This window comes from Ranitomeya variabilis, chromosome 1, assembly GCF_051348905.1.
Source record: "Ranitomeya variabilis isolate aRanVar5 chromosome 1, aRanVar5.hap1, whole genome shotgun sequence".
In the NCBI taxonomy this organism is placed as follows: Eukaryota; Metazoa; Chordata; class Amphibia; order Anura; family Dendrobatidae; genus Ranitomeya; species Ranitomeya variabilis.
In genome coordinates, this window is record NC_135232.1 from 980,891,503 (window position 1) to 981,136,381 (window position 244,879).

The 244,879-nt window shown below is 44.7% G+C and overlaps 2 protein-coding genes across 2 annotated transcripts; both read right to left on the reverse strand.

Annotated features, from left to right (window-relative positions):
- Positions 1-60,147: 60,147 nt before the first annotated feature.
- On the reverse strand, positions 60,148-199,340 carry GASK1B (golgi associated kinase 1B). Its single transcript, XM_077279405.1, has 4 exons — positions 198,289-199,340; positions 93,360-93,574; positions 65,540-65,766; positions 60,148-61,038 (listed from the first exon to the last, which is right to left on the reverse strand). The coding sequence occupies exons 1-4, from the start codon at positions 199,184-199,186 to the stop codon at positions 60,831-60,833; spliced, it is 1,548 nt and encodes a 515-aa protein (XP_077135520.1). The 5' UTR covers positions 199,187-199,340; the 3' UTR covers positions 60,148-60,830.
- A 38,481-nt stretch (positions 199,341-237,821) lies between these two features.
- On the reverse strand, positions 237,822-241,142 carry LOC143799794 (uncharacterized). The gene is made up of 4 exons (XM_077281163.1): positions 241,094-241,142; positions 239,539-239,571; positions 239,046-239,377; positions 237,822-238,661 (listed from the first exon to the last, which is right to left on the reverse strand). The coding sequence occupies exons 1-4, from the start codon at positions 241,140-241,142 to the stop codon at positions 238,272-238,274; spliced, it is 804 nt and encodes a 267-aa protein (XP_077137278.1). The 3' UTR covers positions 237,822-238,271.
- Between the last annotated feature and the right edge of the window lie 3,737 nt (positions 241,143-244,879).

Consider the following 244,879-nt stretch of genomic DNA (forward strand, 5'->3'; position numbering starts at 1 on the left):
TGGTGCCGCTGTGGGGGTCTCTGGTGCTGAAGCGGGGGTCTACGGTGCAGCGCTAGGCTCTATGGTGCTGTGGGGGTTCTGCTGACACTTTGTTAAAGGCTAGAGTCCCCCGCAGTTCTACGGTTTCCTGTGCGGTGGACTCCGAGAAAATGGCCGCTGGGGGCGGCACATGCTCAGATGGAGACCTTGGCACCAATATCTCGGGAGATGAGATTTCAGCACTGGCCCCCCGTAGGCCATTTTCCCGGAGCCCACCACACAGGAAACCATGGAACTGCAGGGGGCTATGGCCTTTCACAAAATGTTGGCAGAACCCCTCGCAGAACCAAAGACCCCCACGCATTACAGGAGACCCCCACAGCGGCACCAGAGACCCCGCAGTGGCACCAGAGACCCCTGCAGCGGCACAAGAGACTCACGCACAGCACCGTGGGCCCTCCCTCATCCCAGTCTGCGGCCTGCAGCAACGGTATTGGTAAGATATATACGCAGTATAAAATGCACCCCCATTTTCCACCCAAAGTGCATCTTAAAATCTGAAAACTACGGTAATTTTTCCTGCCTGATACTGGTCACTGGTTGGTAAAGTTGAATTTGCTATTCAAACATAAGCCTAAGACTTTTTCAGTGATATTTTTATTTAGGGTTTTACCATTTAGTACATACCATATTTTTCGGACTATAAGACACACTTTAAAATGGGGGGTGCCTCTTATAGTCTGAATGTAGCTTAACAAGGGGTAAGCGGGCATGGTCCCTTCCTCAGGAACATTGTCGACAGAAGAGGTGCAATGTTGCGGGCCCGGTGTTGGCATTGAGGCAGAGTGATTGCTGCGGGCCCAATGTTGGCAGTGAGGCAGAGTGCATTCCTTTTCTGGGGGCCATTTTCCAAAGCCATGGGCCACTGTAGGCAGCGCCTGCGCAGACTAGAATCTCAGTCCATGACTTAAGAAATATGGCCGCCTGAGGCTGGGTCGAAATCCCAGTCTGCCCAGGCACCGCCTCCAGCGGCCCATAGTTCGGGGAGAATGGCCACCGGAAAAGCAATGGACTCCACTCTGCTTCATTGCAGTCACCGGGCCCTCATCATCTGCTCTGCCTCACCACCAGCACCTGGCCCACAGCATCTGCTCTGACTCAATGTCGACAGTGGACCCGCAGCATTGCATCTCTGGGGCATCCACTTCTCCCACCTAGGGCCTGCAGTATTGCCCCACTTCTGCAGCCGCTACCTGAGGACCTGTGACCCTGCTCCACTGCCCCCCCAGGGGAGATGCCTTAAATTTGGACTATAAGAAGGATCCCCATTGTTAGGGTTGGCGGAACGCACCGAATATATTTATTAGATGGGATTGGTGCGTTCGCAACCCGGGATCCACCGTGCAGGAAAGAACCTGCTGCTAAGTAATTGGCGGCACTATATGGCGGTATGAACCAGCTCTGTTAGCTTCACAGAGCGGCCGAGAAAGCAAAGCTCTGTGCCCTGTTAGACTTTCACAGAGGCACAGGCTAACTACCCAAATTTTTGAAAGTGCATTTGAACAGCAAGGTGGCTTGTTGTTGAAGGGAAATAGAGAGAAAAAAAAAATAAAAATCTATAAATCTTCAGCATAGCGAGTGTGAGCGAGCTGAGTGTGACCTGAGCGTAAGTGTGAATCACAAGTCACACTTACCGCCGTCCAGTGAGGAGGTATTTGTAAGGCCTTTAACAAATACCTGTGTGAATTTGTGTGAGTTGCTGAATTGGGAGTAGCTATATTCACAAGGGGTTAACTTAGGGTGGGCGGTCATAATCAAGGGTTTATAAGGGGCAGCTGTTTGGGGCTCAAGTCCTTTTTGAAAGTGCATTTGAACAGCAAGGTGGCTTGTTGTTGAAGGGAAATAGAGAGAGAGAGAGAGAAAAAAAAAAATCTATAAATCTTCAGCATAGCGAGTGTGAGCGAGCTGAGTGTGACCTGAGCATAAGTGTGGACGGCGGTAAGTGTGACTTGTGATTCAGTGACTTTGGAATCAGGGAGTTTCCAAGGGAGGAATTGCTGTCTGTTTTTTTTTTTGTTTTTTTTAATACTTTGTATTTATTTTTAATTAACGTTTGTGTGGTGCAATCCCCATTAGGAAATGTGCTCCACTATTGTTAATGCCATCCAGTGCATATCTTGCCACATGTATGCAGTCCTTGATCAGCCGGTCGAGGGTGCATACTGCTGTGCGAGATGTGAGCACATTGTGCATTTGGAAGCCCAGATTCTGGATCTAAATGTGCAGCTGGCAACACTGAGATCCATAGACAATATGGAGAGGAGTCTTCTGCTCACTGAGCAGACGCTCAATGGGATAGATGAGGGGGGGATGGTAGGATGGAGCTGCAGGACAGTGAGGCAGTTAGCTGGGTGACAGATAGAAGGCGGGGTAGAGGGAAGAGTGCCAGGGAGGCTAGTCCTGATCTGGCACACCCCAATAAGTTTGCTAAGTTGGCAGATGAGGGGGGTGCCAGTACAGGGGTAGCACTGCTGCAGCCAGGCATGTCCTCTGAAAGCCGGAGGAGTGACTGCTCCAGTAAGGAGGGAAATAGGAGAGCAGGGCAGGCCAGACAGGTGCTGGTAGTGGGGGACTCAATTATCAGGGGAACAGATAAGGCAATCTGAATAAGAAAAAACTCCGGCACACTACAATTCTTGTAATGAACAATTCTTTGTTTATTATTCTTTTTTCATTTTTCAAAATATTCTTTTAAACGGTGGGATTCCATATGTGAAAAAAACTTTCAACAAACTTCTGATAGAATATCAATATTGATATTGAATATCAATATCAATATATACAGCTAACAACAATTGGGTCCCAATTGTTGTTAGCTGTATATATTGATACTCAGGTTTCTTTGTTCAAAGAACACCTATTTCGTGTGTTTGGGTAAACACGTTTCTTTTATTTTCTTTATTTCTTTTTTTGAAGATCCTCCGCAGGCATAAGAAGCATGTAATGGCTAAATTATTTACACGGTGGTTGGGGATAATATGTTAATAAGGGACATGCTATTAAATGTCTCGACATTTGAAAGTCAGTTTATTCTTTTTGTTTTGTTGTCTTAAATAATTTTTCATATGTGTTACAGAAGGACATTATTTCTTGATAAAGGCTTTTCAGCCGAAACGTTGAAAGAAAATATATGTGTCCATCAGAGAGAATATATGTGTCTATCAGAAGTTTGTTGAAAGTTTTTTTCATATATGGAATCCCACCGTTTAAAAGAATATTTTGAAAAATGAAAAAAGAATAATAAACAAAGAATTGTTCATTTCAAGAATTGTAGTGTGCCGGAGTTTTTTCTTATTGTACTATTTTTCCAGAGCACCTCTGACTTATTAAGTGAGCACCCTCTTCACCAAATAATTTAGATAGGGCAATCTGTCACAAAGACAGGGATCGTCGGACGTTGTGCTGCCTACCTGGCGCTCGAGTCCGACACATCGCTGATCGGGTTGACAGGTTATTGGGAGGGGCTGGTGAGGACCCAGTGGTCATGGTGCACATTGGCACAAATGACAAAGTTAGAGGTAGGTGGAAGGTCCTTAAAGATGATTTCAGGGAATTAGGCTGCAAGCTGAAAGCAAGGACCTCCAACGTGGTATTTTCCGAAATACTGCCTGTACCACGTGCCACGCCAGAGAGGCAACCGGAGATTAGGGAGGTTAATAAGTGGCTCAAGAATTGGTGTAGGAAGGAGGGGTTTGGGTTCCTGCAGAACTGGGCCGACTTCTCAGTTAGCTACAGGCTCTACGCTAGGGACGGGCTGCACCTCAATGGGGAAGGTGCAGCTGTGCTGGGGGAGAAAATGGCTAGAAGGTTGGAGGAGTGTTTAAACTAGGGATTGGGGGGGAGGGTATTCATTTTATAGGAGGGGAAGATAGTGCAGATAGAGACCTGGGCACAAATAAGGAAGTTGGGGGTGGTGGTGGCATGGGGGGTGGGGTTAGAACAGTTAGTAATTTAAGAAACAATAGAGGTACAGAGAGGAACATCAAGTGCATGTATACTAATGCCAGAAGCCTCGCCAACAAAATGGACGAATTAGAATTAATGTTGTTGGAGCATAATTATGACATGGTGGTGATATCTGAAACATGGCTGGATGAGAGCCATGACTGGGCTGTTAACTTGCAGGGCTATAGCCTTTTCAGAAATGACCGTACAGATAAGCGAGGGGGTGGGGTGTGTCTGTATGTAAAATCGACCTTAAAACCCATCCTGCGTGATAATATAGGTGAATCTAATGAAAATGTAGAGTCCCTGTGGGTGGAGATAAGGGGAGGGGGAAAAATAATAAATTACTGATAGGGGTTTGTTATAAATCTCCAAAAATAATGGAAGCAATGGAGAATATCCTCGTAAAGCAAATAGATGAAGCTGCGACTCAAGGAGAAGTCATTATTATGGGGGACTTCAACTACCCTGAAATAGATTGGGGAACAGAAACCTGCAGTTCCAGTAAAGGTAATCGGTTTTTGACAACTATGAGAGACAATTACCATTCACAACTGGTTCAGGACCCAACAAGGAGGGGGGCACTGCTAGACCTAATATTAATCAACAGGCCAGACCGCATATCAAATGTAAGGGTTGGGGGTCACTTGGGGAATAGTGATCACAAAATAATAAGTTTTCATGTCTCCTTTAATAAGATGTGTAGTAGAGGGGTGACAAGGACACTAAACTTCAGGAGGGCAAATTTCCAATGGATGAGAGAGGATCTTGGTGAAATTAACTGGGACGATATCCTGAGGCATAAAAATACACAAAGAAAATGGGATACGTTTATTAGCATCCTGGATTGGACCTGTGCACAGTATATACCGTATGGGAATAAACATACTAGAAATAGGAGGAAACCAATATGGCTAAATAGAGCTGTAAAGGGCGCAATAAGGGACAAAAAGAAAGCATTTAGAGAATTAAAGGAAGTAGGTAGTGAGGAGTTGTGTTGAGCATTCCGATACCGCAAGTATCGGGTATCGGCCGATACTTAGCGGTATCGGAATTCCGATACCGAGATCCAATACTTGCCGCGTATCGGATACCGGAATCGGAAGTTCCCAGGATTCAAACTGCACAAATTTGCACGAAATCAGCCAATGAGAATGATTCCAAGTGTGGGCACATCCTGTTCAGCATGGAGGGCATGAAACTACTGGCAAGGCTGTGATTGGCTGCTGAAATGATGTCATGATGCAGTTTAAAAGTCGCTGGTGCCATTTTTCGCTCACTCTGCTGTGAATTCAGTTAGTGACAGGACGCTGTTTGCTGACTGAGGGCCAGTTTAGAGATAGCGATTTGCTTCTTTGTGCTTTTCCAAGGCTAATTTAGCAACCGCTGTGTTCACCTACTAATCACCTTGCTTTTGCCTTGCAGCGCTGTTTTCACAGCGATCTGCAAGGTCTGTGTGTGTGTGTGTGAGTGCAGCCCACTCTCTAGTCTGTGTGCAGCCATAGGCCATCCATAGCTGGTTGTATTCAGTTCAGGGAGGGTGGTTCATTGCCTCATACTGTTCTTTTTTTTTTTTTTTTCAATTAGTGTAGTCTGCTGCTCATTTTTTGTAATAATTCCTATTAGTGACTTTCCACCCGTATCCAGCTAACTTGTGGAAAAACACTACATAGGATAAAGTAGAGGAGGTTTTTTGGGCCTTGCAGCGCCGTTTACGGCTGTCTGCACGGTCTCCGTGTGACTGCAGCTCGCCCTGTAGTCTGTGAGCAGCCATAGCCTGGTTGTATCCAGCTCAGGGTTGTTCACTGCGTCATACCGTCAAATCAATTTTCCTTTTGTTTTAAGTAGTGCAGGCTGCTGCACATTTTTTCAAAAAATTCCTATTAGTGTCTTTCCACCCGTATCCAGCTAACTTGTGGAAAAACACTACATAGGATAAAGTAGAGGAGGTTTTTTGGGCCTTGCAGCGCCGTTTACGGCTGTCTGCACGGTCTCCGTGTGACTGCAGCTCGCCCTGTAGTCTGTGAGCAGCCATAGCCTGGTTGTATCCAGCTCAGGGTTCTTCACTGCGTCATACCGTCAAATCAATTTTCCTTTTGTTTTAAGTAGTGCAGGCTGCTGCACATTTTTTCAAAAAATTCCTATTAGTGTCTTTCCACCCGTATCCAGCTAACTTGTGGAAAACCACTACATAGGATAAAGTAGAGGAGGTTTTTTGGGCCTTGCAGCGCCGTTTACGGCTGTCTGCACGGTCTCCGTGTGACTGCAGCTCGCCCTGTAGTCTGTGAGCAGCTATAGCCTGGTTGTATCCAGCTCAGGGTTCTTCACTGCGTCATACCGTAAAATCAATTTTCCTTTTGTTTTAAGTAGTGCAGGCTGCTGCACATTTTTTCAAAAAATTCCTATTAGTGTCTTTCCACCCGTATCCAGCTAACTTGTGGAAAAACACTACATAGGATAAAGTAGAGGAGGTTTTTTGGGCCTTGCAGCGCCGTTTACGGCTGTCTGCACGGTCTCCGTGTGACTGCAGCTCTCTCTGTTGTCAGTTCAGCCCCCAAAAAATAAATAAATAATAAAGTTCACCAAACACACCACTTTACATTTGTGTAGGCCACATTAGCTCATATTAAAGTCTAGTCCACACTTTAGAAAATTAGTGTTTCCTATACCTGTTAGGACTCGGAGCTGTTCAGGAATAAGCACAGAAAGCCGTTAGTACTTTTCTGCTTATCTTTATCAGTCAACCAAGATGAAGAAGGCAGGGAGTAAGGCACGTGGGCGTGGGCGCGGAGCAGGGAGAGGACGTGGGGATTCTGTGCCTGCTGCGGGCACCGGTGACTCCTCAGCACCCAGTTTCACCAGGGAACAGTCCTTCATGCGCAGCTTTGTCGCAGAGCGCCGTACACCGCTGCTGCGTGAAGACCAAATTGAAGCCGTTGTCGGATGGATGGCAGCTAACGCATCGACTTCAATTAGTGCCACATCCTCTCAGACACAGAGCACTGGAGAGCAGCCATCTGTCTCTTCACCACCTGCCAAATTGACCAGGCAGACAGAGAGCCCAGGACAGGAGCCGTCTCTACTTCTGTTCTCTGAATCTCTTGGCTTGGAAACAGGGGGCCAGCCAAGCAGCATTGGAGAAATGGAAGAAGAGGCAGGGTGCAGTGATGCCCAACAGCTTTTTCTCTCTGAGTCTGAGGAGGCGGGTGGGCCAGTGCCTCCGGTCACCACATCGCAGGCCGCATCCGCTGATGATGACACTCAGGTGCCACTTTCTGGTGCGTGCTCTGCTGCTGAGACTACCCAGGAGGAGCAGTTGGTGGCAGAGGGTAGTGTAGATGATGAGGTCCTTGACCCATCGTGGCGTGAGGGACAGGAAGGTGGTGGGAGCAGCTCCGAGGAAGAGATTCCTAGAACGGGCCAAAGAGGTAGAGGGAGGGGGAAGACTGCGCAGCCTGTAGCCTCCACTTTGGCACCCGTTAGGAGCATGTCTGTTCCAAAAGCCAAAAAGGGCGCTCCCAAGACTTGCAGTGTCTGGCCCTTTTTTGACACAGTTGCAGATGACATTTGCTATGTCAAATGCAAGGTGTGTCATCACAAAGTCAAAAGAGGTCGAAATGTGAGCAACCTCAATACCTCCAACATGTGGAAACATGTGCGCAACAGGCACGCGGCGGAGTTAGAAAAACACACTGAAGAGCTTGGCCAACCAACAGCGGCAGCTACCACCTCTTCAGCTCGTGTTGCCTCTTCCTCCAGCTCACACGCAGCTGGTTCGGCTTCCTCCCAGGATCGCCGTGGAAGAACCTCTGGCCCTGTTGTCCAGAGACTCGCTGTAATTCCACCCGCAGCACCACTTTCCCAGTCATCCACACACTCCCAGCCCAGTCTACAGCCATCGGTAGTACAGGCATGGGAGAAAAGGCGGCCTTTCTCGTCAAACCACCCACGAGCACAGGCTCTGACTGCAGACATTGCCAAACTTCTGTCACTGGAAATGCTGTCATTCAGGCTGGTGGAGACTGACAGCTTCCGTGACTTGATGTCATTGGCAGTCCCACAGTACAATGTGCCCAGCCGCTTTTACTTCAGCAGGCAAGCTGTCCCTGCCCTGCACAAGCATGTGGAGGGACACATAAAACACGCGCTACTGAACGCCGTCAGTAGCAAGGTCCACCTCACCACCGATGCGTGGACCAGTCAACATGGACAGGGGCGATACCTTTCCCTCACTGCCCATTGGGTTAATGTCGTTGAGCCGGGTACAGATCGTGCGAGTGGCGCAGGACGTATCCTGCCCACTCCAAGGATTGCAGGAATCCATTCTGTACGCATTGACTCCTCCTCTTACACCAGTTCCTCAGAATCATCGCTGCAGGAGCCGTCACAGTCCACCTCCACATGGACCCGTGATGAACGTTTACCTGTTACGACCGACATGAGCACAGCCGTGGCCAAACGTCAACAGGCCGTCTTGAAATTAATTTCTTTGGGGAATCAAAGCCACACAGCGCAGGAGCTCTGGAATGCCATCAAGCAGGAGAGCGATGTGTGGTTTGTGCCAGCGAATCTCCAGCCAGGCATGGTAGTGTGTGATAATGGCCGAAATCTGGTGGCAGCTCTGGGCTTCGGCAACCTCACTCACATCCCATGTCTGGCACATGTGCTCAATTTGGTCGTGCAGAGTTTTTTGAGGGACTATCCGGATCTTGATGCACTGCTGCACAAGGTCCGCCTAGAGTGTGCTCACTTGCGGCGTTCTAGCACAGCAAAATCGCGCATTGCGGCTCGGCAGCGCCGACACCGCCTGCCGGAACATCGCATCATATGTGACCTACCTACCAGGTGGAATTCCACGTTACATATGTTGGAGCAGTTGTGTGAGCAGCAGCAAGCTGTAATGGAGTACCAGCTGCATCAGGCGCAAAGAAGTCGCACTCCGCGCCGTTCAGACTTCACAACCACAGAGTGGGCCACTATGAAGGACGTCTGCCAGGTTTTGCGTCCCTTTGATTATTCCACGTGGATGGCGAGTGCAGATGATGCACTAGTCAGCATGACTGTCCCCCTTATCTGCCTGCTTGAAAAATCACTGCAAGCGCTAAGGGATGATGTTGTGGAAGAGGTGGAGGATGAGGATTCACCATTTCCATCATCTTCTGGACAGTCAGCGCCACGTGGTTCCTCACAAACGCGTAGGCAGGGGACACTTTGTGAGGAGGATGAGGAGGAGTCAATGGAGGAGGAAGACATCCGTCCAGAGGAGGGAGTTACACAATTGTCCAGTACTCAGTGTGTACAGCGAGGGTGGGGTGATGACAAGCGGGCAGAGATCACGCCTCCAGCAGGGGACAGCGTTTCTTGGCCAGTTGGCAGTCTGCAGCACATGGTGGATTACATGCTGCAGTGCCTGAGAAACGACCGCCGCATCGCCCACATTCTCAACATGTCTGATTATTGGGTGTTCACCCTCCTCGATCCTCGCTACCGGGACAACGTAGAAAGCCTCATCACACCGTTGAACCGGGAGCGAAAAATGCGGGAGTACCAAGACACACTGGTGAATTCCATCATCTTCTCCATTCCAAGTGAGAGAAGTGCTGCTAGTGCATTACAAAGCAGCTCAGTGCGTCCAGGCAGTGTTGGAGGCTCTGCACAAAGAGGGAGCAGAAGCAGTGCCTCTGCCCAAGGCAAGACGAGTATGGCCCAACTGTGGCACAGTTTTGTGTGCCCGCCACAAAAGTCTACACCATCACAGACGGCTCCAGTCAGCAGGAGGCAACGGTTCCGTCAGATGGTGACAGACTACATGTCTTGCCCTCTTGCTGTACTCCCAGACGGCTCTTCCCCTTTCAAGTTTTGGGTCTCAAAGCTGGATACATGGCCAGAGCTAAGCCAGTATGCATTGGAGGTGCTGGCTTGTCCTGCGGCTAGTGTATTATCGGAACGCGTCTTTAGTGCTGCAGGTGGTGTACTAACTGACCGTCGCATGCAACTATCCTCCGATAACGTTGACCGGCTTACTTTCCTGAAAATGAACAAGGCCTGGATCTTGCAGGAATTTGCCACTCCTCTTCCTGATTAAATAATTAGGTGACTGTCTACAGTATCCAGGTCTCCTGTTGTGTTCATCTTTCTACCACCTGAACTTTAATTCCTGGGCTCCAACACCGCCAGTTGAGGCTCAGAAGTGCCGTCTGCACATGCGGACCATAAGGTAGGGTGACGTTTTGACCTGGCACGGTCTTTTTCAAACCCCACTTGAGTAAGAGAAATGGTATAGAAGGAGAGGAAAATAGGAGGAGAGTCCCCAAGGACAGCTCACGGTAGACTCCAGGAGTAAGGTGTCCGTCCAATAAGACAGACACCTTACTCCTGGAGTCTACCGTGAGCTGTCCTTGGGGACTCTCCTCCTATTTTCCTCTCCTTCTATACCATTTCTCTTACTCAAGTGGGGTTTGAAAAAGACCGTGCCAGGTCGAAACGTCACCCTACCTTATGGTCCGCAACCACTTGTTATCTATGTAAAAATCACTTGATGGTGCCTGTACAATTGAATAAAAACAAAAGAAAAATCTTCACATTTCCAAGACTTGAGTGCGGCTATTTTCTGTGTATTTAGCTCCTTGCACACGCAGAACTTAACACTTATAAAATGTGTTCACTGATACCGTAAAACCATCCCAGAGGTGGGACTTTCCTTCGTAATATGATGCAGCACAGCTGTCATTCCTACCCCCTTGGCGCCGTGCCCCGGCTCCTCAGCGTTGTTTGATTCCGTCCCGGAGACTGCACTGTTATGTTATCCCTTGGCCAGGCACACTTAGCGCTGCCCCTCTTCTCACATCATTTGGTGTCAGGCTGACTGCGCCTGTGCGGCCGCGCTGGCCGAGAGCCCGCCTCGCAGTGTCTTCTGATTTAATCCCACTGGGGGCCTGAGATCCATGGACATGCGCAGTGCATATCTGAACCTCCGCCTCTCACTCATCTCCCTACGCCTTCTTCAGACTGTGCGCCATCAGCTGATCCCTAATAGCATGCCACGGCCGTGACGCCGCACAGTCTGAAGAAGCCGTAGGGAGGGGAGTGAGAGGCGAGGATATGCACTGCGCATGGCCACGGATCCCAGGCCCGCGGTGGGATTACATTAGACGACACTGCGAGGCGGGCTCTCGGCCAGCGCGGCCGCACAGGCGCAGCCAGCCTGACACCAAATGATGTCAGAAGATGGGCAGCGCTAAGTGTGCCTGGCCAAGGGATAACATAACAGCGCAGGCTCCGGGACGGAATCAAACAACGCTGAGGAGCCGGGGCACGGCGCCAAGGGGGTAGGAATGACAGCTGTGCTGCGTCATATTACGAAGGAAAGTCCCACCTCCGGGACGGTCTCACGGTATCAGGGGACACATTTTATAAATGTTTAGTTCTGTGTTTGCAAGGAGCATAATGAAAAGAGCCACCTTTTCCTTTTGCATCCTTTGTGCTGCACAAGCTGGCTCTTTCAGCTACAAACGCCTTGGGGGGGGGTTAAAGGTTCCCTTTTGACTTTCTCCAATCAGGCTTCGGCCTACACTGTGTTCCTCTGCTCCTCCTGCTGTCCCTGGGCTCCAACACCGCTAGTTGTTGCCTGGTAGTGCTGTACGCACAGTCAACAGTCGCTCCTCTGTTATTGGGGTTCAGCAACGTCAGCTGTTCCCCAGCTGTGTGTGTGGCAATCCCTCCTATCTCCTACACCTCCTCCTCCTGCTGTCCCTGGGCTCCAACACCGCTAGTTGTTGCCTGGTAGTGCTGTACGCACAGTCAACAGTCGCTCCTCTGTTATTGGGAATCAGCAACGTCAGCTGTTCCCCAGCTGTGTGTGTGGCAATCCCTCCTATCTCCTCCACCTCCTCCTCCTGCTGTCCCTGGGCTCCAACACCGCTAGTTGTTGCCTGGTAGTGCTGTACGCACAGTCAACAGTCGCTCCTCTGTTATTGGGGTTCAGTAACGTCAGCTGTTCCCCAGCTGTGTGTGTGGCAATCCCTCCTATCTCCTACACCTCCTCCTCCTGCTGTCCCTGGGCTCCAACACCGCTAGTTGTTGCCTGGTAGTGCTGTACGCACAGAGCCAAACACCTCGCCAATGTGTTAGTGGGGTTCAGTAATGCCTGCTGCTCCCCTGCTGTGTATACGGCAACGTGTCATGCGACCGCCACGCAGGCACAACAACTTAAATTTAAGGGAACCTGTCCCCCCCCCCAAGGCATTTGTTACTGAAAGAGCCACCTTGTGCAGCAGTAATAATGATGCAAAAGGAAAAAGTGGCTCTTTTTGTGGTGCTCCTTGCACACGCTGAACTTGACACTTATGAAATGTGTCCCCTCACACCGTTAAACCGTCTGGTCGGAGGGACTTTCCTTTGTCATGTGACGCAGCACAGCTGTCATTCTTACCCCCTTGGCGCCGTGCGCCGCCTCCTCAGCGTTGTTTGAAGCTGTCCCGGAGCCTGCGCTTTTATGTTAGCCCTTGTCCATGCACACATTTTGCGCTGCCCATCTTCTGACATCATTTGGTGTCAGGCTGGCTGCGCCTGTGCGGCCGCGCTGGACGAGATCGCGCCTCGTAGTGTCTTCTGATTTAATCCCACTGTGGGCCTGTGATCCATGGACATGCGCAGTGCATATCTTAACCTCCGCCTCTGTCTCATCTCCCTCAGCCTTCTTCAGACTGTGCGCCGTCAGCTGATCCCTAATAGCATGCCACGGCCATGACGCCGCACAGTCTGAAGAAGCTGGAAGGAGGGGAGTGAGAGGCAAGGATATGCACTGCGCATGCCCATGGATCACAGGTCCGCAGAGTGATTACATTAGATGACACAGCGAGGCGGGATCTTGGCCAGCGCAGCCGCACAGGCGCAGCCAGCCTGACACCAAATGATGTCAGAAGATGGGCAGTGCAAAATGTGTGCACGGACAAGGGCTAACATAACAGCGCAGGCTCCGGGACAGATTCAAACAACGCTGAGGAGGCGGCGCACGGCGCCAAGGGGGTAAGAATGACAGCTGTGCTGCGTCACATGACAAAGGAAAGTCCCTCCGACCAGACGGTTTAAAAGTGCGAGGGGACACATTTAATAAGTGTCAAGTTCAGCGTTTGCAAGGACCATAATTAAAAGAGCTAAGTTTACCTTTTCCAGCATTAGTGCTGTACAATATGGCTCTTTCAGCTACAAACCCCTGGGGGGGGGGGGTTTAAGGGTTCCCTTTCAACTTGCTCCAGTGCAGGCTTCGGCCTACACTATGCTCCTCCTGCTGACCCTGGGTTCTAACACCGCCAGTTGGCAGACAGATGTGCTAGCTGCACAGAGAAAAACACCAGCCAATGTGTCAGTGGGGTTCAGCAACGCCAGCTGTTCCCCTGCTGTGTAGCCGGCAACGTGTCCTGCAACAGCCACGCAGACACAAGAACTGAAATTGAAGGGAACCTGTCCCCCCTCCCCCAGGTGTTTGTATGTTTTACAGCCACCTTGTACAGCAGTAATGCTGCATGTGTGCAAGGTGGCTCATAAACTTATTCTCCTTGCACACGTGGAACAGAACACGTCTACAATGTGTCCCCTGAGACCATTAAAACGTCCCTGAGGTGTGACTTTACTTTGTAATGACACGCAACAACCCCCTTGGTAGCACAGCCCTTCTTCTGACATCATTGTTTGGCTGGCTGCGCCTCTGCGGCCGCCCTGCCCGACACAATGCCCCTCGGTGTCTTATTTATTTTGACTGCGAGGGTGTGATTGACGGGCATGAGCAGTGCATATCTTCGCCAGGCTGTCACTCAGCTCCTTCCGCCTTCTTCAGACTGTGCGGCTTCATGGCCGTGGCATGCGATAAGGGATCAGCTGACGCCGCACAGTCTGTAGCAGGTGTAAGGACACGAGCGAGAGGCGAACATATGTACTGCGCCAGGCCATGAATCCCAGCCCCGCAGTGTGAAACACTGTAAAGACACTGCGGGGCTGGGATTCATAGGCATCGCGAACCGCACCAGCCGACATGAAATGATGTCAGAAGACGGGCAGCGCATGGCCAAGGGATAACGCAACAACGCAGACTCCTGTACAGCAAAATGCGATGCTCAGGAGGCCGCGCCCAGCACCAAGGTGGTATTTTTGCCAGCTGTGCTGCGTCTCATTACAAAGGGAACTCCCGCCTCCAAGACAGATTGACTGTATAAGGGCCAAAATGTTGTACGTGTTTCATTCAGCTTGTGCAAGGAACAAAATTAAAAGAGCAACCTTTGACTTGTGCAGCACTACTGCTGCATAAGGCGTGGCTCTTCTAGTTTGTAACACCTGAGGGGGGGTTAAAGGTTACCTTTAAAATTGGTTCAATTAGGCTTCGGCCTACACTCTGCTCCCTCTCCTCCTGCTGACCCTGGGCTCTAACACCGCCAGTTGGGGCCCGGTACTGCTAGCTGCACAGAGAAAAACACCAGCCAATGTGTCAGTGGGGTTCAGCACTGCCAGCTGTTCCCCTGCTGTGTAGCCGGCAACGTGTCCTGCAACAGCCACGCAGACACAAAGCTGCCGCCAGTGCAGGCTTCGGCCTACACTCTGCTCCCTCTCCTCCTGCTGACCCTGGGCTCTAACACCGCCAGTTGGGGCCCGGTACTGCTAGCTGCACAAAGAAAAACACCAGCCAATGTGTCAGTGGGGTTCAGCACCGCCAGCTGTTCCCCTGCTGTGTAGCCAGCAACGTGTCCTGCAACAGCCACGCAGACACAAGAACTGAAATTGAAGGGAACCTGTCCACCCTCCCCCAGGTGTTTGTATGTTTTACAGCCACCTTGTACAGCAGTAATGCTGCATGTGTGCAAGGTGGCTCATAAACTTATTCTCCTTGCACACGTGGAACAGAACACGTCTACAATGTGTCCCCTGAGACCATTAAAACGTCCCTGAGGTGTGACTTTACTTTGTAATGACATGCAACAACCCCCTTGGTAGCACAGCCCTTCTTCTGACATCATTGTTTGGCTGGCTGCGCCTCTGCGGCCGCCCTGCCCGACACAACGCCCCTCGGTGTCTTATTTATTTTGATTGCAAGGGTGTGATTGACGGGCATGAGCAGTGCATATCTTCGCCAGGCTGTCACTCAGCTCCTTCCGCCTTCTTCAGACTGTGCGGCTTCATGGCCGTGGCATGCGATAAGGGATCAGCTGACGCTGCACAGTCTGTAGCAGGTGTAAGGACACGAGCGAGAGGCGAACATATGTACTGCGCCAGGCCATGAATCCCAGCCCCGCAGTGTGAAACACTGTAAAGACACTGCGGGGCTGGGATTCATGGGCATCGCTGTTGTGAATTAGACTTTTTTGGCTCCCTCTTGTGGTCACTGGTGATATGACTCTGGGATTGTCTTTCTCAGTTTGGCACCCACCTGGGTCGTTAGTCCAGGGGTGTTGCTATATAAGCTTCCTGGATTCTCAGTCCAGTGCCTGGCATCGTTGTAATCAGATCCTTTCTGTTTGCTCCTGTCTGCTGGTCCTGGTTCTTGCAAAATTAAGCTAAGTCGTGCTTCCTTGTTTTTTGGTTATTTGTATGGCTCTTATTTTCTGTCCAGCTTGTACTAAATGTGATTCCTGATTTTGCTGGAAGCTCTAGGGGGCTGGTATTCTCCCCCCGGGCCGTTAGACGGTTCGGGGGTTCTTGAATATCCAGCGTGGAAATTTTGATAGGGTTTTTGCTGACCGTATAAGTCATCTTACTATATTCTGCTATTAGTCAGTGGGCCTCTCTTTGCTAAATATCTAGTTCATTCTTACGTTTGTCTTTTCTCCTTACCTCACCGTTATTATTTGTGGGGGCCTTGTATCCAACTTTTGGGGTCTTTTCTCTGGAGGCAAGAAAGGTCTATCTTTTCCCTTCTAGGGTTAGTTAGTTCTCCGGCTGGCGCGAGACGTCTAGAACCAACGTAGGCACGTTCCCCGGCTGCTGCTATTTGTGGTGCTAGGATTAGATATACGGTTAGCCCAGTTACCACTGCCCTATGAGCTGGTTTTTTATGTTTGCAGACTTGGTATGTACTTTTGAGACCCTCTGCCATTGGGGTCATAACACATCGCGAACCGCACCAGCCGACATGAAATGATGTCAGAAGACGGGCAGCGCATGGCCAAGGGATAACGCAACAACGCAGACTCCTGTACAGCAAAATGCGATGCTCAGGAGGCCGCGCCCAGCACCAAGGTGGTATTTTTGCCAGCTGTGCTGCGTCTCATTACAAAGGGAACTCCCGCCTCCAAGACAGATTGACTGTATAAGGGCCAAAATGTTGTACGTGTTTCATTCAGCTTGTGCAAGGAACAAAATTAAAAGAGCAACCTTTGACTTGTGCAGCACTACTGCTGCATAAGGCATGGCTCTTCTAGTTTGTAACACCTGAGGGGGGGTTAAAGGTTACCTTTAAAATTGGTTCAATTAGGCTTCGGCCTACACTCTGCTCCCTCTCCTCCTGCTGACCCTGGGCTCTAACACCGCCAGTTGGGGCCCGGTACTGCTAGCTGCACAGAGAAAAACACCAGCCAATGTGTCAGTGGGGTTCAGCACCGCCAGCTGTTCCCCTGTCTGTGTAGCCGGCAACGTGTCCTGCAACAGCCACGCAGACACAACAGACCTACAAATGCCTCCAGTGCAGGCTTCGGCCTACACTCTGCTCCCCCTGCTGATCCTTTGCTCCAACACCGCTAGTTGGGGCTCTAGGAAGACAAGCTTGAATAGGTCCCCATCCTGGTTCCAGCACCGTCAGCTGGTTCCGGGCAGAGCCTTTGGCTTAGGTGCCTCCCTCTGGGTATCTGAGTTCCACCAACGTCAGGTGGTCCTTGGTAGTGCTTTCAGGCACGGGTACCTCCTGCTTAGTAACTGGGTTCCAGTAACGTCAGCTGGTCCTCGGTAGTTCCATTGGCTCTTGGACCTTCGGCTACCCATCCGGGTTCCAGTACCGTCAGCTGGTTCTCGGCAGTGTCTTTTGCTCTTGTACCTTCTGCTCCCCATCCTGGTTCCAGTACCGTCAGCTGGTTCCGGGCAGTGCCTTTGGCTTAGGTGCCTCCCTCTGGGTATCCGAGTTCCACCAACGTCAGGTGGTCCTTGGTAGTGCTTTCAGGCACGGGTACCTCCTGCTTAGTAACCGGGTTCCAGTAACGTCAGCTGGTCCTCGGTAGTTCCATTGGCTCTTGGACCTTCGGGTAGCCATCCGAGTTCCAGTTCCATCAGCTGTTTCTCGGCATTTTCTCAGCCTTCTTGTACCTTCTGCTACATTTCCAAGTTCAAGACCCTAAAGACGACGACCCGGAAGACCACCCCTAAGATGACGACGACACCAGAGACGACAACCACTGAGATGACGACGATCCTGGAGACGATGACCCTGAAGACCACCCCGATGACGACGACCCCGGAGACGACGACCCTGGAGACGACGACCTGGAAGACCGAGAAGCAGAAGAACAAGAGGCTGCAGAACAAAGAGCAGAAGAACATTAAGCATAAGACTAAATATCAGAGCAAAAGATATTATCTAAATTATAAGCAGAAGAAGACTAAGCAGTGTATGGGGGTGAGTCCGTTCCTCCTCGTGGTGCCCCTGGATAAAGCCTGATGCTGCAGGCCAAACTGAACGCGGACAAATGTAACTGTTTTGTGACAGGCAAAACGGAAGGTGTAATCTTCAAACTTTTATAGATAACAACTATGGGAATGCCTGTCACAAATAAGAATATGATGAAGAAGTTGAATATGAAGAAGATAATAGTAAAATAAAAAGAATTTGAACAATGTAACCAAAAAAATAATAGGTAGAAGATGAAGAAGAAGATGAATAAGGTGAAGAAGTTGATGTCAAAGAAGCTGATGATGAGGATAATGAAGAAGAAAGTGTGGGAGAAGTAAAAAAGAAGGTGAAGGGCGTGGAAGTAGTGAAACATCAATATCTGACAAAATAAAAAAAAAAATAACATAGTCAAAATCTTTCTAACGCCGAACGTCATAAAAAACAAAACAAAATCCTGCTATTCTATTAGATTGGGCTAAACCTCTGTGCCTTTAATGTCTCCGCCATGTCCCCCAATACATCCTACATTATTCTTAGTTGTTTTCCTTCATGTAGAATGAACCTACAAGTTAAGAAAGGGTTTATTTTAATTCCGATATTTTCGTCCCATTGACTTGCATTGGGATCGGGTATCGGTATCGGATTAGATCCGATACTTTGACGGTATCGGCCGACACTTTCCGATACCGATACTTTCCGATATCGGAAGGTATCACTCAACACTAGTGAGGAGGCATTAAATAAATACAAAAAATTAAATAAATTATGTAAAAAGCAAATCAAGGCAGCAAAGAGTGAGACAGAGAGACTCATTGCCAGAGAGAGCAAAAATAACCCCAAAATATTCTTTAACTACATAAATAGTAAGAAACTAAAAAATGATAGTGTTGGCCCCCTTAAAAATAGTCTGGGTGAAATGGTGGATGAGGATGAGGAAAAAGCCAATCTGCTAAATTACTTTTTTTCATCAGTATTTACAAAAGAAAATCCCATGGCAGCCAATATGACTAGTGATAAAAATTCCCAATTAAATGTTACCTGCTTAACCCAGCAGGAAGTACGGCGGTGTCTAAAAATCACAAAAATTGACAAATCTCCGGGCCCGGATGGGATACACCCCCGAGTACTGCAGGAATTAAGTACAGTCATTGATAGACCATTATTTTTAATCTTTAAAGAGTCCATAATAACAGGGTCTGTACCACAGGACTGGCGTATAGCAAATGTGGTGCCAATATTCAAAAAGGGGACAAAAACTGAACTCGGAAATTATAGGCCAGTAAGTTTAACCTCTACTGTGGGTAAAATCCTGGAGGGCATTCTAAGGGATGCTATACTGGAGTATCTGAAGAGGAATAACCTCATGACCCAGTATCAGCATGGGTTTACTAGGGACCGTTCATGTCAGACTAATTTGATCAGCTTCTATGAAGAGGTAAGTTCCGGACTGGACCAAGGGAGCCCAGTGGATGTAGTGTATATGGACTTTTCAAAAGCTTTTGATACGGTGCCACACAAAAGGTTGTTACATAAAATGAGAATAATGGGGATAGGGGAAAATATGTGTAAGTGGATTGAGAGCCGGCTCAGGGATAGGAAACAAAGGGTGGTTATTAATGGAGCACATTCGGACTGGGTCGCGGTTAGCAGTGGGGTACCACAGGGTTCAGTATTAGGCCCTCTTCTTTTTAACATATTTATTAATGACCTTGTAGGGGGCATTCAGAGTAGAATTTCAATATTTGCAGATGACACTAAACTCTGCAGGGTAATCAATACAGAGGAGGACAATTTTATATTACAGGATGATTTATGTAAACTAGAAGCTTGGGCTGATAAATGGCAAATGAGCTTTAATGGGGATAAATGTAAGGTCATGCACTTGGGTAGAAGTAATAAGATGTATAACTAAGTGCTTAATTCTAAAACTCTGGGCAAAACCGTCAATGAAAAAGACCTGGGTGTATGGGTGGATGACATACTCATATTCAGTGGCCAGTGTCAGGCAGCTGCTACAAAGGCAAATAAAATAATGGGATGCATTAAAAGAGGAATAGATGCTCATGAGGAGAACATAATTTTACCTCTATACAAGTCACTAGTTCGACCACACTTAGAATACTGTGCACAGTTCTGGTCTCCGGTGTATAAGAAAGACGTAGCTGAACTGGAGCAGGTGCAGAGAAGAGCGACCAAGGTTATTAGAGGACTGGGGAGTCTGCAATACCAAGATAGGTTATTACACTTGGGGCTATTTAGTTTGGAAAAACGAAGACTAAGGGGTGATCCTATGTTAATGTATAAATATATGAGGGGACAGTACAAAGACCTTTCTGATGATCTTTTTAATCATAGACCGGTGACAGGGACAAGGGGGCATCCTCTACGTCTGGAGGAAAAAAGGTTTAAGCATAATAACAGACGTGGATTCTTTACTGTAAGAGCAGTGAGACTATGGAACTCTCTGCCGTATGATGTTGTAATGAGTGAGTCATTACTTAAATTTAAGAGGGGACTGGATGCCTTTCTGGAAAAGTATAATGTTACAGGGTATATATATTAGATTCTTTGATAGGGCGTTGATCCAGGGAACTAGTCTGATTGCCGTATGTGGGGTCGGGAAGGAATTTTTTTTCCCCATGGTGGAGCTTACTCTTACCACATGGGTTTTTTTTGCCTTCCCCTGGATCAACATGTTAGGGCATGTTAGGCTATGGGTTGAACTAGATGGACTTAAAGTCTTCCTTCAACCTTAATAACTATGTTACTATGTTACTATGTTACAAATGAGAGCAGTCAGTGGTCATGCATGCACACAAAACTCCTTGCCGGAGGTGCCAGCATTCTAGGGGCTTATTTCAGCCAGGTCCCTGAATACACACAAACACAATCTCCTCGCCGGAGGTGCCAGCATTCTAGGGGCTTATTTCAGCCGGGTCCCTGAACACATACAAACACATGACCACACTGGCGCAAAGCACATAACTCAGGAAGATACTAGCGCATGGCCGTGAGGCCATGCGAGCCTTAAATAGCTGCAGGACATACAGGACCTTCCTAGGAGGACCAATGAGAGGCTGCTACAGAGCCTGCGCACCTACATGACCTTCCTAGAAGGACCAATAGATTTGGCTGCAGTACCTGAGCATGTGACCCTTGATCTCCACTGAGAGATCTTACCCTGGGCATGCTCAGTGTGTGCAAAGCAGGACTTAGTCCCAGAAAAGCCTGCTCACAGCAGATCACTGCAGGATACAATAGCAGAGCCTGGAGAGGCAGCAGTAACCCTTTGCACAGTATCAGTCTTAGTGAGATGCTGGGACCGACATCTCCGCTGAGCAGGCTCCACTGCGGCTGATGCAGAATGGGAGACCGCAGTAGACATGGATCGAGATTTCCCCTGTGCAGCAGAGGAAACTCGACTCCTAACATTACCATCCCTCCTAGGGCCCCCCTCCTTGAGCCTCGCTACGCTCAAAAGCTGCAATGAGCAGCGGACCCCGAATGTGCTCTACAGGCTCCCAGGTTCTATCCTCTGGACCGTGACCCTTCCAGTCCACCAGATAAAATTTCTTGCCCCGTACCACCTTGCACCCCACGATAGTATTCACCTCAAACTCTTCCGTGGATGAACCCGATGTCCCGGCAGATGACTCAGAAAACCGGGACAAATGAACGGGCTTTAAGAGGGAAACATGTATCGGTGATACCAAGGCGTGGAGGAATATCCAAACGGTAGACCACATGGTTGACCTGTTCCAGAACCTTGAATGGGCCAATGTAGTGAGGCACAAACTTAGTGGACTCAACTCGCAGCCTGATGTTACGGGCGGAGAGCCACACTAAGTCGCCAGGAGTAAAGGTCGGAGCGGGGCGCCGGTGTGTATCAGCCGAAACCCTCATTCTCTCCTTAGAGGCCCGGATGGCATCCTGTGTGTGGTCCCAGATGACACTTGCCTCCACCGCCGAATCTGCCACCCTAGAATCGGTGGATGACACGGGCATGGGCACAGGGACACGCGGATGCTGGCCGTAATTAAGGAGAAAAGGAGTCTGACCAGTGGAATCGGCTGCGGCGTTGTTCAAGGCAAATTCCGCCCAAGGTAGCAAAGATGCCCAGTCATCCTGCCTAGCAGAGAAAAAATGTCGCAAATATGTCACCAGAGTCTGGTTGGTTCTCTCTACCAACCCATTCGTCTCGGGATGATACGCAGAGGAGAGATTCAGCTCTATGCTGAGTAAACGGCAGAGCTCTCTCCAAAACCGAGACGCAAACTGGGGACCCTGGTCGCTGACAATTTTATCAGGCATTCCATGTAAGCAGAAAATATGTTTTATGAACAACGCCGCCAAGGCCCGTGCAGTAGGTAACCGTGGAAGTGGCACCAAATGCACTATCTTAAAAAAATGATCGGTGACTACCCAGATAACAGTGCAGCTACGAGACTTGGGTAAGCCCACCACGAAGTCCATCCCGACTATCTCCCAGGGCCTGTCTGCCACCGGCATGGGGTAAAGTAACCCAGCAGGCCGTTGCCGAGGAGACCGATTCTGGGCGCAGGAGACACACGCCCGAATATAGTCCCCGACATCACGGGCCACATGCGGCCACCAGTACGTCCTCGCCAAAAGCTCAGATGTCCTCTTGGTCCCAAAATGTCCACCCACTCTGGACGAGTGAGCCCAAGAGAGAACCTCTAGTCGCAAATTCACTGGTACGAAAGTCTTGCCCGGGGGCACGGACTCTAGCGAAACCGGAGCCACAGTTCTCAGGCTCTCAGAAGGGACAATAAGCCGAGGCTCCTCCTCCTCCTCCTCAGATGACACTACGGAGCGGGAGAGCGCGTCGGCATGAATGTTCTTCTCCCCGGAGAGAAAATGGAGAGTAAAATGGAACCAGGAGAAGAACAGGGACCATCTAGCCTGGCGAGAATTCAGCCGCTGGGCCGTCTGTATATATACCAAGTTCTTGTGGTCAGTGAACACTTGGAAGGGAAAGAGAGCTCCCTCCAAGAGGTGTCTCCACTCTGAAAAAGCCAACTTCATGGCTAGCAACTCCCTGTCCCCGATGGAATAATTCCTCTCCGCTGGTGTGAAGGTCTTGGAGAAGAAGAAGCAAGGATGCTTCCGACCTTGAGCATCCTTTTGGAAAAGGACTGCTCCAGCACCAACGGATGAGGCATCCACCTCCATGATAAATGGCTTATCTACATCGGGGCGATGTAGGATGGGAGCGCTAGCGAAGTGTGACTTAATCGAGAGAAAGGCCTTGGAGACCTCCTCTGACCACAACTTGGGATTTGCTCCCTTCTTGGTGAGGGCAACCAAGGGAGCTACCAAAGTTGAGAAGTGTGGAATGAACTGGCGATAGTAATTAATGAACCCCATAAAGCGCTGCACCGCTTTAAGAGAATGGGGGTCCTGCCAGTCCATCACAGCCTGTAGCTTGGCAGGATCCATAGCCAAACCCTGGGCAGGGATGAGATAACCAAGGAAAGGCAAGGACTCCTGCTCAAACACACACTTCTCCAACTTGGCGTAGAGGAAGTTTGCCCGTAAGAGGTCGAAGACTTTGCGAACATCTCTCCGATGGGAGTCAATATCTGGAGAGTAGATGAGAATATCATCCAGATAGACTACGACCGAGGTGGTGAGCATATCCTGGAAATGTCGTTCACAAAGTCTTGGAAAACGGCTGGAGCATTGCAGAGCCCGAAGGGCATCACCAGGTATTCATAGTGCCCATCCCTGGTGTTAAAAGCCATCTTCCATTCGTCCCCCTCACGGATGTGAATCAGGTTATAGGCACCCCGCAGATCTAATTTTGTAAATACCCTTGCTCCCCGTAGCCTATCAAAAAGCTCAGATATCAGGGGTAATGGGTACTTGTTCTTAACGGTGATGGCGTTAAGACCCCTGTAGTCTATGCATGGACGTAAGTCTCCAGTCTTCTTCTGTACGAAGAAGAACCCAGCCCCTGCAGGTGACACTGACTTCCTAATGAATCCTCTTTCCAGATTCTCTTGGATGTACTGAGACATTGCCTCCGTCTCCGGGAGAAATAACGGATAGACTCGACCCCGGGGAGGCTCAGCACCAGGCAAGAGGTCAATAGGACAGTCATAGGGGCGGTGAGGCGGAAGGGTCTCCGCAGCCCTTTTGGAGAACACGTCTGCATAGGGCCAATAGTGCTGGGGGAGAAAGGAAAGATCTGCGGGTACCTGTGTTGTAGCAACCTGAACGCACTCCCTCTGACATCTACCCTCGGAGGATTTAGTCCATCCAAAAATTCTCCCTGAGGACCACTCTATATGAGGAGAATGATAGCGTAGCCTTGGTATCCCCAACAGGACCTCATCAATTCCCTCAGGAATGACTAATAAGGAGAAAATCTCCTGATGTGATGGAGACACAGAAAGAGTGAAAGGAATGGTTTGGTGGGTAATCTGTGAGGGTAGTGTCGACCCATTTACCACTCGAATGGTTACTGGTTTGGCGAGCATAACCAGGGGTATTGCGTGACGCTGGGCGAAAGCGGATGACATAAAATTACCCTCTGCCCCAGAGTCCACGCATAGCTCTACCATAAGAGTGGATGGGCCTAAGGTAATTGTCCCCTTGAAGGACAACTTTGAGGCAAACGTCGCCGTGTCTAGTGTACCTCCTCCAACTGCCACTAGACGCTGACGTTTCCCCGACCGCTGAGGACACTTGGAGGCAAGATGTCCTGACTGCTGGCAAACATGACAGACCTTATGTGCGCAAGCGGACTGGTACTTGGATCCCGCTCGTGTCACTTCTATAGCCTCATGTGACTCGGACGCCTGGACTGGAGATTCCACAGGTCTGGCGAAGGTGGGAGCCAGCCAAAACCTCTGCCTACACTGGGCTCGCTCCAACCTTCGCTCGTGAAAATGAAGGTCTATGCAAGTTGATACAGCTATGAGCTCCTCCAGTGTGGCGGGAATCTCCCTAGTAGCCAAAGCGTCATTCACATGGTCAGCCAGCCCCCTCCAAAATACGGGAATGAGGGTTTTATCTGGCCATTCCAACTCAGACGCTAATGTCCGGAAGAGAACCGCAAAATGGCTGACCATGGTTGAACCCTCAGTCAAAGCCAGCAGTTGGAGCGCTGTATCATGGGTGACTTGAGGTCCTACAAAGACCTGTTTCAGAGTGTCCAGAAACCGAGGAACACTCCGCACCACATGATCGTTGCGCTTCCACAGCGGCGTAGCCCACTCCAACGCCCTGTCCGACAAGAGAGAGATTATGAATCCCACCTTTGCCCGCTCTGTGGGAAAATGTGCAGCCAGGAGCTCAAGGTGTATACCACACTGGCTCACGAAACCCCTACAGGACTCACTGTCCCCAGAGTATCTCTCAGGCAATGGGAGGTGAGAAAAGGTCGGAACAGAGGTGGCAGTGGGTAAAGCTGCTGCAGCCATGCTAGCAGCCTGAACAGCTATTGCGGTAACATCCACCGCCGAGGTTGCACGCTCAAGAGACGCCAACCGGCCCTCCAGCAGCTGAATGTACCCCTGCAATCGCTGTTCATCCGCCATTACTTAGCCAGATCCTGGCGCTAGTATACTGTTAGGGTTGGCGGAACGCACCGAATATATTTATTAGATGGGATAGGTGCGTTCGCAACCCGGGATCCACCGTGCAGGAAAGAACCTGCTGCTAAGTAATTGGCAGCACTATATGGCGGTATGAACCAGCTCTGTTAGCTTCACAGAGCGGCCGAGAAAGCAAAGCTCTGTGCCCTGTTAGACTTTCACAGAGGCACAGGCTAACTACCCAAATGAGAGCAGTCAGTGGTCATGCATGCACACAAAACTCCTCGCCGGAGGTGCCAGCATTCTAGGGGCTTATTTCAGCCAGGTCCCTGAATACACACAAACACAATCTCCTCGCCGGAGGTGCCAGCATTCTAGGGGCTTATTTCAGCCGGGTCCCTGAACACATACAAACACATGACCACACTGGCGCAAAGCACATAACTTAGGAAGATACTAGTGCATGGCTGTGCAGCCATGCGAGCCTTAAATAGCTGCAGCACATACAGGACCTTCCGAGGAGGACCAATGAGAGGCTGCTACAGAGCCTGCGCACCTATAGGACCTTCCTAGAAGGACCAATAGATTTGGCTGCAGTACCTGAGCATGTGACCCTTGATCTCCACTGAGAGATCTTACCCTGGGCATGCTCAGTGTGTGCAAAGCAGGACTTAGTCCCAGAAAAGCCTGCTCGCCGCAGATCAGTGCAGGGTACAATAGCAGAGCCTGGAGAGGCAGCAGTAACCCTTTGCACAGTATCAGTCTTAGTGAGACGCTGGGACTGACGACTCCTCTGAGCAGGCTCCACTGCGGCCAATGCAGAATGGGAGACCGCAGCAGACACGGATCGAGATTTCCCCTGTGCAGTGGAGGAAACTCGACTCCTAACACCCATTTTATAAAAAAAATCTTTATTGCTATTTTCCTTCCCAAAATTTGTGGAGCGTTTTATGGTCCGGTGTGTGTTATAGTCAGAAATATACTATATCTCTAGATTTTATTTCCTCTGTCTAAATACATGACATTACATTAATCTACATTAAACCTTAATAGCCATTTCCTTGCCCAAGTTTCCAGAAAAATAAATACCTCTGAAATGTTAAATTATCCTTTATAATGATTACCTTGAAGAGTTTAGTATTTGCAAATAATGAAATTCTGTTCTGTATGCCCTCTACAAGGTCATTATAAATATTTTAAAAGGAAGGGGGCCCATTACTGACCCCTGTGATACCCACTATTAACTGTGACCAAATCAGAATGTGTTCCATTATCATCCACACTCTGTTTCCTATCACTGAGCCAGTTGCTAACCCAATTGCACATATTTTATTATAGTCCCGTTGCTTTCATTTATGTACCTTTTAATGTGGCACTATATCAAAATCATACGTCTTTGAAAAGTCCAGATAGAGGATATCCACGGTGTTAACTTGGTTCAGTTTTGTTCTCCCAATAGAATCTGATAGATTTGGTCAACAAGCTATTTTTTTGAGAGAGTACAGACTAATATCTCTTAGAAAACCCTCAAACATTTTGCCCAAAGTAGAGGGTAAACTTACTGGTGTATAATTTCCAGCCTTACTTTTCATCCCCTTATTGTCCAGCTTTTCTTAGAGCTACCTTTGGTCTCTTTATTGCCTCTCTGATTAATGCCCCCCTTGTCCAGGTTGAGAGTTTGAGTGGTCAGCCTTCTCTTGTAAGGTTTGTTGAGGTACCATGTTCTTTTCATTTGATGATAATGGATTTGATGATGCTTTGTGGGATCATCACCAGCGGTTGGGAAATATTTTATAACCCAAGCCTGACTTGGATTTCTGTACAACTTTGTCTCTAACTTGTATGGAGATCTCCTTGGTCTTTATGGTGTTTTTAGTTAGTAGTCTCTCATGCTTAAAGGAAATCCTGTCAGCAGGATTGTGCTGCGTAACCTACAGACAGTGTCAGGTTGGCACTGTTATACTGTCTGTATACTGAAGCATGAGAATCTCATTAACTGAACACTGAAGATAAAGATTAAACAGCAACCACAAGATGGATTTTATTAACCCAGGTATCATTTTAATCAGTATAACAGTGCCAACCTGACACTGTCTGTAAGCTACTCAGCACAATCCTGCTGACAGGCTCCCTTTAATTGTGTTGCAGCCTCTGTGGTCTTTCAGAAAAGGTGAGTACCGTATATACTCGAGTATAAGCCGAGATTTTCAGCCCAAATTTTTGGGCTGAAAGTGCCCCTCTCGGCTTATACTCGAGTCACGGTCGGCGGTGGGGTCGGCGGGTGAGGGGGATAGGGCGCTGAGGCATACTCACCTAGTCCCGGCGCTCCTGGCGCTCCCCCTGCCTCTCCCATGGTCTTCGGGTGCCGCAGCTCTTCCCCTGTTCAGCGGTCACGTGGGACCGCTCATTAGAGAAATGAATATGGACTCCACTCCCATAGGGGTGGAGCCGCATAGTCATTTCTCTAATCAGCTGTGCCAGTGACCGCTGACAGAGGAAGAGCTGCGGCACCCGAAGACAGTGTGACAGGCAGGGGGAGCGCCAGGAGCGCCGGGACTAGGTGAGTATTTTATATTCACCTGTCCACGTTCCACCCGCCGGGCGCCGCTCAGTCTTCCCGTCCTCTGGCTCTGACTGTTCAGGTCAGAGGGCGCGATGACGCATATAGTGTGCGCGCCGCCCTCTGCCTGATCAGTCAGTGCAGAGAGACGCCGGGACGGGACGCTGAGGAGCTGCAAGCAAGAGAGGTGAGTACAGTATGTGTTTTTTTTTTATTGCAGCAGCAGCGTCATATATGGCACAGATTTATGTGGAGCATCTATGGGGCAACGGTGCAGAGCACTATACATGGCACAGATTTATATGGCACATCTATGGGGCAACGGTGCAGAGCACTATATATGGCACAGATTTATATGGCACATCTATGGGGCAACGGTGCAGAGCACTATATATGGCACAGATTTATATGGCACATGTATGGGGCAACGGTGCAGAGCATTATATATGGCACAGATTTATATGGCACATCTATGGGGCAACGGTGCAGAGCACTATATATGGCACAGATTTATATGGCACATCTATGGGGCAACGGTGCAGAGCATTATATATGGCACAGATTTATATGGCACATCTATGGGGCAACGGTGCAGAGCACTATATATGGCACAGATTTATATGGCACATCTATGGGGCAACGGTGCAGAGCACTATATATGGCACAGATTTATATGGCACATCTATGGGGCAACGGTGCAGAGCACTATATATGGCACAGATTTATATGGCACATCTATGGGGCAACGGTGCAGAGCACTATACATGGCACAGACTTATATGGCACATCTATGGGGCAACGGTGCAGAGCACTATACATGGCACAGATTTATATGGCACATCTATGGGGCAATGGTGCAGAGCACTATATATGGCACAGATTTATATGGCACATCTATGGGGCAATAATGAACAGTGCAGAGCATATATGGCACAGCTTAATAAGGAGCATCTATGGGGCAATAATGAACAGTGCAGAGCATATATGGCACTGCTTTATATGGAGCATCTATAGGGCCATAATGAACGGTGCAGAGCATTGTATATGGGGCATCTATGGGGCCATAATGAATGGTGCAGAGCAATGGCACAGCTTTATAAGGAGCATCTATGGGGCCATAATGAATGGTGCAGAGCATTATATATGGCACAGCTTTATAAGGAGCATCTATGGGGCCATAATGAACGGGGCAGAGCATTCTATATGGCAAAGCTATATATGGAGCATCTATGGGGCAATAATCAACGGTATGGAGCATTATATATGGCACAGCTTTATATGGAACCTCCTTTGGGGCAATAATGAACGGTATGGAGCATCTATTTTTATTTTTGAAATTCACCGGTAGCTGCTGTATTTTCCACCCTAGGCTTATACTCGAGTCAATAAGTTTTCCCAGTTTTTTGTGGCAAAATTAGGGGGGTCGGCTTATACTCAGGTCGGCTTATACTCGAGTATATGCGGTATATTCTCACAGACCATATGAAAATTAGATTGCACACAAGTGGACTTCCTTTCACTAAACATGTGACTTATTAACCCCTTCACCCCCCAAGCCTGTTTCCACCTTCTTGAACGGTCCAAATTTTACAGTTCAGACCTGTCATGTTTTGTGGTAATATCCCTGGAACGCTTCAAAGTTTCCCACCAATTCTGAGAGTAATTTTTTGAGACATATTGTAATTTATGATAGTGGTAAAATTTGTTCAATATGACTTGAATTTATTTGTGAAAAAAATGGAAATTTGGTGAAAATTTTGAAAATGTTGCAGTTTTCAAACTTTTAATCTTTATGCCCTCAAACCAGAGCTGTGTCATGCAAAATAGTTAATAAATAACATCTCCAACATCTCTACTTTACATCAGTACATTTTTTTAAACATAATTTTTTGGGGGTAAGAAATTAGAAGGGTTAAATATTGACCTGTGATTTCTCAACAAAATGTACAAAACAGTTTTATTAGGGACCACATCACATTTGAAGTGACATAGAGGGGCCTATATGACATAAAATGCCCCAAATTGACACCATTCTAAAACTGCATCCCACAAGGTGCTCAAAACCACATTCAAGAAGCTTATTAACCATTCATATGCTTCACAGAAATTAATGGAATATGTAAGGAAAAAATTAACATTTAACTTTCTTTCACCCAAAAAATCTTTTAGACCCCAATTTTTTTATTTTCACATGAGTTAAAGGAGAAAATGGACCCCAAAATTTGTCGTGCAATTTCTGTTGAGCATGCCAATACCCCATTTGTGGGATAAATCCACTTTTTGGGTGCATGGCAGGGCTCAGGAGGGAAGATGCGCCATTTGACTTTTGAACGCAAAATTGGCTGGAATTGAGAGCGGACACCATGTCGCGTTTGGAGAGTCCCTGATGTGCCTAAGCAGTGGAAACTCCCCACAAGTGACCCTATTTTGAAAAATCCTCAAGGATTTTATCCAGATGTATAGTGAGCATTTTGACCCCACATGTGCAACACAGAATTTGATAACATTAGGTTGTCAAATTATTTTGTAATTTTTTTCTATTTTCACAAGGGTAACGGGAGAAAATGAACCCCAAAATTTATTGTGCAACTTCTGCTGAGTATGCTAATACTGTTTGTGTGCACGGCAGGGAAGGATCACCACTTGACTTTTTGAACACAAAATTGACTGGAATTGAGAGTGGATGCCACATCACAATTGGAGAGCCCCTGATGTGCCTAAACAGAAAAAAAAAAACCCACAAGTGACCTCATTTTGGAAACTAGACCCCTCCAGCAACATATCTAGATGTGTGGTGAACACTTTCAAGCCCCAGGTGCTTCACAGAAATTTATAACGTTGAGCTATGAAAATAAAAAATCGAATTTTTCCGTAAAAATGTTCTTTTATCCCCAATTTCTTTTATTTTCACAAGGGTAACCAGAGAAAATACACCCCAAAAATTGTTTAACAATTTTTCCTGGGTACACAGATGCTCAATATGTGGAGTAAAACTACTGTTTGAGTACACAGCAGAGCTTGGATGGGAAGGATCACCGCTTGACTTTTGGAATTCAAGATTGGCTGGAATCAAGAGTGGATGCCATGTCCCGTTTGGAGAGCGCCTGATGTGCCTAAACAGTAGAATCCCCCCACAACTGACCCCATTTTGGAAACAAGTTCAAGGAACTTATCAAGGTGTGTGTTGCGCACCTTGAATCCCAGGTGCTTCACAAAAGTTTATAACGTTGAGCCATGAAAATAAAAAATCCATTTTTTTCTATAAAAATGTTCTTTTCACCCCAATTTTTTTTCCACAAGGGTAATAGGAGAAAATGCACCCCAAAAATTGTTGTGTAACTTCTCCTATGTATGCCAATATACATAATGTGGGGTAAAACTACTGTTTGGGCGCACGGCAGGGCTCGGAAGGGAAGGAACACCATTTGACTTTTTGAATGCAAAATTTGCTGGAATCATTAGTAGAAGCCATGTCACATTTGGAGAGCCCGTGATGTGCTTAAACAGTGGAAACCCCCCACAAGTGACCCCATTTTAGAAACTAGTCCCACCAAGGAATGTGTGTTTGTGCTGAAAAACTACTTTTAAGGCACAGTTCAAGGCTTAGAAGGGAAGAAAAGCCATATTGGAGTTCACATTTTGCTGAAATGGTTTGCGGGTGCCATGTCACATGGCAGAGCCCCTGAAGTGCCAGAACAGCCAAAACTCCCCATAAGTGACATCATTTTACCAACTGCATCTCTTAATGAATTCATCTAGGGGTGCAGTGAGCATGTTGATATCATGTGCCTCACAGAATTTTATACCATTGGGTAGTGAATAAAGAATAATTAAATTTTTACTACTAAAATGATGTTTTAGCCCTAAATATTAAATTTTTATAAGGGATAATAGCCCAAGATTTTACATTTTCACAAGGATAAAGTGCCTAAACATGGCACCAAAATTTGTTCCACAATTTTAGCTGAATGTGAAAAGACCTGATATGTGGCTCTGCAGTACTGCTTAGCCACACGTCAAGACTCGAGAGGGATGGAGCACTATTCGCCTCCTGGTGCACAGATTTCCTAAAATAGTTTGCAGACTCCATATACACAGCCCCTAAGTGCTAGAAGACCAGAATATCCCCCTCAAGTTACTACATTTTGGGAATTATACCCCTTTGGGAATGCATTTACAAGTGTACTGATGATTTTGACTCCATGAGTGTTTTCCAGAAGCAAGCAGCAGTGGAGTATTGTAGTGCCCGTATAGTGTAGTGCTTTGTATGCTGTGGTGCCCAGTACATTACATGCAGAGCTCTTGCTTCTGGAGACATGCACCCGTAAATTAGCCAGGCTCTCGTTGCTACAGAAATAGTAAATATGTTGATGCTAAATGTGGTTTGGACACACTGTGGGGCTCAGAATAGAGGGGGGCATTTTGATTTGGGAGTGCAGAATTTTCTAGATTTCTTTTGGGGGGGCGAGGAGCTATAGTGCTTTTCCAGGGCCTTTGTACTACCAGTAACATGGAAGCCCCCTATATTTCCTTTAACAGATGATGGATCTGAGTAGGGACTTGCTTTTTTTGTGGACTGAGTTGAAGCTTTTATTGGGCGCATTTTACATAACGTTTGGGATCACATTTATCCAGCGCTGTACACTGAGCACTTATATAAGGGTTTATATCTAAATCTTCAAATGACGTGATTCAGATGAAACCCCTGAGGGAACCACTCAATATAATGAGGCAGCAGAGTTACTCTGGACTCAATCTGGCCTCTGTTCAGCGGTGTCCTTCTTTTCAGAGGTGCACAAAAGAGGGGCCGACCGCACTTTCATACACGGCTAAAAAGATGGACACCGCCGGATCATAGGCCAGACATCATCCAAAGTGCCGTCATCTGCCTGATTATAGGGGATCTTCCTTTGGGGGTTCCTTCTGAATCACGTATTTCAGAGATTTACATGGAAATCCTGATGGAAGCACAGAGTACAGGAGAGCCTTACTGCAATCTTTGGGAGCCAAATTGAACAAATTAACAGCAGGTGAAGAATTGGTTTTATTTATTTTTTACACCATTTCTCATTTGGCATAAGTGATTGGAAGACTTTATTTTTTCAGGTCAGCTTGATTACAGCGATACCAGATTTATATATTTTTTATGTTTGACTACTGTCACGAACTAAAAGACTTTTTTTTTTCAAAAACTAGTTTTTGCATCGCCATATTTTGAGAGCTGTAATTTTTCCATATTTCTGTATACAGTCTTGTGAAGGCTGTTGTGTATATTTGTACCATTTTCAGTCACATGACATGTTTTGATTGCTTTCTTTTCTGATTTCTGGGAGGCTGCAGGAACAAAAACCAGAGTGTGATAAAATTGATAAGGCAGCTTTATTCTTAGGGTCAGTATGATTACACCGATACCATATTTATATCATTTTTTTATGTTTTGGCACTTTTATACAGCAAAAACTATTTTATAAAAAAAAATATTATTTTTGCATAGCTTTATTCTGAGAGCTATAACTTTTTTTATTTTTTTGCTGATGGAGCTGTATCATGGCTTGTTTTTCCGTGGGAAAAGATTTTTTTTTTTTTTAAGTGTGTCCAGAGACAGCGTGAGCGCTCAGCTGTGATCGGTATAAAGTTTACCTTTGGTCACTGGTGTCAGCTGATGGAACTACTGCTCCAATCATTCCACACCTATTGCCGATAATAACAGCGAGAGCAGGCGGCGGCTGATGGGACTATTCATCCGCTGGCTCCTGCGCTGTAAATAAATAATAATTTTAAAAAAAGCGTGGGTTCCCCAGTATTTGTGGTAACCAGCCAGGCAAAACTCACAGCTGGTGACTTCAACCCTGAGTTGTCAGCTTCAGTAAGGCTGGTTATCAATAATAGAGGGGTCCCAAAGCCGTATTTTTAATTATTTAAATAAATACTTAAAAAAAAATGGTATGAGATCCCCCCCATATTTGACAACCAGCCTTCCTAAAGCATACAGCTGGGGGCTAGTATTCTCAGGCTGTTAAGGGGCCATGGATATTATCCCCCAGCCTAAAAATAGCAGCCCGCAGCTGCTCAAAAAAGGCGCATCTATTAGATGCGAGAATTCTGGCAATTCGTCCGGTTCTTCGTACTTGCCCTGCGAGTGCAGCCTCGGTGACCAGCGGTGACATGATAGAGGTTTCCTCCAGTCACTGAGGTTGTGTTACCAGCTGGACTGAACTGCGGTGACCTCTGTGAGACCTCTGCTAGCATCATGAGAAAAATACTCACCTCTGGGCACTGAGGCTGCGCTCGCAGCAGTTCAGTCACCAGTGGTACTCAGCCTGGACGGTCACATCTTGGCACCGTCCAGGTTGACAACTATTTATCTACCAGACATGGATTACAGTGTGGGACAGAACGACCGGCAGGTGAGGGATATTGTTGGTTGTTTTTTGTTTGTTTTCTTACTGGAGACGAGGAATTCAGTGGAATTAGGCATTCGGTGAGTATAACTGTGTTTGTTATTTTTAAATAAAAAATAAAAGTGATTTTTTTTATTTCAAATAAAATACTTTATTCTGGCTGTGTGTTTATTTAACATACAACTATAGGATTAGTAGTGGATAGGTGTCTTATAGACACCTCTCCAGTACTAATCTGTGGGCTTGATGACACCGGACAATACAAAGGTGACATCAACACTACAAATATTAATCCCACTAGCCACTGCTACAGGGCAAGTGAGAAAAGCTGGGCAAAGCATGGTAATTTGTGCATCTAATAGATGTGCCTTTTCTGGGTGGCTGCAGCTAATCTGTGGGCTTGATGACACCGGACAATACAAAGGTGACATCAACACTACAAATATTAATCCCACTTGCCACTGCTACAGGGCAAGTGAGAAAAGCTGGGCAAAGCATGCTAATTTGTGCATCTAATAGATGTGCCTTTTCTGGGTGGCTGCAGGGTGCTATTCTTAGGCGGAGGGGGCAATATCCATGGCTCCTTACCAGCCTGAGAATACCAGCCCCCAGCTGTCAGCTTTAGCCAAGGCTGGTTGTCAAAAAGGGGGGAACCACAGGCCGTTTTTTAATTATTTATTTAAATAATTAAAAAATACAACATGGAGACCCCTCTGTTATCAAAAATACAGGGAAATCCATGTCGTTTTTTTTAAATTATTTATTTACAGCACAGGAGCCAGCTGATGAATACTCCCATCAGACGCTCCTGCTTTTGTTGTTATTAGCAGCGGCAGGTGTTAAATGATGATGGGATCAGTAGTCCCATCAGCTGACACCAGTGACCGGAGGTAAACTATATACCTCCGATCACAGCTGAACGCTCACACTGTCTTTTAACAGCATGGGAACCGTGGCTCTTTGACCAGCGGGGATGATTTCACCGCTGATCAGAAGCGGTGTTTGCAGCGCTGTCATATACATAACAGCTTGGCAAACACTGGATGTTCAGGCCCCCCATTCAAGTGAGTGGGGCCTGGGTTCGGGTGTGGGTACTGTTCTGGTGCCCAAATCCAAACATTTTGTTACTGTTCCCACCGGTCCCGAATATACAGGTCTATATCCGACTGTCCGCCCATCTCTAGTTACGAATTTTTGTAAAAGTTTCTGCAAAAGAAGATAGCAGCTGGGTCAAGAGTTGGAGAGGGGAATGATAAATGAAAGGAAAAGATACTTCATTCTTTTACATAAAGCAAACAAAAATTAGCTGGGTACAAAGGCAAAATGAGGAATAATAAGTACACAGTGCTATATATTATGATGATTGGAATATATTAAGTGAATACAACCTTTGATAGCATTGCTTCTTTTGAGAGTGCTGCATTTAATAGCCCTCTGTGTCTGTACTTTTACACAGTTTGGCTGATAACTGGTTCATGCAGCATTACATGAACACTAGATTTATCACATTATGGCTGGTCAGAACAACGAAAGCAATTGTTACCATCCACCTTTCGTGTTTCCCATATTTCCTCATAGATTGTAAGCTTGCGAGCAAGGCCCTCATTCCTCTTGGTATCTGTTGTTTATGTGATTATTATTATGCTGTAATGTCTATTGTCTGTACAAGTCCCCTCTAAAATGTAAAGTTCTGCAGAATATGTTGGCACTATAGAAATAAAATAATTGTTATATTATTATTATTCTTTAAATAGGGGTATGAAAGGCAGACTCTTGTTAGATTTACAAATTAAAAAATTAAAAAATAGCCGACAGCACATCAGATATGTGAATGCAAGTCCTAGTTCCACTAGACCCCATGGAAAAAGTACATAGCAAAAAAGCAGTGAAGGACAGCAACCAATCCGGGTGAAATATCAACATTTCTTTATTTTGCCAGATGCAACGTTTCAACCATACAAGGTCTTTTTCAAGCATACAATACAATGGAAATGGCGGTCTTCTATAGGAAGTGGATTCACATTCACAAATCACCATCTAATGCCCCCCCATGTGATACACATAAACAACATTTAAATACACTAATATACAATTTATAGTATATACATAGCACCGCATATTAATACCAACAAATAATGCATTAATAATATACAAGTAAATATTACAACCCCATGCAGTTTAACCAGCCCCCAATCGCATATCCACAACCATGGAGACCGTCTTCCAATCCCCATAGATATTTAATGCAAGCAAATGTTGTCTGCCAATGAGGTTCAGCGTTCCTCATTAGCATCTCACATGTGACTCTTACCAATGTGTGTCGAACATACCACCTATTTATCCATATAGTGACATCATATAGACACACCAGTCCCTTCAGGTGTCTTATATAGTGTTTAGTAAACAACAGTATAGAGCCAATGGATGAGCTGCCAGGCATAAGCGCCAAAATGCACACGTTAAGCAACCAATAAACATTACTTACATAGAAAGATGCTATCCAGTCACAGCGTGCAGTCCTTGGCGCATGCCCGCAGGTGCGTGGAAGCCCCGACTCCCAAAGGCAAACAACATCATGTGACGAGTCAAGCGACGATGCCAACCATGTGGGAAGGAGCGCGCACACCCACTGACACGTCACCACGTCTGGACGCTGCGAATGCTTGACCATATCCATGGCAACAAGCACACATAACCTGGCTGGATCAGCAAACAAATCTTACATATAGATTCCACAAAGTTTACAAAGAGTGGAAACAGCATTCCCACCAGTCAGCCCACCATATACATATACAATGGCTCTAAAAAGGTGAAAATACAAGTGAAAAAAAATTACAATTCCTTAATACAAAACACATTGCAACAATCAGTACTTAAGCACGAAATTGCATATTTAATACACAAAAAGGGGGTGAACAGAGGGCAGGGGGGCCAGGTCACCATAGAAAAATTCAGGACACACGGTCCCCTTGTCCCTTGGTCGTCTATGTATATAAAAACCTGTAAGAAAAAACAAAAAAGAAAAATGTATACAAAATAGACAAAAAAGCTAAAAAAACAGTTAAAAAATTCTCTTATACTCAACAAAGACCACAGAACAATCACAGGAAACTTCACGAGACACATAATTGTAGGTTATAGTCTACATTTAGACCCCTCGGTTGTAACGAACCCAGCCTAGAGATCCATTTCAATTCATTCTGTTTTAACATCTTGACTCGATCTCCTCCCCTCATAAGTGATGGTGCACTGTCTATGACCCTAAATCTCAATTGACTGACCGAATGTTTACTATCACAAAAATGTTTAGGAATAGGTAACTCCACCATTTTTGTTCTAATAGTGCTTTTATGTTTACCGATACGTTCTTTAACCTCCATAGTCGTCTCGCTCACATATGTCAACCCACATGGGCACACTATCATATACATTACAAAACTGGAAGTACAGGTATATCTATCCCTGATGAGAATTTTCTTCCCAGTGTGCGGATGATGAAAAAAAATCACCATTCAACATATTTCCACAACAGGCACATCCAAGACAGGGATTCTCTGTTTCTTTTCAGGGCCGATATCTGAATTGACAAGCCTGTCTTTCAAATTACTTCCCCGTTTTGTATGAAAAAATGGGGGCCCGTGTGAATTCAACTATGTCGAGAAAACCTTGATGTAACAAATGCCAATGTTTCCTCAAGATGTTATCAATGTGACTACTGGCTGTATTGTACATGAAAACAAATAGAATATGTTTATTGCTGGTCCTAACCTTCTTATTCCTTACCTCATGCCTTGTCAAATCTTTCACCTTATTCTTATAATCTGTCACTCCCTTATTGGGGTAACCTCTGTTGGTAAACTTTTTACACGTCCTCAAGTCTAGGATCAAGTAATGCATCATCAGATACTATTCTCCGGACTCTAATCATTTGACTCCAAGGTAATGATTCCACCATCTTCCTCGTTAGATTTAGTCAGGTAGAGATGAAAATGAAAAGACATTTTTATTTCCTTAAGGGTCTTGGATCATAATAGCAAATTATAATCTATCCACTGTAACAACTTTTCCTGCATCACTGCATGGTCTCCCATCCCCCACCTGCCTTACACATGAACTTACTCACTACTTCTAATGCTGTGAGTTCTGTCTTCTGCCGGTTCCATGCTGGGTGCCTCTTGTCTCCTGCCTGCTCTCTGCATACTTCCTGGCTGCGTGCATAAGAGGGCGGCGCCGGCACTCCCTGGCTCTTATAGAGACTGTGTGCACCTTCCCAAGGTGTCCCCGCCAATTACCAAGAGGCATCAGGTACTTAAAGTATTCCCACCCCTAGGGGGAGGCTGATCAAATTACTTCCTCAGTTAGTGTCTTGCTGCTGAGGTGCCAGGTCCTGTTGTGCTATTTCTCTTGTGTCAGCCACCCAGAAGGGCTTTGTACCCTGGCTTGTACCTGTGTCTCTTATTTCAGCCACCCAGTGGAGCTTTGTACCCTGGTCTGAGTCCTTATTTCTGTGCCTCGTCACATTCCTGACCCTGTCTGAACCTAGTCCTATACCTGTGTCCGTTTGTATCCCTGTCTGTAGCTTTTCCTATTCTGCTGTGTGATTCTTTGTGTTCACTCGTTCAGCTCTTAGCTCCATCTCCTGTGTTTCTTCTCTTAGCTCTGCCTCCTGTGTTTCTGCTCTTAGCTCCATCTCCCGTGTTTCTGCTCTTAGCCCCGCCTCCTGTGTTTCTGCTCTTAGCTCCGCCTCCTGCCTTTCTGATCTTAGATCCGCCTCCTGCCTTTCTGATCTTAGCTCTGCCTCCTGCATTTCTGATCTTAGCTCCGCCTCCTGTGGTTCTGCTCTTTGCTCCATCTCCTATGGTTCTGCTCTTTGCTCCACCTCCTGTGGTTCTGCTCTTTGCTCCACCTCCTGTAGTTCTGCTCTTAGCTCCGCCTTCTATGCTTCAGCCCTTCGCTCCACTTCCAGTGGTTCTGGTCTAGGCTCTGCCTCCAGCGGTTCTGGTCTTGGCTCTGCCTCCAGCGGTTCGGGTCTCGGCTCCGCCTCCTGCAGTTCTGGTCTTGGCTCCGCCTCCTGCAGTTCTGGTCTTGGCTCCGCCTCTTGTGGTTGTACCTTGCATCCACTCCTTATGGTTCAGCTCACTGCACTGCAACCAGCATCTCCGCTCTGCGCTCGGCTCCACAACCTTGCGGTCCTGCTCTAGTTCCATTCTGCAACCTGTGGGTCAAGTCCCTACCTGTTCCCATATACCCACCAGTCTGAACCTGTTTCCACATACCTGCCTGCATTCCTGTCCCTACCAAGTCAGTACCTGTCCTGCCAGAGTACCAGCCATGTCTGCCTGTCCTGCAAGAGTGTCTCTGCCATGCCTGCCTGTGTCTCTGCCGTGTCCGCCTGCCAGTGTCTCTGCTGTGCCCATCTGCCAGTCGAGCCCGTTGCCTGCTCCTGTCCTAGCGCTTCGTCTCCCAGTGGGATCAGCACCCACAGCCAGACACCACCCTGGAGTGGTACCTGGCAGCTACCTGCAGCACAAGCCTGACCTCACCAACAGAGGCTCCAGTGAACACCAAGGAAGCTACTTAGTCATGCCACTTCTGAAGCAGTCTGGTTTGAGTAGAAAACCAAAAGAAAATTACCATAAAAAAGATACTTTTTTTTCTACTCTTAAAATTGGATAAGATAAAAAAGTCCAATATAAACACTAACACCAAAAAAGGAATAGGGCTGGGTATTGGTGGTCCGGTGCAATGGACCGAAAGAGCAGGGGGTGGAGGATGTTGGCAAATTCCTTATACAGCCCTGATGAAATCCTAAATGACCTGTGCCCTACCTACCAGTGGAGGTTGGCACCCTACACCACGATGTGGCGCCCCCACTCCGCGTCGACTGTCCCTTAAGTCACTTCTACTACGTCCTAATCACTACCCAAACCCAGATCCCTACACACCATACACACAAAAACAGAGATCTAGCTGAGTAATCTATCTTAAAGAGTATTCTGCCTAACATATGGGCCAGAAATAAGACTTGCCAATCCAATGAGGCTGAAATAGGTGGTACAAAATCTTTACCACATGTAAACCACAAATGTATATGTTTGTATTCAGATGAAAATGTGGACTAGGGTTCTCTATATAATAAATAAGGTCTATTAACTGTAATATATAGTAGATAAACTTATCTGGGAGTAGATAATTCTATATCCCAGTATCAGATATGTGTGTAAATAGCACACTCCCTATACCATAGTGATAAATTACCATAGGTCTACATGTGTAATAAATTGCAAAAAAAAATAAAAAATCATAGTATATCTCAGCGATCAATGCATCTTATAATAGCATGCTATAAATATACACACCTTGCTCCTTCCTCCATGGAGCGGAATATATCAATAAACTTTTAACTGAATATCATAAAATATGTCATAATACAGATTTTTAGACAGCAGCATGCTACAGACACCACAATGGGTAAACTTATCTGGGAATACGTGACATTCTATGTCCCAGCGTCCTTGTTCCTACGCGTTTCGCCCCCTCCTAGTATAGGGGCTCATCAGGGGACCGTAAATAGGAGTGTACCATCATGGCATAATCATAGATGTGGAGTCTGGTTTGTGGCACAGTGGGGCCACAATCCTCACCCTCGCTCACACCACCCAGTCAGGGCGTGAGCATGAAATCCACCTTATAAGTGATAGTTTGCTGTTCTTTGGGTTTCCTACTGTTCTGAGAACAGGACTCTAAATTGGCAATTCTTGAGATCAGTGGCAGAGGTGTAGCTAGAGTTTCAGCACAGGATGGGTGCGAAACATCTGAGCGGACCCTTAACTAGTTAACCATGTTTACAAGTACGGTGGTGCACCCTAATCATAGTGGGTATAGGGCAGTGTGTCCCAAACTTTCGTCCTAATAGAACTGCAAAAGTTCATGTTTTTAGGATTTCCTTAGTATTGCACAGGTGAGAGAACTTATGTCAATTTCTGATGCCTTGCTAATAATTCCATCGCTGGTTTAGCACAAAGGAAATCCTGAAAGCATAATCTATTGTAGGGCTGTGAAGACTGGAGTTTGGGAAACACTAGTATAGGGAATCTTAGCAGATGACCATATTGTTACTGAAAAAATCACTATACAAAGACCATAACCAATATTACTGCTATATTTTTTCTGATGGTCTTGTTCACTTTTCCCGTGTTTTCCATATGCTCAGACCGCCATGAAACTTTCTTCCAGCCGCAACTCTTCTGTAGAGTTTACATCAACGACACATTCAACTTCTCACATTTCCAACACTACCCCATATAGTCCCAACATGCACAAACTTCTCATCCTACTGTCTGTCCAATGCCATGCCTGCTGCTGTATTTGGCCCTGTATTTGTACCCAACTTAATAGTGTCCACCTGTGTTCCCCTTATGAAGTAAAATGTCTTATTTGTGCCCTCTATATGATAAAATTGCCTTTTAAAAGATATTAATGCCTTGTGCAAGTGCCCTAGATAACCCACATTTTGCCCATAGAAATTTAAAATGCGTTGTGTGCCCATTTGACAAACACAATGCCCTAAGTGGCCCTATAATAAATTGCATCCACTAAAATATAATAACGTCACCAAAGTCCCCCCACCTACAGTAATACTATCCCCTCAGTCTCCCTATGTACAGTAATAATGTCCATAGTTCACAAACTGCAGTAAAAATATCCCCATTTATAGCTCCTCTATATACAGTATGATGGGTCCACATCCCCCATACACAGTATAATGTCCCTGCAGCTCCATATACTCAGTACAATGATGCCTCCACAGCTCCCAATGCACATATTCATGCCCTCTCAGCTCCCATATACACAGATAGACATACAGCCTTACTGATGTTCGTCCTTCGTAGTCGAAGATGACCATGACTTTAGGGTTAGAAGAGGATTAGTAGTTATGGGTCCGGAGATGGCTGATGAGTCAAATCCGGGCCCTGAAGGTTCGCCCACATACTTGCCATTAGAAAGCAGATGTAGTCAGTACACTAGATTCTACTTGTGCCTTGCGTACATCAAAGAATTTTCTATCTTCAGCTGCACTTGCTCCTGAGGTGATCCTGCCCCGCCAACCTGGACAATCCAGGGCAAGCTCTTCACATTCATTGGTGTTGTTGACTTCCAGGTTTTTGAGAGTTGCCTTAAAGCAGTCTCTATACCGCTTCTTCTGCCCCCCAACTGCTCGCTTTCCTTGGCACAGTTCTCCGTACAGCAGTTGTTTCGGTAGTCGGCTGTCAGGCATTCTGACCACATGTTAAGCCCACCTGGCTTGGACTTTCAGCAGGAGAGTGTAAACGCTGCAGAGCTCAGTTTGTTCCAGAATTGCCATGTCCGGGACATTGTCTTACCACCTGATGTGGAGGAGTCTGTGGAGGCAACTCATGTGAAAATGATTAAGCCTTATTATACACAGAATAATACACCCACAGCTTCCTTATATACAGTATAATGGACCAAATACTCCCCTAAACATATTATGTCTCCATAGCTCAAAGCCCTCAAAGCCCTCCTGTACAGTACATAGTTTAATTACCCTAAATCACGCTATAAACAGTACAATCCTGCCTACACTTCAAATCCCAATATAAACACTATAATGCCCCCCTGATCATCTCTAAACAGAATAATGGCCTCCCTGTGTGTAGTCGTTACACACAGAATAAAGCCTCCCACAGATTCTTATACACAGTATCTTGCCCACCCATACTATATGACGGCTGCCCCTCATAGTTGTCCCCACAATGTATGATGACCCCCACACTGTATGTTGCCTCAAATTCTCCTAAAAGTAATATTAAAATAAGTCATACGCTCACCAAATCTAATATCCTGGTGAGTCCACAGGCAGAAAGCATGAACATGTGGGCAGATCAACGCGGTGATGTAATTGTGTGGGGCACACAAAGGACTTCAGAGTACTGGCATGTTTATGTCATCATGCCACTCTGCTACCGCTCTGGACACGTTCAGCGCATCACACTGCGGTTCTGTAGGCAGTAAGCCTAAAGAGTCATCCTGCAGCCTACTGAATGGAGTGTGGCAGTCCAGGGAAAAATATGTGCTCTACAGCAGAGCTTAACTGTATCTATGTGCTATACACACTGTTATAGTTGAGAGTGGAGGTCACTCTGAGTGAGGGTCCTGGGGCAGCCACCCTCTCTGACTCCCCAAGCAGCTACTGGACAGTGGTTTTCCAGTTTTCCAGTGGTGGGACCCCAGACAATTAGTAGGTTTTCACCTATCCTTTGCCATTACAGTCTGTATTCTACATTCTACAATATGTGTGGCTAAATTTATAGAAATAAAGTCAATCAATGTACAAAAGATAGTATTAGAAAAAAGTCAGTTCTGACAGTATTTTAATTTCAAACTAATATTAAAACCATGCAGGCTTATGTGATCTGCAGTCACATAATTGTAAAGTGTTTTTTCATATTGGAATCTCTGAAATAAAATGTTTATCTGATGAGCATAAATTGCAAAACCAAGGCGGTGATTGCAATCTCACTATCTCTAGTCATAGCAATGTTGCTTTCATTTGGAAGGACAAAGTCTTACATATATAAAATAAAAATTCAAAGTTGTCAAAAGTTACTTCTGAAATTGTCCCATACTCCTATACGCAAAAGATGGGACGTAACAGTACCTGTTTGTCAGTACAGTTAAGTAACAAGTCATTGTACATGCATTTCATTAGAATGTAGCACTGAATTTTCAAATTGTAATCCAATTATATATAATTAACAATTATATTTATGATATATTTGTGCAACAATCTTATGGGTGGAAAAGAGTTTTATTGTTTGGTTTTGATGGCTACATCAAATTACCTCAATTTGTCATTATAATTGAGAACCAGAGGCATAGCTATAGGTTCAGCCAAATCGTGGGTATAGGGAAACCTCAGCAAATAACCAGGGTGTTACTGAAATTAAATCACCATACAAAAACCAACACCAATATTACCTCCATATTGTGATCATATAGTGGTAGATATCAGTCCAAAAAATGACATAGTTTCCCTGGAGATTCATATCTCACCAGTATAGGAGATGCAAAAGAACTACAAAAAAGAACTACAAAAAGGACTCAAGAGGCCTAAAAAAAGCGTAACCTTCAACAAATGAACCTGTGTACACATTTCTCTTTTAGGGTAGAAAAGAAGCAGGAAAAAAAATGTATATATATATATATATATATATATATATATATATAACTTAAAATGCAGAGTGAACTAGCATGTGCATATACATACACATTCGTAAAGTGCTCCTTATAGATCCAGGAGCAGCCCAAGATGTCATGGAGTGCCATTGAATATCTTGGGATAATCTGTAGTCTATATATCCATATATTTCCTTGAGCATAGACCATAAGGGTTTAAAGATCAAGCTGTTTAAAAGTAACCCACTGACCTTATGTTAGGGGTGCATAGAGGAAAGAAGGAGTCAGTCCAGAAAAGGCTATAAAGGAAGATAGGGAATGTTAAAGCATAAGCATGTGGTAATACCGGAAACGCAGAGGTTAACTGAAAGATATAATTACCAGTGCCTGTGGGAGCTGGGGAAGCTATGTCCGTACCATAGGTGATGCAGCATAGTGTGAGGGTAACGGCCATGCTTTAAATATCTGGCGTCTGCTCTTAATTTCCGGGGTGCACAATGCGCAGTGCCGCCGGACGGTGGTGAGGCCTGGTTCTTTTATTCTTATTTTTATTTCATTTTTCAGGATATTTTGTTTTTCCTTATTTTCAGTATTTTCCTTCCCCCCCCCCTTTTATCGCCCATTCCCCCTTTTTTTTCTGCCCCTTACCCTGTTTTATATTAATAAAAACGTTTCTTCCCAATAACAATGTCCTATCCATTTCTGCCGCCCCCTCCTAGCTTCTTATCGTGTAAGTTTCCTCTCCCCTTTCAATATATATTGCTGGGACCTAGTAGTCTTATGTTCAGGTAGACACTGTACATCCTAAGTTGCTTCCTGCCCGTATGTATATGACAGCACAGCGCATGCGCAGGGCTTTCCCTAGTGCGCAGATGTGGTGACGATCTCTGCTTCCATCTAGGACCGCAGGTCACACAGTTATACCGCACATGCGCCCGGCCCCCCTCCATTGCGCAGACGCAACTATGGGCCACACTCTGATGTGTACCGGGCCTCACTTGTTATGATCCCAATGGCAGGGGACCTCAGAGATTAAAGTCTGCAAAACATAAATACCAGCTCATAGGGAAGTGGTAACTAGGCTGACCATATACCTGATCCTAGCACAAAACACTAACAGCAGCCGGGGAACGTGCCTACGTTGATCCTAGACGTCTCGCGCCAGCCGGAGAACTAACTAACCCTATCAGGGAAAATAAGACCTCTCTTGCCTCCAGAGAAAAGACCCCAAAGTAATACAAGCCCCCAACAAATAATAACGGTGAGGTAAGAAGAAAAGACAAACGTAAGAATGAACTAGATTTAGCAAAGAGAGGCCCACTGACTAATAGCAGAATATAGTAAGAAGACTTATATGGTCAGCAAAAAACCCTGCAAAATATCCACGCTGAATAACCAAGAACCCCCAAACCGACTGACGGTGTGGGGGGAGAATATCAGCCCCCTAGAGCTTCCAGCGATAACAGGAATCACATTTTGTACAAGCTGGACAAAAAATATGAACAATGCAAATGATCAAAAGTACGAAAGCAGGACTTAGCTTATCTTGCAAAGAACCAGGACCTGCAGACAGGAGCAAACAGAAGTGAACTGATTACAACGATGCCAGGCACTGGACTGAGAATCCAGGAAGTTTAAATAGCAACACCCCAGGCCTAACGAAGCAGGTGAGTACAAACCTGGGAAAGGACAATCCAAGTGCCAAACCACTAGTGACCACAAGAGGGAGCCAAGAAGTATAGTTCACAACAGTACCCCCTCTTTAAGGAGGGGTCACCGAACCCTCACCAAGACCACCAGGGCGATCAGGATGAGCAGCGTGGAAGGCACGAACCAACTCGGCTGCATGAACATCCGAAGCGACCACCCAGGAATTATCCTCCTGACCATAGCCCTTCCATTTGACCAAATACTGAAGCCTCCGTCTAGAGAGACGAGAATCCAAGATCTTCTCCACTACGTACTCCAACTCGCCCTCAACCAACACCGGAGCAGGAGGCTCAACAGCAGGAACCACAGGCACAACGTACCGCTGCAACAAAGACCTATGGAACACGTTGTGAATGGCAAACGACACAGGAAGATCCAAACGAAAAGAAACCGGGTTAAGAACTTCCAAAATTTTATAAGGACCAATAAAGCGAGGCTTAAACTTAAGAGAGGAAACCTTCAGAGGGACATACCGAGAAGAAAACCAAACCAATTCCCCAACACGAAGTCGGGGGCCCACACCACGACGGCGGTTGGCAAAACGCTGAGCCTTCTCCTGTGACAACTTCAAGTTGTCCACCACATGATTCCAAATCCGCTGCAACCTATCCACCACAGAATCCACCCCAGGACAGTCAGAAGACTCAACATGACCCAAGGAGAAACGAGGATGAAAACCAGAGTTGCAGAAGAATGGCGAAACCAAAGTAGCGGAACTAGCCCGATTATTAAGGGCAAACTCAGCCAACGGCAAAAAGGTCACCCAATCATCCTGGTCCGCAGAAACAAAACATCTCAAATAAGCCTCCAGTGTCTGATTAGTTCGCTCTGTTTGACCATTAGTCTGAGGATGGAAGGCAGATGAAAACGACAAATCAATGCCCATTTTAGCACAAAAAGAACGCCAGAATCTGTACACAAACTGGGATCCTCTGTCGGACACGATATTCTCCGGAATGCCGTGCAAACGAACCACATTCTGAAAAAACAAAGGAACCAGATCGGAAGAGGAAGGCAACTTAGGCAAGGGTACCAAATGGACCATCTTGGAAAAACGATCACACACCACCCAGATGACAGACATTCCTTGAGACACCGGAAGATCAGAAATGAAATCCATGGAAATGTGTGTCCAAGGCCTCTTCGGGACGGGCAAGGGCAAAAGCAACCCGCTAGCACGAGAACAACAAGGCTTAGCCCGAGCACAAGTCCCACAGGACTGCACAAATGACCGCACATCCCGTGACAAGGAAGGCCACCAAAAGGACCTAGCCACCAAATCTCAGGTACCAAAAATTCCCGGATGCCCTGCCAACACCGAGGAATGAACCTCAGAAATGACTCTGCTGGTCCATTTATCAGGAACAAACAGTCTGTCGGGTGGACACGAGTCAGGTCTACCAGCCTGAAATCTCTGCAACACACATCGCAAATCCGGAGATATGGCCGACACGATTACTCCCTCTTTAAGAATACCAGCTGGCTCCGAGACTCCAGGAGAGTCAGGCACAAAGCTCCTAGAGAGAGCATCAGCTTTAACATTCTTCGAACCAGGCAGGTATGAGACCACAAAGTCAAAGGAGAGAAAAACAATGACCAACGAGCCTGTCTAGGATTCAGGCGCTTAGCAGACTCGAGATACATCAGATTTTTGTGATCAGTCAAGACCACCACACGATGCTTAGCACCCTCGAGCCAATGACGCCACTCCTCAAATGCCCACTTCATGGCCAACAACTCCCGATTACCAACATCATAGTTCCGCTCAGCAGGCGAAAACTTCCTAGAGAAAAAGGCACATGGTCTCATCACAGAACAACCAGAGCCTCTCTGCGACAAAACAGCCCCAGCACCGATCTCAGAAGCATCCACTTCAACCTGAAAGGGAAGTGAGACATCAGGCTGGCACAAAACAGGCGCCAAAGTAAACCGGCGCTTCAGCTCCTGGAAGGCCTCCACGGCTGCAGGAGCCCAATTAGCCACATCAGAACCTTTCTTGGTCATATCCGTCAAAGGTTTAACAACGCTAGAAAAATTAGCGATAAAGCGACGGTAGAAATTAGCAAACCCCAAGAACTTCTGAAGACTCTTAACAGACGTGGGCTGAGTCCAATCATGAACAGCTCGGACCTTGACTGGGTCCATCTCCACAGCAGAAGGGGAGAAAATAAAACCCAAAAAGGAAACCTTCTGCACTCCAAAGAGACACTTTGAGCCCTTCACAAACAAAGCGTTATCACGCAAAACCTGAAACACCATCCTGACCTGCTTTACATGAGAATCCCAATCATCCGAGAAAACTAGAATATCATCCAGATACACAATCAAAAATTTATCCAGATACTTCCGGAAGATATCATGCATAAAGGACTGAAACACTGAAGGGGCATTAGAGAGCCCAAAGGGCATCACCAAGTATTCAAAATGACCTTCGGGCGTATTGAATGCAGTTTTCCATTCATCTCCCTGCCTAATGCGCACAAGGTTGTACGCACCACGAAGATCTATCTTGGTGAACCACTTGGCACCCTTAATCCGAGCAAACAAGTCTGACAATAGTGGCAAAGGATACTGAAACTTAACAGTGATTTTATTCAGAAGCCGATAGTCTATACAAGGTCTCAAAGACCCGTCTTTCTTGGCCACAAAAAAGAATCCCGCACCGAGAGGGGAAGAGGATGGACGAATATGCCCCTTCTCCAAAGACTCCTTGACATAAGAACGCATCGCGGCATGCTCGGGTACAGACAAATTAAATAATCGTCCCTTAGGAAATTTACTGCCAGGAATCAAATCTATAGCGCAGTCACAGTCCCTATGAGGAGGAAGAGCACTGGAACTGGACTCACTGAATACATCCTGATAGTCACACAAATACTCAGGAACTTCTGAAGGAGTAGAAGTAGCAATAGACACCGGCGGAGAATCACAATGAATTCCCTGACATCCCCAACTTGAGACAGACATAGCCTTCCAATCCAAAACAGGATTATGGGTCTGTAACCATGGCAGACCTAAAACGACCAAATCATTCATTTTATGCAGAACAAGAAAACGAATCACCTCCCGATGTTCAGGAGTCATGCACATGGTCACTTGTGTCCAATACTGCGGTTTATTTTCCGCCAGTGGCATAGCATCAATTCCTCTGAGAGGAATCGGAACCTTTAAAGGCTCCAGGACAAAACCGCAGCGCTTGGCAAACGACAAGTCCATAAGACTCAGGTCAGCACCTGAATCCACAAATGCCATAACAGGGTAGGAAGACAATGAACAAATCAAAGTCACAGACAAAATAAATTTAGGCTGCAAATTACCAATGGTGACAGGACTGACAACCTTGGTTAGGCGTCTAGAGCATGCTGATATAACATGTGTAGAATCACCACAGTAAAAACAAAGCCCATTCTGACGTCTATGATTTTGTCGTTCGGTTCTAGTAAGGATTCTATCACATTGCATTGAGACAGGTGTCTGTTCAGACAACACCGCCAGAGGTTTAGCGGATTTGCGCTCCCGCAAACGCCGATCAATCTGAATAGCCAGCGCCATAGAATCATTCAGACTTGTAGGAATTGTAAAACCCACCATCACATTCTTAATGGCTTCAGAAAGGCCATTTCTGAAATTTGCGGCCATAGCACATTCATTCCATCGAGTAAGCACGGACCATTTCCGAAATTTTTGGCAGTACACCTCAGCTTCATCCTGGCCCTGGGAGATGGCCAGTAGAGCTTTTTCTGCCTGAATTTCAAGATTAGGCTCCTCATAAAGCAATCCGAGCGCCAGAAAAAACGCATCAACATCCGCCAATGCAGGATCTCCTGGCGCCAACGAGAAAGCCCAATCCTGAGGGTCGCCACGCAAGAAGGAGATAACAATTTTAACTTGCTGAGCTGAATCTCCAGACGAACGAGGTCTCAAAGATAGAAACAATTTACAATTATTCCTAAAATTCCTAAATTTAAATCGATCTCCAGAGAATAGCTCAGGAATAGGTATCTTAGGCTCTGACATAGGACTGCTAACAACAAAATCCTGAATGCCCTGCACACGTGCAGCAAGCTGATCCACACTAGTAATCAAGGTCTGAACATTCATGTCTGCAGCAAAGCTTCAAGCCACTCAGAGATAAAGGAGAGGAAGAAAAAAAAAAAAAAAAAACTCAGAACTTCTTTTCTTTTAATCCCACTTCAGCAATGCATTAACTATTTATAGGCCTGGCATACTGTTATGATCCCAATGGCAGGGGACCTCAGAGATTACAGCAAAGTCTGCAAAACATAAATACCAGCTCATAGGGAAGTGGTAACTAGGCTGACCATATACCTGATCCTAGCACAACACTAACAGCAGCCGGGGAATGTGCCTACGTTGATCCTAGACGTCTCGCGCCAGCCGGAGAACTAACTAACCCTATCAGGGAAAATAAGACCTCTCTTGCCTCCAGAGAAAAGACCCCAAAGTAATACAAGCCCCCAACAAATAATAATGGTGAGGTAAGAAGAAAAGACAAATGTAAGAATGAACTAGATTTAGCAAAGAGAGGCCCACTGACTAATAGCAGAATATAGTAAGAAGACTTATATGATCAGCAAAAAACCCTGCAAAATATCCACGCTGAATATCCAAGAACCCCCAAACCGACTGATGGCGTGGGGGGAGAATATCAGCCCCCTAGAGCTTCCAGCGATAACAGGAATCACATTTTGTACAAGCTGGACAAAAAATATGAACAATGCAAATGATCAAAAGTATGAAAGCAGGACTTAGCTTATCTTGCAAAGAACCAGGACCTGCAGACAGGAGCAAACAGAAGTGAACTGATTACAATGATGCCAGGCACTGGACTGAGAATCCAGGAAGTTTAAATAGCAACACCCCAGGCCTAACGAAGCAGGTGAGTACAAACCTGGGAAAGGACAATCCAAGTGCCAAACCACTAGTGACCACAAGAGGGAGCCAAGAAGTATAGTTCACAACACTCACTACCGTCCGGCGGCACTGCACATTGCGCAACCCTGGAAATTAGGAGCAGACGCCAGATATTGTGATGACCGTGTACTAAATAGTTTAAAGGTAAATAAAAATTCAGGAGCTTGGAATAGGAACGCATCCAAAGGATAAAGCAAAAGTCCTTTACAACTGTGATTTAGAGTAAATAAATATTGTATTATGTATCAGCTAGAGATTAGTGAATCTTTTGAAATCCGAATTCGGCAACTTCCCCAAAAAATGTGATTTGTGCCAAATAAATTTGGATTCCAATACTGGAAAGCTTGCAGTTTGTTCATAAAATGTACTTTGGGGAGAGGAGAGATAGTGAGAACCCCTGACCATTAGAACTTACGCATTATAGGCAAAAGAAAGAGGACCTCGTTGACCATAAGAGCTGGCTTAATATTTACAGAAGAGAGAAAGAGAGAGAGGATTCCACTGATCATGACTGCTTACACTTTACAGGAGAAAGAGACTTACCCATTGACTTTAACCCCTTCATGACCGGACGTATTTTGGGTTTTGAGTTTTCTTTTTTGCTCCCCTTTCTCTCAAAGCCATATCTTTTTTATTTTTTGGTCAAAATGGCCATGTGGGGGCTTTGTTTTTTTGCAGGACAAGTTGCACTTTTGAACGACACTATTGGTTTAAACATAACATGTACTAGGAAACAGGGAAAAAATTCCAAGTGCGGTGAAAGTTCTTAGACTCCAAACATGTCTAGGTTCTTTTTTATTTAAGGGGTGAAAAAAAATCCAAACTTTGGTAAAAAAAAATGGCGCCATTTTCCGAGACCTATAGCGTCTCCATTTTTTGTGATAAGGGGCTGGGTGAGGGCTTATTTTTTTGGTCACTGAGCTGATGTTTTCTTTCTTTGGGGAGTTTTTGGAGGAGCTTAAATTTCCAGATGTGGATTTAAAGAGTTGTTGAAGTGTTGTGGAAGGTTTTTTCCTTAAGCATTTTATTGTTTTAAGAGTGACTAGTTTGTTAGCCTCTCCATGCATGTGCTGTTACTCACACAGCCGTAACACATGCAGCTGCGGCGCCGAACATCTGATTATTGGGAGCGCTCCAGGTATCCCAATGCAGCTATTCGGATAAGGAGTTATCCAAAGCTATTTGCTCATCCCTATTACCCGCTTTAAAGAAGTTAAATGTACTATCTTTGCTCCCACTGCATTTTTCAAAAGTTGAAGCAGAAAAAAAATCACTCAAAAGAATGAATATATGAATATCAAAGTGGTTTTACAATATAATTGAATACAAATAGTATTTCACACTATTTTTGGGTGATTTTTCAGTGTTTTCTGGAGCTGACCAATGCCAAAAGCTCTGCAAAAATGCTATGTGTTCATAGCCTCAACAGGTAAGTAAATTCACAAAAAAATTTTTGGACTGGCACACCAACTTTTACATAATTTGCACCAACAGCAAGTCCATGATCTGAAAATCATTGTTTGGTTTGCCACTGCTGATGCATAGGCTAAAGAGAATAAATATGAATAAAGCTATGTATATTGACATTTTTTGGGCATGTTCACAGGTAGTGCATTTGCTGCAAGTTTTCTCTCTTATGTAGGGTAGAAAAATTCAGCATTTTACTGAAGCAGCATAATGATTGGGATTTTAAAAATCTCATTCATACATTATATACTGCTTAAAAAAATAAAGAGAACACTAACATTCCACATATTAGATACTGTATCACTGAATGAAATATTACAGTTGCAAATCTTTATTTAATACATAGTGGAATGCGCTGAGAACAATAAAACACAAAAATGATCAATGTAAATCTATATGAATATCCCATGGAGATCTGGATTTGGAATGATAATCAAAATCAAAGTGGAAAATCAAACTATAGGCTTATCACACATTAATGGAAATGCCTCAAGACAAGGAAATGATGCTCAATATTGTGTGTGGCCTCTACGTGCCTGTATGAACACCTGGGCATGGTCCTTCTGTTGGATTTTGACACCATCTCATGCTACTGTACCACTAGGGGTGAGAGCAATGACAAAATGCACAAGTGAACAAAACAACAGCCAAAAAAGATGAGAACAGAGAAATGGTTTATAGTCACCCCCTACAGGACTACTCCTTTATAGGGGCTGTCTTGCTAATTGACTATCATTTCTACCTGTTGTCTGCTCTATTTGCACATCAGAAGGAGAAACTGATTCACAGTCGATGTTGCTTCGTAACTGGACAGGTTGACTTCACATATTTTTCCTTATGTTTTTTGACTTACAGCACTTTTTTTTATACTTTTAGCAATTTTACTATGTTTTTCCTCCAATAAGATGAACAGCAAAGAAAGCATCAACAGACTCATTTTGATACAGAATTGCAGCTGTGGTTTTATGGCTTTCTTGCAAAAACACTATGAATAAGCGCAAAAGTTTTTTGTTGCCTACTCCATAATATGTCCATATAATTATTAATAAAACATATCTTAGAATCAACAAAAAAAGGAGGGAGATATAATAGTATAGCCCCATTATCTTTAACATTTACAAGTGAAGTTAATTCTGTACAGAAATGACTTTAACATATTTTTATTAATCTTGTCAACATGTTACAAATAAAACACTTACCAACATGGTAAAATTCTGATTTCACAAGATTTCACGTTAACATTGGTGTATGACAATGAAATCCAGTATAATTCTTTTGCAGGTAAGGTTTATATACATCATTATTGCTGTTCACAAATCATTTTATAAATTCTTACAAATGTGACAAAATTCAGGTGCTGACAAATGTAAAACTTTTACATATAAAATTTTATACTTAAATATATTTTGTGCAAAGTCATTTTCCTTTAATTGTTCTGTAAACATTTCAAATGTTTAGTTTAAAAATGTCATATATGATCAACAATATATATAAATTATGTTAGTGGAGCAACTTATTTTCTGACTCTACTTTTGCAATATATGAAAAACAGAGAAATACAATTAATTAGTGACAGTAAGAAAAGGAAGGAAAAGTGAAGCATTCTGTGCACATCATCCATAATACACAAGGGTAGGATTTATTAAGACTAGTGTTATACCCCAGTCTTAATGTAAACTGTGCTGGAATAAGACAAAGCACTGACTATCTGCAGTGGATATAAAAGATCTACTCACTTCTGTTAAGTTGCCAGGTTTTTATCATGTAAAAAAAATACCAATAAGAAATATTTCAAACTTTCTCCATCTTTAATGTCACCCATAATCTGTACATATCCATTGAGGAACAAGTTGAAATCTTTTTGAGGGGGAAATAAAAACAACACAACTAAAATAACGTGGTTGCATAAGTTGAATCCCCTCTTAAAATTGGGGATGTGGTTGTGTTCAGAATTAGCCAAGCACATTTAAACTCATGTTAAATAATAGTCTGCACACAGCTGCCACCATTTATAGTGATTCTGATTAACCACAAATAAAGTTTAGCTGTTCTTGTTGTATTTTCCAGACATTTTCTTAGTTGCATTTTACAGCAAAAGCCATGGTCCGTAAACAGCTTGCAATACAGCAAAGGATCTCATTGTTGACAGTTATCAGTAAGGAGGATAGCGGAATTTTTTTTCGAAGGCAATAGATATACAATGGAAGGTCCCCTTCACACGTTCGAATAAAACTGTAGACCAGAAAAAAACAGGACTGGTGTCATCAATGTTTTGGATTAGTGTGCCATCTGTGTTTTTCTAGTATGGATAAAGAACGAATGAGATTATAAAGCTGCTTTTTTTTTACTTTGTAATGTTAAATAAAGACATAGAGCACACAGAGTGCAAACAGATGGAACATGGATCCGTGTGCTGCACGTTTTTCACAGATTCTTAGACTTGTTTTGTCCTTTGTCATCCATGCTGATGGAAAAAACGGTCATGTCTCCGTGTGCTTCACACGGACATATGGTTTGTGTGAAAACACGGACATGTACAGATCACCATAGGTTATAATGGCTACATGTGGTATGAGTGAAAAAACAGATAGCACATATACTGGAAACATATACATATGAAGAGGGCCTAACACTGAAGACGGTCATCAAGAAGTGGCTTAAATCTAGCACAATAGTGGCATCATCTAGGACTGACCATAACTCAAAAATTGATAAACAGACAAGAAGGTAAGGCCAGGAGGCTGCCAAGAAGCCTACAGCAACATTAAAGGAGCTGCAGGAATTTCTGGCAAGTACTAGTTATGCACTGCATGTGATGAAAACAATCTTGTGTATTCTTCATATATCTGGTCAATGGTAAAGGGCAAGACAGAAACCTCTTCTTACATAGAAAAATATCCCAGGCCAGCTATGTTAAACTCTTTGGTTATAATCCCAGAAGTTATGTGTGGTGCAAAACTAACAATGTACATCATCAAAAGATCTCCATTCTCATAGTGCAGCATGATGGACGCAGCATTATGCTTTCGGACTGTTTTTTGGTAGCTAAAACTGAGGCCTTAGTCAAGTTGGATAGAATTATGGACGGTTTCACACATTTGTCAATTGTGTAACAAATTCTTCAGGCCTCTGCTAAGAGCCTGAAAATGAAGGGGAATTTCACCTTTCAGCATGACAATGACCCTAAACATACCGAAAAATCAACAAAGGAATAGTGCCTCTAGAAGAACATCAAAGTTTTGGATTGGCCCAGTCTGACCCATATCTGAATCCAATTGAAAACCTGTGGGTTCTCCTGAAGATGGCAGTACACATTTATAGAATATTTTTAATTTTATATTTTTCTTGCACATTTTAATTGTACCTTGTACATTGCTATTGTTTTGTACTCTTCCGCTGAATAAAGTATTTTGCACAATTGTGGAGCTGAACATTTTCTCCTTTTCCACACAGGAGATGCCTTCACAGTCTGACAGACTTTGAGCACCACTGCAGAAGAGTGGGCAAAGATTGTCAATTCTAGATGTGCCATGCTGATAGACAGTTACTCAAAATACTGAATGCTATCATAAATTCAAATACTTCAACAAAATATTAGTATAAGAGTTTGCAACCACATTATTTTAGTTCTTTATTTTTCATTTTTCACCCAAAAATATTTATGTTTATTTTTCAATTGAATTGTGCAGATTATGAATTACATTAAAATTAGAAAAATAACTGAAATTATTCTTCTTTGTATAATTTTTTTACATGTAAAAAAATTGCCTTTTTAACTGGTGGCAGGTAGACTTTAGACAGTGCTAACTTAGACTTGTCAGTCTCAATATGAGCTAGATTTATCATAGAAAAATCTAGTGTTATTAGATTGTCTTGTTTACACCACCTATTAAATGGCTTACTTTGTGCCCAAAATGTACACCCCAATATTGGGACATACTATCACATGTAAGGCCGTGCTCATATGTGCTAATTCACACCCATTTTCAGTGAAGTCACACACTCTTGTTGGACAAGTCAAAGAAAGTGTTGGGAAAGACACACAAATTGCACCAGAATTCTGACACATGTAGTTGATATTGTACTGTATTATATAATATAGGTACAATACCTTACGTACATTACTGAGGGTTCCAGTGTACCCTAAATGTTGTAGTTTCTAGAAAAGAATCCTTTTAAGTAATAAAAAAAGTTAGAAATAATAATGAGGAGCAAACTACATTTACAGTATACACTAGAGAAAACCAAATTTTGGTCCTATTTACTGTAGATGAAAATGACCCCTTGCACCAGGTTTTAAAGAGGTTGTAAACCATAGTAGGAAACAGTTATCTAAGGAGTGAAGTGACAATAGACATTAAAGGGAATCTGCCACCTAATTTTGGCCCTATAAACTGTGGCCATCGCCATCAGGGGCTTACCTACAGCATTGTGTAATGCTGTAGATAAGCCCCCAATGTAACCTGAAAGATAAGAAAAACAAGTTAGATTATACTCACCCAGGGGCGGTGTGATGCGGTCCAGTATGATGGGCGCCGCAGGTCCAGGTCGGGCACCTCCCATCTTCATACGATGACGTCCTCTTCTTTGCTTCCTGTCATGGCTCCTGTGCAGGCATACTTTATCTGCCCTGTTGAGGGCAGAGCAAAGTACTGTAGAGCGCCAGTAAGGTCAGAGAGGCCCAGCGCCTGCGCACTGCTGTACTTTATGCTGCCCTGAAAAGGGCAGATAAAGTACGCCTGCACAGGAGTCGCGACAAGAAGCAAAGATCATATGAAGATGGGAGGCGCCAGATCCGGACCTGCGACACCCATCGTACCGGACCGCACTGGACTGCCCCCTGGGTGAGTATAATCTAACTTGTTTTTCTTTATCTTTCAGGTTACATCAGGGGCTTATCAACAGCATTACAGAATGCTGTAGATAAGCCCCTGATGGCTGTGGCCACAGTTTATAGGGCCAAAATTAGGTGACAGATTCCCTTTAAACTCTCCTTGTGTCAGTTCCTTACAGATAACGCACATGGTTGTATTATGGGTAATTCTGTCATATGATAGCATTAGAGCACACAACAGACTTGTAAATTTGTGTAACTGACAATTTCTTACATTCATCTTGGAGATGTTTTGGCAGCAAGAATGTGAGTTTTCACAAGCCCCATTCAAATGACATTCTGCAGACATTCTGTAACAAATACACTATGTGATAAATCACCTATACAGTTACATGTAACACTAGTGGACACCAACAGAAAAGGTCCCATGAGCAAGAATAATATGGGCCCTTTGCATCTCCACAGCTCATTAGAATGCATAATTCCACCTGCTTTGGAAGTGGAAATGGGCCCCATTATCTTTTAGGCCCCTGTGCGGTTGACCCAGTGGTACTTCCACCCCTGACATGTAATGTATATAGATCAAAGAATGAGATTGGATCCCATTTTAGAAGGCCAGGAAAGCCTGTATCAAAGCCGTTTTTTCATTGTTTCAGGAAGTGATCTGTTTCCATCACTTGGACCAAATGTATAGCTCATGCACTGCCGTAATTTGGGCATCAGCTGTATACTTCTAGGTCTTTTACTGCTAGGATTCCTTGAAGTAACAAGTGGTACAGTTCCATGTAGAAAAAAGAAACAAGCAATAATTACTTTGGTAATGTGTCCTTCTCTCCAGAATTGATGTTTCAAATGACTCTGATATAGACATGACTGAATATCAGTGACCTGACTGCATAGTCAAGTAACAGGTGGTTGAAATGTCATAAATTAAAGGGGTATTCCCAGCTCCAAGATTCTATCCCAATATGTAGTAGATGTAATAAGAATAATATTAGCAAATACTTCCAATTAGAAATTAAGTATACTTTTTCTGATTTGCTATGTCTCTTTCCTCATGTGCAGGCATTTCAGGACCTTAAGTATCCATGGTTTATTAGTTAGCTAGTTGCTAGTGGTCATAACCATGGATAGCTAAGGTCCTGCAATGCCTGCACATGAGGAAAGAGACACAACAAATCAGAAAAACTATACATTTCTAATTGGAGGTATTTGCATATATTATTATTATTATTACTACAACTACTGCATATTGAGATAGGATCCTGCAGGTGGTAATACCCCTTTAATGTCCACATCAAAATAACATCCGCCCAACTCGTCCATAGCGACAGCTTCGGAAGACAGTCTGGTATGCAAAAATGTCAGGGAAGAGAAAGTTCTGGCATGGCTGATATTGAACTACCGATCCTTTTGTTCTCAATGAAATTAGCCACCTCCAGAGTAGTGTGGCAGCAGCTTTCTGACAGAGAACATAGGAGTATGCAACAGAGCAAGCTCTCCTGAGTATGCACGAGTCAGGAGAGATATCTGGTGGTGAAACGATTTGCAGAACTATTGTGCATGGGGCCTTCATAGTTGAGTGGTGACCATTTGGCCACAGTGCAGAAGCCGAAGGGGCGCAGATTTCAGTGAAAGTTTTTCTTCTACTTTCACATGGATCTATACTGTGTGTAAACGTAAAGGAAGTTTAATTCCAATGATACCTTAGCACATTTACTGAAAAATGCTTTAGCTATTCCCCCCCCCCCCCATATATAAACTATCTAGTTTTTTTATATATAATCTAAAGATCTTGGCACACAATATTTTTGGACAAGAGTCAGTCCATTATTTGGATATTACCCAAATCAAATAAATTATTAAATACTAGTGATGAGCGAATATACTCGTTACTCGAGATTTCTCGAGCATGCTCGGAGGTCCTCTGAGTATTTTTTAGTGCTCTGAGATTTAGTTTTTCTTGCTGCAGCTGAATGATTTACATCTGTTAGCCTGCATAAGTACATGTGGGGATTCCCTAGCAACCAGGCAACCCCCACAAGTACTTATGCTGGCTAACAGATGTAAATCATTCAGCTGCGGCAAGAAAAACTAAATCTCCGAGCACTAAAAAATACTCGGAGGACCCCCGAGCGTGCTCGAGAAATCTCAAGTAATGAGTATATTAACTCATCACTATTAAATACCATTGACTTTACCATGCTCCCCCTGAGATTTCTTATTTTTTCAGTCTTACCTCTTCAATTTTTGCATCAATTTTGCATCAATTTTTTCCTTCTCTAATATTGTTTATAAAAATTTGAAAAAAGCTACTGGATGAAAATTATTAATGTTTATACATTTTCTGTCACTTTGTTCGTATACCTTATTTGTTACACGCCACAAATACAGTAATTCATCTGTTAGACCTTTCTATTACTATGTAGACTAGCAAAAAGGAATGTTCAAATGTAGTGCACATAAGTATTTTGGTGAGTTTTTACCTCAGTATTTGTAAGCCAAAGCCAGGAGTGGGTGAAAAATACAGAAATGGTGACGTGTTTCTATTATACTTTTCCTCTGATTATTAAACTCCTGGATTTGGCTTACAAATACTGAGGTAAAATACTGACCAAATCCTGAACATGTGCACGTGGCCTACAAGAGTAACATGTTAAGGCCACATGCAGACGTTGAGCATTTGGTGATTTTTTACCTCAGTATTTCTAAGCCCAAACCAGGAGTGAAACAGTGAGAGGAAAAGTATAATAGAAACACATCACCATTTTTGCTTTTTTTTACACATTCCTGATTTTGGCTTACAAATACTGAGGTAAAAACTCACCAAATACTGAACATGTGAACGTAGCCTAAAAGTGAAAATGTACACAGAGTTTGTTTGTAGTCCATAGCAGTGGAGACATGTTGCGCTATAAAGGAGCTTATTTTTTATTTTCCATACAATGGTGTCACAAAAATGTCTTAAAAGACTGAAATACAATTAATATTATGATTTCTTAAACTTAGGACCCAATTCATCCAATTGATGAAGAGTCATGCTCCACAGTAGATAATGTGCTCTTCAGGGACTGAATTACATTTCTGACGTCATATTCACTGGTGTGCATACATTTTAATGAATGTATCATCTGTGCTTGACCATTCCCCCTCCCCACTAAGCACCCAGCATGCAAAAAGTTATGAAGCTGGTTGGATCTGGTCGGCGCAAAAATACTAAAATTCGCAAAACGTTTGCACAAAAATTTTGCAACATTTCAAACAGTTTTATGTCACAATTCTTATGAAACATTTTGAATCATCCCCTAAAGCTTTGCTTACTGTAAATCTACATTGTATTGCATCATAAATACCCAGAAAAAAAACAAACATTTTACAGTGTTCTTTTCTGGCAAAACAGTAAACTCCTATGACAGAACTTGAATAAAAGTCTTGTGACAGATCTGGCTATCCATCCTATGAATTTGTGAAAAGAGATGTGAACTGGACCTTAGTGATCAGATATTTGTAACATCATTAATATAGTTTTATATTTCCATTTTATCCCCATTAAGTCCAATGATTTTAGATGCTTGTCTGCTAATTTGGTCATTTAATCATTCATCGGTATGACTTTCATTCCATGAGCATTGATGTAAGTCAACAGGATTTTGGCCCTTCTCTCTATCACGTCAATCAGTTTTTCAATCCCTTGGCGTCCATTTTGACTTTCCCAAAATATTCTATCTAGAAAAAATGACTGGAGGAGTTTTTCTCGAAGTCTGTGACTTTTTAGCACCGAAACAGCTGATTCAGGAAACCTGGAAAAGAGAATGAAAATTAGGAATAGATATATGTAAACCATCTTTAAACTCGATAAACCGAATGATATTTTGCTAAAAATTTGAGAAATGTAAATACACTGTATGGTTTTAGATATACAAAGGAGGAATTGAAAGAAAGGGTCTGTTAAATAAAAAAAAAAAAGTGACACTCTTGTCTCAGTTCTGGACATCCGGATGTCATCATGACGACATCGGATCTCCATGGCAGCGATCGGGACCCCGTGTCATGCTGTCAGCCCTCTGCCTGCACCTGGAATGCTGCGATCGTGTTTGCAGCATTCCGGGGGTTAAATTGTCGGGAGCGGTCTGTGAGGGTGTCAGCTGTGAGAATCAGCTGACACGCGGCCGCGATTGGCCACGCATCCCCCGTGTGTGTGGCCGATCGCAATGACGTACTATTCTGTCCATTGTAATTAAAGACCAGGTCACATGGAAGAAATAGTACGCCTGATGGCAGAAAGGGGTTAAAGGGAATCTGTCACCTGATTCATGATGTGCAAAGTGACTGCAGCATGAATCAAAGCATGGCTGCACTATTGCAGGCAGGCATATTTTTATAGAACAATTCAGAGAAAATATACTTTAAAGTGTAAATGTCATTTCATGAAAAAAAACTACACTGATGGATCAGATGCTATCTAAAATTATGCTTTTTTTCTGCCATACGACTTATTTTCACTATTTTGTGTGCTCTTTCTAAAAAATTCAACACTGGATTAGATGAGTGTTCCTAACAATGTTACTGACGTGTATTATGTGATTTGTGCAGTACTAATTGTATGGTTTGTGCTGTGTGTACCCTGCATTTCCTTTCACTGCACTTGTTTCATGAGTCCGACGTCTGTTCTGTGCTCTTGTGACATGTGTGATGTGTGCTTGTCATTTTGTGAAGTATATGCCGTGCTTGTGTGATGTATGCTTGTGTGCCATGCTTGTGTGATGTGTGTACTGTGCTTGTGTGATATATGTCTGTGGGCTGTATTTGTTTGATGTTTGCTTGTGTGCCGTATTTGTGTGATGTATGCTTGTGTGCTGTGCATGGGTGATGTATGCTTGTGTGCCAGGCTTGTGTGATGTATGCTTGCGTGTCGTGCTTGTTTGATGTATGTATGGCATCCCAGGAGTCCTGTTGCCACAGTGGCATTGCCTCCCTCACAGGGGGTGATGCCATGCCTGGAAGCAAGAAGGGATTCCCCTAGCAGGTACGCTGGCATACACCTTTCCTGACTCCAGACCAGAAGGGGAGCTCTAAACCCAGTTTCAGGGTAGCTTCCCTATAAGTTCTTGCCTTAAGGCGGGTAAGTGAGTTCAGTGTGAGACAGTGAAGGGAGAGGAAGCATGTGAGGAGAGCCTGGGAGTGGAGCTCACCCCAGGATTGAGCGCAACAGAGCGGACACTGGAGTCCGTGGTTGTGTGGGAACTACATGTCCCGCAGCCAAATCCAGAGGACAGGAGATTACAGGTCTCCTGGCCACAACTGACATCCAAAGGCACAGCTGCATATCAGAGCCCGGTGTCACCACGAGGGAGTGACACCTGGAAAAGGCTCAAGCTTCCTGCCATGCAGGTAGAAAAATATTTAGAATTGAGAGTCCTCAGTGGTTGATACCCTGCCATGCGGGTAGCGTTTCACTAAGTGCAGTGCAGTAGGGAGGCTTCCAACTCCACCTGGCTAGGGGAATTCTGAACTGCTTCCAGGCTGCCCAGATCTCCAATTTCACCGGTTACCTGTGCTCTGGACTGTACCTACAATTAAAGGTAAAGAAACTACATTCCCTGTGTCCCCCAATTATTCTTGCACCCCAACATCCACAACCCCTCATAGACTGTTCTGGTAGCCCTGGAGCCCCGCTCCACCTGTGGGGAGTCAATCCATCTCAGCTGCAACACCACCGGCCCCAGCCGTCCCCTTAAGCAGTGTCGGCCATCTCTAGCCGAACACCACAGGTGGCGTCACGAATAATCCCCTACAAACATTTCCCTCATCCCTTTTATTGCACGCCCAGGGCCATGGACCAGGTCACTGCTGCCGTGTCCACCCCTTTAAGAGCCGTCCGACCCGGTTCCGAGTGCCCCACGACCCTAGCGGGTGTTTCATATGCTTGTGTGCCCTTCTTGTTTGATGTATGCTTGTGTGCCATGACGTGTAATTACAATAATTTTCTGTTAGAAATACTTTGTGTTCTGGAACAATTTCAAGGGTCCCAACACTTTCAGTCATGAGTGTTTTTCTATTAGTTTCTCTCGCTATCTTTCCCATATATACCTTATATTTATCTCTCAATTTATCTATCATTCTATATATACAGTATCTATCTAGCTCTGGCAAAAATTAAGAGACCACTGCAAAATTGTGTCTGATTTTTCTCTTTATAGGAATATTTTTGAATAAAATGTAACTTGGTCTTTTATTCTATAAACGTTTGACAACATGTCTCCGAATTTCCAAGCAATAAATTTTGTTTAGTTTTTTTTTCTGAAAAGGAGAAATGGTCCAAATTAAAAACCCCCAGTGCTTTCAGACCTCAAATAATGGAAAGAAAACAAATTCATAATCATTTAGAAACAACAATACTACTGTTTTAACTCAGGAAGAGTTCAGAAATCAATATTTTGTGAAATAACCATGATTATTAATCACAGCTTTCATGCGTCTTGGCATGCTTTCCACCAGCCTTTCACACGGCTTCTGGCGCAAAAATGTGAGCAGTTCTTCTTTGTTTGATGGCTTGTGACTATCCATCATCCTCTTGATTACATTCCTAGGTTTTCAATGGGGTTCAGGTCTGGAGATTGATAGGGTTTTGATGTGGTGGTCTCTTAGTTTTTGCCAGAGCTGTATATAGTATATTTATATTCATCTATCTCTCTATACCTATCTTTCTCAGATAGATAGATAGATAAACAGATAGAAAGATAGAATGTTAGCAGAGTGTGGACTCTTGGACAGTGTAGTGCATAACAAATGTATTGATTATCCTGAAGCACATTTGCTGAAATGTTTTATCACTCACAGGGGCCAGCAGCTGACAGAACACTGAGGAGTGCTGATGTCACTGAGGACACAGAACCAGCTAAAAGGACAGAGGAGCAGTGTGCGGAAGACTGAGGTGAACCTCTGATGCATTGGATTCAGCCAGGAGAGCTACTCTGTGTAAGTTCTGCCCCCACCTTTAGAAGGCCGTATTCCGTGTGTGTGGCACTGAATATGGATTTCCCTGACGATGAGCGAATCTCTGTTAATGAAACCGCATAGGGGGACATGTTTTAGAAGGCTTTTGAAAGGTTTTCTTTAGGATTGAAGATATATTTGAAGTTTCTTAAAATCGTTTGATCTATAGCATGACAACTTGTCATACCCCTCGCTTGGCCCCCATAAAATAATAAAGCCTATACTCTCCTCCAATGCCGGCGCCGTTCCTGTGGTGTCAGCATTCGCGTTCCCGAGGCTCGTGTTGTTGTGACATGTCACGCCGGTCCCCGGTCAGCATCACTGTCTCCGCCTCCTGTCAAATTGAGCATGAAGTTGAAGTCGGAGATCAGCTGCAGCCCGGACTTGCTCTTCCTGTTCGAGTAGTCTGAAGGTGGAGACAGTGACACCAGTGCTGATTGGGCACTGGCATTGCGTGTTGCAACAACCGCACGATAGCCCCGGGACTGCGAGTGCTGACACCGTGGGAATGGAGCCAGCACAGGAGGTGAGTATAAGCTTTATTATTTTATGAGGGCCCAACATTTTGATCACGAAGGAGTTGTTCTAGTAGTGGACAACCCCTTTAAGGATCCAGGGAGCATACATGAAGATGAGACATGAGAGGATCTTTTAAAATTCAAATTCGACGACAATCCGAATCTGCCCAAAAAGTTAGATTCATGACAAATAAATGTGTGTGAATCTCATTACTGGAAAGCTTGTAATGCTCCGAAAATTCATGTGAGGAAGAAGAGAGGGAGAGAGAACCCTGCTGATCATAAGCGGTTATAACTTACAGGTCAAAGAGACTTACCCAGTGACTGTGGAGAAGAAAAATGACTCTGCTGTATAATCTGTGCTCCAATGCGAACCACTGATCTGTGATGGCCCAGGTACTGACCACCACTATACAAGGTATGAAAATCCGCTCTATGTCATAGCTGCAGGGCATTACAGGGAGTCCCTCTCTGGCTCTTTGATGCTTCAGCAGTAAAGGAAGGACTTGTTTTTATTGTGAAACGAATCTCAAAATGTTCGAATTTTTACGAAACCGTGGAAATAAGAAAATTATACTCAAAGTTGACTTTCCGTCAATCAATCTGCTTATCTCTCTTTAAAGTAGCACTTAAAATTATACCAGTCTACAATCATGCAGACAGGTTCTGACTCATACTGCCTGTGATTTGGACAGCATAAATCAGATGACAGGTTCCCTTTAAATGAACACTTATTCAATGTGCTAAACACCAGGCTAAAGAACTCCATCAGTAATATCATACTCACTCTTTGATTCCTTCCAGTAATTTAAAATCTAAATTATCTTCACTTCTATCAAAATATCCATTGTTCTTAAGAAACACCAAGTTGCGAGGGTCATGCTTTCTTTGTACAATGTGCGTTAGGTCAATGTTGCTGGGGTTATCACATTTCAAGTATAGACCTTGCTGCACACATTCATCTTCTTTCCGAGGTCTGAAACCACAACAGTGTTTATCAAGGCGACTGTAAACCTGGGAGATCATAAGAACAAAAATGCATAACCATGGAAAAAGAGATGTCAGCAGTGCAGAGCAAAGTCACAATGTTCTCGTCATGGTATCATCACATGCTATTAACTCATTGATAATTTTAATTAGACTAGATGGTGGCCCAATTCTAACGTATCGGGTATTCTAGAATATGCATGTCCACGTAGTATATTGCACAGCCCACGTAGTACACTGCACAGCCCACGTAGTATATTGCCCAGCCACATAGTATATTGCCCAGCCAAGTAGTATATTGCCCAGTTACGTAGTATATTGCCCAGTGACGTAGTATATTGCCCAGCCACGTAGTATATTGCCCAGTTACATAGTATATTGCCAAGTTACATAGTATACAGCACAGAGCCATGTAATATATTACCCAGTTATGTAGTATATTGCCCAGTTATGTAGTATATTGCCCAGTGACGTAGTATATTGCTCAGCCACGTAGTATATTGCCCAGTTAGGTAGTATACTGCCCAGCCACGTATGTCACAGGTTAAAAAGTAAAAAATAAACATATACTCACCTTCTGAGGGCGCCTTGTAGTAGTTCTGTCGCCTGTGTGCGGTGCAGGTGGCAGCTTCCGGTCCCAGGGTGTGATGACATCGCGGTCACATGACCATTACATCATGGCAGGTCCTTCTCACGCAGGCGCGCAGGACCTGTGATGACGTCACGGTCACATGATCGTGACGTCATGGCAGGTCCTCCTCGCAGACCATCCTTGCCACCGGAACCAGCCGCTTGCATGGAGCAATCACGGGAGCGTCGCGAGGAGCGGGAAAGGCGGCGGATGGTGAGTATATAATTATTTTTTATTTTTTTTATTATTTTTAACATTAGATGTTTTTACTATTGACGCTGCATAGGCAGCATCAATAGTAAAAACGTGGTCACACAGGGTTAATAGCGGCGGTAACAGAGTGAGTTACCCGCGGCATAATGCGGTCCGTTACCGCTGGCATTAACCCTGTGTGAGTGGTGACTGCGGGGAGTATGGAGTGGGCGCCGGGCACTGACTGCAGGGGAGTAGGGAGGGACTAATCGGACTGTGGCCGTCGCTGATTGGTCGCGGCAGCCATGACAGGCAGCTGGCGAGACCAATCAGCGACTTGGATTCCATGACAGACAGAGGCCGCGACCAATGAATATCCGTTACAGACAGACAGACGGAAGTGACCCTTAGGCCTAAATTTATTCACATACAGACACATGCTGGTTACAATCATCATCTAGTATATAATTGTCTGTTTCACACTACGTTTTTGTATCAGTTTTTACTGAAAAAAAAAAACATATGCTTGCATTTACATAGAATGAAATAGGGAAAATGTATGTTAAATGAGTATCAGTTTGATATACATTTGTGCTCATATCCATGTTTCATCCTATTGTTTAACAGGATGTAAAATAGGTAGTCTGCTGATCCTTTATAAAAATGAATAAAAAAGCACAATCCACTTTTAGAACATTGCAATCTATGGCAAACATATACAAATGTAATGTCATACGATTTAATTTACACAATTGCATCAGATGTGCCTATTCTGGCACTAAGCCTTAGCTCTTCCCAATTGCCCTGATGCACTGGCAAGTGGGGTAATGGGATTGTGGGGTTGATGTTAACAGCTGGCGCTGACATCAAGCCCACGGGTTAGAATTGGAGAGGCATCTGTGAAACACCCCCATTAATAACCCAGTAGTCAAAAGAAATAACACACATAAGTACAGAATTTGAAAAAAACCACTCCCCGACTATTTCCCTCTTTCACCCAATTATAAAAAAATAAATACTCCTCACTGGTGTGCTGTAATCCAAATGGAGGTCTTACGACAATCCGCGTTTTTTTCATCCAGTGTATCGCGCTCTGTTTAGAGAACAAAGCTCCATTCTCTGAACGGGACTACAAACACTGGATGAAGAAGACAGCAATCATCGTGGGATCATGGGGCTGTCTGCCAGGCTCATCACCACTACTAACCTGTGGGCTTGATGTCAGCGCCAGGCCTGTGATTACATAATTTTTGCCAGGGGCTGTAGGATCCCTAAAGTCACTTCAAACCTGGATAGGTCCCCCAAAAAATAAATTTAGCAAATTTCCTTGAAAAAATGAAAAACAACTGATACATTTTTAAACTCCTAAAAGGCTAACAAAATAAAATAACATTTTACAAATGATGCTGATGTAAAGCAGACATGTGGGACATGTTATTTATTAATGTTTTTCTGTGGTATTACTATCTCGATTAAATGGATATTCATTTAAAGTTGAAAATTGCTAATGTTTTTTGCATTTTTGTCAAATTTCTGATTTTTTTTTTTATAAATAAACACAAAATATATCAACCTAAATTTACCATTTTCATAAATTATAGTGTGCCACGAAAAAACAGTCTCAAAATCATTGGGATATGTTCCGTAGTTATTACCACATAAAGTGACATTGGTCAGGTTTAAAAAATTTGGCCCGGTCACTAAGGGGATAAACTTGACATAAATAATGCCATCTCTAAATGCAAATGTCCTTAATGTATCAAAGGTATAGGCTGTAAAATGAAAACAATATTGATGATGTTGTTAACACTTAGAAAACTTTATATAATAGAATGACTTAGGAACGCATCACTCATCATAGTCACATATTATGAAGATAATCCTTCATTTTATCTTAAAACTGAGCGATTCGGAGCACATTCTGCTCCTAAACATTATTTCAGGAAATTGACTACATTTCCTGCTTGCCCAGACACCACCCTGGCAAAGCTATGTTTAGCTTGGAGAACATAAATGTATGATGACACTGCTAAATATAGGCTTTTAAGCCAGACAGAACAAGGTCTTTTCTGTGATGATGATGAAGCAGACTGCCGAAACCACAAATATTCCCACATCCACAGTCTGAACTTAGTCAGCTCCATAAAAGTTACCATGGTCATTCCAGATTACTTACTTGTGCCCATACCCAAGTGTATATGATGTTACTGGATTCATTTTAAAGACACAACAGTTAGGATTATTAACTACCGTATATATTGTAACCAAATAAGAAGCAAACTTTTAATCTACCCCAGCTATATATGTACTGTAAGGTGTTTCTAGCTTCTCAAAAGGGCACTGTGATAGCGATTTTTACTCCCTGTAATTTTAGTACTGACTGTGCTACACACACTGATTACCGTACCTGTATCCAGACCACATCACATACACTGATTACCGTACCTGTATCCAGACCACATCACATACACTGATTACCGTACCTGTATCCAGACCACATCACATACACTGATTACCGTACCTGTATCCAGACCACATCACATACACTGATTACCGTACCTGTATCCAGACCACATCACATACATTGATCACCGTACCTGTATCCAGACCACATCACATACATTGATTACCGTACCTGTATCCAGACCACATCACATACACTGATTACCGCACCTGTATCCAGACCACATCACATACACTGATTACCGCACCTGTATCCAGACCACATCACATACACTGATTACCGCACCTGTATCCAGACCACATCACATACACTGATTACTGCACCTGTATCCAGACCACATCACATACACTGACTACTGCACCTGTATCCAGACCACATCACATACACTGATTGCTGTACCTGTATCCAGACCACATCACATATACTGATTACCGCACCTGTATCCAGACCACATCACATACAGATTACTGCACCTGTATCCAGACTACATCACATACACTGACTCCGTACCTGTATCCAGACCACATCACATACACTGATTACTGCACCTGTATCCAGACCACATCACACACACTGATTACTGCACCTGTATCCAGACCACATCACATATACTGATTACTGCACCTGTATCCAGACCACATCACATACAGATTACTGCACCTGTATCCAGACTACATCACATACACTGATTACCGTACCTGTATCCAGACCACATCACATACACTGATTACTGCACCTGTATCCAGACCACATCACACACACTGATTACTGCACCTGTATCCAGACCACATCACACACACTGATTACTGCACCTGTTTCCAGACCACATCACATATACTAATTACCATACCTGTATTCAGACAACATCACACATACTGATTACTGTCCCTGTATCCAGACCACATTACATACACTGATTACCACACCTGTATCCAGACCACATTCCATACACTGATTACTGCACCTGTATCCAGACCACATCACATACACTGATTACCGCACCTGTATCCAGACCACATTACATACACTGATTACCGCACCTGTATCCAGACCACATTCCATACACTGATTACCGCACCTGTATCTAGACCACATCACATACACTGATTACTGCACCTGTATCCAGACCACATCACATATACTGATTACCGCACCTGTATCCAGACCACATCACATACACTGATTACCGCACCTGTATCCAGACCACATCACATACACTGATTACTGCACCTGTATCCAGATCACATCACATACACTGATTACTGCACCTGTATCCAGACCACATCACATACACTGATTACTGCACCTGTATCCAGACCACATCACATACACTGATTACTGCACCTGTATCCAGACCACATTATATACACTGATTACTGTACCTGTATCCAGACTGTTATGATCCTTAGTGGTTGAGGATCACAAATTACTCCAGCTAAGTAACAAACATAGGAAAAGCTCTAGGGAGGTGGCAAACTGGACTGACCGCAAATCTGAACCTATCTAAACACACTAGAAGTAGCCGGTGAACGTGCCTAAAAATCCTAGACGTCTCGAGCCAGCCTGAGGAACTAACTACCCCTAGAGAGAAAGAAAGACCTCTCTTGCCTCCAGAGAAATAATCCCCAAAGATATAGAAGCCCCCAACAAATAATAACGGTGAGGTAAGAGGAAGGCACATACACAGGGGTGAAAGCAGATTCAGCAAATGAGGCCCACTAATACTAGATAGCAGAAAATAGAAAAGGGAATCTATGCGGTCAGTAAAAAACCCTTACAAAATATCCACTCTGAGATTTCAAGAACCCCCACACCAACTAACGGTGTGGTGGGAGAAACTCAGTCCCCTAGAGCAACCAGCAAGCGAGGAAATCACATTTTAGCAAGCTGGACTAAAAACATAATGAACGCTGATAATCAAAAAATGATCAAACAAAAACTTAGCTTGTCTTGGAGAGACTGGGAGCAAGGTAGCCACAAGGAATCTGAAGAGCACTGAATACATTGATAGCAGGCAAGGAACTGAGTATCCAGGTGAGCTAAATAGGAAACCAACCAAGGATAACGAACCAGCTGATGCTGCAACCTGCAGAAAGACAACACTACACAGTACCGCTTGTGACCACTAGAGGGAACCCAAAAATAGAGTTCACAACAGTACCCCCCCCTTGAGGAGGGGTCACCGAACCCTCAGCAAGACCCCCAGGGCGATCAGGATGAGCCGCGTGGAAGGCACGAACCAAATCGGCCGCATGAACATCAGAGGCGACAACCCAGGAATTATCCTCCTGACCATAGCCCTTCCACTTAACCAAATACTGAAGCCTCCGTCTAGAGATACAAGAATCCAAAATCTTCTCCACCACGTACTCCAATTCGCCCTCGACCAGCACCGAAGCAGGAGGCTCAACAGAAGGAACCACAGGTACCACATACCTCCGCAACAAAGACCTATGGAACACATTATGAATGGCAAACGATGCTGGGAGATCCAAACTAAAAGACACCGGGTTAAGGATTTCCAAGATCTTATAAGGACCGATGAAGCGAGGCTTGAATTTAGGAGAGGAGACCTTCATAGGAACATACCGAGAAGACAGCCACACCAAATCCCCAACACGAAGTCGGGGACCCACACCGCGGCGGCGGTTGGCAAAGCGCTGAGCCTTCTCCTGTGACAACCTCAAATTGTCCACCACATGGTTCCAAATCTGCTGCAACCTATCCACCACAGAATCCACCCCAGGACAGTCAGAAGACTCAACCTGACCCGAGGAAAAACGAGGATGGAAACCAGAATTGCAGAAAAAAGGTGAAACCAAAGTAGCAGAACTAGCCCGATTATTAAGGGCAAACTCGGCCAAAGGCAAAAAAGTCACCCAATCATCCTGATCAGCAGAAACAAAACATCTCAAATAAGTTTCCAACGTCTGATTAGTTCGCTCGGTTTGGCCATTAGTCTGAGGATGGAAGGCCGACGAAAAAGACAAATCAATGCCCATTTTAGCACAAAAGGTCCGCCAAAACCTGGACACAAACTGGGATCCTCTATCAGACACAATATTCTCAGGAATGCCGTGCAAGCGAACCACATTCTGAAAAAATAGAGGAACCAAATCGGAGGAAGAAGGCAACTTAGGCAAGGGCACCAAATGGACCATCTTGGAAAAACAATCACACACCACCCAGATGACAGACATTTTCTGAGATACTGGAAGATCCGAAATAAAATCCATGGAAATGTGCGTCCAAGGCCTTTTCGGAGCAGGCAAAGGCAAAAGCAAACCGCTGGCACGAGAACAGCAAGGCTTAGCCCGAGCACAAATCCCACAAGACTGCACAAAGGAACGCACATCCCGCGAGAAGGAAGGCCACCAGAAGGACCTAGCCACCAAATCTCTGGTACCAAAAATCCCAGGATGACCCGCCAACACCGAAGAATGAACCTCGGAAATAACTCTGCTGGTCCATCTATCCGGGACAAACAGTCTCTCTGGTGGACAACGGTCAGGTCTATCCGCCTGAAATTTCTGCAGCACTCGTCGCAAATCTGGGGAAATGGCAGACAAAATCACTCCCTCTCTGAGAATACCAGCCGGCTCAGAAACTCCCGGAGAGTCAGGCACAAAACTCCTAGAAAGTGCATCAGCTTTCACGTTCTTCGGACCAGGCAGGTATGAGACTACGAAGTTGAAACGGGAGAAAAACAACGACCAACGAGCCTGTCTAGGATTCAGGCGCTTGGCAGATTCAAGGTAAATCAGATTTTTGTGATCAGTCAAGACCACCACACGATGTTTAGCTCCTTCGAGCCAATGTCGCCACTCCTCAAATGCCCACTTCATAGCCAACAACTCCCGATTACCAACATCATAATTCCGCTCGGCAGGCGAAAACTTTCTTGAAAAGAAAGCACATGGCTTCATCACAGAGCCATCAGAGCTTCTCTGCGACAAGACAGCCCCTGCTCCAATCTCAGAAGCATCAACCTCGACCTGGAAGGGAAGAGAAACATCTGGCTGACATAAGACTGGAGCTGAAGAAAACCGGTGCTTCAGCTCCCGAAAGGCCTCCACGGCCGCAGGAGACCAATTAGTCACATCAGAACCCTTCTTGGTCAAATCCGTCAAAGGTTTAACCACGCTAGAAAAATTAGCGATGAAACGACGGTAAAAATTAGCAAAACCCAAGAACTTCTGAAGACTCTTAACAGACGTGGGCTGAGTCCAGTCATGAATAGCCTGGACCTTGACTGGGTCCATCTCCACAGTAGAAGGAGAAAAAATAAAACCCAAAAAGGAGACCTTCTGTACTCAGAAGAGGCATTTTGAGCCCTTCACAAATAAAGCATTAGCACGCAGGACCTGAAACACCATCCTGACCTGCTTCACATGGGACTCCCAATCATCAGAAAAGACCAAAATGTCATCCAAATAAACAATCATAAATTTATCCAGATATTCTCAGAAGATGTCATGCATGAAGGACTGAAACACAGAAGGAGCATTAGAGAGTCCAAAAGGCATCACTAAGTACTCAAAATGGCCTTCGGGCGTATTAAATGCTGTTTTCCATTCATCTCCCTGCTTAATGCGCACAAGGTTATACGCACCACGGAGATCTATCTTGGTGAACCAACTGGCACCCTTAATCCGAGCAAACAAATCAGACAATAGTGGCAAAGGATACTGAAATTTGACTGTAATTTTATTCAGAAGACGATAATCTATACAAGGTCTCAAAGAACCGTCCTTCTTGGCCACAAAAAAAAATCCTGCACCAAGAGGGGAAGAGGATGGGCGAATATGTCCCTTCTCCAAAGACTCCTTTATATAACTCCGCATCGCGGCATGCTCAGGTATAGACAAATTAAAAAGTCGTCCCTTAGGGAATTTACTACCAGGAATTAAATTTATAGCACAGTCACAATCCCTATGAGGGGGCAGGGCACTGGACCTGGGCTCATCAAATACCTCCTGGTAGTCAGACAAAAACTCAGGGACCTCAGAAGGAGTGGAAGAAGCAATAGACACCAACGGAGTATCGTCATGAATTCCCTGACAACCCCAACTTGACACAGACATAGCTTTCCAATCTAAAACTGGATTATGAGCTTGCAGCCATGGCAGACCCAAAACGACAACATCATGCAAATTATGCAGAACGAGAAAGCGAATCACCTCCCCACACACACAGTATAATTTTGCCTCCCCACAAAAACACACTCAGTATAGTGCAGCCCCCTCTACTCACAGTATAATGCAGCCCCCCCACACAGTATAATGCAGCCCCCACAAACACAGTATAATTTAGCCTCCCCACAAACACACACAGTATAATGTAGCCCACTCCACTCACAGTATAATGCAGCCCTAACACACAGTATAGTGCAGTCCCCCCACACACCGTATAGTGCAGCCCACACACAGTATAGTGCAGCCCACACACAGTATAGTACAGCCCCCCACATACACAGTATAGTGCAGTCCCCCACATACACAGTATAGTGCAGTCCCCCACACCACACACAGTATAATGCAGCCCCCCACAAACACACACAGTATAAAGCAGCCCCCCTAGAGTATAATGCAGCCCCATCCACTCACAGTTTACTGCAGCCCCCACAAATACAGTGTAGTGCATTCCCCCTCACATACACAGTATAGTGCAGCCCCTCACATACACAGTATAATGCAGCCCCAACATACACAGTATAGCGCAGTCAACCCCATACAAAGTATAGTGCAGCAGACACACACACTATAATGCATATACACACACACAACACTTACCTCTCCTCCTCGTTCCCCCCCTGCTTTGGCCTCTACAGAGTGTCTCAGCTCCTTTGCTGGCACATGCTGAGTCAGAGGCAGAGGGAGCGTCATCTTATGCTGAAAAGTTGAATGTGGGGGAAGGGCGATGCCGGGCCCCTCTTACTCACGGGCCCCATAGCATCTGCATGGTGTGCTGCTATTAGCGGCACACCACTGGCTGGGGGCCCCTGGAGGAGTGGGGGCCCTAGGCAGCTGCCTGGTCTGCCTGCCCCTAATGCTGTCCCTGCATGTGCCATCCTTTTTTTGCATGGATACCACATGTACCCATTATAATCCTGTCAAAAGCCATCAGTATGAATAGCTAAGCAGGGCATCACATGAAGACCCCCCACAGGTCGCCCCAGAACACGAGATTCTCATTAGATGAAAACTAAAAATAAAGATTAAACCACAACCACAAGACGGATTTCATCACCAGGTAACATTGTAATCAGTAAAAGGGCTCATACTCACTTGCGAGAAACTCGGATGAGTCTCACATGTTAATACCCGGCACTGCACCCGGCACTCAGAAGCGGAGCGTGCGGCTGCATGTATTCCTATGCGGCCGCATGCTCCAATCTGAGAGACGGGTGCAGCGCCAGGTATTAACATGCGAGACTCATCCGAATTTCTCACAAGTGAGTATGAGCCCTAAGGTTAAGTTCACACAGGGCGTTTTTGTTGCTTTTTTTTCCTGCAGCAGAATCTGATCATCTTGGCAGTAAAGAAGCTGCACTTTTGGTGCATTTTTTGTTGCGTATTTGGTGCGTTTGTTTGGTGCATTTTTTTTCTCTTTGTCCATGCTAATGTCCTTGGATTTTCAGCAGCAAAAACGCAGCAAATAATGATACCTGCATTTTTGCTGTGTTTTTATCAACACCCATTCAAGTCACTGGGTGAAAAAAAGCAGCAAAAACGCTGAAAGAAGTGACATGCTCTACGTCCAAAAAACGCAGCAAAGCCCAAAATACTGATCAAACAAAAAACCAATGTGTGTGCATGAGATTTCTGAAATCTCATAGGCTCTGCTGGTACTGTAAAAAGCAGCTGAAAATTAGCATAAAAAAGCAGCAAAAAACCGCAGCAAAAACGCTCTGTGTGATCTTACCCTAAAGGCGCCGACCTAATACTGTCTGTAGGTTACTGTGCACAATCCTCCTGACAGGTTCACATTAACATTAGTTCAGAATTGCTTTGTCACTGTTCTAAGCAGCGCTGGCATTGATGATTCTGGACCCCCTCAGGATCCATAAAAAGAGGATAATCGGTGCTTCATGTTTACTATACTGGGTTATAGGATGTTTCGCCCCCAGCAGTTCGCCCTGAGTACATCCTGTTCGTGACACCAAGTTGAGTCGCCCACCAGGGCAGTGGGGTACTCGGTACCGGGTGCGGTACTTGAAGAGGATGTGACGGTGGCTGCAACCCAGTCTGTGGCCCTGGGAAAGGTCTTTAAAGGGAGTTTAAAGTTTGTTCGTGACGCCGCCTGTGGTAATCGGTCAGTAGGGACCGACGCTGCTTAAAGGGGTCCTCTGGGGTGATGGTACGGCAGCTGGATGATATAACTTCCCACAGGTGAAGTAAATGTACCCTGGGGCGAATTGCTGGGGGCGAAACATCCAAATCCCACTATACTGTCCCTTCATCCCATGGACATTGAATAAGGTGACCAGCACATTCTTGACCATAGCTCCATTCAAACTTCTCCTCACTGTAGCTGCCTATTGAGGATTGTCTGGAGCATAGGTCCCCTATTCAAGAAATTGATATGGGTCCTGCCAGTGTGTCCCCAGTGATCAGACATTTATCACGTATTTAGTTGTGTGCTGTTCCATGTATGTCGTTATATTTTTCTCTGCTGCCACCCAATGGCCTTTTTCCGTATGGCAGCTTGTTATTAATTATTCTTGTGGGCATGTCTTCCACTTCCGCTTCAGGGGTCGAGTCTTCTCTTCTTCTGGCTGCCATTTCAGTTTCAGTTTCTTGCTGTTGTGAGAGGACACACTTGAACCGGGCTTAGGAAGGCATCAGTCTTTCTACCTTTTGTTGCTCACACTTGCAGTCATACTTGGTGCTACATCTTACTGTACCTTGTCTGCACCTGCATTTCTGGAGAAACTACTGTATTACCAGTTATACGCTGTATGTCCAGACTTCCAAATAAACAAGTCTGGATTGCACAATTCCTGGAGTGCATCATCTCTCCGGACGCTGAGCAGCATTGGTTCTGTCTGCCTCACGTGGAGGAAAATACTGAAGGTATGATTATTCTCTCTCACAACCCTTATTAATCACCCACACCTCCATTCGCCTAATGTGGGGACAGAACAGTCAAAAGACTGCCTTGAAGCCCGGCCAGAATCATCCTTATATCCATATCCATGTGCCCACGCTCTGCCTGCTCACATACTGCAGCCCTGCTCTGCTAAGAAATCTCCTGCAGCGTCACCTCAGACTGCATTGTGCATAAAGACTCTTTGTGTATTATATTACCACATTGCTGCAGATTGTCGGACTGCAGAACCCCACATTTCTCCAAAAACATCTTGGGAATCTTATCAGGGGGTTGCAACTAAGCTGCCCCGCGATTTCCAGCCTCCAATTCAAAAGTTCAGTTTCTTAAAGAGACAGTGCACCTTAAATCAAAATGGCCGAAAAGGACCTTACGCAGTGCCCCAATGCTGAAACAGAGCAAATACAACCCGATACTGTCCATTATGAAGACCGGGAAGCAGAGCCCACTTCCGCAGAAGACCCAGATGTACAACCAGTACGCTCCCTCAAGCCAACACTAAGGGTCCTCGAGAATTACCATTCCACAAGGGATGAGTTCAATGACAACCTGGACGACCTATGGGAACGAGTCGCCTCCCTCATGTCAAGCGTCCAACGCCACAAAGATGATGCAGTGAGTTTACAGGACACTATAAGACAGCTAGACATGGCCCACGGCAGATACAAGAGACTGTCCGCAAAGTATGCTGCCTTCCTAAAAGACTCTAAAATAGACAAAGCCCTATCAGAGTTAAGCAAGGCAGATTCCACAGACAGAGAAAGGGACGCCCCCGTGCAAGTCGCCAAAGATAAAGCGGAGCTTCGTATCGCCCATCTGCAAGAAACTAAATCGCACGGTCAGCCTCGTCTAAACACTCTGTTCGGTCATACAAATCATCCTGCTCAAGAACTTCTGCCCTCAGCGACATAATCCTAGAGGCCCGTTTAGATGCAGAGCGGTCCAAACTAAGATGTTCATATACAGAGAAGAAAGTAGAAGCAGAGGCAGAAGCCAAGAAAGCAGAGGCTCAAGCAAAGATTCTTCAAACAGAAGCAGTAGTGAAGAAAGCAGAAGCAGAGGCTCAAGCAAAGATTCTTCAAACAGAAGCAGAAGCGAAGCAAGCTGAAGTAGAAGTGAAGAAAGCAGAAGCAGAGGCTCGAGCAGAGATTCTTCAAACAGAAATGGAGGAAAAAATCGCATTAGCCAAAGTAAAAATACTCGAGCGAGCATTGAAGCAAAACCTCGACCTGATTTGCCTGCCACTACAGGAAGAAGACGACCCAGCTGTTCGTACCAGCGACTACGTGCAGAAACAGATACCTGCAGCGCACACCTCCAGCGACATTCAACCCAACAATGCGGAAACGTCCAAGTCAGCCCAACCTATGGTGCCAGTATCGCCCACAGCCCCTACAGAGACCCGAGACCAAAGCCGCGATGCACACCCCTCAGGAGCAGTCATCACCGCAAGACGACCGCAAGGCACACTCCAGCCTGCCTCCACAGTTCAAGCAGCAGTCATCGGAATCTCCAGAGGTTAAACCACAGCTCAACCCTGCCGCAACATCATTCTACCCGGGAACAATTCCCCCTTCCACGCCACACAGCTTATACCCCCGAGGGGCACCACAAGCTAATACGGTAATAAGGAGTGAAGGATCAGACATGTCTGAGTTTGCCAGGTTCATGGTAAGCAGGGAGCTAATCAGCACTAGCCTCTCAAAATTCGACGACCGTGCAGAGAACTACAGAGCCTGGAAAGCAACCTTCAAGGCCGCCATTGCTGATCTCAACCTATACGTGGAGCAGGAGCTCGACCTCATGGTAAAATTGTTGGATCCTGAATCCACAAATCGTATTAAGAGTCTTAAGACCATCTATGTGGGGCAAGCTGAAGCAGGTCTCGCAGCCGCCTGGCAGAGACTCGAAAGAACCTACGGCAGTGCTGAAGCCATAGAATTGTCCCTATTCAAGAGATTAAAGAATGTTCCGAGGATCAACCTTAAGGAAGTCGGCAAGGTTCTGGACTTAAGCGACCTGCTTATGGAGCTGGAACTCGCTAAAAGAGACCCTCGTCTGTCTGGACTGTGCTACCTGGACACTGCCCATGGGGTGAACCCAATCATCTCAAAGCTGCCACATAGTATGCAAGAGAAGTGGGCAGTGTGCGTCTCCAGGTAAAAAAAGGTCACATGACGTCACCTTTCCTCCGTTCATTCAGTTCTGCAAGTTCATCGACGAACAAGCCCAAATGAGGAACGACCCTAGCCTCGACTTCCTGGAGTCTAACACTGCAGCTCCAGCAACACCTTCATCAAGGTATGAAAGCATCACACATAGACGCCAGGACTCGAGGAACAGTGTAAGCGTCAGAAAGACAACCTGCCTTCACCTGCACTACCTGCCAATAAGCAGTACACTATTCCGTCGAGGGATAAGTCTTTCAATCGTGAGTGTCCCATTCACAAAAGACCACACTCACTGAAAAAATGTAGAGGCTTCAGGTCCAAAAACATGCAGAAGTGCAAGAAAATCCTCAGCGAACTTGGGGTATGTTTCAAGTGCTGCACTTCATCAGAACACATGGCCAAGGACTGTAAATCTGCCATTAAGTGTGAAGAGTGTCACAGCGACAGACACCCATCAGCCTTGCACCCAGCCTCAGCAACCAGCGATCCAGCAGTCGCAGCTACCTCTAGTCCCGCAACAAGCCATGGTGGGGAGCCACAGGATCAAACCAAGTCCACCACAGCTGTTTCCTGCTCATGCTCAGAGGTATGTGGGGAGAATCAAAGTGCTAAATGCTGTGCCAGGATATGCCTAATCAGAGTTTATCCAGAAGGGCAACCAGAGAAGGCAGTAAAAATGTATGCCATCATTGACGATCAGAGCAATCGATCCCTAGCTGGACCTAAGTTCTTTGAAGCCTTTAGAATCAAGAGACCAGCAACGCCCTACACTCTGAATACTTGCTCGGGGCGCATAGAGACTATCGGCAGAAGAGCACAAGGTTTCATTGCTTCTCCTGTCAATGGAGACTTAGAAATACCACTACCTACGCTAATCGAATGCGATCAAATACCAGACCAAAGGGATGAGATCCCTACCCCGGAAGCTGCTTTCCACCAACCACACTTAAGGCACCTAGCCAGCGTTATCCCACCTTTAGACACAGATGCTGAAATCCTACTTCTGCTCGGCAGAGACAATTTGAGGATACATAAGGTCCGCCAACTTTGTAATGGTGCTGAATATGCCCCCTACGCCCAGAGACTTGACTTGGGGTGGGTAGTCATAGGAAATGTATGCTTGGACTGAACAGGAGTCCATTCCTTTAAGACCTACATACGCCGAGACGGGCGCACTACTTTCTGCAAACCATGTCCTCATCACTATGAGGTGAAGGAAAAGCTTCCAGATCCTGTACAGCTGTCTGATGTTATCCCCTCTCCCTATGCAGACGACTTGGGAAGATTGGTGTTTCGTACCACTAAGGATGACAATAAAGTAGCCCCGTCTATGGAAGACAAGGAATTTGTCAGGATAATGGACAATGAGTTCCTTAAGGACAAGACTAATCACTGGGTTTTTCCCCTACCCTTCCGAGCTACCAGGGTAAGGCTCCCGAACAATCGTGAACAAGCCTTGTCCAGATTCAACTCTCTCCAGCGCACTCTAAGCAATAAACCGGAGATGAAAGAACACATCGTCACCTTTATGGGCAAAATATTCCATAACAACCATGCAGAGCCAGCGCCTCCCTTAAAGGAAAACGAGGAGTGCTAGTACCTACCCCCATTTGGAGTATATCACCCGAGGAAACCTAAGCAAACTAGAGTTGTCTTTGATTCAAGCGCCAAACATCAAGGCGTATCTCTCAACTATGTCCTCCTCACAGGTCCTAATCTGACAAACAACCTAGTAGGAGTGTTGATGAGGTTCAGGAAAGAGCCGATCGCCATCACTGCCGACATTGAACAGATGTTTCATAGTCAGAGAGGACCACAGGAATTTCCTCAGATTCCTGTGGTACAAAGACAATAACCCCAGCAAAGAGATGGTGGAGTATCATATGTGGGTGCACGTATTTGGGAACAGCCCTTCACCCGCAGTGGCAACATATGGCCTGCGGAGAACTGCACTAGAAGGAGAGTCCGAGTATGGAACAGACACCAGAAACTTTGTAGAGAAAGACTTCTACGTAGATGATGGACTAAAATCTCTACCCGCAGAAGAAGCGGCAATTGACCTACTTAAAAGGACCCAACGGATGCTGTACCGAGCTAAGCTTAGACTGCACAAAATTGCTTCAAACAGCCCAGCTGTCATGAGAGCCTTTGAGTCAAGTGACCATGCACATGAATTCAAGGACATAGACCTGGGACCAGACCGTCCGCCTGTGCAGAGAAGCTTAGGCCTGAGGTGGAACCTCTCAGCTGACACCTTCGGTTTCCAAATGAACTGTGCAGACAAACCATTCACTAAACATGGTGTCCTGTCAGTGGTAAATAGCCTATATGACCCACTGGGATTCATAGCACCAATTACCATACAAGGTAAATCCCTTCTGAGACAGCTATCCAAAACGTCAAGGACTGGGATGCCCCACTACCTCCTGATAAGGAATTGAAATGGGAAACCTGGAAGCAGTCTTTGTGTGCTTTGGATGAAATCCATACACCGAGATGCTACGCCGGAATCTCACTTGTTGCTAGCACTAGGACGGAACTCCATGTGTTCTCGGATGCATCCACGGAGGCCATTGCAGCTGTTGCCTACCTGAAGGTGACGGGATCCGACAATCAAGATCACGTTGGTTTCATTTTCGGCAAGGCTAAGTTGGCTCCCAAGCCTGACCACACTATTCCCAGGCTGGAACTCTGTGGGGCTGTGCTTGCAGTAGAACTTGCAGACTTTATTCAGCATGAGCTGGACACTCACATAGATGATGTACAATACTACAGTGACAGTAAAGTTGTCTTAGTTTACATCTACAACCAAATGACGTGTACGTCAGTAACCGCATTGAGAGAATAAGAAGGTCTTCCAAACCTGAACAGTGGCACTATATCCCATCTGAACTTAATCCAGCCGACCATGCCACTAGACCTATGTCTATAAATTCCTTTGCTAACTCTTCTTGGCTTTCAGGTCCAAAGTTTCTGCTGGAACAGAAAGGAAGTGAATGTGTCCAGGAAGTCTTCAGCATCCAGGATCCAGATGATGATCCAGAAGTCCGCTCTGAGGTCAGTGCTCTGGCTACGAATGCTAAACCAACCTCCACCCTCGGTTGCTAGCGCTTTGAACGCTTCTCCAACTGGACGAAACTCCTCAAGACTATCGCAAGGTTAGTCCACATTGCGAGATCTCATCACAATTCACATGGAGACAAAGACTGTCATGGTTGGCATGTCTGCCAAAAACCACTCTCTGCTGAGGACATCTCTCACTGCGAGTCCCTTATAATACTTTATGTCCAGCAGAGTGTATTCAGTACCGAATAGGAATGCTTATACCACAAACAGCAGATCCCTCTGAAAAGCCCCATTGCCCATTTGAATCCACTAATGGACAGCTTCGGTTTGCTGAGAGTCGGTGGTCGATTAAATCGAGGCAAGCTAGAGTTTTCAGAGCAACATGCTTGCATCATTCCCAGTAGACATCACATCACCGATCTACTGATTCAGCACTATCATGAAAAAACTGAACACCAAGGCAGGCAGATCACAGAAGGCAAGTTACGGTCTGCAGGACTTTGGATCATAGGCATGAAAAGACGTGTAGCGGGATCAATACATCGCTGTGTGCAATGTCGCAAAACTAGAGGAAAACAGGTGCATCAACAAATGGCCGACCTACCCTTCGACAGACTGAGTGCTGAACCGACTTTCACCTACTTTGGCCTAGACGTCTTTGGGCCATGGATAGTATCTGCATGCAGGACTTGAGGAGGTCATGCCAACAGCAAATGTTGGGCAGGACTATTCACTTGCATGAGTGTCCGTGCCGTTCACATAGAAGTAATAAAATCTATGGACACATCCAGCCTGATTAACGCTCTTCGGCGGTTTCTAGCGATCAGAGGACCAGTGAAACAATTAAGGTCCGACCGCGGAAGCAACTTCATCGGTGCATGTCGAGAGCTAGATATTGACATCAAGCCAATTCAGGATCAACTGGCAGAGAGAGGTGGCACCTGGATCTTCAATCCTCCGCATAGTTCGCACATGGGAGGTTCCTGGGAAAGGATGATCGGGATCTCACGCAACATCTTGAACTCTATGCTTATGGACATGAACTCTTCAAGACTTACGCATGAGACCTTGGTTACTCTTCTGGCTGAAGTTTCTGCCATAATCAACTCAAGACCCCTTGTCCCAGTATCAATGGATCCTGAAATGCCAACCATTCTTACTCCGGCAACTCTTCTTACCCAAAAGATCGGGAACCTGCTAACAGTCAGTGGAGAGTTTACTCACGCAAACTCCTACCAGAAGCAGTGGAAATGTGTACAGTACCTCGCCAATTACTTCTGGAGCCGGTGGAGAAAGTACCTTGTGGTTCTGCAAGGAAGAAGAAAATGGCGACAGAGTAAACCGAACTTGAAGGAAGGAGATATTGTGTTAATGAAGGAACAACAAGCTCAAAGGATTGACTGGCCTATGGGAATCATTACAAAGACTTTCCCCAGTGAAGATGGTAAGGTCCGTAAGGTGGAGCTGAAAGTCCTTAGGAAAGGTGAACCTAAGACATTTCAGAGGCCAATCCACGAGCTCATATTGGTACTACCGATAGAGGACATTCCGGTAGGATAAACTATGAACAGAACACTGCACTAGTACTTTGTCCATTGGATTACAGTGGGTCCGAAGATGGGTTTTCCTTTGGATTATCTCAGGAACTGACTTAAATTAATGTCTTATCTCGTTTAAAGTTGTTATTATTGCATTACATGTATGTTTGGTTTCATTTTCTAGGTTGTTGGACTTTATTTCAAGGACATTAATATAGTGAAATCCCTTATGGAATTTCAGACGGGGAGTGTGCTGTTCCATGTATGTTGTTATATTTTTCTCTGCTGCCACCCAATGGCCTTTTTCCACATGGCAGCTTGTTATTAATTATTCTTGTTGGCATGTCTTCCACTTCCGGTTCAGGGGTCAAGTCTTCTCTTCCTCTGGCAGCCATTTCAGTTTCAGTTTACATGCTGTTGTGAGAGGACACACTTGAACCAGGCTAGGAAGGCATCAGTCTTTCGACCTCTTGCTGCTCACACTTGCAGTCATACTTGTCTACACCTGTATTTCTGGAGAAAGTACTGTATTACCAGTTATACGCTGTATGTCCAGATTTCCAAATAAACAAGTCTGGACAGCACAATCCCTGGTGTGCATCATCTCTTCGGACTCTGAGCAGCATTGGTCCTGTCTGCCTCATATCGAGGAAATACTGAAGGTACGATTCTCTCTTTCTCACAACCCTTATTAGTCAACGACACCTCCATTCGCCTCATGTGGGGACAGAACAAGTGGATAGCTGAGAAATGTCCATTATAAAAAATCCCTTTTAAGCCTGACATTCACACGACCTGTTCAATTATGAACAAAATGTTTGATCACTACTGCCAATAGAAAATATGTAAAGATATGCTGAAGAGACATTCCTGCCTCTAGAAGAGAAAACTTTACCCATGTACACTATGACATGCAGAAAGGAAACAATTAAGGACCTTATGTTTTACTGTGTTTTCTCAGCTATAATTACGTATCAATACCCAATTAGTTAATAGATTACTCCTGTTTAGCTTCCTTGTTTCTGTAATTTATTAACTAGAGGCAATAAACCTGGTATCTGACTTTGTACCATACAAAGGGCTTGTATTATAATGATTTCCTAATGTGTGATACCATGTCCTCCGTAGAGCAGGCAAATGTGACTGGATGGTGAAGAATGCTCTGACTATAGACAAGTGTTACACATTACATACATTGATACTTCACAAGTACTGATCTGATAACTAGTGCACAATTATGTATAGCTGTATAAGATTATGTGGATAGTACAGAGTTGTATGTCATCACAAGCCTGTCATATTACATGCTCAAAGGGAATGTTCTGGATTCTCAAAAAGATGCCAAACATCAGGAATTGTTCCAAAAAATGAAAAAAAATAAGTTCTTGAGCCACCTCTCAGGTAATCCCTGCTGATCTTGTAGCAATGATGTCATACATGCAAGTGTCACTGCTGACGTTAGTGATTAGCTGCAGTGGTTATGTGGATGTGATGTCATCTCTGTAAACATGGTGGGGATTACTGGAGAGACAGCAGACAAGAAAAGGGACATTTAACAAGTAAGCATAATTAAAAGCTCTATTTTTCAATTTTGACAATTTCAATGCTTGTTGGGCAACTATTTCAAATTTTTATATGTTAGAACATGATCACGTGTTGAATTTTTGTGATTGAAAGAACTTTGCCATTTAGTATTTCTTTTTTTTTAGTAAATATGAGTTATCCTACTCTTCAGGATGTTAAATATTCTATTCACCATTCAAGTTAAAGAGGTTTGTTCGGGACTTTAACAATCTTGGCATATCCTTAGGATATCTCATCAGTGTTTGATCAGTGGGCACCCCTGTCGATCAGCTGTACCCGATGTTGGTAGCCTCTGTAACTGCTCAGTTGGAGAGTTGCACAGGTCCGTAGACTTTTTGGTGGCCACGTCCATGTACTGCACATCAGCCACCTATTCAAATCAATAGGGGGTGGATGTGCAGTAGGGTGCCAAGGAAAAATGAACTTTGCAAATTGGTAAGTCTTACCCCTCAAATTTGTTCTTTTGGCATAAGGATTCACCATGTAAAATATGTTGACATTAAATTTGAATTTACCACTTGCTCAAGGTATATATATATAGTATATTGTGCTGTATGTGGCTCCAGCCACTACTCCGTCAATGGAGCAGTTCTGGTCATTGCAGACACTGGTAACAGCTGATCAGTGGGGGTGTCGGGTGTCGCACCTCCCACCAATCAGACATTGATGACCTATCCTAAGGATAGTCCATAAAGATTAAAGAGAATCTGTCACCTACTTTTTCGTATATAAGCTGCGGCCACCGCCATCAGGGGCTTATCTACAGAATATATAATACTGTAGGTAAGCCCACGATTAGTGTTGAGTGATACCGTCCGATACTTGAAAGTATCGGTATCGGAAAGTATCGGCCGATACCGGCAAAGTATCGGATCTAATCCGATACCGATACCCGATACCAATACAAGTCAATGGGACTTAAGTATCGGACGGTATTCCTGATGGTTCCCAGTGTCTGAAGGAGAGGAAACTCTCCTTCAGGCCCTGGGATCCATATTAATGTGTAAAATAAAGAATTAAAATAAAAAATATTGCTATACTCACCTCTCCGACGCAGCCTGGACCTTACCGAGGGAACCGGCAGCGTTGTTTGCTTAAAATGCGCGCTTTTACTTCCTTCCGTGACGTCACGGCTTGTGATTGGTCGCGTGCCGCCCATGTAGCCACGACGTGACCAATCACAGCAAGCCGTGACGTAATTTTCAGGTCCTCAATGCCTAATTCTAGGCATTCATGATTTTAAAATTACGTTCCGGCTTGTGATTGGTCGCGTCGCGGTCACATGGGCGACGCGACCAATCACAAGCCGTGACGTCACGGGAGGCAGGAGACGCGCGCATTTTTAAAATTACGTCACGGCTTGTGATTGGTTGCGTGCCGCCCATGTGACCGCGACGCGACCAATCACAGCAAGCCGTGACGTAATTTCAGGTCCTGAATGCAGAAATAGGCATCAGGACCTGAAATTACGTCACGGCTTGCTGTGATTGGTCACGTCGCAGTCACATGGGCGGCACGCAACCAATCACAAGCCGTGACATAATTTTAAAAATGCGCGCGTCTCCTGCCTCCCGTGACGTCACGGCTTGTGATTGGTCGCGTCGCCCATGTGACCGCGACGCGACCAATCACAAGCCGGAACGTAATTTTAAAATCATGAATGCCTAGAATTAGGCATTGAGGACCTGAAAATTACGTCACGGCTTGCTGTGATTGGTCGCGTCGCGGCCACATGGGCGGCACGCGACCAATCACAAGCCGTGACATCACGGAAGGAAGTAAAAGCGCGCATTTTAAGAAAACAACGCTGCCGGTTCCCTCGGTGAGGTCCAGGCTGCATCGGAGAGGTGAGTATAGCAATATTTTTTATTTTAATTCTTTATTTTACACATTAATGTTGTTTCGATACCGATACCCGATACCACAAAAGTATCGGATCTCGGTATCGGAATTCCGATACCTGCAAGTATCGGCCGATACCCGATACTTGCGGTATCGGAATGCTCAACACTACCCACGATGTAACCTGAAAGATAAGAAAAACAAATTCGATTATACTCACCCAGCGGCGGTCCTGTGCGGTCTGGTTCGATGGGCTTCGCAGGTCTGGGTCCAGCGCCTCCCATCTACATGTGATGATGTCCTCTTCCTCGCTTCTGTCACAGCTCCTGTGCAGGCATACTTTGTCTGCCCTGTTGAGGGCAGAGCAAAGTACTGCAGTGCACTGGCCCTGGGCTTCTTTGACCTTTCCTGGCACCTGCACACTGCAGTACTTTGCTCTGCCCTCAACAGGGCAGACAAAGTACGCCTGCGTAAAGAAGAGGATGTCATTGTATGAACATGGGAGGTGCTGGACCCGGACCTGTGACGCCCATTGACCCAGACCGCACAAGACCACCCCCGTGTGAGTATAATATAACTTGTTTTTCTTATCTTTCAGGTGACATCGGGGGCTCATCTACAGCATTACAGAATGCTGTAGATAAGCCCCTGATGGCGGTGGCCGCAGCTTATGTACGAAAAAGTGGGTGACAGATTCCCTTTAATGTCCCAGAAAACCTCTTTGAGCACTCTTATCAATTACAGGCTAATGGTTACCATTGTGCTCTACAGGGTGCCATAAAAAATACATTTCCTTTACTCACTCTCCCCTGGTCCAACCAGCACTGAGTATCTGCTGCTGCCCAGGTGTCTTGTTTTTTTTTGCAATGCTGAAATGATGTCAACTTGCTGCATCCAATCAGTGAGCTCAGCAGCTTGTGCCATCTACATGTGCATAGCTCTGTAATTGGCTGCAGTGCTGGGTAGGGGAATGAGAGAATGTTTCCGCTGGATTAATATTGCTTTTTATTTGTCATTCTTTGCTCTTACAACGGTTTTGGGTTATGCCATTAATCTACAGGTTAATGAGGAACCTGTCATGTCGGACGCTGTTCAGACCAGGTCGTTCGACAGACAGCGGTAATTCCGCTTTTGACCACTATGCGCTCATTGGCGTCGGCTAGATTTTATCTAGCTGGTCCAGGGTAAATTTACCTGGTGCTCGGATTGGAAGCTGGGCCATGCCCACTGCCTTTAAATAGTTCTCCTGAACATTGGGCGTCGCCGATTATATTATTATTCTGTCTTGTGCGTTGTTATCTTGGTCTGGAGTGGTGAGCTAGTAGTTGGAGAATCGTTGCTGGTGGTGTATTTCCCTTTGTCTTATTTGCTCCTTCCTATATTTGTATTTGTTTTGCCCTTTGCATTTATAGTGTATTCCTGAGTGACTGCGGCGTGGTGCTTACTTTTCCGTTATCCTTGTCTGTGCTAACTGTGGGTATTGGAGTGTGGTCTTCACTGGGTGGTGGGAGGTAGTTTAAGCCTAGGGTTGAAACAGGAGATAAGGCGAGGGTGGAGGCCCAGACATGCACACCATCAGTGTAAACTCTGGGAGAGGGACAGTCAGGGTTTCCCTAGTCTGAGGGAAATCGCAGGGGCCCGGATTATTATCTCTTTCCTGCCTAGGTCTCCCATGACATTAGTCCAGGCAGGCTCGCTGGGCATTGTTTTTCACGCGGTTCAACTTTGTTGTCACTTACAGACCTGGTTCTAAAAACACTAAGGTGGATGCTTTTTCCAGGTGTTTTCCGGGGGGAGAGCCTCGGGAAGATCCAGTACCCATCCTCCAAAAGGGTGTGGTGGTTTCGGCTCTCACTACCGAGGTTGAGGCCGAGATTGCCGAGGCCCAGGAGGAGGTACCATCTGAGCTACCCGTCAACAAAACGTTTGTACCGCTTCTTTGGCGGAGCATCATGATGCTGTCCTGGCTGGCCATCCAGGGGTTCGGGGTACCTTGGAGTTGGTGTCACGTCGGTTTTGGTGGCCCAAGATCCAACAGGACGTGGTCTCATACGTGTCAGCTTGCACCACGTGCGCTAGGAACATGACGCCCCGCTCCCGTCCTATTGGCACACTACTTCCTCTCGAGGTACCTAGTAAGCCATGGACGGAAATCTCCATGGATTTTATCACTGACTTGCCCTCCTCAGCTGGGAACACGGTCATCTTGGCGATTGTTGATTGGTTCTCAAAAATGTCGCACTTTATGTCTTTGCCTTCGTTTCCTAACGCTAAGACTCTGGCTCAGGTATTTGTGCAGGAGGTGGTCAGACTTCATGGGGTTCCGTCTGACATCGTTTCTGATAGGGGGTCTCAGTTTGTGGCAAAATTTTGGAAAGCATTTTGTTCACGGCTGGGGATCAAGTTGTTTCATTCTTCGGCGTTTCATCCTCAGTCAAATGGTCAGACCGAGCGTATGAACCAAAATTTGGAACAGTACTTACGCTGCTTTGTTTCGGATAACCAGGAGGAGTGGTCGAAGTTTCTTCCTTTGGCTGAGTTTGCCATCAATAATCACCGCCAGGAGTCATCTGGGGAGTCTCCGTTTTTTTGTGTTTACGGGTTTCATCCTCAATTTTGTACTTTGAGTCAGGGGGGCTCTTCCGGCGTCCCGGAGGAAGACCAGTTAGGAGCACAATTATCATCAGTCTGGAGGAGAGTTAAACAGCGCCTGTTGAGTGTGGGTGCTAGGTACAAACATGTGGCTGACAGTAGGCGTGTGCCAGGTCCGGACCTGAGTGTGGATGACTGGGTGTGGTTATCCACAAAAAACATAAGACTCAAAATACCATCCCTTAAATTGGGTCCACGGTTTATTGGTCCATTTAGGGTCACCGCCGTCATTAACCCAGTAGCGTACCGACTGGAGCTTCCTATGGTGTATAAGATACACAACGTGTTCCACAGGTCTCTTTTAAAGAAGGTGGTGGGTTCCGTGGACGCGGCGCCTATGCCACCTCCAGTCTTGGTGGATGGTAATTTGGAATTTGAAGTCTCCAAGGTGGTTGACTCTCGTGTAGTGCGCCGCACTTTACAGTACTTGGTACACTGGCGTGGTTATGGGCCGGAGGAGAGGTCCTGGGTACCAGCCTTGGACGTTCATGCGGATCGGCTGGTCAGGTTTTTTCACTGCCACCATCCGGACAAGCCGGGTCCTATAAGCCGTGAGGGCCCTGGGGTCCCTCGTAGAAGGCGGGGTACTGTCATGTCGGACGCTGTTCAGACCAGGTCGTTCGACAGACAGCGGTAATTCCGCTTTTGACCACTATGCGCTCATTGGCGTCGGCTTGATTTTATCTAGCTGGTCCGGGGTTAATTTACCTGGTGCTCAGACTGGAAGCTGGGCCATGCCCACTGCCTTTAAATAGTTCTCCTGAACATTGGGCGTCGCCGATTATAGCTTCTGTCTTGTGCGTTGTTATCTCGGTCTGGAGTGGTGAGCTAGTAGTTGGAGAATCGTTGCTGGTGGTGTATTTCCCTTTGTCTTATTTGCTCCTTCCTATATTTGTATTTGTTTTGCCCTTTGCATTTATAGTGTATTCCTGAGTGACTGCGGCGTGGTGCTTACTTTTCTGTTATCCTTGTCTGTGCTAACTGTGGGTATTGGAGTGTGGTCTTCACTGGGTGGTGGGAGGTAGTTTCAGCCTAGGGTTGAAACAGGAGATAAGGCGAGGGTGGAGGCCCAGACATGCACACCATCAGTGTAAACTCTGGGAGAGGGACAGTCAGGGTTTCCCTAGTCTGAGGGAAATCACAGGGGCCCGGGTTATTAGCTCTTTCCTGCCTAGGTCTCCCGTGACAGAACCACTATCTGTGTAGAAGAACATAGTAACATAGTAAGCAAGGTCGAAAAAAGGCATTTGTCCATCCAGTTCAGCCTATATTCCATCAGAATAAATCCCCAGATATACGTCCTTCTAAAGAACCTATTAACTGTGAGATACAATATTGTTACGCTCCAGGAAGACATCCAGGCCTCTCTTGAACCCCTCCACTGAGTTCGCCATCACCACCTCTTTAGGCAAGGAATTCCAGATTCTCGCTGCCCTAACAGTAAAGAATCCTCTTCTATGTTGATGGAAAAACCTTCTCTCCTCCAGACGCAGAGAATGACCCCTTGTGACCGTCATCTTCATTGGTATAAACAGATCCTCGGAGAGATATGTGTATTGTCCCCTTATACACTTATACATGGTTATTACATCGCCCCCTCAGCCGTCTTTTTTCTAGACTAAATAATCCTAATTTTGCTAATCTCTCTGGGTATTGTAGTTCCCCCATCCCCTTTATTTATTTTGTTGCCCTCCTTTGTACTCGCTCTAGTTCCATTATTCCAGTTCTATTATTATATTCCAAGAACACTGTAAGCACCTAAATTCTGAATATTCATAAAGCATAAGCCTCTTTGTTTCATACACTATGCATATTTTCCTGGAAAAAAAAAACTTTGACCTGGGATTACAAGGGTAACGCGCTCACATTTTCCCACTCCTCTCACTGGGCTGTTGATAGGGTCTATAAGATGAAAAGCAGACACCTATTAATAAGCTGACACGTATTCTGAAGTATGACACACACCAAACTATTTCTGAAGGACTTGTACTATGTTTGGGGTCAATATAATCCTCACATGATTTTTATATTACATTCCAGGCATAGCGCAGTCACAAAAGAACAGTTATATATGTTACAGCACAAAGGAGCCATTCCTTTAGGGAGACATCCTATTTTTGTTTCCTATACATTCTTTCTGCACAGATGTATTAAATATAACTAGGATATAGCGATAGCGCTCCACATGTCACTGCCATTGTAAAAATATCTTTTTCCAAGTCTCACATTTTCATGTAAAATTAAAATATAATTTATTAAAGCATACCTGTGCTTTCACACAAAATCTATAGAAAGCATAGTCTTCCTGCTCTAATCCCCGACATCAGGTCAAAGCTGCTTTAGGTGAACGGACCAGTCTATGTTCAGGAATTGTGTCTATCCTCAAGCAATGGTGCTTGCTATCCATTACTTCACAGTAGCCAGTTTCACATTCTTCCAGCACTATAGGTGCAGGAATTTAATTTTCCTCACTTTTCACTTTACATTCCCTGTGTCATTGTCAAATGGCTTGCTTGCCTTGAATTGAAATCCACCTGTCTTTTATGCACCTAGACAGGAGAGCAAAAGCCGATACAAAGACCTGTCCTTACATCCTGTCATCCATCTCTGCTGCAAAACATGGATTACTCTTGACTAGAGATGGGTGGACCCTTGGATGTTCGGGTAGGGCAGGTTCGGCCAAACAGTTAAAAAATGTTTGGGTTTGGGTACCAGAACTGTACCCGGACCCCATTCACTCGAATGGGGGGCCCGGATATCCAGTGTTTGCTACTCTGTCATTTGCATGACAGAGTGGCAAACACTGCTTCTAATATCATTACTGTCGGTTAGGGCTTCTCCAGACTTAAATGATATACTTTATTTTATATTTTTGCTACAAGTATAATGGAGGTATATTATGTACAGTCAATTGCATAGGCTATGAGTTGAGAAAAGTGTAGACATTCATATAACACTAAGTACACACAAGGTCAAAATTGTTGGTACCCCTCGATTAATGACAGAAAAAACCACAATGGTCACAGAAATTTTTTTTTTTTACTTCTGTGGAAGCATGGTTGAAAAGAAATGTCTGACTTTCATTTGTTCATTTTCATAGTTTTTTTATTCATTATTACTTTTGTCAGATTCAAGTTATTTTTGTGACCATTGTGGGTTTTTCTGTCATTAAACGAGGGGTATCAAAAATTTTGACCAGGTGTGTACAGGAAACAAACAATGCGTGTGGAGAACTACTGTGCACAATGCATCGTAACTCAGTTCTACTCCATTTATTCCATATAGTCTTCATTGATTATAGTCTCTAATTTTCTGACCATGTATGGTCTCTGATGTACAGTACACTTATTATAATCATAATTTGTCCTTACTTGCAGAAGAAAATCAAAAAGTGCCATCTTGGACCACTCATGATGATGCACTTCTGGACAGCCCAGATCTGCTTTGGGGACTTTTCCATTCAACCAACACTTGTGTGTAAGGATCCTTTGGTAATTTCCCCATTTGAGTCTTGTGGAAGATTGTGTGATGTTGTCTGTTGGAGATAAAAGGGAGTCCCACAGAATAACCGGACAGGGAAAGAAATCTGCAAAACAAAGAATAAGCCATGTTTAGTTTATTGATGGTAACAGCAAGTGGCGTAAAATCATACTTTCCAAGGCTAGGTTTACACCTGAGATTGGGCATTTCTGAGGAGTTTCTGCCATTTAGATGGTGAGGATAAGGAAACATGCAGCACCATAATTGCTAACAAAACAATGGTAATCTAGAAGGACCCTATTATAAGTGAATTAAGTCTTGTATTCACTGAATAACAGATTATTTATAGCATCTTGTGTTACTATTTAAAAGGACATCACAACACCACTCTGAGTATTAGGAAGTGTGGGTAACCTGCATTGCTGGATCTGTGTTCTCAAAAAGATCCAATAAGCGGCTTATAGGGTAACAGTGCGGTTTATGCTTTTCCAAGTGCTCTGACTTCTTCATCAGAAGAACCTTCAGCAGAGCAAAGCAAACTACGCCTGAGCAGGTACATGATTGGGAGCGCTGTATGGTTGATGTAGGACATGTCTTCCAGCAAGCTATGATAATCTCAAATTAGAGCCAGAATGACACTGCACGGGCGCATGTAAAGGCAATAAGGTAATGTAATTTCAAGGAACACAAATTGTTAAGGCCGAGTAAATGCATATGCCAAACACATTCACATGGATAGTGCACTGAGGCAGTGCCAGATAAGAATCAATATCATAGTGCGCGAATATATATGTACAGTATCAGCTACAATGTATCCATAGGATGACAAGAAGGATCATATAATTCTCCTACACCAGTCCCTGCGTGCAGGGCTGCCACTAGGAATTTCGGGGCCCCGTACTGGCAAAATTTTCAGGGGCCCCCTTAAGACTCCACCCAGGCTCCACGCCAGCCCCGCTTCCACCCCTCGAACTGTCCACAGCCCCACCGCTGTCTCTTGGAAAAACTTCACTTCTCACCAATCACACATTAACAGTTCCCATCACCAGATCACATCCATAGCCAGCAGATTTTGTTTTGGCCAAAAGGTTTTTTAATCTGCCACGACGACAAGGTAGACTCTTTTGGCCAGGCCCTACTCTACTCTAACTTATTAAACATTTGTTAAAATATGCAATACAATTTAGGTATATTTTTATTTATTTTTAAATTTTTCAAATGACCAATAATACCACATACAAGGGACAAATACCACAACATCATGTCCAGACACCATATTATCACCACATAGTGACCTATAATACTATCTACAAGGAACAAATACCGCCACACCATGTACAGACCACATATTACCACCACATGGTGACCAACTACATATAAGGAACAAATACCAACACAACATGACCGGACAACATATTACCACCACATTGTGACTGAATAGTACAATGCTGATCATTAATAAAAAAAAAAATACTATCACCATAAGTGCCATTATACACAGGAGATCCGTACTTAGTAGGCAGTGTCCATGTACAGGTAATTCAGTGGTCACCGGTGCCATTATACACAGGAGCTCTATATATAGTGTCAGTGTACAGGTAATACAGGGATCACCAGTGACATTATACACAGGAGCTCTATATATAGTGTCAGTGTACATGTAATACCGTGATCACTAGTGACATTATACACAGGAGCTCTGTATATAGTGTATAGTGTACAGATAATATAGTGATTACCAGTGACATTATACACAGGAGCTCTGTATACAGTATACAGTGTATGGTGTCAGTGTACAGGTAACATACTGACTCACCAGTGACATCTCTAGCTGAAGTCCTTCATCTTTGCGTTTCTTTTTAATCCAACGCAGACCGCCATCACTTCTTTCAGCCAGGACTCGTCTCTGCATAAAATAAAAGTTATCTAGAGCATCGCTTCCAGAGCACATTCCCCACTTTTTCCCTTTCTTCTATACTACACATCTGAATACAGACATTCACCCACTATTAATATATATTTGGTTATTATGCAACCCACCATTCCAAATATAAATTATAATCCGCCACTGTGCCCCCACTATCTGTACATAGCCACTTTCCCCATTTAATATATAAATTAGTTAGCACCTGTACTCTTTCCCCCAATTTATTTCCAGTCACTTTATCCTCAACGACCCCATTATGTACCTCCCGCTCTAACCCTTACCCCGATTCATTATAGTTCAATGCCCCTTCTGCCTCAATTCATTGTCATGTCTTCTCTCTCTCCCACCCCCAATATTCGTTACCAACTGCTCTTCCCCACCCTCAAAATTCATAATTTGCTCTCCCCACCTTCAATACACCATTTGCTCTCCCCACCTTCAATTCAATTGCTGTCCACCGTCCCTCACACTCACTTGATGTGCAGTTCCCATCACCCCCACTTCACCATTTGCAGTCCACCTTACTTCATCATTTAGTCCCCTATCCCCCCTTCACTTCATCTGAAGTCCCCCTTAGTTCATCATTTGCAGCCCCCTATCATTTCATCATGTGCAGTCCCCCTCAAACACACTTCATCATCTGCAGTCTCACTCCCCCCACCTCACCCATTTAAAAAAACAAAAAAAGTTTTTTATACTTACCTCAGTCGTTCCTGAGGCGTCTAGTGTTTTCAGCAGTGAAGCAGCAGCTAGAATGTATGGGCTGCTGAGAGGACCTGAAAGGAGCCCATACATTCTAGCACATTCACTACTGAGATTGCTAGAATGTATGGGCTGTAGTCAGGACCTGCAGGGAGCCCATACATTCTAGCTACAGCCGAGAAGGAGCTGTGCAGCCGACTAGGTAAGACGGCCGTGGACAGCTCCAAAAAGGCTCCCGGGCCTCAGCTCCAATGTGTGCGCCGCAGTGCACAGTATTTTAGTGCACGATGGGGCCCAATAAGTAGAAGCACAACAGTGGGGCCCCGGATCTGCGGGCCCCTCTGTGTATTGCTGCTGACCGGGCCCCATACAGTAGTAAGGGCAGTAATGCCCTGATGACGGCCCTGCCTGCAAAAGGACATGTAGAGTCTAAAGCCAAAATACAAATTACAAATCAATAGATGATGAGCACCTCAACACGTGTTTCACCTGCTTGGCTTCGGCAGGAGGCATCCCCTATCCCAAACTACTACTCTTAGATAGTGCTCATATTTTCCCCTCTCCCAGACTACTATGCTTAGATAGTGCTCATATTTTCCCCTCTCTCAGACTACTACCCTTAGATAGTGCTCATATTTTCCCCTATACCAGACTACTATGCTTAGATAGCGCTTTTCTTTCCCCCTATTCTTGACTACTATGCTTAGATATAGAACCAAAAAGAGGGTCTCTACCAAAATCGACCACTAAAGAAATATGAGAAATTGTTATTTAAAACTCATATAGAAAGTGATACAGAGGCCCAAAAACAGGGGTGCATTAGGATGAAATGATAATAAAGTTTATTGCAAAAATACAATACAATAATTTTATATAATACAATACAAATGTGAATATCAAATGTAAGTACAGCTAAAAGCAAAAGGGAAAGAGATGCAAAGATCCTTATATATAACAGACAATTATCCCCATAACACTGAGCTCCTGAAAGATGGTAAACTGCAAATATTAAAAAGATGAATTTTTATCTTCAAAAATTTGCCTATATAAATATGATCCATACACATCCGGAATTTAGATATATAAGAATATAAGCATAAGCTGAATACATGTACATGCATAGCACTCAGGCTTGGACTGGCCCATTGGTTAACAGGGGAATCCCCAGGTGGGCCCCTGTGCAGATCTGGGCCCAATCCCACTGTATGGGTAGTACATGGTATAATTCACTTTGTACAGGAAAAAGCAGCATCTCATCAGTCATTAACTAAATTACCCAGTTTCTTATAATATAGAAATTTAGGTAAATTTGTATCCAAGAGTAGTGTAATATTTGTATGCAGGTGAAAAGTGGGCTCCCCCAAAGTTAATGTTATTGATGGGCCCTTGGCACCCCAGTCTGACACTGTCCACATGAAGCAACTATAAGGACGGTAACTATCAGGCGCCCAAGCAGACCAGCGAAGCACATCAGACCAGACCGTGCCATATAGGGAGATAATAACAGGTATTATTTAGATTATGTTAAAGGCGTATGGGACTTATATATGGCTTACTAGACTGCTGTAAAAGAGGGCTTAAAGGTGGTGGCCATAATTTATATTGGGAAAACTTGGTCACAGGTTCATTTAAAAAGAAAAAAAAGTAGAATTCCCGGGAGAACAATGGGAACAAAATAAAACCAAAAATTGCCCACTTTTGACAAAGATGACAGGTCCAGTTTAAGTTCTCCATTTGTTATATGACAGATCTTGCGCTTGGGTAGTAAATCAACCATTACATTTCCAGCTACTTAAAGTCTCTAATCTCCACTTTAACATCTGTAACATGTTACTTTAGAATACGCCCTCATCGCCCTTATACTGTGAAAGAATCCAGCTGAACCTTGGAATCTTTTAGAAAATATGTAATCACATAACTTTGCTGAGTGATATTTTCAATGCATCTCTAGTACATGCACATACCATGCTAGATAACCTGTGCCTGACATTATTCTGCCATAAAGTAACAGCTAGGAGGCAATGATACAAATCTGATTGTGAAGAAAGATACAGTATGACATGGAAATACAAACTGGATAACATAAGGCCTCCTTAACAGTTTTCTTTTCCACTTTTATTTTGCTTGTAAATATCACCATGAATTTCAAGCCTTTTCAATTGTGGTTTATTTTTTGGTTTATGGTGATGGTTTTTATGACGTTCCCTAGAAAAGCCTTTGGGATGAACACCAGGAAACACAAAAAATGACAAGAATGTCAAGAAATAAAAAAAACTTTAAAAAAAATAAAAAGTGCAAGATAAAAAAAAACAGCAAGTAAAATGCAAGGAAATAAACTTTTTGGACAAAGACAACTTTTCGTAAAAACAATTTTGAAAAAAATGTTGTAGCCAAAAATTTTATTGGTTCAGGGACTTTTCAGATCTACAATAAAAAGGCTGACACCATAGATATTGAATTAGTAATTTTTAAGACAAAATCAAGCTACTAGTTTTGCCAGCATTTTTTCTCTTTATATGCTAAAAAAAACTACGTAACAATGGTTGCACATTTATGTGCATTTCTTTCCAACATGTTTTTAGCTGTTTCTGGTGCATTTTTTATATGCACATTATTGTTTGCTTGCATTTTGTTTTGCTTAGAGAGCTATAGGATTTATAGATCACGTAGTTCCAAAATTCTTCAAGTTAAAAAATGCCACAAAAAGACATGCATCATTATCTCATACAACAATCAAAATAGAACCAAAGACATAAAAAAATAAATAAATATGGGAAATCATAGGCAAAAAACACTGCATATATTATGTTGAACCGACTCCTAGAAAACATCTGGCTGAAGTAATTTCAGTCATAGAAAAGATGTAATGTACTACAGTACAGTATAAACTCTGTGGGGCTGATACATCAAACATTCATCACCAGATTTCTGATGTAAAACTCTTTGAAATGTTGCAATATTTTTTAAAACTCATACTTTAGAAAATAAATAGTGACTTACGGTGTTCTTATGCCTGAATCAGCCAGCTTTGACAACATTGTAAAATTGGGCTCAGGCTGGCCGGAGGGGGCATGCAGGGCTGGCGTTAGCACACTGTGAGTGCGCGATGACGTCACTTCATCGCACACCCGCTGTGTGCCGGTCCCGGGCAGTGCAACATATGAGACCGGAGGAGAGCCTGAAGCGGATGACTGCGCATAATTGATGCCTCAAAAAAATGTAACATGTTGCATTCACCGAACCCCGCCGCACACTGCGAAACGATGCATGCGTACGCATCAGCATGCGAACTGATGCAAACTCATGTCCCTGTGTACATCATATTAAAGATAGGTATGCAAGATGCATGCGGATCTATGCAGATCAAACGCTGCTCACAGAAACACTAATGTGAACCCGGCCTTACACTATATGGAGGACTGAGGAGTGTATTTTAATATATGGAGGACTATAGGGAGTGTATTATACTATATGGAGGACTATGGGAAGTGTATAATACTATATGGAGGACTGAGAAGTGTATTTTAATATATGTAGGACTATAGGGAGTGTATTATACTATATGGGGGACTATGGGGAGTGTATTATACTTTATGGAGGACTATGAAAAGTGTATTATACTATATGGAGGACTATGGGGTGTGCATTATGCAATATGGAGGACTGTGGTGCACATTATAATATATGTAGGACTATGGGGTGTATTATACTAAATAAGCAAAATGCTGCATATCCATCTAGAGATTGGATTGTTTATGCTGGAACAGAAATCATAGTTATCAGCAGCACATCGCCGGTGTAAACTGTAGATGTGCTGCTGATAACATGATACTGTATGGGGACAGATTGAACTAATAGTGATTGTTCTGTTCCCATCATTCTCTGCCAATGTAGAGACTGGCAAATAAGCGTCGAATGACATCAATATTGTCGCTCTCGCTCGTTTAGTGGCCTGAACTCAGCGCACAAAAATACAACAGAAATGCTTCTGCATGATGTGCAATATGTTAGTATTTGGGGCCCCATTTTAAACTTTTGCCTAGGGCCACACTTTGCCTAAAACCAGCCATGGGGCATGACCTAGCATGGCCGACAAATTCATCATAATTTAGTGACTATAATTATATGACGGAGATGTACTCTCGTCCCGACTAAAGTATATTTCTTGTTAAGATATATTTAGGGAGATATTGCATATAAAGAAATTACAGCCTTCATATTCTATAATTATAATGAGTTGTCATGCTGCTGTGGGATGGGTTACTTTGTGGTTTACTGTTTTCATCCCAAAAAAAAGAAAAATCTGTTTTTGTACTTGTACCTTGTTGGTTGTTTTGATTTCTTCTTTTAAAGGAGTTTTATAGGATTAGACATACTGTATGTGGCTGCTTTTTATCGGCTGTGTTTATAGAGTTTGCAGCACTACCTCGTTCACTTTAAATGAGCGGAGCTGTAATACCAGACACAACCCATGGACAAGTGTGGTGCTGTTTTGGAAAAATAAAATAACAGGTTTTATAATTGTCTACAACATCTTTACAAATTAGAGGTTAGGCAGGTGTACAAGTCCAACTGTTGCATGTGTATAAGGCTAGTTAGGAACAGCATGTATACAGATCAGTTTTTTCTGTGGCCCATTGACCCCACACATGGCTCCCCAAATCAAGTAGATACATAAGGTGATACACATAGACACAGCATGATACGTAAACTGGTTTTACTTCAATTTTAGATAGTTAATGTCTCTCAGAGAGGTTAAAAGCTTAAATGGCTTGTTCTCTTTCAGAAACCTTTTCAACTCTGGCATAGTGAGTTTAAAGAAAATACAGTCTGTGCTTTACCTACCTTCTCAGGGTCTAGCATTTGTTTCTGCCATTTCCCTCGTCTGTGTTGTTGTAGTGGCGAAGTTCCATCGACATCACTGGAACCAATCACCGGTCTCAGCAGCTCGTGCTGATTACTTTGGCAGAGCCGCTGAGCTCAGTGATTGGCTACAGCGTTATTGAGTGACATCACCACTGTAGCCAAAGAACAGAGACTAGGGCCACAGTAGACACCCAGGCATGGACCTGGGGAGAGTAAGCAAAGCAAATATTGTTTTTGCAAAGCTAACTGTACCTTCAGGGAAAAGTTTTTTGAAAGGAACTACCTTTTTAATGATAATATAACAGGACTTACAGTTCTTACTGGTTACAAAGGTACAGAGCTTGGCAGTTTCGATATTTTATTAACGGACATGTGATAGTTAAAGCCATTTACAGAAATGGTCTCTAAGGCTACATTCACACATAAGTTTTTTGCCTTCAGGCATAACCCATCTAGTTTTGAAAAAAACGGATCCGGTGCAAATTGTGAAAAACTGATGTGCCGGATCTGTTTTTTTGGCTGGATCCGTTTTTGTTTATTGGGCATACAATTTGGACTTCCCGTTCTGAGTCCAAAATGGAAAATGCATGATTTCTGTCCAAAAACTGGATCCGTTGGTCGGATTCGGCAATTTCTTCTTGCGTTTCATAAATTTTTGGCCGGTTCAGTCGCTGTGAGGTTTTCCGCCGGACTGAAAAACGTTCCTCTGGACGTTTTTTCCATCCACCGGAAAATAAATTTTGGACGGATCTGGCAAAAAACGGATGAAACGTTGGGACATCAGACACAATCCGGCGCTAATGAAACTCTATGGGAAAAAACGGATCCGGCGGAAAAAAAAAAACGGATCCATTTTTTTTAAAATTTGCCGGATTGTGCTTGATGCAGAAAACCTGATGTGTGAAAGTAGTCTAACATGTACAGCAGACACCACACATTGAAGAAAACAAAAAATACTACGGGTAAAACATATTATTTTGTGCGACAACATAAGAACCTCTTGATTATTTTTAAGCATGTCATACTGCAACCTACAAACTCCAGTAGGGCAATTCAGGAGGGTTTCACTGCTCACACTAAACCAAGAACTCTTGAAAAATGCCATTGCTCTATCCATAGAAATTGGATACAACAAATCTTACAGAAAACGACAAAATAGGACATTAGCCAAAGTGCTTATCATAGAAAATGATGATGAAGTTAGGCATTTTGGAGTCCAAAAAAAATAAACCCCAGTAATTTATTTGATAAAATAATCTACTAATTCTCTAAGGACCTCATTTTACTCATGACACATTTTTTTGCACTTGAAATAAATAAAACAGAACTGTAATTCGTTGTAGCGCAAAATAGAGCACAGATCCTTCTATAATTCATCCAATGAAATCTGCCCGAATATTTGCATCAGTTATGATTTTAGGTAAATAACAATGCTGTCTATGCTGTCCCCTAATATACAGTATTAGCAATGAGACAGCCAACCTCCTATAAGGTCTGGGTTGTTTTAAGATAAGATATATTAAGTTTAGTGACACAGTGGCTTAAAAGGCAAAAAAAATATTATTATTGATAAGGCCATATTATATGTTATTCTAAAAGTGCTCACAATGCTATGATATAATAGAAATATATTTGTAAAAACTGGATGTCACATGAATGTTCCGTGTGGGATCCGGTTTTATTTCTGCATCCATAGACTTGAATGGGTGAGTCTCATCCAAGACACAGAAGATAACAGTGCGTGCTGCAACTTTTCTCTTACGCAAAGTTGGACCAATAGAGAATTAGTCATCTGAATGGCTCTATTGAATAGTACGAGTCATGAGTCAGAGTGCTGTATGTGAACTATCTGATTAAAATTTGGATAGCGCACGTCCAATTTATGAGCTCATCTTTATGAGCCCTTACTACGACAGCTTTTCCATTATTATCACAATGCCCATTTCTTTGAAAAGAAATGACCACTCTTCCAGTGCAGTTTTGCATAGTTGTCTCAAAATGCCTTACAATTCAGTCTCTTTTTATGAAGACAAATCCACATTAAGGTTACTTTCATACTGGCGTTAACTGCATTCCGTCACAATGCGTCGTTTTGCCGAAAAAACGCATCCTGCAAAAGTGTTTGCAGGATGCGTTTTTTCACCATTGATTAACATTAAGCGACGCATTGTGACGGATTGCCATACGTCGCACCTGTCGTGCGACGGATGCGTCGTGCAGTGGCGGACCGTCGGGAGCAAAAAACGTTGCTTGCAACGTTTTTTGCTCCGTCGTAAACGTCTTTTCCGACCGCGCATGCGCGGCCGGAACTCCGCCCCCACCTCCCCGCACCTCACAATGGGGCAGCGGATGCGCTGGAAAAATGCATCCGCTACCCCCGTTGTGCGGCGGAGACAACGCTAGCGTCGGGAACGTCGGCCCGACGCTAGTGTGAAAGTAGCCTAAGTGACCATGATTTTTTTGCTAGCCTCATGCCAGACAACATACAACATACTGCTATTTTCTATGGAATGCAATGTAGCATGGGGCAGCAGGGCCCAGTAGATGATAGAATGAAACCAGAAGAGAGGAGGCAAATGTCAAACTTTGATTATCCACTGCTCATTCCCTCACCAAAATGTTTCACACCCTGATTACATACAGCTCAGAGGGACCCTGCATCAATTATTGAAGGATGGGAAAGTGCTGCAAATGTCATGCTGCATCTGTATAGAGTGTAATGGGGAAAAAGACACTTATATTAGCTGAAGTAAAGTCATTTTGGAGACTGATAATCAATTCTTGAAACTGAAAATGTTAATCTCTAGCTCAAATAAAACTACTACTACTAATCTTTATTTATATAGCCCCAACATATTCCGCAGCGCTTTACAGTTTAACAGTTTCAAACACAACAGTCATAAGTAACAACGTTAACAATACAATAATTAAAGCAAAATAAGACGACCCTGCTCGTGAGAGCTTACAATCTACAGTGAGGTGGGAGAGATACAAAGTACAGGTATGTATTTACAATGATGTATTTTCAATGAAGGTCCAGTCATCTTCAGGGGATGGGGGATAGATTGAAGTAGTGAATGGGCAACTGTAAGGCTGCAGTAGCATCATACGCAGTGAAGAGGCAGTGACCCACAAAGTTCCAACACAAAAGTCTCTTTAATGTGTTTCCTCACAGCATTAAAGTCCAAATCACACAAACGCATATAACTTCAGTGTATATTATCAGTGTTCAGTTCACACCAGTTCATAGCAATACATATCATATGGCTTTAGATTTGCAGTCCCTAAGCAGGCCAGACTTCCCTTGTCCAGTTTCCCTGGGCGACTGCACGCCATATTACAGTCTCCATACACACAGCTTTACATGTTGCAGACACTACACACGCCAGCTCTCCTCTGACTAGTTCTCGTGGGTGTCCTGTATCACAGACTCTTTACTCACACAGCCATACACAGCTCAGGATATCATCCGGATAGCAGCAGAAAACCATATCCACCTGTTTGCAATTGTTACACATGCTAGTCCTCTTTCGGGCACAGGACATCCACCTCCAGGCACAGAACTGTCCACAACTGACTCCTTCGGGCACAGGACATCCACCTCCAGGCACAGGAGTGTCCACATCCGAGACCAATACTAGGATGACTTGCATCACTGTATATGCTGTGGCTGCCAGGCTATTCAGCTGCCCTAGGTGCTGGCTCCGCTGGCCTGTGCCTCCATGCACTCAGCCAGCACTCTGCAGGCCTCTGCTCTGTACACCAGCACAGACCAGCACACACCAGACTGACACCGACGTGTACCTCACACACATGACACCTGACACACCCGTACCTCTTACTGCAGGGCTTTTAACACACACAAACCTGTGACCTTCAGCCACATGGAAAACCCGGATCGGAAATCCGTGGCTCCCATGCAAACCTATGGACTTCATCCATAGGCATGCACAACCTGGGGAGCACAAACAGCGCCCCCTAGAAGTAACAGGGGTCACTGCCTCACACTACACACACACAAACATAAAGTGACTTTGATTAGTGAACATGAAAGGCCGCTCAGAACAAATGTGTTTTGAGGGAGCACCTAAAACTATGCAAATTGGGGATGGTCCTAATATCTGGGGTAGAGCATTCCAGAGAATTGGCGCAGCACGTGAGAAGTCATGCAGTCAGGAGTGGGAGGTATGGATAAGTGCAGAGGTTAGTCGAAAGTCGTTTGCAGAGCGCAGCGGTCGGTAAGGCCGATAGACCGAAATGAGGGAGGAGATGTAAGGGGGTGCCGCACTGTGGAGAGCTTTGTGGGTGAGACCAAATACTTTGAATTGGATTCTATAATGAATGGGCAGCCAGTGTAACGACTAGCGAAGAGCAGACACGTCTGAATACCGATTAGCTAGATGGACAACCATGGCTGCTGCATTAAAAATAGACAGGAGAGGGGAAAGTCGAGTGAGGGGGAGGCTAATTAATACAGCATTACAGTAATCCAGGCAGGAGTGGATCAAAGCAACAGTGAGGGTTTTTGTTGTTTCCATGGTGAGAAAAGGGCAGATTCTTGAGATGTTCTTTAGGTGTAAGCGGCATTAGCTGGCAAGAGATTGTATATGGGATGTGAAGGAGAGATCGAAGTCAAACATAACACCCAGACTGCGCGCCTGCTGCCGGGGTGTATTATGGTGCCACCCATGGAAAGGGAGATGTCAGATTTAGGGATGTTAGTAGATGACGGGAGCAGAAGAAGTTCAGTTTTGGAGAGGTTGAGTTTCAGATAGAGAGCAGACATGATGTTGGAAACTGCAGACAATCACTGGCGTTCTGTAGTATAGCGAGGGTAAGGTCAGGGGATGACGTGTATAGTTGTGTGTCATCAGCATATAGATGGTACTGAAAGCCAAATCTGCTGATGGTCTGACCAATTGGGGCCGTGTAGAGGGAGAAGAGAAGGGGGCCAAGGACTAAGCCCTGAGGTACCCCAACAGTGAGAGGAAGAGATGAAGTGGAGCCAGCAAACAGAACACCGAAGGAGCAGTCAGGTAGATAGGAACAGAACCAGTAGAGAGCAGTGTCCTCAATGCCTAGTGACTGGAGCCTAGAGAGTAGATGGTGGTCAACAGTGTCGAAAGCTGCAAAGGTCGAGAAGAATGAGCAGAGAGTGGTCACCATTACATTTTGCTGTCAGAAGGTTGTTGGTCACCTTGATGAGTACAGTTTCTGTCGAATGTAGGGGGTGGAAACCGGACTGTGAAGGGTCTAGGAGGGAATGAGTGGAGAGGTAATGGGTAAGGCGGGAGTAGACTAGGTGCTCCAAGACTTTAGAGATGAAGGGGAGATTGAAGACTGGTCTGTTGTTGTTTGTTAAAGATGGGTCGAGGGCGAGTTTCTGTAGTAATGGAGTAATGATAGAGTGTTTGAAGGAGGAGGGGAAAATGCCAGAGAGGGAGAAATTAAAGATTGTAGTTAGGTGAGTTGTGATGACTGGAGAGAGAGACTGGAGGAGATGAGAGGGAATGGGGTCGGTAGTGCATGTAGTCGGACGAGAAGAAGAGAGGAGCTTGGAGACTTCTTCTTCTGTGATGGGATCGAATGTGGAGAGTGAGCCAGGGAAATGCAGGGAGGGATGGTAGTCACTGAACTTGGTGGCTGGGAGCGGATTTCCTGACGGATATTATCTATTTTCTCTATAAAGTGGGAGGTCAGGTCATCAGCACAAATGTCTGTGATAGGGGGCTTGTGCTTTTGGCCTGAGGAGTGAGTGAAAGGTGTCAAAGTTTCTTGGGGTTGTTGGATAGTGAGGAGATCAGAGTGGTGTAGTAGGTCTGTTTAGCGAGGTGAAGGGCAGAATTATGGGTTCTTAACATAAATTTGAAGTGTATGAAGTCTTCTGGTGTGCGAGTTTTTCTCCATAAGCGTTCAGCACACCTAGAGCATCGCTGGAGAAATCAGGTTTGCGATGTGAGCCAGGGCTGTTTTACTCTGTTTGGAGGTTCTGAGGGTGAGGGGAGCTACTTGGTCAAGGGTGCTTCTAAGAGTGTCATTGTAGTGATGTACAGCCAAATCAGGACAAGAAAAAGAGGAGATTGGGGACAATGATGAGTGTAGGGAGTCTGAAATGTATGAGGGGTAATAGCATGTAGATTTCTGAATGTGGGTTAGGTAGGAGTGTGCTGGGTTGGGCGAGGAATTGAGTGTGAAGGAGAGAATGTTGTGGTCAGAGAGGGAAAGCAGTGAGATATCTAGGTAGGAGATTTAACAGAGCCGGACAAAGACCAGGTCAAGGGTGTTACCGTCTTTGTTTGTTTCAGAGGTTGAGAGCTCTGAGAGGCCTAGAGAAGTTGTTAGTGATAGAAGCTGGGATGCAGATGTGGAAGTGGAGCTGTTAATGGGGATGTTGAAGTCTCCCAGGATAAGAGTTGGTAGTTCTGAGGACATGAAATGTGGCAGCCAGGCAGAGAAATGGTCCAGGAAGTGGGTGGGTGAGCCTGGGGGCCGGTATATGACCACTACTCTGAGGGAGAGGGGACAAAAGAGCCTGATGGTGTGGACCTCAAAAGAAGGGAATGAGAGTGATGGAACTGGGGGGATGACAAGGAAAGTGCATTATGGGGACAGGAGTATGCCGACTTTACCACCATGTCTGTCTGTGGGTCTCGGGGTATGTGAGAATTGTAAGCCACCATGGGAAATCGCAGCAGGAGAGACAATGTCAGAATCCTGAATCCAGATTTCCGTGAGGGCCAACAGATTAAGAGAATATTTCAGAAAGTGTGTAGGAAAGGAAGCTTCTTACATACAGACCCTGGATTCCAAAGAGCACAATTAAAGAAGGAGATGAATGAGTGCAACTAATATTAGTAAGATTAGTAAGGTTTCGATGTGAGGTAGGATAGGGGTTAAGGTTGGGGGATGGGGATCAGGGTTGGGGGAGATATCCCCTGAAATCAGTAGGAGTAGGAAGATAAAGAGCAAGTAGTTTTTGGAATTGTACAAAGTTTTTTGTGCAGTGTGTTTGGGCAAGATGGGCTGAGGTTTTTCAGGAGGATGAGCAGTTTATGGGAGCTGTACATGGGAGAGGGAAGTAGAGAGGAGCTGATGCATATGAGTCATGATGGAGGGGGGATGGGGCTGTGAATGTGGATGGAAAGGGAACATAGGAGGATAGGAATAAAGCACATTGATAGAATGGAGAGCAGAGTGTGGGTTACCTGACTCCTGCCCCGACTAACTGCCATGGAATAACTGCTTTATCTTGATACTTATCTTCGGGATGCTTTGCTTTGGGGATGCTTGCATGCACCCCCACATGAGTGCACCCAGTCATGGATATGCAACAGTGAGTATTAAGTAAAATGCACCAAATGAATTATACCAATAAATTAGCAGGCACATTAAATTATGTTTCTAGATGGTAAAGCGGCAGATGACAGATAGCAGACAGCAAGCAGAGGGAATTTGTACCATTAGAGTCTATTGCAGCAGATGAGATAGCAATCATACGTGGGAAGTTGTTCCATTAGAATATATTGCAGGAGACAGCAAGCAGAGGGACTTTGTACCATTAGAATATATTGCAGGAGACAGCAAGCAGAGGGAATGTGTACCATTAGAGTCTATTGCAGCAGATGAGACAGTAATCAGAGGTGGGAAGTTGTACCATTAGAATATATTGCAGGAGACAGCAAGCAGAGAGAATTTGTACCATTAGAATATATTGCAGGAGACAGCAAGCAGAGGGAATGTGTACAATTAGAGTCTATTGCAGCAGATGAGACCGCAATCAGAGGTGGGAAGTTGTACCATTAGAATATATTGCAGGAGACAGCAAGCAGAGAGAATTTGTACCATTAGAGTCTATTGCAGCAGATAAGACAGCAATCAGAGGTGGGAAGTGATGCCAAACTAAAACATCCATCATGCATTTCAAGTCATTGGCCTTGTGCAAATTTCTTCTGTGTGCACAAGAAAGCCCCAACCATATATTCTATACATGTCTATAGGTTTCTATTGCCAGTTGGAGACTAAAGGAGTATGCTTTTAGTCCCAGGTTTCCTGCTTAAATAGGTAAGAAATAGTATAGTAGGTAGTTTTATTACATACATTTCATACATCTCATTAAAAATATTATACTTTTAACAAATGTTATAATGGGTGACATATGCCACATTAAGACATTTATCACTGGCCTCTATGATATCACTGTCCAATAAAGTAATCATGAAAGTTTCCACAGGTGACCCAGTTGTAAGATGTTGATGAGTGAGCCAGCAGACCCAGCGATCAGTCTTCCTCAGGACCCATGTTGTCACTTGAGTCAGCATTACAGTCCTGCCACCACCAGAAAGCAATTCTTCCTTTGAGTCTGTAGTGGAAGACAAGATAGAAAGTGCCATCTCACCTACTGAATTTGCGCATTGTCCAACATTGCAGCAAACAGTTCTATACGAGCTGGTATGAATAAGATCTGCCTAGAGAAGCATCAGTAACTGTTACCCATGAGCTCTTTTGGGGTACTATACATGGAAAGGCTCAAACAAAAAGCATAAGGCCTTCTGCAGCCAAATCAACTACCGTACTAGTACCCTGATATGAAGCCTACATCAGCAAACAGTTCACAGTGTCTTATCTACAACATCAATCAAGAGATACTTCCATTGAAAATATTTCAGTAAGAACTATTTACCGTCTCTTAGCATTCTCAAGGTAGACAATTCTTTACAATTATCACAGGGTGCGCCTGAGCTCACATTACACTCGCATACATGCGGTCCTCCCAAGCCACTCCAGTGTGCACAGGACTCACAACTTCTGTTGGGGCAGTCCAGCATCCCGTACCTGTCACTCTGTGGCATTATCACTGCCAGGACTGGTACTCACATGAGCCCTTGTCCACCTCTGCCCCTTCCTCTGATAAGCAGCTCACAGTCAATTGACAATGTAAATAGATAGATTTTATTGTTCAAGTATAAAAATGTTGGGGAGGACACAAACAAAAGGAGAAGGCAGAAATCACAAGTGGGGTAATAAAATTGACATGTGCAAAGGGTAATAAGGGAGACATGCTGCATGGCAATATAGATAATGCATAAACAATGCAAAACCAAAGTCAAGTGAATAGATGTGCAGTATATAGTTTAATTTAAGGCAATGTAGATATGTCTACAGATATAGCTGGCTTTGCAAGAAGAAGTATAAGAGGATAACAAATTTAGGTAAGTATACAAGTACGTACAGGATGCCCACCCTTTGATGAAGGCGTCACCAAAATGTGTGTTGGAGTGTGGGCATTACAGTGGAGTTCTTGCTGCTACCTTGGTATGTATAACCAACTTAAACATCTGCATATATATATATATATATATATATATATATATATATATATTTGCTGGCTTCTGTAAGTACTTATATACCTGCAGACAGAGAGGCAAGTTCAGCTCACCCAGAGCAGGATCCTCCATGCACGGAACCTTGCAGTGCGCCAAGAAATATTTAGCACTGGAAGAAAATATCCAGCAAAGCAAAAGATGCATAAAAACTTGAAGTTTATTGGAAAATCCACAAATCCATAAAAATCTGTAGGGTAATGTACCACAGGAAATGTGTTTCAGATGTAGTCCCCTATTCATTGCTTACTTATATACTTACCTATAATTATAACTCACTTCCATTTGCATTGCATAGTCCTTAAATTAAGATATATACATCTATACACCTGACTTTGGTTTTAAATTGTATATGCATTATCTATATAACTATTCAGCATGTCTCCCTTCTTACCCTTGGCACATGACAATTTTATTAGCCTACTTGTGATTTGCGCTGTATTGCTTTACACCTATCTATTTATGTGCATATTGACTGTTTGTTCCTTGTAACTTTTTGTCTTCTTAATGTGCATAGAGAGCCTGGTGTTGTTGGGATGAGCTTTTGAGCTCTGCTACGGAAAGCTGTGGACTATGGCCATTACATGCTTGTCTAGCGCTTCTATGGGTCCAAATAGGGGATTTCCAGCCAGTCTCCCATGCCGGTACTTGCCCAGCCTCAAATTGCGTAGCAGCTGCAATTTGACAATGGCAGGCACATTCAGCTTTGAATGGTCATCATCATGCCGTTGTCAGATCGCAGCCATTATGCAGGTTGAGCAAGAACCGGCATTGGCGACTGGCTGGGAATCCCCGGTTTAGACCCATAGAAGCGCTAGGTAATTGCAAAACAACTGTAGTCCACAGCTCTCCCTGCATCGCCCTGTTTACAGCTTGACTGTCCCACTAGTATTGGAATAAAGGACTTTCTGTATTCAAAGAACGGTGAGTGCTGCTTTGTCTTCTTCTTAAAAAAACTTTATGAAGTATATTTGAGCAAATGCACCGCCATGATGCCTTGCAGTTGACACACAAGCTCACAGAAGGGTATTAATTAAGCACGTGTTTGTCGTTTGACTGGTGCCACAGTTCTTTTGTTTGGATAAATACTATTCTAGACTTGGGTTCTCACAGTTAGTCCATTTTCTCCCATAATGTAAACTTTCATATACCCATTCAGCTTCCACAGCCTCCATGCCTGAAGATTTGTCTTTATACTTTATTTATGAGCAGCAAAGTATTGTTTATACCAGTTAGTGTCATGGTACTTGTAAAAAGTGCCAATGAATCAGGATATTAGGGCGTCCAATTACAATTTGCTTTGCTTGTTGGAAGTCTGGAAGTTGATTCGTCAAGCATCACTGCAGAAATTAATCTGAATGCGTAGTAAAATACAACTGTTTAGTTAACTGGCTTCTGGCCAATAAGTAGAGATGGTGCGAATTGATTCGCAGGACCAAGTCTAGTGTCAGAGCCAGTATTTTGTGGCCGATGGACAGGAGCTATATGAACCACCTCCTACTTGCCAGCATTTGCCAGCTGATCAAAAGAGGAACTGGGGATTTCGTCAGCTAAAAGGCGGTTTGCATGGCTCCCATCCATTACCCTGCTCCTGCCAATGGATTTGCATCATCTCTACCAATAATCACTTTCTATTTATTTGCCAGCATTTGGGAGATCAAAGTACTAAGAAAACAATTTTTGACTTTAGCATAACATAATCTTTATTCTGCAAACTGAGAATCTTTCTAGGAAATCCCATACTGTTAATAATAGCACATTTTATTTAATCTCTCTGCATCAGTACAAAATTAGTGAAAGGATTTAAGGTTTTGTAAAGTAAGTTAGAAATGAGGAAGTAGGTTAAAAAAAAGCTATAAAGTGGAATAAACACTAATGATGCAAATGAGGATTAAAAATAAAGCATTTACAGTCTGTAATTGATTTACAGTGCCATGTAAATGTTTGGGCACCCTTTACCAAAATTATAGTTATTGTGAACAGTTAAGCAAGTCAAAGATGAAAGGCCTAAAAGGAGTAAAGTTAAAGATGACACATTTCCTTTAAATTTTAGACCAAAAATAATATATAAAATGTCACACCCTTGGAAATTTGTGCGCTCAGATAACTTTTACCAAGGTTTCAAAGCTTAACTAGCATGTTAGGGTTATGGCTTGTTCACAAAAATTCAGCCTCCTCAAACCTTTTGTCAAAAAACAGCAGCCATGGTTTCTTCAAAACAGCTACCTAGCACTCTGAAACTAAAAATGGCGAAGGCCTTCAAAGCAGGAGAAGGCTATGAGAAGTTAAAAAATTATTTTCAAATATGCCCTTTCCTCAGTTCAAAATTTAATTAACAAATGGTTATCACAAATCATTAAGGGATTCGTGGCAGCTCTGGGTCTGATGGAACTTAAATGTAGTTTTTTCCTTTGGCCCAAGCAAGAGTTAAAGTCAGTCCCTTGCTGGCAGCTTCTTAGCATCTCTTTAGGCTGGTCAGTTGATGTTAGTTTCCCACCTCCCTTTAAATAGTCACATGACCCATCAGCTGATAATTGGTTATAGAGTTTACTTCTATGCAGACCAGCAAGGTGTGTGGAGCTTTCATGTGACTGTGGTATTGCCATTGTTGGAGTCCTGTTTACACGGTGCTGTTCACTCTGCAGCTGTGTGGCGTAGCAGCAGATTCTGCATTGAGTTGTATCCTTTGTCAGTCCCTTGTTTATTTCTTTCCCTATATTATATTACTAGCATCCTTGCTGGCCAGTACACTAGCCAGGGTTAGCAGAGGTGACAGCCAGGGACTAGACACATGACAGCGGCGGGGGAACAGGGAAGCTTAGGGGCAGAAATAGGCTGGTGTTAGGAGGTGTCCTATCCCTCGCTCCGTACAGTTAGGCCGGGGTCACACTAGTCTGTAATACGGACGAGTGCTATGTGATAAAAAATCGCATAGAACTCGGACCAATGTTAATCTAAGGGGCAGCTCCTAGTATCCGTTGTTTTCTCGGCCGTATTCAGGATCCGAGTGAAATCACAGCATGCTGCGATTGTCAGCGTATCTCGGCCAAGAATCGCCAATGCAAGTCTATGGGTGCGAGAAAAAAAGGATTACACACGGACCATCAGTGTGACTTGCGAGAAATACGCACCGATGTTCTATACAAAAGCCGGCAATTCAGTGCGGTGTACAGTAAAATCACACTGGCAGGTTAGAATAGAACAGATAAAATTAATGTCTACACATAGTATAGGTATATATATATATATATATATATATGTCAGTGAGACACACACATACACGTATATATATATATATATATATATATATATATATATATATATATATATATATATATATATTTATATTTCATACAGCGCTAGATAGCAGAAAAGCCAGTAATTCAATTGCCGGCCTTTGCTATCTCGTTATCAAACCCGACAGGATATGGGACATGGTTTACATACAGTAAACCATTTCATATCCCTTATTTTTTTACATATTCCTGACTACTAATGTTAGACATGTCTGTGTGCAAAATTTGGGGGCTCTAGCTGTTAAAATAAAGGGTTAAATCACAGAAAAAACTGGCGTGGGCTCCCGTGCAATTTTCTCTGCCAGAGTGGGAAAGCCAGTGACTGAGGGCAGATATTAATAGCCTAGAGAGGGACCATGCTTATTGCCTCCCCCCTGGCTAAAACATCTGCCCCCAGCCACCCCAGAAAAGGCACATCTGTAAGATGCGCCTATTCTGGCACTTAGCCACTCTCTTCCCACTCCCGAGTAGCAGTGGGATATGGGGTAATAAAGGGTTAATGTCACCTTGCTATTGTAAGGTGACATTAAGCCAGGTTAATAATGGAGATGTGTCAATAAGACACCTCTCCATTATTAATCCTTTGTTCATAAAGGGCTAAAAAAACACACACACATTAGGAAAAAAGTATTTTAATGAAATAAAGACACAGGGTGTTGTAATAGTTTATTAAACGCTCAATTCAATTGAAGACCCTTGTCACCTGAAACAAGGTTAAAATAAAAAAAGAGCAATATCCCATACCTCTCCGGCGTTACAGTCAAGTCCCACGATGTAAATCCATCAGAAGGGGTTAAATCATTTTTCAAGCAGGAGCCTGCTAATGCAGCTGTGCTCCTGCCTGAAAAAAGTGGGGAATTAATGGAATGCAGGGGAACTTAGCTACCTAGACTTGTGGTGCTGCACCCCCTGCTGGCATAAACTCATATGAACTCGAGCGTGGGAATTTTTCAGAATATTTTCTCATGCTAGAGTTCATATGAGGTTATGCCAGCAGGGGGCGCAGCACCGCAAGTCTAGGTAGCTACGTTCCCCTGCATTCTAAGGCTATGTGCACACTTTGTGGGGTCCTCTGCGGGTTCTCCTGCAGCAGATTTGATAAATCTGCAGGGCAAAACCGCTGCGGTTATCCCTGCAGATTTATCACGGTTTGTTTTGCGGTTTCCGCTGCGGGTTTACTCCTATACTATTGATGCTGCATATGCAGCAATATGCAGCATCAATAGTAATGTTAAAAATAATAAAAAATGGTTTATACTCACCCTCTGACGTCCCGATCTCCTCGGCGCTGCACGCGGCGGTCCGGTTCCAAAGATGCTGTGCGAGAAGGACCTTCGTGACGTCACGGTCATGTGACCACGACGTCACGGTCATGTGACCGCGATGTCACCGCAGGTCCTGCTCGCACAGCAAACCTGATACCGGACGGCCGCGTGCAGCGCTGAGAGGTGAGTATATCATTATTTTTTATTATAATTCTTTTTTTTTACACTAATATGGTTCCCAGGGCATGGAGGAGAGTCTCCTCTCCTCCACCCCGGGTACCATCTGCACATTATCCGCTTACTTCCCGCATCGTGGGCACAGCCCCATGCGGGAAGTAAGCGGATCAATGCATTCCTATGTGTGCAGAATCGCAGCGATTCTGCACAAAGAAGTGACATGCTGCGGAATGTAAACAGCTGCGTTTCTGCGTGGTTTTTCCCGCAGCATGTGCACAGCAGATTGCGGTTTCCATAGGGTTTACATGTAAATGTAAACACTATGGAAACTGCTGCGGACCCGCAGCATCAAAATCGCCGCGGATCCGCAGTAAAACCCGCAAAGTGTGAACATGGCCTAATAATTCCCAACTTTTTACAGGCAGGAGCACAGCTGCATTAGCAGGCTCCTGCTTGTTAAATTATTTAACCCCTTCTGATGGATTTACATCGTGGGACTTGACTGTAAGGCCGGAGAGTTATGGGATATTGCTGTTTTTTTTATTTTAACTTTGTTTCAGGTGACAAGGGTCTTCAATTGGATTGAGCGTTTAATAAACTATTACAACACCCTGTGTATTTATTTCATTAAAATACTTTTTTCCTAATGTGTGTGTGTTTTTTCACCCCTTCATGAGCATAGGATTAATAATGGATAGGTGTCTTATTGACACCTCTCTATGATTAACCTGGCTTAATGTCACCTTACAATAGCAAGGTGACATTAACCCTTTATTACTCCATATCCCACCGCTACAGGGGAGTGGGAAGAGAGTGGCTAAGTGCCAGAATAGGCGCATCTTCACAGATGTGCCTTTTCTGGGGTGGCTGGGGGCAGATGTTTTTAGCCGGGGGGGCCAATAACCATGGTCCCTTTCTAGGCTATTAATATCTGCCCTCAGTCACTGGCTTTCCCACTCCGGCAGAGAAAATTGCGCGGGAGCCCACGCCAGTTTTTTTCATGATTTAATACTTTATTTTAACAGCTAGAGCCCCCAAATTTTGCACACAGACACTTCTAACATTAGTAGTGCGGAATATGTAAAAAAAAATAAGGGATATGAAATGGTTTACTGTATGTAAACCATGTGTCATATCCTGTCGGGTTTGGGAGGGAGATAGCAAAAGCCAGCAATTGAATTACCGGCTTTTCTGCTTTCTAGCTCTATATGAAACATAATACCTTATGGGGAAATATCTGCGCTGCAGGTTATTTGGATAGGGGGAGGGGCAGATTCAGAATAGCAAAAGTGGTAGGAGATAATACCAATATTTGTACAGAAAAATGCTTAATAATACATCATACACTTACTCTTCACTTGCTACAATGCAGCGATAATGGTGATCATGAGGCGTTTCAGAAAGGTCCTTTTGGCTTTAAAGTAACTCTATCAGGATGTCCGCGTTTTGCTTGAATAAAGGATTGGATTAGCTTTTTGGTCTATGGTGCGATCTGTACTCATCCTACAGCCGATCACGTGATACCCCACGTGCTTGTGACGTCACTCGAGGTCCTGCAGCCCTGCTGCACCTCGTCGGCAAACTGTTACTGGAAGCGCGCACTATCGTCTTGTGAGTGGATTTTTATCTACAATATAATACAGGTGCCTGTCACCGGCCGGGACAGGTTTATACCTTGGTATTTTACATCTTGGAGCAACTACAGATTTATTCAAGCAAAACGCGGACATCCTGATAGAGTTACTTTAAAGCCAAAAGGACCTTTCTGAAACGCCTCATGATCACCATTATCGCTGCATTGTAGCAAGTGAAGAGTAAGTGTATGATGTATTATTAAGCATTTTTCTGTACAAATATTGGTATTATCTCCTACCACTTTTGCTATTCTGAATCTGCCCCTCCCCCTATCCAAATAACCTGCAGCGCAGATATTTCCCCATAAGGTATTACGTTTGGCTTTTTTTTTGCCTATATTTTTTGAACTATTTGGTAGTTAGTTCTTAATATTTGCTGCAGCAGGCTAAGTGAATATAGTGCAGCGCCCCTTGTTTATGTTTATTCCTATATGAAACATAAATATACAGTATGTATATATATATGTGTCTCTCTGAGATATATATATAGATATATATATATATATATATATATATATAGATAAATATATATATATATATATATATATATATATATATATATATATATATATATATATATATATACAGTATATATAGACTGCATACATGTTCTTATGAATATTTGAGCCCATGGATCCATTCTATGTCAATTTTGCAAGCCGGCGAGAAAATCATATGGATGACACACGGATACTTTTTAGAGAAAAAATTGCATACTCGCATTGAATACGGATCACTAGGGTTGAGCGAAACGGGTCGATCATTTTCAAAAGTCGCCGACTTTTGGCTAAGTCGGCGTCTCATGAAACCCGATCCGACCCCTGTGCTTGTCGGCCATGCGGTACGCGACTTTCGCGCCAAAGTCGCGTTTCAATGACGCGAAAAGCGCCATTTCTCAGCCAATGAAGGTGAACGCAGAGTGTGGGCAGCGTGATGACATAGATCCTGGTCCCCACCATCTTAGAGAAGGGCATTGCAGTGATTGGCTTGCTGTCTGCGGCGTCACAGGGGCTATAAAGGGGCGTTCCCGCCGACCGCCATCTTACTGCTGCTGATCTGAGCTTAGGGAGAGGTTGCTGCCGCTTCGTCAGAAGCAGGGAGAGCGTTAGGCAGGGTCCACTAACCACCAAACCGCTTGTGCTGTAGCGATTTCCACTGTCCAACACCACCTTCGGTGTGCAGGAACAGTGGAAGCTATTTTTTTTTTTTTTTTTCCTCAGCGCTGTAGCTCATTGGGCTGCCCTAGAAGGCTCCGTGATAGCTGTATTGCTGTGTGTACGCCACTGTGCAAACCAACTGCTTTTTTCAAAGCACATATCCTCTTGTTCCTTTCTGCACAGCTATCTTTTTTGTTTGTCCACACTTTTTATTTAATTTGTGCATCAGTCCACTCCTATTGCTGCCTGCCATACCTGGCTTAGATTACTGCAGGGAGATAGTAATTGTAGGACAGTCCCTGTTTTTTTTTTTTTTTTTGTGGGAGATTAAGATTGGCATTTCTGCTACAGTGCCATCCCTGTGTGTGCCATCTCTCACTGAGTGGGCCATAGAAAGCCTATTTATTTTTTTGTTTTTTTTAATATTATTTGGTTTCTAAAGTCTCCCTGAAAATAATAAAAAAAAAACTTAAAAAAACAGTGGGAGAGTAATATTGCCCTTTCAGCTTGTGTGCCAGTCTTGACTCCTGGGTGTGCCACCTCTCTCATTCAGTGGGCCATAGAAAGCCTATTTATTTATTTTTTTAAATATTATTGGGTTTCTAAAGTCTCCCTTAAAAAACAAAAAATACATAAAAAAAACAGTGGGAGAGTAATATTGCCCTTTCAGCTTGTGTGCCAGTCTTGACTCCTGGGTGTGCCACCTCTCTCATTCAGTGGGCCATAGAAAGCATTTTTTTTTTTCCTTGATTTGTGTTCTAAAATCTACCTCAACACAAAAACACTACATCAATCAGTGGTAGAAAAATATTGGCCTCAGTCAGGGCTTGTGTGCCACTGCTGTGTGTGCTATCTCTCATTCAGTGGGCTATAGAAAGCCTATTTATTTATTTATTTTTTTTCTTATTATTTGGTTTCTAAAGTCTCCCTGAAAAAAAAAAAAAAAAAAAGAAAACAGTGGGAGAGTAATATTGCCCTTTCAGCTTGTGTGCCAGTCTTGACTCCTGGGTGTGCCACCTCTCTCTCATTCAGTGGGCCATAGAAAGCCTATTTATTTTTTTGGTTTTTTTAATATTATTTGGTTTCTAAAGTCTCCCTGAAAATAAAAAAAAAAAAACTTAAAAAAACAGTGGGAGAGTAATATTGCCCTTTCAGCTTGTGTGCCAGTCTTGACTCCTGGGTGTGCCACCTCTCTCATTCAGTGGGCCATAGAAAGCCTATTTATTTATTTTTTTAAATATTATTGGGTTTCTAAAGTCTCCCTTAAAAAACAAAAAATACATAAAAAAACAGTGGGAGAGTAATATTGCCCTTTCAGCTTGTGTGCCAGTCTTGACTCCTGGGTGTGCCACCTCTCTCTCATTCAGTGGGCCATAGAAAGCCTATTTATTTTTTTGGTTTTTTTAATATTATTTGGTTTCTAAAGTCTCCCTGAAAATAAAAAAAAAAAACTTAAAAAAACAGTGGGAGAGTAATATTGCCCTTTCAGCTTGTGTGTCAGTCTTGACTCCTGAGTGTGCCACCTCTCTCATTCAGTGGGCCATAGAAAGCCTATTTATTTTTTTTTTTAAATATTATTGGGTTTCTAAAGTCTCCCTTAAAAAACAAAAAATACATAAAAAAACAGTGGGAGAGTAATATTGCCCTTTCAGCTTGTGTGCCAGTCTTGACTCCTGGGTGTGCCACCTCTCTCTCATTCAGTGGGCCATAGAAAGCCTATTTATTTTTTTGGTTTTTTTAATATTATTTGGTTTCTAAAGTCTCCCTGAAAATAAAAAAAAAAAAACTTAAAAAAACAGTGGGAGAGTAATATTGCCCTTTCAGCTTGTGTGCCAGTCTTGACTCCTGGGTGTGCCACCTCTCTCATTCAGTGGGCCATAGAAAGCATTTTTTTTTTCCTTGATTTGTGTTCTAAAATCTACCTCAACACAAAAACACTACATCAATCGGTGGTAGAAAAATATTGGCCTCAGTCAGGGCTTGTGTGCCACTGCTGTGTGTGCTATCTCTCATTCAGTGGGCTATAGAAAGCCTATTTATTTATTTATTTTTTTTCTTATTATTTGGTTTCTAAAGTCTCCCTGAAAAAAAAAAAAAAAAAAAAACAGTGGGAGAGTAATATTGCCCTTTCAGCTTGTGTGCCAGTCTTGACTCCTGGGTGTGCCACCTCTCTCATTCAGTGGGCCATAGAAAGCCTATTTATTTTTTTTTTTAAATATTATTGGGTTTCTAAAGTCTCCCTTAAAAAACAAAAAAAACTTAAAAAAACAGTGGGAGAGTAATATTGCCCTTTCAGCTTGTGTGCCAGTCTTGACTCCTGGGTGTGCCACCTCTCTCTCATTCAGTGGGCCATAGAAAGCCTATTTATTTTTTTGGTTTTTTTAATATTATTTGGTTTCTAAAGTCTCCCTGAAAAAAAAAAATAAATAAATTAGGTGGGAGATTAATATTGACATTAGTGCTTGAGTGACAGTCCTGCGTGTGTGTCATCTCTGTGATTTTGTGCCACAGAAAACAGAGTGTGTAACATTGTGCCTGATTTTCCTTGTGGTCTCACCAACCTGTTAAGGGATATTGAAATCATACTGAAGTTATAGCTCACCGTGTAAGTTGTTTGACAGCAACAAATAAAGTTACTTTGGTTAAGATTTTAAAACAATGAGGAAGTCTGGTGCAAGAGGTCGTCGTGGGCGTTCATTGTCAGCTGGTAATGATGGTAGTGGTAGTGGAGCATCAGGTGGGGATAAAAATATTCCACCTAAGTCTGGAGCTGTGGAGCCAGTTTCGTCGTCAGGCTACACAAGGCCTCGAACGCTCTCTTTTCTGGGAGTAGGAAAACCGCTTTTAAAGGCGGAGCAGCAACAGCAAGTTTTGGCTTACATTGCAGACTCAGCCTCTAGCTCTTTTGCCTCCTCTTCCGAAACTGGTAAATGTAAAAGCAGCGCGTCGCTTGTGGATGTTCACGGTCAGGGACAAGTCGCTTCCTTGTCCTCCTCAGCAAAAACTACAACAAGAGAGAAGGATGCAGCAGGCGACACAACGGGTCACTCCATGGAGCTCTTTACACATACCGTCCCTGGCTTAGAAAGTGAAACATTTAACAGGCCATGCCCATTACAAGTAGATTCTGACATGGAGTGCACTGATGCACAGCCACAGCCAGAGTACTATGCTGCTCCTTTGACTCAGACCACCACATTGCCCTCTCAGGGTACAGATCCACAATCAGACCCTGATGAGACTATGTTGCCCCGCCACGAACGCTATACCACCGACCGACACAGTGACACAGACGAAGTTGCACACGAGCTCGAAGAGGAGGTAATAGATGACCCAGTTATTGACCCCGATTGGCAGCCATTGGGGGAACAGGGTGCAGGCGGCAGTAGTTCAGAAGCGGAGGTGGAGGAGGGGCCGCAGCAGGCATCAACATCGCAACAGGTTCCATCTGCCGGGCCCGTATCTGGCCCAAAACGCGTGTCAAAGCCAAAACCTGTTGGAGGACAGCGTGGCCATCCGGTTAAAGCTCAGTCTGCAATCCCTGAAAAGGGATCCGAGTCTAGGAAGAGTGCAGTCTGGCATTTTTTTAAACAACATCCAACTGATCAGCGCAAAGTCATCTGTCAAAAATGTTCAACTAGCTTAAGCAGAGGTCAGAATCTGAAAAGTCTAAATACTAGTTGCATGCATAGACACTTAACCACCATGCATTTTCAAGCCTGGACTAACTACCAAACGTCCCTTAAGGTTGTAGCACCCTCGGCCAATGAAGCTAGTCAGCAACGCAACATCCCTTCCGTCACTGTAAGGCCACCATTTTCCGCACCACCGGCAGTATCTGTGCAGGTTTCTTTGCCAGCCAAAAGCAGTCAGGGTCAGGGAACCACCAGTTTTGTAGGAGGAAATATTGCATGTAGGGCACCGGCGGAAACAATACCGTCTCCAACCGTCTCTCAGTCTGCCATGTACACCGGCACACCCGAAAGTTCCACGATCTCCAGCTCTCCAGTCCAGCTCACCCTACATGAGACTCTGGTTAGAAAAAGGAAGTACTTATCCTCGCATCCGCGTACACAGGGTTTTAACGCCCACATAGCTAGACTAATCTCGTTAGAGATGATGCCCTACCGGTTAGTTGAAAGCGAAGCTTTCAAAGCCCTGATGGAGTACGCTGAACCACGATACGAGCTACCCAGTCGACACTTTTTTTCCAGAAAAGCCATCCCAGCCCTGCACCAGCATGTTAAACAGTGCATCGTCCATGCACTCAGGCAATCTGTGAGTACAAAGGTGCACCTGACTACAGATGCATGGACCAGTAGGCATGGCCAGGGACGTTATGTGTCCATCACGGCACACTGGGTGAATGTGGTGGATGCAGGGTCCACAGGCGACATCAATTTAGGGACAGTTGTGCCTAGCCCACGGTCTAGGAAACAGTTGGCTGTAGGCGTTCGCACCCCCTCCTCCTCCTCCTCCTTGTCCTCCTGCAGAAGCTACAGCTCTTCCACAGAACGCAGTCTGCCAACCACTCCATCGGCAGATGACACTGTTGCACACCAGTTGTCCCATTATGGGCCAGCTACTGCCAAGCGTCAGCAGGCTGTATTGGCTATGAAGTGTTTGGGCGACAACAGACACACCGCGGAAGTTCTATCCGAGTTCTTGCAACAAGAAACGCAGTCGTGGCTGGGCACAGTAGATCTTGAGGCAGGCAAGGTAGTGAGTGATAACGGAAGGAATTTCATGGCTGCCATCTCCCTTTCCCAACTGAAACACATTCCTTGCCTGGCTCACACCTTAAACCTGGTGGTGCAGTGCTTATTGAAAACTTATCCTGGGTTCTCCGACCTGCTCCTCAAAGTGCGTGCACTTTGCTCACACATCCGACGTTCGCCTGTACACGCCAGCCGTATGCAGACCTATCAGCGGTCTTTGAACCTTCCCCAGCATCGCCTAATCATAGACGTTGCAACAAGGTGGAACTCAACACTGCACATGCTTCAGAGACTGTGCGAACAGAGGCGTGCTGTTATTTATTTGTGGGAGGATACACGGGCAGGCAGTAGGATGGCAGACATGGAGTTGTCAGGTGTGCAGTGGTCTAAGATACAAGACATGTGTCAAGTCCTTCAGTGTTTTGAGGAATGCACACGGCTGGTTAGTGCAGACAACGCCGTAATAAGCATGAGCATCCCCCTAATGCGTCTGCTGATGCAAAGTTTGACGCACATAAAGGAGCAGGCGTCTGCACCAGAGGAAGAGGAAAGCCTTGATGACAGTCAGCCATTGTCTGGTCAGGGCAGTGTACAGGACGAGGTAGCGGGCGAAGAGGAGGTGGAGGACGAGGAGGATGATGGGGATGAGTATATTTTTAATGCCGAACCTTTCCCGGGGGCACAGGAAATTGGTTGCGTGTCACGGCCGGGTTCTGGTTTTTTGAGGGACACAAGTGACGTAGATTTGCCTGCAACTGCCCCTCAACCAATCACAACCGGAGATTTGACAACTGGAACTTTGGCCCACATGGCGGATTATGCCTTACGTATCCTAAAAAGGGACACACGCATTACGAAAATGATGAACGATGACGATTACTGGTTGGCCTGCCTCCTTGATCCACGCTATAAAGGCAAATTGCAAAATATTATGCCACATGAGAACTTGGAACTAATATTAGCAACCAAACAATCAACTCTTGTTGACCGTTTGCTTCAGGCATTCCCAGCACACAGCGCACGTGATCGTTCTCACACGAGCTCCAGGGGGCAGCAGACTAGGAGTGTTAGGGGTGCACACATCAGAAGTGGCGTTGGACAGAGGGGTCTTCTGACCAGGTTGTGGAGTGATTTTGCTATGACCGCAGACAGGACAGGTACTGCTGCATCAATTGAAAGTGACAGGAGACAACATTTGTCCAGTATGGTTACTAACTATTTTTCATCCCTTATCGATGTTCTCCCTCAACCGTCATTCCCATTTGATTACTGGGCCTCCAAATTAGACACCTGGCCAGAATTGGCAGAATATGCATTGCAGGAGCTTGCTTGCCCGGCAGCAAGTGTCCTATCAGAAAGAGTATTCAGTGCTGCAGGTTCAATATTAACCGAGAAAAGGACTCGTCTGACTACCCAAAATGTTGACGATCTAACATTCATTAAAATGAACCACAACTGGATTTCGAAATCTTTTGCCCCACCTTGCCCGGCCGACACCTAGCTTTCCTATGAAAAGCTCTTGCCTGTGAATTACTTTTCTAATGTCTAATTTGCTGCAGCTGATTGTACAGCATACGACATGTTTACACCTCCCTAAATGGCAAAACTCCCCACACGGGGCCGTGGTATCGCGACTTGGCGCAAGCACCCGTGAGACTGCTGTTTGTCTGAAGAGGTGGGTGTGCTCGCTTTTGGTTGACGGCATTGCTACTGGGTCCCTCATAGTACAATGTAGTGTCTCTGGCGGTGGTGGTGCGCACCCAATGTCAGACACACCGTTGTAACATGAGGGGCCCTGGGGCGGTCCCGCCGGCCTCAAGAGAGTTCCCCCCTACCCCAGCTCAAAATGTGCTCTACCACGTGCAAAATTATGTCGCACAGCTCCACCAATCTTTAGTCTATTCGCTGACATCATTCAATGTCTGGCACTGACAATACAAATTTGTAGACATCTATGATGCAACTTAAAGTAGTCTGTGTCTGTGTCCTATATTGGCACCATTAAATAGTTACTGCCAAATTACTATGTCAGAAACTCAGTAGATGAGCCCACCCCTGTACCTAAGTATGCCACCTTTTTTTTTGTTTTGGTTGTTTTGCGAGACATTAACATCTATTTATATTTTGGGAGTACTGGGACAGACACTCCTTGCACTACTCCTCCACTCACCACCAAGCTGCCTGTGTATCCATGTAACCGCTGTAAAGCTGCCATGAGCCTATTGTTTGTTATTTTAGGCCTTTGATAGCCTGTCTGCGGTCCCTACTTTAAATACTCCTCCACTCACCACCAAGCTGCCTGTGTATCCATGTAACCGCTGTAAAGCTGCCATGAGCCTATTGTTTGTTATTTTAGGCCTTTGATAGCCTGTCTGCGGTCCCTACTTTAAATACTCCTCCACTCACCACCAAGCTGCCTGCCAGTGTATCCATGTAACCGCTGTAAAGCTGCCATGAGCCTATTGTTTGTTATTTTAGGCCTTTGATAGCCTGTCTGCGGTCCCTACTTTAAATACTCCTCCACTGACCACCAAGCTGCCTGCCCGTGTATCCATGTAACCACTGTAAAACTGCCATAAGCCTATTGTTTGTTATTTTAGGCCTTTGATAGCCTGTCTGCGGTCCCTACTTTAAATACTCCTCCACTGACCACCAAGCTGCCTGCCCGTGTATCCATGTAACCGCTGTAAAGCTGCCATGAGCCTATTGTTTGTTATTTTAGGCCTTTGATAGCCTGTCTGCGGTCCCTACTTTAAATACTCCTCCACTGACCACCAAGCTGCCTGCCCGTGTATCCATGTAACCGATGTAAAACAGCCATGAGCCTATTGTTTGTTATTTTAGGCCTTTGATAGCCTGTCTGCGGTCCCTACTTTAAATACTCCTCCACTGACCACCAAGCTGCCTGCCCGTGTATCCATGTAACCGCTGTAAAGCTGCCATGAGCCTATTGTTTGTTATTTTAGGCCTTTGATAGCCTGTCTGCGGTCCCTACTTTAAATACTCCTCCACTCACCACCAAGCTGCCTGTGTATCCATGTAACCGCTGTAAAGCTGCCATGAGCCTATTGTTTGTTATTTTAGGCCTTTGATAGCCTGTCTGCGGTCCCTACTTTAAATACTCCTCCACTGACCACCAAGCTGCCTGCCCGTGTATCCATGTAACCGCTGTAAAGCTGCCATGAGCCTATTGTTTGTTATTTTAGGCCTTTGATAGCCTGTCTGCGGTCCCTACTTTAAATACTCCTCCACTGACCACCAAGCTGCCTGCCCGTGTATCCATGTAACCGATGTAAAACAGCCATGAGCCTATTGTTTGTTATTTTAGGCCTTTGATAGCCTGTCTGCGGTCCCTACTTTAAATACTCCTCCACTGACCACCAAGCTGCCTGCCCGTGTATCCATGTAACCGCTGTAAAGCTGCCATGAGCCTATTGTTTGTTATTTTAGGCCTTTGATAGCCTGTCTGCGGTCCCTACTTTAAATACTCCTCCACTGACCACCAAGCTGCCTGCCCGTGTATCCATGTAACCGCTGTAAAGCTGCCATGAGCCTATTGTTTGTTATTTTAGGCCTTTGATAGCCTGTCTGCGGTCCCTACTTTAAATACTCCTCCACTCACCACCAAGCTGCCTGTGTATCCATGTAACCGCTGTAAAGCTGCCATGAGCCTATTGTTTGTTATTTTAGGCCTTTGATAGCCTGTCTGCGGTCCCTACTTTAAATACTCCTCCACTCACCACCAAGCTGCCTGCCCGTGTATCCATGTAACCGCTGTAAAACTGCCATAAGCCTATTGTTTGTTATTTTAGGCCTTTGATAGCCTGTCTGCGGTCCCTACTTTAAATACTCCTCCACTGACCACCAAGCTGCCTGTGTATCCATGTAACCGCTGTAAAGCTGCCATGAGCCTATTGTTTGTTATTTTAGGCCTTTGATAGCCTGTCTGCGGTCCCTACTTTAAATACTCCTCCACTCACCACCAAGCTGCCCGTGTATCCATGTAACCGCTGTAAAACTGCCATGAGCCTATTGTTTGTTATTTTAGGCCTTTGATAGCCTGTCTGCGGTCCCTACTTTAAATACTCCTCCACTCACCACCAAGCTGCCCGTGTATCCATGTAACCGCTGTAAAACTGCCATGAGCCTATTGTTTGTTATTTTAGGCCTTCGAAGCCTGTCTGCGGTCCCTCCTTCCACTAGGCCTCCACTGACCAGACCACTGCTGCCCGTGTACCCCTGGAACCAATTTTAAAGTGCCTACAGCCAGCCCATTTTATTGTGTTAGGCCTTCGAAGCCTGTCTGCGGTCCCTCCTTCCACTAGGCCTCCACTCACCTGACCACTGCTGCCCGTGTACCCCTGGAACCAATAATAAAGTGCCTACAGCCAGCCCATTTTATTATGTTAGGCCTTTGAAGCCTGTCTGCGGTCCCTCCTTCCACTAGGCCTCCACTGACCAGACCACTGCTGCCCGTGTACCCCTGGAACCAATAATAAAGTGCCTACCGCCAGCCCATTTTATTATGTTAGGCCTTCGAAGCCTGTCTAAGGTCCCTCCTTCCACTAGGCCTCCACTCACCTGACCATTGCTGCCCGTGTACCCCTGGAACCAATAATAAAGTGCCTAGAGCCTATTTTTTAATTTAATTTAATATTAATAAAGCCAGGATGAACTACGATATACCACGCTATGAGCTACCCAGTTGACAATTCTTTTGCGAGAAAAGCCATCCCACCCCTCCACCTGCATGTTAAAGACCGCATTGTCCTTGCATTCTGTCAATTTGTCAGTCCAAAGGTATACCTGACAACAGACACATGGACCTGAAGGCCTGGCCACGGAAGGTTACGTGTCCTTTGTGGCTAAATGGGTTAATGTATTGGATGCATGGTCCACACAGGGGACAGCCTGCAAAGTCTGTCTGCAGTCCCTAATTCAAGTTGTCCTCAACTGAATAAAGCTGAGCTTCTACCTTCTGGCTCTGATTAACTGCTGTTTTTAAAAAAATTGGCTGTTCCATCCTTCTAAAGGTGTCTGCCCCTGCCTGGTGTTGTCCTCAACTGAATAAAGCTGAGCTTCAACCTTCAGTTCCAAACATACAACAGAAAACTGGTACAATACAAAAAGTGGCCTCCAGCTACAAAAACTTTCTCCTACAAGTAGTTAACTGACAGTTTTTTTTCCAGTGAAAACACAGATATGGCATCCAACGAGTGTTGTCCTGTCTCGTCTTCTTTATATTATTGCCAAGAAGCTGCAACTGAATAAAGCTGAGCTTCAACCTTCAGTTCCAAATTACCATTTTTAAAAAAGCAATTGGCTGTTCCGGCCTACTAAAGGTGTCTGTCTGCCCCTGCCTGGTGTTGTCCTCAACTGAATAAAGCTGAGCTTCAACCTTCTGTTCCAAATTACCATTTTTAAAAAAGCAATTGGCTGTTCCGGCCTACTAAAGGTGTCTGTCTGCCCCTGCCTGGTGTTGTCCTCAACTGAATAAAGCTGAGCTTCTACCTTCTGTTCCAAATTACCATTTTTAAAAATGCAATTGGCTGTTCCGGCCTACTAAAGGTGAATGTCTGCCCCTGCCTGGTGTTGTCCTCAACTGAATAAAGCTGAGCTTCTACCTTCTGCCTCTTACTAACTGCTGTTTTTTTTAAAAATTGGCTGTTCCGGCCTACTAAAGGTGTCTGTCTGCCCCTGCCTGGTGTTGTCCTCAACTGAATAAAGCTGAGCTTCAACCTTCTGTTCCAAATTACCATTTTTAAAAATGCAATTGGCTGTTCCGGCCTACTAAAGGTGAATGTCTGCCCCTGCCTGGTGTTGTCCTCAACTGAATAAAGCTGAGCTTCAACCTTCAGTTCCAAATTACCATTTTTAAAAATGCAATTGGCTGTTCTGGCCTACTAAAGGTGTCTGTCTGCCCCTGCCTAGTGTTGTCCTCAACTGAATAAAGCTGAGCTTCTACCTTCTGCCTCTTACTAACTGCTGTTTTTTTTAAAAATTGGCTGTTCCGGCCTACTAAAGGTGTCTGTCTGCCCCTGCCTGGTGTTGTCCTCAACTGAATAAAGCTGAGCTTCAACCTTCTGTTCCAAATTACCATTTTTAAAAATGCAATTGGCTGTTCCGGCCTACTAAAGGTGAATGTCTGCCCCTGCCTGGTGTTGTCCTCAACTGAATAAAGCTGAGCTTCTACCTTCTGCCTCTTACTAACTGCTGTTTTTTTAAAAAATTGGCTGTTCTGGCCTACTAAAGGTGTCTGTCTGCCCCTGCCTGGTGTTGTCCTCAACTGAATAAAGCTGAGCTTCAACCTTCTGTTCCAAATTACCATTTTTAAAAAAGCAATTGGCTGTTCCGGCCTACTAAAGGTGTCTGTCTGCCCCTGCCTGGTGTTGTCCTCAACTGAATAAAGCTGAGCTTCAACCTTCTGTTCCAAATTACCATTTTTAAAAAAGCAATTGGCTGTTCCGGCCTACTAAAGGTGTCTGTCTGCCCCTGCCTGGTGTTGTCCTCAACTGAATAAAGCTGAGCTTCTACCTTCTGTTCCAAATTACCATTTTTAAAAATGCAATTGGCTGTTCCGGCCTACTAAAGGTGTCTGTCTGCCCCTGCCTGGTGTTGTCCTCAACTGAATAAAGCTGAGCTTCTACCTTCTGCCTCTTACTAACTGCTGTTTTTTTAAAAAATTGGCTGTTCCGGCCTACTAAAGGTGTCTGTCTGCCCCTGCCTGGTGTTGTCCTCAACTGAATAAAGCTGAGCTTCAACCTTCTGTTCCAAATTACCATTTTTAAAAAAGCAATTGGCTGTTCCGGCCTACTAAAGGTGTCTGTCTGCCCCTGCCTGGTGTTGTCCTCAACTGAATAAAGCTGAGCTTCAACCTTCTGTTCCAAATTACCATTTTTAAAAAAGCAATTGGCTGTTCCGGCCTACTAAAGGTGTCTGTCTGCCCCTGCCTGGTGTTGTCCTCAACTGAATAAAGCTGAGCTTCTACCTTCTGTTCCAAATTACCATTTTTAAAAATGCAATTGGCTGTTCCGGCCTACTAAAGGTGTCTGTCTGCCCCTGCCTGGTGTTGTCCTCAACTGAATAAAGCTGAGCTTCTACCTTCTGCCTCTTACTAACTGCTGTTTTTTTTAAAAATTGGCTGTTCCGGCCTACTAAAGGTGTCTGTCTGCCCCTGCCTGGTGTTGTCCTCAACTGAATAAAGCTGAGCTTCAACCTTCTGTTCCAAATTACCATTTTTAAAAATGCAATTGGCTGTTCCGGCCTACTAAAGGTGAATGTCTGCCCCTGCCTGGTGTTGTCCTCAACTGAATAAAGCTGAGCTTCTACCTTCTGCCTCTTACTAACTGCTGTTTTTTTTAAAAATTGGCTGTTCCGGCCTACTAAAGGTGTCTGTCTGCCCCTGCCTGGTGTTGTCCTCAACTGAATAAAGCTGAGCTTCAACCTTCTGTTCCAAATTACCATTTTTAAAAAAGCAATTGGCTGTTCCGGCCTACTAAAGGTGTCTGTCTGCCCCTGCCTGGTGTTGTCCTCAACTGAATAAAGCTGAGCTTCAACCTTCTGTTCCAAATTACCATTTTTAAAAAAGCAATTGGCTGTTCCGGCCTACTAAAGGTGTCTGTCTGCCCCTGCCTGGTGTTGTCCTCAACTGAATAAAGCTGAGCTTCTACCTTCTGTTCCAAATTACCATTTTTAAAAATGCAATTGGCTGTTCCGGCCTACTAAAGGTGTCTGTCTGCCCCTGCCTGGTGTTGTCCTCAACTGAATAAAGCTGAGCTTCAACCTTCTGTTCCAAATTACCATTTTTAAAAATGCAATTGGCTGTTCCGGCCTACTAAAGGTGAATGTCTGCCCCTGCCTGGTGTTGTCCTCAACTGAATAAAGCTGAGCTTCAACCTTCTGTTCCAAATTACCATTTTTAAAAAAGCAATTGGCTGTTCCGGCCTACTAAAGGTGTCTGTCTGCCCCTGCCTGGTGTTGTCCTCAACTGAATAAAGCTGAGCTTCTACCTTCTGTTCCAAATTACCATTTTTAAAAATGCAATTGGCTGTTCCGGCCTACTAAAGGTGAATGTCTGCCCCTGCCTGGTGTTGTCCTCAACTGAATAAAGCTGAGCTTCTACCTTCTGCCTCTTACTAACTGCTGTTTTTTTTAAAAATTGGCTGTTCCGGCCTACTAAAGGTGTCTGTCTGCCCCTGCCTGGTGTTGTCCTCAACTGAATAAAGCTGAGCTTCAACCTTCTGTTCCAAATTACCATTTTTAAAAATGCAATTGGCTGTTCCGGCCTACTAAAGGTGAATGTCTGCCCCTGCCTGGTGTTGTCCTCAACTGAATAAAGCTGAGCTTCAACCTTCAGTTCCAAATTACCATTTTTAAAAATGCAATTGGCTGTTCCGGCCTACTAAAGGTGTCTGTCTGCCCCTGCCTGGTGTTGTCCTCAACTGAATAAAGCTAAGCTTCTACCTTCTGCCTCTTACTAACTGCTGTTTTTTTTAAAAATTGGCTGTTCCGGCCTACTAAAGGTGTCTGTCTGCCCCTGCCTGGTGTTGTCCTCAACTGAATAAAGCTGAGCTTCAACCTTCAGTTCCAAATTACCATTTTTAAAAATGCAATTGGCTGTTCCGGCCTACTAAAGGTGTCTGTCTGTCCCTGCCTGGTGTTGTCCTCAACTGAATAAAGCTGAGCTTCAACCTTCAGTTCCAAATTACCATTTTTAAAAATGCAATTGGCTGTTCCGGCCTACTAAAGGTGTCTGTCTGCCCCTGCCTGGTGTTGTCCTCAACTGAACAAAGCTGAGCTTCCACATTCTGGCTTTCGCCCTATACTATCAGATATTAAACTGCATTTGGCCTACTAGTGTGGTTATGCCCTTGAAACAGTGTCTGCTGCTCTTGGGTTTGCTACTCCACTGAACAAAGCAATGCCGCCTGTTTAGTCCTGTTACCAATTTTGAACTGCATTTAGCCTACTTTATTCTTTGGCCCTATATCTGTTTCCTCCTCATCCTGCCCATTGCCCAGCCACTGCTAGATGAGTCTGCTGGTACATTGACCTAGACCACTACATTCCCCTTATACTCTACACAGCCAGAATCTGACCCTGCTGAAAGTAAGGTTCCCCTTCCCGCATGTTATACCACCTTACACAGGGACAGAGAGGAAGGTGCAGATGAAAGTGCAGGTTCCTTCATCAGGTGGGGGGGCATACTCGTTGGCGACGTCACTGGCACAGGGCCCCTCAGAGTACGCAAAAGTGTCGCTGCTGGTGGGAGGCGCCCCCGCCATGCAAACACACATCGCTGTACTTTGAGGGGCCCTGTGCCAGTGCCAATGCGAACGAGTGGGCCCCCCCTGCTTGCTCAGGATCACAGCACTTGCAACGTTGAAATACTTACCTTTCCCTGCAACACCGCCGTGACGTAGTCCGCATTTCCTGGGCCCACGAAAAACTTGAGCCGGCCCTACTCCCCCCACAACTTTTGCCAAATGACCCCCAATTCCCTATGCCCAACTATTATTATAAAGTTAATTAAGATTGACAAGCTTCAGAAACAAGAATGGATGTTTTTGGCATTAAAATGGGCACTGTAGGTGTTTTCCTGGCCTCCACTCACTGCCGACTATGCTTCCCCATTGACTTGCATTGGGTTTCGTGTTTCGGTCGATCCCCGACTTTTAGCGATAATCGGCCGACTGCACTCGACTCGACTCTGGACAAAATCGGGTTTCACAAAACCCGACTCGATCTTAAAAAAATGAAAGTCGCTCAACTCTACGGATCACTGTTCAGGAAATTTTCTGCGTATCTCGGCCATCAAAAACGGACCATATTTTTATACATTGTGTGTGACTCCGGCCTTGGAGGTCAAGAATAAGGTCTGGAAGAGCAAGCCAAATTTCAGTGACAGCTGCTTTTAGAATTGCTAAAGAGGGAAATCAAAACTCCATCTTGACTGCAAAAGATCTTCAGAAAAATTTAGCAATCTCTGGAGTTGTGGAATATTTTTCTACTGTTCAGAGACATGTGCACAAATATGATGAGTAGATCAATCCCCTGCAGACCGACTTTGAGCCATGGGCTTCTGGGAAATGGACACTGGAGGTGGTATTTGCATAGATTTAGACCTTGGCAAGACTGGGATCCCAGTCTGCGCATCCACCGTCTTCAGCAGCCCAAGGCTTCAGGAAGATGGCCACCGGGAAAGCAACGTACTCTGCTCCAATTCACTGCTGACACCAAGCCCACAGCATTGCAATGCTTTTGCCACCGCCCTGTTCCTGAGAAAGGGACCCTGTCTCCTGTGATCCTATGCCACCCCTACCGAAACCCCCCTGGTAAGCTAAATTCGGACTATAAAACACACCACATATTCCCACCAAATTCGGGGGACAAAAAATGCGTTTTATAGTCAAAAAAAATATGGAATCTGTTTTAGTTATCCAGTTTAGCAAATATATATACTGCGACAATACTGCATTCCATATCTCCATTTTCATTTCTGGTTGTGAACCTATGTGAAGGTAATTCACAATGTAACAAATTAATGCAAGGGAGGTGATATTTAAAAATAAAGTAAAAAGCAAAAAAAGATTAAGGCTATGCAACTGATTTACTAGTCAAAAAATGAAGTTGTTGCAAATTACTTTCAGTATCTACATAGTTTTTTAGGGTTATAAATACAATAAAATACAAAACAAAAATACAAAAAAACATTGTTTTTGCATTATTCTTTTAAAAGTCCAAGTGTACGTACTTCAAAAATACAGCAATCAATCCCACAAGTTATTTTCCATATGATTTTTGTTGGAGAAGGAATAATAGTGCTTTACAACTTTACAAAAAGAAAAAAAAAATGAAAACATTATAAACACATTTTATTTTTTGATAAGAAATAGAAATCTTCGGCACCCAAAAAACTGAAGGCTTATTCAAACAAAAGATTACACCAAAATGTTCAGACCCATGTGAATACAGATAATATTCATCGATGTTTCGGCATCCAGTTGCCTTTTTCAAGATGTATCTGTCTGGTGTGGGGTCGCCAAGTGAGAGGAAGGCGTAGTCCCTGGTGCCTACATTTTATTTTTTGCACAAAAATGTAAATACTCCAATTTGACATAGTATTTTTATACAGTCTTCCTACCTCCTCACATTTATTAGTATGTTGTCTTTTTTGGAGAGGAGGAATTAATTTGCTTTAACCCAAAACCTGCAAACAAATTATTATAGTAAATATGGACAGTTAACTCTTCAGTGCTGTTTTTGGCACAACTATTTAAAATCTAATATTGGAGACACCGTATCTGCAAATTGAGATACTGATTTGGCTTTTATCCTAAGTCATATTGCAAGACTCGTTAAAGGGTTGATTGTGACTTGTAGGATCGTTATTTCCAACAGGTGGCGCTACAGAGTTCAAGTCCTCTTTTTCTCTATTAAAGACCCTAAATAATACTTAACTTTTAATTCTTATATATAAACAACAGAAGGAATCAAATTCATCTCATGTATCTTGTTTAGTGATAGTTGGGTTTCAGCATTCCTTGCACTGACCATAATTGAGCAGTGGGTGAAAAACAGTGCATCATTTTTTCTCAGCACATTTTTGTGACCCTGTTGACTATTTGCAACACAACTTTCGATGGTTCTATGATCACGCCTCAAAATTTGCAGAGTGCTGCATCCCTCTTTACAAATGTTAACAATTTTTTAAAATTTTCAGAGTCAGTTACACTACCATTCAAAAGTTTAGGGTCACCAGACAATTTTGTGCTTTCCATGAAAACTCATACTTTTATTAATTAAATGAGTTGCCAAATGAATTGAAATCTAGTCCAGACATTGACAAGGTTCGAAAAAAAGATTTTTATTTGAAACAATAATTTTCTCCTTCAAACTCTGCGATCGTCAATGAATGCTCCCTTTGCAGCAATTACAGCATTGCAGACCTTTGGCATTCTAGCAGTTCATTTGCTGAGGTAATCTGGAGAAATTTCACCCCATGCATCCAGAAGCCCATCCAAGTTGCTTTGGCTTGAAGGTCAAGCTGCTCCCACAACAGCTCAATGGAGTTGAGATCTGGTGACTGCGCTGGCCACTCCATTACAGATAGAATATCAGCTGCCTGCTTCTTCCCTAAATAGTTCTTGCATAATTTGGAGGTGTGCTTTGGGTCATGGTCCTGTTGTAGGATGAAATTGGTTCCAATCAAGCGCTGTCCACAGGGTATGGCATGGCATTGCAAAATGGAGTGATGGCTTTCCTTTTTCAAAATCCCTTTTACCTTGTACAAATCTTCCACTTTACCAGCACCAAAGCAACCCCAGACCATCACATTACCTCCACCATGCTTGACAGATGGCGTCAGGCACTCTCCCAGCATCTTTTCAGTTGTTCTGCGTCTCACAAATGTTCTTCTGTGTGATCCAAACACCTCAACTTGGATTCGTTTGTCCATAACACTTTTTTCCAATCTTCCTCTGTCCAATGTCTGTGTTCTTTTGCCCATATTAATCTTTTCCTTTTATTAGCCAGTCTCAGGTATGACTTTTTCTTTGCCACTCTGCCCTGAAGGCCAGCATCCCAGAGTCACCTCTTCACTGTAGATGTTGACACTGGCGTTTTGCGTGTACTATTTAATGAAGCTGTCAGTTGAGGACCTGTGAGGCATTGATTTCTCAAACTACAGACACTAATGTACTTGTCTTGTTGCTCAGTTGTGCAGCGGGGCCTCCCACTTCTCTTTCTACTCTGGTTAGAGCCTGTTTGTGCTCTCCTCTGAAGGGAGTACTACACACCATTGTAGGAAATCTTCAGTTTCTTGGCAATTTCTCGCATGGAATAGCCTTCATTTCTAAGAACAAGAATAGACTGTCGAGAGTCACATGAAAGTTATTTTTTTCTGGCCATTTTGAGAGTTTAATGGAATGAACAAATATAATGCTCCAGATTCTAAACTAGCTTAAAGGAAGGTCAGGTTTCTAGGTTCTCTAATCAGCCAAACTGTTTTCAGCTGTGCTAACATACTTGCACAAGGGTTTTCAAAGGTATTCTAACCATCCATTAGCCTTCTAACACAGTTAGCAAACACATAGTACCATAAGAACGCTGGAGTGATGATTGTTGGAAATGGGCCTCTATACACCTATGAAGATATTGCATTACAAACCAGACGTTTGAAGCTAGAATAGTCATTTACCACATGAACAATGTATAGAGTGTATTTCTGAATCATTTAATGTTAGCTTCATTGGAAAAAACTGTGCTTTTCTTTCAAAAATAAGGACATTTCTAAGTGACCCTAAAATTTTGAACAGTAGTGTATATCTTTTTTTGGGCCCATTTTGCCTGAAGAAAACCAGCTGCATAATAATTCTACACACTTTGATAAAGGATGTTGATATGCTTAGACCACACCCTTCCTCATTACACAATTACACATCACATGGTCTGCTTCATCCAATAAGGATTCAAGTTTACACAGCTAGGAGTTGGAAAATCTGCACACTGTATAGTTTCAGGTTATTACATACAGGTGCTTCTCACAAAATTAGAATATCATCAAAAAGTTAATTTATTTCAGTTCTTCAATACAAAAACAGGAACTCATATTATATAGAGTCATTACAAACAGAGTGATCTATTTCAAGTGTTTATTTCTGTTAATGTTGATGATTAAACATCATTTTTTCAAGCTGGTGTTATAAAGTATTCTAATTTTCTGAAATAATGACTTTTGGGTTTTCATTGGCTGTAAGCCATAATCATTAACATTATCAGAAATAAACACCTGAAATAGATCACTCTGTTTGTAATGACTCTATACTGTATAATATATGAGTTTCACTTTTCGTATTGAAGAACTGAAATAAATTAACTTTTGGATGATATTCTAATTTTGTGAGATGCACCTGTACCCTTATATGTATGCATCAAACATGTGAAAATGTGAGTTGAATAGATCCGCACCAATACACTTTTAGATTAATTAACAGACAGCACTGTTATAAGCTTGTTTGAGCACATTGTTTTTTTTAATCACTGTGCTGAATAATTCTGATTTTTTTCACATAGGATTTGCCCCCATATGACAGTACCATATATCGGGGATGTCAAACAGAGGTACTGCTCTGAACACTTTCCACCCCACATCTTGGCTTCTGACTCGCCTTGATTCATAGTTTCTTATCTGCATCCAATATACACAGTGGAAACAGTGACTGCATTTTATTCAGCTTTGCCTGTCTGTCACTAGCTGGACAGATAGTCATTCATGTTTAGCAAAATAACTCTACGTAGTTATATTAGTGTTCGGGGCACAGATGGTGCAGATTTCTCATGTATTTGAAGATGTGACTGGCTCTCCACGTGATCTATATTTTAAATATCTCTTTATCTTAATGCACTCGACAAATTTAGAGCACAATCCTCTATATTTCGGCAAGGGACTTGTCACACAAGAATTAAACTAAATTTTATTGCATTCTTCATCTGTGTACACTTCTAGTCAGTATTAGTTTCCGTTTTTCTGCATGTTTGTTGTTTTTGGGATTACCATTCCAAAATGTAAATTTCTCCACTATACAACCTGATTAATTTCCACGTTGCCAAATACAATTTGTTTTCACTACATCAATATGTAGTTTGTAATGGAAATTATAGCAGAGAACGTTACATAACTCTACCATTTTTGTGTGATCTTTAATGCAAGATTCAGGCATAATATCAATTATCAGGTAAACTCATTTTATGCATACGGCTCTTTACAAATATTTCATAAATAGTTTTTATTTTAATTGAAAACAGAACTACAATTTAATCAGCATAATCAGTGGATCCATTGCTAAGACTTTATGAATGTATGTTCAAAACTACCCATCACAAATCCATTATAAATGCCGGATAAATAATAAATAGCATATAATATTATAAAAGTAATAATAAAACAGAGCGTACTGTAGGTCTTATAGCAAAACAAATATAATCTATACTCTCTTTAAACTATATTTGCCTCTTCTGATTAGAATATCTGACATTTTAGTCATTTATAATATAGTGGTTCTAATTTTTGGATAGCATTACTCTGATATAAAAGCAAATTTGAGCAATTAATTAGCACATTTTAAAGGTAACCTGACCGCTAATACTTACTGCCTGATTCACAGGCAGCGTGTATCAGACACTGGCTGTATGATCCCAGCCAAGCATGTTTGACTCCGAATCTGAAGACAGGTTTTTCAAAAGGTTTATGGAATGATGAGATGAAAGTGACTCTTGACAAGCCAGATGGATGGCCCGTGACTGGATCAGTATAAGGCACAGACCTCTATTTTGACTCAGACGCCAGCATGGTGGAGGTGGGGTAGTGCTATGGGCTAGTATCAGGGCCGGACTGGCCATCGGGCACTTCTGGCAAATGCCAGAAGGGCCGGTGCCAGTCGTGGGCCGCTCGATCCGCCTCCCCCGCCGCCGCCGACTCACCCCCCCTGCCGCCGCATTCAACTATACCGGCGTCGACGCCGGTACAGTTGAATGCAATGATGGAGGAGAGAGCGTCTACAGACGCTCCCTCTCCCATCATTCCCTGCTCTGCCTCTGACACTGCGGGTGCGCGATGACATCATATCATCGCGTACCTGCTGTGTCCCGGGCAGACTGCAGCCGCAGAGACCGGAAGCAACGCGGGCAATAGGAAAGGTGAGGAGAGTGTTTTTTGGTTTTTTTTACTGGACTGTGGGGACATTCTCGGGGAGGAGGAGGAGAGATTCGGGCTGTGCTGGATATACCACTGTGCGGGCTGTGCTGCATATACCACTGTGCGGGCTGTGCTGTATATACCACTGTGTGGGCTGTGCTGGATATACCACTGTGCGGGCTGGGCTGGATATACCACTGTGCGGGCTGTGCTGTATATACCACTGTGCGGGCTGTGCTGCATATACCACTGTGCGGGCTGTGCTGGATATACCACTGTGCGGGCTGTGCTGGATATACCACTGTGCGGGCTGTGCTGGATATACCATTGTGTGGGCTGTGCTGTATATACCACTGTGCGGGCTGTGCTGTATATACCACTGTGCGGGCTGTGCTGTATATACCACTGTGCGGGCTGTGCTGTATATACCACTGTGCGGGTTGTGCTGTATATACCACTGTGCGGGTTGTGCTGGATATACCACTGTGCGGGCTGTGCTGGATATACCACTGTGCGGGCTGTGCTGTATATACCACTGTGCGGGCTGTGCTGTATATACCACTGTGCGGGTTGTGCTGTATATACCACTGTGCGGGTTGTACTGGATATACCACTGTGTGGGCTGTGCTGGATATACCACTGTGCGGGCTGTGCTGGATATACCACTGTGCGGGCTGTGCTGGATATACCACTGTGCGGGCTGTGCTGGATATACCACTGTGCGGGCTGTGCTGTATATACCACTGTGCGGGCTGTGCTGTATATACCACTGTGCGGGCTGTGCTGTATATACCACTGTGCGGGCTGTGCTGGATATACCACTGTGCGGGCTGTGCTGGATATACCACTGTGCGAGCTGTGCTGGATATACCACTGTGCGGGCTGTGCTGTATATACCACTGTGCGGGCTGTGCTGTATATACCACTGTGCGGGCTGTGCTGTATATACCACTGTGCGGGCTGTGCTGTATATACCACTGTGCGGGCTGTGCTGGATATACCACTGTGCGGGCTGTGCTGGATATACCACTGTGCGGGCTGTGCTGGATATACCACTGTGCGGGCTGTGCTGGATATACCACTGTGCGGGCTGTGCTGGATATACCACTGTGTGGGCTGTGCTGGATATACCACTGTGCGAGCTGTGCTGTATATACTACTGTGCGGGCTGTGCTGTATATACTACTGTGTGGGCTGTGCTGTATATACTACTGTGTGGGCTGTGCTGTATATACTACTGTGTGGGCTGTGCTGTATATACTACTGTGTGGGCTGTGCTGTATACTGCTGTGTGGGCTGTGTTATCTACTATGCGGGCTGTGCTATATACTATGCGGGCTTTGCTATATACTATGGGGAGTATATTATCTTCTATGGGGAGGCCATGTTATGTACTATGTGGCTGTGGTATATACTATTGTGGGGGTATATTATATTCTATGGGGGAGGTTGGGTTATATACTATGGGGGAGGTTGTGTTATATACTATGGGGGGCTGCATTATATTCTATGGGGGGCTACATTATATATTATGGGGAGGTGGGCTGTATTATATTCTATGGGGTTACATTATACTCTGTGGGGTGGCTGCATTATACTCTGTGGGGTGGCTGCATTATACTATATGTGGGCTGCATTACACTGTATCGAGGACTATGGGGAATATGTTATACTATATGAAGAACTATGGGGTGCATTATACTATGGGAAGTGAATTGTACTACATGGATGACTATGGCAGTGCATTATACTATATGGAGCACTATGAGGAGTGTATTATGCTATATGGAGGATTATGAGGAGTGTATTATACTATGTGGAGGACTGAGCAGTGTATTTTAATATATGGAGGACTATAGGGAGTGTATTATACTATATGGAGGACTGTGGAGCACATTATAATATATAGAGGACTATGGGGTGTATTTTACTAAACAAGTAAAATGCTGCATATTCAGATTGTTTTTGCCGGAACAAAAATCATTGTTCTCAGCAGCACATCGCCGCTGTAAACTGTAGATGTGCTGCTGATAACATGATACTGTATGGTGATCTGTTAGTGATCGTTCTGTCCCATCATTCTTTCTCAGACGGTGGAAAGACGCTGGGAGACAAGTGTTGAACAACTTCAGTATTGTCGATCAAACTCATTTAGCGGCCTGAACTCAGCGCTTGTAAATACAACCGAAATGCTTTTGTGTGATGTGCAATATGTTAGCATTTTGGGCCCCATTTTAAACTTTGCCTAGGCGTAGGGCCCCACTTTGCCTAAAACTGGCCCTGCCTACAAGTGTACAAAGATATTATAAAGTCACTATGTGACAAGTGGGCCTGTGTAACTTCAAATGCCAGGGCTGAATTTTAGTCCCAGTCCGGCCCTGGCTAGTATTATGAAAGATGAGCTAGTTGGCCATTCTTGGGGTTAAAGATGGACTGAAAATCAATTAATAAACTTATTGCCGTTTTTAGATGATGCTGTCATCAAGCAGTGGTACAGGAAAAGGTCTGTATCTTTCAAGAAGAAATATTTTTATGCAGGATAATGCTCCATCGCATGCATCGAAGTCTCCACTGCTTGACTGCCAGTCAGTAGCATAGCTACTGGGGGAGCAGAGGGGGCGGTCGCTCCAGGCCCCGCGTTCTGAGGGGACCCACATGGAGGTAGACTACTGTATCTGAATTGGCATGCTGCGCAGTTACATTCTGTGGCAGAGCAGGAAGAATCGATCTCCCTGTTCTGCTACCTGGCCGCTATGGGGCCCCTGAGCAGGAGGGGGGGCCCGGTGCAGCAGTGGGCCCTCTGCCCGTCATCGCAAGTTTACACCCTGCCCAGCATCACAAATTCAACTGTATCAAATTGTTCAGCTGACCGAATTGATGAGAGGAGCGTTACGTTCCCTCTCTCATCATCCCACTCTCAGAGTCTGATGTCACTGACGTAGACACTGATAGTGGGCGTGATGACGTGATTACTCGACGCCTGCTGTCCGGAGATGTGCAGGAGCTTGGAGCAGCGGAGGAACCAGGAGAGGTGAGTATTTATTTTTTTATGGAGGTGCATTACACTATAGAGACCTAAGGGGGTATATTATATTAGAGTCTGCCTACGGGGGGCTGCATTACATTAGAGTCTGCCTATGGGGGGCTGCATTATGCAACATAGCGCCTGCCTATAGGGAGTGCATTATACTATAGAGTCTGCCTATGGGGAGTGCATTATACTATATAGAATCTGCCTATGTGGAGTGCATTATAATACAGAGTCTACCTATGGGGAGTGTATTATACTATATGGAGGCCTATGTGAAGTGCATTATACTATATTAAGGACTATCTAGTGCATTATACTATATGGAGACTATCTAGGGGGCCATCATACAGTTTTGGGGATACTAAGGTCAGTATATATACATACAGTCAGAGGGCATTATACTGTGTATAAGAGAGCATCATACTGTGTATAGGGAGCTGTACAGGGGGCAGACTTGGGACATTATTAAATGTAAAGTGGGCACTTATTGTTATTGGGGAACTCAGGTTACTGTGACTGTCAAAGGTGCACACATGGCATTATTACTTTCTAAGGGACAAAATGTGGGCACTGTTTTCTAGGGCACTTGGACCAGGCATTACTATATTCTAGAGGGTTGCTTTAGAATTTAGAGGGCACAGAGAACCAAACAGCAGGTGCAGTAATAGGGACACATACGGCAGCAGCGGCTCAGCATTGGGGTATCAGGTGCAGTAATAGGGACACATACGGCAGCAGCGGCTCAGTATTGGGGTATCAGGGGCAGTAATAGGGACACATATGGCAGCAGCAGCTCAGTATTAGGGTATCAGGGGCAGTAATAGGGACACATACGGCAGCAGTGGCTCAGTATTAGGGTATGAGGGGCAGTAATAGGAACACATACGGCAGCAGTGGCTCAGTATTGGGGTATCAGTATCAGTAGAATGAGGAGTTTGCGCAGGTTGGGAATAGAATGGTTGGGAACAGATGGTGATGGGGCTGAAAATATGAGACGTGAAATGTTGTAATCTCTTCAGCCGAGTCCTGGCTGGAAGAAGTTATCATGTCGGTCTGGGCCAGATGGAAAAGACGGGAAAAGTGAACGATTCCATCAGAAAGAACGTCCTGTGTAAGTCACTATCTATAATGGAATGGTGCTTTAATCTCTTATATGTTCTGTAGGACTGGTATCTACCACTGACCATATAGCGGTAATATCAGTGTTGGTCTTTATCTACAGATTTATTTTGAGCAACCGGGCGGTCATCTGCTGAGGTTCTCCTACATTCACTATTAGAGTGCGTCATCCAGTTGTAATCAAGGTTACCTGGTTAGGGGCCCACTCAGAAGTTTTGCCCCCCCTGAACTAAAACCCTAGCTACGCCTCTGCTGCCAGTAAAGGCTCTAAAGATGAAAGTATAATGGCATGGCTCCTTTCTTCATCAGACCTAAACCTTATTAAGAACTTGAGTCCTTTTTAAAATAGTAATTTACAGTGAAGGAAAAAGTACACTTTTCTGAATGGTATCTGGGAGGCTTTGGTTGGTGCTGCCCAAAAAGTTGATCATCAACAGATTAAGAAACTGCCAGACTCCATGATCGAAGGCTTATTACTGTTATTGGAAAGTTGGGAGGCTGTATTGGTCACTGGGATTTTTTTTAAATGTGAGAAATGTATTTTGGTACATTAAGTTGTTTAGTTATTCTTCTCACTTTAACAGATGGCAATAAACAATTGTGACGGGAAAATGTACATTTTTTTATTTAGTTGCATAATAATTCTGCACAATAATAGTTGCCCGATAATTCTGCACACAAAGATATTCTTTTAAAAAAGACAAATCCTCACTTCCACTTTCTTAAATTTTCAGTTTTCAGGTTTATTAACCTTTTGGTTTCACCAACAGCACTGTAATATAATTATTCTATAATAAAATTAATCAATAAAAATACAAATGGCCTAATAATTGTGCACACAATGGATTTTTTAAACTATTTGCCACATAGTTTTGAATTGACGCTTGTTTGTGGACTCATTGTCTGGCATAAAGATGTACGAGGCATATAATGGAACAATCGAAATGTGCATGTCAAGCGAGTGTCCCAAATTATTACTGATAACGGTGTATCTCAGTTTTATAACAAGATTAGTAAAAGTAATAAATACAAGAAATCTGCCTCCTAATTAACATCTGCCAAGCATGTCCACCCAAATACTCACATTCATCTGAGAACTGCAGAGCAAATACTTACACAAGTCACCCATCTATAACCTCGCGTGCCAGAATGCAAAACAAACTTTGTACAATCTGTTTATCTTATGTTACATATTTTTTTTGCTGCTCAGAAAGTAATTTTCTGCCGCCAAAATCATAATGGAACAAATTACCTGTCTTAAGGACAAATCTGTTAATAACATTAGTGCCACAAAACAATTGTATCAGCAGGTAACAGACACAATTTTAGCCTGAGTCACCTTCCTGAGGAAACTGCTTAGAGATGAGAGAATGTAAGATCATTACATACTTAACACACAATGTGAACTCTGTCACTTCTTGTCCTATTCTGGCCAGAACTCACGCACATCATTATTTTTTAGCCAGATTGCAGGAATCAAACAAACAATTTTACATTCAGAAAATATGATATATTTGTAAAAAATAGTGGAAAATAAAATGAATATATATATATATATATATATATATATATATATATATATATATATATATATATATATATTGCTCAGCACATATAAGTACACCCCTTTGAAAAGTACAATTTTAATTGATATCTCACTGAACACAAGAACAGTTTCCAAAGATTGATTTGACAAGACTGAATTTCATTGAACATTTTTAACCCATACATACCATGAAGTTAAGGTTAATAATATAACTTTCATTACTAAATCTTCAGTTTTACTCAAATTAATTGATGCAAAAAGGAGTACACCTCACAACAAAAATGACTACAGCTAGTATTTTGTATGACCTCCATTATATTTAAGAATAGCACCATAGGCATGGAATTAGCAAGTTGGTGACCTATTGCAACATCTATCTTTTTCCATTCTTCAAAAACAACCTCTTTTGAAACCGGATTCTGGATGGAGAATGATGCTTAACTTGTGTATTTAAAATTCCCCATAGCTGCTTTGGTTGGGTTCAGATCAGGAGACATACTCGGCCACTGAGTCACTTTCTTCTTCAGAAATTCAACAAATATGGGCACTCATTACGGGTGGAAGAAAAGCGATTCCGGATGTGTTTAAATAAAATGTTCCTGTGCTGAGATAAATCTGCCCCTGCCGTGTACTGTGTAATGGCTGTGTCTGACCGTACAGGGACATTTTCCAATCATACCACATCTCCTTGGAAGGAGGGAAGCAAAAGAGTATACAGACATTACACCATGGGATCGCAAGTGATTCTTTCTGTGAGGTAAAACATTTAACTGACTGTTTTTAAACAATGTTTTACTTCAAATAAATGATATTATCAACTGCAATCCCGTGATTCCTCCCCTGGCCAGGAGATGTAGTATGATCAGACCATATTCCTGTACGGTCAGACACGGCCATTACACAGTACACAGCAGGGGCACATGTATAAGATTATCTCAGCACGGGGATATTTTATTCAAACACATCCAATTGTGGAAGTTATTATTATTCCAAGGACTATTGATTAAAATTAACTTTTGTTTGAGGGAAAACCCCTTTAACATCCACTCGGAAAAACAGTTCAAAATTATCTTGCTCAGACAAGACTGACTGCCATCTCATTATGGTGTCCTGTGTCTCAGTCCACTATACCCTATGGAGAGAGGAGGGTGAGGACTAGAGATGAGCGGTGTTCGAATCGAACTGTTCGCCAATTTCAAATTCGAGCTGTTTTGGGCGGTGTTCGAGTCGTTCGACGAACCCGAACAATTTGCTTAAAATTCGGCTGTTCGAGTTTCTGTTCGATAACTGTTCGTTCACCAAAAGCCTTTCTTGATTTGCACATTAAAACTGTTTATCATTGTTAATGGACTGTTTCAGTGTATAGTGGGCGGGGGGGGCGGGGGATAGATCTGTGCTGAAATAACGCCGATCTCCATTTTTTTTTTTCTTTCCCGCATTTACAGAGGGGCGGTGCAGTCTCTCAGCCTATCAGCAGTGCTCACACACACAGCAATGTGCATGTGATGCACACAAGCAAGGGCATGTGTCATTGGCTGTGTATGTCACATGTCCTTGCCCTATAAGAACCAGCCATTTGCCCCGTCGCCACTATTTCCTCACTGCTGCAGCTTAGTGTTAGACGGCACCGCTGCTGCTGTGGGCACTATACAGACTAAGAGTGTTTTTTTGGAGCGAATCGTCAGAGATAGGTTTAGGGAGTCGGGACTAGTTGTAATATCAGCCCTTTTCAGGGCAGGTTACAGCAGTTCATAGCACTGTTTGCCAGGCAGGTCTGAGCCAGTGCTGTGCAAGTGTTTGTCACAGCATTTTTTGTAATCTAGCTCAGCCAATCCTTTTGGGCTAGAAGCATTTTCTGATAATCATCTTAGTAGCCCGCCTGTGAAGCTAGCTACACCGCTTGTGTATCTCAATTTTTACTGCATCTAACCCAGTAAATCGTTTTGGGGTTTGGGGCTTAGTAGCAGTGTCTGTACGTCAGCAGAGTAGCCCGCCTGTGAAACTAACTACACCGCCTGTGTATCTCTATTTTCACTGCATCTAATCCAGTTAACAGTTTTGGGCCTAGGAGCAGTGTCTGCACGTCAGCAGAGTAGCCCGCCTGTGAAACAAACTATACCGCCTGTGTATCTAAATTTTTACTGCATCTAATCCATTTAATAGTTTTGGGGTTTTGGGCTTAGTAGCAGTGTTAGCACGTCAGCAGAGTAGTCCGCCTGTGAAACAAACTATACCACCTGTGTATCTCAATTTTTACTGCATCTAATCCAGTTAATAGTTTTGGGCCTAGGAGCAGTGTCTGCACATCAGCAGAGTAGCCGCCTGTGGAACAAACTATACCGCCTGTGTATCTCAATTTTTACTGCATCTAATCCAGTTAATAGTTTTGGGCCTAGGAGCAGTATCTGCATGTCAGCAGAGTAGCCCGCCTGTGGAACAAACTATACCGCCTGTGTATCTCAATTTTTACTGCATCTAATCCAGTTAATAGTTTTGGGCCTAGGAGCAGTATCTGCATGTCAGCAGAGTAGCCCGCCTGTGGAACAAACTATACCGCCTGTGTATCTAAATTTTTACTGCATCTAATCCAGTTAATAGGTTTGGGGCTAGGAGCAGTGTCTGCACTGTCCGACGAGCCCTGGTGCAATACGTTATGATGTATAGCCTGGGCCAACAAGCTCAAGAGGTGGGGCAAATCAAGCTGCAGGAGTGGTCTCAGATCAGGGACCTATGCACCCTTCTGCACAGTTTTGAAATAGCAATGAAGATGTTTAGTGCTGACGATGCCATTATCAGCATGACCATTCCGGTAATTTACATGCTGGAGCACACCTTACACAGTGTTCGGAGTCAGGTGGTGGAACAAGAGGAGGAGGAGGAACAGGAGGATTCGCATGCAGAAGGGATCATATCTCCAAGGTCAAGAAGGTTGGCAGCACCAAGGCGGCTGGCATTGGAGGCTGGGGGATTACCAAGGGAGAATGGTAGCAGCCAAACTGTTGAGGAAGGTGCAGGAGGCGAGAAAGAAGTGGAGGACGAACTGGCGCTGGACATGGAAGACTTATCAGATGAGGGAGACCTTGATCAAATTTCTGTTGTGCAAGGTTGGCGGGAGAGGGATGACGAAGGAAGCATGATTCTCACCTCGCCACCTCGCCACCACCAAGACAACAAGGACTTGGTCCTCCTCGATGCGCAAGACACATGAGTGCCTTCTTGCTGTACTACCTGCAACATGACCCTCGGATTGTCAGAATCCGAAGTAATGCCGACTACTGAGTTGCCACACTCTTAGATCCCCGGTACAAAAGCAAAATTGACGAAATAATTCCTGCCATAGAAAGGGATTCACGCATGCACTAGTATCAGCAGAGACAGTTACAGAATCTAACATCTGCTTTTCCACAAACCACCAGTGGTGCATGTAGTCAATCTCTGAGTTCTAACTTGCCAACCGTGGGACTATCGAGTCATCACTCTAACTATAATAGTAACATACATCATATATGGTGGTAACAGCAATTTTTTCCAATCGTTTCAAGATTTTTTCAGACCATCCTTTGCAAGGCCACAGGAGACAAGAAGCCTGACGCACAGCCAACGCCTAGAGAGGATGGTACAAGAGTATCTCCAAGTTAACATCGATGCCATGACTGTGGAACTGGACCCTTGCTCATTTTGGGCTTCCAATCTTGAAAAATGGCCTGAGCTCGCCACTCAAGCCTTGGAGATCTTGGCGTGCCTCGCAGCCAGCGTTCTCTCTGAACGTGTGTTCAGCGCTGCTGGTGGTGTTCTGACAGACAAGCGCACGCAGCTGCCCAGTGACAATGTAGACAGACTAACGTTCATCAAGATGAACAAATCCTGGATCCGCAAGGACTTTTCTACCCCTGTGTCTTCTTGGGGAGACTAAAAGCTTGATGATTTTTGAAAATCACCTCACCAACTGTTTTTAAAAAATTGATGCCACTTAAGTGGTGTCTGTGGCCGAATTTTTTGAAAAAATGGAGACTCTTATTTAGTCCCTTTGCTGAGTTTTACATGATGTTGCCATCGTCAATTCCAGGTGGGTGGGTTTGTCTGCAGAGTTGTTTACTCATACTATGGCCTGGGATTCCGAGGTCTGCTCCAAAGCTTCAGTGTCTACTAGTCAGCAGAGTAGCCCAGCCATCCACTGCCGGTTTACCTAAGTACTATTTTTTAATGGCATCTAGCCCTGGAAATCCTTTTGGGCCTAGTAGAATTTAGTGCTACTCAGCAGCGCACCCCACCCATGAAGCAAGCTACACTGCCTGTTTACCTAACTACTATTTTTTAACGGCATCTGGCCCAGGAAATCCTTTTGGGCCTAGTAGAATTTAGTGCTACTCAGCAGCGTATCCCACCCATGAAGCAAGCTACATCGCCTGTTTACCTAAGTACTATTTTTTAACAGCATCTAGCCCAGGAAATCCTTTTGGGCCTAGTAGCAATTTCTGCTACTCAGCAGAGTACCCCACCCATGAAGCAAGCTACACCGCCTTCTTTCTTTCTCAATCTAACCCCTCGGCTCTGGGGTGTCCACTCTCCCTCCAGCTCTCTCCTTCTCACAGGTGGACTACCGCGTGTATTTACACTGTGGCGAATCTTTTGGGCCCAGGCATAAGAAGTCGTCGAATTAATGGATAATATGTGCTGCCTTACAAACGTCCATGATGACACATTCGAGGAAGCAACTAAACACCTCAAATAGTGAGCAGGATATGGAGCACCCCATGGGCAAACAGCGATCTATGTAGTATGCTCCTTCACAGAAGCAGCCCAATGGGAGGACACTATTCGGAGACACAGGTATTAACCGGAACGCCCCCTCAATGTCTGTTTTGGCCATTAGGGTGCCCCTTCCCAACTTCTTGACCCACCTGATTGCCTCGTCAAAGGAGGTACAGTACATAGTACTGTACTTGGTTCCTCGTCAATGTTGTCGTTTACTGACCTGCCCCTTGCATATGACAAATGGTGGATTAGTCTGAATGTATTGGGTTCATTTTTTGGCACAACTCCCAACGGGGGTACCACTACGTTTTCTAAGGAAAGTGTTCTGAATGGACCCGCCGCCATTCTACCTAAAGATATTTATTTTTTTATTTTTTTGTCAAGACGTCTGGGTGTTGGTAGAGTGAGTTTAGATTTTTACTCCAGCCTTTCTTGATTTTAGAAGGGCATGACATGCCTATATCTGTGGCTCCTCCTCCTTTTACTCCTCCACCTCTTTTCTTTTCGCATGACTATATGTAGTTGTGACTTTTCCATGTGTTTGTTGTGTCTTCTGAGCAGTTTGTCAGCTTTTGGACACCTTTTAAGGTGTTTTCTATGTGTTTTCCATGTGTTTGTATGTGTTTGTGTTTGCCTGCCATTGGTTTCAATGGGGTTCGACGGTGTTCGTCGAATGTTCGACGAACAGTACGTCGAACACCTCCCTGTTCGACTAACCGAACCCGAACACTAGGGAGGTGGCTCATCTCTAGTGAGGACACATTTAGGAAGACAAAGAAAAATCATGCTGAGCTCTCCAAACCAGTCTTTCACCTCATTCCAGACCTTGATTCATATTTGCACAGCTCAGGACTCATTTATAATTTCCTCCATATTGAGGAGTCTCTCTGCTAGAAAGGAAAGAAGAGGATGAATCCCTCTCTGCGTGCTGTGCATGGGTGAGATCACACCAGCTAGACTGCTCCCACAGCTGAGAATGGACTGCAGATAAAGAAATTAGCACTTTTAGAGGAGAAAATTATTGAAAATCAAAACACAAGTCATGTAATGGACAAATTATTCTTCCTGCACACATACAGAAAGCTTATAATGAGAAGTTACTAAATTCTGACTTATTAAACTCAAAGGGCCAATTCACATGTGCAACCATTGGTCAGTGTAAAGAAAATCACAGCATGAACTATTTTCAAGTCAAAAATAAAACACACACTGACAGAAACCCAATTCAACTTGAATGGAAAATTCACCATTTTTCTCTGGTGAAAGAGTCTTGTATAATGAATGCATTAGACAAATCATTTACATGGGAAATAGGACTTCAATTAATACATTTTAGGGATCTGAAAATGATTGAACATAAATTTTAAAAACACAATACATACTGGGAGAAACTGAGAGAATTACTGTGTGTTGCGGATTATAAGATGCAGCAGACCATAACATGCACCTCAAATTTGGAGGTGAAAAATAGGAAAAACATTTTTTTAAATAAAATTGTGGTACGTCTTAAAATTCCCTTTTAGCAGTAGCTTACCTGTGGGGTGACTGCGGTGGAGCAGGATCACAGAACACAGGATATTTGCTTCAGGAGGCTGGTGGCAGCAAGAACGGGGCAGAGACCCTGCCTCCTGTGATCCCACTCCACCGCCACCAGCCCCCGGTAAACTTACTTTGGATTATAGGACGAACCTCCATTTTCCTCCCAAATTTAGAGGAAAAAAAGTGCATTTTATAATCCGAAAAATAGGGTACTTCCACTACTGAGCAAGGATTTGGATCTTTTTTGTATATCAGAAACTAAATAATATCATCTGGATATGTCATAAATCTCAGAAACAGTAACTCCTCTTTAGGCTGGGGTCAGACTAGTGTATTCTATCGGATGCGAGAGCATCAGATGCGATATGCTAATGACCCTCGGCTCATGCTCTGCTGCTTTAAGAGTTAAGCAAGTTGAAGATGAAATGATCTCTAAAATTCTAAAAGGCCTAAAGTTAAAGATTGCACATTTCCTTGTATTTTAGGCAATATATACAGTATATAGATTTTTTTTTTCATAATTTACATGTTAAGTACAGTATTAAAAAAAGGAAAATGGGCCTATGCAAAGTGTGAGCACCTGTGGAGATTTCTGTGCTCAGATACCTTTGACCAAGGTTTCAGAACTTAATTACCATATATACTCGTGTATAAGCCGAGTTTTTCAGCCCCTTTTTTGGCTGAAAAAGATCCCCCTCGGTTTATACACGAGTCACGGTCCCAGTGCGGAGGTCCCCAGCGTCTCCGGAACATGTCTGCGCTCGCCTGCAGCCACGGTAAGTATGCCCGGTGGCTGCTGACAGGGCAGGCGGTCGGTGTTGGCACCGAGGCGCACTATTGGGGCAAGGTGCCTGTGCCGCTTGCTCAGGTCCCCGACACTTGCGATATTCACCTGTCCCTGTTCCACTGCTGCACTGTGTCTTCCACATCCTCTGACTGTGACATTCAGGTCAGAGTGCACGATGACGTGATTAGTGCGCACCCTCTGCCTGAACAGTCACGGGCAGTGCCAAGAGGTATGTCATTTTTTTTAATTGCAGCAGCAATATACGATATATGAGCAGCATATGCTGCATTTGAGCACTATATGGGCATCTTCATCATCTTTATAGAGCATTATATGGGGCATATTTTTGTGTGGAGCATCTTATGGGGCCATCATCAATTTTATGGAGCATTATATGGGTCGTATTTTGTATGGAGCATCTTATGGGGCCCATGTCTCAATTAATTTTATTTTGTATCTATTTTTGTTTTTGAAATTTACCAGTAGCTGCAGCAGTTCCCACCCTAGGCTTATACTTGAGTCAATAAGTTTTCCCAGTTTTTTGTGGAAAAATTAGGTGCCTCGTGCCTTGGGGTTTTTGTCCTGTATGCCCTTTTTCCGGGCGGATCATGTTGAGGGTTAACTTTGCTCTGCCTTGTTCTGGGTTTAGGTTTGCTATTTAGCTCCTATGCATCCTGCTGGTGGTGTCAGCTATAGTTCTATCTTCAGAGTGTGTACCTGACTCTGGTAGATCTTGATTTGTCCTGCTGTGATCCCTGACTTGCCCCATGTCTGTTGACTCCCTCTGTCTGTCCTTTCCCAGTGTTTCCCTGTTAGTTGGTTTGATTCCCTGGTTTTTGACTTGGCTTGTATTCTGACTCGCTTCTGCCTTCTGTCTCTGTCTTTTCTGCTTTCGACCATTGCTGAACCTCATGGCTTTTTCCTGACCATGTGTACTGCTGCAACTTCTGGTACTTCTGGTTCTGACTGTTTTTGACTCGGCTTGTCTGACCACTCTATCCCCACTTGGTGGCACCTGTGCTGATGCTCTGTGTGTGCAGTCTCACTTCCCTTACAAGCTCCCCCTGGTTGAGGTTGTGCTATACTGGACTGCAGCAGCATGACACCTCAGCTTATACTCGGGTCAGCTAATACTTCAGTATATACGGTAGCTTGATAGGGTTATGGCTTGTTCACTATAATTATTTGAAAAGGCCAGGTGATGCAATTTTCCCAGCTTTATAAAAATCCAGCCTCCTGTCACAAGTGTGTCAGGTGTGACAGACAGTTATCCTGGATTTGGCTGTAGAAGGTCTTTGCGTGTGAGTCAAGCACCTTTTTGATTTTTGCATCTCTGTTATGGAGCGATATCCTTCTCCCTCTAGGACCCAATAGTTACTTCCACCTTCTGCTGCTAATCATATGCCAGTGCTGAATGTTGAATGTACATTCAATTGCTGCAGCGTGGTCCAGGTGTTTGCTCATACTTGCCCCAGTCTTTTTGTAAGCTATAGCAGTCAGTTAATGTTTTTTCTGAGGAGAATTGGAGGATTGCTGGCGTGAAATCTCGGTGGTCATCTCACAGCTAATTGTCTCCTCCCATCCATCTACCCTCTGTCTTTAGTTTTAGTGGGGACTTACTATAGTGTCAACCTCATCCCCTCTCTATGTAGAGCCTATTGCTAAGGTCAGGGGCAGACGGGGTGATTTTAGATCTGCCTAGGGGTCTTCATTCACCTCTTCCCTAGTGTTTGGGTGCCCCCTTCCCTCTTCTCACTGCTGTGCACTTATTTATCCTTCACACCTCCTCTAACCTTGTGCTCAAAACAGCAGCCATGGGTTCTTAGCAGCTGCCTAGCACTCTGAAAAATATGGAGGCTCGCAAAGCAGGAGAAGGCTTTAAGAAGATACCAAAGCATTTTTAAGTTACCTTTTCCTCAGTTTGAAATGTGATGAAGAAATGGCAATTATCAGGAACAGTGGAGGTCAAAATAAGGTCTGGAAGACCAAGCAAAATTTCACTGAGATGCCAAGAGTGTGCAAAGCAGTCATCAAAGCAAAAGGTGGCTACTTTGAAAAACCTTGAATATAAGACATAATTTCAGATGTTTCACACTTTTTTGTTAAGTATATAATTCCACATGTGTTAATTCATAGTTTTGATGCCTTCAGTGTGAATGTACAATTTTCGTAGTCATGAAAATACAGAAAAATCTTTAAATGAGAAGGTGTGTCCAAACTTTTGGTCTGCACTGTATATATACACACACTGCTAAAAAAATAAAGAAAACACTTAAACAACAGAATATAACTCCAAGTAAATAAAACTTCTGTGAAATCAAACTGTCCATTTAGGAAGCAACACTGTTTGACAATCAATTTCACATGCTCTTGTGCAAATGGAATAGACAGCAGATGGAAATTATTGGCAATTATCAAGACACACTCAATAAAGGAGTGGTCCTGTAGGTGGGGACCACAGACCACATCTCAGCACCAATGCTTTCTGGCTGATGTTTTGGTCACTTTTGAATGCTGGTTGTTCTTTCACACTCGTGGTAGCATGAGACGGACTCTACAACCCACACAAGTGGCTCAGGTAGTGCAGCTCATCCAGGATGGAACATCAATGCGAGCTGTGGCAAGAAGGTTTGCTGTGTTTGTCAGCGTAGTGTCCAGAGGCTGGAGGCGCTACCAGGAGACAGGCCAGTACACCAGGAGATGTGGAGGGGGCCATAGGAGGGCAACAACCCAGCAGCAGGACAGCTACCTCAGCCTTTGTGCAAGGAGGAACAGGAGGAGCAATGCCAGAGCACTGCAAAATGACCTCCAGCAGGCCACAAATGTGCATGTGTCTGCACAAATGGTCTGAATGCCCGACGTCCATGGATGGAGGTTGTGCTCACAGCCCAACAACGTGCAGGACGTTTGGCATTTGCCACAGAACACCAGGTTTGGCAAATTCACCACTGGCGCCCTGTGCTCTTCACAGATGAAAGCAGGTTCACACTGAGCACATGTGACAGACGTGACAGAGTCTGGAGATGCCGTGGAGAGCGATCTGATGCCTGCAACATCCTTCAGCATGACCGGTTTGGCAGTGGGTCAGTAATGGTGTGGGGTGGCATTTCATTGGAGGACCGCACAGCCCTCCATGTGCTCGCCAGAGGTAGCATAATTGCCATTAGGTACCGAGATGAGATCACCAGACCCCTTGTAAGATCATATGCTGGTGCGGATGGCCCTGGGCTCCACCTAATGCAGGACAATGCCAGACCTCATGTGGCTGGAGTGTGTCAGCAGTTCCTGCAAGATGAAGGCATTGAAGCTATGGACTGGCCTGCCCGTTCCCCAGACCTGAATCCGATTGAACACATCTGGGACATCATGTCTCGCACCATCCACCAACGTCACATTGCACCACAAACTGTCCAGGAGTTGGAGGATGCTATAGTCCATGTTTGGGAGGAGATCCCTCAGGAAACCATCCGCCACCTCATCAGTAGCATGCCCAAGCATTGTAGGGAGGTCATACAGGCACTTGGTGGCCACATACACTACTGAGCATCATTTCCTTGTCTTGAGGCATTTCCACTGAAGTTGGATCAGCCTGTAATTTGATTTTCCACTTTGATTTTGAGTATCATTCCAAATTCAGACTTCCATGGGATATTAATTTTGATTTACATTGATCATCTTTATGTTTCATTCTTCTCAACGCATTCCACTATGTAATGAATAAAGATTTGCAACTGGAATATTTAATTCAGTGATATCTAGGATGTGTGATTTTTGTGTTCCCTTTATTTTTTGAGCAGTGTGTGTATATATATGTGTATATATATATTTTAAAAAATTGCCTAAAATACAAAGGACATGTATCATCTTTATATTTAGGCCTTTTTTTTAAGATCAGTTCATCCTCAACTTGCTTAACTATTCACAATAACAGTAATTTTGACTAGGTGTGCCCAAACTTTTACATGCCACTGTATATTCAGTCTAGGCCAGATACATAATTGATGATATTTACAATCTAACCTATATGCAGTATATACTACAGAATCCATGGTTTGCCTGTTGTTGGAAAAAGTGCATAAGAAGTCAACAAAACAAGGTGCAGAGCAGAAAGACCCTCTGATTCTCTGTCCTCCGGAATACACGCCTGCGCAAGGCAATATTGCCTTGCGCTGGCGTGTACTCCAGAGGACAGAGAATGAACTTCAATCCAATATTGCAGCCAGCATGCAGCCAGTGGGTAAGGAAACACCCGAAAACCCTGCCCATATGACCCAAAACTGGTCCCGCCAAATTCAGGTGACAGGTTCCCTTTAAGGGTGTATCAGGATGGGTCAAGACCAGTAATATGCAAAGAGAGCAAGAACAAGAACAACCAGCAGACAATGATCCAAAACATGATAAACAAGAAAAGTAGAGTTTATCTTTATGTATACTTTTTCGGTTGTGCTTTGTCTTTGGTCCATTTATGCAAAGCTCCAAGTTAAATGGAGCCGAGGTAAGCATGCTCGAACGTCGCTCCGCTCATGGTCTGTGAGACTGACGAAAACTCCCAAGCTCTGAGCTCGGCTTTCATTGGTAGTGACATAGACAATGATTGGAGCAGATGTCGAGCATTTGGTCGGCCATGAGCGATTAGTAAATCCTTCACTATCCTATGGACAGAAGATAGAGTACATCAAATTTTGGCATAAGCCTTTAATCTTATTCTTCACTATTGCTGCACATTTTCTCATTTTTTTTAAATGTAAAAACGCAGCAGCAATCTAAACCTCTTTACTTTGTTTAGTTGTAGCCACTGTATACTGAGCAGAGTTCATGGGGGGAGAAATCCTCTCTACAGTGATAGGAAAATGATGTTCTTCCAAGCAGTTCTGCATTCCACCATAATCCCTGAGAACACAATGAGTTTGTTCACAGTCAGTGGGTGGAGGCCTTTTCCCTTTACCCTGATTATATGGATTTTTCAGGTGTATTTATTCACCATATCTATAATGGCAATCAGTGACATTGATCTATATGGCAGATAACTCAATAAATAGTAACTCTCTGTATAGTATGTTGCAGGGTAAATACAGTAGGTTTCTTCATAGATTTGTCACATATTTTCTTAAACTGCTCTAATCCTTTACTTGTGTTTATCTTAAAAACAAGCCTGTGCATGACAGCCATTATAGAGCTATAATGTGATGTACTCAGGCCCTCTATTTCATTAGTGAAGCCAGTCTGCTTGACGTGACGATGCATCTACAGGAGGAACCAGTCCCCCAGCTGAAGTCTTGAGCGCAGTAGCATAGCTGCCATAGATGGGGGGGCAGAGAGGGTCGCCCCAGGCCCCGCACTCTGATGGGGCCTACCCGGAGCAGAACTACTGTAACTGTATTGGCGTGCATAGCGTGCCCAAACTCCTACTCTCTGTGGCAGAGCAGGGTGAATCGATCTCCCTGCACTGCCACCCGACTGCTATGTGACCCCTGAGCAGTAGGGGAGGCCCGGTACCAGCAGTGGGCCCCCCGCCCGTCATAGAAAGTTCAACTGTATCGGCTAGATGCCAATACATTTGACTGAATTGATGAGTGTGGGAACGTCAGGCTCCCTCTCCATCATTCTCCCTCTCAATACAGTATCTGACGTCACTGACGCAGACACTGACAGCAGGCACAATGACGTCATTAAATGGTACCTACCGGTCTCAGATGTGCGGGTGCTCGGAGCAGTGGGGGAACAAGGAGGAGAGGTGAGTAATCTATTTTATGGGGTGCATTATACGATATAGAGACTACCTATAGGGTGCATTATACTATATAGAGTCAGTCTATGGGAGGTGAACTATACTATAGAGGCCTATGAGGAGAGCATTATACTATATGGAGGCCTATGGGGAGTGCATTATACTATATAGAGTCTACCTATGGGGAGTACATTATACTATATCTAGGGGGATATCATACAGTGTGGAGATTACAGTGAGGGGGCCATCATACAGTGTTTGGGGGCTACCAAGGGGTCAGTGCACTATATGGGTGGTACTATACAGTGAGGGGTCATTACACTGTGTATAAGAGAACATCATACAGTGTAGAAGGGAACTGTACAGGGGGGAGACTCGGGACATTATTAAATGGAAAATGTGGGCACTGTTTTCTAGTGCACTTGCACAGGACATTACTATACTATAGAGGGTTTTTTTACCATTTACAGGGCACAGAGTAGGTGCAGTAATAGGGACACATACAGAAGCAGCGGCTCAGTATTGGGGTATCAGCAGGATGAGGAGTTTGTGCAGGTTGGGAATAGATGGTGATGGGGCTGGAATATGAGAAGTGAAATGTGTCTTTGTTGCATTCTCTGCAGACGAGTCCTGGGTGGAAGAAGTTGTCATGTCGGTCTGGGCAAGATGGAAAAGATGGGAAAAGTGAACGATTCCATCAGAAAGAATGTCCTCTGTAAGGGTATGTGTACACGTTGCGGATTTCCTGCGGATCCGCAACGTTTTTTACCTTGGAGAAATGCTGCAGATCCGCAAGTGATTTACAGTACAATGTAAATCAATGAGAAAAAAAAAAGATGTGCTAATTAGCAGAAAAATCCGTGCGGAAACGCTGCCGATTTAAAGAAGTAGCATGTCACTTATTTTTTGCGGATCTGCAGAGTTTTTGTACCCATTCCATTATATAAAACGCAAGAAATCCGCAAAAAATCCACACAAAATCCGCACAAAAAGCGCCTATCAAAACCGCACCTGCATTTTCTGCCAAGAGATGCAGAATTCGCACTAAAAATTCCTAAGCCTAATCTGCAACGTGTGCACATAGCCTAAGTCACCATCTATAACTGTGCTGTGATCACTTATATGTTGTGTAGGGCTGGTATCTACCACTGACCATATGGCGGTAATATCAATGTAAGTCTTTATATAGAGATTATCCTCAGAAACAGCGCTGTCATCGGCTGAGGTTCTCTTCCAGTATTAGGGAGCGTCACCCAGTTGTAATCAAGGTTACCTGGTTAGGGGCCCACTCAGAAGTTTTGCCCCCCGAACCAAAATTCAAGCTGCGCCTCTGCTTGAGCGTGCTCGGTACTATGCATAGACGTCATGCAAGCAGATTCGTTCATAACTGCAGGACCACAATGTTTTCTGCATCATCTACTATGACTAATTTTGTTACTGTACATAATATATTGAAGGAAAATGCTTGACTGCCACCGAAATTCTAATTCTGAAGCATCATCTTTAGTCTGTTATTTCTCCTGAAGGCTATGTGCACATGTTGCAGATTTGCCTCTGGAATTTTTTGTGCGGATTCTGCATCTCTTGGCAGAAAACGCTGGTGCAGATTTGATGTGTTTTTTATGCGGATTTTGTGCAAATTTACTGTGGATTTACTGCGGATTTTGTGCGGATTTCATGCATTTTTACCCCTGCGGATTTCTTTAATGGAATGGGTACAAAAACGCTGCAGATCCGCACAAAAGAAGTGACATGCTCCTTCCTTTAATCCACAGCTTTTCCGTGTGGAATTTTCCGCGCCATTAGCACAGCATTTTTTTTTTCCATGGATTTACATTGTACTGTAAATCACTTGCGGATCTGCAGCATTTCTGCAGGGAAACAAATGCTGCGGATCCGCACGAAATCCGCAACGTGTTCACATAGCCGAAAATGCATTAATAAACTGACGACCTGTCACTTTCATTCCCCAATATTCTGTTAGAAATTGATTGTGCAGTATCAGGGCAGGTGCAGACAACACTATTTTCAGTCCGAGTGTAATCTGACAAAACATTGGATCACACTCGGACCAATGTTATTCTTTGGATGCCCAAGTTATATTTGGATTGCTCTCTGTCACGCAAGTCAATGAGTTTGTGAGAAACACCGCACTGCACTTGGATTACATCTGAGTGCAGCCCAATTTCAGTGGAGAATCTGAGTAGAATATGGTCACACTCTGATCAAACTCTCATCAGAGTGTCATTTGCATAATCGGTCCGATTTTCTCAATCTCGTCATAGCCCATTGACAGAGGGAATGTTTACAACCTGTTGTCAATTTACAGTATGTTATGGCTACAAGGTGATTTTGACTGTGACACCTGTTGTGTGGCCAAAGCTCACTATGGGTTGCTGCTACACCGCAGCACAATACAAGTGAATGGGGTTAGATTTTTCACTTATTTCTCTAATCACTAGTATTGTGCTGCAACAAGTGTCGTGGCCAAAGAAGCTGTGTAGCCCTAGCCTAAGGGCTTGTTTCCACATGCGAGAATCACGTCCGTGTCTCGCATGTAGAAACCAAGCTCTGGTGTCTGCACTCCGTAGCAGAGCGTGCGGCCGCATAGGAACACATGGAGCCGCACAGCTCCGCTCCTGAGTGCCGGCGCCAGAGCTTGGTTTCTACATGCGAGACACGGACGTGATTCTCGCATGTGGAAACAAGCCCTTAGTTACATTTACAGGTGGAAGAACAGAGGAATGGCACAATGCAAAGTTCTAAAAAAAAAGCATTAGAACAGTTACTTTTTGGGGAATGCAAGAATTTACTAAAATAGGTATAGGACTACTTAGACTGGAAACTAGCATTGGTAGGAATGCTCATTCACGATTATTTCCCTTCTTAAACACCTAAAAATCAGCAGCAGCAGCGGCACATTGTCCTTTGTAAACAGGAGATGTGCTGCACATTCACACAGAGCAATTGTAATTATCAGTTGCTCAATGCACAAAGAATTGGGGTCGACCAGTCTAAACAAGCCATGAAATGACTGCTTATTGGCTTACATCTAGCTGATCGGCATTAATTTAATGGCCGCAATCATGCTGTGTAAGCCCGACACATGTCTGGAGAGCTGATAGATCCTCCTACGCGTTTGTAAGTGAGGTCTCAGCTTTCAGAATAACAGAATGGGACATCCCGTTAAATTGGTGTTTCTTTACCAGGAAATATATGATGAAGAAGTTTAGCCGTACCACGTGTTGGGATTCTAACAATACGGAGACCTTCGAGATCCGGGACAAAATGACTTGCTTTTCAACAGGAATAATCTATGTGATCCAATGTCCTTGTGATAAAATTTATGTTGGTAGGACTAAGAGGACGAATAAAGGAACACCTGAGGAATATTCAGAAGGGGTTTTCAGGTCACCCGCTATCCCATCACTTCAAAGCAGTGCATAACAGTAGTGTGAAGGATGTCCAATTTTACGGTATCCAAAAAGTCCGACAAAGTGCGAGGGGGGGGGGGGGGGGCAACTATTTGAAACAGATGTCCAAGATTGAGTCGGAATGGATATTTAGGTTAGACTGTCTCACCCTCAAGGGTCTAAACTATGAATTTGAGTTATACGCTTTTTAATGGTTTGTATGTGCCAGGTTGTGCCTGATTTACATCATAACTACAGTACTATTTTTCAAACAGTTGTTTTTGTGACTGTGTAACCCCCCCCCCGTTTGGGCGCAGTCTAGCCGTGGGCATCGCCATCTCCCACTATCATAGGCTTCATTCACTCACTACCATTTAGTTCTATACGGCAACATGTGTATACATAGATATACATATATTTTAAGTGTGTATGTTTTTATGGGGCACCATTATTTAATATCAGCAAGTAGGTAGGGGTATTTTTTGCACATAGGCTACATGTAGTGGTTTTGTAGCATTTTATTAATAAAGTACCGTATATTTGTACACGCATTCAGGCAGAATGCATTTTTATTACCATTTTCATTTTTGTTTTGCAACTATTTTTATTTTGCTCATGGGCATTATGCATACGTATAGGTATTATGCCTAATCCTTTATAATTAGTTGTTAGCTTGACATAATTCGGGTACCATATGGGGGCGTTGTATTTTGGTGGGACAACATACTGGCATCGGGTATTATCATCTATTAGTGGTAGTGGGGCGGTTTCCATAGGTCTGGGGGGCGGGTACGTGGGTGTAGCAAGGAGGAACATATACATATATATAGAGGAGCTTTCCGGTAGGCCTGTAACCCTGATGAAGAAGGGCGCTCACCCTTCGAAACGCGTCGGTTAGCTTTTAGGTCTCAGCGAGACTCCGTAGGCCTGTGACGTCACACGCTGCTTGTCAGCGGCGGCCATTTTTTCCTAAGTGTAACCAGGGACGCCTCCGGCTGGGACGTTCCCTGGCTCTACACTTACCAGCCACTTCCTACACCGGTCACGGTTGTGTGTGCACTGGCACCCACCCGTTCGCCACCCTCTGGAGGCCAGTTTCGCCCCTACTTTTGCCACTGTGACCCGAGGATCACAGTACACCCCTTGGATATACACCAGGAACAGCCGGGCGGTCACCGAAGGCAGCACAGGGTAAGAGCCCCACACAGTCTTTGGTTGTTATATGCTGCGAGGGCCTGCTGGATTGTGCATGTTCGGGTGGCGGGGGACTTTATTGTCCTCTCTTATTGTCACTAGGCTACATTACTAGTGGCAAGCATTAGGCCTGCTTATGTCACATTCCTCCAGCGGTTACACCACTTTTGCAGCAGGTTTCTGATCATCATCCATCATTACACTCAGTTTCTCGCTGTACTCCTGCAGTTAGGGTCAGATCACTTCTATCACTCTAGCGCGGTATCAGTTTTTAGTATACTTATTGGTTTGTACAGAAGTGGCACAAGTTCTGTGGATACCAGCAGCTGAGTGTTTTTATTAGTTAATCCCACTCACGTGGTGGGTACCAGTGCTGAGCGCCAGTGGTAGTGTTTTATTTATTAGGAAATATATGATGCAATTTGCATAATAAATCGGTTGGTTTAATTTAAAAAAAAGTACATAGCCCCTGTAATGCTGAACACTGCTGCCACTAATCAACAGTATCAGTAATGAGGTCCTGTTCGGGTCTAGCACCGCTAGCATCAATGGCTCGATGCTTCGGAAAATATGTCATCTCTTAGTTACTTTATGCCATCAAAAATTATGGAACAAAATGTATAATAAAGCTCAACAATGCAGATGCTGAGTAGAAGGGCTTTTTTCTCTCATTGGTCCTCTGAGAAGAAAGAAGCCCCGGAAATCAAAACATTCAGCTGTTGCCATAGAGAAAGATCCTACACACAATGGTACCAAATAAACGTATGGTCCAAAGTTATTGTGTGCTGTGTCCTGTGATGGCATCAATGACTGGAGGGTTGCATGTCCTAGAGACGAGCAGCACAGCTATGATGGTGCTAAAACATGAAATTGACTAGTGCACCTCTACACATGACGGACTCATCACTATCTAGTATGGTATTTTTTATTTTTATTTTATCAATAAAAACGAATGTGCAGCAGCTGGGTTCATGCATTGGTTTGTTACTTACAAGCTCTTCACCTGGGTCGTTGTGTTGCAATTCCCAATTTAGCATATGGTCAGGGGTGGCGCTGTTTTGCTTTCATTTCAGGCATCGGTGGAGAGCCCCTTTACTTCATTGTTAGTTTTAATGTAGCTATAAGATATCCAATCCAATAGTATTCAACTGGTTTTATAGTTCATCAAATGCATGTCACTCATCACAGATATCATAGCATCATAGAATGGTAGAGTTGGAAGGAACCTCCAGGGGTCATCGTGTCCAACCCTGAGGTCCAAGCTGAAGCGGGGAGCGTTATTACCACAATCCACAATCTCTCCAATTTGTTGCATAATTAATTTTAGAGACCGAGTCAGACTGTTGTTCGGCATGTTATTCTTAATGAAATCATCACTGGAGCAAGATGCACTCAATTCATTAAGAGGTGCACGCCTCTTAATAAATTAATCCACTTGCCAAAGAACAGTGGGTATTACCGGCACTGAAAGCTGTTTAATTCCCCATTCTGTGATATTCACATTTACTGCGGATCGGACACTTTGAACTTGCTGCTGGAAATGGTGGTGCTCCACATAGAAAATTCACAGTCCATATAGTGCACAATACAAAGAGAAAGAATGTAGCACTCACCCGATTTCTTCAGCTAGGAATGTGTCTTTATTCTACACCTAAGTGTAACAAAACATTCTTCGGCTTAGGCAGGAATAGGTGAGGGAGCGGGGAGTGAAGGAACTGGATGACGGCCGTTTTGCGCACTAGCGTGGAAGCGCTAGTGTGCGAAACGGCCGTCGTCCAGTTCCTTCACTCCCCGCTCCCTCACCTATTCCTGCCTAAGCCGAAGAATGTTTTGTTACACTTAGGTGTAGAATAAAGACACATTCCTAGCTGAAGAAATCGGGTGAGTGCCACATTCTTTCACTTTGTATTGTGCACTCTTAATAAATTAGTCGCATTTTACAAATGCCAAAAATGTTACTCCAGTCAGGGAAATGAGTATATTTATGTCATAAATTATGCCACAAAAGTGAATTTTAATGAATTTTTCTGGGTAGGCATCACCACTGTTAGGGTTGGCGGAATGCACCGAATATATTTATTAGATGGGATAGGTGCGTTCGCAACCCGGGATCCACCGAGCAGGAAAGAACCTGCTGCTAAGTAAGGCGGCGAAGCAATATAGAATAAACGAACTCTGTTACTTCACAGAGCCCGTAGTAAAGAGAACGTTGTGCCCTGTTTAGCTCACAGGGGACACAGCTACTGTGTAGAGCCGACAGTGGTCATGCAGTCAAACCAACACGCAGCTCCTCTCCGGTGGAGCCGGGATTCTATCGGCTATTAGCCAGCCCTGAATTCACACATAAACTCCTCATCGGAGGTGCCAGCATTCTAGGGGCTTATTTCAGCCGGGTCCCTGACTGCATACACAAAACTCCTTGCCAGAAGTGCCAGCATTCTAGGGGCTTATTTCAGCTGTGTCCCTGACCACACACACGACCACACTGGCACTGAGCTCATACATATTTGACACTAGCGCATGGCCGTGCGGTCATGAGAACCTTATATAGCTGCAGCACCTACAGGACCTTCCAAGAAGGACCAATGGAAGGCTGCCACAGAACTTGATCAGATACAGGACCTTCCTGGAGGACCAATGGAAGTTGCTGCAGTACCTGAGCATGTGACCCTTGATCTCCACTGAGAGATCTTACCCTGGGCATGCTCAGTGTGTGCAAAGCAGGACTTAGTCCCAGAAAAGCCTGCTTGATGCAGATCAGTGCAGGGTACAATAGCAGAGCCTGGAGAGGCAGCAGTAACCCTTTGCACAGAATCAGGCTCAGTGAGACGCTGGGACTGATGTCTCCGCTGAGCAGGCTCCACTGCGGCAGATGCAGAATGGGGGACCGCAGCAGACACGGCTCGAGATTCCCCCTGTGCAGCAGCAGGAACTCGACTCCTAACATTACCCCCCCTCCTAGGGCCCCCCTCCTTGAGCCTCGCTATGCTCAAAAGCTGCAATGAGCAGCGGAGCCCGAATGTGCTCCACAGGGTTCTGTCTTCTGGACCGTGACCCTTCCAGTCCACCAGATAAAATTTCTTGCCACGTACAACCTTGCACCCCACGATAGCATTCACCTCAAACTCATCCAAGGATGAACCCGATGTCCTGGCAGATGACTCAGAAAACCGGGACAAATGAATGGGCTTTAAGAGGGAAACGTGAAAAGTGTCGGTGATACCAAGGCGTGGAGGAATAGCCAAACGGTAGACCACAGGGTTGACCTGTTCCAGAACTTTGAATGGGCCAATGTAGCGAGGCACAAATTTAGTGGACTCAACTCGCAGCCTGATGTTATGGGCGGAGAGTCACACTAAGTCGCCAGGAGCAAAGGTCAGAGCGGGGCGCCGGTCTGTATCAGCAGAAACCCTCATTCTCTCCTTGAAGGCCCGGATGGCATCCTGTGTGCGTTCCCAGATGTCACGTGTCTCCACCGCCCAGTCTGCCACCCTAGAATCAATGGATGACACGGGCATGGGCACAGGGACACGCGGATGCTGGCCGTAATTAAGGAGAAAAGGAGTCTGCCCAGTGGAATCGGCTACGGCGTTGTTCAAGGCAAATTCCGCCCAAGGTAGCAAAGATGCCCAATCATCCTGCCTAGCAGAGACGAAATGTCGCAAGTATGTCACCAGAGTCTGGTTGGTCCTCTCTACCAACCCATTCGTCTCGGGATGGTATGCAGAGGAGAGATTCAACTCTATGCTGAGTAAACGGGCATTCCATGTAAACGGAAAATGTGCTTTATGAATAACGCCACCAAGGCCCGTGCAGAAGGTAACCGTGGAAGCGGTACCAAGTGCACCATCTTAGAGAAATGATCGGTGAGCTACGCGACTTGGGTAAGCCCACCACGAAGTCCATCCCGACCATTTCCCAAGGCCTATCAGCCACCGATAGGGGGTACAGCAACCGAGCAGGCCGTTGCCGAGGAGACCGATTCTGGGTGCAGGAAACGCACGCCCGAATATAGTCCCCGACATCAGAGGCCATATGTGGCCACCAGTACATTCTCGCCAAAAGCTCGGATGTCCTTTTGGTCCCAAAATGCCCACCCACTCTGGACGAGTGAGCCCAAGAGAGAACCTCCGGTTGCAAATTCGCTGGCACGAAAGTCTTGCCCAGGGGCACAGACTCTAGAGAAACTGGAGCTACAGTTCTCAGGCTCTCAGAATGGACAATAAGCCGAGGCTCCTCCTCCTCCTCCTCAGATGACACTACGGAGCAGGAGAGAGCGTCGGTGCGAATGTTCTTCTCCCCGGAGAGAAAAAAAAGAGTAAAATGAAACCGGGAGAAGAACAGGGACCATCTAGCCTGGCGAGAATTCAGCCGCTGGGCCATCTGTAGATATACCAAGTTTTTGTGGTCAGTGAAAACCTGGAATGTTTTCATCCCAAGAGATGTCTCCACTCTGAGAAAGCCAATTTCATGGCTAGCAACTCCCTGTCCCCGATGGAATAATTCCTCTCCGCCGGTGTGAAGGTCTTGGAGAAGAAGAAGCATGGATGCTTCCGACCTTGAGCATCCTTTTGGAAAAGGACTGCTCCAGCACCAACGGATGAGGCATCCACCTCCATGATAAATGGCTTATCTACATCGGGGCGATGTAGAATGGGAGTGCTAGCGAAGTGTGATTTAACCGAGAGGAAGGTGTTATGACCCCAATGGCAGAGGGTCTCAAAAGTACATACCAAGTCTGCAAACACAAAAAACCAGCTCATAGGGCAGTGGTAACTGGGCTGACCATATATCTAATCCTAGCACCACAAATAGCAGCAGCTGGGGAACGTGCCTACGTTGGTTCTAGACGTCTCGTGCCAGCCGGAGAACTAACTAACCCTAGAAGGGAAAAGATAGACCTTTCTTGCCTCCAGAGAAAAGACCCCAAAAGTTGGATACAAGCCCCCAACAAATAATAACGGTGAGGTAAGGAGAAAAGACAAACGTAAGAATGAACTAGATATTTAGCAAAGAGAGGCCCACTGACTAATAGCAGAATATAGTAAGATGACTTATACGGTCAGCAAAAACCCTATCAAAATTTCCACGCTGGATATTCAAGAACCCCCGAACCGTCTAACGGCCCGGGGGGAGAACACCAGCCCCCTAGAGCTTCCAGCAAAATCAGGAATCACATTAGTACAAGCTGGACAAAAAATAAGAGCAAGCAAATAACCAAAAAACAAGGAAGCAGGACTTAGCTTAATTTTGCAAGATCCAAGACCAGCAGACAGGAGCAAACAGAAAGGAACTGATTACAACGATGCCAGGCACTGGACTGAGAAACCAGGAAGTTTATATAGCAACACCCCTGGACTAACGACCCAGGTGGGTGCCAAACTGAGGAAAGACAATCCCAGAGTCATATCACTAGTGACCACAAGAGGGAGCCAAAAAAGTCTAATTCACAACAGTACCCCCCCTTTAAGGAGGGGTCACCGAACCCTCACCAAGACCACCAGGGCGATCAGGATGAGCAGCGTGAAAGGCACGAACTAAATCGGCCGCATGCACATCAGAGGCAACCACCCAGGAATTATCCTCCTGACCATAGCCCTTCCACTTGACCAGATACTGAAGCCTCCGCCTGGAGAGATGAGAATCCAAGATCTTCTCCACCACGTACTCCAACTCGCCCTCAACCAACACCAGAGCAGGAGGTTCAACAGAAGGAACCACAGGTACAACGTACCGCCGCAACAAAGACCTATGGAACACGTTGTGAATGGCAAACGACACCGGAAGATCCAAGCGAAAGGACACAGGATTAAGGATTTCCAATATCTTGTAAGGACCGATGAAGCGAGGCTTAAATTTAGGAGAGGAGACCTTCATAGGAACAAATCGAGAAGACAGCCATACCAAATCCCCAACACGAAGTCGGGGACCCACACCGCGGCGGCGGTTGGCAAAATGCTGAGCCTTCTCCTGTGACAACTTCAAGTTGTCCACCACAAGATTCCAGATCCGCTGCAACCTATCCACCACAGAATCTACCCCAGGACAGTCAGAAAGCTCCACATGTCCCGAGGAAAAACGAGGATGGAAACCAGAGTTGCAAAAAAATGGCGAAACCAAAGTAGCGGAACTAGCCCGATTATTAAGGGGAAACTCAGCCAACGGCAAGAAGGTCACCCAATCATCCTGATCTGCAGAAACAAAACACCTCAAATAAGCCTCCAGAGTCTGATTAGTTCGCTCCGTTTGTCCATTAGTCTGAGGATGAAAGGCAGACGAAAACGACATATCAATGCCCATCTTAGCACAAAAGGATCGCCAGAACCTGGAAACAAACTGGGATCCTCTGTCAGACACAATATTCTCAGGAATGCCGTGTAAACGAACCACATTCTGAAAGAACAAAGGAACCAGATCGGAAGAGCTTAGGCAAAGATACCAAATGGACCATCTTGGAAAAGCGATCACATACCACCCAGATGACAGACATGCCCTGAGACACCGGAAGATCTGAAATGAAATCCATGGAAATGTGTGTCCAAGGCCTCTTCGGGACAGGCAAGGGCAAGAGCAACCCGCTGGCACGAGAACAGCAAGGCTTAGCTCGAGCACAAGTCCCACAGGACTGCACAAATGACCGCACATCCCGTGACAAGGAAGGCCACCAAAAGGACCTAGCCACCAGATCTCTGGTGCCAAAAATTCCCGGATGCCCTGCCAACACCGAGGAATGAACCTCGGAAATGACTCTGCTGGTCCACTTATCAGGAACAAACAGTCTGTCAGGTGGACAAGAGTCAGGTCTACCAGCCTGAAATCTCTGCAACACACGTCGCAAATCCGGAGAAATGGCTGACAGGATAACTCCCTCTTTGAGAATACCAACTGGTTCTGCGACTCCAGGAGAGTCAGGCACAAAGCTCCTTGAAAGAGCATCAGCCTTCACATTCTTTGAACCTGGTAAATACGAGACCACAAAGTCAAAACGGGAGAAAAACAATGACCAGCGGGCCTGTCTAGGATTCAGGCGTTTAGCAGACTCGAGATACATCAGATTTTTGTGATTAGTCAAGACCACCACACGATGCTTAGCACCCTCGAGCCAATGACGCCACTCCTCAAATGCCCACTTCATGGCTAACAACTCCCGATTGCCAACATCATAATTCCGCTCAGCAGGCGAAAACTTCCTAGAGAAAAAAGCACAAGGTCTCATTACAGAGCAACCAGGGCCTATCTGCGACAAAATGGCCCCTGCCCCAATCTCAGAAGCATCCACTTCAACCTGAAAGGGAAGTGAGCCATCAGGCTGGCACAAAACAGGCGCCGAAGTAAACCGGCGCTTCAACTCTTGAAAGGCTTCCACGGCTGCAGGAGCCCAGTTAGCAACATCAGAACCTTTCTTGGTCATATCCGTCAAAGGTTTAACAACGCTAGAAAAATTAGCGATAAAACGACGGTAGAAGTTAGCAAAACCCAAGAACTTCTGAAGACTCTTAACTGACGTGGGTTGAGTCCAATCATGAATAGCTCGGACCTTGACTGGGTCCATCTCCACCGCAGAAGGGGAAAAAATAAAACCCAAAAAGGGAACCTTCTGTACTCCAAAGAGACACTTTGAGCCCTTAACAAACAAAGCATTCTTACGCAAAACCTGAAACACCATCCTGACCTGCTCTACATGCGAGTCCCAATCATCAGAAAAAAACAGAATATCATCCAGATAAACAATCATAAATTTATCCAGATACTTCCGGAAAATATCATGCATAAAGGACTGAAACACTGAAGGAGCATTAGAGAGCCCGAAAGGCATCACCAAGTACTCAAAATGACCTTCGGGCGTATTAAATGCAGTTTTCCATTCATCTCCTTGCTTAATGCGCACAAGGTTGTACGCACCACGAAGATCTATCTTGGTGAACCACTCGGCACCTTTAATCTGGGCAAACAAGTCCGACAACAGACGCAAAGGATACTGAAATTTAACAGTGATTTTATTCAGAAGCCGATAGTCAATACAAGGTCTCAAAGATCCGTCCTTCTTGGCCACAAAAAAGAATCCCGCACCAAGAGGGGAAGAGGATGGACTGATATGCCCCTTCTCCAGAGATTCCTTGATATACGAACGCATTGCGGTATGCTCAGGTACAGACAGATTAAATAATCTTCCCTTAGGAAATTTACTACCTGGAATCAAATCTATAGCGCAGTCACAGTCCCTATGAGGAGGAAGAGCACTGGACCTGGACTCGCTGAATACATCCTGGTAATCAGACATATACTCAGGAACTTCCGAAGGAGTAGAGGAAGCAATAGACACCGGCGGGGAATCACCATGAATTCCCTGACAGCCCCAACTTGACACAGACATTGCCTTCCAATCCAAGACTGGATTATGGGTCTGTAACCATGGCAGACCCAAAACGACCAAATCATGTATTTTATGCAGAACAAGAAAACGAATCACCTCCCGATGTTCAGGAGTCATGCACATGGTTACCTGTGTCCAAAACTGCGGTTTATTTTCCGCCAATGGCGTAGCATCAATACCTCTAAGAGGGATAGGATTTACAAACGGCTCAAGAACAAAACCACAGCGCTTGGCAAACGACAGATCCATAAGACTCAGGGCAGCACCTGAATCCACAAACGCCATCACAGGGTAGGAAGACAATGAGCAAATTAAAGTCACAGACAAAATAAATTTAGGTTGCAAATTACCAATGGCGACAGGGCTAACAACCCTTGTAAGGCGCTTAGAGCATGCTGATATAACATGTGTAGAATCACCACAGTAAAAACACAACCCATTCTGACGTCTATGATTTTTCCGTTCATTTCTAGTCTGAATTCTACCACATTGCATTAAATCAGGTGTTTGTTCAGACAACACCACCAGAGGATTCGCGGCTTTGCGCTCCCGCAAACGCCGGTCAATTTGAATAGCCAGCGCCATGGAATCATTCAGACCTGTAGGAATGGAGAAACCCACCATCACATTCTTAATGGCTTCAGAAAGGCCATTTCTGAAATTTGCGGCCAGAGCACACTCATTCCACTGAGTAAGCACGGACCATTTCCGAAATTTTTGGTAATACACTTCAGCTTCATCCTGAGCCTGAGAAATATCCAGCAAGGCTTTTTCTGCCTGAATTTCAAGATTGGGTTCCTCGTAAAGCAATCCGAGCGCCAGAAAAAACGCATCAATATTTGCCAATGCCGGATCTCCTGGCGCTAGCGAGAAGGCCCAATCCTGAGGGTCGCCCCGTAAGAAAGAGATAACAATTTTTACTTGCTGAGCTGAGTCTCCAGATGAACGGGGTCTCAGAGATAGAAACAATTTACAATTATTCCTGAAATTCCTAAACTTAAATCGGTCTCCAGAGAACAGTTCAGGAATAGGTATTTTAGGTTCAGACATTGGACTACTGGTAACAAAATCTTGTATGCCCTGCACACGAGCAGCAAGCTGATCCACACTTGTAATCAAAGTCTGGACATTCATGTCTGCAGCAAACACAAGCCACTCAGAGGTAAAGGGGAGGAAAAAAGAGAGGAAAGAAAAAAAAAAAAAAACTCAGACTTTCCTTTCTTGTAATCCCACTTCTGCAATGCATTAAACATTCAACCTTGGCCTGGCATACTGTTATGACCCCAATGGCAGAGGGTCTCAAAAGTACATACCAAGTCTGCAAACACAAAAAAACAGCTCATAGGGCAATGGTAACTGGGCTGACCATATATCTAATCCTAGCACCACAAATAGCAGCAGCCGGGGAACGTGCCTATGTTGGTTCTAGACGTCTCGCGCCAGCCGGAGAACTAACTAACCCTAGAAGGGAAAAGATAGACCTTTCTTGCCTCCAGAGAAAAGACCCCAAAAGTTGGATACAAGCCCCCAACAAATAATAACGGTGAGGTAAGGAGAAAAGACAAACGTAAGAATGAACTAGATATTTAGCAAAGAGAGGCCCACTGACTAATAGCAGAATATAGTAAGATGACTTATACGGTCAGCAAAAACCCTATCAAAATTTCCACGCTGGATATTCAAGAACCCCCGAACCGTCTAACGGCCCGGGGGGAGAACACCAGCCCCCTAGAGCTTCCAGCAAAATCAGGAATCACATTAGTACAAGCTGGACAAAAAATAAGAGCAAGCAAATAACCAAAAAACAAGGAAGCAGGACTTAGCTTAATTTTGCAAGATCCAAGACCAGCAGACAGGAGCAAACAGAAAGGAACTGATTACAACGATGCCAGGCACTGGACTGAGAAACCAGGAAGTTTATATAGCAACACCCCTGGACTAACGACCCAGGTGGGTGCCAAACTGAGGAAAGACAATCCCAGAGTCATATCACTAGTGACCACAAGAGGGAGCCAAAAAAGTCTAATTCACAACAGGAAGGCCTTGGAGACATCCTCTGACCACAACTTGGGATTTGCTCCTTTCTTGGTGAGGGCAACCAATGGAGCTACCAAAGTTGAGAAGTGTGGGATGAACTGACGATAGTAGTTAATGAACCCCATAAAGCGCTGCACCGCTTTAAGTGAATGGGGTTCCTGCCAGTCCATCACAGCCTGTAGCTTGGCAGGATCCATAGCCAAACCCTGGGCAGAGATGATATAACAAAGGAAAGGCAAGGACTCCTGCTCAAACACACACTTCTCCAACTTGGCGTAGAGGGAGTTTGCCCGTAAGAGGTCGAAGACTTTGCGAACATCTCTCCGATGGGAGTCAATATCTGGAGAGTAGATGAGAGTATCATTATTATTATTTTATTTATTATTATTATTTATTTATATAGCACCATTAATTCCATGGTGCTGTACATGAGAAAGGGGTTACTGTAATGATCCCAATGGCAGGGAATCACAAAAAGGACAAGTACAAAAATAGGACAGCTCTAGGGAGATGGAATCTGAGCTAACCGCGATCCTGAACCTAAACACACAACTAATAGTAGCCGGGGAACGTGCCTGCGTTGATCTCTAGACGTCTCACGCCAGCCGGAGAACTAACTTTCCCTATCAGAAGAAATACAGACCTCTCTTGCCTCCAGAGAAAAACCCCCACAGAAATAGCAGCCCCCCACATGTAATGACGGTGAAATGAGAAGAAATCACATACGTAGTTATGAAAACAGTTTCAGCAAAATGAGGCCCGCTAAAGCTAGATAGCAGAGGATACAAAAATATGAACTGCGCGGTTAGCGAAAAACCCTTTAAAAAACCATCCTGAAATTACTTGAACTCATGTACCAACTCATGGCACATGAGTAGCAATTTCAGCCCACTAGAGCAACCAGCAGCAAAGATTCACATATCTGCAAGCTGGACTAAAAACATGCTTAAGCAAAAAATGAACTGGAAAATTCAGACTTAGCTTGTCCTGTAGATCATAGGAGCAGGTAACAGAGGTAACAGAAACACACTGATTACATTGATAGCCGGCGAGGAACTGACTGAAAAGCCAGGTTAAATAGGAACTCCCATTTCCAGATGAAAACAGGTGGACCAGAGACCGCAGAGAACACAAGTCACCCAGTACCCTCTGCAACCACCAGGGGGAGCCCAAAAACAGAATTCACAACAGTACCCCCCCCTTGAGGAGGGGTCACCAAACCCTCACGAGAACCACCAGGGCGATCAGGATGAGCCCTATGAAAGGCACGAACCAAATCGGTCGCATGAACATCAGAGGCGACCACCCAAGAATTATCCTCCTGACCATAACCCTGCCACTTAACCAAATATTGGAGTCTACGTCTGGAAACACGAGAATCCAAGATCTTCTCCACAACGTACTCCAATTCTCCCTCCACCAGCACCGGAGCAGGAGGCTCAACCGAAGGAACAACAGGTACCTCATACCTCCGCAATAACGACCGATGGAACACATTATGAATAGCAAACGATGCTGGGAGATCCAAACGAAAAGACACAGGGTTAATAATCTCCAAGATCTTATAAGGACCGATGAACCGAGGCTTGAACTTAGGAGAAGAAACCTTCATAGGAACAAAATGAGAAGACAACCACACCAAGTCCCCAACACGAAGTCGAGGACCCACGCGGCGACGGCGATTAGCAAACCGCTGAGCCTTCTCCTGGGACAACTTCAAATTGTCCACCACATGATTCTAAATCTGATGCAACCTGTCTACCACCACGTCCACTCCAGGACAATCAGAAGGCTCCACCTGACCAGAGGAAAAACGAGGATGAAACCCCAAATTACAAAAGAATGGAGAAACCAAGGTAGCAGAACTAGCCCGATTATTAAGGGCAAATTCGGCCAGCGGCAAAAAGGCAACCCAGTCGTCTTGATCAGCAGAAACAAAACACCTCAAATAAGTTTCCAAGGTCTGATTAGTTCGTTCCGTCTGGCCATTCGTCTGAGGATGGAATGCAGACGAAAAAGATAAATCAATGCCCATCTTAGCACAGAACGTCCGCCAAAATCTAGACACAAACTGGGATCCCCTGTCAGAAACAATGTTTTCCGGAATCCCATGTAAACGAACCACATTCTGAAAAAACAGAGGGACCAACTCGGAGGAGGAAGGCAACTTAGGCAAGGGTACCAGATGAACCATTTTAGAGAAGCGGTCACACACAACCCAGATGACAGACATTTTCTGAGAGACAGGGAGATCTGAAATAAAGTCCATGGAAATGTGCGTCCAAGGCCTCTTCGGGATAGGCAAAGATAACAATAACCCACTTGCCCGACAACAGCAAGGCTTAGCCCGAGCACAAACTTCACAAGACTGCACAAAAGAACGCACATCCCTTGACAAGGAAGGCCACCAAAAAGACCTGGCCACCAAGTCTCTAGTACCAAATATTCCAGGATGACCTGCCAACGTAGAAGAATGGACCTCGGAAATAACTCTACTGGTCCAATCATCCGGAACAAACAGTCTTTCAGGCGGACAACGATCGGGTTTATCCACCTGAAACTCCTGTAAAGCACGTCGCAAGTCTGGGGAAACAGCCGACAATATCACCCCATCTCTAAGGATACCAGTAGGCTCAGAGTCTCCAGGAGAGTCAGGTACAAAACTCCTAGAAAGAGCATCCGCCTTCACATTCTTTGAACCTGGTAGGTACGAGACCACAAAATTGAAACGGGAGAAAAATAACGACCAACGAGCCTGTCTAGGATTCAGACGCCTAGCAGACTCAAGGTAAATCAGATTATTGTGATCAGTCAAGACCACCACACGATGTCTAGCACCCTCAAGCCAATGACGCCACTCCTAAAATGCCCACTTCATGGCCAAAAGCTCCCGATTACCAACATCATAATTCCGCTCGGCGGGCGAAAATTTTCTAGAAAAGAACGCGCATGGCTTCATTACCGAGCCATCGGAGCTTCTCTGTGACAAAACCGCCCCCGCTCCAATCTCGGAAGCATCAACCTCCACCTGAAAAGGAAGTGAAACGTCAGGCTGACATAACACAGGAGCAGAAGAGAACCGGCGCTTAAGTTCCCGAAAGGCCTCCACAGCCATAGGAGACCAATTAGCAACATCAGCACCCTTCTTAGTCAAATCCGTCAAAGGCTTAACAACACCAGAAAAATTAGTTATGAAACGACGGTAAAAATTAGCAAAGCCCAAGAACTTCTGAAGACTCTTAAGAGATGTAGGTTGCGTCCAGTCACAAATAGCCTGAACCTTGACGGGATCCATCTCAATAGTAGAAGGGGAAAAAATGTACCCCAAAAAAGAAATCTTCTGGACTCCAAAGAGACACTTTGAGCCCTTCACAAACAAAGAATTGGCCCGAAGGACCTGAAACACTTTCCTGACCTGTTGAACATGAGACTCCCAGTCATCCGAAAAAACCAAAACATCATCCAAATACACAATCATAAATTTATCCAGATATTCACGGAAAATATTGTGCATAAAGGACTGGAAGACTGAAGGCGCATTAGAAAGCCCAAAAGGCATTACCAAATACTCAAAATGGCCCTCAGGCGTATTAAATGCGGTTTTCCACTCATCACCCTCCTTTATCCGCACAAGATTATACGCACCCCGAAGATCTATCTTAGTGAACCATTTAGCCCCCTTAATGCGAGCAAATAAATCAGTCAACAATGGCAATGGATACTGATATTTGACTGTAATTCTATTCAAAAGACGATAATCAATACAAGGTCTCAGGGAACCATCGTTTTTGGCCACGAAAAAAAAACCTGCTCCTAAAGGGGATGAAGATGGACGGATATGTCCCTTTTCCAAGGACTCCTTAATATAATCCCGCATAGCAGCATGCTCTGGCACTGAAAGATTGAACAATCGACCCTTAGGAAATTTACTGCCAGGAATTAAATCTATAGCACAATCGCAATCCCTGTGAGGTGGAAGCGAATTAAGCTTAGACTCCTCAAAAACATCCCGATAATCAGACAAAAATACAGGAATCTCCGAAGGAATAGATGAAGCAATAGAAATCAGAGGCGCGTCATCATGAACCCCCTGACATCCCCAGCTTAACACAGACATCGTTTTCCAGTCAAGGACTGGGTTATGAGTTTGTAACCATGGCAGACCAAGCACTAGGACATCATGTAAATTATACAGTACAAGGAAGCGAATCACCTCCTGATGAACGGGAGTCATGCGCATAGTCACTTGTGTCCAGTATTGTGGTTTATTCCTAGCCAATGGTGTAGAGTCAATTCCCTTCAAAGGAATAGGGACTTCCAAAGGCTCCAGACTAAACCCACAGCGTTTGGCAAATGACCAATCCATAAGACTCAGAGCAGCGCCTGAATCCACATAGGCATCGACGGAAATGGATGATAATGAACAAATCAGAGTTACAGACAAAATAAACTTAGACTGTAAAGTACTAATGGCAAAAGACTTATCAACCTTTTTTGTGCGTTTAGAGCATGCTGATATAACATGAGCTGAATCACCACAATAAAAACACAACCCATTTTTCCGCCTATAATTTCGCCGTTCACTTCTGGACTGAATTCTATCACATTGCATAGTCTCAGGTGCCTGCTCAGAAGACACAGCCAAATGGCGCACAGGTTTGCGCTCCCGCAAACGCCGGTCAATCTGAATAGCCATAGTCATAGACTCATTCAGACCTGCAGGTGCAGGGAACCCCACCATAACATCTTTAATGGCCTCAGAAAGGCCATCTCTGAAATGTGCAGCCAGGGCGCACTCATTCCACTGGGTAAGCACCGACCACTTCCGAAATTTTTGACAATATATTTCTGCTTCATCTTGCCCCTGAGAGAGAGCTAATAAAGCTTTTTCAGCCTGAATTTCTAAGTTAGGTTCCTCATAGAGCTAACCCAATGCCAGAAAAAATGCATCCACATTGAGCAACGCAGGATCCCCTGGTGCCAATGCAAATGCCCAATCCTGAGGGTCACCCCGCAGGAAAGATATTACAATCTTGACCTGCTGAGCAGGGTCTCCAGAGGAGCGAGATTTCAAAGAAAGAAACAACCTGCAATTGTTCCTAAAATTCAGAAAACTAGATCTATCTCCAGAAAAAAACTCTGGGATAGGAATTCTAGGTTCAGACATTGGAGTGTGTACAACAAAATCTTGTATATTTAGAACCTTAGCTGCAAGATTATTCAGGCTGGAAGCCAAACTCTGGACGTCCATGTTAAACAGCTGAGGTCAGAGCCATTCAATGATTAAGAGGAGGTAAGAATCAGCCAAGCTGCAATTAAGGCCAGGCAGCAAACTCAGAGAGAAAAAAAAACTTCCTCAGACTTCTTTTCCTCCTTCTTCAGCCAATACAATTAACACCTTGTGGGCCGGCTATACTGTAATGATCCCAATGGCAGGGGATCACAAAAAGGACAAGTACAAAAATAGGACAGCTCTAGGGAGATGGAACCTGAGCTAACCGCGATCCTGAACCTAAACACACAACTAATAGTAGCCGGGGAACGTGCCTGCGTTGATCTCTAGACGTCTCACGCCAGCCGGAGAACTAACTTTCCCTATCAGAAGAAATACAGACCTCTCTTGCCTCCAGAGAAAAACCCCCACAGAAATAGCAGCCCCCCACATGTAATGACGGTGAAATGAGAAGAAATCACATACGTAGTTATGAAAACAGTTTCAGCAAAATGAGGCCCGCTAAAGCTAGATAGCAGAGGATACAAAAAGATGAACTGCGCGGTTAGCGAAAAACCCTTTAAAAAACCATCCTGAAATTACTTGAACTCATGTACCAACTCATGGCACATGAGTAGCAATTTCAGCCCACTAGAGCAACCAGCAGCAAAGATTCACATATCTGCAAGCTGGACTAAAAACATGCTTAAGCAAAAAATGAACTGGAAAATTCAGACTTAGCTTGTCCTGTAGATCATAGGAGCAGGTAACAGAGGTAACAGAAACACACTGATTACATTGATAGCCGGCGAGGAACTGACTGAAAAGCCAGGTTAAATAGGAACTCCCATTTCCAGATGAAAACAGGTGGACCAGAGACCGCAGAGAACACAAGTCACCCAGTACCATCTGCAACCACCAGGGGGAGCCCAAAAACAGAATTCACAACAGGTTACATACAGGGTTATAAATATCGTTTACAGTAATCAAGTTTACAGTGACAGACTGGTACAGAGGGGAGAAGACCCTGTCCTTGCGGACTTACATTCTATGTAGACTACAACCGAGGTGGTGAGCATATCCCGGAAGATGTCGTTCACAAAGTCTTGGAAAATGGCTGGGGAATTACAGAGCCCGAAGGGCATCACCAGATATTCATAGTGCCCATCCCTGGTGTTAAAATCCATCTTCCATTCGTCCTCCTCACGGATGCGAATCAGGTTGTAAGCACCCCGCAGATCTAATTTTGTAAATACCCTTGCTCCCCGTAGCCTATCAAAAAGCTCAGATATCAGGGGTAATGGGTACTTGTTCATAACGGTGATGGCGTTAAGACCCCTGTAGTCTATGCATGGACGTAAGTCTCCACTCTTCTTCTGTACGAAGAAGAACCCAGCCCCTGCAGGTGACACTGACTTCCTAATGAATCCTCTTGCCAGATTCTCTTGGATGTACTGAGACATTGCCTCCGTCTCTGGGAGAGATAACGGATAGACTCAACCCCGGGGAGGCTCAGCACCAGGCAAGAGGTCAATAGGACAGTCATAGGGGCGGTGAGGCGGAAGGGTCTCCGCAGCCCTTTTAGAGAACACGTCCGCATAGGGCCAATAGTGCTTGGGGAGAGAGGAAAGATCTGTGGGTACCTCTGTTGTAGCAACCTGAACGCACTCCCTCTGACATCTACCCTCACAGGATTTACTCCATCCCAATATTCTCCCTGAGGACCACTCTATATGAGGAGAATGATTGCGTAGCCATGGTATCCCCAACAGGACCTCATCAATTCCCTCAGGAATGACTAATAGGGAGATAATCTCCTGATGTGATGGAGACACAGAAAGAGTGAAAGGAATGGTTTGGTGGGTAATCTGTGAGGGTAGTGTCGACCCATTTACCACTCGAACGGTTACTGGTTTGGCGAGCATCACCAGGGGTATTGCGTGATGCTGGGCAAAAGCAAATGACATAAAATTACCCTCCGCCCCAGAGTCCACGTATAGCTCTACCATAAGAGTGGATGGGCCTATGGTAATTGTCCCCTTGAAGGACAACTTAGAGGCAAACGTCGCCGTGTCTAGTGTACCTCCTCCAACTGCCACTAGGCGCTGACGTTTCCCCGACCACTGAGGACACTTGGAGGCAAGATGTCCTGACTGCCGGCAAACAAGACAGACCTTAAGTGCTCGAGTGGACTGGGACTTGGATCCCGCTCGTGTCACCTCTATGGCCTCATGTGACTCGGACGCCTGGACTGGAGATTCCAATGGTCTGGCGAAGGTGGGAGCCAGCCGAAACCTCTGCCTACACTGGGCTCGCTCCAACCTTCACTCGTGAAAATGAAGGTCTATGCGAGTTGAAACAGCTATGAGCTCCTCCAGTGTGGCGGGAATCTCCCTAGTGGCTAAAGCGTCCTTCACATGGTCAGCCAGCCCCCTCCAAAATACGGGAATGAGGGTTTTATCTGACCATTCCAACTCAGACGCTAATGTCCGGAAGCGAACGGCAAAATGGTTGACCATGGTTGAACCCTGAGTCAAAGCCAGCAGTTGGAGCTCTGTGTCATGGGTGACTTGAGGTCCTACAAAAACATGTTTCAGAGTGTCCAGAAACTGAGGAACACTCCGCACCACATGATCGTTGCGCTCCCACAGCGGCGTAGCCCACTCCAACGCTCTGTCCAACAGGAGAGAGATTATGAATCCCACCTTTGCCCGCTCTGTGGGAAAATGTGCAGCCAGGAGCTCGAGGTGTATACCACACTGGCTCACGAAACCCCCACAGGACTTACTGTCCCCAGAGTATTTCTCAGGCAATGGGAGGTGAGATAAAGTCGGAACAGAGGTGGCAGTGGGTAAAGCTGCTGCAGCCACGCTAGCAGTCTAAACAGCTATTGCGGTAACATCCACCGCCGAGGTTGCACGCTCAAGAGATGCCAACCGGCCCGGCAGCAGCTGGATGTACCCCTGCAATCGCTGTTCATCCGCCATTACTTAGCCAGATCCTGGCGCTAGTGTACTGTTAGGGTTGGCGGAACACACCGAATATATTTATTAGATTGGATAGGTGCGTTCGCAACCCGGGATCCACCGTGCAGGAAAGAACCTGCTGCTAAGTAAGGCAGCGAAGCAATATAGAATAAACGAACTCTGTTACTTCACAGAGCCCGTAGTAAAGAGAACGTTGTGCCCTGTTTAGCTCACAGGGGACACAGCTACTGTGTAGAGCCGACAGTGGTCATGCAGTCAAACCAACACGCAGCTCCTCTCCGGTGGAGCTGGAATTCTATCGGCTATTAGCCAGCCCTGAATTCACACATAAACTCCTCACCGGAGGTGCCAGCATTCTAGGGGCTTATTTCAGCCGGGTCCCTGACTAAATACACAAAACTCCTCGCCGGAGGTGCCAGCATTCTAGGGGCTTATTTCAGCCGGGTCCCTGACCACACACATGACCACACTGGGGCTGAGCTCGTACATATTTGACACTAGCGCATAGCCGTGCGGTCATGAGAACCTTATATAGCTGCAGCACCTACAGGACCTTCCAAGAAGGACCAATGGAAGGCTGCCACAGAACTTGATCAGGTACAGGACCTTCCTGGAGGACCAATGGAAGTTGCTGCAGTACCTGAGCATGTGACCCTTGATCTCCACTGAGAGATCTTACCCTGGGCATGCTCAGTGTGTGCAAAGCAGGACTTAGGCTGGTTTCACACTTGCGTTTTGATCTGCAGCGTTTTAGCGCTAAAAAACGCATGCGTTTTTTTCCTATACTTAACATTAAAAAACGCATGCGTTTTTTAGCGTGCGTTTTGACACGTTTTCGGCAACGCATGCGTTTTTTGACGCGTGCGTTCATTTGCAGAAATGCAACATGTAGTAATTTCTAGCGGCGTTTTTTTGCCGCAAAAAAAGCATGCGTTTATTTGCGGCAAAAAAATGCATTGCTGTCTATGTAAACGCATGCCTTTTTAAGCACATGCGTTTGCTTGCGTTAAAAACGCATGCATTTTTACCGAAAAACACAAGAAAACACATGAAAAATCAAGAAAACCCTAACCCTAAACACAAGAAAAAACAAGAAAACCCTAACCCTAACCCTAAACACAAGAAAAAACAAGAAAACCCTAACCCTAACCCTAGGGTTACTAGGGATCCTAACCCTAAACCTAACCCTAAGGTTAGGATCCTTAGTAACCCTAGGGATCCTAACCCTAACCCTAGGGATCCTAACCCTATCCCTTAGGGTTAGGATCCTAACCCTTATGGTTAGGGTTAGGATCCCTAGGGTTAGGGTTAGGATCCCAAGGGTTATGGTTAGGGTTTGGATCCCTAGGGTTAGGGGTAGGGTTAGGGTTTGGATCCCTAGGGTTAGGGTTAGAGTTAGGGTTTGGATCCCTAGGGTTAGGGTTAGGGGTAGGGTTAGGATCCTTAGGGTTAGGGGTAGGGTTAGGGTTTGAATCCCTTTATCGCCTTGATGGTGGGGGGTGGCTTATCAGTGACCTGGTGACCAGGACATTCTAATAAAAAGCTACCCCTAACCCTAACCCTAGGGATCCTAACCCTATCCCTTACCCTAACCCTAGCTAATTCTATTAATAGTGTGTTTTCTAATTGATTTTGATGATTGGCAGCTGTCACACACTTCTCAGCATGCGTTTCAAAAACGCAAACGCGGGAAAAACGCATGTAAACGCGGGAAAACGCCACGTTTTCCCGCGTTTTTTTGGGGGGGGCGCAAAAACGCATGCGTCTAAATAACGCAGCATTTGCATGCGTTTACATGCGTTTTTTCACCACATGCGTTTTTTAAAAAAACGCTGCAGATCAAAACGCAAGTGTGAAACCAGCCTTAGTCCCAGAAAAGCCTGCTCGCCGCAGATCAGTGCAGGGTACAATAGCAGAGCCTGGAGAGGCAGCAGTAACCCTTTGCACAATATCAGACTCAGTGAGATGCTGGGACTGACGTCTCTGCTGAGCAGGCTCCACTGCGGCCGATACAGAATGGGGGACTGCAGCAGACACGGCTCGAGATTCCCCCTGTGCAGCAGCGGGAACTCGACTCCCAACAACCACGCCCTATTCTGCCACAGTTCTTCCTATATAGGTGACGCTGGCTGAGATTGGTGTAAAAATGGCAAAAGCTGCAAAACTTTGCAACATGTAAAAGGTGTTTTACACCAGAATTCTGGTGAAAATACCATAATGAATCGGTCCTTGAGTGTTTTCATCGCTCACCATTTGGGTTCATGCAGATGATCATATTTTAGGTCTGAGTGCGCTCCGACAAAACATCAGACCAAACTTAGTGAATGGGACAGTGCACATGTCAGATTTTTTTTTCTCTGAGCTGAACAGAGTTAAAAATAACTGCATGCGCTAGATTGATCCAATATTCGGATCGCACTCAGTCATGCAAGTCAATGAATCCATGAAAAACATTGGACTGCGCTGTGATAACATCTGAATGTAGTCCGACTTCCACTCACTGGCACAATGGAGAAGATGTAGATTTTTTTTTTCTAAATCTTCTCCTTTAGAGAATTGGATCACACTATGGTGAGAGTTGTGATTGTGATTTTCATAATCAATCCGATTCTTTCTGATGAAAGAAAATACAATTGTCTGTACCTGCCCTTTTTATAATCTCTACTTGTTGTCAAGGAATAAAAATTTTTTAGTTTAGGCTGAGAGGCTGAACACTCCATAGAATTAAAGGGAATCTGTCAGCAGTTTTTCTCTATGTAATCTGAAGACAGCATGAGGTTGGGTTTGCAATACAGATTTCAGCATTGCTTCTCTTATTAAGCTTTGTGGTTTTGCTTGCTTGCAATGGTTGTTTTAGCACCAGGCAGGGGCATAACTAACGGGCCCGGTGGGTCAGGGGCCCGGCAGGTCAGAGCAGTGGCATATCCGGTGGGGGGCAGCTGGGGCATGTGCCCCGGGCACAGCCGACAGGGGGGCGCCAGCGGGCCGCCTGATGATGCGGTGGTCCAAGGAGGGGGTTGGCAGGGCCAGGGAGCGGGGCTGTCTAATTATACTCACCTTCTCCTGGCGCGGTCCCTGCAGGTCCCTGGCTGCCCGGCTTCTACCTGTACTGAGCGGTCACATGGTACCGCTCATTACAGTAATGAATATGCGGCTCCACCTCCCATAGGGGTGGAGCCGCATATTCATTACTGTAATGAGCGGTAACGGTGACCGCTCAGTACAGGAAGAAGCAGCAGCGCCGGGGAAGCAGGGGCTGCACCACGCCAGGAGCAGGTGAGTATAACCGGGAGGGGAGCACTGCGCGATAGTCACCTCTCCTTGTTCCAGCCGCCGCTCCGTCTTCTGCAGTGACGCAGAGGTCAGAGGGCGTGATGACGTAGTTAGTGCGCGCCTGACCCATCAGTGCAGATGAGGCAGAAAATGGAGCAGCGAATGGAACGAAGAGCGGTGAATATTGAAAGTGCCGGGGGCCTGAGCGACAGAGAGGTGAGTATGTGATTTTTTTTTATCACAGCAACAGCATATGGGGCAAGTGTCTGTATAAGGACATAACGTTTGTGCAGCATTATATGGGGGCCATAATGTTTGTGCAGCACTATATGGGGGCCATAATGTTTGTGCAGCACTATAAGGGGGCCATAATGTTTGTGCAGCCCTATATGGGGGCCATAACGTTTGTGCAGCACTATATGGGGGCCATAACGTTTGTGCAGCACTATATGGGGGCCATAATGTTTGTGCAGCACTATATGGTGGCCATAACGTTTGTGCAGCACTATATGGGGGCCATAACATTTGTGCAGCACTATAATGGGGCAAGTGTCTGTATGAGGTCACATTATACAACTTTGCAATAAAGCTATCGTGTGCAAAATGAATAGGGAAAATATGAATTTGGGAGGAAAATATTTTGGCGTGGTGGGGGGGGGGCCCTTTTGAAAGTTTGCACCGGGGCCCATAACGTTGGTAGTTACGCCACTGGCACCAGGAGCTTATTGCTGGGACACAGCAGCTTGTGCATCCTAGTCCTACATTCTGTCTCCTGTGATAGGCACTAGTGATGAGCGAAGGTGCTCAGATATCATGTTATCAGAGCATGCTCAGGTGATATCCGAGTATCTTTGGCGTGACCAAATAATATGTTTGAGTCCTTGCTGCTGCATGATTCATGGCTGTTAGACAGCTGCAACACATGTGGGGATTCCTTAGCAAGCAGGTAATCCCTGAATGTGTTGTGGCTGTCTAACAGCCATGAATCATGCAGCCGCTGAGACTCGAACATATTATTCGGCCACCCCAAAGATTCTCAGATATCACCTGACCATGTGTGAGTCGTTGCTGCGCTCTTGTGGTAATTTTGCTCTGCCGGCCACTCCTGGGAAGGTTCACCACTGCTCCATGTTTTTGCAATTTGTGGATAATAGCTCTGACTGTGGTTTGCTGGAGTCTCAAAGCATTTGGCTTTACAACATTTTCCAGACTAATAGATCTCAATTACTTTGTTTCTCTTTTGTTCCAGAATTTCTTTAGGTCGCGGCATGATGTTAGCTTTTGAGGTTCTTTTGGTCTACTTCTCTCTGTCAGGCGGGTCCTATTTAAGTGATTTCTTGATTGAGAACAGGTGTGGCAGTAATCAGGCCTGGGTGTGGATAGGGAATTTGAACTCAGTTTCCCAAAGATGTAATAAACCACAGTTAATTTATCTTTTAAGAGGGGGGCAATCACTTTTTTAAACAGGGCCCTGTAGGTTTGGATTTCTTTTTCCCTTAATAATAAAGACCTTAATTTAAAAACTGAAGTTTGTGTTTACTTGTGTTTTTTTTGTCTAATATTTTCATTTGTTTGGTGATGTGAAACATTTAAGTGTAACAAACATGCAAAAGAATAGGAAATCAGGAAGGGGGAAAACACTCTTTCACACTAATGTATGTATAAGTTTAATTGGCAGTGACGTAGCTATAATAGGTGTAGAAAAGCCGTGGAGACTAGGGTTGATCGACTTTTATTTTTATAGGATCGGGTTGGGTTTCACGAAACCCGACTTTCTCAAAAGTCGGGTCGAGTGAAATCGGCCGATCCTATAAAAAAGTCGGGGTCGGGGTCAGCCGAAACACGAAACCCAATGCAGTGCAATGGGATACTATGGTTCCCAGGGTCTGAAGGAGAGGAAACTCTCCTTCAGGCCCTGGGATCCATATTAATGTGTAAAATAAAGAATCAAAATAAAAAATATTGATATACTCACCCTCGGACGCGCCCTGGTACTAACCGGCAGCCTTCCTTCCTAGGAATGAGCGCGTGAATGACCTGCGGTGACGTCGCAGCTTGTGATTGGTCGCGAGCGGTCACATGGGTGGTCACGCGACCAATCACAAGCCGCGACGTCATCTAAGGTCCTTCACGCGCTCATTCTTAGGAAGGAAGGCTGCCGGAAAGAAGCAGGGCGCGTCCGAGGGTGAGTATATTCCTATTAGGTATATACTCACCCTCGGACGCGCCCTGCTTCTTTCCGGCAGCCTTCCTTCCTAAGAATGAGCGCGTGAAGGACCTTAGATGACGTCGCGGCTTGTGATTGGTCGCATGACTGCTCGCGACCAATCACAAGCCGCGACGTCACCGCAGGTCATTCACGCGCTCATTCTTAGGAAGGAAGGCTGCCGGTTAGTACCAGGGCGTGTCCGAGGGTGAGTATATCAATATTTTTTATTTTGATTCTTTATTTAACACTTAAATATGGATTCCGATACCGATTCCCGATATCGCAAACATATCGGAACTCGGTATCGGAATTCTGATACCAGATTCAGAAGATCGCCGACCTCATGGCCGACCCCACACAGGGGTCGGGTCGGGTTTCATGAAACCCGACTTTGCCAAAAGTCGGCGACTTCTGAAAATGGCCGACCCGTTTCGCTCAACCCTAGTGGAGACACCATCACGTGTATCTCAACGCAAGCAATAAATAGCCAGGTCTTTCACCGGGAAGGAACAACCACGGGAAGGGCAGCTGTCATGGTTCTCAATGGCAAGAGACCGTAGTAAAGCATACAAAGGACTAGCTCTTGGAAGATGGGAACTCGAGCTGACTGTGAGCTAAACCTACCGCACAACTAACAGTGGCCGGGTAGCGTGCCTACGTTTTATCCCTAGACGCCCAGCGCCAGCCGGAGAACTGACTGACCCTAGCAGAGGAAAATACAGACCTGGCTTACCTCTAGAGAAATTTTCCCCAAAAGGCAGACAGTAGCCCCCACATATAATGTCGGTGATTTTAGAGGAAATTGACATACGAAGTATGAAGATAGGTTTAGCAAATTGAGGTCCGCTTACTAGATAGTAGGAAGACAGAAAAGGGAACTACACAGTCAGCTGAAAACCCTTTCAAAACACCATCCTGAAATTACTTTAAGACTCTAATATCAACTCATGACACCAGAGTGGCAATTTCAGCTCACAAGAGCTTCCAGCCTCAGAAATATTCAAACACAGAGAACTGGAACAAAAATGCAAAACAAACTTAGGACTCAAAGTCCAACTTAGCTGATAGTAGTCTAGGAGCAGGAACATGCAACAGAAAGGCTTCTGGTAACATTGTTGGCCGGCATAGAAATGACTGAGGAGCAAGGCTAAATAGACAACTCCCACATCCTGATGGAAACAGGTGAACAGAGGAGATGAAGCACATAAGTGCAGTACCACCAGAAACCACCGGGGGAGCCCAGAAACCAAATTCACAACAGTACCCCCCCCTCAAGGAGGGGGCACCGAACCCTCACCAGAACCACCAGGGCGATCAGGATGAGCCCTGTGAAAGGCACGGACCAAATCGGAGGCATGAACATCAGAGGCTGTCACCCAAGAGTTATCCTCCTGACTGTAGCCCTTCCACTTGACCAGATACTGAAGTCTCCGTCTGGAAACACGGGAGTCCAAGATCTTCTCGACAACGTACTCCAACTCACCCTCAACCAACACCGGAGCAGGAGGCTCAACGGAAGGCACAACCGGTACCTCATACCTGCGCAACAATGACCGATGGAAGACATTATGAATAGAAAAAGATGCAGGGAGGTCCAAACGAAAGGACACAGGGTTAAGAATCTCCAATATCCTGTACGGGCCGATGAACCGAGGCTTAAACTTAGGAGAAGAAACCTTCATAGGGACAAAACGAGAAGATAACCACACCAAGTCCCCAACACAAAGACGAGGACCAACACGACGACGGCGGTTGGCAAAATGCTGAGTCTTCTCCTGGGACAACTTCAAATTGTCCACCACATGCCCCCAAATCTGATGCAACCTCTCCACCACAGCATCCACTCCAGGACAATCCGAAGACTCCACCTGACCGGAAGAGAAACGAGGAAGAAACCCCGAATTACAGAAGAAAGGAGAAACCAAGGTGGCAGAACTAGCCCGATTATTGAGGGCAAACTCCGCCAAGGGCAAAAAGGCAACCCAATCATCCTGATCCGCAGACACAAAACACCTCAAATAAGTCTCCAAGGTCTGATTAGTTCGCTCGGTCTGGCCATTAGTCTGAGGGTGGAAAGCAGACGAAAAAGACAAATCAATGCCCATCCTAGCACAGAACGCTCGCCAAAATCTAGACACGAATTGGGTTCCCCAGTCAGAAACGATATTCTCCGGAATACCATGCAAGCGCACCACATTTTGAAAAAACAGAGGAACCAGCTCGGATGAGGAAGGCAATTTAGGCAAGGGAACCAAATGGACCATCTTAGAAAAACGGTCACACACCACCCAGATGACAGACATCTTCTGAGAAACAGGGAGATCAGAAATAAAATCCATGGAAATGTGAGTCCAAGGCCTCTTCGGAATAGGCAAGGATAACAACAATCCACTAGCCCGAGAACAACAAGGCTTGGCCCGAGCACAAACATCACAAGACTGCACAAAACCTCGCACATCTCGCGACAGGGAAGGCCACCAGAAGGACCTAGCCACCAAATCCCTGGTACCAAAGATTCCAGGATGACCTGCCAACGCAGAAGAATGGACCTCCGAGATGACTCTACTGGTCCAATCATCAGGAACAAACAATCTACCAGGCGGGCAACGATCAGGTCTATCCGCCTGAAACTCCTGCAAGACCCGTCGCAAATCTGGGGAAACAGCAGATAATATCACTCCATCCTTAAGGACACCTGTAGGTTCAGAATTACCAGGGGAATCAGGCTCAAAACTCCTAGAAAGGGCATCTGCCTTCACATTTTTAGAACCCGGTAGGTAAGAAACCACAAAATTAAACCGAGAGAAAAATAACGACCAGCGCGCCTGTCTAGGATTCAGGCGCCTGGCGGACTCAAGATAAATCAAATTCTTGTGGTCGGTCAATACCACCACCTGATGTCTAGCCCCCTCAAGCCAATGACGCCACTCCTCAAAAGCCCACTTCATAGCCAAGAGCTCCCGATTACCAATATCATAATTTCGCTCAGCGGGCGAAAACTTACGAGAAAAGAACGCACAAGGCCTCATCACGGAGCAGTCGGAACTTTTCTGCGACAAAACCGCCCCAGCTCCGATTTCTGAAGCGTCGACCTCAACCTGAAAAGGAAGAGTAACATCAGGCTGACGCAATACAGGGGCGGAAGAAAAGCGGCGCTTAAGCTCCCGAAAGGCCTCCACAGCCGCAGGGGACCATTCAGCAACATCAGCACCCTTCTTAGTCAAATCAGTCAACGGTTTAGCGACATCAGAAAAACCAGTTATAAATCGACGATAAAAATTAGCAAAGCCCAAAAACTTCTGAAGGCTCTTAAGAGAAGAGGGTTGCGTCCAATCACAAATAGCCTGAACCTTGACAGGGTCCATCTCAATGGAAGAGGGGGAAAAAATGTACCCCAAAAACGAAATCTTTTGAACCCCAAAAACGCACTTAGAACCCTTTACACACAAGGAATTAGAGCGCAAAACCTGAAAAACCCTCCTGACCTGTTGGACATGAGAGTCCCAGTCATCCGAAAAAATCAAAATATCATCCAGATACACAATCAAAAATTTATCCAAATATTCACGGAAAATGTCATGCATAAAGGACTGAAAGACTGAAGGGGCATTTGAAAGACCAAAAGGCATTACTAAATACTCAAAATGGCCCTCAGGCGTATTAAATGCGGTTTTCCACTCATCCCCCTGCTTAATTCGCACTAAATTATACGCCCCACGAAGATCAATCTTAGAGAACCACTTGGCCCCCTTTATTCGAGCAAACAAATCATCAGTAAGCAGTGGCAAAGGATACTGATATTTAACCGTGATTTTATTCAAAAGCCGATAATCAATACACGGCCTCAAAGAGCCATCTTTTTTAGATACAAAGAAAAAACCGGCTCCTAAGGGAGATGACGAAGGACGAATATGTCCCTTTTCCAAGGACTCCTTAATATATTCCCGCATGGCAGCATGTTCAGGCACAGATAGATTAAATAAACGACCCTTTGGAAACTTACTGCCCGGAATCAGATCTATAGTACAATCGCACTCTCTGTGCGGAGGTAGTGAACCAATTTTAGGCTCCTCAAAAACGTCACGATAATCAGATAAAAATTCCGGAATCTCAGAGGGAATAGATGACGAAATGGAAACCAAAGGTACGTCCCCATGAGTCCCCTGACATCCCCAGCTTAACACAGACATTGCTTTCCAGTCGAGGACTGGGTTATGAGATTGCAGCCATGGCAATCCAAGCACCAACACATCATGTAGATTATACAACACAAGGAAGCGAATAATCTCCTGGTGATCCGGATTAATACGCATAGTTACTTGTGTCCAGTATTGTGGTTTATTACTAGCCAATGGCGTGGAGTCAATACCCTTCAGAGGTATAGAAACTTCCAGAGGCTCTAAATCAAACCCACAGCGTTTGGCAAAGGACCAATCCATAAGACTCAAAGCGGCGCCAGAGTCGACATAGGCGTCCGCGGTAATAGACGATAAAGAGCAAATCAGGGTCACAGATAGAATAAACTTAGACTGTAAAGTGCCATTTGAAACAGACTTATCAACCTTCTTAGTACGTTTAGAGCATGCTGATATAACATGAGTTGAATCACCACAATAGAAGCATAACCCATTTTTTCGCCTAAAATTCTGTCGTTCGCTTCTGGACAGAATTCTATCACATTGCATAATCTCTGGCGCCTTCTCAGTAGACACCGCCAAATGGTGCACAGGTTTGCGCTCCCGCAAACGCCGATCAATCTGAATAGCCATTGTCATGGACTCATTCAGACCTGTAGGCACAGGGAACCCCACCATAACATCCTTAATGGCATCAGAGAGACCCTCTCTGAAATTCGCCGCCAGGGCGCACTCATTCCACTGAGTAAGCACAGACCACTTACGAAATTTTTGGCAGTATATTTCAGCCTCATCTTGCCCTTGAGACAGGGCCATTAAGGCTTTTTCAGCCTGAATCTCTAAATGAGGTTCCTCATAAAGCAGCCCCAAAGCCAGGAAAAACGCATCCACATTGAGCAACGCAGGATCCCCTGGTGTCAAAGCAAATGCCCAGTCCTGAGGGTCGCCCCGGAGCAAGGAAATTACAATCCTGACCTGCTGTGCAGGATCTCCAGCGGAGCGAGATCTCAGAGACAAAAATAATTTACAATTATATTTGAAATTCTGGAAGCAAGATCTATCCCCGGAGAAAAATTCAGGTAAAGGAATTCTAGGTTCAGATATAGGAGCATGAATAACAAAATCCTGTAAACTTTGAACCTTCCCAGCGAGATTATCCAAACCTGTAGCTAAACTCTGAGGATCCATATTAATCAGGTGAAATCAGAACCATTCAAGGATTAGAAGGAGAGAGAGATGAAGGCTGCAGTAAGCAGAGATGCTAGTGAATCAACTAATGAGCAAACTCAGGAAAAAAAAAAAAAAAAAAAATTCTCTGCAGACTTCTTTTCTCTCCTTTCTTCTGCCAATTATTTTAACCCTTGGCCGGCCAAACTGTCATGGTTCTCAATGGCAAGAGACCGTAGTAAAGCATACAAAGGACTAGCTCTTGGAAGATGGGAACTCGAGCTGACTGTGAGCTAAACCTACCGCACAACTAACAGTGGCCGGGTAGCGTGCCTACGTTTTATCCCTAGACGCCCAGCGCCAGCCGGAGAACTGACTGACCCTAGCAGAGGAAAATACAGACCTGGCTTACCTCTAGAGAAATTTTCCCCAAAAGGCAGACAGTAGCCCCCACATATAATGTCGGTGATTTTAGAGGAAATTGACATACGAAGTATGAAGATAGGTTTAGCAAATTGAGGTCCGCTTACTAGATAGTAGGAAGACAGAAAAGGGAACTACACAGTCAGCTGAAAACCCTTTCAAAACACCATCCTGAAATTACTTTAAGACTCTAATATCAACTCATGACACCAGAGTGGCAATTTCAGCTCACAAGAGCTTCCAGCCTCAGAAATATTCAAACACAGAGAACTGGAACAAAAATGCAAAACAAACTTAGGACTCAAAGTCCAACTTAGCTGATAGTAGTCTAGGAGCAGGAACATGCAACAGAAAGGCTTCTGGTAACATTGTTGGCCGGCATAGAAATGACTGAGGAGCAAGGCTAAATAGACAACTCCCACATCCTGATGGAAACAGGTGAACAGAGGAGATGAAGCACATAAGTGCAGTACCACCAGAAACCACCGGGGGAGCCCAGAAACCAAATTCACAACAGTCAGCATCCAGTAAAGGAAAACCACCTATGCCAAAACATGGTATCCATCCACAGACAGCTGTTTCGGGGTATTTGCCCCTCATCAGTGTGGAGTAGGAAACTGGCTATTAGGAGCAGTGCCTAGTGAAAAGGCTATAAACATAAGGATGAATGACCTCGGGGAGATCAAAACATCCAACACCGCGGAGACACCATCACGTGTTTCTCAACTCAGTGATCCAGAACACTGCCCCCATCCCTTATGGGAAATATGCAAATGCATGTAGAAAAGCCGCGGAGACACCATCACGTGTTTCTCAACGCAAGCAATAAATAGCCAGATCTTTCACCGGGAAGGAACAACCACGGGAAGGGCAGCATCCAATAAAGGAAAACCACCTATGCCAAAACATGGTATCCATCCACAGACAACTGTTTAGCGGTATTTGCCCCTCATCAGTGTGGAGTAGAAAATTGGTTATTAGGAGCAGTGCCTAGTGAAATACCCCGAAACAGCTGTCTGTGGATGGATACCATGTTTTGGCATAGGTGGTTTTCCTTTATTGGATGCTGCCCTTCCCATGGTTGTTCCTTCCCAGTGAAAGACCTGGCTATTCACTGCTTGCGTTGAGAGACACGTGATGGTGTCTCCGCAGATATCCTACATGCATTTGCATATTTCCCATAAGGGATGGGGCAGTGTTCTGGATCACTGCGTTGAGAAACACGTGATGGTGTCTCCGCGGTGTTGGATGTTTTGATCTCCCTGAGGTCATTCATCCTTATGTTTATAGCCTTTTCACTAGGCACTGCTCCTAATAGCCAGTTTCCTACTCCACACTGATGAGGGGCAAATACCCCGAAACAGCTGTCTGTGGATGGATACCATGTTTTGGCATACGTGGTTTTCCTTTATTGGATGCTGCCCTTCCCGTGGTTGTTCCTTCCCAGTGAAAGACCTGGCTATTTATTGCTTGCGTTGAGAAACACGTGATGGTGTCTCCACGGCTTTTCTACATGCATTTGCATATTTCCCATAAGGGATGGGGGCAGTGTTCTGGATCACTGCGTTGAGAAACACGTGATGGTGTCTCCGCGGTGTTGGATGTTTTGATCTCCCCAAGGTCATTCATCCTTATGTTTGTAGCTATAATAGGTGCCAGGGCAGGGGCAGATATACAGTGAGGGAAATAAGTATTTGGTCCCTTGCTGATTTTGTAAGTTTGCCCACTCACAAAGACATGAACAGTCTATAATTTTAATGGTAGGTTAATTTTAACATTGAGAGATAGAATATCAAAAATAAAATCCAGAAAATCATATTGCATAAATTATATAATTTTTTTTCATTTTGCAGTGAGAAATAAGTATTTGATCCCTCTGGAAAACAAGACTTAATATTTGGTGGCAAAACTCTTGTTGGCAAGCACAGCAGTCAGACTTTTCTTGTAGTTGATGATGAGGTTTGTGCACATCAGGAGAAATTTTGGTCCACTCCTCTTTGCAGATCATCTCTAAATCATTAAGATTTTGACGCTGTCGCTTGGCAACTCGGAGCTTCAATTCCCTCCATTAGTTATCTAGGGGATTAAGTTCTTGAGACTGGCTAGGCCACTCTTTGACCTTAATGTGCTTCTTTTTGAGCCATTCCTTTGTTGCCTTGGCTGTATGTTTTGGGTCATTGTCTTGCTGGAAGACCCAGCCACGACCCATTTTTAATGTCCTGGCAGAGGGAAGGAGGTTATCACTCAGAATTTTACGGTACATGGCTCCATCCATTCTCCCATTGATGCGGTGAGGTAGTCCTGTGCCCTTAGCAGAGAAGCACCCCCAAAACATAATGTTTCCACGTCAATGCTTGACAGTTGGGATGGTGTTCTTTGGGTTATAGGCAGCATTTCTCTTCCTCCAAACACGGCGACTTGAGTCAATGCCAAAGACCTCAATTTTTGTCTCATTTGACCACAGCACCTTCTTCCAATCACTCACAGAATCATCCAGGTGTTCATTGGAAAGCTTCAGACAGGCCTGCAAATGTGCCTTCTTGACCTTGGGGACCTTGCGGGGACTGCAGGATTTTAAACCTTTACGGCATAATGTGTCACCAATGGTTTTCTTGGTGACCGTGGTCCCAGCTGCCTTGAGATCATTAACAAGTTCCCCCATGTAGTTTTAGACTCATCTTATGGCCCCTGTGCCATTGGACTGGCCCAGACCACCCCCCCTTCCCCGGGTGAGTACAATAAAACTTATTTCTCTTATCTTGCAGGTCGTATCGGGGGGCTTATCTACAGCATTATAAAATGCTGTAGATAAGCCGTGAAAGGGGGTGGCCGTATCTTATAGCGGCCAAAAGAGCTTTAAAATTATAGACTGTTCATGTCTTTATCAGTGGCCAAACTTACAAAATCAGCAAGGGATCAAATACTTATTTCCCCCACTGTATCATAGGTGGAACCTGACAAGCCATACAGGGGCAAAACAGGTAAGAGGGCCATTTCCTTCTCCAAGGCAGAGGGAAATTATAAACTATTGAACTGTAAAGTGCCTATTTAATTGTCTGGCACAGGGGTCATCTTTTGTCTGTGTCCGCCAATGGTGCAAGGCTTGCAATCACACCCAGGCCCTAGAGCCTAGGAGGGCCCAAAAGGTCCCTTTTCCCATTATAAAAAGATTATTACTATTAAAGATTTGTTATAATTGGGGCCCTGTTGGAGATTTTGCATTGGGGCCCACAATCTTTAAGATACAGTATGTCACTGTTGGGCATATAGTTCTACTATGATGTTTCTCATACCCAAAAACACCCCAACAATAGTGGGTGAAAAAGAGGCAAAGGCAAATATAGTATCATTAAAACATGATACTTTTATTAGACAAAGACATTTAAAACAAGACAAGGAAATTCAAGGAAAGTACTGATGGAAGGAACACAAAGAAAAAGGAAATGGACAAAACTGCATAACACTATAACACCTTCCAAATATTTATATATATTTATGGGGACCAGCCCTATAATAAATAAAGTGGCATGTGCAAGCAAGACCTATTACTAGAAAAACCGCATCTCTGTATAGGAAGCAATACATAATGACTGCTTTTAAGAAAAAACTTTATTCATGTGCACATACCGCTAAATAAAGCATGTATATTTGCCTCTATAAACTAATCTACAAAGTGCATAGTGCTGAAATGTTGCGGTTATCAGAAGATCCCTTCCATAGACTTTACACGTGCTGCGCCGATTCTTTGGAATACACTACCTAGGTTAATACGATTAATCCCCAATCCCCACAGTTTTAAGCGTGCCCTAAAAACTCATTTGTTCAGACTGGCCTACCGCCTCAACGCACTAACCTAACTATCCCTGTGTGGCCCATTAAAAAAAAATAAATAAATCAGGTTCCTCTCATCATGTTCTCATACAGTTTATGCAGTTAATAGCCCTCTGTGTCTGTACTGCTAGTTAACTAGTTCATGCAGCTTTACATGAACACCCGAGCCTTACACTATGGCTGGTCCAAATAACTAAAGAAATTGTTACCATCCACCTCTCGTGTCTCCCCTTTTCCTCATAGTTTGTAAGCTTGCGAGCAGGGCCCTCATTCCTCCTGGTATCTGTTTTGAACTGTGATTTCTGTTATGCTGTAATGTCTATTGTCTGTACAAGTCCCCTCTATAAGTTGTAAAGCGCTGCGGAATATGTTGGCGCTATATAAATAAAATTATTATTATTATTATTATTATTCCATAATAGTTTAAATACTCATAAGTAGTGTTGAGCATTCCGATACTGCAAATATCGGGTATCGGCCGATATTTGCTGTATCGGAATTCCGATACCGAGTTCCGATATTTTTGTGATATCGGAAATCGGAATCCGAAGTTCCCAGTGTGTGGTTCCCAGGGTCTGGAGGAGAGGAGACTCTCCTTCAGGCCCTGGGATCCATATTCATGTAAAAAATAAAGAATTTAAAAAAAAAATATGGATATACTCACCCCTCCGGCGGACCCTGACCTTAGCGGTGTAACCGGCAGCCTCCGTTCCTAAGAATGCAGTGAGTGTAGGACCTGCGATGACGTCGCGGCTTGTGATTGGTCGCGTGAGCGGTCACATGAGCAGTCACGCGACCAATCACAAGCTGCGACGTCATCGAAGGTCCTTCACTCTGCATTCTTAGGAACGGAGGCAGACGCTTGCAGCGGTGACAGCCAGGGGCCGTCCGAGGGTGAGTATATCCATATTTTTTATTTTTATTCTTTATTTTTTACATGAATATGGATCCCAGAGCCTGAAGGAGAGTTTCCTCTCCTTCAGACCCTGGGAACCATCCAGGATACCTTCCGATATTTGTGTCCCATTGACTTGTATTGGTATCGGGTATCGGTATCGGCGAGATCCGATATTTTGCCGGTATCGGCCGATCCAATCCGATACCGATACTTTCGAATATCGGAAGGTATCGCTCAACACTACTCATAAGGCAAAATGTCAGTGTGCCTGCACCGCCAAAGTAAGCTGAAGGTGTCTAGTGCAAAAAGTGACTCGCAGATATAATCTTAGGCAATAGCAGCTGAGAACATATTTTACTCACATATACGTGTGTCCTTTCCTGTGTGTCCATCAGTAACCCCGACAGCGCCGTTTCGCCATAATGGCTTCCTCAAATGCCCCTAAGCCGGAAATTTCAGGACAGTCAGTAAAAATATGGCATTTCTTTCCTCTCTCCGTAAAAAAATGTTGACTTGTCTGTGATTCTTTGGAAGCTGAAGAGATTTGTACAGATTTTTATGACGTTTTTACAGTTCACAGTGAAGCAGCTGATGTCTTCATATCAGAATTATGGGCTGTAGACATGTATCACTTATCATAATGATTTATTATGGTCATCTAATGTGTTCATTAAAAAGTCGGCTGTCCGTGATTTTTCGAGAAACTGTCCAGAAATATATAAAAAACAAAGTTGGCAACCCTGGCTATGTCTGCTAGAGGACAGCAAGAATACTACATCCCAACCCATGACTTAAAGTCTAATTTCCTCAGTTAACAGATTGCTTCAGAAACAGCAGGAAATCCTGTAGACTGACATTGTAAGCAAGTTTATCTCTTGCTTATCAATCAATTTTAAGCTTATTGTCCTCTAAATGCTCAGCCATGTTCACATGTGACAGATGAGTGATCAAAGTACAGTACAGTGCAAATAAGGTTGATTTCACAAGTCTGACATTCAAGGTTCGAAAACGCAACAGATTTTCAGCAAATTTGTTGTGAATTTTAATTGTTCTGATATGGTAGCAGAGAATAAGTCAAGTATATCACAGCTGTATTTAAAGCTGACTTTGGAGCGTTCAAACGTGGCTTTGTCAAACTTTGACTTGTACAAAGCAGCAACAACAAAAAAATCCATAAAATTCTTTTGGCCTAATCCACCGTATGATACTTTTTTTTCTTGCAAATTTATTTGTACACAAACTCAAATGTGGGTCAGTATACATTGGTATACTTGCAGTATCTAATAGTGTGGTGGAAGCTATTTCATACAATGGTATACAGTAATAAACTGTCTGCTGCACCATATACTTTTTTCCCAGTGTTAATCTAATGGCATTTGCTACTGTATGGGCTGCGCAAGGGACATAGTGGTCTATGACTTTATTCTAAAAAAAATATATATTGCAAGATACACTTATTTTTGCTGTGGCCCTCTGTATAAAAAGTCATTGTCTGCTCTGCTCTTTTCTATACAGAGGAAACATGGCATACTAAATTAAACTCCTCAAGGCATACCAGGACAATAGTTTTGGCATCCATTATGTAAATAGAACCATATGGATAGGTTGAAAAAAATAAATAAAATAAATGATGGATGAAAAACTCTCATCAAAATTCATCTGTTTTTTTCATGTATGCTCAAAACAAAACCTAAAAACATCTTTTTAGAATATTTTTTATTGTTGTCAGTAACTTTCATGACCGCAAGTTACCCAATGTAACTTTTTATACTAAAAAGTGTAAAATTTATGATAATAGTGATAAACACTCAATGACAAAACAGAGAAGCACTCCTACTTCACGATGAGTAACACTTGATCTATCACACATATCATTCAGTCCATATTCATTTCTATTAAGTGTTTAATGTGTAAATTGTCCTAGAAATCATTTAATTTGCAAAAGAAGATAAAATAAATTCTGGCATTCTGACGTAGTCCTGACTCCCTAGAAAATATCACTTTCCCTAATCAAAAGGGATGATCTTTGTCTTTTATCTCCTGCCAACATACCAGATTAGCTATTTGGAACTTTATGAAAGCTGCTGTAATAGAAGCCATATCCTATGACACCAGCTTTCCCATATGCAAAAATAAACAGGAAACAACATTATTTTTTTACTCCCGAATTCTAGAAGGATTTTATGCTCTGTATACTTTTTTGTGAGCAAACCTCAGCACTTAGATATGTGAATTAATCTGAGATAATGCATGGAAGGGTCTAAATGTAGATTTAACAGGTGGCAGTAACACATCTAATTCAGGAAACCAGAGCCATACTACAATAGAACAATACATCCTCTTACCTTGGGCAAACTCAAACTTTCTGCTCACAGATGGCAGAGTTCGGTTAAGCCCCAGTATCCGATCCAAGTGGAAAGCAAACACTTCACTCATGTCCAAGGGTCTTCTAACAAGACCACAAATTCCTTGGCACCCTGAGAATGGTGTGGATGGAGCAGGCTTTTTCCAGGACGGGTTTTCATACATGAGATATGCTTGTTTAGAAGGCAACTGTGTAATTCTCTGTATTCTTGAGTCAGCTAGGAACCTCATTGCCCTGATGTCTTCATCACTAAACCAAGGAGGGGCACGGTCACTGTAAATCCGAATGTTGCTCTGGTGACTCTCCCCCCTTGCATCCCTCAATATGTTTGCCCCTGTGTCTCCAGCTTTCTGAGTGGGGGATCCTTTATGTATATACTTTTTCATATGCTTGTCCTCCAGTCTACCAGTGTCTTGCTGCATCCTATACCCCAACTCATGCTGTCCAACAACCCCAAATTTTCTCCTCTTCTTTGGTCTCACTGTTCCCCTAATGTTGGCTGGTTTGCTCCTCTTGGACCTCAAAGTGATGTACACAACATTTGGCTGAAGTGTTGTAGAACTGTTTAGAGCGCCTCCAAGTGGCTGGGAATTTTCAACATAAAAAGTATTTTGTTCCAAAAAGTTCCTATGCTGCTCAGAAACTCCATCTCCATCTGCTTGATCAGTCCTCCTAGGATTTTTATAGTGTTGGAAAAAATTACCTGCCTGGGTTACGACAAAAATGCCATAGAGCAGACAAGCAGTGCAGACCAGCAGCAGATTCCTTCTGCTCTTGGGACGTCTCCCAGCCCAAGTCCTAAAAATCCAGGAGCAGAATAATAGTATGAATGAGCCTCTAAGTGTTGCTGGGCGAGTAGAGGTCATCTCTCCAGGCATCCTACATAGTGACAGCTGCTAAAAAGCTGGTATCTCCTGCTGGGATCTTGCATGCTGCTTATTAGAAATACTGTATGCAGCAATGGAAGTAGACTGTGTTGAGCCTGAGAACAGGAATGTGACTGTGACCCTGCACTGCACAGAGACTTCTATCAACCACTAGGGAAGTGAATGAATGGAGACAACTGTGTAAACACAGAGAGGAGGAGATCTCCAGTGCAAATGTCAGGGGGCTGCCTGCCTAGCAATTGTTACAGGGAGCTCTTCTCTGTCTTGCCAGCAAATGGCTCTGTGTATTAAGAGTTAATTCCTCAGCTCATGATGAGTATTGTCCTATAAAACTATGCGCTAAGAGCTGACAGTACCCATTATATAATAGCCTAGGAATTCCTGAGAGAATTAGAAACATGCTTATGCTTTATTATACTTAGATGAAAACAATGTCTAAACACCCCAACGCCCTGATTTCCTAGTAAGCGTCTTAAATGACTATGCGCATATGTTTTTTTAGTTTTGTTTGAGCTGGTCCACTCCCCCCAAAAAAAATCACCTGAAAAAATGCTCAAAAATCACTTTTAAGACTTTTCTCTTTTGAATGTCACAAAAAAACTGTATGCCTGTAGCCTGATAATGACAGGGCACAATGTTTAGTTCATTTCTGGTCCATTAAGGGCTGTAGGTTATGTCCTGCAATGGATGTTGGATGTGGCTGCTGGTCCTGTCTGATCGGTGCTGTATATTGTTAGTTCTGGCTTGTAAAGAGCAATTCCCTTAGAGCTGCAATATGTGAAGTGGAAATATTGTATTCTAGCTGTAGTCAGCAGCTGAGCAATCATCTGTTCACTGACTGCCTCCTATTCTCTGGGTGTTTCTGCTAGAAAGGAGGCTGTGGACAGCAAGGAAAGGAAACACAGCAAACATTGTCATTGTGTTATGTACAGTGAGACTTTTGACTGATGCACAGTTATTTTAGCCATTCACATCTGCAAACACAGGCGAACATCTTGAAAAATATAATATATATATATATATATATATATATATATATATATATATATATATATATATATATATACATATTACTGTGCAAAAACTTTAGGCAAGTGTGGATAAATAATGATGCACAGTAAGAATGCTTAAAATGAAAGTGCTGACCCATTTACAACCTATGATGTATAGGTATCATGTGCCCCTAACAGCCGTGAGTGGAATCACAATCCACCAGCGGCTGTTAACATGTTAACTTGTCAATCTCTGACAGCAGCAGGATGCGTGTCACTAACCCTGCCCATCAGCGCACGTCACATGACCACAGGGTGCTAATGGGTTGGCATGCAAGCGGGGATCCACAAGACACCACAGCGGTTGTCTTGCCAATCTGCTATCACTGCCACCCCATGGCCGGCGTTCATAGCAGATGATCATTTTTGCTACACAAGCATTTTTGTTGTTCGGCTTTGCCCACAGTTGGGCAAAACATACTATTTTTCAGAGCTATACAGGGGCATTCAGGGGGTTACATAAGTATTTACGGAATGCATAGCAGACGCTGACCAAGATGATATTTTTAGCTGGTATGACACAAAAATAGTGACAGGTTTCCTTTAAAAAAAAAAAAATATATATATATATATATGCTGCTCTGAAGCATTACAATGAAACCCTGCAAAGTGCCCTGGATGAAGCTGCACCTCCTATACATAGAACAACTCGGCACAGACAGCGACAACCGTGGCACACGCTGCAAACACGTTTCCTGCAGCGGTGCTCCAGGTGCGACGAACGTCTGTGGAGAAAATCTAATCTACCCGAAGATTTCATCCATTATAAGTTCATGCTAAAAACATACAACTCTGCCCTTCACCTCTCCAAACAAACCTATTTCAACACCCTCATCACCTCACTGTCAAATAACCCTAAATGTCTCTTTGACACTTTCCAGTCCCTACTCAACCCAAGAGAGCAGGCCCCAACCACAGATCTCCGCGCTGACGATCTGGCCAATTACTTCAAAGAAAAAATTGACCACATGCGACAGGAAATCATCTCCCAATCTCTTCATACCATGCACTGTCCTCCCTCCCCCACTGCATCTAGTTCACTCTCTGACTTTGAACCAGTTACAGAAGAAGTAAGCAGGCTCCTTGCATCTTCTCGCCCGACGACTTGCACCAGTGACCCCATTCAGTCACATCTCCTCCAGTCCCTTTCCCCGGCTGTCACCTCTCACCTAACAAAAATATTCAACCTTTCCCTCATTTCTGGTATTTTTCCCTCCTCATTTAAGCATGTCATCATACATCCATTACTTAAAAAACCCTCCCTCGACCAAAATTGTGCCGCTAATTATAGACCTGTCTCTAATCTTCCCTTCATCTCTAAACTCCTCGAACGCCTGGTCCACTCCTTTCTTACCCGCTATCTCACAGATAACTGTCTTCTCGACCCTCTTCAATCTGGCTTCCGCTCTTTACACTCTACTGAAACTGCCCTTACTAAAGTCTCTAATGACCTACTAACAGCTAAATCTAATGGTCACTACTCCATGCTAATTCTCTTGGATCTCTTCGCAGCATTCGACACTGTGGATCATCAGCTCCTCCTCACTATGCTCCGCTCCATCGGCCTCAAGAACACCGTTCTCTCTTGGTTCTCCTCCTATCTCTCTGACCGATCCTTCACTGTATGTTTTGCTGGTTCCTCCTCCTCTCACCTTCCCCTTACTGTTGGGGTTCCTCAAGGATCAGTCCTAGGCCCCCTCCTCTTCTCTTTGTATACTGCCCCTATTGGACAAACAATCAGTAGATTTGGTTTCCAGTACCATCTCTATGCTGACGACACCCAATTATACACCTCTTCTCCTGTTATCACGCCAACCTTTTTAGAAAACACCAGTGATTGTCTTACCGCTGTCTCTAACATCATGTCCTCCCTCTATCTGAAACTGAACCTGTCAAAAACTGAACTCCTCGTGTTCTCTCCCTCTACTAACCTACCTTTGCCTGACATTGCCATCTCCGTGTGCGGTTCCATCATTACTCCAAAGCAACATGCCCGCTGCCTTGGGGTCATCCTTGATTCCGAGCTTCCATTCACCCCCCACATCCGATCACTGGCTCGCTCTTCTTATCTGCATCTCAAAAACATTTCTAGAATTCGCCCTTTTCTTACTGTCGACTCTGCAAAAACTCTTACTGTCTCACTTATTCATTCTCGTCTGGACTATTGTAACTCTCTACTAATCGGCCTCCCTCTTACCAAACTCTCCCCGCTCCAATCTGTCCTGAATGCTGCTGCCAGGATCATATTCCTCACCAACCGTTACACCGATGCCTCTACCCTGTGCCAGTCATTACACTGGCTACCCATCCACTCCAGAATCCAGTACAAAACTACTACCCTCATCCACAAAGCACTCCATGGCTCAGCACCACCCTACATCTCCTCTCTGGTCTCAGTCTACCACCCTACCCGTGCCCTCCGCTCCACTAATGACCTCAGGTTAGCATCCTCAATAATCAGAACCTCCCACTCCCGTCTCCAAGACTTTACACGTGCTGCGCCGATTCTTTGGAATGCACTACCTAGGTTAATACGATTAATCCTCAATCTCCACAGTTTTAAGCGTGCCCTAAAAACTCATTTGTTCAGACTGGCCTACCGCCTCAATGCATTAACCTAACTATCCCTGTGTGGCCCATTCAAAAAAAAAAAAAAACATAATCAGGTTCCTCGCATCATGTTCTCATACACTTTATGCAGTTAATAGCACTCTGTGTCTGTACTGTTACATACCTAGGCAGTTAACTGGTTCATGCAGCTTTACATGAACACCCGAGCCTTACACTATGGCTGGTCCAAATAACTAAAGCAATTGTTACCATCCACCTCTCGTGTCTCCCCTTTTCCTCATAGTTTGTAAGCTTGCGAGCAGGGCCCTCATTCCTCCTGGTATCTATTTTGAACTGTGATTTCTGTTATGCTGTAATGTCTATTGTCTGTACAAGTCCCCTCTATAAGTTGTAAAGCACTGCGGAATATGTTGGCGCTATATAAATAAAAATTATTATTATATTATTATTATTATAAATCACCCCCATTTTGCCCCAATCAAAATAAAACTATAAAAATACATTAAAAAATTCTCATATTTGTTATCGTTGCATTCAGAAATGCCAGATCTATCAAAATATAAAAAGAATTATCTCATCGGTAAACTGTGTAACAAGAAAAAAAAAATCTAAACAACAAAATTACTTTTTTTGGGTGCTGCAATATTACAATAAAATGCATTTTATTGGCGATCAAATGATCATATTTTCCCCAAAATGGTATTGATAAAAACTTCAGCTCAGCATGCAAAAAATAAGCTTCATTTAACCCATGATACCAAAAATTGGACCCTCTACAGGTCTCGGAAAATGTCGCCATTTTTTTTTTCATTACAAACTTTGAAAAAATTTTTTACCACTTAGATAAAAAAGAACCTATACGTGTTTGATATCTGTGAACTCGTAATGACCTGGAGAATCATAATGGCAGGACAGTTTTAGCATTTAGTGAACATGGGGAAAAAAATAATTATGGAATTGCACATTTTTGCAATTTCACCACACCGTTTTCCAGTACACTGTATGGTAAAACCAATGGTGTTGTTCAAAAGTACAACTCGTACTCGCAACTCGCAAAAAACCAACCCTCACAAGGTTATATTGATGGAAAAATAAGAAAGTTATAGCTCGCCTTCTTCCCAGAGCTAAAAACAAAAACGCAAAAACGGAAAATCCCCCTGAGGTTAAAGGGTTATGTCTCAGCAAGTTTTCACCATGCAATCTGAGAGCTGCATGATGTAAGGCTACAGAGCCTGATTTTAGCGAGGTAGTACTTACTAGGCTGCTTAGTGTAGTTTGGTTAGAATCCTTGTTTTCTCTGCTGTAGATGTAGCAGTGGTCAGAATGCTGAGCTGTGCATAGCCCCGCCAACAACCCTATTTGGCAACTTCCTGTGTGCACTGTGCATGTCAGCAAGCTGCCAATCAGTGATGGGGAGTGGTTACACAGATAAGCCAGTCCTCCTGAGACCTAGGCCAGCAGTGATAATATCCGAATGATAAAACGCTGATTGTATTGAAAGTACAGCAACTGCTGGGAAGAGACACATCCCTAGAATCAGATGCAGTTGAAGTTCAGACTTTCAGCTTTCATTTGAGGGTATCCACATTAAAATTGGATGAAAGGTTTAGGAATTGGACTTCATGAGGGTCAGAATTGATTTATTATTTTCTACATTCCTATGGGCAAATAAAAATAAATCTCAGAAACCTGTTTAAATCGGTTATTGCAAGTTTGGAGGTTAGGGGAAAACTTTCCGATCACTGGAGATCCAACCGCTGGGACCACACACAATCCCAAGACCCGACTAGCTCCAAAGAGCACCATGTAACTGGAGCTGTGGTGGGTCATATGCACTGTTGCACCATTCACATGTGACTCTTCAAATAACTGTCCATCTTCCTCAGTCTGGGGCTCCATGCAGGATCTCACTTCATGGGGATAGGATGTGTAGGATGCTGGCAGGAGAGTAGGATGCAGTGACACACAGGAGGCAGAACAAGGGTTAACAGGTTCTTTATGTATAAGCAGGGCCGCCATCAGGGCATTATTGCCCTTACTGGTGTATAGGGCCCATGAACTGGAGGGGCCCGGTGTCAGGGTTTTCATAAACCAGACAGAGCTGCTTGTGGAAGGAGCAGGAGGGGGAGCATCATTGTGACAGACAAGAGAGAGAGGCAGCCAGCGCTGAGCAACAGGAGGGCGGGACTTTCCTCCATCCAGTCCCTGCTGAGCCCCCGCTCCTGCAGTATTCTCCCCAGTCAGCCACCACAGAGCACCTGGAGCAGCGCAGCCCCCGCCGGGTGGGTGCTTGAGCCTGTGCTGGTGGATGGTGTCCTTCAAGGCTCTAGTTCACACATGCAGCAGACACATCCTCAGTGAGCCGGCTGTTTGTTCAGTCACTGCATCAGCCATATTATCAGCACAGCAGCCGCTCACTGAGGATGCTGCTATATCCTGACCCCTGTGTAAGAGGGTGGTGCTGTTATGGACAGTAAGGAATACGCTGTCACTTTAAGAGGCTGCACCCCCTTGTCTGGCATGAAGGAATGTTCTGCTTCTCCCCTGCAATAGTCGGTGTGATGAATTGGTCTGGCAGAGTGCAGGTGTGGAGCAGCGTGTGTGAGCTGAGGCTGCTGCAGAGAGGACTTTTGTGCTGATAGCTGAAAAAGAGAGGAACTGTGCCCTGATATAGCTGCAAGAGAGCCATGAAGTTACAGAGGAAGGGATTTACAGTTTCCAGGAGTATCCCTAGGATCCAGAAGCAAGGAGAAGACCACGCTTCACAGAGCTGACAGAAAGCCGTACGCACCACGATATTAGACTGCTGGGGGCCCCCCTGGGACTGGACCTGATTCTCCAACATCACCGTGAGTCTGTTCCTGTTTGGTGCACCTGTTAGGGCCTAGTGTAGGCTTCAATAGTCAGTACACTGGAGCCGTGTGGCCTGCTTAGTAAAGGCCAGGGAGGTTATACGTAGAGTAGCATCATCACCTGTTTATTGTTTACATTTGCTGGTTAGACAAATTTTGAGTCTGTAATAGTTTGAGCACCGTGCTATTTTACGGGAAAGATAATGTTTATAACTCTTGTAAATTGTCTTTTGCCATTGTATACCCCTTTTTGCATCTTCCTCATTCACTTCATCCCTTGCCTTCCAATAAATCTACCCTTTGTTGTTTGCACCTCATCTAGTGTACAGTAGAATTGAGCTGCTGTGTCCTGTCAGGGGACAGATTGGGCACAGCAGCCTTATCCTTCTTTGGAGGGAGCAGGGGGACACTGTGCTCCTCAGGATTTATAGCTGACAAAAAGATTCACCTTCCAGAGATGTCATGTAACATAACCACACACTATATATGTATAGTGCACACTAGGGTTGAGCGAAACGGGTCGGCAATTTTCAGAAGTCGCCGACTTTTGGCAAAGTCGGGTTTCATGAAACCCGACCCGACCCCTGTGTGGGGTCGGCCATGAAGTCGGCGATCTTCTGAATCTGGAATCGGAATTCCGATACCGATTCCCGATATGTTTAAGATATCGGGAATTGGTATCGGAATTCAGATTTAAGTGTAAAATAAAGAATTAAAATAAAAAATATCGCTATACTTACCCATCTGATGTGCCCTGGTACTAAGCGGGAACCTTCCTTCCTTAGAATCAGCCTTCCAGGACCTTGCGGTGACGTCGCGGTGACGTCGCGGCTTGTGATTGGTCGCGCGGCCGCCCATGTGACCGCTCGCGCGACCAATCACAAGCCGCGATGTCACCGTGACGTCACCGAAGGTCCTGGAAGGGCTGATTCTTAGGAAGGAAGGCTGCCGGAAAGAAGCCGAGGGTGAGTATATTCCTATTAGGTATATACTCACCCTCGGACGCGCCCTGCTTCTTTCCGGCAGAAAAACCACCAACTTGGTTCTCCTACCTACAGATGATTCTCAAAAAGGTCAGGAATCAGTAGAAAAGTACATGAGAGGACCTGGTCAAAGACCTGAAGAGTGTTGGGACCACAGTCTCAAATGTTAACGTCAGTAACACACTTTGCCATCATGGCTTAAAATCATGCAGTGCACGCAATGTCCCCCTGCTCACACAAACACATGTCCAGCCCAATTTGAAGTTTGCCCATGACCATCTGGATGATACAGAGGAGGCAGATAAGATTCAAATCAAACTTTTTGTTATCAACTTCACTCGCCATGTTTGGAGGACGGAAAAGGATGAGTATGACCCCAAGAATACCGTCCCAACCGTGAAACATGGTGGGGGAAACGTCATACTTTGGTGCTTTTCTGAAAAAGGGACAGGACAAATGCACCACATTGAAGAGAGGATGGATGGGTCATGTATCTCCTGATTTTGATCAACAACCTACTTCCTTTAGTAAGATCATTGAAGATGGGTTGTGGCTGGGTCTTCCAGCTTGATAGTGACCCAAAACACACGGCCAGGGCAACTAAGGAGTGGCTCCGTAAGAAGCATTTCAAGGTCCTGGAGTGTACTAACCAATCACCAGATCTTAACCCAATAGAAAATCTTTGGAGGGAGCTGAAACTCGATGTTACCCAGCAACAGCCCCAAAATCTGAAAGATCTGTATGGAGGAGTGGGCAAAAATACCTGCTGAAGTGTGTGCAAACTTGGTAAAGAACTACAGGGCACGTCTGACCTCTAATTGCAAACAAAGGTTATAATATCATAATATCAAATATTAAGTTCTGTTTTTCTATTGTATCAAACACTTATTTTGTGCCATAAAATGCAAATTAATTATGTAAAAATCATACAATGTGATTTCCTACGATAAAAATTACAGACCTCTCCATTCTTTATAGGTGGGAAAACTTGCAAAATTGACAGTGCATCAAATACTTATTTTCCCCACTGTAGATTGTAGAAAAGAACTTGGTAGGACATAGGAATAGTGTTATTTTCATGAGACCACTATTTAAAGGTTGCCATCACACTTTTTTGTGGGCTTTTTTTTTTAAACTTTTAAAACAACCACATTTTTCATGTAAATTTTGCGGCTCTTTTTATACTCTTCTGCAGTGTAATTTGTTTTTTCCCTATAAGGAAATTCATGAAAAAAACATTATATATGCGCTGTTTGAAACAAAATACGGGGAAGTGAGAAAAAAAGCATCCAAAGTGTGAAATAGTCTCATTGCCAACATCATAAAACAGTCAACATCTCATAGCCAACATTTGGACACAGAGGGGTTTTTTTAATTGAAAGTAGAATAAAACACTAGTAAAAAAGCCATTTTATACTAAAATGTGTCACTTTCGAAAAACTGTGTGAAGCACAAGTTGGGCAATTCTGAATGTGGTGGTACAAAATATGTGTAAATTTGGTTTTTTTATTGTTTTATTTTGAATAGGGTGAAAGGGAGGTGATTTGAACCTTTATATTTTTTTTATTTTTTAAAACATTTTTTTTTGCTTTTTGCATGCTTCAATAGTCTCCATGGGAGACTAGAAACTGCAGTACTTTGATCGGCTCATACATGATCAGATCGCTTGTATGTAGCAGAAATGCTCACTTGTTATGAGCTTCGACCTCCCCCCGGGCGGCGCTCATAGCAATCTGGCTATGACAGCCATAGAGGTCTGCTGGAGACCTCTGGTTGTCATGCCAACGGGATTTCTGGCACGCTTCCGGAAAGAGGAGGTTAAATACCGCTGTCAGAGATTGACAACGGAATTGAACTAGTTAATAGCTGCGGGTGGATAACCATTCCACCTGTGGCTGTTGCGGGCACATGTCAGCTGTATAAACCAGGGGGAGTCCGACATCGGCGTACTATTACTCTCAGTGTTGGAAAGGGGTTAATAAATCTGCCTGCTTGGACAAAGAAGCTGCATACCTGTGTGAACGCTGCCTAATGCCTACCTGAGCGAATCCCCATATGGGACTAATATATCAGCCACAGTTACAGGGGAAATCAGAGTTTTAAAAAAAAACGCATTTAAAGGTTTAAAAAGGTTAGAAAATCTGGGGGGTAATTTTTTTTTATAGCCTTTTACATGTACACAAAATACTAATAGATGTTCCCCTGTTTACTCAACTTTAATGTGCTCTGTGGCCATCAATCAGCTGAGAGGAGCTCATTTAAAGGAGCACAATTCTGGAGGAGAGAGGGAGAGAGGGAGAGAGGGAGAAGGGGGGAGAGGGAGAGAGAGAGAGAGAGAGAACACGCTGGAATGAAAAAATGGGTTAAATGAAGAAAAATTCTGCCAGGCATGCTCAGTTTGAAAAAATGGATTCTGTCACTGGATTCCGTCTTTTGACGGACAGCGACAGATCCTGCGCCCATAGGCTTCCATTATAGCCAACGACGGACGCCGCTGGATCCGTCGCTATCTGATTTTCCAATGCAGACAAAAAACGTCTCTTTGCACGTTTTCTCCAGATGACGGATACACAAATTCCGGTGGATCCAGCGCACGACGGACGAAACGCGAGGCTATCCGTCGTAATCCGTCGCTAATACAAGTCTATGAGAAAAAGACGGATCCAGCGGGCAAATTCGCTGGATCCATTTTTTTTCACACAACGACGTATTTTGACGGAAACAAAAAGACGGAAGTGTGAAAGAGGCCTTGGACTGTTAAGGCCCCGTCTCACATAGCGAGATCGCTAGCGAGATCGCTGCTGAGTCACAAGTTTTGTGACGCAACAGCAACCTCAGTAGCGATCTCGCTATGTGTGACACGTACCAGCGACCAGGCCCCTGCTGCGAGATTGCTGGTCGTGTCGGAATGGCCTGGACCTTTTTTTGGTCGTTGAGGTCCCGCTGACATCACTGAATCGGTGTGTGTGACACGGATTCAGCGATGTCTTCACTGGTAACCAGGGTAAACATCGGGTTACTAAGCGCAGGGCCGCGCTTAGTAACCCGATGTTTACCCTGGTTACCAGCGTAAAAGTAAAAAAAAACCAAACACTACATACTTACCTTCCGCTGTCTGTCCCCCGGCGCTGTGCTTCTCTGCACTGTGAGCGCCGGCCAGCCGGAAAACACAGCACAGCGGTGATGTCACCGCTCTGCTTTCCGGCCGCTGTGCTTACACAGTGCAGAGAAACAGAACGCCGGGGGACAGACAGCGGAAGGTAAGTATGTAGTGTTTGTTTTTTTTTACTTTTACGCTGGTAACCAGGGTAAACATCGGGTTACTAAGCGCGGCCCTGCGCTTAGTAACCCGATGTTTACCCTGGTTACCCGGGACCTCGGCATCGCTGGTCGCTGGAGAGCGGTCTGTGTGACAGCTCCCCAGCGACCACACAGCGACAAAACAGCGATGCTGCAGCGATCGGCATCGTTGTCTGTATCGCTGCAGCGTCGCTGTGTGTGACGGGGCCTTTAGAAAAAGCTCACTGACAGGTTCTCAGGTAAAGAGATTAGCTAGCACAGCTTTACTCAGTAATTGAAGAGCACTTCTGTTCATACAATAGCTTCTGGTGGAGAAATGTGTGGCCAGACCTGCCCATCCAGGAAAGTTTGTAATTGTTTTTATCTGTCTTTTTCTAAGCTCTACTTAGCAGATTTATGGCCACAGATGACACTTAGGTTGAAAGTACAGAGAACAAAGAGCCTATAAAATCCAAATGATGCAAAATGTTTAATGAAACCCAAATTATTTTTAGCCCAAAATACAAATGGTCAGTAAGTGAAAAATAAACAAATAGCAGGAAAAAAATAAACAAAATTAAAACAGCCACAGCCAATGCAAGAAAGTAAAGAGTCTGATATAGAAAAATAATTGTTATGGAAAGGGTAACAAATTTTAAAATGTATTTCAGTAGTCCTTTCAGGTCAATGAAAAACATTGAAAAAGCATGAAAGATAGAAACCTACAGGTGCTTCTCATAAAATTAGAATATCAAAAAGTTAATTTATTTCAGTTCTTCAATACAAAAAGTGAAACGCACATATTATATAGAATCATTAAAAATAGATGATCTATTTCAAGTGTTTATTTTTGTTAATGTTGATGATTATGGCTTACAGCCAATGAAAACCCAAAAGTCATTAACACCAGCTTGAAAAAGATTTTAAAATACTGAAATGTATGTTCAGTAAATGCACTCAATACTTTTCATTAATTACTGCATCAATGTGGCGTGGCATGCAGGCAATCAGCCTGTGGCACTGCTGAGGTGTTATAGAAGCCCAGGTTGCTTTGATAGTAGCCTTCAGCTTATCTGCATTGTTGGGTCTGGTGTCTCTCATCTTCCTCTTGACAATACCTGTTATGATCCCAGTGGCTTAGGATCACAAATCTAACCAGCTAAGCAAGAGATAATAGGACAAGCTCTGGGGATGTGGTAACTGGACTGACCGCAAACCTGATCCTAACCAAACACACTAAAGGTAGCCGTGGAACGTTTCCTGAAATCCTAGACATCTCTTCACGGCCTGAGAAACTGACTACCCCTAGAGATAAAGTAAGACCTCACTTGCCTCAGAGAAATAACCCCAAAGATATAGAACAGCCCACCACAAATAATAACGGTGAGTTAAGAGGAAAAGACAAACGCAGAGATGAAACAGGTTAAGCAAATGAGGCCCGCTAACACTAGATAGCAGAAAATAGCAAGGGATCTGTGCGGTCAGTAAAAAACCCTATACAAAAATATCCACGCAGAGAATGCGAGAACCCCCACACCAACTAACGATGTGGGGGGAGCAACTCAGCACCCCAGAGCTACCAGCAAGCAGAGAAATCACATATTAGCAAACTGGACAAAACTCATAATATTCTAGGAAACATATTGAACATAGATGAGCAAAAATAAGCAAACAGAACTTAGCTTCTCATGGAGAGACTGATAACGGATGTAGACAGGAGCAATCAGAATAGCACTGAATACAACGACAGCAGGCATAGACTGAGAGTCCAAGTGAGCTTAAATAGAAAACCATCCCACAGATAACGAGACAGCTGATGCCAGTCACAAACCTGCAGAAAGACAGCACTCACACAGTACCACTTGTGACCACAAGAGGGAGCCCAGAAATAGAGTTCACAACAGTACCCCCCCCTTGAGGAGGGGTCACCGAACCCTCATCAAGACCCCCAGGGCGATCAGGATGAGCCGCATGGAAGGCAGGAACCAAATCGGCCGCATGAACATCAGAGGCAACAACCCAGGAATTATCCTCCTGACCATAGCCCTTCCACTTAACTAAATACTGAAGCCTCCGTCTGGAAATACGAGAATCCAAGATCTTCTCCACCACGTACTCCAATTCGCCCTCATCCAGCACCGGAGCAGGAGGCTCAACAGAAGGAACCACAGGCACCACATACCTCCGCAACAAAGACCTTTGGAACACATTATGAATGGCAAACGATGCTGGGAGGTCCAAAAGAAAAGACACCGGGTTAAGGATTTCCAAAATCTTATAAGGACCGATGAAGCGAGGCTTGAATTTAGGAGAGGAAACCTTCATAGGAACATACCGAGAAGACAGCCATACCAAATCCCCAACACGAAGTCGGGAACCAACACCGCGACGGCGGTTGGCAAAGCGCTGAGCCTTCTCCTGTGACAACTTCAAATTGTCCACCACATGGTTCCAAATCTACTGCAACCTATCCACCACAGAATCCACCCCCGGACAGTCAGAAGGCTCAACCTGACCCGAGGAAAAACGAGGATGAAAACCAGAATTGCAGAAAAAAGGCGAAACCAAAGTAGCAGAACTAGCCCGATTATTAAGGGCAAACTCGGCCAATGGCAAAAAAGTCACCCAATCATCCTGATCAGCAGAAACAAAACATCTCAAATAAGTTTCCAACGTCTGATTAGTTCGCTCGGTTTGGCCATTCGTCTGAGGATGGAAGGCCGACGAAAAAGACAAATCAATGCCCATCTTAGCACAAAAAATCCGCCAAAATCTGGACACAAACTGGGATCCTCTGTCAGACACAATATTTTCAGGGATGCCGTGCAAGCGAACCACATTCTGAAAAAATAAAGGAACCAAATCGGAGGAGGAAGGCAACTTAGGCAAGGGCACCAAATGGACCATTTTGGAAAAACGATCACACACCACCCAGATGACAGACATTCTCTGAGATACTGGAAGATCTGAAATAAAATCCATGGAAATGTGCGTCCAAGGCCTCTTCGGGACAGGCAAAGGCAAAAGCAAACCGCTGGCATGAGAACAGCAAGGCTTAGCCCGAGCACAAATCCTACAGGACTGCACAAAGGAACGCACATCCCACGACAAGGAAGGCCACCAGAAGGACCTAGCCACCAAATCTCTGGTACCAAAAATCCCAGGATGACCTGCCAACACCGAAGAATGAACCTCGGAAATAACTCTGCTGGTCCATCTATCTGGGACAAACAGTCTCTCTGGTGGGCAACGCTCAGGGCTATCAGCCTGAAATTTCTGCAGCACTCGTCGCAAATCTGGGGAAATGGCAGACAAAATCACTCCCTCTTTGAGGATACCAGCCGGCTCTGAAACTCCCGGAGAGTCAGGCACAAAACTCCTAGAAAGGGCATCAGCCTTCATGTTCTTCGAACCAGGCAGGTACGAGACCACGAAATCGAAACGGGAGAAAAACAACGACCAACGAGCCTGTCTAGGATTCATGCGCTTGGCAGACTCGAGATAAATCAGATTTTTGTGATCAGCCAAGACCACCACACGATGCCTAGCTCCCTCGAGCCAATGTCGCCACTCCTCAAATGCCCACTTCATAGCCAACAATTCCCGATTACCAAAACCATAATTCCGCTCGCCAGGTGAAAACTTTCTTGAAAAGAAGGCACAAGGCTTCATTACAGAGCCATCAGAGCTTCTCTGCGACAAAACAGCCCCTGCTCCAATCTCAGAAGCATCCACCTCGACCTGGAAAGGAAGAGAGATATCAGGCTGACATAATACTGGAGCTGAAGAAAACTGGCGCTTCAGCTCCCAAAAGGCTTCCACTGCCACAGGAGACCAATTAGTCACATCAGAACCTTTCTTGGTCAAATCCGTCAAGGGCTTAACCACGCCAGAAAAATTAGCGATGAAGCGACGGTAAAAATTAGCAAAACCCAAGAACTTCTGAAGACTCTTAACAGATGTAGGCTGAGTCCAGTCATGAATAGCCTGGACCTTGACTGGGTCCATCTCAATAGTAGAAGGAGAAAAAATAAAACCCAAAAAGGAAACCTTCTGTACTCCGAAGAGACATTTTGAGCCCTTCACAAATAAGGCATTAGCACGCAGGACCTGAAATACCATCCTGACCTGCTTCACATGGGCTCCCAGTCCTCAGAAAAGACCAAAATGTCATCCAGATACACAATCATAAATGTATCCAGATATTCTCGGAAGATGTCATGCATGAAGGACTGGAACACAGAAGGAGCATTAGAGAGTCCAAAAGGCATCACCAAGTACTCAAAATGGCCCTCGGGCGTATTAAATGCTGTTTTCCATTTATCCCCCTGCTTAATACGCACAAGGTTATACGCACCACGAAGATCTATCTTGGTGAACCAACTGGACCCCTTAATCCGAGCAAACAGATCAGATAATAATGGCAAAGGATACTGAAATTTGACCGTGATTTTATTTAGAAGACGATAATCTATACAAGGTCTCAGAGAACCATCCTTCTTGGCCACAAAAAAGAATCCTGCACCAAGAGGGGAGGAGGACGGGCGAATATGTCCCTTCTCTAAAGACTCCTTTATATAACTCCGCATTGCGGCATGTTCTGGTACAGACAAATTAAAAAGTCGTCCCTTAGGGAACTTACTACCAGGAATCAAATTTATAGCACAATCACAATCCCTGTGAGGAGGCAGGGCACCGGATCTGGGCTCATCAAATACATCCTGGTAGTCCGACAAAAACTCAGGGACCTCAGAAGGAGTGGAAGAAGCAATTGACACCAAAGGAGCATCGCCATGAATCCCCTGGCAACCCCAACTTGAAACAGACATAGCTTTCCAATCCAGAACTGGATTATGGGCCTGCTGTACTGTTATGATCCCAGTGGCTTAGGATCACAAATCTAACCAGCTAAGCAAGAGATAATAGGACAAGCTCTGGGGATGTGGTAACTGGACTGACCGCAAACCTTATGTATGAGTCAACCAAGTTGTTAATTCCTGTGAATCTCTGATCATTAGTGATGAGTGAACATGCTCGCCACTACTCGTTATTCACCCGAATATCACTGTAGTCAGTGTACTCGGCGAGCACCGAGCATTTCCGGGATTATTTGTCGGAAGCTCGGGTCTCCGCCCTGCAATTTTGGCGCTCTTTAGAGCGCCAATAAACAAGCAGGGATTGTCTGCCATGCACTGTAATGCTGCAGCCATCTTTGTTGTGGTATTACAGTGATTGGCTGGCTGCACAGCGTCATCAGGTCTATAAGAGACCGGACGCCGCCCTGCTCGGAGCATTCAGCTCCGGACTCAGCTAGTGTTGGGAGAGCTGCTGCTGAGATAGGGTCAGAATCATTCTTTTATTAGTTAGTGTGGGTCTGCCATCACAGAAACCACAAATCCAGATAAACCACCAGTCCTTTTTAGGGCTAATTAAGGGGTATATTGATTGCAGTGCTAGGTAGGCAGGTAGGCAGGGGAGTCTATGTGCGCATATCCAAATCAGTGCAAGGCGTGCACAATTTTGGTGGGCCAAAAAAAATCCAGGCCACATATTTAACAGTGTTCTATCTCTGTCAGACACCAAATCTATCTGTGGTCTACAAATTATGGCATTTCCTGCCTATAGTCCACTGTTTTTGCTGTCTGTTAGGCTATGTTCACATTTGCGTTGTGCGATGTTGCGTCGTCGCACAACGCAAACAAAAACGCAACAAAACGCACGCAAAAACGCTGCGTTTTGCGACGCATGCGTCCTTTTTTGCCGAAATTTGGACGCAAAAAAAATGCAACATGCTACGTTTTCTGCGCCCAACGCTTGCGGCCAAAAAAACGCATGCGTCGCAAAACGCAGCACAACGCATGTCCATGCGCCCCCATGTTAAATATAGGGGTGCATGACGCATGCGGCGACTCAGCGGCGCCCGACGCTGCGTCGCACAACGCTAATGTGAACGTAGCCTTACTCTATGTGTATACAGTATTTTGGGGTGAAAAAATAAAAAAAACCTCCTGGCCACATATTGAACAGTCTGTTATCTCCGTCAGATGCCTAGTCTATCTGTGCTCTACAAATAGTTGCTTTTCAGGCCTACATTCCACTTTTTTTGCTGTCTGCTACCCTAGGTCTATACACTATTTTGAGGTAAAAAATTAAAAAATACAGGTCACGTATTGAACAGTCTGGTATCTCTGTCAGACGTCTGATCTATCGGTGGCCTACAAATTGTGGCAATTAAGGCCTACATTCCAGTGTATTTGCTGTCTGTTAGGGTACCGTCACACAGTGCCATTTTCATCGCTACGACGGCACGATTCGTGACGTTCTAGCGATATCGTTACGATATCGTAGTGTCTGACACGCTACTGCGATCCGGAACCCCGCTGAGAATCGTACGTCGTAGCAGATCGTTTGAAACTTTCTTTCGTCGTCTAGTGTCCCGCTGTGGCGGCATGATTGCATCGTGTGACACAGGTTGTATACGATGTGCGCACAGTAACCAACGGCTTCTACATCGCAAATACGTCATGAAATTATCGCTCCAGCGCCGTGTATTGCAACGTGTGACCGCAGTCTACGACGCTGGAGCGATAATCATACGACGCTGCAACGTCACGAATCGTGCTGTCGTAGCGATGAAAATGGCACTGTGTGACGGTACCCTTTCCCTAGTTCTGTACACTATTTGGGGGTATAAAATAAAAAAATACAGACCACTTATTGGAGAGTGTGATATCGCTGTCAGACTCCTGGTCTATCTGTGCTCTACAAATAGTTGCTTTTCAGACCTACATTCCACTTCTTTTGCTGTCTGCTACCCTAGGTCTATACACTATTTTGGGGTGAAAAATAAAAAAAACACAGGCTATGTATTGAACAGTCTGGTATCGCTGTCAGATGTCTCATCTATCTGTGGCCTACAAATTAAGTCATCAGATTAGAGTCGAGGCTTGCAATAACCTTTTTATTAAAATGGGCAAGGGGTGTGGCAAGGGACGAGGAAGTAGACGTGATGGTGCATGCAGAGGTCGAGGCCGTGGGCAAGCTGAAAGTGGGCCACAACAAACACCCACATCTTCCCGCAACAGATTCCTGTCAGAATTCATAGGGCACGGCAGAACAGCACTCTTGACACCAGAGCAGCGTGAAAAGGTAGTTGGTTGGATGGCGGATAATGCTTCACTTTGCCACCACCACCAGCACCCTTTCTTCCACATGGTCAAGTCTGAGTAGCCGTGACTCTGGACCACATATTCCTCACCCTGACGGTACATCTCGCTGACGGCACACTGGGTTAACCCATTACTTGCCAAATTAAAATTTTTACAAGTACGGATTTTTCAGAAAAGGGCGTCCCAATATTCAATTAAAAATGACAATGACATGATTTCCTATTTTGAAAACATTCATTTTACAAACACAACACAAAAAATTGGACCTAATTATAAAAATTATAAAATCTTAGTTGCTAGAAGCTAAAGATTAGGCGTCCCAAAAAAAGGACATTGGTAGATAATGGGTTAACATAGTGGAAGCCGGGACCCAGTCAGACCTTGGGATAGTGCACGTCCTCCCTACCCAGAGGATTGCGGGCCCTACATCAATCCGAGTTGCCCCTACAGTCTACAGCTCCTGCACCTCCTCTTCCACCTCCTCGTCAGCCTGCATCTCCAAAAGTAGCACATCAGTTACAAGCTGGAAGCACTGCAGCACTGTCTCATCCAAGCGCCAACAGGCTGTGCTGAAGCTAATCTGCTTTGGTGACAAACCGCACAATGCTGAAGAGTTGTGGACAGCTCTGAAAGAGCAGTCAGATCTGTGGCTGACACCGCTGAACCTACAATCAGGCATGGTCGTGTGTGACAATGGCCGGAACCTGGTGGCGGCTCTGAGGTGAGGCGAGCTCCCACATGTGCCATGCCTGGCCCATGTGCTTAACCTTGTGGTTCAGCGTTTTCTCAAAACCTACCTGGAGCTGCCGGATCTGCTTATGAAAATACGCTGACTGTGTGCCCATTTTAGAAAGTCAGCTACAGTTTCAGCCACCCTTGCTGTGCTTCAGCAGCATTTGCAGCTTCCGGCTCACTAACTGGTGTGTGATGTTGCCACACTTTGGAACTCTACATTGCATATGTTGCAAAGGATTTATGAGCAGAAGAGGGCAGTTGTTGACTACCAGCATCAACAAGACCATCATTATTCAGTTCAGACTCCACACATAAGACCTGTGGACATGGATGTCAGACATCTGTACCTTCTTCCAAAACTTTGAGGAGTCCACCAAGATGGTGAGCGGCAATGACACCATAATTAGCATCACCATCCTGCTTCTCTGCAGTTTGAAAAGCTCTCTGCTCACAATGAAAGAGGATGCGTTGCAGGCGGAGCACGATGACATGAGGCAAGGAACCATGCAGGGTGATTACGCACAGCCCAGCCTCATGTCATCCCAATGTGGATTGGTTGACAATGAGGAAGAGGAGAAGGAAGAACAGGAGCTACTTTCATGCGGTATAGATTGTACTACAAGCACAACTATCATACCGTCTGTTCAGCGTGGATGGCCTGAGGACAGAGCAGAGAGGAGGAGGAGGTAGACACCTTGGTCACTCGTCCTGTTTTTGAGGACACGGAAGGCTTTCTTGTTACCAGTCTGGCACACATGGCTGACTTTATGTTGCGCTGCCTTTCTCGTGACCCTCATATTGTAAAAATTTTGGGTGACAGTCATTACTGGGTAGTGACACTTTTAGACCCACGCTTCAAGGAGAACTTTCAATCTCTTGTTCCAGAGGCAGACAGGTGTACTAAAATGGTGCTGTACCAGAGGGCCATTGTTGCAGAATTATTAAAAAAATTCTCATCTGAAAATGCTGGCGGCAGACGTCACAGTGCGTTGGACAACCAAGGAGTACAGGCGAGAGAGACACAACTACAATCCAGCAGTGGCAGGGCAACACTGGCAAAGTTCTGAGATAGTTTTCTCAGACCCTCCCATCGCCCTGGCCCAGAGGCACGGGGTTATGTCACAAGGAATGGAATGTTTGGGAAGATGGTGAGGGAATACCTTGCTGACCATACTAACTTCCTCCATGATTCCTCTGTGCCTTATAATTATTGGGTATCCAAGCTGGACACGTGGCATGAACTGGCTCTCTATGCTTTGGAGGTCTTGGCCTGCCCTGCCGCTAGCATTTTGTCAGAGCGGGGTTTTAGTACCGCTGGTGGAATTATAAAAGATAAGCACATTCGCCTGTCAAATGAAAATGCAGACAGACTGACTCTTATAAAAATGAACAAGGGCTGTTTTGGGCAATACTTCTCTACACCACCAAATGACAGTGAAACATAACCTCCAATACAGCGTCTTTTTGGGGGGTGCACCTCTTCACACCCACACATGGGTATATACTTCCTGATTTTGGCTATTTGGTGTCCTCCTCCTCCTTCTCCTCATCATCCACCGCCACTAGAATGCCAGGGTGAACGTGTTCTGTAATGCTACAGCCAGTCTAAATTTTTTTTAAAAAATATACCCCCATGGCGAAATGTTTGTCAGCCCATGCACTTAGTGTATGGGCATTCCAAGTATAGGAGTCCTGGTCCTTTAAATTGGGAAAACATTCATAGGAGGACATCCACGTCACACCACCGCTAGAACATGAGGGTGGACATATTCCGCGATTCAACAGTCACTCTAATTTTTGGCAAGGGAGTTTATGATGCTCATAAATAATTTTTTTTTTTTTAAAGTAGACCCCCCCAGGAGGACAAGTTTGTCAGCCCTTACACTTAGTGTATGGGCATTACAAGTATAAGGGACCTGGTCCTTTAATTTGGGCAAACATTCATAGGAGGACATACTCGACGTCTCTTCAGACACCACCACTAGAACATGAGGGTGAACGTATTCCGTGATGCAACAGTCACTTTAATTTTTGGCAACAGTGTTTATGATGGCCGTAAATAATAAAAAAAAAAGTAGACCCCCCCAGGGGGAAATGTTTGTTAGCCCTTACACTTATGTATGGGCATTACAAGTATAGGAGACCCAGTCCTTTAACCCCTTCATGACCTTGGGATTTTTCATTTTTCCATGTTTGTTTTTTGCTCCCCTTCTTCCCAGAGCCATAACCTTTTTATTTTTCTGGTAATATGGCCATGTGAGAGCTTATTTTTTGCAAAACAAGTTGTACTTTTGAACGACATCATTGGTTTTAGCATGGTGTGTACTAGAAAACGGGAAAAAAATTCCAAGTGCGGTGAAATTGCAGAAAAAGTGCAATCTCACACTTGTTTTTTGATAGGCTTTTTTACAAGATCCACTAAATGCTAAAACTGACCTGCCATTGTGATTTTCTAGGTCATTATGAGTTCATAGACACCTAACATGTCTAGGTTCTCTTTTATCTAAGTGGTGAAAAAAAATTCCAAACTTTGCTAAAAAAAAAAAAATTGTGCCATTTTCCGATACCTGTAGCGTCTCCATTTTTCATGATCTGGGGTCGGCTGAGGGCTTATTTTTTGCGTGCTGAGCAGGCATTTCTAAGGATAGCATATTAGTGTAGATAAGTTCTTTTGATAGCCCGTTATTGCATTTTAATTCAATGTCGCGGCAACCAAAAAAACGTAATTCTGACGTTTTAAATTTTTTTATCGCTACGCCGGCTAGCAATCAGGTTAATCCTTTTTTTTATTGATAGATCGGGCGATTCTGAACGCGGCGATACCAAATATGTGTAGGTTTGATTTATTTTTAAATGATTTATTTTGAATGGGGCGAAAGGGGGGTGATTTAAACTTATATTTTTTTTATTTTTTTCACATTTTTTCTAACTTTTTTTTTTTTACTTTTGCCATGCTTCAATAGCCTCCATGGGAGGCTAGAAGCTGGCACAACTCGATCGCCTCTGCTACATAGCAGTGATCATCAGATCGCTGCTATGCAGCAGAAATGCAGGTGTGCTATGAGCGCCGACCACAGGGTGGGGTAACAGCAGGCCGGCATCAGTAACCATAGAGGTCTCAAGGACCTCTATGGTTACCATTCTGATGCATCGCTGACCCCCGATCTTGTGACGGGGGTCGGCGATGCGCTCATTTCCGGCCGCCCGGCCGGAAGCGCTAGTTAAATGCCGCTGTCAGCGTTTGACAGCGGCATTTAACTAGTTAATAGCGGCGGGTGAATAGCGATTTCACCTGCCGCTATTGCGGGCACACGTCAGCTGTTCAAAACAGGTGACATGTCCTGGCTTTGATGTGGGCTCAGCGCCGGAGCCCTGCATCAAAGTGCGGTATCTGACCTCGGACGTACTATCCCGTCCGAGGTCAGAAAGGGGTTAAATTGGGAAAACATTCATAGGAGGACATCCTCCAAGTCTCTTCAGACACCACCCCTAGAATGCCAGGGTGAACGTGCTCTGTGATCCTACAGCCAGTCTATTTTTCTGCAAGGGTGTCTATAAGGCCAGTAAACAAATTTTTATAAAAAATGTACCCCCATGGGGAAAAGTTTGTCAGCCCATGTATTTAATGAATGGGCATTCCAAGTATAGGTGAAGCGCTCCTTTGCAATGTGAAAATTTTTTTATGAGACCCTCCTCCACGTTTCTTCCAAGGGGGATAGTGGTGCGTGCAAATTTCGGCCAGGCCTTGCATTCACTTCATGGACAAAATTTATGGTAATTTAAAAAAAATAATAATAATTGGAACTTTTGTTTCATGTGGCCATCCAATACGTGGTTTCAAAGGGTTATTGGGGTGCATGTAACATTGGTGCAGGACAGGCCATGCATTCACTGCATAAGCAAACAGTATGGGAGACACGCTTTCTTCTAATGGGAACAATTTTGTCCTGAGGCGGTAAAGTACATCTGCTGAAACAGTTATTGGGGTGCATGCAGTGGCGTATTTGGCTAGTCAGACAACAGTCTCACGCAGCCGTCAGTGTTACACGTACAAATTCTATCTGTATTTTTCACAACTACAGGTAACCATTATAGTCTATGAGGCAGTCCACATAGCCGTGATTTTTCATGGACTATGTGCCTGTGCAAAACTTACGGAGATTTGTCCGTTTTTTTACAGTACAACATATGAAAAGTGCTAATACAAGTCTATGGGTCCAGAGAAAAGCCATATCACACAGGTAGTATTAGTATGCAGTCTATGCGCCATCCATGTGCTACCTGTGATTAACCCCTTCATGACCTTGGGATTTTCCGTTTTTCCGTGTTCGTTTTTCACTCCCCTCCTTCCCAGAACCATAATTTTTTTATTTTTCCGTCAATTTGGCCATGTGAGGGCTTATTTTGTGCGGGATGAGTTGTACTTTTGAACGACATCATTGGTTTTAGCATGTCGTGTACTAGAAAATGGGAAAAAAATTCCAAATGCAGTGAAATTGCAAAAAAAGTGCAGTCCCACACTTGTTTTTTGTTTGGCTTTTTTGCTAGGTTCACTAAATGCTAAAACTGACCTGCCATTGTGATTCTCCAGGTCACTACGATTCATAGACACCTAACATGACTAGGTTATTTTTTAGCTAAGTGGTGAAAAAAAAAAATTGCGCCATTTTCCGATACCCGTAGCGTCTCCATTTTTCATGACCTGGGGTCGGTTGAGGGCTTATTTTTTGCGTGCCGAGCTGGCGTTTTTAAGGATATCATTTTGGTGCAGATACGTTCTTTTGATCGCCCGTTATTGCATTTTAATGCAATGTCGTGGCGACCCAAAAAATGTAATTCTGGCGTTTCAAATTTTTTACTCGATACACCGTTTAGCGATAAGGTAATGCTTTTTTTATTGATAGATCGGGCAATTCTGAACGCGGCGATACCAAATATGTGTAGTTTTGATTTTTTTTAATTGATTTATTTTGATTGGCGCGAAAGGGGGGTGATTTATATTTTTTTTATTTTTTTCACATTTTTTTTTACTTTTGCCATGATTCAATAGCCTCCATGGGAGGCTAGAAGCAGGCACAGCACGATCTGCTCTACTACATAGCAGCGATCTGATGTTCGCTGCTATGTAGCAGAATTGCAGGTGTGCTGTGAGCGCCGACCACAGGGTGGCGCTCACAGCTGCTGGGGATCAGTAACCATAGAGGTCTTTCTCTGAATTCTTGCTTTCACTTTCTGCCCAGCTCCTCCCTCCAAGTCCCTCCTCATCCAATCCAGGCTGTGTCATCTGACTGAAACAAGGATCCCTGGGAATTGTAGTCCAAGGGTCCTTGGGAATTGCAGTCCACTGCAGCTCAGAGGAAAATCTGCTAATGTCTGTAGGTCCCCGTTTAACAGCAGCTGCAAAGCTCTTCTTAGTGTCTGTAAATCCCAGTATACAAGTAGCTGCCCTGACCATTCCCAGAGCAGGTGTTACATTCTCCCCCTGGTTAGTCATTGAAAGTGTCCCATCACGACATGAGGACTCACCACTGTAAATATGAATGGGGGTTACAGCATCCTGACTGACACCAAATTTACATGCACACAAACCACCTCCTGGACACATGGGAGATACTGGGAAATAAGGCCAAACAGAATTTGAATTAAAGTGTATCAGCCTGGGGACCTCAGAGGTATGTCCCATTCTATCATAGGTCAGCATCATGGGTGGCCTAGTGTCCCGTTTGGGATAAGTGTGTACTGAGGGGGCCCCCTCCTCAGCCCCCGATTCTTGTCTGTCAAGAACGGGCTCCTCCAGGTGGATCTCTTCATTTAATAAATGTCCCTCTTCTGAACTCTCCCCCAATGGTGGGCAGAGAGCACTCGCGTCCTGACAAATGTCCCTTTTTTGTGCTTCCACTTCAGGAGTCTGGTTTTCAGGGCCCCCACCTATGGGGCATGGGTCCTTAGTCCACCTGTAGCTCCATTGACCGTCGGGTCCCCATTCATCCCTGGACTCGCTGTCACTTCCTCCTGAAGCAACTCCAGGCTGGGGTGGTTGTTGACACCTACGACTTCTCCTATTGCATGGAAGGGTTGTATGACCTCCTTGGGTTGGCAATGGCAGTAACGGGATGTTTTTTCCCACAGGCAACAAAAGGTGTCGATGATAGGGGGTGGAGCTGTCAAAACCTTTCTCAGGCTTCACTCTGTAGGCCGGGACACCAGGCAGCTTCTCCATCACCACATAAGGGTCAGGACACCACCGATCAGCAAGCTTGTGCTTCCCAGGAAGACCTAGAAGTTGGATAAGGACTCTATCTCCAGGCAGTAAAACTTGTTCCCGAACTCTACAGTCGTAGCGAGTCTTATTGCGCTTCCCTGATCGACCAGAGGCCTGCTCTGCCAATCTGAAAGCTTTTTTCAAATCTTCTTTTAGCTGGAACACATATTTTAAGTAGGTCTTCCCATTAGAATTGTCAAAGGATGTCCCAAAACTAATATCCACTGGTCGCTGGGCTTTTCTTCCAAACATGAGAAAATAAGGCGAGTATCCCGTTGACTCATTTGTGGTGCAATTGTAGGCATGAACCAACTGACTCACATGCCTGCTCCATTGTCCCTTCTTCCTGGGATCCAAAGTGCCTAACATGTTCAGAAGGGTACGGTTGAACCTCTCAGGTTGAGGGTCCCCTTGGGGCAAACAGAAAACATGGAGTACACAAGTCCATAAGTAATTAAATATAAATTTATTAAGTCACAAAGTTACAAAACCAAAAAGTAAAAGTCAAATAGACATACACTTACAAATTCATTCAGCTAAAGAGAGCCGGGTAGCACAGACCAAGAAAACTGATGTGGATCATCCCAGACGTCCTCTATTGCCATAAAGTGCATAGTGCAAACATATATGGGCATATTCCCCTGGGTTATGGTAAAGAGTGTATCAAACACATTTACAAGAGCCCTGTACACAGGCTCAAGAGTGTTGTATGCATTGTGAATTACCCTCCAAATACCCAAATACCAAATACCAAATACCCAAATACCGGCGTCAGGTAGGGATCCACACCGTTGCCCCAACGCGCGTTTCGCGTCGGCTTCGTCAGGGGGCGGTCCCCTTGGGGGTGATACGAGGTGGTTCTGGATTTCTTGATCCCACAGATGGCGCATAGCTCCTTGATTAGTCTACTTTCAAAATCTCTTCCTTGATCGATATGGATGCGGGCAGGCAGCCCATAATGCATGAAGAACTTCTCCCATAGTGTTTTTGCTACAGTAGTTGCCCTTTGATCTTTGGTGGGGTAGGCTTGGGCATATCGGGTGAAATGGTCAGTGACCACTAACACATTACTGACATTGCTTTCATCAGGCTCGATGGAGAGGAAATCAATGCACACTAGCTCAAGTGGGCCATCAACTGGTAATGTTCACAAGGGGGGCTGTTCTCAAAGGCAAGGTTTTTCTCAATACACACCGTGAGCATGATTTGCAGTATTCTTCAATATCCGCTTCCATCCGAGGCCAGTAAAATCGGTCAGCCACAAGACTCGTGGTCTTTTCAATGCCAAGATGTCCATGGTCATCATGCAGGGACTTCATGACAATCCTCCGAAATCGGGTGGGTAACACCAGCTGTCGGCGGACTCCTCCCTTCTGGCGCTTTGCCTCCTGGTATAGTAGTCCATTTCTTATTACCAGAGACTCTAAGCTGCCGAGTCAGCAGGACAGATTCCTCTGTTCGTAATGCATTCTTTTCAGGCCTCCAGCCCCTCTTAACCCACCATCGGACTACCCCCACTGATCGATCCTCCTGCTGCGCCTTTTGGACTTGATTACAAGTCAGTTGAAGGAGAAAGTCTGGGGTTACATTTGTCACTCGGCAGTACAACAACGGGAGCGCTTCACTGGATACTCCTAAGAATTCAGCACAACCCTGCATAGGGAGAGCATTAGTTTGATGTCTATGGCACAAAGTCTTCACCTCAGGGGCAGGGACCTCTATCCATCCTCCTTCTTCTTCCTCATTTAAGGGTTCCCTAGGCAGGCGAGAGAGTGTGTCTACATCAATGTTACTGATCTCCGGTCGATACTTTAAGCTGAAATCGTACAAAGAGAGTGCGGCAAGCCACCGGTGCCCCGTGGCATCCAGTTTTGCCGTGGTTCTCACGTAGGTTAATGGATTGTTGTCGGTATGAACCACAAAGCGTACCCCATAGAGGTAGTCATGCAGCGTGTCCACTACAGCCCATTTCAAAGCCAGAAACTCCAGTTTGTGAGCTGGGTAGTTGCGTTCACTGGGAGTCAATCCTCGACTAATGTAGTAGACGGGACGCAGACAGCCTTCATGGTCTTGATAGAGAATCCCTCCTAGTCCGTCAAGAGAAGCATCTACATGTAACACATATGGTTTACTGGGGTCTGCATAGGCCAACACTGGGGTTTGGGTCAAGCATGACTTCAGTTTCTCGAATGCCTTGTCGCATGCCGGTGTCCATCTATCCCCCAAAATTTCATTAACTTTGAAGTAGACCCTTTTTCCTGACCTTGAGGATTGGGCTGTCCTCCCGGAAGGGGGATACCCCTGAGTAAGGGCAGTTATCGGCTTCGCAATCAGAGAGTACTGGGGTACAAATCTTCAGTAGTATCCGCAAAATCCTAAAAAGGACCTAAGCTCCTTCAGTTTGGTGGGTTTAGGCCAGTCTACAACAGCCTCCACTTTGGCGGGGTCGGTGGAAATTCCTTCTCTGCTGACTATATGCCCCACATATTTCACAGTCGTCTGGCAAATCCGGCACTTGTCAAGGGACAACTTCAACCCAGCCTCCTTCAACCGATCCAGCACCTTGAACAACCGCTGGTTGTGTTCTTCCAGAGTCTTCCCAAAAATAATTAGATCATCTAGATAAACCAGGACCTCACGTAAGTGCATGTCCCCCACTACTTTGTCCATACATCTCTGAAAAGTGGCCGGAGCACCTGTCAGTCCTTGAGGCAGTCTCTGAAACTCGAAGAACCCAATGGGGCAGATAAAAGCAGTCTTCTCTTGATCTTCTTTTAACATGGGTATCTGATAGTAGCCACTCCGGAGATCTAACACAGAAAACCATTGACTCCCTTGCAGGCAATCCAAAGCTTCATCTATTCGGGGCACAGTGTACTTGTCGGGGATAATACGTTTATTCAAGGTACGATAATCCACATACGTCCGAATAGCTAGATTTTTCTTTCGAGCTATCACGATGGGGGAAGCATAGGGCTACTAGACTCTATGATGACTCCTGTGTCTAACATACCGCGTAGATGCTGCCTGACATCTTCGATATCCGCCGGGGCCAATCTTCGGGATCTCTCTCGAAAAGGCTTTTGATCCTTCAACCGAATGCGATGCTCCACTTCTTGGGCGAGGCCCATGTCCCATTCACCTAGAGAAAAAACTGCACCTCGCATCATCAGGCCATCAATGACCAACCCCCTCTCTTCTTTTAGCTCACTTCCTTCAAAACAAGGGTCAAAGCTTTCAGGCCTTAGTTCCCTCTTCTCCTCCTCCGTTCTCACATAGGCCTCCAGGCAGACTGGGTGGATGGATAGGGTCTGCGAGTAATTTTCTCCCCCAACTTCCCGACACCACTGAGCTAACGTATGGAAGATGTTGGCATTTATTCCCACTATGACAGGTGTTGGTCTCTCATCTGCCTAGGCCTCTGGGCAGATTAGCGCTATGTTGGGTATCTCTTTATCCACTCCAACAAGTCTTTGAGAATCGTAGCATCACGGACACCTATCCTCTGTAGGGGTAGCTGTGCTCACTCAGTCCCCACACCACGAGTCCAGACAACGGTTTCAGAGGCACGTTGGATAAATATCTCTTATACTATCCTTCAAAGATGATGGATACTTGAGACCCGCTATCCAGTAATACTGTGCAAGGTTGACCATTGATATATGCAGGGACATGTGGGGATGGTCTCACTAAACCTTCACGCAGGGTTTTTGATGATGCACTATTGGATGGGGCGGTAGAGTAGGTCTTAGTTGCTGATGGGGGCTCAGTATGGGGTTCTACTGGCCCCCCTTTCCCATTTCCCGACTGCCTCTGAGGGTGATGGGGAAGATGTGAAGAGTTCTTTGGGCTCCACCTCTTTGGACACTGACAAGCTATATGGCCTGGACTCCCACAGACAAAGCACCCTTCTGGTTTCCTACTCTCTACTCTACCAAGGTCATCATTCTCTTTTCCTGAAACCAGGGTTTGTTTCTCGGCTACCTCCGCAGCACTTTGTAGCCGCTGTATTGTCTTTGCCTGAGCACTTAACAGTTGTGTAATCTGCTCCCCCTGTTTCTCAATGACTTTCAACACTTCTATCTCTCGGCAGTCGGCTGCTGGCTAGTGTTGAGCGATACCGTCCGATACTTGAAAGTATGCCAGTTACATCGGTAAGGTCCAGGCTGCGTCGGAGAGGTGAGTATATCAATATTTTTTATTTTTATTCTTTATTTTACACATTAATATCGATCCCGATACCGATTCCCGATATCACAAAAGTATCGGATCTCGGTATCGGAATTCCGATACAGCAAATATCGGCCGATACCCGATACTTGCGGTATCGGAATGCTCAACTACTACTTCAAGGCAACAGTAGTCATTCGAGGGGATGTCTTCTCTCTTGCGGCCAAAATAACCTCCTCCTTACGAACTTCCTTAAGCAACTCATGAAAAGAACCAGGAATCTTCTCTCTATCACAAGACCTCATCCGCTGGGCAATGGGAACATGAGTGAGAGCTCCTCTGAGTACTTGTTCCAGGTGACACTGATGAACTTCTTTAGGGCTGATGCCACCTTACTATTCTATGAACCAGCTTATCTAGTCGGTATAGATAGTCGGACATCTTCTCATCTGGCTGCTGGTAGGTGGTACGGAGTTTATAGAGTAGATCAGTAGCATCTTCAGGGGATCCAAAAGCATCTTCTAAAGCACTCATATAATCTTGATAAGTTGCTAGAGGCTTGCTCCGCCAAGCAGCCTGCACCACCTCCATAGCAGTACCCTTCAAGCTCTCTACTATTCTCTGCTTCTTTACAGCATCAGTGCACTGCCACTCTTCTAGGCACTCTAAAGTGACATCCCTCCAAGCATCATATCCTTCTTCTCCAGTAGGGGTGGGGAGGGGACCCGAGAAAGTTCTTAGACGACGGTAGTTCCCTTCTGGCTGCATCTTGGCAAACTGACTAACTTTTCCATAGCTGTCATAAGCACATTAGCAGGGGCCGCTGTCTCTTCAGGACGGAATCTAGGTGGAGTAGAGGGTGGATATATACTAGTCTTTCTAGGCTGAGTGGTTGATTCCTGTTGCCGGGTCTCAACTTCGGACTCAGTAGGCCAAGTGATCTGCCATTGTCGACCATACTCTGAAGACACGGCTACCATGGTGGGAAGTATTCTTTCCTCAAGATCTGCCCGGTTGAAATCAGGACTGTGGGTAACTGTCCCCCCTTTTCCTTCTGGCGGTCGACCACTTTAGGGTGGGCAAGTTCAGTGAGTCGGTTAACTATTTTCAGTATCTCTTCATCAGACGCATCACAGAGCTCACCACTCACTGCAAAGTTTTGTTTGGCGGGAACATCCATCTTTTCACACCACAAATACACTTCTCATTCTGTTAAAGTCTCCATAGTAAATACTCCTGTGTAAGTTCTGGATCTCAGCAGTGCCTCCACTGTAACACCCCTTTAGGGCTACCACGTTACACTGGGTGGTATGGGGGTCTCACCTCTCCAGGGCGCAGTGCCTCCACCCGAATCTTGATTGGAGCTCTCTCTGGGACTGCAGAAGGACTAATATCTTCTGCCAGGGGCTGACTCGGGAAGCCCCTGACACACTCAGTACACACTCACAGGGATCAGGAATAAAACAGTTTAACAGGTTTATTGCTATGCAGCATAAATGAGATGGCTTTAAATGAATAACATGCAATACAAGTAACTGTGCTCTGTCAAAGTCATATACACATCACACTCTAATTCTACTTCAACCCTGCAAGTATAATGTAGCAGGGTTTTTTTTGTTTCTTCCGGTTTAACTCAGTCCAAACTTTGGGGCCCAGTTGCCGCGGATGTTGGCACGCAAATTAGAACAGTTGGTGCACATAGACGAATATTAATGGCAATAGTCTGGGCTGTAATGTACTCACTGTAAATAGCGCTGGTAGGACCACAAGTCTCAGAAGGGCACTCACTGCGCGTCTCCAACGGTCGGATGGTTCTCTGGATGCCAGCTGGGGGCGGCCGGATTCAGTCCTTTATACAGTGGGAGTGCCGGCAGAACTCTCCAAGTTCTTGATGCAACTTGCTCCAGAGGGTAAAACACAGCCGCGCTCTCTCCAGCAGCGTGGGTATATCCGAGGGAACAGCAACCCTGCAGCGTGGTGTGATGCAAATCCACCGTGCTCAGTCTCTCCCAGCAAGATGCCACGCTCTTTTCTTTCTCTGAATTCTTGCTTTCACTTTCTGCCCAGCTCCTCCCTCCAAGTCCCTCCTCATCCAATCCAGGCTGTGTCATCTGACTGAAACAAGGATCTCTGGGAATTGTAATCCAAGGGTCCTTGGGAATTGTAGTCCACTGCAGCTCAGAGGAAAATCTGCTAATGTCTGTAGGTCCCCGTTTAACAGCAGCTGCAAAGCTCTTCTTAGTGTCTGTAAATCCCAGTATACCAGTAGCTGCCCTGACAGTTCCCAGTGCAGGTGTTGCATGTGTTACAATCTGAGAGAAGCCAAATGATTTGTTTCTCAGTGGTCATCCAGGTTGCTTACATTTTTTTCTCCCGTTTTGATTCACTGAAGAGGTGCTCACTTCCAGCCAATACAAAAGCCTTGGAAGGTCACGTTTTATTCAAGTTTATCACTAAGAAAAAAATGCAATCAATTCACTTTTATTGAGAGAAGCCAAATACATCGAATTGGCATGTGACCCCAGGTATGCAAATAACATGCATAAGGTCACGGGATCACTTTCTTGTATCAGGGAATCGTAATAGTATGAATACAGACTCTTTTTCTAAGTCTGGACTGCCCCTTTAATGGTATTGGCTATATGTTTGGGCTCGTTGTCCTGCTGCAAAATTTGGAGCCAGATGCATCCTTGCCACCTGCCTGAACTAGGCGTATACAGCCAAAAATGATGCACGACAGAGCACGTGCTGACTATCTGCATCAATGACCCCATCAGCTCATATCACTGAACGCTGTTTTGTGGGGGTTCAGATCTAAGCCTGACAGAGCCACCGAATGCATTTACAAAGAATAGATGGTCAATCACACAATGCACGAGCAACATGTTCATCCATTGAGTGAATTAAATTATAAGATTGTTTAAAGAGACCACTACTTTTACATGGATCACCTAAACTTAGGACAGCCCCTGTGCTAAAGGGATGACCTATCCTTAGCATAGGTCATCAATGTCTGATCGGTGGGGGTGCAACGCCTGCCGCTCCCATCAATCAACTGTCATTGGTGGCTGGAACTGTACACACCTTGCACCCCTCTATCTCTTGCACCCTGCACCCCTCTAGCTCACACACCCTGCACCTACTTGCACCCCTCTATGTCTACGTTCACATTAGCGTTCGGCGCCGCAGCGTCGGGCGCCGCAGCGTCGCCGCATGCGTCATGCGCCCCTATATTTAACATGGGGGCGCATGGACATGCGTTGTGCTGCGTTTTGCGACGCATGCGTTTTTTTGGCCGCAAGCGTTGGGCGCAGAGAACGCAGCAAGTTGCATTTTTTTTGCGTCCAACTTTCGGCAAAAAAGGATGCATGCGTCGCAAGACGCAGCGTTTTAGCGTGCGTTTTGTTGCATTTTTGTTTGCGTTGTGCGTTGCGTCGCCGACGCTGCGGCGCACAACGCAAATGTGAACGTAGCCTAACTCATTCACACTGCACTTCTCTGTCACAGTCTGGACCTCTTTATTTCCCACTGCCTGTAACGTCACACATCCCTGTCAGTCTGCACCCCCACAGCCCACAGAGCCTGCATCCCACTATCACATACATCCTGCACTCCACATGTAACCGTTCCCTCATTACCTCTCACAAGTTTCCCCATCTCCTTTAGCTTCTCCTGCAGCTTCCAGCCAGCAAAACTCTGTGGCTCCTCCCCCTTGAGTCACATGATCATGATGCTGTCGCAGGTCCTGTACCATTCAGATGTAATTTCTTCAGTTTAGGCAGGGAGCTGATTAGTGCTCCCCTTCCCCCACGGTGCACTCACATATCGAAATACCCCCTTTAAAAAAACTTGGCCCGCCCCGGCAACCTGCTTGACTTTAAAAAAAAAAACCTTGCTCAGGTGCCAGGGTGCATATAACATAGGAGCAGGGCAGGCTTTGCATTCAGTGCATAAGCAAACAGTATGGGAGACACACTTTCTTCTAATGGGAACAGTTTTGTCATGAGGCGGTAAAGTACGTTTGCTTAAACAGTTGTTGGGGTGCATGTAACATTGGTGCAGGATAGGCCTCACATTCACTGCATAAGTAAACAGTATGGGAGACACACTTTTTTCTAATTTTTGCAGATCTACCTATCCGGACCTGACCTCACCTCCTTAATTACCAAAATCCCACACTGTCTGTCTGCTATCTCGGCCTTCTTTTCTGCTCGCTTTCTAAAACTGATCATGGACAACACAGAATTCATCATCTTTCCCCCATCTCACTCTAACCCTCCACCAGACCTATCTAGTACTGTCAATGGCTGCTTACTTTCCCCAGTCCCATACGCCCGGTGCCTCGGGGTGATCCTCGACTCTGCCCTCTCTTTCAAGCCACATATCCAACCCCCTGCCTCCTTCTGTTGTCTCAAACTCAAAAATATCATCCGCGCATTCCTTGACCGCGACAGCACAAAAACGCTAGTGCATGCCCTTATCATCTCCCGCCTTGACTATTGCAAACTCCTACTCTCTGGCCTCCACTCTAACACCACTCCAATCCATCCAACATTCTGCTGCCTGACTAATCTACCTGTCTCCCCGCTGTTCCCCAGCCTCTCCTTCCTATACCAAGCACTTCACTGGCTTCCTATCACCCAGAGACTCCAGTTCAAAACCTTTACAGTGACATACAAAGCCATCCACAGCCTGTCTCCTCCATACATCTGTGACATGGTCTCCCGGTACTTACCTACACGCAACCTCCGATCCTCTCAAGACCTCCTTCTCTACTCCCCTCTCATCTCTTCTTCCCACAACCACATCCAAGACTTCTCCCGTGCTTCCCCCATACTCTAGAACTCTCTACCAAAACACAACTGTCACATTGCCACCGCTGCTGCCATACTTACCCTTCCTCAGCGTCCTGGCGTGCCTCTGCAGCTGTTTTATCCCCACCTGGCTTCTGCTTCTCAGCGCTCGTGTCCGGCTTCTGCCTCTCGTCGGGTGCGCACGTGCGCTGGGTTCAGCGCTGCACATGCCCATTTCTGACTCAGTCCTGGTTTCTTGCTCCTGTCCTATCTCCCTGGAGCACTCCAACCCGGAAGTACTACACAGCGCTGGCCTTATTACTCTGCCTCCCCCGCTTTGCCGTGCCTGATGCTCATTTGTTTCTTGCAAGTGATTCTGGCCCCACGCCTTGACAGCATTTCTCCCTGTAGTTTCCTCCTCCGGCTGCTTTCCGTTGTCGTACCCTTTCTCTAATATTGTTCCTCCTTTGTTCTCTCCTAGATCCAGTCCGTGTTCTCCATCCTGTTGGTTCCCCAGAGTCTTGCCTGCCTGCCCGTGTCCTTCGCCTTTCCCTTGTTCCTGTCTCCAGCCTATCAGTCCTCACCCTCCGTTCAGTCTGTGTTCCCGTGTGTCTCCTTCCAGTCCGTGTTCTCCCTCCTAACCATTTTCCATACAGTCCGTTTTTCACCCCTACCTTGTTTCAGGCCCTCCGTCAGTTCTAACCTTCTACATTGGTTATCCCTCTTGTCCGTCCTTGCTTACCAGCTGCTGTGGCAATAGTCTCCCTCGGGTCTGCCCCTAACGCTCCCTGTATAGGGGTGGTCCATCTGGTCAGCTTGCCCCTGGGAGGATCGTTGTCACGGTCCAGTGGGTCCACCCTATTGTCTCTATAGTGAAGTCCTCACAACATCAGACTCTCGCCTACCATAGAAACCTTCAAAAACAACCTGAAGACTCACCTTTTCCGACAAGCCTACAGCCTGCAGTATCCTCAACCTACTGAGACACCACACAACCAGCTCTACCCCCTCCTAGTGTATCCTCAGCCATCCCCTGCAGACTGTGAGCCCTCGTGGGCAGGGTCCTCCCTCCTTATGTACCTGTGTGCCTTGTTTTTTGCTCATGTTTAGTTTCTATTTGTCTATATTTGCCACCCGTTTCACATGTAAAGCACCATGGAATAAATGGTGCTATAAAAAAGTACAATAATAATAAAATAATAATAAATAATGGGAACCTGTCCTGAGGCCCTCAAGTACGTCTGTTGAAATGGTTATTGTGGTGCATGCAACTTTGCGGCAAGCCAGGCCTTGCATGCAATACATTTTTTCAGGAAGCCCTCCTGTACGTCTCTTGAAAGGGTTATTGGGATGCGTCCTAATTTTTGGCAACCCAACTACTCACTGCATTGGCAATAACAGTATAGGAGATCCACTGTTTAATGGCTCTTTAATAAGATTAATGCCGCCTGATGCCCCTCTAAAAATAGGCTCTGTGAGTTTAAGAGTCCCTCCTTCATAAATGAAACAAGATGTGTCTCCTTATGTGTCACACACCACATGGCCAGCTAGGGGTGTTAAATGCTACAATGACATTACCCAGTGAATGCATTTGTATTGATTGAAAGCAACGCTAAAGTTGAAAAGCACATAAAAAGCGCTGCTTGTGAACATAGCCCAAGTGGTGGAGGATCATTTTTGTTTGGGGTTAGTTATTTTGCCTTATATACAAGTCATTACCCTGAAAAGGATGTACCTTAACATATTTCCCAGCAAAATACATTTGGTTTCGTTTTTGTCATTTTTTTTATATGCCTGTTAAAATGGTGTGAAACTCTGACATCATTGTTTATATCTGTGACCTAGGAGTCAGAAATGCTTCCAGGGACTTTTGCCATGATGTTTCCGTGTCATTTGAGCAGTGTTTACATCATTTTCAGATGTTTTTAGACCTTAAAAGGACCCCCGGGGGGATCACGGTAAAAATGCTCAGGTCTTCCCTAGACTTACATTGGGCTTGTTGTTCTCTCCGAGTGCCTGAATATTACAAATTTTTTGACCTGAGCAATGAGCACTCGAGCATTTTAGTGCTCGCTCATCACTACCGATCAGGGTCCAAGGTGCCCAAGTGCCTAAAACTTTGTCCATCGTAACTGAGACTTGAGCAGTTAGTTCCTTGAGGCTATGTTGCGGTTTTTGCTGCGGATCCGCAGCGGATTTGCAGCTGCGGATCCGCAGCCGTTTTCCATGCAGGGTACAGTACAATGATACCCTATGGAAAACAAAAACTGCTGTGCCCACTTTGCGTTTTTCCGCTTGAAAATCAGCGCGGATTTTCTGCGGAAAAAAAGAAGTAGCATGTCAATTCTTTCTGCGGATTCCGCAGCGGTTTTCCACCTGCACCAATAGGAAAGTGCAGTTGGAAACCCGCAGTGGAATCCACAGTAGAAACCGCACAAAAAACCGCAGTGAAAACCACCGCGGTTTTGCACTGCGGTTTTTCCAAATCCGCAGCTGAAAAATCCGCAGCAAAAAAAGGATAGTGTGAACAAGCCCTTATTCTAAGAGCATCAATTAGCTACTTCACTAATTCTGTTCAAGTAGGGAGTGCCTTCTGTTTCCAATGTCTAGGGATCAGTCTCCTAGCTTCCGACAGGAAGTGATTAAGCAGCCCTTATTTAAAGCCAGTAGCAGGAATATCAGGGAAAGGAAGAATACAACTGGGCCACTAATGTTGAGGGCAGTGAGATATTGAGCATTTCAGATTTGTGGTTTATCTTGAAATTGCTAAGAGAACTAAATTTATATAGTTAAGATATACAGAGGCATGTAATATTTTAGGCACCCCTTGTCAAAATTACTGTTATTGTGAGCAATTAAGCAAGTTGCATACACAAAAGGTGAAACAGACAAGGTCCTAAGAAAGGGGATCACCACAACAAGGAAATGGCGAAAAATTATATATACACAGCTTTATTGAAATATATATACAAACAAGGGTAACAAACACATGGACATATAAAAACACTTAAAAAGCATGCAAATGCTATACACAACAGCCCCTAATACGGCCGTACCCCACATAGGACTCGAGTCATGTACATATGATGTAATTACCTAGAACCAAATTGCTCATAGAATGAAAGAAATAGGCCAAGCTACCTGGGCACTCCCCTGGGTACTGCAAATGGGAACAGACCACTAATAGTGTGAATGCAAAATAGCAAGAGTATAAAGCCCACATAGACATACAAATCCCTGCACTGCAAGTGCTAGATAAGGGACACACATGCACAAACCTGCCTAGCAAGTAGAGACGACAGGTGTGTACATAACGGTACATAAATGTCAAGCAGCAAAAAATATATCAGCATAATGCCTCAATAGCATGTGACTAACTATCTAACATGCCACTATACAGAAAAATAGCACCAAGATAGTGTGAGCTGTAGAGATAGCATATTACCCAGGGCACATGATGCCCAAGCCTATAGCGCCTGGAAAAAGAGTCCTAATGTGGGCTACAAGGAGACCCAACGCGTATCGCCACCACACCGGGCAGCTTCGTCAGGGGTAATTTAAAGACCAAGTACTTGCCCCTTATATAACACATAAATGAATAGCATTACCATAATCAGCTGTGCTGCTGCTAGATCGGCCGCATGGAGTAGTATGAGTCACACCAACATAGAGAATCTCCCCCATCTGAGCATGCTCCGGCATCGAACGCTGATTGGTGTGAAAATACAGTTGCCGGGGAGACAAGAAATGCTTCCAGAGTTTAACCCTTCGGTATGAGGGAGCCACTACATGCACCACGCTGCAATGTAATCCATAACTGCAGCAAATGCAAGTGCCGGCTGGCACATACCGATCAGATGTCAGTGTCACACATGTGCAGCCTGGAGCAATGCTGGGATCGCTCTACACAGGCTCCTGTCGCATATTAATGAATGCCCAAACCGAATAATCCAGGCAATCAAAGCACACAAAATCGTTTGAAAAATAGAGGTGCCCACACAGTATAAAACATAATGTATCCACCATATTGGCTATGCAAAGGACCATAGGATACCAGTAGGATGAATGAGCGCAAATTACGCTACATAAATCCAACCAGTAAACCACTACTAACCCATATGTTCAGAAACTGCGTAACGATCGCACAGCGCATGCTCCTGCGCCGCATAGTGATAGAAACCTGCAAAAAATATCAGAGCTGTCAAGACGCATTAAGATGAGCCAAATACACTGTATGAGCTGTCATACTGCCAATAAAGTATGTGAGTGCTAATGCCATGAGAGGGAACCGCTCCATGCACCACGCTACGATACCACCCATAGATGCAGCAAGTACAAGCGCCAGCTAGCACATACCGATCAGATGCTGTTGCCACATAAGTATAGCCTGGAGCAATACTGAGATCGCTCTACACAGGCTCCTGCGTCGTATAATAAGAAATACCCAAAATTACCCAGGCAATCAGGATGCCATTCAGTGAGCACTTCAAAGTAGAAGTGTCCACACAGTGTAAAACGCATCCACTGCAGTAACTGTGCAGGAATGCAATAAAACACCAAACGAATGAATGCATGCAGCCAACGCTACATAACTAACCAGTTAACCCCCTCATGTCCTGTGTGTTCAGGAGCAGCGTAACAATCACACTGCGCATACTCCTACGCTGCATAGCGTTAGGAGCCTGTATAGAATAACCAGGACTATCAAAATGCTTTAGATGGACCCTATTTACTGTAGGGTTACACCCTAACCCCATAGAATGAAAAATACATTAACGCACATGAACTTGCAACGATATTATAATGGAAGGTACACAGTGGACAAGAAACTCACAGACTATCAAAGATATAGTAGAGGTGCCAAATATTAAAGGGCATTTACAGCAAACCCCACGACTATACCCGAAAGGCCTTATTAAGTGTAGTGGCACAGGGGAGCCAATCTGAATACCCGAATATCCTGGCCCTAAGATGAAAAACAGTGGTACACTTAGGGATTAGAGAACACAAAGACCCCCTATAGATATACAGTACCTCATGAAGGAGTAATCTTTATTGCGCCCACCAACATATACTCATGAATACAGGGACAAAAAATCGTAGATACCATAGTAGAGACTCATATTGCCCCCTGCAACCACGGACACCATAGGTGGTACAGAAAGACATATAGGTCGCTATAGTAGATAACCCAGGGGAGGCCAATTCAATCAGGTTTGTTTGTAAAACCCTGTAAATAGAAGGTCCTCATTGAGACCAAAAGGAGTTAGACAATTAAGATCGAAAATCCATCTAGATTCACGCCTCAAAAGTTCCAGGGTGACATTGCCCCCTCTAATGTTCGTTTGAACGCCCTCCAATCCAAGTATCTTGGTATCCACCAGTTGGGAGTTATGTTCGTCCAGGTAGTGTGTAGCCACTGACGTTAAAGTCTTTCCTTTAGCCTTATCCGCTTTAGCCATGGAAATATTTGAGAAGTGTTGCTGTATGCGTTTCCTCAACTCCTGTGTAGTCTGTCCGACATACACCTTACGGCACGGGCATATCAAAGCGTACACCAGGTTCCGAGATTTGCAATTGAAGTAAGCCTTAGTGGAGATCTGTAAAGGCAAAGTGGGCAAGGTAATAACTCTATCACCAACCATATAGGGACAAACATTACAATTCCCACAAGGGAATGTACCCGTGAGTCTGACCCCCCTATTCAACCTCTTGGTTGGCCGCTGAAAATGGCTATGGCTCAAACAGTCCCTCAAATTTTTAGCCCTCCTAGCTATTAGACTCGGTTGAGTAGCAATGTGTGGTTGCAATCTGACCTCACTACGCAAAATACCCCAATATTTGGAGAGGATATTTCTTACATCCGTCCACTGGTTATTATAGGCCGTAATAACCCCCAATGGTTTAACAGATGTCTTAGCACGAGGATGTAAGAGAACCGACCTGTCGCTATCTCTTGCTGCAACAAAAGCGCGAGAGATTACCTTGTGTGGGTATCCACGTTCACGAAAGCGTGTAGTGAGTTCCCGAGAGCATCTGTCGAAGTCATCTTGCTGGCTACAGTTCCTCTTGACTCTGAAAAACTGTCCTCTCGGAATGCCTGTCTTCAAATGTTGAGGATGGAAACTATTGAAGTGGAGGAGACTATTAGTAGCTGTAGGCTTCCGATACAAGGTGGTATTGATTTTTGTCTCCCTCACACTCAGTTTAAGGTCCAGGAATTCAATATCCACTTGGGAGTAATGAGATGTCAATCGGATGTTCCATGGATTTTCATTTAGTGTCTTGACAAATTCCTGACACTCATCCAGGGTGCCTGTCCAGAGGAATAGAACATCATCAATATATCGAAGCCACTTGATAACATATTTGGCATACCCCTCCAGACAGTACACCCTGGTAGCCTCCCACCACCCCAAAAAGAGGTTGGCATAAGCCGGGGCACAGCGAGCCCCCATAGCCGTGCCCCTCACTTGCCTATAGAAGACACGGTCAAAGGTGAAGAAGTTCCTATCCAGGATAAACAGCAGCAGATCCAACAGAAACGAATCGTGTCTCCTATCCCCCGATGAATTCAAGTCCAGAAAATACGCTACAGCTTGTGTCCCCAACTCATGGCTTATACACGTGTAAAGGGACTCCACATCCAGGGTCACCAGCCACGTGTTGGGAGGAACCTCGAAGTCCTGCAGCAATGAAATCAGAGATGTTGAGTCCTTGACATACGATTGTAAATTAAGGACCAGGGGCTGAAGAAAAAAGTCAATGTAGGTGCAGGGACGCTCAAGTAGTCCCCCTATCCCCGACACTATAGGCCTGCCCGGTGGAACCTCCAACGACTTATGGACCTTGGGGAGCATGTAAAAGGTCGGGGTCCTAGGATGTTGGGTGGTCAAAAACTCTCTCTCACGTTTATTAATGATGTTATATGTAAACGCATTATCTAACAGCCGGTTTAATTAAGCAAGTTGAATATTAAATGATCTCTAAAAAGCATAAAGTTAAAGATGACACATTTCCTATATATTTTAGGCAAAAATATATATTTATATTTTCATCTTTTACATTTTGTTCACAATAACAGTCATTTTTACCAGGGGTTAACAACTACTGACATTTTGGAATCAAAGAAAATGTGATGTCCACATGCCGGGACACCATGGAGTACCTCCCAAAGGCATTGATTGATCCTACATAGACAAAGGAGTACTTACTCACAATGAACAATATTAGAAAAAGAGTGAGGCTGTGTGTAACTACATAGTGAAAAAATATTTATTAATACAAAAACCTCATATAAAAAATATAAACACAAAATACAAGTCAAGGCAAAGTTGAAAAATACACGACGTAAGACATTGAAAGGGGAGAGAGCCCGGCCGCACAGTTGCCACTGACCCCAGTAGTAATTAGGCAAGGTACTAGCAAAATACTTAGCACAGGCAAAGTTGATGCATAACCCCTATAGGGCATATGAGGAAAGTTCCTCTACTGGCCTTTATAAGTAAATCTGTGAGGTCACTTAGCCATGCTCCTAATTGTAAGGGAATAAAGTGCCGCTAATAGTGCCAAAGCTTTTACCAGGGGTGCCTACATTTTTACATGCCACTGTAATGTTTGGTAAGCTAGTAATATGGGAATATATGTTGAGAAGGTCATCTGCGTATAAGGCAACTTTTTGTTCTTTTGTTCAAATTAGGATGCCTTTAATTGAAGTATTATTGCGAAGGGCTACTGCTATATGTTTCCATAATCAGTATGTACAATAAAAGGAATAGAGGGTATTCCTAACAAGTGCCATTATGTATTTGAAAAGAATGTGAAAGTGAACCACTAACTCTAACTTGGGCTGAGGGGAAAGTATACAGGACGAGTATTTTGTGTAATATGACCCCTTGCAAACCAAGCCTCCGAAGAGACTAAAACATAAATACCCTCTGAAAGGCTTTCTCACCATCAATTGACAGGACACAGACTAGAAAGCCAGATCTCCTGGTTCCATCTATGAGAGATATAGTCTGAATGGTGTTACCTCTGGCTTCGTGGTCAGGTACAAACCATACCTGGTCTTGATTTATCATCAAGGGCAAGAGGGATGGCAGCTTTGTATATAACTTGATATCTGTGTTGATTAGAGTTATCGGGCGATAGCTGCTACAGAGTTAGGGATACTTCCCAGATTTGTGGAGAACTCTAAGCTTGGAAGCTTGGAGTGGGAATGAGCTCCCTGAAGAAATATGGTTACACATTAATAGTAATAGACTCAGTGAGTCAGAAAATAATTTGCAAAATCCAGCTGTATAACCATCTGGACCTAGGCTTTTTCCAGATTTCAGATTTCCAATGACAAGTCATCTCCTCTAAGGTGAAATCATCTTCAAGACTCATCACTACCTCAGTCCACTTATGCGTGAGTAGATTGGGACTTATGCATGAGGAGATAAGATCTAATTTTCTCCTGAAGTTGAGCTACGGGGAGATTGCTATAGTGACCCCTAATATTATAGAGGGATTTGTAAAAGTCACTGAAGCTAGACATAATATCCTGTACTACAGTATGTACCTTTTTACCTACTGAGTTATTAATAAGGGGAATGTAAGTGGTTAAATGCGCGGGTGCAATTCTTTTGATAGCAAATGTCGTTTCTGTTAAATAAATAGTAAAAGGGACTTCTAATGCATTCTCTATTATGCATCAGGATTTTTTATCTAGAATGGCTAGGAGTTTATGGTGGATGGTAGAGAGTTTACTGTAAATAGAGGGGCAGGGATGACACTTATGTTGATGCTCTAATAGAGTGATTTGAGAAGAGTGTGAAGTTACCTCTACAACATGTTCCTTGTCAAGGCATGTGCCGTGTGAGATAAGGATACCCCGCAGGACACCCTTAAGTACCTTCCACTTGATGGAGGGGGATATGGGTCAGATACAAAGTTCTGGATAGATTGCTTGAGTTCTGTGAGGCAGAGAGTGTTTTGGAAAAAGTTCTCGTTTAGGAGCCATGTGTAGCTGGGCCTCAGATGAGAGACTCGTTCCATGGAGAAATATATATGGTCCGACTATACCATAGACCCTATCTCTGTCTTCACCTGGAGGTGAAGAAGTGAATGAGAAATTAAGAAATAGTCCATTTAGATGAATATAGAATGGGCTTGCGAATAGAAACAGTAGACCTTAGTTTCTGGATGAAGGATCCTCCACACATCAACCAACCTCAGGCTGCTTAATTGTCTTTTAATTCCTTGTATGGATGAAACAGGATGAGTGGACTTACCTGTAGATACACCTATTTATGGGTTATTATGGAAATTGCCACCCAATATCACAGGAGATGAACCTGCAAACTTCTCCAGTAGTTTCCAACAGTAGGAGCTAAATTTTTGTTGGCCCTGATTGCTTACATGTATTTTCTCAATCTCAAAACTGCGGGAGGCCCAGGATACTTGTAAAAAGACTCCTATCTGCCTAATTTATCAATAAGAGAATTTAGAACTACAGGAGAACATATTTGTCAAAGGCCACTGACACCCCTTTAGATATGGAATCCAGGTTGGTATTGTGGAACCTGGATGGATAATATTTGGAGATACAATTAGGAGCCTAGTCAGATCAAAAATGGGACTCTTGGATCATTAAAATTGAAACTTGTTTGTAAATAGAGTAAGCAATTTGCACTCTTTTTTCTGGTAGGCTGAGGCCCTTTACATTAAAGGAACAAAACTTAAGCTTAGCCATATTCGTCTTTGATCAGAGGTATAAGGGTACTGTCTCACAAAACGATTTACCAACGATCACGACCAGCGATACGACCTGGCCGTGATCGTTGGTAAGTCGGTGTGGTCGCTGGGGAGCTGTCACACAGACAGCTCTCCAGCGACCAACGATGCCGAGGTCCCCGGGTAACCAGGGTAAACATCGGGTTACTAAGCGCAGGGCCGCGCTTAGTAACCCGATGTTTACCCTGGTTACCGTCGTAAATGTAAAAAAAAACAAACAGTACATACTCACATTCCGGTGTCCGTCAGGTCCCTTGCCGTCTGCTTCCCGCACTGACTGACTCCCGGCCGTAAAGTGAAAGCAGAGCACAGCGGTGACGTCACCGCTGTGCTCTGCTTTCACTTTACGGCCGGGAGTCAGTCAGTGCGGGAAGCAGACGGCAAGGGACCTGACGGACACCGGAATGTGAGTATGTACTGTTTGGTTTTTTTTACATTTACGACGGTAACCAGGGTAAACATCGGGTTACTAAGTGCGGCCCTGCGCTTAGTAACCCGATGTGTACCCTGGTTACAAGCGAACGCATTGTTGGATCGGTGTCACACACACCGATCCAACGATGACAGCGGGAGATCCAGCGACGAAAGAAAGTTCCAAACGATCTGCTACGACGTACGATTCTCAGCAGGGTCCCTGATCGCTGCTGCGTGTCAGACACAGCGATATCGTATGGATATCGCTGGAACGTCACGAATCGTACCGTCGTAGCGACAAGAGTGCCACTGTGAGATGGTACCCTAAGGCAGTTGAGATTGGTAAACCACTTTAGGTGAAAGGTGGAGAAGAAAAGGAATGATAAAAAAGAGTAGAAGGTTAAAAGGAAAAGAGGTAAGGCACCCCTTAAGCCATATGTACTTAATCAAATGATGATAAACACCCTCGCCAGGGTGAACGGAGGAAGCCAATAGCAGGAAGGAGCCTCGTACTGTCCACCTTGAACTCTATAACCAATTATAACACAGTACTCCAAAGTGTAATATAAAAGGAGAGTTTTTTCCTTCTCCTTCCCTTCTTTTTCCTTCCCTCCTCCAAAACAAAGGGAGAAGAAAACAAAAAAAAAAACATTTTCTAGATCAGATGCAGATATTTAAAAAAAAAGTGAATAGGTAGATAAGAAGATAAACAATGGTGTCATGTAATTTGGGAGCCCCACGGTTAAGTAGGGGCTATGTAGTATAATACATGATTATCAATACCATTGAACTATCAGTATAGGACCAGATATACTCTGATTTTATTGCCTATGTAGCGAAGGCCAGGAAAGCAGAACTAAAACATGCAAATATGAAGACTCCTCAAGTATTTTTAGCTGGTACGGCACACTTGCATTTATTCGGACAAAAGGCATCTTGCCACCTTAGGAGGTGTGATAGATAAATGATTTGTTGATGGCCATTTTGATAAGTCTACCATCTGCAGTTCAAAAGACCCCAAGAAGTTGGCGAGGTCTCCCAGTTTACAGAATATCGCTGACTTTCCATCTCTGGATGCGAATAAGTTGAAATGGAAACTTTCTACTGTAATGGATGTCTTTTCTATTGAATGGGAATTCAATAGGAACAAAATAAGTCTCCATGTCCTCTTTAGCTGAAGCGTTTATCTTGCGAGGTCCGGCAAAATCAATAATTGAGAACCTTGGAAGTCAGTAATCCCTTTCAGACCTTGCAACGGCTATAATGTATTCTTTAACTTTAACTTTAAAAATATGGACTCTGCAGATTACATCTCTAGGATGCATTGCGGTGGTAGGTTTGGGGCTCAGGTAAGAAGAGCTTCTGTGTGGTAACATCCAAGTTAGATGGGTTGATGATCTTAGGCAATACACAAATATGGATGTTATTCCCTCTGTTGCTCTCCTTGAGGTGATCTCCAGCTTGGTAGAGTGGTATAGGATGACTTTTCGGTGTGATTGGCATTCTTGTAGAACAGAATCCTGTATTTTCCCGACCTCTTCCACCCTGTTAGTGAATTCCGATTTGAGCATTTAGAGTTCACGCTTGTATGTGGCTTTCAAGTTCTTCTTGGCAGGTAGTGTTCTAA

Coding starts and splice junctions, on each gene's coding strand:
- GASK1B (XM_077279405.1), bottom strand. CDS start 199,186: ATGCCTGGAGAGATGACCTCTACTCGCCCAGCAACACTTAGAGGCTCA. Junction 93,575..198,288: donor AAAGTTTGAGTTTGCCCAAG/GTAAGAGGATGT, acceptor TTTGTTTTGCAG/ATTTCTTTCCCTGTCCGGTT. Junction 61,039..65,539: donor TTACTGGAAGGAATCAAAGA/GTGAGTATGATA, acceptor TCTCTTTTCCAG/GTTTCCTGAATCAGCTGTTT.
- LOC143799794 (XM_077281163.1), bottom strand. CDS start 241,142: ATGATAAATCAAGACCAGGTATGGTTTGTACCTGACCACGAAGCCAGA. Junction 239,378..239,538: donor TTTGACCGTGTCTTCTATAG/GCAAGTGAGGGG, acceptor TCCTCTGGACAG/GCACCCTGGATGAGTGTCAG. Junction 238,662..239,045: donor AACGTGGATACCCACACAAG/GTAATCTCTCGC, acceptor TTGCCTTTACAG/ATCTCCACTAAGGCTTACTT.